This window comes from Periplaneta americana, chromosome 7 (assembly GCF_040183065.1).
Source record: "Periplaneta americana isolate PAMFEO1 chromosome 7, P.americana_PAMFEO1_priV1, whole genome shotgun sequence".
NCBI lineage: Eukaryota > Metazoa > Arthropoda > Insecta > Blattodea > Blattidae > Periplaneta > Periplaneta americana.
This window is the reverse complement of record NC_091123.1, coordinates 117,846,155-118,134,512: the sequence shown is the minus strand read 5'-3', so window position 1 is coordinate 118,134,512 and position 288,358 is coordinate 117,846,155. Positions and strand designations below refer to the sequence as shown.

Below are 288,358 nucleotides of genomic sequence, written 5' to 3'. Positions count from 1 at the left end.
TACATCAAACAGGTAAATAGAATCGTGGGTTACGATACCATGCCGATTCGTTACTATTCTTTTGAACGACGATCGTTACGATTCTTTTGAACGACGATTCGTTGATACCACGAATCGATTCTTTATTATTAATCGTTCGAATGAACGATTCGTTCACGAATCGAGCCAACTCTACTACATAGTGAGCCGTTTTGAACATCATCTTCACCATGTACATACAGGTAGAAGTGAAATAGCCTTGCAAATTTCCAGAGCGAATGTATGTAACAAAAACTATAATATCATATTGGTGGAAAGTTAATAGTTTTTTCAGAAAAAAATTATTTTTCCAAATGTTTAACAATCTCTTATTCGATAATTAATGGGAGTAAGATGGTGATTTTTGTCCATATCGATAGAAAATCTAATAAATAATAATTTACTCCTCTGGCATATTTCAATAGTGTGCACGGTTTTCGTGTAAATTTAATTTTAAAAACCTCTAAATTCAAGCCATTGCATGATGCAAGCAAGTGGCAACGTCTTGGCAGAGAGCAGCTCACCAACTGAGACACACCGAGTTTGTTTACCTTTAAAACTGTATCAAGATTAGAGTGCGGTAGCGGCGATGTTGCGGGACTGCTGAAACTTCAAAACTTAATTTTCTAATTAACAGTGCATTTAATTACAAAACGTAACACTGTATAGGTTTTATATTCATTTCAGTGTACCTTATTGTCCCTTTCATTCTGCAAGGTTATTTCACTTCCACTCTGTATATTTACTTACTTACTTACTGGCTTTTAAGGAACCCGGAGGTTCATTGCCGCCCTCACATAAGCCCGCCATCGGTCCCTATCCTGTGCAAGATTAATCCAGTCCCACCTCTCTCAAAACTGTTTTAATATTATCCTCCCATCTACGCCTTGGCCACCCCAAAGGTCTTTTCCCCTCAGGTCTTCCAACTAACACTCTATATGCATTTCTAGATTCACCCATACATGCTACATGTCCTGCCCATCTCAAACGTCTGGATTTAATGTTCCTAATTATGTCAGATGAAGAATACAATGCGTGCAGTTCTGCGTTGTATCACTTTCTCGATTCTCCTGTAACTTCATCCCTCTTAGCCCCATATATTTTTCTAAGAACCTTATTCTCGAACACCCTTAATCTCTGTTCCTCTCTCAAGGTGAGAGTCCAAGTTTCACAACCATACATAACAACTGGTAATATAACTGTTTTATAAATTCTAACTTTCAGATTTTTCGACAGCAGACTGGATGACAAAAGCTTCTCAACCGAATAATAACAAGCATTTCCCATATTTATTCTGCGTTTAATTTGCTCCAAGATATTTGAATTTTTCCATCTCTCCGAAGGATAAATCTCCAATTTTTATAGTTCCATATCGTACAATATTCTGGTCACGAGACATAATCATATACTTCGTCTTTTCGGGATTTACTTCACTGTAATAATAGTAATCATTATTATTATTATTATTATTATTATTATTATTATTATTATCAGCTGAATTGTCACAGGGAGATGTGAAACTAGTTCCGAGAAGAACGTTCGCGTCAACGTTGTCACGCTGCGGCTGCGAAGAAACATTTTCCAATGTGAAATTTTCACTAACCTCGTGAGAATCACTACACGACTTTTTGCTAAACAGAATTGTAAAATTAAGCTTTGCGGTCGCTTAGACATATCAAAGAACCCGGAACGATAATGTGAAGTTTATATTAAAAATATGAACTGTCAAATACATAAAATACGAGTGTTAAACGAACAATAAAGTCAGAACTCAAACGAATGGGTGAGTACCTCTCTTAAAACGAGTTTAAAATCGACAGTGTCCAATATTTAACATTATGCACTGCAGAACTGTCACAACAATCTTTTCAATATGATTCACGACAAGTTAAATTTCATACTGTGTCAGCATCATTTTATTACAAGGTCGGTACCAGGTGGTAGGTCTATCTATAATAAAGATGGCATTGTTAAAATTCGAACGTGCCGCAGCACCAACCACAGGGATTATATTGAAGGAGGGGTAGGAGGACTATGCCGTATATTGATGTAGATTTCATTATTAAAGTGAACAGCGAGATACAACGTCGAATAATGGCTGGCAATAGGGCTTATTATGCCAACATCAAGCTCATCAAATCACGCTTTCTGTCAAGAAACACTATGCTGAAAATACACAAAACGCTTATTAGACTTGTGGTAACTTATGGCGCCGAGACATGGAATATATCAACTAGTGACGCAAATAGATTTAGAATTTTTGAAAGGAAAATAGTAAAAAGGATCTATGGACCAGTCTACGAACAAGGTTTTTGGCGAATAAGAACAAACCATGAAATCAACGAAATCCTTGAGAATGAGGACATAGTACGTTTTGCTAAAGCACAGCGCCTTAGATGGACTGGACACGTGGAGAGAATGGCAGAAGATCGAATGCTTAAGCGCATTTATAAGTCGAGCATGACGGGAAGGCGACTAAAAGGTAGGCCAAGTAACCGTTGGAAGGACGAAGTCGAAACAGACTTGAGAATTCTGAACGTTAGAGGATGGAGGAACGCTGCATTAGATCGAGGGAAATGGAGGAGCGTCGTGAAGCAGGCTAAAGCTCACCCAAAGCTGTAATGCCAGAAGAAGAAGAAGAAGAAGAAGAAGAAGAAGAAGAAGAAGAAGAAGAAGAAGATTTCGTTACTCTGACAGTGAAAAATTAGAGAAGGGAAAACGATTATGAATTAAAAAATACTCAAATCTAAATAGCCTATATCTTTTTTTTTTTTTTTAATTTCAAGGGGGGTTGAAACCCGGTAACCTCCTTTGCGTACGACCCTGACTATTATCATCATCATAATCACAAATTAATAGAATATTAGAATTAAGTGAAGTAATAGAGTAGGTTCTCTAACAAAAGTCCAGTTTTATAATTAATTGCAATATCCCTTGCTCATTGTTATCTCTATGGTTTTAACACGTTCCTTGAATACGTATTATTATTATTTCATTGTCCTTCGAGGAACTACAGGTTCTGACGTCAGAGAGTTGTACCGTCTATGGAAGCATGCTCAATGCGAAATACTAGACGGTTAATTAATTGATTTCTGTATAGTGTCAATGTTAACGGCATAATGCATTACGTAATATGAATTTGAGTACCGTAGGGATGTGAAGTTTATGTAGGCTTACTATAAAGTAATATTGCTGCTTCATATACAGGGTGAACTGTATTATATTGTCACTAATGTCAGGAGGTTATTCTTTGAAATATTTCAAACAAAAGAGTTTAATACACTTTTTCTCGCTTTTACTTAGTCTACTTTTCCATAAAAATTGTTTTATATTAAAGATATCATAACGTGTTTTGGGAAAGTCATTGATTTAATTCCCAATATGCTCAGTCAATTTAAAAGAGTAGTTTATTATCATAAAATCAGCAGTAAAAAGGTCGAATTTATCAGTGACAGGTTACCATATTTAGTACTTAAGGGCAGAAGGTGCGATATCGTAGTTATAAATGTTCACGAACCTACAGAAGAGAACGACGACCATATAAAGGATAGCTTCTACGAGGAATTGAAACATAATTTTGATCAGTTATCTAGATCAGGGGCGGCTTTTGGGGCAGTGCCACTGTGCCATGGCACCACCAATGAACGAAAACAAAAAATAATATCCTAAAAAGGAGTTGTAGTTTATTTCTACACAATTTATTCGTATGTCATCTGAACGAGCGCGCGCACAGATCGGACACACTCTTGCAGCGTTTCTCCGAACGTTGGAGCCAGTTCGGCGTGGCACTGTCTGCGTCCATATAACACTGTACAAAAGGCTACTGATTCTAGTTTATATGTGTTTCTTATGGCAGACTTTGAGCCGAATTCAATTTGACTCAGTAGTTAACATTCCGCCCGCTAGAGCGCAGTAATGCAGAAATTTCGCTAGATGGCAGAGTTTTTGGAGACGTTAGGCAGGCTTTCTGGAAAACACAAGTTTAAAGTTCAGCGCCAAATCTTAATGTAATGTTACCAAATCAAAGCTAATGCACACAACTTGGATTTGAACGTGTACATTATTGTCCATTTAACTATATTGAATGCAGGGATAGTCAGCCATGGTTCTTTTTAGAAAGATATATATATATATTTTTTTTCATATTATATAACACTATTTGTTAATTACTCGTATGTGTAATATTTGTTTTATTTTGCGGCAACTAAATATCGCTATATTGTTGCTGGTATTGATGCTTTTGTTAAAAATACATGAGAGCTGTGCAGGACATGAACATGTGTTATTCAGGTTGCTGCCTTGGATTAATCAGCCTGTTTAAATAAAGTGCAAATGTGTTCATTTATTATCTATATCATTTTTATTCTCGTGTGTTTTTGCCAGTAATTTTACTATTTATAAAAGTCATTTGTATTTGACTTAACAATACTGAGAAAGTTTTACATTATCTGTATATTGTGTAAATTTCGTTATTAGTTTCGGAAATGTTATTGTAACTGTTACTAGGTGCATTATTAACTGCACACCCGGTAAAATAGCTAGTTTAATTAATGTGTTTTATTTAACATAATGTAAACGTGAGCTGTGATTATCACCTTTCACTAGAGTGATTTGCGTGCAACGTTATTTTTTTACTTTATATATATATATATATATATATATATATATTTTTTTTTTTTTTCATTTTTGGCACCATCGCCAGAATGCCTCACCGGCCGCCACTGATCTAGATATCGCATGAAAATTTTATTGAGGGATTTCAACGCTAAAACGTAGGACGGGAGAATATTTTTAAACCAACTATTGGAAAAGAGAGCCTACACATAACTAGTAGGGGAGAGTCGGGTAGTATCGGACATCGGGTAGTATCGGACAGTGCGTTTCTTTCATCTACCGCCATATGGTAGTACCTGAATGACATGGTTACGTTTCTCTATGCAACATCACAGAAACGTAACCATGTCAATCAGGTACTATCATCGTGTAGTCGGGTAGTATCGGACATCGGGTAGTATCGGACAGTGCGTTTCTTTCATCTACCGCCATATGGTAGTACCTGAATGACATGGTTACGTTTCTCTATGCGACATCACAGAAACGTAACCATGTCAATCAGGTACTATCATTATGTGGTAGATGAAAGAAACTCACTGTCCGATATTACCCGATGTCCGATACTACCCGACTCTCCCCTAATGACAATGGAATTAGGTTAGTCAACTTTGCTACATCAAAAATTTAATTGTCAAAAGTGCAACATTCCCCCATAAAGATATACACTACATAAATATACTTGGACTTCTCCAGATGGATTGACACACAACCAAATAGATCACATCTTGATAGATAAACGGAGACATACTAGTATAGTAGATATTCGAACTTTCAGGGGGGGGGGGGCAGACTGTAATTCTGACCATTACTTGGTAATTGGAGAATTAAGAGAAAGACTATGAGTAGCCGAGCGAGTAGAGCAACAAGTTAATATTAGTAAATTCAATATTCTGAAATTAAAGGACGAGGAAACTAAGCAACATTATCAGGTCGAAATTTCGAATAGGTTTGCCACTTCAGGAAGTTCCGACGAAGTTGGGAAAGAGATGTTAATAGCGTGTGGAAAAATATCAGAGACAGTATAAAAATTGCAGCTGAGCAGAGCAACAGTGGTTTGATGAAGATTGTTGCATGGTAGTAGAAAGAAGGAAACAGGCAAAATTGAATTTTTTTTTTATAGGATCCAGTTGAGGAGAATAGAGATAATTATTTCAATGAAAGACGGGAAGCAAGTCGTACACTTAGGAATAAAAAGAGAGGTTACTTGAAGAAAAGAATGAATGAGGTAGAAACAAATAGTAAGAATGAAAATATTAGAGAATTATATAGGGGTATAAAGGAATTTAAGAACGGAGATCAGGCAAGGGTAAACGTGATCAAGGATGAGAATGGTGACTTGCTTGCTGACTCTCATTCAGTCCTGAAATGATCGGGACGAAATTCAAATACAAACTGCTGAGCCATTTATACCCGAACCCACACTTTCAGAAGTCGAAATTGCGATAGAAAATCTGAAAAAGTACAAGTCTCCAGGTATCGATCAAATTCCAGCAGAATTAATACAAGAGGGTGAAAGCGCATTATCTAGCGAAATTTGTAAACTTGTACTTGCTATTTGGGAAAAGGAAATTGTACCATAACAATGGAAGGAGTCCATAATTTGACCTATCTTTAAAGAGGGGGTCAAGATAATTTTCGAGGAATATCACTTTTTTTGACGTCGTACAAAATTTTGTCGAGTATTCTTTTGAGAAGATTAACTCCGTGCGGAGATGAAATCATTTGGAGTCATCAGTGCGGTTTTAGGCGTAATAGATCGACTATTGATCAGATTTTTTGTATTCGACAGATATTGGAGAAAAAATGGAACTACATCAGTTATTCATAGATTTCAAAAAGGCATATGACTCGGATAAGAGAAAAGTTTTATATAATATTCTTATTGAATTTGGTATTCCCAAGAAACTAGTTCGATTAATTGAAATGTGTCTCAGTGAAACTTACAGCAGAGTCCGTATGGGCCAGTTTCTATCTGATGCTTTTCCAATTCACTGTGGGCTAAAGCATTTGAGCGCCTAAGGTTTATCAACAGTAATCTCACTAGAGGTTTTGATTTATCTAGAGAAAATCAAAACTCGAGTGGGATTTAATTGACTATTACACGATTAGAAGAATAGTATCCCATAAAAAGATTAGAAGAAACAAAGTACTCTGATATAATAAAATATTAATTTACTTACTAAAATTCTATTTCATTAATGTTAGCTTCACCAAAACGTTTGAACGGAGTCGCCATTTTCAGTTGACTATCTATGCGGCAAACAAATGACGATCGCAAATCATGTTTTATAGTTCCGTAAAGAATTTGCAGTTTGAAATGTTAACAAACAAAGAAAGAAATAGTAGCGATGTGATTAAAACAGAAGAAAATATATAAAGATTAAAATAAATAATACAATAAAATAGGTATTAATTGATTTACTAAAATTCTATTTCACTAATGTTAGCTTCACCAAAACGTTTGAATGGAGCCGCCATTTTCAGTTGACTATCTATGTGGGAAACAAGTGACAATCGCAAAGCATGTTTTATAGTATTATCGCCGCGCTCTCATGGTTGACATGTCGGCATCATACAATAACGTGAGGTATGCTTTTAAAACATAATTTTGCCGACCGATTGTTGCTCTGTAGGTTTCACTCTAAGCGTCACGTTGTCACGTCTACTTCCTCGATAAGAATAAGCACTAGTTTGTTATATTGTTAAATGACTATTATTATTATTATTATTATTATTATTATTATTATTATTATTATTATTATTATTATTTTTATTTCATATAAGAGTACGTTGACATTCTTAACTCTTAATAATAACTCTTTAATAATAATTTTTAATCACATACCTACCTTAATGTTCGTCCTCAGCACAAGACATTGCAACCTCGGTTTTAGTCCACGTGGATTAGACAAGTAGGTGTCATTAATTTTAATAATGGAAGCAGTTTAATGGTTGCAATATTGAAATTGAGGCGAGTGATTGGAGTGGCGACATAAGAAATTGAAAACAATAATGCAATTAAATTTCAAAGACCTGCCGAATGTTTTGCACGAGGCCGCTCAAAGACCTGCTGAATGTTAACCATGAGAGCGCGGCGATAATACCGTAAAGAATTTGCAGTTTGAAATGTTTTCAAACAAAGAAACAAATGTTAGAGAAGTGATAAAAATGATAGCGGTAAGCAGCCATGATTGATTGAATCACGTCCTATCGTACCGTTGTATTGGTCAAAAGTAGTATGACGAAGTAAAAGTGCAATAGTCATTATAATTTTTGTCGCTTGTAAAGAATCTCAGAAATGTAATACGGTCCTTATTTGTAATAATAATGTTAAAAGTTATTCCGATCATTTAAACAATGAGTAATGTGTTTTTTTTTCTGCTTGCTCTATTAGGCCCTCTTATATATGCACTTGGTTCCGCAACTGTTATAAATTTATATCCTAAAAGCTATCCCAGAAATATCCAAATTATAATTCTTATGAATACTGCATTTACGTCGTCTCAAGTACATTTAATGTATACGATTCTTTTATTTGAAAATCTTATACGCAACAATGAGTAGGCTAAACTGCAGTCAAGTGACTCGAGAGTAATATCCGATCTCCGCTATTGTTACATTCATTTCAATTTGTTTCGGATATAGGCTATATTGTGGTCTTCAAATATAACATTTCTGTCATTATTATGTTAACTTAATGCTTGCTATGTGGAAGAAACTCCTTAGATATTGTTTTAAAAAGTATATTTAACTACTAACATTATGATCCCTTTCTTTTTCCTCATACAGTTGTCTACTGGCTAGAGCGCTGGATTTACAATCCTGTGGACCCGGGTTCTATTTATAACTTGTGATCATCTTCTCTCATCTCTTTCTAGGAAGTAGCGTAGACTAGCCTCCTATGGAGCACCAGGGCATCGACTCTGTTGGTAAATTGGTCTGCACAACTGGCTTGATATGGATGAAAGACGAATAGTCACGTACCCGCCATTAGTAAAAAAAATCTTTTTCCTCATACTAGTGTAAAGACATTCATTTTTTTTTCAGATGAGACACATTCTAGGGTTGGGTAAGGTATCATAACATTATAATTATACTTTTAAAAGGAAAAAAAAAAATAAATTGGGTCGATAGCTGTAACTCATTGTCAGTTACATTTTGTGTACAGTAACTTTAATTATGACTCTTACTTTTTATGGTAAGTAACTGTAACTTAATTACTTTTAAAAAGTAACCTGTCAAATTGTGATCAATACTAAAGAATTTAACAATGACGAGTACACCAAAAACCATGTGCCTCGGTCCATTCGAATTTTGCGCGCGCACTCAATCTTCGCCATAGGAAGAGTTATGGGCGGGGGAGGGAGGGGGGGCATGGGGAGCACTGCCCCCACCACAAAACTTGTCTGAACTCCTTTTTTTTCTATTAACGTTAGAAAATATTGAATTAAAAAGATGTTTCTTGCTTTTTTATGACAAACTTTCTGTGCTTAAATTTGCGAATTAATGTCTTCAGATCTTGTGTCTGGAATATAATATTTATTTTTAAATTTCTGAATGTATAATAATTTCTAGACTTCATTTGATGAATGGGAGCACTGTAATATTTCTTTTGTAACAGACTGTACTAATGTGTTAGAAATGTGCAGGTGTTTAGGCCGCCACTTGGATAAAATATGAGTAACATACTGCAGAACAATGCAGAAAAAAGAAAAGTGATTCCGTACAATGTATAAATTTAAAGACGAGAGAGTAAGTAAAATAATTAGAATTTACATTTCATATGATATCTTCAGAAAGGTAAGTTTTAGAGAAAAAAGTTTCTGTTCGCACTGTTACGTAGTGTTATTGATGTATAATTTACATGTGTTTGTGTATGAGAGAAAAATAGGGAGATTGTTTTAAGTTATGTCCTATTATAATTTGTAGTAGATCTACAGTTCTAGCCCTATACAACTCGGTCCGAAACATCGCGGATATGGATATAACATTGTAAGAAATATGCCCCCCCCTCTCGAAAATACCTTTAGAATGATCATATTCCGATATACTTCACAACGGTCAAGCTATAACGGAGGGAGAAGGTAAATAATGTCCTCCATAACCTTATTATATCGGGATTCTATGGTTTTGCTTTGTCCCCCCCCCCCAAAAGAAACTGTTCTCTTTTCGCCTATGATCTAAACGAATGTAGTCCTTTCGGATGTACGTATGTCAACTGCGGCCAAGATTTCTAAACTCTTTTGAAGCCTTGAACTATGCCAAGGTTGTCTCTGCCAATTGAACGCTCTGTTGAAATAGAGATACGAAGACTGCGCCACGGAAATTCGCAAGCTGCGTCACGAGTAATAGGTAAACAAAATCGAGATTATACTGTTATTTTCCCACTGCTTTATTTTCAAGTTTTTAAGTTGACTGTTACACTTTCACTACGTCATGCTACTTTTGATCAATAAAACGGTACGAAAGGACGTGTTTCAACCAATCATGGCTGGTTATCGTTACAATTTTATCACTTCCCTAGCATTTGTTTGTTTTAGCACTTCCTTAGCATTTGTTTGTTTGCCAACATTTCAAACTCCAATTTTTTTACGGTACTATAAAACATGTTTTGCGATCGTCATTTGTTTCCCGCATAGATAGTCAACTGAACATTGCGGCTCCGTTCAAACGTTTTGGTGACGCTAACATTAGTGAAATAGAATTTTAATAAGTCAATTAATATTTTAGTGTATTGTTGTTTAGTCAAATGTCCGAAGAGAGGTCTGAATCTCACAAGTGATACCAAGAAGGCACCAATTATAAGACAACTAGGCCAGGACATAATGGGGTAGTGACCAGTTCCTTCCCCCCTCCATTGCATACATCGCCTACTAGCTACATATTACACTAGTCAGACTTCAGATGCACACAAACATTTGTTCTTCCTCTGATACATATCGTCAAGTGAGATGTACTGCCTAATAATAGATGTACATATCAGCCAGAACCTCAATCAGAGGCTTTTATTGTATTAGAGTACCGTACGTCATAGTGATATGAGGCTATAGAGTACTTTTGGGATTGCCAGTGGGCAATACCATAGCCTTCTCTAGTCATAGCCCGGCCCTGGTAAATGTGGCAACGCCGCAGCACGTCCTATCAGCCCAGCAATGTGCCATGTGTTTCAGTGTAAGACTCTCTCCTCGCTTGTGGATTTGCGCCTATATTTCCATTGTCATGTCTCAGGTAACAAACTTTTCATAACCATGATATGAATGAATACGTGTAGTGCCGAGCTGCTTAAGGAACTACGATAAGACAATAAAGACAGAAGATTAATATTATAAGTTGTTTTCGGTTTCCTAAAGATCCCGAAATATGTAGTAAATGGATTCGTTGGGTTCCACGGGCAGATTGATCACCAACCAACAGATCTGTGGTATGGAAGGAACATTCTCAGGAAAAGTGACTTGAGCTTTGTAGGGAAATACATCGACAAGGACGGAATGATGAGTTTTCGAAAACGCGATCATCCAGTTTTATGTGAAGGTGCAATTCCGAATATCTTTCCAAATTCTCCTTCCTATCTAAGCAGAGTGAGTGGAACCAAATGGAAAAATCCCCAACAGAGGAGAGAAGAAATTGATAACCGCCTTACAAACCGAAAGGAGGGAGACAGATGAAAAAACCATGTGTAGCATTTTTCTAATTTTTTTTTTTTTTTTTTTTTTTTTTGGAAAATGTGTCTCTAAAAAGAAGACGGGTCATTATTTAAAAACGATTCTTGTTGAATAGTGTATGAACTAGACGTAACGAATGCTCCTAAAATAACTGTTAGGATTAGAATAAACAGGGATTTTAGTGTGGAAACGCACATGAATGGTGGACATCTACCGAATGAAGTTTTAATATGGACAGCCTCTAACTGTAGAAATTCTTTGCTCAGCTTCCGTCTCTAATAGATTTTTGTGATTGTTACGTTTCATCAGATACCAATAACAAAAGCACTGTTGTATTCCAAATTACTGCCTCGCTACAAAGTTTGAAATTGTTGTTGAATACGATAGGAACTGTGTTGAAAGCAGCTTAAAAAAGTTTGATGTTTTATGTAATAAGTTTGATCTTATACTTACGGAAGAATCTAAGTACGATGTAAATTAAATTATGTTTTATTTAACGACGCTCGCAACTGCCGAGGTTATATCAGCGTCGCCGGATGTGCCGGAATTTTGTCCCACAGGAGATCTTTTACATGGCAGTAAATCTACTGACATGGGCCTGTCGCATTTAAGCACGCTTAAATGCCATCGACCTGGGCCGGGATCGAACCCGCAACCTCGGGGACAGAAGGCCAGTACTATACCGATTGCACCACCCAGGGCGACAGTACGATCTATCCTCAATAACTGTAAACTCTTTTTTAATTCATATCCAGAATGCCAAGTGTTACGATGTGACTAGACTCAAGAACATCTTGTCATTACCGCACCCTCGATAGCCTAAGAAAACTTTCCTCGTTGTATCAATGTGTGAGAATAGACAGCTCTTGAAACATGTTAGGCAGTAATCAGAGAGCGAAAAAAATGTGAAAATTCAAGTAGATGAAATTCAAGTAAAAGGAACTTAGACTACAAAAATGGACGACTGTTTCAGATTGCTGCAAATAAAACAGAATATGATCTCGCGTAAAGTGTTGTAGCGGTAACGTTTTTTAATCATAGCTGCATTTTGGTAATTTTAAAAAGGTGGTAAGACTTGTTGCGGTTAAACAACTTACAGGGCCAGGTGCAGAAGAAATATGTAAAGATAACTTACAACAAATACATGTGTGTGGATTGCAAAACATTGTGTATCATAACTGACAATAATAGGGTGAATCGCATAATGTTTAAATATTCAGGAAGTCATTACTTTTCCTTTGAAATAGAAGAACGATGTAGCTTATGCTTTTCTCGCATTTAACAGCTATGCAACAGGATAGGACGGCATCTAACGTGCCATCCGACGTTGCCACGTAGAGTGGGCCGGGCCATGACTAGAGAGGGCTATGGCAATACCCATAAACAAGTGTGAAGTTATTTTATTTTATTTTTGTTTTTCCTTTCTCTGTTCTTGTTATTCTCAACTATAATGTATTTATTTATGTACAATAAATGTACATGGATGATGTTGGATGACGTATATACGTCCGTTGATGTGACATATTAATGAATTTAAATACTATTATAGTCACAATCATGCCATGGTATGAAAGAAAAATTTCACTACCTCGAGCGGGATTCGAACCTGCGACTTCCTGTATAAAGTTTACTACATTATAAACAAGAGTACCGTACTTTATTACTTCTAATTTTTATATACTTTCTTCTAATCGTGTAATAGTCAATCAAATCCCATTCGAGTTTTGATTTTCTCTAGATAATCAAAAGCTCTAGTGAGGTTATTGTTGATATTTTCGTTCCTTCGTTAGGTAGGCCTATACTGATAAAAGTAACTTCGTTCGCAGTTGTAGTTACTTTATTTAAAGTAAACTTAGATATAAAATACCTCATTTTTCTTTCCCCTAAAACAGGCTATTATTTTCATCCCCTTATAGTTCTATGTTTTCGCCTCTCGAGATGAAAATAATCTAAAATGTAGGGAACATGTCCTATGTTGGCAATGCTGACACTGAAATTCTACAACAGTGAACCAGTGTGAACAGAGCAGAATGATATAAACTCAAGGACAACAAATACGAAATACTTCATGCGGTAAAATTGTGCTCTATTATTCTATTGCAATTGTTACATCTAAAACGGTAAATATTCGCCTGAGATTAGTTTTAACGAATATTGGTAGATGATTACAACAGTAAATTAGTTATATTAACTTATTTCTGTTTCTAATTTAATTAATTTGTTTATTGTTTAATATCATCACTCACACGTTATTCTGAAATTTTTATTTTGAGGTTATTTGAGTGAAATTTTAATTTTTATTGTAACTTTGTTTTAGAGTTATTAAATCTTTGATTTTAAACTAGGATTAGATACCGGTACCCTATTATTGTAATCATATCAATATGCTTTTACGCGAGTTCTAAACAATTACTGCAAATGTTAATTAATAGCCGTATTTATTACGTAATGCAGACAGAATTCTCTGTCTTCCTAATGTTTTCATTACGCAGAGTAACCATCCAATATCTGGTAAATTGATAGATGTGTCCATTTGCTTATGTCTGTTTTGCTTTAATTAATACAGAAAATTCTCTTAATATTTTGTTCTTTGGTCCAGAACAATGTATCTGAAAACAATAGAGATAAGTTTTGTCTCGAATTTGTGCTGGAAAACGTTGATTGATTCTCAAGAAAGAATGCATGGCCATTGGACTTTAAATCGAAAACCAAAGTGTTTCTAAAGTCTTTAGTTCAGGGTAATTTATTTGAATAGGTCTAAATGAAGATACGGTACCGGTAAGTTACTTCTTGAATTTGTGCCCTGGACCAAAGGACAAATATAAACAGAATTTTCTGTATTACTTAAAGAAAAATCGACATAAGTAGGTATATAGACGCATCTCCTATCAGCTTATTCATTATTTTAACGTATAATAGAGATTGTTAAATAATGTAGTCTAAAATTGAGTACCGGGTCTTTCCCGGGGGTAAAAGGCGGTCAGAGCGTGGTGCCGACCACACCACCTCATTCTAGTGCCGAGGTCATGGAAAGCATGGGGCTCTATCTCCATGCCCCCCAAGTGCCTTCATGGCATGTTACGGGGATACCTTTACCTTTTTACCCTACTACGTTTCAAAGAGCGGTACTGGTACAGACTTATTTAACAGAATAGGACAGGTGTATTATAGAGACCATCCTTCTGATTGGTTGAATGACATAACTATAGGCTATATTGATGTTAATAAAAACTATATCTAGTGTAAAAAATGCAAGTTACTAACTGTGGATGAGAACGCTACCTTACTGGAAAAAGTTGGTCTTACTGATTTCCTACGTAGTTACGGACTTTTTGCAGTAAGCCCATATAAACCCACAAAAAAAGCAGTCTCTCTCTCTCTCTCTCTCTCTCTCTCTCTCTGCGTTTTTCATCGCCCTTGACTGGATGGGACTTGGGAGCCTCCTGCGGATCACGAATGTAATAATTAGGAACCGGATTTTTAGGTTTTTAAGAAGCCCATTTTAGGTTATTGAAATAGATGGAATAGATTTATTTTTGGGTTTTTGTCCAAATTGTGAAAGGGGTCGTAAAATTGCCTGATTGTTAAAAATGTACGCTTACAGTCAATTTTAAATAACAAATATGTTCCTTCGGTGGTAAAGATGGAATCATTTCCCATCCACTGCCGTAATAAATGTGACTTCACTTGTTTTGGCATAGCTTAACAAAACACAAAATATAAAAATCACAGTCTTCTATCAGCGAACATGCCCAAAAACTTCACAAATTTCAACAATGCGACTTTTTCGCAGTTCATTCACCTCGAGAAAGTTCAGTCACTTCATACCCCCTCTACTGGCATGTCACATCTGCGGTCGATGGAAATTTCAAATACATATAGCCTAGTCCCATTCACTGCCCTTGAGAGGGTGAAGCCTCTGAAGGACGGTGGGATATACAAAGAAAGACGGAATTCCCTGTTAACCATTTTATCCGAAACAACAAAAGACTGAAGAGAGAAAGACCGCAAATTGGATCGCTTTCTCCAGTGCAAAAGAGAATAAAAATTATAAGATGTACTGAAATTTCTATATATATTTATATAGGCCTAAAACGCAGTTAATATAGAAGAATACCGGTAAGCATTAATTATGATGTAGGTTTTTCCAGTTCTTAAGGTCCAATTTAGTTTTTTTTTTTTTTAGGTTCAACAGAATTTACATATATGACCATGATTCGGAAAATTATCTAAGAAATTATGAATTTAGATGTAAGGAAAAAAAGGTAAAAACCTATAGGCCCCTAAATCCGGTCTGTAGTAATAAAGTAGGCCTAATCACTCGATTACCGAAGACGATTCCATACCCACCGGCGTAGCTTAGTCGGCAGACGCGTTTGCCTGCTGTTCAGAAGCTGTGCTCGGGCGTGGCTTTGATTCCCGCTTGAGGTGATTACCTGGTTGGACTTTTTCCGAGGTTTTTCTCAACTATCATGTGAATGTCAAGTAATCTATGGCGAATCCTCAGCCTCATCTCGCCAACGCTAATTCCATCGACACTAAAGAAACTAGAATTTGATATAGCGTCGTTAAATAACCAAGTTAAAAAACAACTTCACTGTCAAGAGGAGAATGATCCATGAGCTACATGGACCACAGGTTAGGAATCACTGTTTTTGTCAGATTATGATTTAATTATAATTACCTGCACTCTTTCAGAAAAAATGTCATTGGACCAGAGAGAACTTTACGAAATCGGCGATAATGTTAACCAAGCAACAACAGACCAGGTAGACAGAATCGGCGAGAATGTTAACCAAGCAACAATAGAACAGGTAGTCAGAGAAATACCGGTACTATTATTTTTTCATTTTGAATATTATCTTATTGTAATGAAATGTGTTGCTGATAATGAACACGAAAAAAGAATAATTTGAATTTTTTAATATTGGGTTGTTCGTTTCGACTTTTATGAATAATTCTTTATTTCCAGAATGAGCGTTTATTGAACTTGAAGAAAGAACATGAAGAATTAAAGCAAGATATACAAGAAAAAATTAGAGAATTGCATAACATTCAAGAAAAGAGAGCACTGCTTAGAGGTAAGAATGCTGTTTCATAACGGGGGGGGGGGGGAGAGGGGGGAAACATTAGTACGAAAAATTGATACATTTATTAAGTCTATGGTTTTATGTCGTACTTAATACAAGTCATCATCATCATTGGCGCTACAGCCCTTGGTGAGCCTGGGCCTCCCATAGTAATTGTCACCATCCGTCTATCTTGTGTAGCAGCCTCAGGGACGTCGCTAGGGGGTTGCGAAAGGGTGCGCAAGCACCCCATAAAAAATCGGAGCACCCCTTTCTGCACCCCAAAGGGCAATTTATTAACAAAAATACTAGGCATAAATTATTTTGAAGAACAAAAGCAAACAATTTCTTGGATGTGAAAAAACAACTACGTCCCATAATGTATCGTAATGGATGTGATGAGCAATAATAATAATAATAATAATAATAATAATAATAATAATAATAATAATAATAATAATAATAATAATAATAAAAACAGATGTATAGTATACGCGCAAGTGCATGAAAGAACATTTTGGATTTTTTATGTACCACATTTTTACAGCTCGCACCCCATTTTTAAATCTCGCACCCCATCCGCACCCCCCTTGCTCTGATCCTGGCGACGTCACTGAGCAGCCTTCCAATTCTTGGACCCCAACTTTCTGGCATCCTCTTCCACTCCATCAATCCAACGCAAGTGCGGTCGACCTCGTCTTCTCTGACCCCCTGGATTTGTTATTACAATTTTTTTTACATGGTTCACTTAGGTCCATGCGTATTACATGTCCTGCCCACCTCAATCTGCTAGTTTTAACTGTATTGATTATATTTGGCTCTCCTAGAAGTCTATATAATTCATAGTTGCATCTCCTCCTCCAGAGACCTTCCTCAAATGTTGGGCCGTAGATCCTTCGCAGAATCTTTCTTTCGAAAATCTCCAATCTTTTTTAATCGTTTTTGGAGATTGACCACGTTTCTGCCGCACATGTCAAAACTGGGCTCACTAATGTTTTGTAAAAATAATTTTTACTTTCCTGGATAGAGCAGGCAAACTAAAGTGATATTTCAAGCCAAAATATGCTCTGTTTGCTTTCATTAATCGATTAGAGATTTCTTTGGACATGTTATTATCGCTAGTGACCACTGATCCTAAATATGTAAAGTTGTCAACTTTCTCAAAAATTATAATCTGATATCTGCAGGCTGTCTATTATGTCAACTATCTTTCCATTATCTGCCAAATATATTTTGTTTTCCTCTCGTTGGTGATGACTTAATACAAGTAAGCTCTCATTATTTGGCCAACCCATGCTTAACAATAATTTTAAACCTGTATTAAACTGTAAACAAAGGTTGCGTCTGGTCAAAATTTACCAGGGTAACCACTAGAACATTTCAGTATCCGACAGAGGAGCTCCCATTATTACACCTTCGTCTTCGATGAAAATTCTTATACACTGGTCCAATGAAATATCTTCCAGCGTGTTTCTTAATATATTTTTCTAAATTATAGACATCACCTCAAAGAATTTGAGTGACACAAGGGTCCTGAATCCAATAAACATGTACAATATAATGTGATGTGATACATTAAAGAAAAAAGAAAGTTAATTGTTGAAGGCAAATATAAGTGGATTAATTGAAATAGAGATGATGCAATATTTGAAGAGAATCCTTGATAATATTTATAAGGACAGACATTACTGTTAATGAAACGTTCAATATTTTCACGCTAAGTACTTTTAGTTCATCGCAAACAATATGAAATTTAATTAGCCTAAATACTTCAATGAAGATTGGCTTTACACTTGAAGAAAAACTGAAATGGCGTAGGTTAAGCTTGCAAATTACCTCCATCTACGTCATCGAAGATCTCGCATAGACTTTTCATATGAGACTGTTTTATCTGCTGAATACGATCACAACTTTCAAAATATGAGCACCCTGAAACGAAATCCTGTGCATGTTTATTAAATCACTTACACTTCTCAGTAGTAAAGTGCCTGTGAACTTATCAACCTTTGCAGGAATCCTGTGTTCTCAATAGGTTCTAATTTCATCGAATTAATTTTTTATGCACTGTTCACCAATACCGATACGTTAGAAGTTCAGCACATCACTGCCACTTCGTAGCAACGCCATATTATATATTTTTTTTCAAGGAAAATGCTCGTATTTTACAAGACGGCCTCAAGACTGGCAGAATAAATAAAGCATTATTAATAATAATAAAAAACGAATGGACTCGGGTTCAAATACTGGTTGGGACACGTTATCTGACTGAGGTTTTTCCGAGTTTTTCTTCAACTCATTAAGAGCAAATGCTGGGCAACTTTCGGCGCTGGACCCTGGACTCATTTCGCTGCCATTATCACCTTTATTTCACTCAGATGCAAGATAACCATAGCAGATGATACGTGTCGTATTATTATCATCATCATCATTAAAAGACGAGTATTTTCACTGGATTAAATATACAATATAGCGTTACTTTGAAATGGTGGTGATGTGCTGAACATTTACACACTTTTTTTAGCTATAACAGTATCTGTGAACTTAACAACATTTGCAGATATCTTGTGTCCGCACTAAGTTCTGATTTTATTAAATGGATGTTTTTTTATGCACTGTTTAAAAAATTATTGATACCTGACATTAAAACCACTTGTTTCTTATTCTCTTGCTTTCTTCAAGTCATCAGAAACTGATAAGACACTGCTACATGACCTGCCCATCTCAGACGTCTGGATTTAATGTTTCTAATTATGTCAGGTGAAGAATAAAATGCATGCAGTTCTGCGTTGTGTAACTTTCTCCAAACTCCTGTACCTTCATCCCTCTTACCCACAAATATTTTCCTAAGTACCTTATTCTCAAACATCCTTAACCTCTGTTTCTTTCGCAAAATGAGAGTCGAAGTTTCACAACCAAACAGAACAACCAGTAATACAACTGTTTTATAAATTTTAACTTTCAGCTTTTTAGAGAGATTGGATGACAAAAATTTCTCAATCGAATATTAATAGGAATTTCCCACATTTATTCTGCATTTAATTTCCTCCAGAGTGTCATTTATATTTGTTACTGTTGCTTCAAGATATTTGAATTTTTCCACCTCTTCAAAGGATAAATTTCCAATTTTTATATCTCCATTTCGTACAATATTCTGGTCAGGAGACATAAACATACACTTTGGCTATTATACTTCTTACTTACTTACTGGCTTTTAAGGAACCCGGAGGTTCATTGCCGCTCTCACATAAGCCCGCCATTGGTTCCTATTCTGAGCAAGATTAATCCAGTCTCTATCATCATATCCCACCTCCCTCAAATCCATTTCAATATTATCTTCCCATCTACGTCTCGGCCTCCCCAAAAGTCTTTTTCCCTCTGGCCTCCCAACTAACACCCTATATGCATTTCTGGATTCGCCCATACGTGCTACATGCCCTGCCCATCTCAAACGTCTGGATTTAATGTTCCTAATTATGTCAGGTGAGAAATACAATGGGTGCAGTTCTGTGTTGTGTAACTTTCTACCATTCATAAATATGACAGTGTTATTTAGTTTCAAGATTTAGTTCTGAAAATGTATGCTAAACTGTTGTATATAGGTCATTGAGGATTAACTGGAGTCTCGCCCCTCACACAGTAATGGTGTTGCAATTCTGGGACATTCTTTGTCACACTCCCGCTCCTTCCTCCATCGTCAAAGGCACCAGTCCATGTTGAACCTTCAAGGATACACTCACATTTGCGAGGGTATGGTTATAGTGCTTGGGAAGCAAAGATGAGTTGCATGAAAAGCAAAATATGAGCAGAATTAAGTAAACATTATTGAAAAAATGTTTACAATAAAGAAAAGACGTTTTATTTTTTTTTTTTTCTGGGTGTGCACATGCAATTATCGCCACTGATCAGAAAGGGAGGGATTATTAATTATTAAGGGGGTAAGTAGTGTTTACTAGTTGAGGACGAGTTTGCAATTGAATGATAGTGTGGGCTACAATTAAGTATGAGACTAATAAATTCTACTCAACTCACAAATTGCATATAGTGTTTTTTCCACTTCTACGCTTATGTAATAAATATATATTTCTTCATTTTATATTATTTAATACTAGAACTGTAGGGAAGATAATTAACTTTTGAGTATTTATTTGTTGCTATACGACTGTTGAATGAAACATTCATTCACCTACTTCCCTAGGAAAGTAATGCGACTTGCATCGCGTCGTCAATAGCAATCAACATTATCACCATAAAATCCAGTTACTTTTCTAAAAACAAACTATCTAATAACAGCATACTTACGACAATGGGAGTGGAAAAACTAATTATCTAATTATTATTGTCTCTACTGTGACGTATATTTGCATAGTCTATATTGCTCCTATTGTTAACATTTAGGAGCTGTGCGTCCATTAGGGTGGCCAGCTCTATTATAGTCATGACATGATATAATATATTATAAATTGTATGTTATATATAAAATATGTTGATATTCTTTAATTTCATATAGCATTAAGGACATTGCACTTGATTAAAACAATAATTTGTTTTTTGTAATGTTTTTTTTTTTCTTAAAAAAAGAAGCAAAATCATTTCAATTGCAGTAAACTGAAATCCCGTCAGCTTCCATGCGTATCATTACACCGATTGCTTTACATGGGCCCTCCCCATCCTTTACCACAGGCTCAATTGACTGCAGTGACCAGGACGCGAACCTGCGATCTTAAGCATGATATGCTGGTCGAACATATCTTGTGCGCCTTAAACCGCTCGGCTAACGAACCCAACACAAATTTACCCGATTATGCAGGTACACGAACCCCTGGTTAAGAGTTAGTCATTTGCGTGCAATAGTGCCATAAGTCTTCCGGCTTCTAAGTCGTTAATTGTGTCTTTAGAAGAAGACAATTTTAACAAAACTTATTATACTAGGTACATCAGAATATAAAGATTATTTTTTATCTGTAGATGTAACCTTTCCATTCCCGGGCATAATACCCTTGAAAGAAACACTGCTTAATGTTATCTTTCTATTTCATTCTGGACCTTTCTAACGATGCGTTTTTTTCTAATATCCATTGTACACTGTAAGGATTTGTAATTTTTTCTCCAGTCAAGCCATAATAGCAAACAGTTGACTTAAAAACTATAACTGTACAAAGTGAGTAAAAAGTATGGAACACTGCTTGTAGCTTTCCTATTTTCAATTTTATGAACAAACTGTATATTGTCGTTGACTTTATATCACAGTAAAAGGTAAAGGTATCCCCGTAATATGCCATGAAGGCACTTGGGGGGCATGGAGGTAGAGCCCCACCTCGGCACTAGAATGAGGTGGTGTGGTCAGCACCACGCTCTGACCGTCTTTTACCCCCGGGAAAGACCCAGTACTCAATTTTATAGGAGGCTGAGTGAACCTCAGGGCCGTTCTGAAAGTTTGGCAACGAGAAAAAATCCTGTCACCACCTGGGATCGAACCCCGGACCTTCCAGTCCGTAGCCAGCTGCTCTACCAACTGAACTACCCGGCTGCCTCATATCACAGTACAGAGCATAATTTTTCATGAGGAAGAAAAAATATTAGATAATTCGGTGGGAAACATTGGTGAATATGATGAACATCAATGACATCAGCATAGTCCTATTGACAATTTTTTCTTCCTCCTGAAAAATTATCCTCATAGAAAGTTTCATAAAATCAACGACGATATACAGAATTAACAGAATACGAGATGAGAAAAGAAATATTTTGAACGTGTTTTTTTATTATTTATAAAGAATATGCCAAGAGTTTTGTTTTTTAATAGCAGCATGTATTTGTTTTTCTAATTTTTGGATTCTTCGGATCTCAAAGCATATAAGATCATATTTTCTTTTACCATTTAAACTATAATTTTGTAAACATTACCTCAAATTTATGATCCCAATGTGTGTATACAAAAGGAATTGGTTGGGTCACTGTCTGAGAAGAAACTGACTACTGAAGGATGCACTGGAAGGAAAGGTGAATGGGAGAAGAGTTTGGGGCAGGAGAAGGTATCAGACGACATTAAGATATATGGATCATATGTGGAGACTAACCGGAAGGCAGAAAAATAGGAAAAATGGGGAATGCTGGGTTTGCAGTGAAAGACATGTCATTTGGCAGAACATTTTGTATGTATGTGTATATGTATGTATAACAAAGCGAAAAGCTTCAATATGTCAATTTATCACTACGGAGAATAGGGGGTCCATGAATTAAATACTCACAGATAAAAGGTATATCGACATTAGGACTAGAGAAATGACTAGAAGCATTTGAAATGTGGGTATGAAGAAGAATAGCGCATGTGAAATTGACAGACAGAATAAGAAATGAAGTTGTGCTAGAACGAGTGGGTGAAGAAAGAATAATGCTGACACTGATCAGGAAGAGAATAAATTGGCTGGGCCACTGGTTAAGAAGAAAACTGTCTACTGAAGGATACACTGGAAGGAATGGTAAATGGAAGAAAAGTTCGGGGTGAAGAAGTTACCACATGACAGACAACATTAAGATACATGGATCGGAGACTAAGAGGAAGGCAGAAAATAGGAAAGATTGGAGAATGGTGAGTTTGCAGTGAAAGACCTGCCCTTGACACTGTGAATGAGACAAAAGATACCGCTAATAAGAAACAATTGAATAAGAATGGTTCTTGAATGGCATCTAAGATCCCCTGATCTCAACCCATTCGATATTTACTTGTGTGGCTGTTTGAAGCAAGGGTCTACCAGGACCGAACACAAGACCTGGAAGATTTAAAACTTAGAATTAGGGATTAGATACAACAGTGTTGTTGGAAACATAAAAAAATTTCCAAGACAGAGTTATGCATTATTTGGCAGTTAGTGGGGTTCATTTTGAACACCTTCTGTAAGATGATATCAACATGTGACACAATTAGAACACTGTGAAGTTATTTTTAATAGTTTTACTTGGTTTAAATTCTATGGCTCATATTAATATGGTAGTTCATTTGAATGGTACATAGCCATTTTCTAAGTTATTAATGTGTCTTTTTTATTAATTGAAAATGCTTTTATATTTTGTACATTTTGAGATCTGAAGAATCCAAAACTGGAAAAATTATACATGGTGCCATTTAGAAAATACTCCTTGGCACAATAATTTAAATGGACAACATAGCTTTATAAACACGTTGAAAATATTCCTTTTTCACCCTCTATAACTTTTCTACATTGATTTTCTTCATAAAATTAAAAATAGGAAAGCTACAGGCAGCATTCTTCGTACATCTTTCACCATTGTATTGCCATTTCACTCTCGTCCTTACCTAGACTTTTATAAAATACACGTAACACTTTTCTTATCTCAGATCGAGAAACCTTTATAAGCTGTTACTAGAAATTATATGCATATTTCAGATATGAAATATAGATTTTATTCAATTCTGCTAATTTATTATTAATATCTTTTCGAAAAGAAATTTGGTGTCTAAGCAGGCCTACCTCATATTTAACTTGATAACCTATTTATTTAACATTATTGCTTTCTGGCTTTATATTATATACCATATATCCCTTTGTGTGTGTGTGTGTGTGTGTGTGTGTGTGTGTGTACTTATCTGTAACTAAGATAATATTTATTTTAGTGCGAGATTATTGGGCTTTTTGCAGAAGCATCCAACGATTCGGAAGCTACATATTGGCGCCATCATCAACAAAGACAAGGAAAGCGTAAGCTATCTGCTGGTTCATCACTGGGTGGGACAAGTTACCTGCTTGGGGTTTTTTCCAGTGTTTTCCCTCAACCAATTGAAGCAGAATTGGTGGGTAACTTTCGGCGTTGGATCTCGGACTATTTCGTCATAATTAATTCACATATCATCATCATCATCATCATCATCATCATCATCATCATCATCATCATCATCATCATCATCATCATCATCCATACAATAGCCCGGGTTAAGTTCACGGTGCTGCGTGCTGTACTTGTACAAGAGTGTGGCAGTTCGGTTACGCAATCATTCACAAAATAGGAGCAGTAATCACAATAAGTCTCAGGCTGCAGTGCAAGTCTTCGGGTCTCTCCACTGTACAAGAGAGAAAAAAAAGCTATCTGCTGGAGAATAGCTCTTGATAGAGATTTCAATAGTAGGTTCCCTGCCTTCCTGATGATGGATCCGATGCATAATCCCGAAACGTTGGGTGTTCCTGCATCTATGACACTGCGCAAAAAGCAGCAGTGGCTCACTAGTGAAGTAAGCCAGAGAGTTTATGGACATAGAACTATGTTGGTCAGTGAGGATAATTGGCAAAACAAATAAGAATTTATTTCGTTTATTGAATAAATGGATGGTTTACAGAGTACATAATATGCTTACAGAATAAAGATGACTACATGGTTTACAGAGTATGTTTGAGCCCATATAGACAACCATACAGCCATGAAGTTTGAGTGTGCCACTGCCTTCTTGTGCTCTCTCTTTGCAGTCTCTTGCACTCCGCAACGGTGGTCTTGGGCTTGTTTGATTCGTCTTGTGATGCCATTTTCTTCTGTTGTGTTTATCTCCACGCTTACATTCTCCAAACATTTTAATTTCAAGGCATTTTGAAAGTCTACAATTTTCACCATCACTTTTTGAAATGGGGGGGGGAGTAATTTTATCTCTGATATATATATATATATATATATATATATATATATATATATATATATATATATATATATCAGTGGCGGCTCCTGCGTATTTCTTAAGAGGAGGAAAGAAGGTAACAGGACGAAATGACACCTTCTTGAATGAAACATGCTACAAATTAGCCATCATGCATACATGTAAGACCAGATAGTGTTGGGGTTGGTCTTCCCTTCTGTATAGCAATAATCTGTTTTTGTAAACTGAGTTTCCTATACATAATATATAATGTTTTCACTTGCATTCATTGTTGATTAATTGCACAAATTAACAATTACAAGGAAATTCACCTCGCAGCATTTTTCGAACACACTACAGCTTCACACGTGTTGGAAGAGACTATAGCTACTAACACGTAACCGGAACCGCGGAAATGGGAATGGGAAATAATCTGAGGAAAGGGAGAACACTGCACTCACCCACGTGGTCTGTGTTGCCACATGTACATTTTAAAAGTTCAGTATCACATGCTTTTGAAGAATATCAGTTCTTGTAAAGTCATACTACCATTAATGTTCAAAGTTGCCGGTGGCCAATTAATTTTTTATGTTAAAAATAATGTAGTTTGGAGTACTACTTTCAATTTCAAATACATTTGTACAAAACTGACAACTTGGCTGTTGCCCTGTCTAGTACACAATGAATGGAAGTGAATTTCAGGGGCCAAAAAGATCTGCGATACTAACGTAGAACTACTTTCTCTTTGTTTTATATAAACCCGACTTTAACTTTCAAATATCCTTGAAAGTTTCAAACCATGAATAGTGGCTTATATAAAGTGCATTGAATAATATTTTTGATTTATAATTAAAAAAAAAAAAAGTTTATATGGTGTCTTTCATAGCGTTGCATTAAAACTGTTTTTATTGTGCCTCCTCCTAGATGTGTTATAGTCTAGTTAAATGCAAGATCGTTAGATGGCAGCGGTAGCGAACTTGCTGCACGACCAGTGGGTTTCTATTTCCCGCCCATGCGCTGATTCAGAGGAGGATCTCCTCCCTCTCCGTTCATTTACTCGCTTTAAAACTCTGCTTCTTTCTCTGGCTGGTAGTGCGCTGTTGTCTATGTGTGCTTATTGCAGTAAAGGAGGAATGGATTGACTTTCCTCCACATAAAGAATCTCGCAACTTTCTCACAGTTTTCTAACAGCACATGAGCGCGCATCGTTTAAAACTCGACCAACCGAGGCTTTCTTATAGCTGTGAACTTAAAAATTATCGAATCTTCCTTGAATTTCAAGGCACATATTTTATTTGGTATTTACTTTCAAAAGAAGAAAAATGTGAGGAGGACGTTCCTCCCTTCCCTCCCCCGAGGAACCGCCACTGATATATATATTTTTTTTTTTGCATTTATTTAGTTTATCTCGTCACACTCAATCGATCGACGCCTCAAACGTTCGGATCGTTCAGATCTCACAGAGTTATGTACATAAAATGGCCATTGGAATGCAGTTTTAGAGGCAAGTTTTGCCACACCCATCTCGCCGGCCTTGAGAGTCTGATGAATGTTTAGGATTACGGGACTCATTTGTCTTCACAATGGCATACTATTTGTTTCACTATGTTTATTTGTTCAAAAGTTATAAGCAATTCTATTGTAACACTTTTTCCTCAACATTGTTACTGAGCAGTTGGCGACCTACTACAAAGATGTAGTTCTACGTCAAAAGCCAAAAACTATCTTGGCATTGAACACCGTCAAAATATCATGATATTAATTAACTTTTTATGTTCTGATAATAGATCAAACACTGGCCTGTAGTATCCGCATACAGAAAAAGGAAGAAAAATTTTCCGAAGAGAAAGCTAATGTATTAATGCTACATGAAGAAGTAATGGAAATACAAAAGAGAATTGAACACGAAAAGGAAACGCAACTTCAGAATTTGTAAGTAACTGATTTTTCATGTTATTAGATAAGTAAATCTAATCCATTTACCTAAAAATAGTAGAAGAATGTTAAAACTCATTATATAGCAGTTAAGACCATCAACTCTTCTGTATTTTTCTGCGTTCATTCCATTTCCTTTGTATATTTTATTTTATTGGGTTATTTTACGACGCTGTATCAAGATCTAGGTTATTTAGTGTCTGAATGAAATGAAGGTGATAATGCCGGTGAAATGAGTCCGGGGTCCAGCACCGAAAGTTACCCAGCATTTCTTAATTTACTTCTTTTGTGGTTTATGGATAGACAGTATAGAAGAATGTGTTCCAGATCTTCATCATGATTATTACACCACAGACAAGTAGGATTATCAGAAATGTGAAATCGGTGTAGGTACAATTGAGTGACAATGTGACCTGTTCTGGCTCTTGTTAAAAATTTTACAATGGAATTCTAGGTCTTTAAGAAACAAAATGGTTTTATTAAAGCAAGAAGTTCAGGACAAAAAGCCTTCTATAATATGCATACAAGAATCTTTTCAGATTGCTGATATTTGAAAATTTTACAAATTTGCTGACTACAAAATTTGTAATCTGTTTCGTGAAGATAGAGGGGGTGGAGGTTTTGTTACCATGATCCACAACTCCATTCATGTAATTGAATCTAAACAACAATTTAAAGGTTAAACACAATCACAGAAGCACTTTTGATAGAGGAACAAAATGGTTTCAGACGAAAAAGATCCTGCATTGATAGTATTTTCACATTAGCACAAATTATTGAGAAACAGAGAATTTAACATACCAACCCATGTAGCATTTGTTGATTATCAAAAAGCTTTTGATACTGTGGACAGAGTACGGCTTTGGGAAGTTTCAGTTAACACAGAAATTCCAGAACATCTAATTTATGCAATACGAAACATGTACTAAAGTACAAAAGTCAAAATCAAAATTAATAACACTACAAGTAATGAAAATAGAATAATAAACCAAGGGGTGAAACAAGGTTGTCCAATGTCACCTACCCTGTTTAATATCTATATAAATTACTATATTAAGACTTCACGATCAATCACTCCCCACTTAATACACTACTTTATGCAGATGATCAGATCATTTTAGCTAATTCTGAAGACAATTTACAAAAGACATTATACACTTTACAACAAATAGCAAACGATTATAATCTGAATATCTCTACAAAGAAAACTAAAATAATGGCTTTTGAAGGGAAAAATCATAAAATATCTAAAACTGTTATTAATAATCAGTGTATAGAACAAGTCAGTGAATTCAATTACCTCAGTTGTAATCTCTTCTACATAAACTCTAGGGATGTAGACATAAAATCAGCCAAATTTCAACAACTTTTAGATACCGATACAATAAAATGAACATTATTAAAGAAAGTCAGACCAGAGACAAATTTTAAATTGTATAAAACAATGGCAGTCTCAACTTTATTATGGGCCTTAACATCAAATCAACTTCGAAGAATAGAAGCGACTGAAATGAGACTGTTAAGACTCCTAGTGAACTATACTCTTTTTGATAATAAACAGAATGTTGACATCAGAGAGGAATTACACATCACAGCCATCACTGAAACCATAAAAGTTTACCAGATAACTGGTATGGACACATATCACAGATACCCAGTGACAGGCTACCTCAAAGACTGTTTGCTTACAGATCTAACAGGAAGAGAGACCTTAGAAGGCCAAAAAAGCGATGGAAAGACCAGCTCATCCGAAGTGGAACAGGCCAGAAGGCCTAATCCTCGACAGAATTTGATGATGACATGATTTAATATCAGAATTGTTGGGAGGGTCGTCGAGTTTTGAGTATTCTTCTATTTCGTACTATGCAACTGTTGAACGAAATATATAGGGAAGTAATGTGACTTACGTTTCGTAATCAATAGCAACCAACATTATCACGGTAAAATCTATTTACTGCCCTAAAAGCAAGGTAATTGCAGCATACTTACGGCAGTGGGAGTGCAAACTTTTTTTTTTCATCTGAAAATCAACATAAGTGAAACTTTGAACATACAAAATGATCCATGTTGAATCTTTCGTACACTACACACTTGAATATAAATATAATTGATTAAATGGCGATCTTACTCGTGTTAATTATGTAAGCATGTGTAGCTTACAGCTGTTTCGGTGTTATTTGACACCATCCTCAGAGCCTACTAGATCTCAGCGCTATCTCAACTTCGCTGCCTGTTGTGTGGGTGCTTTCGTGTGATGACTTGTGTCAAATAATGTGTGTGTTTTGAAATTGATCTGTGTGTTGAGAATTTGATTAGGGTGTGTTTTAGTGTGTCTGTATATTTCATATTGCTATTCTATCAATAGTCTCTAAACACACACTTTCATCTCAAACAGCAGAAATAACTAAAATGCTCTCTCAATTAATATCACTCAATAAAAGAATTGTATTCCAATGGATACCATCCCATTGTGGAATCCTGGGAAACGAGAATGCGGATGATTTAGCAAAGAAGGGCAGCACTGCTACTTACAGACCTGTTACTAAATCTACATATTATTCTGTGAAAAGATTTATTAAATCTACATAACTTAGATTTCAACAAACAAAATTTGATAACACAATCACAAGGGAAAAAAATGGAACTCACTGCATCATAATCCACAGTTAATTCCCGATTTACCACGAAAATCGTCTAGCTGGATTTAGATTGGCAACAGGCCATGATTGTTTAGCCAAACACCTGCATAGAATTGGAATATATCAGTCCTCTAACTGCCCATTGTGCAACTCAAACCAAGAAATGGATTCGGAACACCTCAAAATCTGTGCTTCAGTGGCTGACCATGATAATATTTTTGAAAAATATTGGAGTGCAAGAGTCAAATGACTTTATTGTCAAATGCCTGGCATTAGAAAACAACAACATATTTCATATTGTTCTAGTGTGTTGAGTTTTTGGTTTTTGGGTTGTATGTGTAGGAATTCCATGTCTGTATTTATGTTATTGTATGTGTGGTTAGCATTAGTTATGTGTTCGGCATATGTAGATGTATTGTGTCCTCTGGTTATTGCTTTAATGTGTTCTTTGTATCGAGTTTGGAATGATCTGCCTGTCTGTCCACACATACAATAACATAAATACAGACATGGAAATCTTACACATACAACCCAAAAACCAAAAACTCAACACTCTAGAACAATATGAAATATACAGACACACTAAAACACACCCTAATCATATTCTCAACACACAAATAAATTTCAGAACACACACACTATTTGACACAACTTTTCATCACACAAACGCACCCACACAACAGGCAGCGAAGTTGAGATAGTGCCGAGATCTAGTAGGCTCTGAGGATGGTGTCAAGGAACACCGAAATAGCTGTAAGCCACACATGCTTACATAATTAACACGAGTAAGATCGCCATTTAATCAATTATTTATACAAAATGATCCTTGCGAAAATATTGAAAGCCTCAAAATTTTTTTAGTCATCTGTTTTCACTCCATGCCACTTCATTAATAATTTAGTGTCAGAGTTGATATCAGCTAGAGTTCCAATTTTTTAAATCTAAAAATCAATATGAGTGAACTGTGAACAAACAAAATTATTCTTCTGAGTGTACTGAAGGTCTCAAAATTTTTTCAGTCATCTGTCAGCAAAAATATGAGTCTAGTAGTTTTTCTTACATGTAAAATTTTCTTACATGGAATTTTCATTAATATTTCTTTATACAATAGTGTTGGCATTAAAAGTTACTATACTGTAATTCTACGGATTTTTGTGTCATTTAATGATTTTTCCTGTTATTTTACAGATAATTATTATTTAGTATAAGTTTACAGAAAATAAAGAACAATGACAATTTTGGAGCTTAACATGGTCATTCTAATCTAAAAAAATCATAAGGTATAAAATCTCTACAAATCTTTCTGCGTCCTGCTTTTGTTCTCTTTTTTGAGTCAATAATTTGTCCTGTTTTGCACCCATGAGTATCTGTTAACCCTAAGCATACTTTTGTTCAATTATGAAATATAATATATTAATTTTTCTAATAACAAAATTAAATTTTACAAAAGAAAGCAATTACAATAATAGCACGTGTTTATAATACCTGGGTAGATCAATAATCACCTTGCAGGACTCTTTTCCAAGCACTTCATAATTATTTCATTAACATGTGGATGTTTATAATATTGTCAATAATGACTTCCATTTAAATAACAATAATTTTTTCTTACAAATTTTCTCAGCTTAAAAACTTCTTTAGTAGGCTACATGACAGAAGCAAGATTTTCACTTTCCAAATGCTAATATTAGTTGTTACCAATAAGGCATGCCTCATGTTGAGATGATGATATTTAACAATATAAAAACGTACAGTAGATATAAAAGTGATTAATAAGAAATAGTATTTCAAATTTTATTTCAGTAATTATTTATATGGACACAGTTTTTGCTTTCTTGAGGAATTCTTTTCAGCAGGGAAAATTTCACATTTAAAAATCCATTACTTTACGAATGCACGCACGCACATACACACACACAATAAAAAGATACAGTACAAACCTTTCAGAACAAAGTATGGAGATGTAATGCGAAAGCCCCTTTGGTACATACGAAATGATGATATCCATTACGAATTAAAGATTGCTTCGGTAACCACTGAAATCCAACAATATGCCAAGAAGCACGAAGAAGGCTGTACCAGCATAAAACATGGAGATGCTACATTTTCTCGACAACAGCAAAGATAGTGACAGGGTTAGGCAGAACTAAGCTGTTCGAGTTAGTATAAGTGAAAAGTGCCATTTTTGACTGATAGCACAAGAACAAAGTGATTAAATTTATATAGGATATCCCTGCTGGGAGTACATCCAACATACAATGAAATTTAAGACAAATTTTTAAATGGACATAGTCTAGTTATTAGATTATGCATAGCAGTGTTGAATAAAAAACTTATGAAAGGAATATTTTTTTGTATATGACTTGTACCACATCCTCAATATAACTATCTTAAAGCAACAGAATGTATAATGTTATTCTGTGAAGTAAGTTCCCTGTTTCAAATGGCCATAACTTTGGCAAATTGTTAGATTCTGCAAAATTAAAAACACCAATTTGTTCGAAAATAAATTGGAATTTATTATAACAAAAAGAAACCAGAAAAAAAAAATTAAATATGACCCACCGTGTTGTTTAATAAGAAATAGTAACTGCACCAATTTCTTCAAATTTTTTCACCCCCAGTTTACGAAGTGATTTTACAGACCAGGGTCCGTTTCTCATAAAAATTACTGTTGTCTGTATTTAATTCTTAACCCCAATTGTTTATACAAGCGTGACACAGTTACCATAGCAACGAAATGCATATATATATATATATATATATATATATATATATATATATATATATATATATATATATATATAAATCCAATCCTCGAAAGCTGTGGTTCCCAAATTTTCTGAAGATGTGGCCCACTTTTGGGCGAGACTTTCTTTAGCGACCCTTACCCTTCTGCTGTACCAGTACTAAACTCCATTCTAAAAATATAAATCCTTGTAAATAAAAAAATAATGATAATGTTACTCAAAATCAATGGATACCACCCAAAGAATGACCAAATTGAATTATATATGGTGCAACAATGACACGAAATATTAGGTAAACATAATTTTTAGTACTTCAAACCATTACTGCCGTGGTGCTGTAGTAATAATTCAACGCAAAGTGGTAAATTCCATCAAAGGAAGGACGTTGCAAACTCATATTTTTCAGCAAAATTTGTGAAGGTATGGGTTGTTACATGAGAATACTCTTTATAACACGGAAGATGCGTTGAAAAGAGTTTTACAGTTAAGAACAGAACTTTTAATATACCTGACTTTTAATATACAAGACGAGAAATTGGAATATATGAAAACCTATTTTCCAATTATTGAAGAATGTGGTCCCAAAACTCACTCAGCCCACTTGGCCATTTTTATTATTTGTACATATATCGATTGTCCAGTTCAAAAGTACGACAACTAAAAAATTGTCATTTTTTAGTTATTTATACTATTCAAAGCCCCTTTCGGAGCTCTTTCCGATTCAGTATTCAGATAAGTCATATTTACAACAAAAAAGAAAAGAAAACTAAATAAACTGCTTTAGAAATAATTATAACTATGGACTTTACTAATTCATTATTACTACATTTCGAGATGTATTAATATTGAACTGGAAGATTGTGATATACTCGTCCTGAATACTGACTCATTTCTAATTGTCGTGGTTATGAACCGGAACTCTGTTCTTTCCAAGTGTTTTATGTGAAACTTTCAACTGAAGATATCTCAAAACTTGTTTTTTTTTTTAGTTGTCGCACTTTCGAACTAGACGATCGATATTATATATGATTTTTTTTAGATTTCTATCAGTATATTAGCTTTTATTCCAAAACAATGCCAATCGTTGTCTAAAAGTTTGTGTTATTGTATATATCACTTGAAAACAAGTCAGTCCGCACACCGGTGGATAAAAAACTATTAGCCCAGTCCTTTCATAAAAATGGACTGAATGCATTTTGAATAATAGTTTGCAAGGCCAAGATGTTAAAATTATAACACCCAGAGATGAAATTAATGGGTTTGCAAAGAAACTAGATTTCTGGTCAATATCATTTGAAGAAAAATATAATTATTTGATTCATTCCAGTGTTTTAAAGAGCTCGTAGAAAATTTCATTACATAATGATAGGCAAATACTGTGCTTTTGCGGACATGCAATCAAGTTTCCACAATTTTAATGAACAACTTTTTGAGTGCATTCTGGAAGAAACTCAAAACAATTACGACTATCACAAAGATGATGAATCCGTTTTTAGGCAGTTGGATTCAACTGGTTGAAATTCCAGAAACTATGAAGGAAAATCTCATTTAAATATGCACCTAGAAATGGAATGTTTAAATTATGCTTTTTTCACAGAGCGTACACCAATTTTGGATTAAAAGAATGCAAGAATACCTCGAGCTTGCAAAAATACGTAATTCTTAAATTTTTTAATATTTGAAACTTTGTATTTATGCAAAATGAGTTTCTCGTCTAAGTTCACCGTCAAAACAAAAGTGAGAAATTTCCTTGAACTTTAAAATGATATCACTGTGTGTGTATGGAATGCTGAGTCCAGATTTGAGAAGCTACCGGTACTTTCTGAGAAACAGGCACATTAATAGCATTAATTATTTTTTACCTTATAACTATTGAAACATTTTTTATTCTTATGTTCAATATTGTTTAAGTTTCTAAATACAAAATAAACTAGTGGCTTGTGCAGCAAATGCTGCAAACCAGAGACCTGCAAGAGAGCGATGCTTAACGATATCTGAGATCGGTTTTACCGAATGCACTTCGTGTGTAATCGCTCGAGCTCGGGTTTGGCCTGCGCTCGCTCGAGCTCGCCCGGGGGATCGCTCCCCTGTCGGAACGAGCGCTCGCTTCAACCACTGTACGCGAAGCAGTATGCTACAGTACTACGTAGTTCAGCATTGGTAAAAATCGAATGAATTCATTTGATTATCAAAACCATTCGAAATAATAGAAATATTCACAATATCACTTGATTATTCATTGATTTTGCTTACCACCACAACAAGCCGTATGAAGTTACACAAAATATGTACTCGCATAACAGAATATGTTCCATTTTAAGATAATGATAAGAGCTTCGAGTTCAGAATCATATGACGCAAAAATAGAATGATAAGCTTCGAATGTTCTGTGTGGTTGTAGCGTACTGACTCTTCTAACAGCCCCAGTATCTGACCCTGATCTTTATTAAATTAAACACCTGACCTACATGGCGATAAGAAAAGAGAGCGCTGCTCTCAGGCTACAGGCCTAATCAACATACTGCAATGTTAATGAACAATTCATTCATGCATTCGAATGATTTAATCCTACAATAGAATAATCATAGAAATCATTCGATTGTTTTCAACAATTATATATTTTAGTGGAAATTTAATTAATTACACATTTTTCTTTGTTTAGATTGAAACAGCCTGAAATGATTTTCTGTATAAATATATTTCATTCCTACTCAGTTTAACATTTAACTTCAAAAACAAACTGAGACACAAATTTAATCGTGATAATATTGTAAATGCAAATGAAATGTTTGGTTATATTACTATAAAATGTATATAAAACCGAGAAATTACATTTAATACGTGATAATTAAAAATGTCTATCGAAGTATGAAATGCAAATAATAAATTAGTAGCGATATATTTTGTTTCATCTCGAACGTAATATGAACTTTACTCATTAACTTGGGAATATTTTTATTTTAGTAGGTTATTTTACGACGCTTTATCAACAGCTTAGGTTATTTAGCGTCTGAATGAAATGAAGGTGATAATGCCGGTGAAATGAGTCTGGGGTCCAGCACCGAAAGTTACCCAGCATTTGCTCGTATTGGGTTGAGGGAAAACCCCGGAAAAAACATTAACCAGGTAACTTGCCCCGACCGGGATTCGAACCCGGGCCACCTGGTTTCACGCTGACCGTTACTCCACAGGTGTGGACAATCCTATGTACTTTAAGGTATTCTTATCGCTTACTTCTCCGAATTTAGTCCAAGCAGAGCTAGTAGGTAACTGCTTTCCCTTTTCTTCCACTGCTCTGACTCTGCTGATTTAACTTTATTTTCGGCATATACTTTTGACATCGTGTCTTGTAATCTTCTACCATCAACAGAGACGGTGTCCGAGCCTCTGCTTGAGAACGACGTCGATACTATTGAATCATCTTCAACATTCGTTTTGATGAAACGTACTGATTAGACAAGCCTACGATTCACCTACTGCTTACTGCTACCGGAAGAGCGCTCATGAACACCGAGCGCTCGTCGTCAGACCCGATCGCTCGGTGTGTTGCCTTACTTCGTGATTTATCGGAACTATTCGTATATGATCGCTATTCATTCAGTCTGTGCCTTCCTGGACTGAAAGCGATATCCCGCGCTCGCTCTCTTGCAGGTCTCTGCTGCAAACTATGTTCATTAGACGTTCAAATAAACATTTTTCAGATTTATTTTGAATGAAAAATACCAGACATTTTGAAAGTTATTTGCTTCCATAATAATGAAACATACTCTCTCTGAATGTTTTTTTTTTATGCCAAATACTTTTTCTTGAACCTATCCACCTTCAGTTTTTGAGTGTCAACGCAAAAACGCAGGTAACAATGTCAGGACGATCAGTGAGTTTTTCATGTGGGAATAATGCAATAGCTATTTCAGGTCATTGTGGATTGTAGGTAAAAGTTAAAAAAAGTCAGGTTTGCTACGCTTTCGAACAATAGACATAACATCTTGGTATAGCTACTGCATGCAGAACTTGAAATGTAGAGGGTAAAATCATTTTATCCTGCTAAGAGATCTTGCTGAAATGATTGGGAGACTACAACATTTTGTAGGCCTCTTATTTTATCAGTAACTAATACCATCTTTCCTTAGGAACTGTAATTTTTGCGCTCTCTCGAGCCAATACTGAAGAGAATGACGCATATAATTACCTACACCACACCACCATTGAGTATATGAAAAAACCCAACCCCACTTGATTAATAACTATAAAAATAATTGATTTTTAATAACAGTATTATTATCTTACGCAAGTTTTGTAGTTTTATATATAAACATCATGGCGTTAACTATAATATTTCATTTCTAATGGTAATAATGTCACCAAACCACCTCAAGTTTTGTAGATTTTAATATCCAATATACAGCTGTACTCCTAAAATTACTCACCGCAGATTGTAAATTATTTTTAGTAAGTCATGAAGTTTTTGATAACCAATTGAATTTGAACTCTAAATATGTCAGCAGGTCATGGTCTTCGTGTAATAGCCTATTGTTTATTGTAGTGTGTGTCTTATTTTATTCTGAAATGCAATTAGTTCTCAAAACTGACGAAAGATGGATTTTGGAAAATAGGAAAATTATGTAGGAAAACTAACGCTTCACTAGAAGTTACTATTTTTCTGAAAATCCTTGGATGCCAAGCTTCAAAATGACAGGTCATTCATTAAAATTTGTTCAGCCGTTTCCTCGTAATTTCCATTACCAGTTCAAATTATATATATAGATGTTAATAAAACATTTTTACTTATTTTGTAAATCATCTCGAGGCTCCTTTCAATCTCTTACACCACCCCTCTGGAGGTTGCAACCCACACTTTGGAAACCGCTGCTCTAAAGCATAATGGTATCTTGTATAAGGAACTAAACTGTTAATATGTAGCTGAAACTCTGAAACTCGGAAATTGCTTTAGAATAACCTTATGTAACTCTGTGTGTATGTTTGTGTATCTTTAATTCAAATTAAAAGAAATCAATTAAATGTTGCAGAAAGTGTTATGAAGAAAAAATGGCAGTTCTTGTTAAAAACTTCAAAAGTGGACCAATGAAGTATGTAAGTAATCATATTGCTTCTCAATACAATTAATAATATTATACTCTGTAAAACTTGTCAATTTGTGGTTCAGAAAAGTCTCAAGTTCATTATTAATTTATTCACAGGACAAAAATACTATGAAATCTGAAATTACAAATTTGCGTAAGGAAACACGTGCTGTAACTGAGAAAGTGACATCGGTTGAAAAGCAACTAACTAAACTGCGTGAGATATATGGGTCCTTGTTGGAAGAATCAACCTTGAATGACGAGTCAGCCCTGAAAAGTGTCATGTAAATTTATCATTATAATACCAGTATATTTCCTTACTTATAGCTTTTAAGGAACCCGGGGGTTCATTGCCACCCTCACATAAGCCCACCATCGATTCCTATCCTGAGCAAGATTATTCCTTTGCTGTGGTCGAGCGGGAGAATCAGTCCCATTCCGAGGCTTATTGTTTGGTTTCGTAACAAACTGTTTTTTACGGTTATGGGTTGTTAGCCCTTCGCCCAACCCCCAAGCTGGAGGACCACCCCTTATCGGCTGTCCACGACTGCTTATTCAATATATTCGCAGCTACCCTCCATATCTGGAGGCCGTCTCCTCTATCCGCAACCTGAGGACGTGCCATGCCGTGGTGATAGGGACCCACAATACATGGAATACCGGTATATATATATATATATATATATATATATATATATATATATATATATAAAGACTGTTGCTTTCAATTTACAAATAGTCTGAGGTCCATAACTCCACCTAACAGATGGAAGATGACATCCATAAAACGAACAATACACGTATTTTCCTAGTGCATGCAAGTGCATTTCATGTTAAAGAACAAAAATTGCCATTGTTGTTGTTTAGTTAACTGTCCGAAAACAGGTCTGAACCTCACAAGCGATACCAAGAAGGCACCACTTATGAGACAACTAGTCCAGGAGATAATGGGGTATGGTGGCCATTTCCTTTCCCCCTCCATTGCATACATCGCTGACTAGCAATATATTACACTAATCAGTATTACTTACTGCATTTATTATTTCAATTTAATTTTTTATACATCGTAATTTTTTACTAAAATTCACACACACATTCTTTGATATCGTAATAAACAACACAAAGGCATCCCCATTACGTCCCACTACCATCCCATAAACTGAAGCATTAGTAACACTGCTGATAATAAGGCATACAATTTCAAAATGGCTGTATGGCATAAGTAAGGTGTATTACTTTCTTTTTTGATATATTCTAACACCATAAAGTTTTAAAATTTTCAAATATGGATCATATTTTACACAAATTTTGAAGTTAATAGAAGGAAGTAACCATTAATAATTTGAATACTGAATGATCGTAAGCTGTAAGCTACAATACACTAATTTTATTATTGTTTCCCTATTCAAAAGTTAAGTGCACAGTTCTTACTTGTGTTCAGTTTAGAATTCTAGAGCTTAAGCGTTTATAGAAGCTTAAAAATTGTTTAAATAATATTGATCGTCATGTTCCTTTATTTTAGATCTGAGATAACCGAGGAAAAAATTGCATCAGATAATGAAAACAATAAGCTTCAAGGAGAATTAACATCTCTAACAGAAGTGTCAAATAGAATGAAAGAAGAAATTGATCAACTGAAAGTATTACATGGTACTGTACAGTGAAGTAAAAATTCTACAAAAATATTGTTCTATTTCTTGTTTCAATATTGCCAGAAATCTCTTTGTGAACTGAAATGCTGTTCTTCATTATATGTTAACAATTCAAACTTATTTCATTATTACAATACTAATAATTTAATAGTTAATTATTTTCGCACATTCATTCCCATTTAATTTGGAATAATTTCGAAAATTTGTCTTTTGATGTAAATTATTCAATAAATATTATAAAGTATACATTTTGTGTCAATTTAATACACTGCATAGAACAATAATTGACAACTAGCAATGCTACCAGCGTTATAGGGCCTTTGGTCCACTATGTTTCTTCCACTCTTTTTCTTTTCCACTGACACATTTGTCCATTTCATGATTCGTCTATTAAGTTTTGTCCACTGACCATTTAATCCATTTTCATGCTTCACCCATTATGTTTTCGTCCACTGACTATTTGTTCACTATGATAAAAAAGAATAGATGACATGAAACATATTTCATTTGGTGAAAATGTAATTTATATAAATTTATTTATCTATGAGAACAAGTTCTTGTAAAGTTCGAGGAGTTTGTGGCCGAGTTTTATTTTATTTATGTCTCTCCATGATGTTTCTATATCTTCTTCTTCCATCTTTGCTGATAGAGTGGAAGTGGTAGCAGAACTCATTATAATGTAACATTGGTGCCTCCGACATGTAGGCCTATATAAAACTCTGCCATAATTTTTAATATCCAAAATGAAAAACATATACTGCATATATGTATGTATGTATGTATGTATGTATGTATGTATGTATGTATGTATGTATGTATGTATGTATGTATGTATGTATGTATGTATGTATGTATGTATGTATGTATATATATATATATATACATACATAAATACATACTTTTTAAATATATAAGGGAGAATGAAACATACAGTACCTAAGAAACAGACGACAATAATGACATCTTCTGTTGTAATTGTAAGTGGGAAACACAAATATGCATTCTGAGATGGAAGAAAGGTTATGGACATAAAAGGTGTGGACAAAATGTATGGATGGACGTAAATTGTATGGACCAATCGGTTGTGGACAAGAAAACGTAGACGAAAGTTAGTAGACGAAAGGTAATGGACGAAACAAATTGTGGACGAAAGGCCCGCTACCAGATATACCTGTATTTTTTACAGATACATCACACAACAAAACATCATTTGATTATCATCCATTTTTACAAAACAAACTTAAATGTCCGAACAGTGTCAAAAGCAAAGTAGGAGACCGTGCAATGTGGCTGTAACTTCAGGCGAGTTACTAAATTGCAGGAAATTTTACCAGTTGTAGTTATCAACATTCTAACAGGAACCAGGCCCTGTTTACCTCTTGATTTTCCACGCCTCTTTACAAGTTATAAGTTGGACAACTTACTACTGAACCCATCAGACAGAAGCAAGCTGTGGACTAGTGACTTAAACACGTCGTTATTTCAGACACTCACCAATCAACAACAGATAAAAATACAAAACAAAATGAGAACTATTTGAACACGATTATGTAAAACTAAAAGTTTAACCTATTCTTGCTTTTCTTCTTTCCAATTAAAGTAAATTATTGTTGCTGATTTAGTTGAGCACTCAGAAGTGCTGTTTTTGGTTTACAACCTCTATACTGGGATATCTGCTTAGATTTGAAGATAATTTTATTTTAACCAGGGAGCACCTCATGGAGGCGATCTTCTTAACTCTTTATTTTAATACACAGAGCCCAAAAATTCAATAAAACAGTCATACTGATCGATTCAAAATCAGCAATTGAAGTAATAGCATCAAACAGAAACCCCAAAAACAAAGCAATAGTAGAAAGGCGAATACTCCTTCGAACCCTAGAGAAACAACAGAAAATAATTACTCTACAATAGATCCCTGTACATGTATGAAAATGATATGGCAGATCAACATAAAAAAAAAACCGGAACAAAACTTTTCAAACAATCCAGCAAAACAGCACCATTGCATAGCCTAAACCAAATTATAAAGTCAGAACTAGATAGCCAACATACCACAAAAACAAAAGCAATGTATGATAAGAATAAGTGGATCAATATCGACAGAGACAGTATGAACCATCACTCCCTACCCAGAAAAGAAGCAACAGCAAAATTTGGACTCTATACAGGACATGACTGCCTGACATACCACTTGCATTGCATCAACATAGTAAATTCTGAAAGCTGTCAACTCTACAAAGATGAAAACTCCACAGTGGACACCACCAACCTCCTAATGTGCACAGAACTAAACAGAGAAAAACAGAAATCAAAGAATCAAATAAGCCTCTACTGGGAAGCAAGAAGGAAGATGACGTTAAGTCAAGATCCAGTCATTGGAAACTAACCCACTATTGTTACTAATTATTTATAATTTACTGTTTCATTTGAGAGCAGGAACACATTCTTTCTTCACTCAGTATTTTAAAGCTAAAATATGACACATTTATAGTAATTTTAATGATAAGTTACTTTTAAATGTAATTAAGTTACAGTTAGGCCTACTTACCAGAAAAAGTAACAGAGTTACAATTACAGCTATACTGTACACAAAAAGTTACAGCTATTATTGCACAGTTAGTTTTAAAAAAATTATAATTGTGTTACTTTCTCCAACTCTAGAATGTGTCCTAACTGAAGAAAATAATGGATGCCTATAAATTACATATGTGGAAAAAGAAAGGGCCCACAATGTTAGTACAGTAGAATCCCTCTTAACTGGCATTAAAGGAACCAGGCTAGTTCCAGATACTGTTAGTGACTGGTAAATCCGACCCTAGAACTTGGAGAAGTTAGGGGTGAAACTTGCTCCCCATCCACCACACTCTTCAGTAGCGAGAGTCTGTCAGTCAGTTTATGGTTGTCAGGTGGTCAGTTCCTCAGTCTTGCCTCCCTGCCTGCCTGTGTGTTGTACGTATTGAAAACATTTGGTCTGGTGATCTTTCGCTTTCGCGTTCTGTAATATATTACTAGCGCTTTAGTTTAGTTTTTGTTATAACAATTTAGTTTAGTTAGTGTGTTCTTCTTTATAATTGTTTCAAGTTTTTAGTTATAATAAATGTCGTCTTGGACTTACTCATTCGGTGTTAACATCCGACTCCCTCTGCCTAGTTTGAAAGTGGGAACCTGATTCCAATGCCAAGCCTGATTTGATAATTACTGATGATGACGCGTAATGAACTTCTTCATTACTTTAGCCCTTTGTCCATTTCTTAATGATTCGAGGGAGTCTCGCTATCCTTCGGCAGGTCTTCGTACACATCTTCTTTCTTTGTCTTGTTTTATCTCCGCCTTAACCGACTCAACAAGCCAACGAGATGAAGGGGATGACATATCGCAGGACCAACGGTAGTACCTCTCACAATACAGGACCATTGTGGAGACGTTACAGGACAAGTGCAAGACCTATCGAGTCCTGTGGCATAGAGATAAACTTCACCCCACGTCAGGAATGGAACCACGGACTGCCTAGCTGGGAAGCACACGCTGTCGTAACTACGGATCGTACACTTCTTTCTTGTGAACATTTATTGCTAGCTATTTTCACAACGCGACTTCTTAAAAGTATTATTTTATTCTAATTTTACAGCAAAGTGCTGGCTGGCACTTTCTCTTAACAATTTTGAAATTACTGATGAGTGTGACTAACTCGCAATTTGTTATAGAAGTATGTTAATTCATTTAGAGCTGTTGAAAGGATTGCGACTGGATTGGCATAACGTTTTCCCATTACTAATTAAACTACATCATAGCGAACTAATATTTACTATTTAGCTGTAGTTATAGTCATTTTCAGAATACCCTCAGATCGCTTTAATGTGTATTTGCTATTTGATATTATATTACATTTAGGACACTGCAGTCCAAGTTTCCAATAATGTTTTAATTACCATCCGTCACAAATGTTTGATGAAATAGTTAATTTCGGCGAACTAATGTACGTAGTAATTTACCAAGGGTCTTAGAAATCTTTCCAACTTATTTCCCTTCTGATCTTGTTGTCAGAAATATGCAATATGAATTCGTCCCTTTCTTGCAATATGTCATTTTGGTTAATGCTTGAATTTCGGCATTTCTCGTGTGATTTAACTAAGTGTATCCAACTGTTCGTATAGGGCTGTATTTTTAAACAGCGCCCTTTTTTTTGTAACAGAAAGCAACCAAGTAATATGTAATAGTAAGTAAAATATTTGAACAGGTTAATGTGTTCTGTTAATGGGATGGCTGTTATCAAATACAGCTAAAACGGTTCCTGAGGCTAATATAATTGAAGCAACACCATTATGATTCACCGGTGAGTAAAATGTTTTCTTTATCAATAGTAGCAGTAGCAGGGCAGTCCTTCTCTACCCCCTACCTCTATTTGTCACGTGTTTGTTGACAGCGTGCGGACTGTTAGGAGTGGAGTGGGTGAAATTCGTTACAGGGCCGGATTTACCAGTCACCAACAATACGAGGTTTTACCGGATAATTATAAACAAAAAAAGTTTGTATTTCATGGTGCCAAATGTTGAAACTGAGTCATGTGAAGCTTATTTCTCTATCACTTGCTCATAACTGAATAAACATAAAAACTGTGTGGATTTTCCTTATTAAAACACATCACACAACACAAATAATACATTAATTCTAGGTTCGAATATCGTATTCACTGAAAATGAAAGTTCGTGTCGAACTTCCTAATGTGGCAACACTGACGGCCTGAACATAACTAAATAAACATAAAAACTGTGTGAATGTTCTTTATTAAAACACATCACACAACACAAATAGTACACTAATTTTAGGTTAGAATATTCACTGAAATTGTAAGTTCGTGCAATCTTCCTAATGTAGCAACACTGAGAACGCGAACATAACTAAAACATAAAACTGTATTGATTTTCTTTATTAAAACACATCACACAACAAAAATAATACACTAGTTTTAGGTTCGAACATTCACTGAAAATGGAACTTCCTAATGTGGCAAAACTGACAGCCCAAACTGTGGCAGATTTAAACTTTTTTTTTTCGCCTAGCCGAAAGTGCCATTGTTTTGGTATTGCCAGTTAAAGTGTGCCGGTTACGAGGGATTTTACTATATTTAAATATAGACCTATTTTTTTTAAATATCTAAGGAGTTTCCTTGACATAGTGAGTTAAAGTTTATCATAATACATGACAGAAACACTATATTTGAAATACCATAATATAATTCCAACTAAGAACCTTCTACCTCAGAATTTCTCAAATTAACCAAAATATAGTAGTTACTGCAATAAACCAAGTGGATATGAGCAGACCTAGAGAAAGCGAGGCAATGCGTTTATAATAATGTATACTCGCTGTTGAAATTATCGAAATAACTTTTGACATTATTAACACAAATAAGGTCGGTTTTACACTGCCTAAAAATCTTACAACAAAATATATTACAAGTGACAAAAATAGTAATAATATTTCTGTTACATTGTTACCGGTACTGATAAAAGTTAAATTCCTTAAAGTTCTGTTATACGGTAGTTAACTTTATTTAAATAATAACGCCATTATCGAGCATTACTTTGAAAAAGTAACTGTTACTTGTAATGCGGTACTCCTCAACTGCGTGTAAAACATAATATTCATCATACCGGTAGTGTACAATTTGTTGGAAAAGTCTCTCCAAGCACGGCTGGCCTAAGGCTGCAACATTTTAAGATCTCCCAATGATGCAATAATTTATGTGATACTCTTAGCTGTACAAAAGTACAAAATTTAGGATTCCCAGACATATTGAAAAAAATATGGGACACTTATCAGTTATCACTGAGTAAGTTTAGTATGCACACCCATCAAATATGTCAATCTTTCAAAGTGAGTATAGTAAAGTTCACTACACAAACACTTTCTAACTAACTAAGGGTAAGTAAACAAATAGTAAACAAAATTGTTAGGGAGCATATTTGCATTAAGTTTATATTTCTTTATGTAAGTTGCTTTTAAATTGTTTTTACTAAGTTATAACAGAAATAGCTACAAAATACATTAAGTTACTCACATGACAATATTATTATAAATCAATCCGCCTTGGGCTTACAATATTTTTCTAAAGAATGAATTTCACTTAACAATAATTGTTTATTTTGAAGAATCATGTCATGAAAAGCAACACAGTCCTAACTGAAGAATGAATTTACAACAAGCATTGATTTTGCTATTTTTACAGGCAATTTATTTTTTCTCATCAGTTCACAGAGTGTTCATGCGAGAAAATAATCCTTCGACACACGCATTTGTTCCAGGGATACACATAATGAACTCCACTACCCTCTTCAAATTTGAAAATTCTCCTTCAGCACTTTTAAAAAGATTCACCCAGACTTCATGTTGCCACCACTTGCCTTAGAAATTAATAATTCACAATAATATTGTTTCATAATAGTCTATCTACAGTCACCTGCAATGATGATGTGCGATGTTTGTAATTTGTAATATAGAATAGACATTGTAACTTTTCCTTTTTTTTTCTCAGTTTAGAACTCTAAAATACGGGACAGAAAGCTTTCCTGAAGACCTTTCTCGGGACAATGGGTCACATTAGCAAAAAACGGGACAATCCTGTATTTTACAGGACGTCTGGGAACCCTAACAAAATTATGTAATAAAATCAAGACTGAAAAGTACAAAGTATTGAAGAATATCTTATGTATGTATTTATTTACACTGCAAGTGGGCAAGCACCCTTTATTTATATCAAAAAGATTTAAAAAATAAAGTTACATTAAATTGTAAAGTTATAAAACATTCAATACCGGTATCACAAAACTTACCACATGCGCTGGTTAACAGTCAGATTTTCATTCATTCTAATGCCATAAAAAGTTTTACACAGATTATTAATTTGCACATATAATCACAATAGTTGTGTAACTGGCAAATGTAATGGAACTGAAATACATCAAGATGTTAATTATACTGAGACATTATCAAAAAATATTAAAGAATTCCAATAGAGTTCACTTACATCCAAACAACTTATCACCCACTTTCTTCAACAACATGCTTCTCCAAGTCGAGGTCCTTGAGAAATGCTTGGAAGTCAACAGGTCCAATTCTGTTGTCTGGTGCACTGGCAAGGAACGAAAAGGCGTGCTGAAATAAAATAATAACATATTAAATACCGGTACTGGTAAATGAGATAATCACCATATAAAATACAAAAACTTTAAAATTATAAAGTTTACTGAACATCAGGATTGTCAGACGTCCTGAATTTCCCAGGATTGTTCTGGATTTTAATTGTGTCTCCTGTGTCCTGGACTGAGCTATATTTGCCCTGGAATGTAAAAAAATTTAGAACAAAAATAATTTCCTTAAGCCAAATAATTGAAAAACACAGAAAATATAATATCCCAACTTGCATAGCTTTCATCGATTATAAAAAGGCCTTTGATACAGTTAAACGAGAAAAATTATGGGAAATATTAATAGTGAGAGAAATCCAAAAACATTTAATAATAACAATACAATGTTTATATAAAAATACTACAATTAAAATAAAATTAAACAAAGCTATCACCAATGAAATTAGAGAAATAACAAGAGGGATAAGACAAGGGTGCCCATTGTCGCCTATTTTATTTAACTTTTTTTATAGACGAAGTCACAAAACAGTGGCAGATAAATTTAAAATCAAATTTTAATATAAATAAGGAATATTTGAACACCTTACTTTTTGCAGATGATCAGGTAATATTTGCAAATTCAGAAGATAACCTACAGAGGGCCCTATATAACCTGAACATAATAGCTAAAGAATTTAACTTAAATATTTCTTTAAAAAAGACAAAAGTTATGAGATTCAAAGGAAAAACACCAATAAGATTAAAAATAATTCTTAATGATGAACCAGTAGAACAAGTGAACCATTTTGAATATTTAGGCTGCACATTATCATATGACAAGATAAATGATTTTGACAAAAAGATATAAAAATTTCAAAAACTAATAGGAACAGTTAAAAGAACCTTCGTTAAGAAGGTAAGGACAGATACAGTTCTGAAGTTTTACAAAACAATGGTCATACCAACATTGGTATATGGCTCAGAGAGTCCACATCTGTGGAGTAACGGTCAGCGCATCTGGCCGCGAAACCAGGTGGCAAGGGGTTCGAATCCCGGTCAGGGCAAGTTACCTGGTTGAGGTTTTTTCCGGGGTTTTCCCTCAACCCAATATGAGCAAATGCTGGGTAACTTTCGGTGTTGGACCCCGGACTCATTTCACCGGCATTATCACCTTCATTTCATTCAGACGCTAAATAACCTAGATGTTGATACAGCGTCGTAAAATAACTAAAAAAAAATGGCTCAGAGATTTGGAACCTAACTAAACAGCAAGAAAGAAGAATGGAGGCAGAAGAACTGAAATTGTTGAGACCGTTGGTAGGATATACACTGCTAGAACATAAACAAAACAAATACATTAGACAGGAATTAGACATTTCAAATATAATTGATGTAACACATAACTATGTAAATAGATGGCACGAACATGTAGAGAGAATGTCATCAGACAGAGTTCCAAGACAACTGCACAACTACAGACCCATGGAACGACGGGATGTAGGAAGACTGAGACAACGATGGAGTGACTAGTTTTAGACTTCAGTTAACTATTGGGATGGAACAGGCCGGACGGCCTAACCCGAGATGTTTATGATGATAATTTTTTTTGCTCATTTCCATCAATTATTAAAAAAATTCCTTATTAATTTTTTCAAGACCCTGTCCAACCTATGTTCAAGTCATTGTCAATGTCGCTTGGTGCCTCCTATCAGGTTCTTTTGAAATAAAAACGATAATGCTATAGTATGTATTAGGTATTATATCTTTATTCTATGTGGATATATGGAAAAGAATGGAGCGTGTGAAATGGGCAGACAAAATAAGAAATGAAGCTGTGCTAGAAAGCGTGGATGAAGGAAGAATAATGCTGAAACTGACCAGGAAGAGAAAAATAAATTGGTTGTACCACTGGCTAAGATGATGCACTGGAAGGAATGGTGAACGGAAGGAAAGTTTGGGGTAAAAAAAGATATTAGATGATAGACAACATTAAGATACACGGATCACATGCGGAGACTAAGAGGAAAGCAGAAAACAGAAAATATTAGAGAATGCTGGGTTTTCAGTGAAAGAACTGCCCTTAGGGATAACACTATGAATTAATTAATCTTTATTCTTTACTACCTTTGGAAGTTGATTTATTATTGATAGGATTTACGCACTGTATCGTGCATTTTTTCAGTAGGCCTACACATTAGGTTGTAATATGACGTCAGTTTTTCCAGGCTTTATCAATAATTCAAAGGAAATTTCATAATATAGCAAACATTTAACAAAATTAAAAGTTTAGGCAGGCCCTGTATAATTAGTTGAAATGCATAAAACGAGTAAAATCAGTTGCATTGCAGATTGAATTGATTCAAATGTATAGTCACGTTAAGTTACACAGTATTATCTGTCTTGGATTCCTGATGAGAGAATCTGGCAACCCTGCTGAATATGCTTAGTAATTTAGAGTAATAATTTATTTATTTATTTAATCTCGCAGAGCTAAGGCCAGTAGGCCTTCTCTTCCGCCCAGCCAGACTCTAATTCTAATTGAATACAATTGGTTACATAGTTATTACATTAATATCTAGACCATAAAACAACATGAAAGTAAATAATGAAAGTTGGATAAGTAATGTTAGTATGACAATAATAAACATTGGTAAGAAATAGTGATAATAATAATAATAATAATAATAATAATAATAATAATAATAATAATAATAATAATAATAATAATGAGATAATTTAAATATTTATTCTGTGATATATATAACCATTAAACATTGGGAAATCTGAAACAGCTATTATTGTTAACAAGAATTGTTAGAAAAATATTTCGTTAGTCTATTCTTAAATTGGTTTGGTGTCTGACAGTCCCTAACATTACTCGGTAGGGAATTCCAAAGCCGAGGAACAGCCACAGTGAAAGAAGATGAATATGAGGATGTTCGGTGGGAGGGAATGGATAATATTGAGGAGTGTTGTGATCGTGTGTCTAGGTTATGATGGGTGGATAAATTTTGAAAACGAGACGCAAGATAGACAGGAGTGGAGAAATGCAATATGTGGAAGCAAAGGGAAAGACAGTGAATTTTCCTACGATCTTCTAGATGGAGCCAGGACAACATTTCGAGGGATGGTGTTACATGATCAGCCCGGCGAATATTGCAGACGAAACATACGCACATATTATGAACACGTTGTAGTCTCTGCGCCGAAGTAACGCTTAGGTCAGTAAGCAGAATATCACAGTAATCGAAGTGGGGCATCACGAGTGTTTGCACTAACATTTTTTTCATGGAAAAGGGTAGAAAATTCTTCAATTGCCTAAACGAGTGGATTAATGAGAATACTTTTTTGCAGATTTCTGCAACTTGAATGTTCCAATTTAAAATTTTATCCATATAAATACCTAGATTCTTTACTGATTCACTGAACGTAATTTCGGTGCCATATATTTTAATCGGGGACAAATTTGGTATGGTAATAGTGCTTAACAAACGTGAATGGCCCACAATGATTGACTGTGAGTACTATAGGTTATTCATATTTGTCAGGGACAGCTTGTGCTCACTCAAAGTTAAAGCCTGCCCACCCTTCTGTGTTCCCCTCCTAAGTGAATAATGTTTCAGAACACAGTTTTGTCGTTACTTTTCTTATTGTTATATTTAGTTCACAACTTAACAGCTTATCTTATCAGTTATCTCTGTTTACAAACCAAAAATGTACACATCTGAATATACAATATTAAAGCTTGTTTAAATTTTAGCTTAAGATTATTTATTTTTGTTTCGCAACTAGGTGTTGCATATATAGACGAGTTACACCAGCTAAACCAAGAAAATGTTGAAGGAAAAATGTTATAAGTGCTCCTTGCAAATATAATATTGCAAATTGTACTTTTAATCATTTCGAAGAACATCTGAAAACCTGCAGCACACTGTCTGGAGAGAAAGATCTAATTCAAAAGTACTGGAGAGCAAGAGCGCTAATGGCTTCATTGCCAGATGCCAGGCATTAAACAACAACAACAACTTTTAATCATTTTGGATTAATTTTAATAATTTCTTCTGTATTTAATTGCATCTGAATTTCTATTATATTAATGGTGATGTTACTGTAAATTTAACTGAATACTTCATACTGATTCACTCTCAATCATATTCACAGCCCTTATAAATAAGAACCAATTCCTTAAACATTTAAATATCACAATAACTAGGGCTGCCATAATTCTGGATACAAAAGTACGGACATTTTTGTTTTCCCAAAAATTGGTGATATTATTTCTATTAAAGGATATTATTTATACTACACTGTACCAATACACAAAAAATTAACAGCGAAACTGAATGTATCATAATTCTACTCTCGTAACATTAATAGGCCAGTCTGATTTAAACGTACATAATATCAGTTGTGCCATTCATGAATTATTTTCATCTTCATTCTTGGATGCACTCTTTCAACACTTAAATAAATCACTGATGAACGTTATTGAACAAGTAATAACTACGTACTACACTGTGTTAATACACTGTGATACAAAATGAAAGAGCAGATTTCAATTTTGTTTTACAAACTATCAAAGATAGAAACACATTGCACATGTCACTGGATAGAGGAAGTTCAAAGTCTGAACACATGCACTGTTTGTTTATAGCAACATGGCTACTTTATTACAGGAAATATCATTTTGTGTGTTGGAATTCGCGAGATATCAATCCATTGTGAAAGTGCAACATTCGTTCCACCGTCGATTCAACAAACAGCTGCCTCGGCACAAGCAGATTTGGGGGACAGAAAATCCTGACGTAGTCGTCGAACATGAAAGAGACTCACCGAAAATGAATGTGTGTTGTGCTAAACAAAGTTTATGAACCTTTCTTTTTTGCGGAGCAAACTGTGACAGGAATGTCATACCTGAACATGCTGCAAAACTGGTTGTTTCCTCAACTTCATGACGATTCCAATGACTTCATTTTCATGCAAGATGGCGCCCTGCCTCATTTTCACCTTGAGGTGTGGTGTTATCTGAACAACACCATTCCACAACGTTGGATTGGAAGAGGTGGACAACAAGATCTTGTCCATTGTTTTTGGCCTTCCAGATCACCAGACCTTACATCCTGTGATTTTTATCTGTGGGGGTACATAAAACACACAGTTTGTCCCACCTTTGGCAGCTACTCTTGAAGATCTGAGAAACCGAATTATTGAAACTATCAATTCAATAAACAGGGACCAGTTGATGTGTGGAATGAATTGGTCTACCACCTCGATGTTTCTCGCGCAACACATGGTGCTCATGTTGAGTGTACAGGATAAAACTTTGAACCTTCCTTTATCCAGTGACCTGCACAATGTGTTTCTATCTTTGATAGTTTGTCTGTAATACAAAATTGAAATCTGCTCTTTCATGTGAAGTCTGATTAGTGGAATATGTAGCTAATTTAATCGGCGATGTATGCATTGGAGGGGGAAAGGAACTGGCCACCCTACCCCATTATCTCCTGGCTTAGTTGCCTCATGAGGCCTTATTGGTGTTACTTATGAGGTTAAAACCTGTCTTCAGACAGTTGACTAACAACAACATTTTGAATTACGGTGTATTATGAATTTTGATGATAAATTACCTGATTGACTAGTTTCGACGTGGTTTTTCGGCATCCTCTGAATTATAGTCTGATTTACCATAAAGAATCATAACATTAACACAGTGAAGTAGTTATACCTTATTCACTAACGTTCATTAGTTATTATTGTTATACTTCTGGGAAGAATGTACTTGTTTAAAAATTACCGGTAAGTGTTTTCTTTGAAGAAGTCATAGAAATCCACGCATGAAAACTCTGAAGTGACTTAAATATGAAGCAGTGCTTTAAACTCATTTACTTGGAGTCTATTTCTTTCAGGTGTCTTTTCATAGGTGCAGGTTTCTGAAGGCAATACACAAATTCTAAAACTTTTTCAAAATTGTTACATTTTGTTTCAATGTTGAAAACTTCAAAACAGAGATTTACATCTTTCAATTCTGTGTTCGAGTGTCTTCCTTTTCTTTTCAATTTCCCACATCTAATTTTTTTAAGTACTACGAGAAAATCCACAAATGATTAAGGAAAACACGGGAATTTTACTTAAAGCAAGTAAAGAGATAGGTTTGGAAGTAAATCTCGAAAACACAAAGTACCAGTATATGATTATGTCTCGTGACCAGAACATAGTACGAAATTGAAATATAAAAAGTGAAAATTTATCCTTTGAAGAGGTGGAAAAATTCAAATATCTTGGAGTAACAGTAACAAATGTAATTGACATACAGGAGGAAATTGAACGCAGATAAATATGAGAAATGCCTGTTATTATTCGGTTGAGAAGCTTTTGTCATTCAGTCTACTCTAAAAAAAAGCTGAAAGTTATAATTTATAAAACAGTTATATTACCGGTTGTTCTGTATGGTTGTGGAACTTGGACTCTCACTTTGAGAGAGAAACAGAGGTTAAGGGTGTTTGAGAATAAGGTGTTTAGAAAAATATTTGGGAGGGATGAAGTTACAGGAGGATGAAGAAAGTTACACAATGTAGAACTGAATGCATTGTGTTCTTCACCTAACATAATTAGGAACATTAAATCCAGAAGTTTGAGATGGGTAGGGCATGTAGCATGTATGGGTGAATCCAGAAATGCATATAGAGTGTTAGTGAGGAGACCCTATGGAAAAAGACCTTTGGGAAGGCCAAGACATAGATGGAAGGACAATATTGAAATGGATTTGAAGGTGGTGGGATATGATGCTAGGAACTGGATTAATCTTGTTCAAGATAGGGACTGTTGGCAGGCTTATGTGAGGGCAGCAATGAACCTCTAAAAGCCATTTGTAAGTAAGTACAAGATTCAGGAAAAGACTTCATAAAAAAGTTTGTCAATATGATGACAGCATTAGGATTAGAAACAGGTGAATTGATTTTTCAACACAGTTCCAGTCTAATTCATATAATCTGAACCTACTTGAATCCAGGAAAAACGATCAGCACTCTCAAAATATCCCTCCCATAAATGAAGATATGAAATGAGGTGTTCATAACAGTCCAGAATATTTTCTTCGAAATTTCTTCTTTCATTTCACCTTCAGTGATGAATATTGCCACTTTCTGTTTTGTTGTCTGAAGGGGGAATTTATATTTTCTCCTGTAAATGAGTTTCGTAATCTGTAATAGAAGTGTTTTGATTACTGATATATCTTTAAAACAGAACAGTAGGACTAGCTATTATCGTTGGTAACAATGTAAAAAGTTGTTTTCTAATGCCAGGCGTTTGACAAAGTCATTTGACCTCGTGCACTCTAATATTTTTCAAAGATATTGTCATGGTCAGCCACTGAAGCACAGATTTTGAGGTGTTCCGAATCCATTTCTTGGTTTGAGTTGCACAATGGGCAGTTAGGGGACTGATATTTTCCAATTCTATGCAGGTGTTTGGCCAAACAGTTATGGCCTGTTGCCAATCTAAATGCAGCTACAGACGATTTTCGTGGTAAATCGGGAATTAACTGTGGATTATGACGCAGAGAGTTCAATTTTTTCCCGTGAGATTGTGTTATCAAATTTTGTTTGTTGAAGTCTAAGTATGTAGATTTAATAAATCTCTTCACAGAGTAATACGTAGATTTAGTAACAGGTCTGTAAGTAGCAGTGCTGTCCTTCTTTGCAAAAGCATCCACATTCTCGTTACCCAGGATTTCACAATGGGATGGTATCCATTGAAATACAATTCTTTTATTGAGTGTTATTAATTGAGAGAGCATTTTAATTATTTTTGCTAGTAGAAGATGCCATTTCTTGAAAAATGCAGCAACCAATAATTGGGGCGCTGAGAGCACAAGGGAATCAAGTTCACTTTTGGTCAATTGGGAGATATTTCTTCTGTACATGCCTTAGATGAGACTACTTTTAAAGCATAAAAGAATCATGTCCTCACAATCTTTGCAATGGTCCAGATGTTTAAAATCACACTCACCTACATAAAGAACTTTAAGTCTAATTTTCTGAAAACTTTCTTTTTGTGACTTGATTTCCTTGTGCTCTGAGCATCCCAATTATTACTCTCTTTCCCGACTCTAAGCCAGAAATTACGTACATTTCGCCACTTCTTTTACTTGTACGATATGGACACGGACATGGATAAAATACAAATTTTCCGTACAAAATACGAACGTATGGCAACTCTAACAATAACACTCAATTGACAGCCATAAACGTTTCACACAATTACAGGGATCCCTATAAATCCCATGTCATTTTTTTTTACTTGTGTGTGTGTGTGTGTATATGTGTGTGTGTGCGCGTGCGTGCGCGTGTGTCTTTTGTATTGTTAATATTGTGGTATCTCATACCTGAGTGTTTATAGGTTCTGTAGGAGGTGGTGGTGTTTGCTTCAAATCTAAAAATCCCAGCAAGTCTTTGTAATCGAGATCTCCAGCTTCATTCTTGCAAATCCTATAAAAAATATATATATTATTGTAAAAAATTAGGGCTATAACAAACAATCACCGTGTTTATTTTTGTATGCAGTGTAATTTTATATGACTTACTTATCTAAAACAGCATTCAATAAATCCTTGTCAATAGGGAGCTTGGCTCCTCTGCATATGGCGTAGGCAGTATTTCTAGATACGTATCCTCTGCGCTCAGGATCATGCAGAAGGAAGCTCTCATGTAATCGTTCCATTTGATTGAAAAGGAAACGCTTCAGTTCCATATGCACGACAGACCTAGAAAAAATGCACAAAATTCACGTGAAACTCCCACAATAAACAACTATATAGAGTTATTAATTATTAATTATTCATACATCTTGATTACACAACTTTTAACACTGTATCACTTCGGGATATGTATGGTAAGACTTTCCTGTATTAAATTTCAATGTACCTCGTTTACATGTTTCGACTTATTTATGGGTCAGCTCATTCTCAACACACAACTCAACTTCAAAACACACACACTCTTTGACTCTACACTATACCACAGGAACACACCCTCACAGGAAACAGAACAAGTGGCGCCAAGACCAACAACGACCAGTTCTGAAGATGACCCATAAATAGGTCGAAACATGTAAATGAGGTACGTTGAAATTTAACACAGGAAAGTCTTACCATACACATTCCGAAATATTATTTATTAGTCATTTAACTAGTCTTTTTTAATATAATTCCAAAATAACACTGTATTAACCAGAGGCATCTAGCATTAAGCGGTACAGAAGCATGTGTCTCTCTAAAAAGAATTTATTCTTTCTTTCACTCTGCACCCCTTAATGGTGGCAACCCCTGTTATAAATCCTTTCTGAATGAAGACTTGCAAGAACCTCTTATCATTTTTCCTCCATTTATTATATTCCATATATCTTACATCAACACTGAAGCTTTAAGATGCGGAACAAGTCAAGAGTTACACAATTTCTTGACGAAATAAGGTGAGTAATATTACTACTTCTTTTTAATCAGTTTTTCAACATCTGAACAGAATGAGACTCTTAATCTTTTTCTGAATCTGCTAAATATCATCTTCCTAAAACGTATTAATTTCTCTACTATTTCCATGTTTCTGATTCCATTCCATTCTGTATTTTACTTATTGGCTCAATAATGTCATGGGAACAAGAAGAATATGTAAGAATAAATAATAGGGAGGTGAGGATGGGCTTAGCTAGGAATATGAAAATTGAAAAACAGGAGGGATACCGGTACCATAGAAAAGGATATCTGCCTCCTTTATGGCAGGGGAGAAGACGCGTTCCATATAGTTTTAGAATGTCAAAAAACAGACAATACAATTAAAAAATAGTTAGAAAAAAATTTTTGAGTATTAATAGATTCATACAAAGAAAATTACAGAAGATAAACTTGCTAATTCTAAATGAGGCACTAGAGCAAGTGGCCAGCTTCAAATACTTGGGGTGTACTAAAAGCAGCAACATGAGCTGCTGCCAGGAAGTCAAAAGGAAGATAGCAATGGCCAAGGAAGCTTTTAATAGAAAAAGGAGCATCTTCTGTGGACCTCTGGAAAAAGAACTAAGGAAGAGACTAGTGAAGTGCTTTGTATGGAATGTGTCACTGTATAAGGTAGAAACATGGATATTAGACGAAGTGAAGAGAAGCGAATAGAAGCATTTGAAATGTGGATATGGAGAAGAATGGAGCATGTGAAGTAGATTGACAGAATAAGAAATGAAGCTGTGTTGGAAAGAGTGGGTGAAGAAAGAATGATGCTGAAACTGATCAGGAAGAGGAAAAGGAATTGGTTGGGTCACTGGCTGAGAAGAAACTGCCTACTGAAGGATGTACTGGAAGGAATGGTGAACAGGAGAAGAGTTCGGTGTAGAAGAAGATATCAGATGATAGACGACATTAAGATACATGGATCATATGAGGAAACAAAGAGGAAGGCAAAAAATATGAAAAACTGTACAGAGCTGAGTTTGCAGTGAGACTTGCCCTTGGGCAGAACACTAAATGAAAATGAATGAAATAGATATGTAGCCTATAAGAAAATATGTAGTACAACTAATATAAGAGAGTTAAAAAATTAGGCAAACTTTTTAATGATAGTGAAGTTGAAATTACATTATATTCTTCACCTAACATAATTAGGATCATTACATTCAGATGTTCGAGATGGGCGGGCAGGTAGCACGTATGGGCGAATCCAGAAATGCATATAGAGTGTTAGTTTGGAGGCTGGAGGGAAAAATATCTTTGGAGAGATCGAGACGTAGATGGGAGGATAATGTAAAAATGGATTTGAGGGAGGTGGAATATGATGGTAGAGACTGGATTAATCTTGCTCAAGATAGGGACCAAGGCAATGAACCTCTGGGTTCCTTAAAAGCCATTTGTAAGTAAGTGAGTGAAGTTGAAATGGGAAGAGAAAGTTAAAATCAATGAATGAATTAATCAATCAATTAATCAAAGGACATTATGGAGCATGTCGTCTCCATGCGATTTCACAAAACGCTTCCACTCTGTTGTGTCTTTTGCTAGTTCCTCCCAGTTGGTAATTTTTATTTCCATGCATTCCTTTTGAATTAAAATGTATGGTGTATTAAATTGATTATGTAGTGTGTGTGTGTGTGTGTGTGTGTGTATGTGTTTTTCCTGCTTAGAAAATAGGGATGTGGTATGTTGATATTGTTTTCTAATGCCAGGCGTTTGACAATAAAGTCATTTGACCTCTTGCACTCCAATATTTTTCAAAGATATTATCATGGTCAGCCACTGAAGCACAGATTTTGAGGTGTTCCGAATCCATTTCTTGGTTTGAGTTGCACAATGGGCAGTTAGGGGACTGATATATTCCAATTCTATGCAGGTGCTTGGCCAAACAATAATGGCCAGTTGGTCATCTAAATGTGGTATATAGGTATGTTTTAGGAGTGGGGTTGTATAATTAATTATGCATCTTGATTACAAAATTTTTAACACTGTATCACTTCGGAATATTTATGATAGGAACTTTCTTGTGTTAAATATTATTCACGTACCTTGTTAACATGTTTCGACCTATTTTCGGTCATCTTCGGAACTGGTCGTTGTTGGTCTTGGTGACTTGTTTCCTGTGTGGGTGCGTTCGTAGTGTAGAGTCAAAGAGTATATGTGTTTTGAAGTTGAGTTGTGTGTTGAGAATATTGTTGGTGTGTGTTTTCGTGTGTTCTAGTGTGTTGAGTTTCTGGCTTTTTGGTTGGATGTGGAGTATTTCCATGTCTGTGTTGATGTCTTTGTAGGTATGGTTGGCATTTGTGATGTGTTCTGCATATGTGGAGGTGATCTGTAATTTTGTTATGGCTGTGATGTGTTCTTTGTAAAGTGTTTGAAATGATCTGCCTGTCTGTCCTATGTAGAAGTTGTTGCAGGTGTTACATTTGAGTTTGTATACGCCTGTGTGGTTGTATTTGTTTGTTTGTGTTGTTTGTGTGTTGAGATGTTTTTGTAGAGCGTTATTTGTTCTGTATGCGATGTAGTTCAATTTCTTGAATGAGGTTGCAATTTTATGTGTTTTTGTTTTCGTATGTTAGTGTGATGTATTTTTTGTGTTCTTGTGTTTGTGTTCTATTCTTCTGTTTTTTGTGGTTTTGTTTTGTCATATGTATTATGTTGTCTATTATGTATAATTTTTTTACTTGTTTCATATTTCAAAGCTATAGTGCTGATGTAAAATCAATGAAATACAAGATATGAAATGAAAAAAAAATTGATATCCATCCATGGAAGTGCTTGATTGTTAAGTATATTTCGATATCCAAATGCAGGAGTAACTTTTATGCTTGATTATATGACAACGACTGAAAACAGAGTTATGAAACGAATTTTTATCATATAAAAAGAAAATTACCTGAGAGATTCTTTCGTATATTTTTCCTTGATGCAACGAGCATTGTAATGACGAGCAAGTGTTATCAGTTCATGGTGTGTAATGTTATCACCCATGATTTCTTTCAAAACTTTGCTGAAACAAATAGTCTACAGTCAATACTTAGTATAAAATTGTAGTAAAGCATATTTATCAAACCATAGCATGTAATCTCTCTGCAGAAGTTTCATACTGCAGAGAATATCTTTTAATTGTCCCAGAGAGTTGCCGCTCCCCATTCCCAGGCGACCTTATGACTAATATGCTGATGACGCTGTTCCTCGTTGGGAGTCTCAGTGCTAGACTGGCTGCCATACGGGGTGGCTGCATACTCCAATGCTCTTTAGTTTCTGAGCTTTGCTTAATTATTTCTGTGAAGTTAGTGATTAGTGTGTGAATTGTTTAGTTCCAATGCCATTTTCATTATGTCAGCGTGTGTATATTGATAATACTTACATAAAATACAGAAAATCTTGCGTGAAAACGAGATGCAAGTTCCGACAGAAATTTCCAAACAGACCCATACCTTGTGTAAAACAATAAAAAACCTAGCTAAAATATTCAAAGAAACAAATTCAATAAATGATCGTAAAAGACTATATGAGAGCTGAAATGGAGTCAATGAGTGCTGTTGAACTTGTGGAAGTTAATAATAATTTTATAAGAAGGTGTCGGCAATGTGTAGCAGTCAACAGCGGACATTTTGAGTATAAAATATGAGCTGGGTAAGTACAAATAACTGCACATTGCTTGGTTGCCAGGTGAAGAGTGGGTGCATGCATAGCGGGAAACAATCTCTCTGTGGCCATGACCGGGAAATTCAAACTCTCCAGGACAATTAAAAGATATTGCCGTACAATTCTTAAATATACATATGTACAGGAGTTCTTATGCAGACTGGTCCCAATCCAATCTCTACCTAACAAATTCTATTGGCAGGTGGTGATTAGTCGTACACTGCCGTACGGACAAGTTCATACAAACTTCTCTACACAGACTGGTCCCACTCCATCTTTTACCACTTAGCTTCCTGGGGATGGGCGTTCTGCACTACCATCCTTAAGCCAACAGATCATGACTACCTAATACTGGTCTGCATAGAAACTCTCTCTAGTTACTTATAAAAATTCCACCATGGCAGTCCAGTGACTAGAGCACTGTGGGCCTGGCTTCGATCTCCAATTTATGACTTGTATTAAGCAACCTGTGGTCCAGGTTTCCCTGTGGCATCCCAACAAACCACCATCACCATCATCATCATCATCATCATCATCATCATCATCATCATCATCATCATCATATATCAGTAATGCAGACCAGCATTCTATGGCGCACCCTGGAATTGATCTACACAAATGGCTTCATAGTGGGAATGGTGTACAGTCAAGTATCCACCATTATTAAGAAAAAAATAAATAAATGTAAAATACATTCTATCACATACAATGATTACAGGTTGTTCTGTATGGTTGTGAAACTTGGACTCTCACTTTGAGAATAAGGTGCTTAGGAAAATATTTGGAGCAAAGAGGAATGAAGTTACAGGAGAATAGAGAAAGTTACACAACACAGAACTGCACGCATTGTATTCTTCACCTAACATTAAATTCAGACGTTTGAGATGGACCGGGTATGTAGTATGTATGGGTGAATCCAGAAATGCATTTAGAATGTTAGTTGGGAGACCTGAGGGGAAAAGACCTTTGGAGACATCGAGACATAGATGGGAGGATAATATTAAAATGGATTTGAGGGAAGTGGGATATGATGGGAGGGACTGGATTAATATTGCTCAGGATAGGAACCAATGGCGAGGTTATGTGAGGGCGGCAATGAACCTCCGGGTTCCTTAAAAGCCATTTGTAAGGAAGTATCACATACAGTGAAACCTGTATTAAACTACTACTGATAGTTCCATGTAAAATTATTGGTCTTTTAGAGGGGTGATTACTTAACAGGGGGAGGCTTTTTTTTTACACGAAATAGTTCAACTACTATACGTTTATAAAATAACAGAACTTGGAATGTACTGTTAGTTATAAGTTGTGTATAGAATTTTATCCTGTAAGTCTTTACTTCCTCTTTAAAAAATCATAAACTGAATTCTGAGACATTTCTTATACTTTTTTTTTTACATATAATTTCATTATCTAAACTAACCTTCAAAATATTAAGTCCATTTATAAGTTTTCTGGTCACACAGTCTTTCAATGGAATTCCACTACGTTACAATTTTTTTCATCAATTTTAAAAATGTAGTGTAATAACATTCAAAATTTTCCGCTAATTTTCTTTCAAATAAATCACTTCCACTTTCAAAAATCACTTTGACTTGATCCTCAAACTATAATACATTTCTCAATTTACATGAACTTGTTTTTATTCGTAACAGCTTCACACTACAGGGCCAAAAAAAAAAATAAATAAAACTCTTAAGGGAATGCATAGGTGAAATGACTAAATCTTACAGTTTTCATTTTTTTTCTCAAAGACCAAGGACACCAGAATAAAATTATGTGACACGTTTCCTTATTAAGATGCAATAAAGGGCAGGAATTTTTTTCAACGTGATTTTCTTTAATTTTCGACGTGTGGAACCATTTATATATTTATATATTAATTAATTAATATATAAATGGTTCCACACGTCGAAAATTAAAGAAAATCCCTATCCTGTGCAAGATTAATCCAGTCTCTATCATCATATCCCACCTCCCTCAAATCCATTTTAATATTATCCTCCCATCTATGTCTCGGCCTCCCCAAAGGTCTTTTTTTCCCTCCGATCTCACAACTAACACTCTATGTGCATTTCTGGATTCGCCCATACGTGCTACATGCCCTGCCCATCTCAAACGTCTGGATTTAATGTTCCTAATTATGTCAGGTGAAGAATACAATGCGTGCAGTTCTGCGTTGTGTAACTTTCTCCATTCTCCTTATTCTATTCCGAGGCTTATTGTAGGGATTCGTAACAAGCTGTTTTTTACGGTGATGGGTTGTTAGCCCTTCGCCCAACCCCCAAGCTGGAGGACCACCCCTTATCGGCTGTCCACGACTGCTTATTCAATATATTCGCAGCTACCCTCCATATCTGGAGGCCGTCTCCTCTATCCGCAACCTGAGGACGCGCCATGCCGTGGTGATAGGGACCCACAATACACGGTGCGTTAAATTACTGCATTGTAAAATTACAAAACTGTACTTCGATTTTTAAATCTGGTTTCTTAATATAAATAAAATTAAGAAAACGGATATTCAATGATTGGTTGGTAGTCGGAGAGAGGGGTGGTCCTTAAACAGTGCTGTAGTAGGAAACAAATTTTAGAAGGTACTGTTGAAATCTCCTTGGTCAGACTAGACTCTGTATGGACTCGTACTGCACTTCTTTTCCTCAGTTACTTCGTCATGCAGTATCCTCTGCAGATCTCCTTCCAGATCGCAACCGCAATTGCACATAAGGCAAGAAATTAAATGCTGACATTGGTGGCCCAACACTTTTTAGGAACAAAAGCCTAGGAACTGTTTTACTGGAAGAGTATTCCTTTTCTTAGTGCAGATATCGTTTATTACAGTAATGCTCATTCACATTCTTTAGTTGAAATTAGAATAGAATCTATAACATGAACACACGAAAAGTAATATTTCCCTCCTCTAGCAAACTGCTACTTATGTCTGAGCGAGCTTTAAAATTAGTGAATCAGTGCAGCAGAATTCTTGAGGTGCCGCATCATAAAATTACCTCTAGTGTTATGAGAAGACATCTACACAAGTTTTGAAATTAGCAAACACTGTAGCAGATTTCTTGAGGCACCATGCCATGAAGTTAGTGTTAATTACTTATATAAATATGATGGCTGTATGCAAACTTGAAATTTACAAATCACAACGACTCTTGAAGTGCCAGACCATGGTTTTCGATAGAACAACAAATGAACAAGCGTTTAAGCAAAGGATATGAGATGCCAGCCTCTACTTTTATGCCATATATAAAAATCAAAATGTTTTTCAAATTGCCAACATCCTGCTTTTAAAAGTGTGTTAAAGATTATTTAAACATAATTAATATATTTTCGAGTCTATATTTTTCCGGTTCAGTACCAGCGACTTTTTAGTTCAGACAATATGGCGTACCGGCCTAACTACAGCACTGTCCTTAAATTGATGTGAAAGATACATTTGTCTTATGGGTTTTTACATCGGTTCTAAAAAACTTCGGTCTCTTAATAGCAGTGGTCTTTCAGAGAGGTCTCATTGTATATCAATAGAAAGGTTTCGGTTACTTTTATGATAATGTAACACGATGTCTGCACCTACCTCACTTTGGTGTAACAAATTATACCCACTTGTTCAGGATCTGTCTGAAGGTATTCGCAAACAAACTGCTTATATATGGGCTTCAGAGCTTCACGAATCTTGTTTATTATTAGGATGATGTTGCTCTTCGGAAACTGTAACAAATATATTCATAAAAAAAATAGCATCATTAAAAGAGAATAAAAGGGCCACTTTCCTATGAATTTTTATATTTCGAAACTTACTTACAAATGGCTTTTATGGAACCCGGAGGTTCATTGCCACCCTCACATAAGCCCGACATCAGTCCTTATCTTGAGCAAGATTAACCAAGTCTCTTCCATATATTTCACCTCCCTGAAATTTATTTTAATATTATCCTCCCATCTACACCTTGACCTCCCCAAAGGTCTTTTCCCCTCAGGTCCTCCAACTAACACTCTATAATTATGCATTCCTAGATTCACTCATACGTGCTACATGACCTACCCATCTCAAACGTCTGGATTTAATGTTCCTAATTATGTCAAATGAAGGATACTATGAGTGCAGTTCTGTATTGTGTAACTTCCTCCAGTCTCCTGTAACTTCATCCCTCTTAGCCCCAAATACTTTCCTAAGTACCTTATTCTCAAATATCCTTAACCTCTGTTCCTCTTTCAAAGTGTGAGTCCGAGTTTCACAACTATACAGAACAACTGGTAATATAACTTACTGTTTTATAAATTCTAACTTTTTTACCTCTAGATAATTTTACACTGAGGGACTCCATGTATCATAAGCAGTGAAAAATATAGTGGGACTGCGTTGGTGTTAATGTAGCTTCTGTGGGTACCTCTTTGTTACTTGTTAGCTTAGACAACAAGTTTAAGCTCCCTCACCACGACAAGATGAGTACTCACGAGAGGGTAGCTATTGATGCTGCTCTTCAGTGTGTTACTCAAATTTCTGAAAAATCTATTTGCATACTTACCGACTCCAATATAATTAAATATGTACCAAACCTATATGCACATAGAATTATTCCAATTCAGAAACAACTAAGTAAACTAAAGAACTCCAAAAGGAAACATTTCAATGGATACCTAGTCATTGTGGTATACCTGGAAACGAGAAAGTCGATAATATTGCAAAGCAGGCAACATATTTGCAACCAAGATCTCCTCAAGTGATATCTCCAGTGCTTTTGCTTCAGTAAAGTCTCATTTTATAAACCTATGGATCAACAATTGGCTCTCTTCTGACAAAGGAAACATTTTACAGTCTATACAAAAGAAACCAAATGACATGGAAATGTAAAAAAAACTTGCCCAGACATGTTAAAACATTTTTAACAAGAGCCAGAACAGGTCACATTGTCACACAATTGTACCTACACCGATTTCACCTTTCTGATAATCCTACTTGTCTGTGGTGTAATAATCATGATGGAGATCTGGAACACATTCTTCTATACTGTTCATCCATAAACCACAAAAGGAGTAAATTAAAATCATCAGTACCAGTTGCAGAAGACATAGTCTTGCAGTATATATTGACTACACCCTAACTGGCTACTAGCAACAGGCATCTATAATGAACACCGATCAAAATACCCCTCATTTCTCGTGAAAAACAACTAAATAGACTACAGTGGACTATAGTGGACTTTATGTTGTCAGCAAACAGCTGGATACATTATGAAGATTGATTGATAAATTCTAACTTTCAGCTTTTTCGAGAGCAGATGGGACGACAGAAGCTTATCAACCGAATAATAATTACAAGAATTCCCCATATTTATTCTGCGTTTAATTTCATCTCGAGTGTCATTTATATTTGTTATTGTCGCTCCAAGGTACTTGAATTATTCCAGCTTTTCAAAGGATAACTACCTAACACTGGAAAATTTAACATTGATAATATTTTTTAAGTTGTTAGCGATGTGAAAGTCTCAACGATTCCTTTATTCAACAGACTTAGGGTTACCAACCCTCCCGTATTTCCCGTGATCTTCCATATTTTCCCCAAATTTTTAACATTCTGCCAGCTCCCGTATTTTTCTTGTCTTCGAATATTTTTCTTCCTTATTTTTGCATAAGATAAAAATCATTATTCCAAACATTTGATTTTTCCGTCAATGATGATTGTTTAGGATGGTGAATTTTGTTGTTCAAGAGATACTTTTAAGTGTGCAGTCTTTGTAGAAGGTAATGCTTGCCAGAAATGGCTTTTAATGCTCACTTGTTGAAAATAAAAAAATATCAGTATTATAAATTTGGAAAAACTGGCTAGCATACCAAGTAGTAATGCTCATACAAAGCGGGTGTTTTATCTCATGAACCATTAGATGTTCGAAGCAGGAGCACGACACATCTACTGAAATCAGAGGTGGAAAATGCAATCGACTTCAACTATTATGCGAAACAAAATCTGTCTCAAAATACACTTAATTTAAGCCTAGCTGCTGAAGTGTATAATAAAGTCGTTTTTTAGTAACTGAACAATTTTCTATGTGAAATTTTGTCCATTCCTTAGTCTCCTATATTTCTACCAAAAAAGTTGGCAACCCTAAACACATCTGAAAACAAGAGTGCGACTTTAAACAGCACTAATAAAATAGCTCTCAATGTTTCGTTCTCTTTTCTATGTCACGAGAAAATGAATAAAGTGCTAGAATGAAAATTGTATTAATTTAACAGACACTTGAGTCGCTGTTACTGACACTTTCTGAAAGAACTTGCAGCTTCGCATTACAAACTCTAATCCAGATAAAATCAAATTTACTTCTCTTACAACATAAACATTACATGAATAAGTGCACTGCACATAGAATGGCATTATTGTTACAAGAACTTGAAGTGGAAAATATGCTGTCTTATGCCAAATAATATGAGCTGTAAGAAGCCTGATGACCTCAGTCTGTGACATTGATGACAGTTGTGGTGGTAGTATAGTCAACAGCAGTGCTGTCATGGTAATTTCTTACTTGGCCATATGTCCCACCCCTTATTTTCTCCCTTGAAATATATTTTACTCTCCTCTCTCTATCTCTCCGATTGTCATTCAGTGATTTTTTTTAGTATTAAAGAAGAAGTAAAGAAAATGTTTTGCTTTACATTTTAATTGTACAACAAGCTTGATTTAAAGAATACACCATGTAGTTCTACCGTAGATGCACACTTGTCTCAATGAATCTTGGAGTGTGTAATTGCAGCACTTCTTGTTTTTCAACCATTATTTTATATAATTTTGGATTCCAGTGCTGCAGAGGTGGACAATTTTTGTTTATGAAGATCAAAGAAAATACGTTAGGAACAGCAAGAGATAATCTAAGATTTGTACAGATCTCCGTGTACAAAACTTAGGCACCCATATGCCATATGGCTCCATACAGACAAAATATTATTTTCCCCATACGATTAATTGAAAAAAATTGTAGGTTCCCATACGATGTATGGCCCCTTATGGCATCCATGACAGCACTGGTCAACACTCCAAATCCATAGTATTCAGCTCAAGTGAGTGGTCATGATTTTCTACGATTTCTAATAAAGTAATGATGTATTGTAGGCTAAGGTTACCAGACATCCCCATTTCATGGGGACAGTCCTCGAATTTTGCTTTCTGTCCCTGGAAGATTTCGTTCCTGGAATGTCCCCAGATTTAATAATTTTTTCCCAGATATCCCCGGATTTTCATTGTTAATTATTAATATGGTTTAATGATCTTTGCACATTGCAGTGATAAATAACATTTTATTAATGCAACTTTGCCGCTTTATCATGATGCCATAATTAAAACGGAAGGTGAGGACATAATTGCAGAAAGTCTTCTGTTGTTATCGAAGTTAATAAAAAAAATTTAACTCCAGGAAAGAAGAAAAAATTATCCTATCTCCAATTATACAACTTTTAGATATCCTTAAAAGAAATAGCTATTATTTCACAATAGCATTCTCAGTCTCTCTCATGAATTTTACGAAAATGCCGTTGAATATTCCAGTGCCAGTGATATTCATTCACAAGATAAGACATGTATGAAATGTAGCCTACTTATATTGCTGAAACCTTCTTTAGAAAGAGAAAAGTTTGAAGTGACAGTCAATTATTTTTCTTCAAATGTAGATGGATTTTACCTGGATGGTGATAATTTATTTGATGATATTTCTGGGTTGAAGAAATATGTGACTTCACAAAAAATGGCACAGTGGAAAGAAGGAAATGCCACTCTTTGCTCAAAATGAAGTGGAATTTTTATTGATTCTAGTTCACTTTAACATTTTATTTAAAAACTTAAAATTGTATTAGTTGACATGTTAAAGTATTAAAATTTAAAATAGCTTATGTACCTTAGACAGATGGCCCATTTCGACGCTGGTGCTGCGTCATCTTCAGTGTCCTATGAACTACTATTGTTTCTGATAATCTTGAATTCTGCCATTTGCATTCGTCAGTTGTAGGGGTGGGGGTGTGTTGTTCTTATGGTGGCGGTGGTTATTTGTGTGTTAGGCTACGTATTATAATATCGAATAATGTATGGGTAATTGTATATTAAGTATATGTTGTGGGTGTGTTATTGTATGCTTGTATATTTCGTAATGTTCTAACATGTTCAACTGTGGACTTTTTGGTGTGATGTGTAGAATTTCCATATCTGTTTCTATATTATTGTAGTCGTGATTATTGTTGATAATATGTTCTGCAAAATTTTATGTGATGTAGGGTTTGGTTATAGCTTTAATGTGTTCATTATATCTTGTTTGAAAGGATCTTCCTGTCTGTCCTATGTAAAAATGTGGGCCACTATTGCATTTTAGTTTGTAAACGCCAGTTGAATTATATTTATTTGATTATTTAGATATTTCTGTGTTGTGTTACTTGTGTTATATGCTATCTTATATTTTAGTTTTCTGAATGAAGTTGCGATTTTGTATGTATTGGTATTGTGATATGTTAATGTTAAATTTTAACACTTTTAATGTGTGGACTAATGCAATTTTAAGTGGAATTTTTATTTTTTTCTGAGAAAATGATTTCTTGCGCACAACTCTAGAAGTTGATTGAGCTGTCTCTGTGCCTGGAAGTAATGCTTTGAATGAACATAATGTGGACATCCCCAAAACCCAGAATGAGTTTAGAAACTGTCAGTGCCGTGCTTATTATCTTAACCAACTTCAATATGATCAGTCAAGAATTTGCTGAAAAATTGAGTTCTAAAGAAGACCTGCTTAAAAAATTTACTCTTCTAAAAAAAAAAAAAAAAAAAGAATAGTTTATTACTGATCACTGGTGCCCCATGGTTGTCTGTAACAGTGTATTGCATGCTGACTTGTGTATTCCAGACGTAAATGAAGTCCTGCGATCAAGCTACAACAAGCTACACAATTCATTTGGTGAACACGTCAACCTTCTGCTCAGAGAAATTGCGCTAATCCCCTGACAAACCTAGTACAAAGAAGACTGAAAAGGAAAAGACATAGTGACTTGAAGACTGAACGTGTAATAGAAACATCACTATTTTATGTTCTTGTATTTTTGTCATATTCTATTGTTTGTAAGTTGGGACTGTCAATGGACATGAATCCAAGCATGTTTCAATTTCTATAACAATTTAGCAAAATTGTAATGTACAGAGCTATTATTATCATACGTCCCAGAAAAGAGCGGCCGGCCAGCCAGCCATGCCCTACATGGTTTCCACCGTGCACTAACAGTTTGTCCCGCGCAATCGAGCTCCAGTAGCCATGTGGGATTCAATGTGCTTAGAAGTCGTGTAATGAAACTTTTGATTCTTCAAGTGTACAACGTTAGTATATAAAGTTGAGTGATTATTAAGTATTTAGGTAATGCCTAGCACCAAATTCTCACTGTGTGAACGTGTGTATATATACAATACGTACATAAAAGGCAGAAGATCGTATGCGAAAACAAGAAGAAAATTTCGAATAAAGTTTTCAAACAGACCTGTGCCTTCTGCCAAAACAAGTAGATGACTCGCTAAAAGATTAAAAAAAAACAGGCTCAGTGAAGAATCAAAAATCAAGCAGAAAACATAGTGTTCTTACGCGGAACAATTGTCAGTTTATTTCCAACAAGATTCCACCACTCCTCATACAGCTGCCGTGTCAATGAGAGAATTGTGGCGTATTTTCGGTACGAGACTAATCAATAATAATTTGAGGCCTCCACGAATCCCAGACATAACACCCTGTGACGTTTATTTATGTAGAACACTAAAAGGTAGGGTTTATAGGAAAAATCCTCATTCTATAGATGAACTAAAAGACTATATACGAGAAGAAATTCAAGCTATCAATGATGTGGAACTTCAGAATGTTGTTCATTCGTTTATCAGAAGATGTCAGTGGCGGTAAACAGGGGCCATTTTCAGCAACGACTGTGAGCATGGCAAGTCCAAATTATTGAACATTTATTGTTAGTACTATTATATATTGGAGAAGCGCTAGAGAAATTGTTATGCGCTCGGTGGAAACCATGCAGAGCACGGCTGATTGGCGGGCCACTCTTTTCTGGGACATATGATGATAATAGCTCTGTATTATAATAAGTAGGCCTACAATAAAATTACCTTATATATTTAAAATAATAATTTAGTCTGTCAATAAAATCAGAACCAGTATTGCAATTCTTTAAATTGTGTAAAAATAATTAATATAAGTGACCAGCAACCTAACAGAAATGTTAAAAGTATTTTTTATATGTCTCCGGGAATTGTGAAAAAAATCTGTTAACCTTAGCTGCAGGTTAGAAATTGAAACGAAATTTACCTCAGTACAGTTAATTTCCATGTATCGTAATGCATATTCATCTGCTTCAACTAACAAGAACTCAAAACCATGAAGGTTTAGTATGTTGCCCACATAAAAATCATCTTGTGTGTAACATTTAGGTGGTTCAGAAGTGTATATATCTTGACCTGGTTTCTCAATTTTAGTCCGTTTAATGAATTCTCCACCAATAAAACCTGTAACAGCAAAGCAAAGATTAAGCTTCCAGTATAAAACTTGTCACGTTAACGAGTTGCTAATACCAATAACTACAAGAAGATGCAGGGTGGTGTAATGGTACGGTAGGCCTATTCATTTCACAGTGACTTATAAAGAAACTGATATACCAGCTTCCTATGGTGTACAGTTCATTATATCTCTGCCGGTAAGTGACTGGCAAATTTCAAATGGCTTATCTTAGTCTTGGGCATCAGAGCATTAAAAAGCATTGCGAACTTCTCTCTCTTTCTTTCCTCCTACTGTAAATGTGACGTTGCACAGAGGCACAGAAATATACTACAAAGATCTGGACCCTGGGAAAAGACTCTATAGGTAAATTGGTCTATACAACTGGCTTCATATGGGTGAATGACGATCAGTCAAGTACCTGCCATTAGCATAAAAAAACAATGTGTATTATGTTCAATGCATGCTAATTTAGACTACCAATAAAGAATCAGTATTTTATGAGTATCTAGTGATCGTACAAATAACATTTTACTCGTAGTTATTTAATATTCATTTTTGTTAAGAAATATTTATAGTGCAGAACACTTCTTGGACTTCTTGACAATAGTAGTCTATATTATGAAACAAGTTCATAATGTTATACGTTATGACATGAGTAAATTTTTAGGGAACGAATGAAGCAAGTTTCATAATTTTGACGAGTACAATAATTGTATAACATTATAAACGTGTTTCATACGTTATTTTTATACGACAGTATTATAAAACAATTAATAAAGAAATAACATCAGATTAATAAGTAATGTTGGATAGTTTAATATCATGGTCTATGAAGAAAGAAGTTGCTATGACAACCATGATGTATTACATAATATTATAGCAATGGCAAATCGTTTCATAATGTTAACTTTATGCAATCCTAGCATTAAAACAGGCTTGTTATGAAGCTATAAATCGTGCACAATTGGCTTAATTCCGACACTGATGTCAGAAAAGGTTATCTAGCAACTAGTGTTTCATGATATCATCGCCTTCACAACACAATTTTATGCAACGTACTTGTAAGAAAAAGCTTCAAAACAGCAGCAAATAACATTGTCTTAGAAACGGTTACTTACAGCGTATTCCGAATCTCACTGGACTGGTGGACAACAATGACGTCACGCTGCAGCAAATAGGAACAAAACTGCTGGAAGGATCAATGGCTATCATGGCGACTGTACAAGTTGTTGTCTGTGCTACGCTAGCAAAATTTTGCGAAATTTCCGTACTGCCATCTCGTTCAAAGAAAAGAGAGCATAAACAATTTATTTCTTGAACCGGTAGTAATAACTGGTCCATTGACATGTTCGCTCATAAGCCATTAACATATTGTTTTTACGTTGTGCTCATTACAAACAATACAGCAGAACACACCACCATGACACAACAGTGCACGATGTCATTCGTCTGCTAATTCCCGCCCTATACAAGAACCAATCAGATTCACTGATGGCGGCTGATGGAGACTGCCACCACCTCTGCAAGCTGATGGCACCGCTGCGACACCGGTGGAGCTTCAGTGAAGCCATTGGTGAAATTCGGAACACTGTGATGCCATCACATTGCTCAGCGCTGAGATTCGGAATATGCTCTTAGCAACCATACAATATATTACGTCATATTCAGTACTCATGTCTCTACTACGTTATAACATTACATTTTGTAAATTTTTAATAGTATTTTTACTTACTTGAATCCTAGAATAGCATAAAGCATATATAACACGTGTATAAACTTCATTATAAACACCCATGAAAATTAGCACACTTGCTTATGCTCACGCGCTAAACTTTCATTTGTGCCATAATTACCAAGATTATACAGTAGCATTGGCGGTTCGGTTCACTACTTTTATGACATTACGTAGTTTTCCAACAATTTAAACTATATCTCATTTCTGGAGGGGGGGGGGAACTACAGTTCTTTAAAGTAGATAATTACTTTAAAATGAGCCTGATGATGATAATGATGATTAATTATCTTTGAAAGAACATAGCGATATTTCCTTACATTATCATTCTGCCTTTCAATATTCTGCCTGAAAGCTAAGCTTAAGTTGTTGCCTAATTCCTGTTCTTCCAAGGACTAATAAGTCTAGGCAAGCATTCTTATGAGCAATAGATTCCCCGTGCTTCTTAATTTTCTGCGTCAAATGGCTTAAATCTGACACATCAGTGCATGTCCAGTTCGTATCTTTACTCTTAACAAATAACAGGCACGGGAAACAAAATAATTTATTTGTAGATTCACAACCTCAAATCCAGCTGTTTCTGTCATATATTTTTACATTAAAAGTCCTGCAAAATGTCTTGCTTCGGCTTCTTTGTGCTTGCTTTAAATCGAGTTGAGGTAATGGTCTTCCAAGCTTCTTTATTTTATACTTATCTTCCAAGATTAAAACTGAAAAATTTGTTATTTGTTTGTAAAAGATATTGAACACTATTAATTTTCTTTGAAAACGAACATTTGTCTGCCAACATAGATTGTTGGAGGCGACACAGATCACTGGAGGTTGTTTCTGAAGCAAATTTAGGATGCACATCGCTGCATACATGTTCAATAATTGATATTTAGAGAAGGCCATGTAGGAATATTGAATGAGTTATGGCAGCAAAACAAATGAGAATTGACAGGAATACACACTGATAAAGAAACTACTTCCTGATGATCATCGCCAGCATTTATAATTGCCGGCGATGTGCGTCTGGCGATGATCACCATAAACAAACCGTAGCTTTAGGGTTGCTGAGCTGGTGTGCGGACATAAAATTTGTTTCTGATGTACTGTCATTCAAGTTTTATTGAAAATTAAGATAGGAGTATTTTCTTTTATTTTCTCTATCTTTTATCCATTAAGCTTAATCTTTTATTTTATTTATGATGAAGTGTGTAACTTAAATTTCTTCTTATGGAACCCATTTCAGTGCTTCTCAATCGATTTTGATCCACTCAACACGTATAGTCACGATTCATTATAGTAAGTACGAATGGATTTAGTTAAGTGTCTTATAAATTTTTATTCTAGTGTATCCAAAAACTAAATTTTGTGTGAAAATTTGATTTATGATATGGTGCATATTACTTTGAAAAAAAAAATTCTTCAATTTAAGAAATATAGGCCTAATGTTACAAATTGTTCGAAAGTATTTACTTGTTAATTTATAATGTTATTACTACAAATTTTACGCCCTTTTTGGATTCCAACCTTTAAAAGCAATCACTTCAATTTCAAATTAATTTGTTGATTAGTCAACTGTCCGAAGACAGGTTGGAACCTCTTAAGTGACACCAGTAAGCAGTCACTCATAAGCCAGAAGATATCGGGGTAGGGTGGCCAGTTCCTTTCCTCCTCTAAATTAACTTAAACTGCTTTAAATTACTCAACGAAGCTTACCAAACAAATTGTCTTTGAAAAGGGAATAAACATAGTCTGAAATATATTTAAACTAAATGCAATGTTACAACAAAAGATAGTTTATATTCAACAAAATGCAACACAATTACCTGTATTATGGCGCGCATTTTCAAACACAGAAATGGTATCATCACAAAGGTAGTAACTGATGATGAACAGTCGATCCTTATTTGCTGGATTTTTGGATATCATTTCTGCTTTGAATCTTAGGATATAACCATCTAAACCTTGTCTGAAATGGAAACAAATTATTTTGTTACTGGTACCGGTACATCAAACGTTTGCTTATTAACAAGTCAAGATATTAAATGTCCTTGATAGACATGATTATTTGTCCCTATCGTAATATATAGTTTACAAGGCAATGCAGAGAATTCAAAGAAGCACAGAGGAAATTCCATAACACTTAACCAGTTTCATTTGTTTGGTTGCTCTCTAACTATCTTCTTTATGTAATATTCTTTATACCATAAGTGAGAAACATTTTTTTTATTGCAGAGCATTGATATATTCATCTTGATAACATCATCTAGGGCCTAACTAATTAAAAACCGCAACCACCTATAACACATTCAATCTTGTGATCCAACACAAGAGACATAGGTATAACTCTTCTTCCCTTATATTATTATCTGAAAGTTAGGGTCCAATGGGGTAAGATGATCAGTTACAAAGTCAAGTTGGTTTCACTTTAACCCTAAATCCTATATACCCAGATTGCTCGGCCTTATAGGGTTTGATGGTATCAACTTTTGTCAGGTTTACAATGCTGCCATCTAGTTTTTACATAAGGAGTCACGTCATAACTCCCATTTGAATTGCATTAACGACTGTACTGCCACCTCGTGTTCATTTACGGCAGACGGGTGGCGATCCTGGCGGTTGTTCTCTTCAAAGTGTTACCAATTTTAACATAGGGATGAACAATCTGTTATATATATGATCTAGGTTTGAACTATGTTTCCAAATTTAATTATCAACATGAAAGCTTACCATGCTTGATAGAAGAAGAAACAAAGAACTGCTGTTAAAATACGTCTTTAAGATAAAGAATTTTAATGGAAGAGCACATGACTATGTGATTTTGGGTAGAACCGCACCTTCATTATTCCCAGTTGAATTGGCTCGTACTTAATTATAAATGGCTTTCAGAGAACCTGAAGGTTCATTGCCACCCTCACATAAGCCCGCCATCGATCCCTATCCTGAGCACGATTAATTCAGTCCCTATCATCATATCCCACCTCTCTCAAATCCATTTTAATATTATTTTCCCATCTCCAGAGGTCTTTTTCGCTTCAGATCTTCAAACTAATACTCTATATGCATTTCTGGATTCACTCATACGTACTACATGTCCTATTCATCTCAAACGTCTGGATTTAATGTTCCTAATTATAATAGGTAAAGAATACAATGCTTGTAGTTCTGCATTGTGTAACTTTCTCCATTCCCCTGTAACTTTATCTCTCTTAGCCTCAAATACTTTCCTAAGCACCTTATCCTCGAACACTCTTAACCTCTGTTCCTCTCTCAGAGTGAGAGTTCAAGTTTCACAAGAATACAGAAGAACTGGTAATATAACTGAATCGGGGATTGCAGAAACAGCACATGTCACTATGTGTGGCGTATTGATTCTGCAATCAGCAATGAACTGATTAAACTGTTTTATAAGGTCTTTCAGTTTTTAAAGCATATTCGATGACAAAAGCTTCTCAACCGAATAATAGCAGGCATTTTCCATATTTATTCTGCGCTTAATTTCTTCTAGAGTGTCATTTATACTTGTTAGTATTGCTTCAAGGTAACTGAATATTTTCACCTTCCAAATCTCGTAACATTATTCCTTCGCTGTAGTCGCACCCAAGAATCAGTCCCATTCCAAGGCTTATGTTAGAGTTTCGTAACAAACTCTTTTTTATGGTGATGAGTTGTTAGCCCTTCACCCAATCCCAACCTGGAGAACCATTCCTTTATTGGCTGTCCGTGACTGCTTATTCATTCACTGCTACCCTCCATATCAGAAGGCTGTCTCCTCTAACCACAACCTGAGGAGACGCCATGTCATAGTGATAGGGACCCACAATACATGGTAAAATGGCTCATAGGTACTGGATATGAATCCATTGATTTAGGAGAAACTGCTATATACAAACATAGAGACAGATGCCATGATAAAAATGACTTCATCGGCATCAGAGATTCTGAAAATGCGCATTTCCGTAAGCAGTTTTTCTTTATACATTATTGTAATGACAGCCAATAATCTTGTCCACGCAAATACTATTCTAGTGTACCAGTATCATATTCAAATTAAGCTTTCAGGAATAACTCCCTGTAAAGTTAATTTGAATAATTTCGAGGAAAAATTGTTCTGGGGCCGGGTATCGAACCCGGGACCTTTGGTTAAACGTACCAACGCTCTCCCACTGAGCTACCCGGGAACTCTACCCGACACCGATCCAATTTTTCCCTCTATATCCACAGACCTCAAAGTGGGCTGACAACCGTCAAGCAACCAACATTTGAGTGCACACTAACTCTGTGTGACTTTAAATTGTGGTTTTCTGTTACGTACAGTGACGTGTATTATGCAAATTAAGCTTTCAGGAATAACTCCCTGTAAAGTTAATTTGAATAATTTCGAGGAAAAATTGTTCCGGGGCCGGGTATCGAACCCGGGACCTTTGGTTAAACGTACCAACGCTCTCCCACTGAGCTACCCGGGAACTCTACCCGACACCGATCCAATTTTTCCCTCTATATCCACAGACCTCAAAGTGGGCTGACAACCGTCAAGCAACCAACATTTGAGTGCACATTAACTCTGTGTGACTTTAAATTGTGGTTTTCTGTTACGTACAGTGACATGTATTATGCAAATTAAGCTTTCAGGAATAACTCCCTGTAAAGTTAATTTGAATAATTTGGATCGGTGTCGGGTAGAGTTCCCGGGCAGCTCAGTGGGAGAGCGTTGGTATGTTTAACCAAAGGTCCCGGGTTCGATACCCGGCCCCGAAACAATTTTTCCTCGAAATTATTCAGTATCATATTATTGTCAGAACATTTTTAAATTTTCAACAAGTAAGTTGTATATACGAAGTGACATTGTAGGTTGTACTAATATCCACACCATACCATTGTAATGATCTTATAAGTACAGTTATATTAATAACAGCAGTAGCAGTAGTAGTAAAACGAAGTACCTGTCTTTTGACAAAAATTTCTTGAAATCTCTATGAGGTGGAACTGGAATTACATTTCGGCAATTGGCAGCTGAGTCTTCATATGTACCATATCCATTATATGGTGGTAGTGGAGGTTTTTTTACCACAATTTCCTCTTCTATTTTGGGTCGTTCATGTGGTGCAAAATCATCTTTAAGAAAGGCAACGAAACCAATTAATGATTTCGCATCATATAATAATTTCTGTACTTATAGTCTTAAAATTCTGGAAGTACCGATATTACTCTTTAAGCTGGCAAGTGATATAAATTATATTATATCCTTATTATAATTTGAGGGGTTCCAAACCAGACATGACTAAGTCACATGAAATAGTTTCGGAGATATTCAAGGTTTAAGGTCAACTGTGAATGATTAAATCCATACGGTGCCAAAGTTATTCTCACAATTTCAGCCTCCAGCAGTTATAGAAACAATTATTCATGCTTGTCACAAGATACAGGCAGTGGTTTAGTTGGAGCGAAATGCTGTTCTGGAAAATAAAAATGTAGCCTATGCATGTCGGAAACATGAGGATGCCAAACTTGACACCCAATACGAGTCCATGTGGCAATTGTTAAATTGATAAGGTGAGTTCCTGTAAATATTTTTTTCAACTAAATCACTGGGTACAGGTAGATTAAGAGAGGAAGGTGTTTTTGAGATAAGAAGCGTAATTCTTGTGATATTGTGGAAGAGTCATGTCTGACTTGAAACCTTTCCTCACGAATACCATACGAGACAAAACTACAGTTTCTTTCTAAATACTCCCAAATGCCACACAACTGCTGGATTAAAACACAGCAGAAATTTTGGACCCAAAATATATAATGCATTAATAAGAGCTTACCCTAAGCTAAGTACACTTAACACACATAGATTTAAGAAACAAATCAGATTAATTATTTAATTGTTTAAGCTAATTGAATTAAAAATTGATACTCTAATATTTATGTACTTTTGTATTTTCTATTTGTATATAGACCCTATTATTACATGCTGTATGTATTTTACCATTTATTAATGTTATTGTGCTCAATGAACGCTCTTAATTTTGTGATATATTTTGTATAACTGATCTGAACTGCGCCCGAGCACGAGCTTCTGCTCTTTCAGGCTGCAATGCCTAATGTAGCACAAGTGTAAAGTATTAAATAAATAAATAAATAAAAATAGCAACTACTTCATAATGAAACACGTTACAAATTAGTTGAAGAATACCCTTAGATTTACGATATATTACAAGGTTATGTATGATATACTTTGTTAGATAGGCCTACATACTTCTGTATATCAAGAGAAATGAAGACAATTTACCTATCCATCCGAATGCCTAATGAACTAAGCATTTTCAAATTAGCACACAAATTAACAAAAAAGATAAACAAATGGAAAGAACAGATTAAAATACGAGAGAAAGAAGCTTGCATTCCATAAATATTGGAAGGTCAACAAGAAGATAGGCTATATAGCTTTACTGGTAACAAATACATACCGGGTATCGTAAAGTGTGTCATAATTATTAAAGTAACTTATCTAAGATATACCGGTACCAGTAATTGAATTAAACATTACAATAATAATACACTAAAACTACAAACTAAGGAAAAATCAATAAATTGACAAAAACAACAACAACAGTAATAATAATAATAATAATAATAATAATAATAATAATAATAATAATAATAATAATAATAATAATTCTGATTCATTACTAAAGGTGAGTGTTTATGATTTATTATAGAGGTAGCTATATTAGCCCTACATTTTATTTTCATATCGATTTCACTTTAATTAATTGTATTTCGCAATTAAAATATACTGTATACAGACTATGTAAAAAAATTTAAAAGGGTATTGAGAAGTAGCTAAAAAAATTAGGAAAAATTTTGTTTGGTGATGACTCAGAACAATGATGATTTTTTGACGATGATGATGATGATGATGATGATGTTGAAGATGAAGAAGATGAAGAAGGCGAAGAAGAAGAAGAAGAAGAAGAAGAAGAAGAAGAAGAAGGAGGAGAAGAAGAAGAAGAAGAAGAAGAAGAAGAATCAATACAGGATATAGCATACCAAGGCCATATTTCTTGGAATAATACTCTTTGGTAAAAGGATCACAGTCAGTGATGACAATCTTCCTGTTGAAGACATTAATTGCAGCTCCAATTGCCAGATCACAATCTTTGTAATATTTAACAGGCTGCTGGCCGCAATTTAGGGCATCTACTAAATAGCGACCTTTAAGAAAGCCTGTACTCAGAACATTCAGCACAGTATATTGGTCATCATATCCTGGAGTTGGAAGCTCCTTGAACATCTGTGCAACAAAAAATCTTTGTATTATTATTTCTTCGGAAAAAAGTGTAGTGTGTCAGTATATTAAAAAACAAAACATAGAGAAGTCAATGCCACTCTGGCCCTCCTGAACTCTACAAATTTCACCCCACATACTTCATAATCATAATCATTTATTGCATTCACTAATCGTATACATGGTATGGCAGGTAGGTGCTTTTCCCCCTGATTTCATCTCGTCAAAAATATGACAGAAGACAGCAATATCAGTTACCTTTCAAAGTTGCATAATTTCAACTCCTATATCAGTACACTTTAACATTTTAACTTTATATACTATATGGAGACTGCAATTCACTGTATTTGGGATTGTTACCTATATTATTTATCAGGAATAACTTCTTGTTATTTTTTTCCACAATGTTAATTATAACACCAGATATGTTATGTTCAGCTCTTTCAACTGTCAAATACTTCTAGCCAGGTATACTCTGTTGAATCAATTTCTAATATCGTGTATGGATTATGTTGATGATCGATCCAAGGTCTGTTAACAATAAAAATTTAAGAGCAACTTTTTGGTCAAAGTTTTTGGCTACAATACCAAACCTCAATCTATTAGCAATCTCAGCCTTCATATGGAATCCTGATATTATGGGCTGAACATTTTCAACTGAAGTTTAACATTTTGTGCATAAATCACTCTTTGTTCCATTCTTAATTATTCTGTATTTCCTACAAATTTGTAGTTTGTAACATCTGATCCTGAATATCATACAATGAAATTATCATCAACGCTAGAGACACAAGTAGCATCATCATTATTATTATTATTATTATTATTATTATTATTATTATTATTATTATTATTATTATTATTATTAAGTGTATGCAGGATATTAACATTATTATTATTTTATTATCAGGTTTTACAGTATCCCAAGACATCTTCCTGTATTAACACAAAATTGTGTGTGTCTATTGCCTACCCACTTCACTTTGCATGATTCGGGTTCCACATACTGCGGATAGATGACAGGATTGTGACCCATTTTCAAATTGCACACCACTTCAGCGGGCCACGTTATGCATGATGTGTATCTGCTATGAAGAGTTATGTCGTGGATTAGGGTGAGTGTTCGGTTTAGTGTAGTGTAGGGAATGGGTGAGGATGATAATGATGATGATGAAGGGAAAACCCGGTGCCAGCACGTAGCCTACTCCTGTCAAATAGCACCATGAGGGCCGCCAAGCTTAACGTCCCCATCTGACGGACGAATCACTATCCACAGTGACATATGCCTTCCCTTCATATGCACTGAGGAGAGATTTGGAATTTAACCCAGGCATATTGGTGCACAATTTAGTGATTAGAATTTGTGCACTGCCATCTCTACTAGTCTCCCAAGGTACTGACTCTAACGGGAATCGAACCCAAGCCAGCTAGTGTGGAGGCAGACACGCTATCACAGAGCTAACTAGGGGGGTTGCACAAAATTGTAAAATTTACCATATGAACAGAATATATTATAATATGAAATGTGCCATTATATAATATAAAATATACCAGTACACTTTTCTGGTACTTACTCAAAAGAGAAAGAATAAAAAAGAAAATACTTATCGGTGTAGTTACACAAAAAAGCAGATATTTATTTTACCTTGGGCAGTTTGCATCTCTGGAGGAACATGAAGCCAGAGTCTCTTCCAGAATTGGGCGGTATGTTCTCTTTAATTTCAATTGTGTCATCAGCCAGGAAATAATGAATCTCAAGATTATGTAACATACCATGGGCACTCTCTCGATCATCCCAGTAGCCATAAAATCTTAATACTTTACGATCAAAATCGAGAAATTGTCCCAACTTGTCTATAAATTTGTTAGGTTTTTTTGGGGCCATACCTTCAGACATCTGTAAGTAAATAAATTACAATAATTGTAAGCAAGGAGTAAAATGAAATTTATAATGATATGAAATACTAACGTTTTATAAACTAATTTAAGGGACGACTGTACTTCCATATCTTACAATGTTAAATTCCTCAATTTTGGGTGCACTTTTCTCAGAAGTTATAAAAGATACAAATGTAGAAAAAATGAGGCATATGTAACATACCCGTACCTTAATATATACAACCAGTCAAATAAATTTAAAATTCCAATGAGCAGTTGACAAAAAAAAAAATTCATTGGTAATATTTTTTGCATTAAGAATTACTACAAATTACTTTTTTACTTTTGCTGAAGATGGAAATAATCTTAATTTTTTTTAATCTACTGTGTAAAATGCCATCACATTGATATTATATATTAATTTCAGCTTTCTGGGTACAATACTTTCTGAGGAAAGTGCACCAATGTCACAAAAATAAGAAATTGCAGAAAAATGCCGTCAAAGTTTCCATATCATGCAATGTTAAATTCCTCAATTTTGCCAGCATTGTTCTAAAAAGTTATAAAAGATACAAATGTAGGGAAAATAGGCCATATGTAACATACTTTTATGTATAGAATTGGCTGAATAAATTAAAAATTTCACTGAGTAGTTGGCAAAAAAAAATCATTGATAACATTGTTTGCATTAAGAATTACTACAATATTTTTGCTGAAGATAGTACTAAAAGCTGACAATTAGAAGAAATAAAATCATATTATCATTTTACACATATTAAATTACCGAAAAACGATAAAAACCAAAATTTTATTTTTTTGTCAAACTTCGGTGTACAGACTTCCCTTAAATTATTCTATGATTACATAATACCTGATTCAGATTTAATTAGATTGATCTATTGCAGTTGGTGGAATAACTAGTTTCTTGTTGGAATAGTTTGGGTCCAATTCCATTCACCTTCTCATCAAATGAGCTTGACATTATATTCGGAAGAAAAAGCAACAGAACAAGATGACGATTTTTTTTATGGAGGAGGGGTCTGAAGGCTTGCACCGTAGCCTGAGGCTTATTGTGCTTACCACTCCTGTTCTGTGAATGATATTTTTCGCTAAACAGTCGTGCTCTTGTACAAATACAGCAAGCTGTACTGTGAACTTAACCCAGGCTATAGTAATGACGAGATATGCGAATAAATGATGACGAAATGAGTCCGAGGTCCAAAGTCGTAAGTTACCCCGCTACATGATGTGTGAAATTGAAGTAAATTACGGTATTGAAACAGTAACCTGAATAATACATTTAAATTGTCACGTTGTCTACATATTACAACCATTATTTTATATAATACTGATATCATATAAGAAAACACACTTTTATTAATTAATATTCAGGCGCTTAAAAGAATGCCTCGTCAGATTCTAAAGTACCAGCTAATGGGTAAGAGATCCTTTGATCGACCCTTCAAATGCTGGATAGAAACCGTAATGGACCCCTGGATCCAAAACATGCAAGGATGTACGGCAATAAAATAACCCCCTTCTCCCCAATACCATAAATATCAGACTGAAATTAATATATTGTAACTCTAATACAAAACAAGAATGTAACTTTTATTGTTACGACAATAATCACTTTCTATAATTGAATGTAAACACTTCCGTCAACAATGGGATTTCCACTCTACACAGTAACACAGTATTCGTTATTGCACTCCACAGACGACAATGACAATTTACTTGGATTATTGAGAACAACAATGTACTGCTAATCTTAACTAATGTTCACAAAGCACTATTTACAAATCAGAACTATCAGTTCTCAGTTCACAGTTCGTTTGCCTTGGCTAGTTCTTCTAGCTCAGTCACTCGAGTTCACAGTATCTCGAACCCCAGACCTTCAGAGACGGTCCACTGAACTTCGAACTCAGGTCCCCCAACTGCGGTCCACTGCACTCAAACTCAGGACTTCCGGCTCCCACAGTTACGGACACAACTCAAGTCGAACTCCGGTCTCGAAGCTGGCTTCACTGCTACACAAGACTGCCTTGCTGTCCAAAACTAGCAATGACTGCAACTAACTAACTGCTCAAGTTCACTCGCGTGTCGTATTTATAACTAAACCATAGTTTCCAGAGAGTACGATTTCGCGATCAATCTAAAGATGCCGAGAAGATGGCACCTCTAGATTTCTCTAGATTTCTTCCCTCAGTCGCAGGCGCATTACTTCCCCCTCTCTGCCGCGGAACAGCGTGTCGCCTCCTCTCCTCTCCTCTCCACGCCTCGCGCCGCCTCCCAGTGCTCCATGGAGCCCGTGTCGTCTCCCGCGCGACCTGCCCTCTTGCGGGAAGCGTGGTCGAGTCTCGATGTGGCTGTCACAATATGTATAATTTTTTCCTACTAGGGTGGTAAGATTAACCCTTCCTCACCATCAGTACACCACTGCATACATCACTTGAAATTACATGTCATAATCTCGACATTTAAAGGAAATCAGTACCTGTAACTATCAATCTTGTCCACCTCTGTGGAGTAATGGTTTTCATGTCTGACCATGAAATGAGCGAGCCAGGGGTCAAATTCTGGTTGGCATAAGTTACCTGGTTGGGGTTTTTTCCGAGGTTTTCCCTCAACCTTTTTCGAGGTTTTCCCTCAACCAATTGAAGCAGAATTGCGCGTTATTTGTTGTAATGTGTTCGAGAAAAATATGCATTAAAACAGTTTTCATGAAAAGAGAATATTAATTTTATTATTTTAAAACCAATAACAGAGTTTATAAGAGAATATAAACCCGTTACTGAAACACATAATAGTAAAACCTAGCAGAGTATGCTATAATAAGAAGTTTAAGATATTGGGTTGGGGTTGAAGTGCATCGAGAGGATGTAATTAATATATAATTTTGTGATAGGAACATACATTTTATTTAACCCCCACCCCCAAGAAAAAAATCCAGCGTAAGCTATTTATTGCTGCCAGTCCTATTAGCTATTGGTTCATACCCCTCAATTTTGCTCAGTGGATTTTCTCAACTTTGCATTGTAATTCACTTTTACAAAAATACATACATACATACATACATACATACATACATACATACATACATACATACATACATACATACATACATACATACATACATAAATACACACATACATACATACACACATACATACATACACACATACATACTTAAATGTTCTGCCCATGGGCAGGTCTTTCACTGCAAACCCAGCATTCTCCAATCTTTCAATACATAATGCTTCTAAAAATATTCTTTATATCAGAACACTCGAAGGAATGATGAACGGGAGAAGAGTTTGGGGCAGAAGATATCAGATGATAGACAACATTAAGATTATGTGGATCAGTTTTATTTATTTATTTAATCTGACATGATTAAGGCCATAAGGCTTTCTCTTCCATCGTAACAGATAGCATACATAAATACAAAAGATACAAACACTGATGAAAATAATACAAATTAATATGCGGAGACTAAGAGGAAGAAAAGAATAGAAAAGATTGCTGAGTTTGCAGTGAAAGACCCTACCCATTGGCAGAACACTTATGTATATATATTAGAACAATAATTATTATTAATCTTTTTTCGTTCAGTGGATTATTTTGTACCATCTATATATTAAGTTTTTCAGCTTATATTGTTTACAACATGCGTATTGTCCCTCTTACTATAACGGTTGATGATGATTTGAATTACAGATACCACATGCAAAAGAAAAAGTGCCATAATTTTTAATTACATCATCTATAAGCACCACTTTATGAATTATAATTCACTGTAATTACTGTCAACAGAGCCACAATAAATTAACTGTGATTGGTTATAGGTTGGTTACTTGGTACTAGTAGCTATTGCTGTCTTTAAATGGGGTCACTTGAATCTTCTTACACTCTGCTAGTCTGTTGATATCAAACTGTTCGGAATTGATTACTGTTGATTATATGAAGGGATCATAAGCATAGCTAAATTATGACATGAACGTTCCTTTTGCTGTAAGCAAAAGATTCCAGTAAGTTACTGTACCAGTAGTTTTAATTTACCGTACTTATAAAGGAAGCCATGCTAACTATTTTTATTGCTTAGGAGGTTATAATAATCAGTTCAATGTGTGCTAAAATGAAAACTAAGTTTCAAATTACCTAGTTGACTAGTTTCGGCTTTGTGTCAGCCATCTTCAGAACTAGTGAGGTCCTTGAAAGTGGTTATTATGACTATATTCCTAAGTGGTATAAAATGTTAAAAGTGTCTAAACAAGATATATAATCAAGACAAAACAAGTTCTATAATACACAAACACAGGTCCACACGAATCAAAGCTCAGAAGAAGGAAGAATCTCACTAGTTCTGAAGATGGCTAATACGAATCCGAAACTAGTCAAGTAGGTAATTTACAATTTAGTTTTCATTTTAACAAATGAAAGCAGTTATTGTAACTATATTCCTAAGTAATATAAAGTGTTGGTAATTGTAACTTACAAGGACTCCACTTCGCCATATTTCGTTAATTTGATAGTGGGTTTCAGTGTCGCCAACATAGTAATAATACTACACACCTAATCAAACCTAACCTAACCTTCTACCTGTAGCAACATTCCTCACGTTAGTATCATTTCGTTTGCATGTATTGGCAACCCTGCTACTCGTGCTGTGTGCAATATTCGTTCAGTGGCCGGTAATATACTCCATCTTGGTGTGCCTAAGCTTGATAATTACTTAAAGTGTTAAAAGTGTGTAATCAAGATGTATATTTTTATTACTTTTAAGGATTCATCAGTTTATGCTAGATATGACGCAGTGAATCTTGGACCTAATGACAAGCACAGAAACTATTCAACAAAAAATGAGAACGACATTAAAATTGTATAATTACTGTTTTAAATGCCTTTGATTGAGGTTTTCGCAGATATGTAATCTATTATCAGACAGTAGCCTATATCTCGCTTGACGATATGTGTCAGAGGAAGAACAATTGTTTGTATACATCTGAAGTCTGATTAATGTAATATGTAGCTAGTCGGCGATATATGCAATGGAGGGGGAAAGACACTAGCCACCCTACATAATTATCTCCTGGCCTAGTTGCCTCATAAGTGGTGCCTTCTCGGTATCACTTGTGAGGTTCAGACCTGTCTTTGGACAGTTGACTAAACAACAAAACAACTGTTTTAAATGAGAAATAATTTCCTTGTTCTAGCAGAAGAATTGAAGATATTATATAGGCCTAATATTAATAAGGATTTTCGAATCAAAGAAACGTACATTTTTATTGATACAATTCTGCAGTAAATCAATTAGAAAATAATTTATACTGGAAAGCAAGAAGGCAAATCGAAACTCTCTAAGAGATCATGCATTAAACAATATCATGACAAATTTACCTTTTCTCTCTGTACAGTATAAGGATCAGGTGGCATAGTGATTGGATCAGGCACGTGAATTCCAAGTCGATTAAGAAATAGTCTCGTGAATTTGTCACAGTTTGTGATCTTGTACACTCGACCGTACAATTCCACCTCTTTCCCAATATTGAAGTCAAGAATATCGTAGAAGTCTTCATTCCTTGGAGGTGGAAAGGGAATTCTTTGTCGACTAATTAAAGTTCCCTGAGGAATTCCACTGTTGCTGACTGTTGGTTCTAGAACTTGAACTGTTCCATCTTCCATAAATAAAAAGATCTTTACTTTTCTAACATGGTAAGCATAACCTTGTCTTTCTTCAGCAGTTTCTTGAAAGTACGCATCAAAACACAGGACCTGAAATCAATAATCAATCAATCTTCTTAATGTATCCAGCTGTTTGCTGACAACATAAAGTCCACTATAGTCCACTGTAGTCTATTGAAATCAAGAATAAAAATGTTATAATAAATTATGATTTGTGTTTTTTATACAACATTCTCTTAATATTTATATTTATCCTTTCAATTCCTACGCATTTTATCATGCCTTAGGACATTGGCCTTCACCTTTTGTAGACAGAGGACTATAATTTTATTACTCATAAATAGGGGGCGGATGCTGATGAAAAGTCATCTTCTTATTATTCACATTAGGACGATGCCTATTACTATAGAAATATTAATATCAACGTAAAAAATTAATTTCTTATATTGCATTTTTTTGCATTTTTCGACATTTTTGAACCAATAGATCATTTTTATAATTTTTTTTTGGCATTTTTTGGTCATTTTTAATACTTTGAAGAACTATTAGATCATTTGGAATGCATTTTACTCTCTTCTTTACCAATAGATCTGTTAAATCTTTTTCTAAGCAATTAAGTCAGTAGTAATTACCCAATGAATAAGTGAATAACAGTGAAGTTTGAGTTTTATGCTTTGAAACAAACTCTAAAGTCCATCCCTCATTACACTTGAAGGCTTCACCTCACACAACGGAAATAATATAAAATGCTTGACAACAGCTTAGTTTAAGTGAGGGCTTTGACCACTACTGTTCTTTTGTCAGTTGAAGGGTGTCTTTAGAATTTATGTTTGGAAGGGGAGAAACTTACACTGTGTCTGGACAGGACGTTGTGTTCCCATGGAAGGAAAGGGACAGTATTTTTAACACAAAGATTGCAAGAATGCAAGCTGCATCCACAATTTGTTTTGTCATTCACACTCCCCCACCTGGAAGATCTGGTAACAAAAGTGAAGAACGGAAGTAGGAGGAGATGGAGAATGAAGGCATGACATGGACCACCACCGATTGAAACACATTGAAATCTATGGTTTTCCCTTAAAGCCTTCATTTTTTTGCATGCCCTTTTCCTTTATCTTAGCCAAATTCCAGAAAGTTGCCTCCTCTCTCCGACATTTGCAGGTCAGTCATTGAAACAAGGTGACTAATTTTTAAGAAGTTGTGGTGCGAATACTTTGAATAATATTTAAATGTAATTTTCTCTTAATTTTGTCATTTTTTCATTAGTTTAAGGGCATTTTAATGGTCATTTTAAGTAGATTTTTAGGTCATCAACATCTGCCCCCTACTCATAAATTACTAAACGCATTAAGCTACCAGTATGTATTTTCTACTTATATACTAGGTCAATGAAAAGACAGTAAAATTATAAATAAGCTATGATTATTACATAATGTGCATTACAGTATGTTACTTTTACGAAGGCACAGTAATACAAGAAATTAAAACAAAACCGGAGGTTCATTGCCATTCTCACATAGCCTGCCATCGGTCAAGACGTAGGTGAGAGGGTAATATTAAAACGAATTTGAGGGAGGTGAATATGATAGTAGAGACTGGATTAATCTTGCTCAGGATAGGGACCAATGGCACACAAGTATAAATTTAATAAGCTTTGGATTGAAGTCTATTATTGATAGTATACCTAATTACAGTATCCATTTTCCACACTGAAATACGGGACTTTATTTAAAAATCTTGGTCTCCCCAAAGGTATTTTCCCCTCAGGTCTCCAACTAACACCCCATAATCATTTCTGGATTCACCTATACGTGTTACATGGCCTGCCTATCTCAAACGTCTGGATTTAATGTTACTAATTATGTTAGGTGAAAAATACAATGCGTGGAGTTCTACGTTGTGCAAATTCTAGCACATTGGAAGAACTAAAAGAAAACATAAGAAATTAAATCAGAAACATTACAGTGGCCAAACTTAATCGTATCAATCAGAATTCGTTTTCCTGATACAATACTTGTTTAGCTACAGGCTGTTTTTATTATGTTTATCTTTTTCTGCAATTATGCAACAGTCAAACAGTGAAGAATATTACAACGTGAAGAACTGTACAATTTAATTGCTGTTTTTATTCTTGTAATTACTTCTTTCCATTTCATAAAAAATGCGACACAATATAAAGATTTTACTGACATGTATAGTTAACAAAGAAAGCTGATTTTCATTCATACTACCAAAATTGTATTGGCTAGTAAAATAAAAACTGGAGAAAAAGGAACAAATTTGTTAATTTTCTGAGGCATAATTTTTAAATTAAAAGGAATTGTGTGATAAGATTATTAAATATATTTTAATCGAGATGATAACCTACATTGGCACTCAACAAAAATTCTGATACACTTTACGAGATAATACTTTTTGTACTAACCTGTTTGTCAAATGCAATCCATGCTGGAAGTTCGGCAACTTCTCCTCTTGGAAACAAAGAAGGATACTTTTTTGGTTTTGTGTAAGGTAATGGTATCCCACCAATACCAGGTTTAATTTTCTCCGCTAGGATTGGTAAATTATTATACACTTCAAAATGTTGTGACTTGTGAAATTTGGTTTGTCCAATCTGAAATTAAAAAACATTGAGATTTAGTAGGTACATTACGATTTAGGCCTAAATTCTGATATAGATATAATGGAATACACAGCTTTCTGTGCCAGGAAAAAGGTTTCACTTATTAATGCGTCATTCGAAGTGACAGGGCAAATAACAGTCCACTTGGTGGTGATTCAGCACGCCAGCTTTCAGCAATAAAGTGTCGCTACTTACACATTACAATATTGTAATATACTGACTTATCTGATAAGTACTAGATCTGTTGATTAAATTAAGATCTGCTGTTCTAATATGTGCTGCATTGGCACAAACTAAACTAAACTCTATTAAATAGAAGTTAGCTGTATACTAATGCTCTGACCTGACGTGTTTTCAGCCTGTATTATCTGACCATATTATGTAATACAAAATATTCCCACGTTTAATTCAGGGAAAATCGAGAAATATACTCATTGTTTCATCGGCAGTTTCATTTGATTCACAACATTAAAAAGCCGACCTGTTTTCTGGTGTACTATTACATTAATATTTAGTAGTGCATAAAGAAGCTCGGTTCGTTAGTTATCATCTTATTAACAAGTGCATTGAAATTGGTTAATAGATATTTTTCCATTTTACTGCTAGATTGCTGGATTCTGTCATCAGAAATCCAGGACAGATGATGATATTGCATATCTTAACGTAACTATTATATTTGCAATAGAACTGATTTTATGTATTTCAACTAATTATACAGGGCCTAAACTTTTAATTTTGTTACATTTTTGCTAGATTACCGTATGAAATTTCGTTTGAATTATTGATAAAGTATAGAAAAATAATTCCATATACCACCTGATCTATACAGAAAATTTCACGATAACACAGTGTTTAAATTCTATCAATAATAAATATGTAAATAAATATTTTAAATATAATTTCTAAATGAGTCTCAAAATGGAATGTTACGGTACCATTTCTTCAAAGAAAACAGAATACACAGTTTTTTCACCAAAATGCTCTTTAAAAAAACTAACACAAAGGTAGACTACCGGTACTATTAAAAAAAAAAACTAAAAAAACTATCAGCCAACTTTAACTATAAATAATGAGCAACTAGCAATCAACAAAAATCCCAAACTTTTTGGCGTCACACTTGATAGAAAATTATTATGGAAAAACAATATATAACACTGTATAACACTGTATGAAAGACTTAACCTGTTGAAAATCATAGCAAGCAGGCAGTGGGGATCAGACACCTGAGTCATGAGGCAATTTTATCTTGGATATATCAGAACAAAATTAACATATGGCTGTGAAAATTGGGGACATACAGCACATTCAAATACTGGTATAGTGAAATTGATAATAATACAAAACTCAGCACTGAGACTTTGTTTAGGAAGTTGAACCTTTTACCTACCACATACAAAAAGGAATGCTCATAAAATTTTAAAAAAGCTACAGTTAACATCACCACAACATCCACTACATGCATTGAATCCAGACCTCAAAGCTCCAAAACAGTCCTTCAGATATGCAATCAGTCAAGCACCCACCATAATGAACACATACAACACAGCAAAGATCTCAGTGACTCATGACATACTTACCTGGGAATGGAAGAAGCCAAGAGTCTTTCCATCTCTAACAAGCAACAATATAAAACAAACCAACAGTGAAATATTAAAGGCAGAAGTACTTGAGATGATCAACAAAATATATGATAATCATTTTCATACAGATGGATCACTATCTGAAGAAGGCAAGTCTGGAGCTGGATAATATATCTCTTCAACATATGAAAAGTACTTCACCTCATGCTCTCCTGTTTCAAGCCATGACAGAGTTATTTGCTATTGATGCAGCTCTCTAGTACTGCAAAGTTTCTCATTATAGACAGATCTGGATATTTACAGACTCCTTTTAATGGATACCAGGCCACTGTGGAGTGCAAGGTAACGAGACAGCAGAAGAAATAACAAAAACTGCATCAAACCTTTTACCAATACCACTATCTACAGATTCCCTTGGCAGGATAATAAATGTTCATAACATGATAAATAAGCAATGGACAGGAGATTGGTTAAGTGGACAAAGAGGAAGAGCACTATGGAAAATTTTGAAACAACCCAACAATATTAAACTCTACTGCGATATTCTCAGATAGGTACAATCTTTTGCTGCACGGACTAGATTTGGACACCTTGTTCTGAAAGCTTTAAATTATCAGAATCATCACTACCGTTTGTAAAAATATGTTTAACAGAAAAAGAAACAATAGAACACATCCTACTTTAATGTAATAACACCAACCATAAAATGCAGGAAAGAATGAAAAATCACTCCTTACATGAAGTTCTCACCAATCCACAGCTCTGGAAAACTGCATATTTGATTTACAATGGACATCGTGTAATCAGCTTATAGCTGGACACATGTATTAAGAAGTAAGAAGTTACATATTAAAAACCAAGAATCATTTAGTAGAGGTAGGGACCATAGGCTTATCTGCTAATTAAAATATTAATAATTTTATACTTACAACTTACAAATGACCTTTAAGGAACCCGGAGGTTCAGTGCTGCCCTCACACAAGCCTGCAATTGGTCATAATTTTAATACCGGTACAAGACAAAAATCTGATCTACCCTCTGTTAGTCTTAGCTATTATAAAAGAGTTCACTATTCATGTATTACAGTTTTCAATGCACTGCCTAATTACCTTAAAGCTTTGAAGGGCCATGGGAAGATTCAGATCAGAACTAACCAAATTTCTACATACATATACTTTCTACACAGTTTATGAATTCTTTATGCTTGTAAATTGAATTAATCTACTTGTTATATGTTGTAAAATTTTGTGTAGCTCAACTGATAAATTGTATTATGATGTAAATTGAATTAATCTGCTTGCTACATATTGCATATTTTACGTCTTGTTCAACTGATAAATTGTTTATGCTTATAAATTGAATGCCCTATTGTTTATTCTTATAGAGCCATCAGCGTAGCTCAGTTGGCAGATTCACTTGACTTCTTATCCGAGCTGTTGGGTTAGATTTCCACTTCGGTTGATTAACTTACATGGTTGAGTTTTTACCGAGGTTCTTCCCAACCATGAGAAAAACTTTATGTAGGTCTACTGGTAATCTATACCATGGCATGATTGTGACTATAATAGTATTTAAATTCATTAATATGTCACATCAACCGACGTGTATACGTCACTAAAACATCGTAAGATGAAGATTACATTTGTAAAGTTTCTTTCAACCCATAAGCAGTGCTGTCTAGATCAGACGCTATGGACAGTACTCTATAACAGAGTCGCCAGTATGAAAGGGACCGGAGAACAGGAAGTTGCAGGTTCGATTCCCGCTCGAGGTTGTGAAATTTTTCTTTCATACCATAGCATGATTGTGACTATAATAGTATTTAAATTCACTATAGCAAATCCTCAGCCTCACCTCATCTCAACAAGAAATTGTATGACAAAGGTTCAATGCTAATGTAAGATCTATGGAATGCAATAAATGAAATGAAAATGCCTTCCTCTTCTGCAGTAATGAGAAGAGTTCTGAACCAAGTCACTATTGCTAGTGTACCGGTAGCTTACTTACACATCTAATAATTCAGTAAGTTAGACATAATTTTTCTTATTTTACAAAAACTTGCCAAACATAACCTCTTAACCCAACAATATTAGGCTACAAAGTAACATTGTCTCTTAATAACTGATATAAATGTCACAAAATTATGTCATGTGAACCCAATCACACTGCAATAAGAATAAATTACGGTATTGTCATGGATGTAGCCTATATTTTGATCTCTACATAATTTAATTTATTCGAGAAATATACCAATATTTCTTTTATTTATGTACATGTCTCAACATAAACCACGTTATTTAATATCTTTAATTAAATACATAACCTGACTTCTAGTTTAACCAGTAATTTCAAATAGTAGGCTGCCAACCTTAACCTCAAACTTTTTGCAAGTCATAAATTTCTATTGAACACAAAATTATTTACAGAAATGTATAGCTTTTTATACATATTTGCATGTTAATTATTAAACTAATATACCGGTATATATATTTAAGAAAAGTCATGATCATTAAGCGTTTTGACATGTCACTTCCTTACATTTGTTTTATAGGAATTTCCTGGCAGGAGTGGTAACCGAATATTTCGAAGCATTTTATCTAAGAAAAATAATGTCTTCCAAGGTTGTAAAGAATAATATTTGTCAAACTATAAAAATAGACACAAGCATAATCAATCTGTTCCTAACACATTAATGAAAACATTAAAACTTAATCTACCAGCACCTCACATACAAGAAATTATTATGTTGCTATAGCAACTACGTTTTGCAAAGGGAAAAATCTATAATATTTTATCTAGTAAGATAATTTCTTCATCAAGTAAGAATAGGCCTATACTCACAGTCACATTACTTATTAAGCTACTAGTTATTTAAAACTTACCAGGTATTTCAGTCTTATTTAATTTTTTAAGCATTTAATAGGTACTAAACATAGGGCCTACTTAGATGTAACTAATGTATGTTAAGTCAATAGTCCAAAGACTAGTTTGAACCTCATAAGCGACACCAATGAGACATGACTCATTAGGCAACTAAGCCAGGAGATAATGGAGTAAAGTGGCTAGTTCCTTTCCTCCCTCCATTGCATACTGGTATATCACTAACTAGTAATACACTTCATGTACCTACCTAACTATAGGCATCCAACAAGGAAAACTCAGTGCGCAGAAACCAGCAGGCGTGACTGTCTCACACAGATGACATATGCTCCAGTTTCCAGCATCTCAAGCCTACTGCAGGGGAGTAAGAGGGGTATAGCATGTGCGCCACGAGGAGTCCGAGCTGAGTTTAGTTTGTAGGATACCTATAATACATCACACAAATATAGGTCAATCATTGTATCATAGTTGAATACTAAAGGATAGGTACACTCATGTGAAATTTGAATTTTTTTAACTGTTTGAGCTAGATCTTTGAAAATTTTACATATATCATAATGCACATAAAGAGTCTATTTATGAAATTTCATCTCATTTTATCCGAAATTATACGAACATGCTGTTAATTCACTTTGCGAGTAATTCGCAATCCTTTTTTTGTGGTGAGGGGGAAGGCGAGGTAACACTGTCATCATTTCCGTTTTATGCTCTCTCCCTCCCACTTAAAGAATTTGTGATCTAAAATCAGAAAAAATTAACAATCTTCTCAGAAAAAAAAAAAGGAGACAATTATTACTTTTGTTAAACTAAACTAAAGTATCTTATGATATTTTGTGAAACTTGTGTTTCTTGTTTTAAGATTCTATCCCTCTGCAGTATTGTATAATAATGATTTTTCAAAGTGTTTTACACTGTTTCACATTTTTAACTTGATTTTGAAGTGTATTTTTTGTAATTATTAAACCTCTGAGAACAACTTTGACAGGATTTTAAATAATAACAACAAATTTTGCGGAAGTTCGTGCATTAATTATTGTACTGTACCGCGAATTATTGGGAGTCGATTGTATTTTGAAAAATCACATATAATTGACTAATGCAGTGCACACTATTACTATATTGCATAGGCATCGACACCATCCACCTATTTAACATTTTGGTGTGCCCTGTTGGTAATATTATCTTAGTATTGGTATTCATTTGTCACCAGCTATTTAATATCAACAGGAACAGAACATTAGACGTTGATTTATAATAATTATTGTAATGAATGTTGCATATTGAAATATGTCTTCACATGCCAGGCAAATACTACAGTTATTTCAGCAGAAAATGTTAAATGTTATGTTTTATTTAACGACGCTCGCAACTGCCGAGGTTATATCAGCATCGCCGGTGTGCTGGAATTTTGTCCTGCAGGAGTTCTTTTACATGCCAGTAAATCTACTGACATGAGGCTGTCACATTTAAGCACACTTAAATGCCATGACATGGCCTGCGATCAAACCCAAACCTTGGGCATAGAAGGCTAGCGCTATACCAACTGCACCAACCAGGCCGACATTTCAGCAGAATATTCTCCCTAAACCATCAAATTTTAATGGTAATTGTAAGTATATGAAAATTTCTTGATAAATCTGGCTTATATTTTTAGATTGAGAGAATATTGAAACCGTATTTCAGTTCTAAATAGACATTATTTTATTGTAATAACATAAAAAAAAATAATTTTAATGTTTCAGTAATAAATATAAAAATTATTTTGATGATAAAAGCTGTGAAATTTTTCACTGTTTGTAAACTTGTACCTACATTAATAGGTTACAGGTCTTATAACCAACTACTAGTAATAGGTTAGTTTTTTGTCAAACAGGTGAACCAATGTTAAGTAATATAGACAAAAATGACCAATAAGAGAACAAGCAGATGATATGTCTCATCATGTAGTTAAGCCAAATCAAACTACATTAGATAAATTCAGCAGTTCAATAATGGGACACATTTCAGAAATAATTATTCTTGATTTACCAATTATTGATGTAGAAATTGATTGTCAAGTAGATTATTCAAATGTCACAGTTCTTTACACAGAAAATGAGCAATCTAGAGAAAGTGTAGAATACAGCAGTTTAGATGTTAATGGAAATAAAAGGAAAAGAAAGTTTCCTGACAAAGTAGGCACAGGAAGAAAAAGAGCTAGAAACTCTCAGGAGTGCAAACTTGAAAAGTGCAAATCAGCAAGAAACAAGGGACTTGAATAACTTACAGAGAAAAGTATCCCTAACTATCACGGGTGCAGACTATAGAACCACCAATTTGCAACTACAAGACATGCTTGAAATAGAATCATTCTACCACCTTATACAGAAATTTACAGAAAACTTTCATAAGAACTTGCTGTACCACTCCAATCCTCTGATAAGAGCCCTGGCAACAAGTGTATAAAATAGCAACTACCATCATGATCGGTCACCTCACTTAAATATATAAATGTTCCTGCTTGTTAACAATCTCTGTTAAAGTACAGGCTGACACTTAAATACCATACATGTTAAAAAAAAAGATCAGGTTTTTTGTTTTCGTTTATTATAATTTGTAACAGTTTTTCCCACTTTCATTTTATTTCATTTCATTTCTTATATTCCACAGATCTTACATTAACAATGCAGCTTTAAGATGTGGAACAAGTAAAAAATGTTACAATATTACAATTACAATTTTGACAAATTTTTACAATGCTTTACAATATTTACAGTTTTGCAATTTTCTACAATTTTTACAATATTTTGGCGAGATGCAGTGAGATGAAGTGAGGCCCGAGGATTCGCCAAAAGATTACCTGGCATTTGCCTTATGGTTGGGGAAAACTTCGGAAAAGCCCAATCAGGTAATCAGATCAAAGGGGGTGAAATGAAGTGAGGCCGAGGACTTGCCATAGACCATCCGGCATCAGTCCCAAGACTGGGGAAAATCTCGGAAGAAAGCATTCAATGAGACACATTGGGGGATCCAACACAACCCTGAGCACAGCAAGTGTTCGGAGTCCATGTAGGTATATTGACTTGCGTCTAGAGCCTAACCTATCAAAGGCTTCCACTTGAGTAAGTAGTTAGAATTTCACTCGCCAGGTGGCAGTGGTGTTACAGTTTTCGTATTAATAGAACCTTTTGACGCTAATATGGCGGCAACACTAAAGCCGAAAAATAGATATGTGTATTATTTTATTAAGTCTTGCTGCTTTATACTCTATTCCCTAAGGAACATTCAGTGAACATATTAAGAGTTAAATAATTGGCAAGAAAAATAATTTACAAGCTGTCCGACAGGGAGTATGATTATTGTACTAATTAAACTCAAGTAACTGAGAATAGAAAGAAAAACCATAATTCTGATGACAAAATGTAGCCTATCCTGATCTCCTGAAATATTATGATTTAACATAATATACCATTTTATGAGGTCAAACGTTGGTCTGAAAATGTCGATTCCTCAACATATTCTGAAATACTTCAAAACAAAATCACATCTACATCAGATAAACATAAAAAATCAGAAGAATTTCCTGGTAACACAAGGCAGTAATACCAAGCCGAAAAGTTATGTTTCCAATAATTGTACAATGCAATACAGTCTCATAGCAACACTTCATTGGAGAGGAACAATATTTCAAGATATAAATCTAATAAATTAGATTCTACTTGTGTCTAAAAATAGGATCCCATTATATAAAATTTATCCTTTAACAATTTGATGAATTCTGGAAAGAAACAGCTAATGAACAATTTTCTAAAACAAAAAAATAGAACAATTAAATGATATAATTAGTCACTCTTCCCATTATCTCCTGGCTTATCCATGGGTTAGGCTCTAGAACGTGAACGATAGCACATTTAGAGTCTGATTTCTAGCATTCCTGATTTAGTTCACTAGTTTTATGTTCCGTAGCGTGTACAGATAATGGAGAAAAAATGGAGTATAAGGGTAGAGTGCATCAGTTATTCATAGATTTCAAAAGGGCATATGACTCGGTTAAGAGAGAAGTTTTATATGATATTATTATTGAATTTGGTATTCCCAAGAAACTAGTTCGATTAATTAAAATGTATCTCAGTGAAATGTACAGCAGAGTCCGTATAGGTCAGTTTGTGTCAGATGCGTTTCCAATTCACTGTGGGCTAAAGCAAGGAGGTGCACTATGGCCTTTACTTTTTAACTTTGCTCTAGAGTATGCCATTAGGAAAGTCCAGGATAACAGAGAGGGTTTGGAATTGAACGGGTTACATCAGCTGCTTGTCTATGTAGATGACGTAAATATGTTAGGAGAAAATCCACAAACGATTAGGGAAAATACGGGAATTTTACTTGAAGCAAGTAAAGAGATAGGTTTGGAAGTAAATCTCGAAAAGACAAAGTATATGATTATGTCTCGTGACAAGAATATTGTACGAAATGTAAATATAAAAATTGGAAATTTATCCTTTGAAGAGGTGGAAAAATTCAAATACCTGGGAGCACCAGTAACAAATATAAATGATACTCGGGAGGAAATTAAACACAGAATAAATATGGGAAATGCCTGTTATTATTCCGTTGAGAAGCTTTTATCATCCAGTCTGCTGTCAAAAAATCTGAAAGTTAGAATTTACAAAACAGTTATATTACCGGTTGTTCTTTATGGTTCTGAAACTTGGACTCTCACTTTGAGAGAGGAACATAGGTTAAGAGTGTTTGAGAATAAGGTATTTAGGAAACTATTTGGGGCTAAGAGGGATGAAGTTACAGGAGAATGGAGAAAGTTACACAACATAGAACTGCACGCATTGTATTCTTCACCTGACATAATTAGGAGCGTTAAATTCAGACGTTTGAGATGGGCAGGGCATGTAGTGCGTATGGGCGAATCCAGAAATGCATATAGAGTATCAGTTGCGAGACCGGAAGGAAAAAGACCTTTGGGGAGGCCGCGAAGTAGATGGGAAGATAATATTAAAATAGATTTGAGGGAGGTGGGCTATGATGATAGAGACTAGATTAATCTTGCTCAGGACAGGGACCAATGGCAGGCTTATGTGAGGGCGGCAATGAATCTCCGGGTTCCTTAAAAGCCAGTAAGTAAGTAAGTAAATAAGTAAGTAAGTAATAAGTAAGTAATTAAGTAAGTAAGTAAGTAAGTAAGCATGTACGTTGTCCCCATTCAAGTGGAAGTTATTCTTTGTTTACGTACATTTTTTTCCCCTATATCCTACCTCAGAAATTGTGGAACTATGACTTAATGGGAGATGACAACTGATTCCACGTGTATTCACTTGTGCAATTCTGTAACTTAACAAACTGAATTTGAATCTAATTATATTTGCATTGACCAGAAAGTTCGAATTGACTCTCTAAGCAGGAAAAGCACAAGCATTCCTGATGGGACATCAACGTCTATTAAACAAAATTACTCTTGCTCTTCCATTCAAATCAAATGACACAATATTCCGTTTTGCTTCCTGTGTTAAAAATTTTAGCCTTTACTTCGATACGCATTTAAATTTGAATACCCAAGTAACTCAGCAAGAAATTAGTGTTTTCCATACTTCATTCCTCAAACGGACTTCGAAAATTTCTCCCGCTACTGCTTAAAAAAATACTAGTGGAAACACTTGTAATGTGAGTAATGTGAATGAGTCCATTATATTTTTACACAAACATTTCTGAAATGGAAGGTGCTATTGATGTGCTGTTTTCACAGAAATGAAGAGTAACAAGGGTTCGTAATTGTAGCCCATGCACAGATTTTCATAATTATTAGAATTTTTTCTTAGAAAGTTACTGTTCTTCGAATGGAAAAATGTCTATTGACATGAACAAAATAAAACTAGAGTAAATTAGAATGTCAACGAGGTTTTTTGCAGATTTCTAGTGCAAGTAGTTTACAGGATATCGTATTTTGAAAATTGTAAATAGGCCCACCAATAGTTGCCTACTCCATGGGTTATCACTAACTTAAGGAAAACAAAAGTGAACAAACTAATTCTTTGGATTCTGACAAAGAAAGAGAAACTTGCTCTTCAAAAGTTGTGTTCAAAATGACGACCACAGCTTCAATACAAGCTTTCAGTCTGCCATAAAAAGATTGCTGCACATGTTCTAGCATTTCAGCAGAAATTTCAGTGCAGGCAGCAGTAATACGTCCTTTCATATCATCTGGTATAGTCGGTATGTACTTTTAAGTGGTGTCATTTACATTTCCCCACAGAAAAAAATCTAAAGGGGTCAAATCTGGTGAACGGGCCTGGCCAAGGTACAGGTCCCCTTCGTCCAATCCAACGATTTGGAAATAAACGGTGAAGATAAGCTGTAATACGTTGTGCACTATGGACTGGACAGCCATAATGCTGATACTACAGGTCCCTCCTAGTCTGCAGTGGAAGGTCTTCTAACATCTGTGGAAGTTGATGTGTTAGGAAGCTGAGATATTTTTGAGAATACAGTATTCCTTGATGGTTCACTATTTCACACCACACATTTAAAGTCCATGGGCGCTGACGTTTCACCTGAAGAAGCCAACGGGGATTGTTTACAGACCAATAGTGCATGTTTCTGAGGTTTACTTGGCTATGATTTATTTCGTAAATGTTGCTTCATCAGTAAACAAGATACATGATAAGTCTGGTGTATCTTATCTTAATGCCCATGTACAAAAGTTAACACGATTCTCAAAATCGTTTCCATGTAGCTCTTGATGGCAGAGTTTTTTTAAAGTAATATTTATTACTGCACAAATCGGTACCAAAATTATGTGTACGCCATGTTTTGGGAGCACGAATGATTCTTTCTATAAAACATTCGGAGTTTAGAAAATACCATTGAGTATATAGGCGTTTTCTTAGTGGATTTCCTAATTCACTGTAATATAACTAAACTTATTGACGTATTTTCTAATGTATAATATAAAATAACAGAAGTAAATCTAAATATTGTAACTAAGCATTGTTTTAAATATAAACGCCTTATATTGCTCATAAATAGACTTATTAGTTTATTTCTGTTTCCTATGACCGAATACATGGAATATTTTTACTTATATTTTTTTATATACGTTAGAAAATACGTAAATGATTTATTTAAATTATATTAAAAGAGAGGGATGTCCGCTAAAAATGTCTATATACGCAATAGTATTTTCCAAACACCTAACACACTGTAATAATAATCCTCAGTGTTTTGAGAATCAGAGGCGATATGACACTTCTACTGCAGACATTGATTGCAATTCCGTCATTCTTACATCATTCTCAGTGACACAATATTGTCAAAATGTGATTGTATTCATTGCTGGCTTAGTTGTTAAATCATTAATAAAAATATGGTGTAATAAATCCAAAGACTCAATTTATGGTACGTAGTATACCAGCAGTAAACAGAAACTCTTTTATTTTTTTAACGAAAGAATAATGGAAGTCTTGTCATACCATCATATGAGATTATAGAAATATGCCGCTTAAGTGAAAGAGCGATTATACAGATGTTGACAGTTCAATGGCATATTACCACCCACTCTTACATCGTGTGAAGACAATGTGCTCTAGAAGTAGAACACTTGTACAATCTTTCTACACTTATAGGAACATATTTTAGAAAATGGATTCCAGATTCCTCCCGAGAATCATATTTTAAACTTGTTAAACTGACTATAAAAGTACCAGTGGCGTAGCGTCAATGTAATCTGAAAAGCTTAGCTTCCCCAGTTAATAATAATTTCATAATAAACCTGCAGTTTATGGAGAAAATTATTTATTAATTTTAATAGAATTTATATTTACGCGTTAAATATTGTGATGCGGCAGCTCAGGATTATTTGTGATGCAGCAGCAAACAAGAAGCCTGGTGTCTATGCACACCAGCTTCCAAGCAGACCGGTTTCTTCTGTGTAATCCACCCCGCAGATTTTACATCCCTTTTAAACTACCCTAGTCGCAAGGCTCGAAAAGAAGCTAGCTTTAACATTTAAAATAAGTAGTTTCCGAGTTATCCCTATTCGTCAGTTGTGTTCAGTTGAAGTGTTAGTGTGCATTGTGGCTGATATAATAAATAATGAGCGAAATAACAGTTCCTGACACTAATTTACTTGAATTTTTTAGGACAATTGTATTATCAAGACTGACTTACGAACAAAAGTGTGATTTAAAAAACAAATGACCGACTCCCTTGCTGTCAATGAAGGACTTGAAATTCACTACTATTTATTTTAAGACTGTATTTTTGTAATACATTTTCTCATATTGCATGAAAGACAACTTGAGTTAGCTTCCCCTGCTCAAAATTTCATGCTACGCCACTGAAAAGTACATAAAGGTCTACTGACGTAGCTCAGTGGGTTAAGGACTGTCGGTCCGGAGTCGCGCTTGGTCGCGGGTTCGATTCCCGCTGATTTCCTGGTTGGGTTTTTTCTTATATCCCCAACCGTAAGGTGAATGTCAGGTAATCTATGGCGGATCCTTGGCCTCGTCTCGCCAAATATCATCTCGCTATCATCAATACCATCGATGCTAAATTGTCTAGTAGTTGATACAGCGTCATTAAATAACCAAATAAAAGAAAGTACTACATAAAGAGAAGATTTTTAGCACATAGCTTAAGGTTACCAGTACAACACGACTTTACATAAAAATATTGTAAGACAATATTTAACGGAGTCAATAATAATAATAATAATAATAATAATAATAATAATAATAATAATAATAATAATAATAATAATAATAAATCAATAGGCAAGATGTTCTGTACACTAGGCCGGAATTCTATTATATGACTAATTGACTAATTCATGCATGTGACGTTTATTTCATTCTACGGCTGTGATAATAAGCTATTGCACGGTAGGCCTACTTATATTTCTAAAACATTAGGTACGTGTTTCTATTTTACAGGTGTAGGCCTATATTATGTGACACGGAAGCGAATAAATATTGTTCATTTCTCGTCCACATCAAAGCAAACGTGTTTACAATGTAGGCCTAATGTAACGTCTTACACAGGCAGTGTTTTGTTAATAATAGTTAATACTAATAATTTTCTTTTCATCTGAACTATTACTACAATATGCATTTGTATTTCTGTTTGCTCTATATGTTGTCAAATAACTATACAACATCTTTAGTTAAGGTATCAAATTGTTACAGTTTTCTTTCGTTTCATGTCAAACTAACGGTAACTAGGCTTGATTATGTCTTTAACGTGGTCGCTTTAAATGTTAATAAGTTTTTTTTTTCCATTTATCCATTAAGATTGATTTATAAGAGACACCAAACATATGTATTAAACATTCAGCATTGTATAGTGCAGCCGTCTGCTAGCCGGTGCTTCTCCCAAAGCATGGCGGCGGACGCAAGCTTCAATTTGTCCCTACTCTCTAAACTTCTGCGCAGCCTCGGCTGTAGGGGCTCGAATATATTATACATTGATACATTCAGTATACACATTATATAATACAGACACGCTTAATTCTTAAAAAAAAAAAAAATCTCTGCATGTAATGTACAGTGCAATTTTGTTAGTGAATTTCATAGGATAACTCTACAATCTGTGAAAAATTCAGTAAAGCGGCTTAATTTTTCGCCATTGAATACATTTGTTTTTGCAATTAAGGCGAACTGTCTTAATCGAAAGTGAATAATAATTACTATCGGTAAATACTCTTAACACACACTTTCAACATTGTATAAAGAACTTATTAGCGATATCAGACAATTGGACATATCGATTTCCATTTCATTAAAATGTACTGTCTTCTAAAGAATACTTCATAATAACCATTTCCATTAAAAGTCAATCAAATATACTGGTTGTCTAAAAATCAGTTTTTTTAAATAAAAATCTTGCATTGTACTGTCAATTTTCAAGGTATTGGAATCTGGGAGTAGGAAGGAAATACAGTAGCCTAAGTACGATGTTTTAAAATTTAATGCATTTTTGACGACATGTCACGTGCTATAGACGGTGGTGATGGTAATTTGGTACTACAATATAATATAATAATATAAAGGAAATATCATATAAGAATGTTCTGTAAAATTAAGTTGGTTGGTAGGAGCAACGAGTGGATGGAAGTTTAAAAACTTCACTTGTTGCTTTTAATAACATTAACTTCAATAACAAAAAAAAAAAGAAGAAAACTTTATAATAAATTATGTTAAGTAACAATGGACAATTTTATTAAGAGGTGTTGAATAAAAAAAATTATTATACAGCTATCATTACTGGTGCTTTAACATTTTCCCTTTGTAGAGGTTTTATACTTTGAAATTTCACAAAAATATTCTACAAACCTTGCAGCTTGTGCTAAATGTAAAACAAATGCATGCATGCAAAATGCCACGTACGAGAAAAAAATACGCTTTAGTCCATGTAGTCTCACACTAGTTTTCAGTTTTTGCCAGTATATTAACTTTTACGCTTTTGATACTGCCAAGGAACGCTACCCTGAGGGAAAATGAAGTATTCTGCAAAGTGTTTTCTCACATCTTATATCAAGGAAGCTCCTCGCATGTTGCATGGATTGATGGGTTGAAAAGGAACCTCGTATAAAATGTCATTAAAATGTATTCCACCTTTTCAGCGTACGTAGGCCTAATTATACAACAAGGAGTAGGCCTTACAATCGACTCAAAGAGCTAAGCTGGTGTTTAGTGGCCTGTAGAAAATACACTACTTCGATGCTAAACTTTCAAAGGTGGCTTCTACTACACGACGAACTCTGACATATTTCTTTTCCAATTGGTGTCCTGTCGAGTAATAATTGAACGTTCAACTAGAGCCAAAAGTTCATAAAAACTGGAAATTCTCATTCTATAACTTAGTAGTATAAAACTTATCAGGATAATTACTATAACGTTGAAAACTTGTATAAAACTTTCCAAGTGACCGTATTTCTCTGTAATAGGATGCACCCAAAATTGACATTCACGTCAACATTTTAAATTCCAGTCTATAAGACCCAAAAGAAATAGAAGCTATTTCTACAACATCCATGATGACGCTGGCAACAAAACTGTGTCCAGTGAACACACACACCAACGACGCGACAGTTTGTCTTTCACTGTTGCCGTGCAGTTGCTAACGAGAGGGATTGACGACAAAAATGTCGTTCAACAATCTGTCGCCTGTGTACACATAGCCTAACTGCTACCACCAAGCACTACCACAACAATCATCACTACCTACCATTTACTACTACTGCTGCTGCAGTGAGGAACTAGGAATAAGAGAGTAAAGGTTAGTTCGCAATAAACCGGAAACGGAAACGACAAAGAGAGCGAGAACGAGAACGGAAATATTGTTAAAATGTATTTAAATGTGAGCGTTCACAATTAACGAGAAGTTTGCCGGAGCCAGGGAACAGGAACGTGAAAATTAATTGTGAATGCTCACATTTAAATACATTTATTTTAACAATATATTCGTTCTCGTTATCGTTTCCGTTCCTGGTTTATTGTGGACTAGTCAATCGTTTTTGGCGCCAGCACTCCTATCAAGTTTGGCAATTTACAAGATAGCTAACATATTATTATATTCACAAGCGGCGAATTAACTTACGCCTATGACTCAAATTAGTTCGTGCATTTGTCTCGAAATCTGGAAACTATACTTTTTTGCAGAATCATTATACTTTCTCTTCAATATTACAATCTTAGTCTCACACTTGCAATCGCTGTGGCAATGTAAAAGGTCATCTTTCACGCAAATGCCTTTTTTATCAGCTATCTTTTCCGCGTGTTATTAAATGAATATCAGACACAAGTAGGTCTATATTTTATGAGTCCGAAACTCTGAAAGTTACAGCAAAACATTACCTTGAACACTGGTTTCATTTCCGTCTTAAAATGCAGTTCAATGTCCATCCTATTTTCTCTTGTACGTTCGTCGGTAAGTGAGAACCAGTGACCATGCTAACATGGTCATCACCTGCTGACATGGACTTCAAGCCTACCGCAGCGAGCAGGAAAAACGTAGAAAGTGGATGGGTGGAGAGTACTTTGTAATTTCCTCCTCAAATTACAGTATTTTATGATACGATTTCAAGAACAATAAAGAAAACGTAATTCAACCAGTAACAATGATTCAATTGTCGGTAACATAAACGCGTGTTGTCAGAATGATAGCTGTATCGACTTATTTTTTTAATACGTACAATAAAATACAAAGGGAAAGAGAGAGAGTGGACATGACAAAATTGCAAAATAGGCAATTATAATTATTTAGTATTAAACTCAATATACATTTTTCACCAAAATTGTTGAAAAATGTCACAATATGCAAAATAAAATTGATCTTAATGGTTTAATTTTCGTTGAAACGCAAAGATACACAGTATAAATACTTTTGGAATATGACGTATCAATAGATCATGTTCATTTTTTCATTCAAATCGTCGGTACGGTAATGTGTAATTGTGCATATCAGTAATAAAATCGCATTTTATGTGATATACTTACCGGGTGAAAGGGGTATAACTGCATTAATTTTAAGAACAGAATCTTTAGGTTGTAAGTAACCAAAAAATCAAATGTTATTTTGGTATTTGAATAACGGTTTAACCGAGAAAAAAAAATTTCTGTCTGAAATTTGAGTCCCATTTATTGTAAAACTTTCGGGTAGTGAGACGTATGAGTGGTAAGATATCAATGCGAAGAATAGGCCGAAAAAAATATTCCTTTGTCATTTCTCCGAAAAACTCTTCATTTGTGTAATAACATACAAAATTAACTGATTAAATTTCGGTCACACTCTAAATGAGTTTTTAATCAGTTAATTTTGTACGTTATTACACAAATTAAGCGTTTTTCGAAGAAATGAAAAAGGAATATTCTTTTTCGATTTGTTTTTCGCGTTGATATCTTGCCACTCATAGACTACGTTTCAATACCAACTATTTTTACTATAAATGGGAGTCAAACTTCAGACACAATTTTTTTTTGGCTAAACCGTTATTCAAATACCAAAAAGACATTTGACTTTTTGGTTATTTATAACCTAAAGTTTCTGTTCTTAAAATTAATGCAGTTATACTGTTTGCACCCTGTGTGTGTATATATTAGGCCTATTTGAAATCGGGTTCTTCAAAATTATATTAAGAAAATTCACAACTATTTCATAATTATGTAATAATAATAATAATAATAATAATAATAATAATAATAATAATAATAATAATAATAAACAAGCACTATAATTTATAAAAAAGAAGCGAAAAACGAAGTCAATTTATTTCTCGAGAGATTAATATATGGACTGTATAAAGTTGCTAGTACATATTGGTAATACTAGATAACTACAGTTGTGCTTCCTTCAAAATTATTTGGTGTACATGAATAAAATATTTAGAGATTAATTTTATTAAAAAAAAGAACAAATTAAATAAAATTATTGTCTATACGAATCTGGCTTCCGCAACTCACTTCTCGTTCTATTAAACAATTCTTACAAAAGAGATGAAAAGATATCAGACATCGCCGATGTCACCATAGGACCTCTGTAAACGCGTGAAAGTCTTTGTGCAACAAGAACTTTATTTTAGGGACCGGTTCGGCCTACTTTTCGAAAGCCACAATATAACGTTAAAGACAGTAGGAATGAGAAAGCTAATGTTCTGTTATTATACTAATGTAATTCCTCATTTAGACATCCAGACTACAAAGAGTCGTTGAAATTATTATATGATCATAACACAGTAATAACGTAATGATTATGGTAGAGATAAACGAAGTATTCCAGAATGCATAATATAGTCCTCGTTTTCAGAGAATTTATCGAAAATTGCACCTTTTCTTACGAGACTCAGTAGCATGGTTGATTGAACTAGAGACTGATCGAAATTTTTCATGATGAGCCAAAACGAAATGGGTTAGGAGTCAATTTCTAAAAGAGGAGAACGAAAAGGAAGAAAAAGGATACGGATAAGGAAGAAAGATAACGTGAAAAACATATGTGGAACGAATTATGACTCAGAAGAAGACATAAATAAATAAAAGGCAATAAAGGAAGCATTGGAGCAAAGAAGGAAAGAGAGGAGGTGAAGAAAGAAATGAAGGACGCGAAGAAAGAAATGGAGGAGACAAAGAAGAAAATTGAGAGACGAAGAAGAAAATGGAAGAGGCGACGAAGAAATGGAAGAAGCGAAGAAGGAAATGAAGGAGACGAAGAAGGAAATGGAGGAGACGAAGAAGGAAATGGAGGATACGAAGAAGGAAATGGAGGAGACGAAGAAGGAAATGGAGGATACGAAGAAGGAAATGGAGACGAAGAAGGAAATGGAGGAGACGAAGAAGGAAATGGAGGAGACGAAGAAGGAACTGGAGGAAGCGAAGAAGAAAATGGAAGAGACGAAGGAAATAGAGACGAATAAGAAAATGGAGAAGGCGAAGAAGGAAATGGATACGAAAGAAATGGAGGAGACGAAGAAGGAAATGGAGACGAAAGAAATGGAGGAGGCGAAGAAGGAAATGGAGGAGACGAAGAAGGAAATGTAGACGAAAGAAATGGAGGAGGAGAAGAATGAAATGGAGGCGAAGAAGGAAATGGAGGAGACAAAGAAGGAAATGGAGACGAAAGAAATAGAGGAGGCGAAGAAGGAAATGGATACGAAAGAAATGGAGGAGACGAAGAAGGAAATGGAGACGAAGAAGAAAATGGAGGAGACGAAGAAGGAAATGGAGACGAAAGAAATAGAGGAGGCGAAGAAGGAAATGGATACGAAAGAAATGGATGAGACGAAGAAGGAAATGGAGGAGACGAAGAAGGAAATGGAGACGAAAGAAATAGAGGAGGCGAAGAAGGAAATGGAGGAGACGAAGAAGGAAATGGAGACGAAAGAAATAGAGGAGGCGAAGAAGGAAATGGATACGAAAGAAATGGATGAGACGAAGAAGGAAATGGAGACGAAAGAAATAGAGGAGGCGAAGAAGGAAATGGATACGAAAGAAATGGAGGAGACGAAGAAGGAAATGGAGACGAAGAAGGAAATGGAGAAGGCGAAGAAGGAAATGGAGGAGACGAAGAAGGAAATGGAGATGAAAGAAATGAACGAAGCGAAAAACGAAATGGAGGAGATCAAGAAGCAAGTGGAGGTAAAGAACTAAATGGAAGAGACGAAGAAGGAAATGAAGGAGGCGAAGATGAAAATGGAAGAAGCGAAGAAGAAGAAAGAGGTGAAGAAAAAGATGGAGACGAAGAAAAAACAGACAGACGAAAAAGAAAATGGAAGCGAATAAATAAATAGAAGAAGAGAGTCGAGGAAGCGAAGAAAGAAATGGAGACGAAGAATGAAATAGAGGAGGCAAAGAAGAAAATGAAGGAGGCAAAGAATGAAATAGAGGAGACACAGATGGAAATGGAGGCGGCGAAGAAAGGAGTGGAGGCGACGAAGAAGAAAATGAAGGAAGCGAAGAAAAATGTAGCAGGTGAAGAACAAAATGGAGGAGACCAAGAAGAACTGAAGGAGACGAAGGATTTGGAGGAGGCGAAGAATGATACAGAGGAGACGAAGAAGGAAATGGGTAGGAGAAGAAGGAAATGGAGGAAGTGAAGTAGGAAATGGGGAGGCGAAGAAGGAATTGGATGATGTGGAGGGGAAATGAGGGAGGCAAAGAAAGAATTGGAGGAGATAGATAAGAAAATAGAGGTGGCGAAAAGGAAATGCAGGTAACGAAGGAAATGGCGTTATGGAGGTGACGAAGAAGGAGATGGAGGTGACGAAGAAGGAAATGGAGGGGACAGAGAAGGAAATGGAGGTGACGAAAATGTTATGAAGACATTAACGAAGGAAATGGAGGTGATCCGATTGTACTTACAGCCAGCACATTTGTAGGAAAGGTACAGGTACTATCCCTTACCCGCCCCTTCTTACCACAGAGTGAAGTGGGGTACCTGTGGCGAGCTCTAACTATTATGATAAATAGTATAGAAGAAAGTCTGTCTGATAATTCGACTATTTAAAACTGTCGGTGTATTCGTTACTCGAATAAATGTATTCGATTTACAAACAATAATATAAGGCATATAAAATATCGAATGAACTATTCGAAGGTTTCACTATACTATCGATTAAATCAATTCGACAATGTTCAAGGACAAACAAAACACTCCGCTATTAGGAGATTTGTTAGTAGACAAAATATATTGGTATAAATGTTTTGTTTTGATACAAGAAATAGCAATGATAGGTTTTCTTACTACTAACTGTAACGTGATTAATCGTGTATTCTTTTGGTTCGTACATGACACGACAGTATAAAATCACGGCTATTTCGCGTTCATAAACATGTTTCTTGCTAACTTCAGGGAACAATATTTATGTAATCACTCATCACGTCTGACGAGACTTCCCCGTTGAACGAGCAGGTAGTAGTGCACATAATAACTTCCTTCTTATTGTCAAACCATGACACTTCAGCAACTACCTTCTTTAATATATAATAATAATAATAATAATAATAATAATAATAATAATAATAATAATAATAATAATAATATAGTTTTATTACTGGTTGTTCTTTATGGTTGTGAAACTTGGACTCTCACTTTGAGAGAGGAACATAGGTTAAGGTGTTTGAGAATAAGGTGCTTAGGAAAATATTTGGGGTTAAAAGGGATGAAGTTACAGAAGAATGGAGAAAGTTACACAACACAAAGCTGCACGCATTGTATTCTTCACCTGACATAATTAGGAACATTAAATCCAGACGTTTGAGATGGGCAGGACATGTAGCACGTATGGGTGAATCCAGAAATACATATAGAGTGTTAGTTGGGAGGGCCGGAGGGAAAAAGACCTTTGGGGAAGCCGAGACGTAGATGGGAAGATAATATTAAAATGGATTTGATGGAGGTGTGATATGATGATAGAGACTGGATTGATCTTGCTCAGGCTAGGGACCTATGGCGGGCTTATGTGAGGGCGGCAATGAACCTCCGGGTTCCTTAAGAGCCAGTAAGTTAGCAAGTAAGTAATAATAATAATAATAATAATAATAATAATAATAATAATAATAATAAGTTAATAATAATAATAGTAATAATAATACAATAATAATAATAGTAGTAGTAGTAGTAGTAGTAGTAGTAGTAGTAGTAGTAGTAGTAGTAATAATAATAATAATAATAATAATAATAATAATAATAATAATAATAATAGCTGTAATAGAGCTGTAAATTGGTTTTCTTAATGCGTTTTGAATAGCAATAGGCCTACTGTAATAAGATGTAGAAAAAATATGAATTCAGCACTACAGTAGAGTACATTTTTTCCGAGCACATACTTTTTATTCTGCTTCATAAACTACTAGAGATACGAAGTACGTACTAGTCAATATAGTTCTCTTTAAGATTTTTTTTTTTTTTTTTTTTGCCTGAAGAAGATTTCGATTGGAGTCATAAACCTGTACATACTGTTTATTACAAACATTTTGAATTCATATATGCAATATGAGATTCATTTGGAATTTTGTCTTATCTAACAAAAATTAAAGAAGAGTGGTGCCTATTTCGATTAAATCGCAATTTGCTATTATCTTCTGTTTTAATTGAGCTATGATATTTCCCAGCAACAAATTATATTTCATGTTCATAATTTCCAAACGAATTAACATATAAACATTAAGCAGTATGAACAAGATTCTTGTAAAAGCTGGAAGTAAAATAATGTCTGTGCAAGGATAATGAATAAATCAATTCAATTAATGAAAATCAATCAATCAATCAATCAATCAATCAATCAATCAATCAATCAATCAATCAATCAATCAATCAATCAAATAAACAAAGAAGTAAATAAAAATAAATATATACATATTAGAGATTAGTGAAGTGCTTTGTATGGAATGTGGCATTGTATGGGACAGAAACTTGGACATTACGACGAAGTGAAGAGAAGCGAATAGAAGTATTTGAAATGTGGATATGGAGAAGAATGGAACGTGTGAAGTGGACAGACAGAATAAGAAATGAAGCTGTGTTGGAAAGAGTGGGTGAAGAAAGAATGATGCCGAAACTGATCAGGAAGAGGAAAAGGAAATGGTTGAGTCACTGGTTGAGAAGAAACTGGCTACTGAAAGATGCACTGCAAAGAATGGTGAACGAGAGAAGAGTTCGGAGTAGAAGAAGATATCAGATGGTAGACGACATTAAGATATATGGACCATGCGAGGAAACGAAAAGGAAGGCAGGAAATAGGAAAGATTGGAGAAAGCTGGGTTTGCAGTGAAAGACATGCCCTTGGGCGGAACACTGAATGAATAATACATATATATACATATGTACATATATATACATATGTACATATATACGTATGTACATATATATATATATATATATACACATACTATATACTAGATAGATAAGACAGGCAGGCAGATATACAGAAATCTTATTTTATCCAGCAGGACGCTAGTAAGAAAGTCCACCGTAGCCTTCGGTTAGCGTTTTTTCTAATGAGAAATAAGGGTACAAAGACAGAAGGCACGCCAGAATTCTCTTTTCGGTGTGATGCATGTGATAAAATATGTACTTGGTAGAGATGAACAAAACTATCTGCCGCTCTCGCTCGCTGTGTTCGTTGCACTTGACTTTCGAATCTCGCCTCGTAACTCCCGTGTGCTTCGAGTCTTCTAATCATTCTCGAAATAGCATTTGGTGGGCGTGGAAAGATTTCGTTACTTTGAATAACATACATCATTGAAATAAATAACATTAGAGATGTTCAATTGATACAAAAAGACAAAACAAAACAGTAGGCCTATCATAGTTATCAAAATGTTCTGTTTGCATTATTAGATATTACTTATGGTAAACATAAAATAACGTTAAATAAAGCGTTAATATATTTTTCTACTTGAGATTGTACACTTGATCTCAAACAGAAGGAAAAAAATCCTAGCCTTTTAATAAGGGCCTAGTAATTAAATAAAGATTGGGGATTGGATTATTGGTAGAGATGTTTCAAATAGACTAATTGATTGTTTATACATATATAACAGTTGCCAAAACAGATAAAAGTTCAGTCTGGTATAAAGAACTGTGACGATTCAAGGTTGCTTGACGTTCGAGAGTTGATCACTCCCAATATCTTAAAAGTTCGCTTATAAGCGGTCAACGACGTAGGCAATATTGTCGTGCGGGTTTTCGACTTCGTAGGCACTTTTGTCTTACTTTCTCGAGCGTTGTTCAACTCCAGTACTCGGATAGTCTGAAACATTCCTGGGCAAACCGCTGTGTTAGTATAGGGATCTGAAAAGATCCAATAATGCTCCTTTAAAATACGTAACCTATGTCTGCCGCTATGGCTGTGTGCGTAGCATGTCCGGTTTCCTTACCTCAGAAAATTATTGTCAAGATATCGCAGCTTTTTCCTATTCATTTATTTGTACCTTGGAGAGAAATTACCTAAGTTACTCGAATTCCATAATATATATTTGTTAAACTCACATGCATTTCCGCCCCATGACGACGTTGATGATGATGCTGATAATAATAAGGGTGATAATGGAGATGCTTACAGTATGATTGTAATGTTGATGAGTATCTTATTGAGGATGGCGAAAGAGATGGTGCTGATGACAAAGATGGTGATTATAATAGATGGATATAATGACTATGGAGATGAGTGTAACGATACTGCTGATGGTGATAATATGGAGATATGGTATTGATAGTGATGATTATGGAAATAGTGATGATTTTGGTGACAATGATAACACATTTTATTGGCGGTGACTTGTAGTGGTGACGATGGTAGAGATACGATGGCCATGATGATGATGATGATGATGATGATGATGATGATGATGATGATGATGTTGATGTTGATATTGATTCCAACGGTTGTGATGACGCTAATGATACTACAGATGGTGATGGTGATGATAATGGTGAATGATTGTGATGATGCTAATAATACTTCTGATTGTGATGATGATGGAGGAAATAATGGTGAAGACGGAGCTAGTGGCGGTGGTGATTTAGATGACGAAGAAAGTGATAGTGTTGATAATGATAATGGTGAATGATTGTGATGATGCTAATAATACTTCTGATTGTGATGATAATGATGGAGGAAATAATGGTGAAGTCGGAGCTAGTGGCGGTGGTGATTTAGATGACGAAGAAAGTGATAGTGTTGATAATGAAAATGGTAGTATGACAAAACTGGTGATGCGGAGAATGAACATTATTGTAACATTACTGTGAAAATGGTGTTGACAATAAAAATAAATATGACAATGAAAATGATAATATGGCAATGAAAATGATAATATGACAATGCAAATGGTAATAGGACTATGAAGATGGCAGTATGATTATGAAAATAGTAGTGAACATGAACATAACAATGAATAGTCTATGGTAGTATGACTATGAAAGTGGTAGTTTGGTTATGAAAATGGTAGTATGACTATGAAAATTTTATATGACCATGAACATGTAGTATGACTATAAAAATGGCAGTATGACAATGGACATGATAGCATAAGAAAAATGGTAGTGTGACTATAAGAATGGTAGTCTGACAATAACATTTGTAGTATGACAATGAAAACGGTGGTGTTGACAATTAAAATGGTAGTATGACAATGATAGAAGTGGTATTGACAATGAAAATGGTACTATGACAATTAAAATAGTAGGCACTATGACAATGCAATGGTGATGCAGACAATGAAAATAGTAGTATCTCAAGAAATATGGTAGCATGACAATTAAAATGATAGTATGTCAATGAAAATAATGGTGTGATCAATGCATGTGAAGATGATATTGGCGATGAAGATGATGACAATATACATGGCAATGGTGATAAAAGTGATAGGATGTGGTTGGTGGAGACGGTGGTGATTGTGGTGACGACGAAGGTGAGAAGGATGGTAATGATTATGACTGGTGTTCATGGAGATGAAAACGGAGATGGCGATTACGATGATAATGCTCTTGATCGTAATAGAAATGGAAGGGATAATGAATGGGGTGATGATAGTGATACTGGAAATATGGCCATCAGAGGTTAGATAGATAGATAGATAGATAGATAGATAGATAGATAGATAGATAGATAGATAGATAGATAGATAGATAGATAGATAGATAGATATAGATAGATAGATAGATGAATTTAATGTCATCCAGCGACTTACAGCCATAGACAACGTCAGAGTATATATATATATATATATATATATATATATATATATATATATATATATATATATAATACATGGCTACTACAATATGAATAAATGTAAGAATAAAAAAAATAAATATACAATCACCAGATAATCACAAAAACAGGTTAAAAATTTTAAAAGAAATAGAATAAAATCAGGTAAAAATGTACAGATTTGTCAATTACATGAGGTTAAAACAAATAGTATCTGAAACGTAATATTGCTAAAGACATAATAATAATAATAATAATAATAATAATAATAATAATAATAATAATAATAATAATAATAATAATACAGTGAAACCTCTCAGTTAAACATCGAAGGAACGTAACACTCTATCCGCATCTGGGAGGTGTCCTTTATTGGGAGGGAGGCTCCCCAATCTAACAGTAAATTTATAATATGCATTGTGTATCCCTTCACGATTTAAATGAAATGTATTACTGTAGTTTAATTCTAAATACAGTATACTACAGTAAATTCTTTGCAACTTTGAACTACAGTAGATAAGACCGAAAAAGGAAAATACAGTTCTGTGCCATGCAATTTTATTCCAGGTCTACAGTTATGCAGTACTGTAATTTACCTTTACGTTCAGGTGCCATGTCTCTCGAAACAGAACAACTAATTGAAGTGAAGAGAAGAGAATAATCCTACTAACCCTATCATGTGTCGAATACAATTTCACGATCGCGGAAACCTTAGACCCATCAGACAAGTTAAATTTAATGACTTTGTTTTATCCTCCCGCTTCCAGCTAACAAGGGGTAGCCGGCTGGGCTAGTGGTAGCCTACGAGATCCTTATTGTCTTCTTTCATGTGAAGGAATTTCTATACTAAATTTTCCATTTTTGTAACACATTAGGTCTTGAAGTCGAAGTTCTGTCCGCAGTCAGGAGGTAAAGCAAGCTTTAGGACTGTGAAACAGCTATCCGTGTTCGTGTCTGAGTGTATCCGTAAACGAGAGTTAAATTTACCATTATTTCTATATTATCTCAGTTAGGACATAAAAATCTGTCCGTATATGACTGTCCGTATCTTGGAGGTGTCCGTCAAGAGAGGTTTCACTATAATAATAATAATAATAATAATAATAATAATAATAATAATAATAATAATAATAATAATAATTTGAGCCTAATTTTAAGAATATTATTATTATTATTATTTTTATTATTATTATTGAAAGAGTAATCTAAGATGCTTTTTTATGCAACCATGGATCAAAAAAATATTGTGACCTTCCTAGCCAGACTTTTAGACATACTGGTACAAAAACATAAGATCAATAATAATTAGCAAAACTGAGAAGGAAAAAAAAATGATGCTATGTCAAGGTCAACAGGCATTTTAGAAACTCATGCATGTTCCATTCACACGTCACGCATTATCCCGTTACGCGATTGGTTAAGCAGGCAGGCATCTAGTAGTGGGTCACCGGCGTGGTGCAGTAGTGGTGGCAGTAGGTTACTGTGGGCAGCGGACAGGTGGGAAAACCCTCAGTTGAGACGAGAGACTATCCGGTGCGTGGAGTGTTAAGTGCAGTGCCCGCCCGCCAGCCCGCGTGTGCTACAATGAAGTGGCAGTCACTCGTACTATCGCTCCTTTTACTCGGTGAGTTGTGTTCTTTCTGCAAACAGGTGCTTCATACTTCTGTCGCGTGCTTGTGGCTATAAAATAACATTTCTGAACTAACTCTTAAGTTTCCAGCATATTGATAACCTTTATTACTTACTGGAAATTCAAGATGTGACTTTTCAGCAGCAAATCTTGATGGACCGGGTTCGATTCCTAACTGGTACATAATTCATCTTTAAAGAGGGGTGTTGTATCGCTTGGATTTCCCTTACGTTATCCTTAGAGGCAATCTTGCGTGTTGCTAAATACAAATAAAGAATTTCGTTTACTTGTCTACACAAGGGCGTATTTAGGTCTAGGCAGCTGCCTAGGGCGGCAGACTTGAGGGGGCGGTTTTTGAGCTATTACTACTGTCATTTTTTGTTTATTTGTTTAAATTTTATTCATAACTCTTTAAAAGAGTATAAGCCACAATCAAAAGGATATGAATAACACTGGCAACAATCAGTTCAAATTTAATCAACGGTCTGCAACGAAAAAAGTACAGTTTTTCAATAATAGTGTCACAATGCGATCATAGCACTTTTTTCAATGTTATGCCCTCTCACTGTGAGAGTCTCATGTGATAACATTAAAGAACTTACTGGTATTGTATTACGATACGTTAGGAAGTTATCTCGTTGCTTGCAATTATAAGCTTTGTGATGAGAGACGCCGCTAACTCTGCCATAAGAGTAGTCAGTATTATAGTCGCGACGCTGTTATTTCCGGCGTGACTCCTCCTCTTTGCTTACGTCTTAGAAAGTGTAGGCTCTATAAAGTCTAGGTAGGTAGTATCGTTCGCCATATTTGTTCTTTCGTTGCCGAGCTACCATACGATGAATCTATTTGCCACACCGTTAAACATTATCATGTCATAGCTCCTATGATAATAAATCAAACGCACTGTAATTCAGCAAATAATTGGGAGGCAAATAACGTCTTCGTGTGCTTTCTGCGAACGCCAACGAAGGAGCCAAAATGGCGGGCGATTATATTAAGTATTTATCGAGCCTTAAGAAATGAATAACGTCTTCCTCAGCGAATCACAAGACGCATACGTTTAAATGGAGCCGACCTGGAAACGCGATTGGCTGCCGGAAATTAGAGCGACGGGACTATAACACTCAATATAATATCCATTCAGACTTAAATTCAAAGAAAATACCGCTAGCCATTGTAGCAGTCGAACGCTTGGCAGTTCATTTTAATTTGAAACAGTAAAGAGTGCAGTTCTTTGTATCTAGGTGATTTATATTTTAATATTCATCATAATGAGTGACAGTCGGAAAAAGCTAAGTGGTTCTGAATACCGGAAACACCTCTGATTGAGGTTCTGGCTGATATGTAAATCTATTATCAGACAGTACATCTCACTTGATAATATACGTGTCAGAGGAAGAACTGCATCTGAAATCTGATTATTGTAATATGTAGCAGTGATGTATGCATGGAGGGGGGGAAAGGAACTAGTCACGCTACCCTATTATCTCCTGGCATAGTTGCCTTACGAGTGATGCCTTGATGGTGTTACTTGTGGGTCCAGACATGTCATCGGACAGTTGACTAAAGAACAATACCGGAAACTCGCGAAAGACAAGGCAATAACAAAGAGGAAATTGTGAGAAAAAGTGGAAAAGTAGATGTGCTATTTAAAAAACGAATATAGCCAGCTTGTTCCATTTCGAGTCCAGATACATCAGGTGTAATAATGTGGCAAACAGTAGGTACCGAAAATAGTGGAGTGTATGGTTTATCTGACTCAGGCGTGTCCGATATTAGAAACAGTAATAATGACGCGGAATAGATTATTTCACTTGATCCAAATAACGCATATATAGGGGGAAATAAGGGGCGGAAATATTTTTCTCTGCCTAGAGGTACCAAGTAGGTAGATTCGCCCCTGTGTGTACCTATATCTAACGTTGATTCATAATATTCTGGTGAGCTCTAGGAGAGAGAGTGTTTATTATGATGACAATTATGATAATTTATTGTAAACCAAGATTACGTTCAAGGGAATTCACAAATGGATATATAGCGAATTTAAGAGTGACTCCTACCAATAAAGTAATTGCAAGGACAGTTATTATACAGGATGAGAAAATTATCTCCCGTCCGAAAATTAACATCTTCAGCTATCGGCGAGAGCGCTCCCAGACGCTGGTTTAGGAGACAGCGTAATATCGGTGAGTCGACAAACCACAAACTTTTGTGTGTGTAATGACAGGACTCTTAACTTTTTATTCGCTCGGTTCAGAGTGCACCACAGGCGGTGGGTCTATATTATATTGGTAATAAATTATGGTGGTGCTGGAGAATTGTTGGAATATCACAGTAGAAACGGAGTACCAGAAGAAAAACTCTGTTGTCTGATCCATCGACTTGCCCACACAAGTTATAAATTCAACGGTTGATCGACAGGGATTTGAATGTTAAATGTTATGTTTTATTTAACGACGCTCGCAACTGCAGAGATTATATCAGCGTCGCCGGATGTGCCGGAATTTTGTCCCGCAGGAGCTCTTTTACATGCCAGTAAATCTACTGACATGAGCCTGTCGCATTTAAGCACACTTAAATGCCATCGACCTGGCCCGAGATCGAACCCGCAACTTTGGGCATAGAAGGCAAGCGCTATACCAACTCGCCAACCAGGTCGACGACAGGGATTATAAGCCCAGCGAGCTAGCACTGAAACACGGTTGCGGTTAACTACAAACAATATTGATGTAAATATTATTATAATTATGTAAGGAGTAAAAAAGAACATAATTTACTTACCCAAATTAACAGAGGAAAGTCTGAAACTGGTTGACTTTTGTTTGACTTTTATTCAGGGAAACTTTAAAATAATACATTGTATAAATTAATACACATGTTCAGGTAGAACTGAATATTACCCGGGAAAAACACAATCTCCATTTCTCAATGACTTCACCAATTATGCCTCTTTACTTACACAGATGTCAAAAATGTTTGAAACAAGGAGGCAAAAAGTTTCGCAATCTTCTTCCTCAATTTTGTGAGTAAATGACGTTTTAACTTCTGTTTTTAGGCTTTCACGGTAAATGTGATCAGAAAGTAGACTTTTGGTTTTCAAGTCTCAACAAGCCAACAAGAAATCGTACAATGATGCCGTATTGTTTTAAGATTGCTTGAATTATAACCCAAAGTAATGGCGAAATAAAGGAAGACGAATCTAACAATAAGACGGAAGACAAAAGCAGATGAAAAAGTGCTTCAAAGGGAGCGGAACGAATACAGAGTCCATTGAAGTTTAATGAGACAAAGAAAGGAATAGTGGAATAGCGGTGGGATGACAATGACACGAGACGTTTTGTGACACTGTCACATCGTCGCTTGTGCATCTTAAATGGTAGAATATAGCCTACGTCGGAAATCAATCCTTCATGCTTTTCACAGAAGATTCCAACGTTGTGGTCAGCATCTTTGAGTACTTCAACAAGACAAGGAAGTGGTAAAGAAGTTTAAGCTGGAGTTGTAAGTAATTGTAATTACTATATGAAAAATATAATAGCCCTACATAAGACAGTCATGAAGAATGTATTTTCGGATATTCCATAAATAAAATTTGAAGGTAGATACTTTTGAAGACACATGAATTACCCTAGAGACATTTTCCAAAATGAGGAAGATATTGATATAATGATGTTTATGCTCTAGTACATTATAAGGAAAATCAGTAAGTAACACTTAAAATATTCTTTTGAATTCCATTTTTTAATTGAACATATTTTACAAGTAGGCCTAAGCTGCAGAATACATCATCATTACTATATTTATCTCAAAGGCTTAGGTCAAATTGTCCTTTCTGTTCTTGTGCCATCTTGTTTTAGGCGGCACTAATTATGATTCATTGATTAGATCTATCCGGAAGATTTGCTTGTGGCTTTTGAGTAATTTGACTTTCTTTCTTTTTTTTAATTAACTATTTAACAACGCTGTATAAACTGCTCAGTTATTTAGCGTCGATGGGATTGGTGAAAGCGAGGTGGTATTTGGCGAGATGAGGCCGAGGATTCGCCGTAGATTAGGCCTACCTGACATTCGTCACAATATTTCTCTACACACTTACAGCATGCGCATAGAGTCTACTAATTTCGAGAATAAAGCTATTGTGAACTCAAACCTGAACATTATTCACATAATTTGAAATCTCTGGTTCATTTTTAGTTGTATAGCTCCAGTGTAGGTAACTGAAGAAGTGAGAATGATATAGTTGTAAGCCACTCAAACAGAATTTTATAGGAAAGCTTGTTGAAAGTTTACAGTCCAATGCTATTAGGTGCGGTATCAAAATTGAAACCATGGGTGCAAAAATCGGTAGAGTACAATTTTTTCAAAATCGCCATTTTGTAAGCACTGCATAAATAAATATATGCTGCACACTTTTGTCAGTCAGTCAGTTAGTCAGTCAGTCAGCCATTCTTAATTAATTATTTCAGTCAACTTGGACAGCCAGTCAGTCAGCTTGGACAGCCAGTCAGTCAGATTGGATAGCCAATCAGTCAGCTTGGACAGCCAGTTAGCTTGGACAGCCAGTCAGCTTGGACAGACAGTCAGTCAGTCAGTCAGCTTGGACAGCTAGCTAGTCAGTCAGCTTGGGCAGTCAGTCAGTCAGTCAGCTTGGACAGCCAAGCAGTCAGTCAGTCAGCTTGGACAGCGAGCCAGTCAGTCAACTTGGACAGTCCATTCATTCATTCATTCATTCATTCATTCATTCATTCATTCATTCATTCATTCATTCATTCATTCATTCATTCATTCATTCATTCAGTCAGCTTGGACAGTCTTTCTTAATTAATTAATTAATTAATTCAGTCAGTGAGTGATTCATCAGTTAGGTTGGATAGTCAGTCAGTCAACTTGGACAGTCCATTCATTCATTCATTCATTCATTCATTCATTCATTCATTCATTCATTCATTCATTCATTCATTCATTCATTCAGCTTGGACAGTCTTTCATTAATTAATTAATCAGTCAGTGAGTCATTCATTCAGTTAAGTTGGATAGTCAGTCAGTCAGCTTGGACAGTCAGTAATTAATTAATTCATTCATTCGTTCAGTCAGTCAGTCAGTTTGGAGAGTCAGTCTGTCAGACTGAACAGCCAGTCAGTCAGTCAGCTTGGACACTCATTCATTCATTCATTCATTCATTCATTCATTCATTCATTCATTCATTCATTCATTCATTCATTCATTCAGCTTGGACATTGAGTCATTCGGTCAGTTTGAACAATTAGTCGATTTGGACAATCAGTCATTCAGTCTGTAAGGTTAGACAGTCCTTCAGTCAATCAATCAGCGTTCAACTAAAGGATCGTTTAATGAAGCCTCCGCTTATAGGAATAAACCCGTATACATGCGAAAATTAAACTTAGAATATAATTTTCAAGATGAGTAATAATAATAATAATAATAATAATAATAATAATAATAATAATAATAATAATAATAATAATAATAATAATAAACAATATTCCTTGAATAATTGAGGACCGTTTTCACAAAACTCAACAAACACCACTTTAAAATTTTTACAGGAAACGTTTTTTTGAGTTTATTCTCAGATCTTTAATACTGGAATTCTGAAAAAAAAATAGACATTGTTCCTCTGTCAGAGATGCATTATTTGATATAAAGTGCAACTATTATTGTTATCTTATTTATTTGGAAACAAATATAACAAAAGTTAAGAATTTGACAAAACTCAACATAAGTATCCACTTTTTTAAATGCACATACCTTAAAATGTTTAATTATTTTTCATTCCCAGCTAGTAAAATCCTCATCAAAATCATTAATACGTATTTTTAAGTAATGCTTAAGTACTGCTGAATTAGAAAACAGTTAATTGAACTCACTGAAACCAAATTTAAAGCTTTTTTTTTTTTTTTTTTTTTTTTCAAAATTTGTTATTGACTTACAGGAACTCTTTATTTGCATGAATTAAATATTTTTATCTGTGCAATGCCTAATCCTACAGGAGCAAGGAAAATTGGAAGACCAAGGTTGAGATGGGAAAATGATGTGAGAGGGGACATACAAATACTGGGAATAAGGAACTGGAGAAGAACGGCTCCGTTGAGAGAGAAATGGAGAAAGCTTCTACAGAAGACCAGGGCTCACACAGGGCTGTCGTGCCATTGTTGTTTGATTGATTGATTGATTGATTTGTGTAATACATTACACAAATCACTGAAAATCAAAATCGTGCACAATAATCTCAGTGCAATGGTTCATCATAATCCATTCTATTGTCAGAGAATTTGGCATATCCCTGTAAAATTTTGTCATAAAATACCTTGTCCTCTTTCGAATTATCATTATGGAAGTAACTCATTAACTTCCCCACATCATTATCTTTGTTTTTGCTGACTTGGTTCACCAGTGGAAGTTCAGGTGCTTTAGATATTACAGAAGCACTTGTCTTCCTTGGTTTAAACCAACCATGGGGAAAAATGGCTCCGAAGGGCCACTGCACTCAAAGCCTCCTTACCTCACTCCACCGACCATCCCCTCCACCTACCATCTCCTCCGCCTGGTGCTTCGTAAAGACACGCTTATTCAGTGGCGGGTATGGCTTCGATGTCGGGACGTCAGTTTCAGAAAGAGTGGCAGAAAGAATTTCTTGTTACTTACAAAAAGAAGAAAGTCTGCTGTTTAATATCCGGATTTAAACTTGCGCATATAAAACGCTTCAGTATTAAACGCCACTTTGATCGGAAGCATAAAGCGGACTTTGGTGATCTTACAAGTATTTATTTACAATCTGAAGATCTATTTGCGTAATATTTGTGAAAAGATACAAAACAAAGTATGTTTATGGTATTTTCGGCCTTTCGGGGTTTAGTTACTTATTATTTTGTTAAGTATCTGGAACTGAACTTACTTATTTAAAACTTTGAGTGCATATTAGGCCTATTTGATGCGTTCTCTTTCCAAGAAAGATTTTCAGAAGTAATGCAATGGACAATGAGATGTGCCTGTTCAATAATCCATTTGTATTTGATGTTACCCAAGCAGCAGAGCCACTACAGAGTTGCAAACGAGCATGCCAGTAAAGTATTTAAGAAAAAATGGATTAGATCTCTTTAAATACCTGCCAGAGAAGCAATTACCTAATCTGCGTACATTTGCAATGCTTATTGTATCTATGTTTGGCTCAACTTACTGTTGTGAGCAGTTTTTTCCAAAATAAATATGACCAAAAGTATCTCCAGGTATAGGATCATAGACATGCATTTAGTTTCAGTATTTCGGTTGAGTTAGTCCCGCGTCGTGGTCTAAGGCATCCTGCCTAGGTATCGCGTTACGGAATGCGCGCTGGTTCGAGTCCTCATGGGGGAAGAAATTTTCTGATGAAATTTCGGCCAGTGTATGGGACCGATGCCCACCCAGCATCGTGATGCACTTGGGGAGCTACGATAGGTAGCGAAGTCCGGTTGCGAAAGTCAGCTATAACGGTTGGGGGGATCATCGTGCTAACCACACGATACCTCGATTCTGGTTAGATGATCGTTCACCTCTACTTCGGCATATGGACGTGAGGCTAGCAGCTGGCTGATCGGTCTTGGGCCTTCATGGGCTGTAGCGCCACGGATTCTTCTTCTTCTTATTATTAATTTTTTTATTTTTATTATGGTTGAGTTGTTCTACTTTAGAGCCAAATATAGCCTATCCTTTTTAGTTAATAACAAGAAACTCCGAGGGCCATCAAGAACAAAAAATGAAAACTAGCAGTATAGGCCTACAGTAGTATTTCGTTTCATTCATATCTCATATATTTTATTTAATATGTTTTAAAGTTAAATGACAATGGAGCTTAGTTACTTTCTTTAGTGTTTTTACAAAGAAACAATTGATTATATTGATCATTATATTGTGTTTAATATGTTTTCAAGTTAAATGACAATGGAGCTTAGTTACTTTCTTTATTGGTTAAAAAAACAATTTATTACATTGATCATTATATTTTTTTAATATATTGTACAGTTAAATGGCAATGGAGATTTGTTTTTTTCTTTCTTGTTTTTAAAAAGAAACAATTTATTATGTCCATCACAAGGCAGTTAAAGAATTTTTCGTGCACATGATAAAGGAATGATTATGCAATTGAAGAATATATAAGAAGAATATATAACTTTCACAGTAGGCGGCTGTAATGATTATTGTGTGACACATGTGCTTCATACAAACAAAAGACTGTAAAGATTTTGAAAAAAGAACTAACAGCGGAGAAATTACTGATGCGCAAGGTGTGTCGAATCCACCACTGCACTTGACTTAGCAAAACAACTGCCTTACACCTCGCCTGCCAATCAAACGAATGTGGGGTGAGTAGGAAACGTGCCCTCCCTACTTTGCTGGTAGTCCCCATAGCTGGTTTAAACACTTGAACTTCTATTGGTGCAGAGAAATATGTTTTGTACATAACACTTTACATGATTCTTACAAGTTTTGTGGTACGTAAGTACCCTCATCTCTGATTTTTAAATGGTAATTTAGCTTTTACAAAATTTTTGCCACCGATTTTAAATCATATGTATGCCAGTCTTTGCCCAAAACTTTTACGTTCCCAAACATTGCCATAGTTTCATAATACTCTGATGACAATGTGATGTATTCATGTGTTCTCAGCTCTTTCTCTGTCAATCGAAACACATGGTCCGGAGGCATATACCTTTACAAGGATAGGAGAGAAATGTTTAATTTCTTTAAAAACTTCAGAGCTTTCCAGACAACCAACAAGCATAGCAATCATGGTCCAATTTTTATTCTGAGACCCACAAGAATCTGGAAACAATCTAAGAGTTAAATTTCAGCACTTTTTCTGTAAGTAAATTTTTTTTTTCTAAATTACCTATGTAATCCTTCAATGTCATAATAACATATCTGCCACTTTTCTAAACGTAGCAACACATAGCCCTTCTGGGAAATCTTCTCCACTTTCATCTCTTACGAAATATGAAATAGACACAAATTTTTCTAGCTGTTTGAAGTTCTTCTACGCCGTTTAGATAGACCAACTTTCATATGTCTTAGCAAAAAATTATTCTGTTCAACTTTTGTGCTATTTCTGTATAAATTGTCTTGAAAATAATTATGTCATTTAAGCATTTGAACTTGCAGCACGTTTTCTTTTTTCCCCTGTTCTCAATAATTACAGTCTAGTTTACTCTTAGATTAACTTAATCTGCTTCTACTCTTCCTGCCCCTTTCAGTAGCTTCAACGGATTTTGAATACTCAGGGTTCTTATCCAATTTTCATCACTACCCACAATACATGCACTTACAACAGCGGCCAGATTTATATTGAATTAACGCAGGAAACAACAAAATATTATATAATATTTGAGGTCCGAAATGTTGTCAAAATGCAAATATACTACATTGTTGTAAAATATTGTAGCTTGTGAAACAGGATAAATGTGTGAAATGTTGAGTTTGAGGATATGTTGAATTTTGTGAAAATTTAAGAACTGAAGATGTCGAGTTTTGTGAAAACTCTCTACATTGAGGGACTTTTTTCAACGGAAAAAATTGAGTTCCGTGATATTATGAGCACTGCATTATTTTCCTCTCATTACAATTGACCAGAATCCGTCAAAACCCGCATTTCGAAAAAAAAATGGCGTTTGTTGAGTTTTGTTAAAACGGTCCTCAATTCGGTCTTTCCATTCATTTTAATGTCACTCTTGCAGTAGATGTTAACAAATAGGCTAATCGGATTCTATCCGGGCAATACAGTTAACTTGACGTAAGCCAGAGAATTAAGTTTCCCTGCCAAGAATCGAACTCGAGTGTACTCAAATTTTAGCTAGAAACACTATTATTTCATTGTAAATCTGAAAGTTAATGTTGCTGATTTTTTATAATTTTGATAATGTTGTCTGATTTAATAACACCTCCCAGAGGATCCGTTTAAATAATCCTATATTTGGACGGCTGCGCCGAAGTCAAAAGAGAGAGGAATCGATTTTAGTCCGTTAGCAGCATGATTAACAAACCATAGTCCACGTAATGACGTTCCTGGGGAGTGTGATACGACAGTGAGATCCCTCCCTCTGTAATATCCCGCAAGATGCGTTAGTAAACTAACAATGTGCAATTGCTGAAATTATTACAAATTAATGGAAATACTCAGGCAAAACTTGCTCTACTTTGTAGGTGACTGGATTTGAATCGGTGTCTCCTACGTGGAATCCGATGCACTAGCCATCGAATAACGGTGCATCGAGACAAAAATACCATCAGATTATTCAATCGTGATCGCCTGTCCCGGATCTCGATCCAAAGAACTTCCGTGTAATCCCTCATGCGCAAACCCCTGCATTTTCGTTTGTGTCATCACCATTCTCTTCTTATTCTCAAAGGAGGTCAAGACCATTTCATTAGTATCGTGATAACCATCTGGAATTCATGGGGAAAACAAGAGAACAACGAACTGCAACTGCACACCTAGTAACTGTCGTGCCGTGACATTGGGTTCGTGACATGGCGTAGGAGGCATGAAGGGCGAGGTTGTTTCCGGCTTCACCAGCTGGATCCCAATGAGGACGAAGACTTGCGGCTCTTTTGTAAACGAACTGTCTCATAGTAGGGAGAGTGTAATATCTACACGAAGAGACCGTGAAATTTTGAGGCTTTGAGGTTCCGTATCGGGGCCTTCACATCGCCTGAAGTCATGTATTAATACACAAAGAGTATAGGAATGCTTTGACGTAATATTAGGTAGTAAGTTTGCTATTTCTTTTACGGTAAGTACTGTGGAGCTTCGATTAAAGCCGTCAATTCGTACCACAAAACTGCAACGGTTTTCTGAACGGCAACTGATTCATTCGAACCCATGTTAGAGAGACATTTCATTCTGAAAATAAATCTAGCTACATATGGAACATCGTCCTTTTAGATCAGTGATGTCAAAGCAACCCCATTTTTCTGACCTTGAAGTCGTGCGAGGGAATCAAGCGATAGGTATGGAAGGAGGAAGGATTAAGTAGCTATATAAATAAGCAACCTGCTGGATTAAGAAAACAGTGGTGTACAAACTTCAAACGGAATCTGAAATTTTATATCGTTATTTTTATACGGCTTCTTTCGTTTGAGATTATATATTGTCTGTAAAACAAAAGTATTAACACCAATTTCTTAATATTGCAGTTGTGTTTTAAACGTTATTAACATAATAAAGGTTTAAGAAGGAAAATTCACATAAATTCCATAGTGGTACAACTATACTTTACTTAGTGAATGAAACACATCAATCATAAAGGAAGTGATATCCCAAAGGAAGAGAGTATGACATAATAACTTGGAATTAATCTTGATGATATCTTTAGCTTTATAAAAGTAATCAAAACAATATTATAGTACAAAGCAAAGTTACCTAAGTATATGTTTTAACTGTAACTAATATTACTCTTATCTCATGCTTTTAAGGAAGAGAGTATGACATAATAACTCGGAATTAATCTTGATGATATCTTTAGCCTTATAAAAGTAATCAAAACAATATTATAGTACACAGCAAAGTTACCTAAGTATATGTTTTAACTGTAATTAATATTACTCTTATCTCATGCTTTTAAGGTGATATTGGTGCGCAACTTCCTATCATCAGAATATTAAATTATTTTCTCGAAATCTGCTGAAGCTATAGAGCTGACATTTTTACAACACAGGGAAACATATCTTCTGTTTATGATGTAACAGTAGTTGCTTTGTTAATTCATTTCCTTATAAACATTTTCCACGCGAATATTTTCAAAATTTTCAATACACTATCTTCAGTAATACGTATTTATGATATATTAGATTTACGAAAACATTGTTTCAATACCTGTAAGGCTACTAAATAGGTCTAAACATATCTGAAAATTTCACTTTTCTGTAAAAAAGGTTGAGAAAATATTTATTTTGAATAAAAAGCAAACTTGTGAAAAATGAGCATTAAAACCGAAACTTACATTCTTATAATGCACTTATACTTTTCAGACAAATATGAAAATTAATGCGGATACAATTTAATAAGTTCTCTTCCCTCTATCCATTGAATCAGTGCTGGCCATCCCTGAATATAGCTCGACCAAGCGGCATATACTACCTCTTTCGTCTGTCTCTTTCCTTTCCGCTGTAAAGAGCTCAGGCTCTCCTCAGTTCTAAAGCGCGCGCTTGCGCCTGTGAGCATCAGTTGACATGACTGTTTTAGGTTACAGGCCTAACTTTCAATAAAATTATGCATTACAAAAAATAGAACACTATTACATTAATTTAGATAAAAGTAAAGATATCATTATATTTACACATGAAAGCGCTTGGGGTGCATGGAGAGAATATATACACCTGAAAGCGCTTGGGGTGCATGGAGAGAATATGTACACCTAACAGCGTTGGGGTGCATGAAGGGAAATTGATTAAATACATTACAGGTACAATACATTTCTTATATCATTTTAAAAGAAAAGTTTATAACTGTAAAATTCAATACACCCCAAATCACACTGTTTGATGGTAGACTAACCATGTTTCTTTACCGATTTTTGAAATTGAAATTAACGTTTAACAAGCCCTAGATCCCTACGTCACTGAACAGTGGGCCTAGGAAATACTGATGATGATGGTGATGATGATGATGATGATGATGATCATAATAATAATAATAATAATAATAATAATAATAATAATAATAATAATAATAATAACTATAGCAGTAAATGCTGTAGCATTCAATAAGGATCGAATCGAATTTTTCGATGGAGCTGATGCCATGTTTTTTTTTACATACTTTGACATTGAAATTAACAACTGACACACTCTTAGAATGCCTACGTAACAAGAACAGTGGAACCTACGAAACCAAACACTCGGGCTAGTGTCTGGATACTCAAGATAGCGTAAATGTTAGTCATCCGGGAGAAGTGTTGTAGTAGGCAACCAGTTCCGGCAAAAATGATTAGTAAAATTCCGACGATAATCTATTAGCAGTACAGTATCAGCATCATAACCATTTTCCTGGAATTGTTTCAAACACGTAAATATTGTTGATAAATCGGAAATTGATTTGTATTTTGTTTCTTTAATAGCTGCAAGTTTTATCATGGCATCATTTACCATAGAATCTAATAATTCTTCATTTTCATTTGTAAATAGATTTTATGCAATCCCGAAAAGACAAAGTATATGATTATGTCTCGTGACGAGAATATTGTACGAAATGGCAATATAAAAATTGGAAATTTATCCTTTGAAGAGATGGAAAAATTCAGATACCTGGGAGCAACAGTAACAAATATAAATGATACTCGGGAGGAAATTAAACACAGAATAAATATGGGAAATGCCTGTTATTATTCGGTTGAGAAGCTTTTATCATCCAGTCTGTTGTCAAAAAAATCTGAAAGTTAGAATTTATAAAACAGTTATATTACCTGTTGTTCTTTATGGTTGTGAAACTTGGTCTCTCACTTTGAGAGAGGAACATAGGTTAAGGGTGTTTGAGAATAAGGTACTTAGGAAAATATTTGGAGCTAAGAGAGATGAAGTTGCAGGAAAATGGAGAAAGTTACACAATACAGAACTGCACGCATTGTATTCTTCATCTGACATAATTAGGAACATTAAATCCAGACGTTTGAGATGGGCAGGGCATGTAGCACGTATGGGGGGAATCCAGAAATGCATATAGAGTGTTAGTTGGGAGACCGGAGGGAAAAAAGATCTTTGGAGAGGCCGAGACGTAGATGGGAAGATATAATTAAAATGGATTTGAGGGAGGTGGGATATGATGATAGAGACTGGATTAATCTAGTTCAGGATAGGGATCAATGGCGGCTTATGTAAGGGCGCCAATGAATCTCCGGATTCCTTAAAAGCCAGTAAGTAAGTAAATAGATTTTATTCGCTCGTGGAAATTATCCAATTACCCACTCGCGACCAAAACTTAATCTTACTATTTAATATTATAAATTGCTATTTCATTTCAAAATTGATTAAATGACGTTGTTACACAATTAAGGTACACATATCTGTTGTTGAACTTAATTATTTATTTTAATCTTGTGAGAGATGTCTACAGTCGCGGTCAAACCTCCTGACGTATTCAGGTGTGTCCGCTTATCGGCAATAGCCAATGGCCGTAGTTCTGCGTTGTAACATATGGGCACGCAGACTCGCCGCTTAGAAAGTCTCAAAATCAAATAACAAGTGCGCTCGGAAAATTGGTATGTTGTAGGGACTCTGCACGTATATATGACGAATGTTTAATGTTTTCTGAACATACAGAAACAAAAATCACATTTCTATCCTCAGTAGTTCCAATTGTATGAGTTAATACAGTAAAACCCCGAAAAGACGCGTTCAAGGGACTGCGTGTAAACCGCTTATTAAGTGGGACCGCGTATTAGGCGGGTATACTAATTTTGACTTAAGTTATATACAGTATCTATTAGCATTTTTCTTTATTGAAATATATGATTCTCACTTCGCTTCTGCCAGAAGAAAACTCTCCCGTGTACTGCATTTGAGTAAAAAGCTGCTGGGGAAAGAGGAAAGAAAAACCTTAAGGGGGGAGAGAGAAACGGCGGAGTGGAGAGCATTCTCCACCTCTTTCAATATAATATGATGGGGCTATTTCAAATTAAGTCTATCATTCAATTTATTTTATCACACTGCGCCTTTGTGTTATTCAATAACTTTATTAACGCTAATAAAAATAAAACTATTACAAAAACTGATATAAACTCAGCGAGTATAATTATTTACGTCTAACTCAACTAATTTTTCTGTATTTTGTGACTTTTAATTTGATTCGATGCAATCAGATGATATTTATTATTATTATTATTATTATTATTATTATTATTATTATTATTATTATTATGTCTTCTGCATCTCCCTATCAAACCAATCTCAGGTAAAGGATCGCGCTCCACAGTTTTAAAAATTCTGCCGCTGAGAGACAGAGACGGAGAGTGTACTCGTGACAACGTCGCTCTCGCATGTTACTGGCGCTCGCGAAACGTCAGGAGGTTTGAGCGCGACTGTAGTTAATGTTACACATTTTCTGTTTTCTTCAAAACTTGTAAATTTCTCCGAAATACAGACAACAGCAGCAGCAGTAGTAGTAGTGAGTGGCTAGGGACGGGTTAGGTACAATACTTCAGTACGTCGGCTCGAGACAGTGGCCTATTGTGCACCCCGAAATATGGGATGAACGAGAATGGGGTGTACAACACACCGGCCGCATGGGATCCCCACGCGCTCACCCAATGGGCCCTCTACACTCCCACTCCTTAAGTTCATATCGCCAAGGTGACCAAGCAGCACTGAATCCATTCCGAGCCCTTCTAAGGAGTCGAAGAGCCCTTGGAAGTGCTCTTCAGGCATTAATCCTGGTAGAAATATTGCGGAAGGTTTGGGACCCAGAGACGGTTTCGGAGAGGATGCCCCTCCTGCAAGCGGACGAAGACATGTGTCATGACTTCTATATGCATATGGAATGAGGTGCTGAAGATGAATGATAGGTATGATATGAAAACTAAATTCTTTTTCTACAGGGAAGAGGAAGGGAAATCGACCGTGGCAATGAAAATTTCAACCCGGCATTTGCCTAAATAACTATGAAAAACCACAGTCAGTTTGTTTTTTTTATTTTATTTTATTAGGTTATTTTACGACGCTTTATCAACAGCTTAGGTTATTTAGCGTCTGAATGAGATGAAGGTGATAATGCCGGTGAAATGAGTCCGGGGTCCAACACCGAAAGTTACCCAGCATTTGCTCACATTGGGTTGAGGGAAAACCCCGGAAAATACCTCAACCAGGTAACTTGCCCCGACCGGAATCGAGCCCAGGCCACCTGGTTTCGCGGCTAGACGTGCTAACCGTTACTCCACAGGTGTGGACCAGTCAGTTTGGTCGGTCCGTGGATTCGAAAAGAGAATTTTCCTTGCCCTTTCTTTTAAAGTCAAAAACTAAATTTCATCGAAAAAGGGAAATTTCCCTCGACTTACCATCACTGGCACTCATTTAGCTCTCTGTGTAGGCCAGTGAACTTAAATCTAGGTTATAGTTGATTGTATCCCTCCTATTTTAGAACCCTCTGGGATTAGTCGCACGGATGGTAAGCGCCCTGATGGATTAACCTTGGTCCCATGGAGCAGAGAAAAATCACTAATGTGGGATACGACTTGTGTGGATACCTTAGCTCCATCCCACTTGCCGTCAACTTCTCGCAAGTTCTGCAGCAGAATCTATCGTACGCAGTAAACGTCGTAAATACGTACATCTTGTAGACAATTACATCTTCATCGTCTTTGCTGTGGAAACAATAGGCTCCTGGTGTAAAGAAGCAAAAGACCTGGTTTCCGAAATTGGTAGAAGTTTGGTGACTTACTGGAGACCCTCACTGCACCAATTACCTACGGCAACGAATAGGAATAGCCATCCAACGTGGGAACGCAGCCAGCATTTTGGGAATCTTTCCAGACGCCAATTCTCTCGATGAGATTTTCTTCATTTGAATATCTGAAAACAAGACAAGGGTGAAGTTCGAAGCCCCGTAGAATTGAAGGTAAAACTCCACTTTACTGGTTCCAGCAGAATCTGAGCAGAAGCCAGCATCCATCAGTACTTAAAAATGGTTTTGTGTAGTGTTTTGAAAACTTGTCCGGTTTACGAGTAAACTTTTTATTATTTAAAATATAATTATTTTTATTATTTGTTGTAGGCCTAATATTTAATTTTTACAAGTGCAGAATGTCATATGATTTATTTTACTTTTATATTAATTTGAAACACAACAGCAATGTTTATGTACTAATAATTGCATAATTACATAATCATATAACAATTAAAAAAATTAAATTATGTTTTATTGAACGATGCGCAACTGCCGAGGTTATATCAGCGTCGCAGGTGTGCCGGAATTTTGTCCCGCAGGATTTATTTTACATGCCAGTAAATTTCTCGTATTTAAGCACACTTAAATACCATCGACTTGGCCCGGGATCGAACCCGCAACCTCGGGCATAGAACGCCAGCGCTATACCAACTGCGCCAACCAGGCCGACGTGTCAGAGGAAGAGCAATAAAATTGTATACATCTGAAGTCTGATTAGTGTAATATGTAGCTAGTCGGCGATGTATGTAATGGAGGGAGAAAGGAACTGGTCACCATACTCCATTATCTCCTGGCCTAGTTGCCTCATAAGTGGTACCATGTTGTTAGCACTTGTGAGGTTCAGACCTGTCTTCGGACAGTTGACTAAACAACAACATATTTATGTAAGACAGATTCCTCCGTAAAAAAGAGCGAATGTTCATTATCGGTAGAAGTCCACAGCATCAAGGCCACAACGTAAGCATTGGCATGGGCTCTACTTCAATCATTAGTTATGTTTGTCATAATATGAAACTATTATAAAAACTTGCTTTCCTTTAATTTTTTAGTCGAGAATATTATGGGGCCGAGTCATTCGCTTAAATGGCACTTGCGTTGTGAAATGCAAACGTGCCCTGAGATGTGTAATCGTACATTGTACAATATACAAGATATGTCGTCATCGGAGAACATGTGGATACCACGATGGCAGTTGAATCCGTAACTCGCGGCTTCAAACCAGGCAGAGGGCGATGAATTTTAAAGGGAGATAAAATCCTAAGGAGTCTTGGCTATTGAAAGGAGACTCTGCCGTCACTCTGCCTGTGAATATTAGCAAAAATATAGGCTATTCTATTTGCACTTGTTCAACAACTCTAATTTTATAATTACAGTATACGAATTAGAATGGAATAAAATAGACTAGAATAGAATAGAATAGAATAGAATGTTTTATTTTCGCTGGCAGAGTTAAGGCCATAAGGACTTCTCTTTCACTGAACCAGCCTTAATCAATACAATAGTTACATACATATTTAAATTAGGAATATTTACAATACACTTAGATTAGATTTTATTAAAGTCATGAGTATCATACAAATACTATGGACATAGTCGTAATAAAAACAAAACAGAGTGAATAAAATTATATTAGAAACATAAGTTATTAACAGAGGAGTCAAAGTATTCATTAATACTATAAAAGGGATGATTAATCATCCAACGTTTTGAAACATTCTTAAATTTAATGTGTTATAGTTAACAGTGTGTGCAGACTTATGTAATCTATTAAACTTAGATACTGCAATGGACATAAATTATTTTTTAGTTGTTTCCAGTCTAACATTAGATTCAGTCAAGTGAAAATTGTATCTCGTATTATAATTATGATAATCAGATCTACGATAATAATTTGCTAAATTTTTCTTTACCTTCAGCAAAGAAGTAAAGATGTAAAGATTATTAACAGTCTGAATAGCCTCATTTATGAATAATGGCTTCAGTGCGCATCATAAGCAGAACCAGTTAAAATACGTAAGTTTTTTTTTTTTTTTTTGTAGAATGAGAACATTAGATACACTAGAACTATTTCCCCACACAGAAATAACAGTTGTTATTATACTATTGAAGAAGGCAAAATAAGCTCTTCTTACATATGTTTTAGGCACCAGTGATTTCAATTTGCTTGATAAATAAATAACCCTTGAAAGGTTAGTAGAAACATATCAATATATGGGGCCCAAGATAATTTGGAATCCAGTACAATTCCTAAAAGTTTAGCAGATGGCTGAGAGTTGTAAATTGTGGAATCACGTAATGTAAACTACATATGTTGTGTCTTAGTCTGATTTAAACAAAATCCATTAGCCTCAAACCAGGCAGCTGCTTCTTTAAAGGAATTGTCCATAACAAACTTTATATCAATTATGTCATCATTAGTATGATACAAAGTAGTATCATCAGCAAATATAATCGGGTTACTATAAATATTTTTAGGCAAATCATTTATCATGATTAAAAATAATAGGGGTCCCAAAACAGACCCTTGAGGGACCCCAACAGAATCAGGCTCAGAAATAGAATAAGAACAATTCAAGAAGACACATTGACTACGATCAGACAAATAATTTATTATTAGGCCCAAATTAATGCCATTAATACCATAATATTTAAGTTTAGAAATTAAGATTTCATGAGAAACAGTATCAAATGTTTTTGATAAGTCATACAAGGATGCAAAGGTATTACAGTGCTTATCAAAACCTGATGTGATTGAACATATTAACTTATCAACAGCATCAATAGTAGTTACACCCTTCCTAAAACCATACTGAGAACAAATAAACAAAATATTCAGACAATTGTAAATACATAGCTGCTTCAATAATTTTGTAAAAAATAGGAACTAATGAAATGGGTCTGTAGTTTTCAGCCTTAGCCCTGTCACCCTTTTTAAATACAGGAATTACTTTGGCAAACTTTAACGTACGAGGAAAAACTTGAAAGATTCTCCCGCAATATTCTTGAGTTCAGTTTTAACGACTAGTACATGTTTATTTAAATTGAGATAAAACCCATAAGAAAAAGTAATAACTTAATTTATGAGCTTATAACTAATATAATTCAATTCAGTCTATATGCAATATGTAAAGAATTATAATTAAATTGAGATAGATAGATGGTTGAAATGATGAGAATTAATTTAAAAGAAGTTTACTAGAACTATGTTATAGGGAGCAAAATATAAATCTAAAATATATTGATATAATGAGAATATTAATGTCATGAAATTTTGCCATTTAAAGGTTTTGTATTCTATTTAGAGAAATTAATTGTAATAATAAAAATGGACAGATGTTAGTTTCATTATAAGCAACAGATATTAATCAGTAACTAATCTGATAAGTAAGAATTTATGTAATTTTGACCTAAATGAAGTTATTGTCCAACAAGCCCTTACATCACTCGGAAGCGAATTCCAATTTCTAGCAACTGAAACTGTATAGGATGAAGATATAAATATGTCTTATGATAAGGTATAATGAGTAAATTGTTATGATGAGACCTGGTACTTAGCTGATGATATGCGGATAAATTTTGAAAACGAGGAGCCAAATATATTGGGATAGCGGTGCGCAGAATTTGAAATAAGAGAGTAAGATAATGCTGGGCTCGTCGATCGCTTAGCCTTAACCAAGTTACGTTTCTACATTTTTCACAATCCAGAGTGATACTTGTGACGAACAAGTTCGCAGTTGGGGTGTCTGTCCCTTTTTTCCCATATTAGGCATCTACATCATTCCGTCACCATTTCGTCATCATTTCATTGCATTTCCCGATCGCCGGCTGGCGAAGCATGGAGGGGGCTGTCCTAGGGACGAGGGGGGTTGCCTGCTCGAAATCTGGGTACACAGCGAACCTTAGTGTAGTCAGCCTGTATGGGTTTGGGAATGCGCCTAGCTTGAGGGTTAGCGCAATAGATCGTAACAGGTCGCAGTGCTGGGCCATAATGCCTCCCTCCCGTAAATTTCAAATTCCATTCCATAAGTTTCTACGGGTGCTATTCATAGACATTTCGCTAGCCCGCGCTACGAGCGTGCTAAACTATCCCCGGCTATCGACTGGTTACTTGTACAGGATTCATATCATATCATATCATATCATATCATATCATATCATATCATATCATATCATATCATATCATATCATATCATATCACATCATATCATATCATATCATATCATATCATGTCGCTAACACTGGTTTATGAATACGAAAAACGTGAGTTCGCTGACCATCCAGCGAAAGCCGCACTAACAATGTCTATGAATACGGCCCTACAAGTTCAATGTAGTAATGCAGACACACTTTTCGACCTGTGACGTCGCGTTGCCATGGCAACGAGTGCAACGCTACCCCCCACCCCACCCGCGTCCATGTTCGCGAACAGGCTCAACTCGAGTGAGTCCGTCATGACGAATATTTTGGAATGATAGTATAAAATTACGGCTTCTTTCTTTAAGGGAGTTATTTGAGTATATTTTTCCAAATTCCTTTCGTTCAGAGCGTAAAATATTTATTTATTTATTTATTTATTTTATTGCTAGTAATTTTGAAATGAATACAAGTTAATAAATACAATGAAAGATAAACTAGCCCATTCCTGAATGAGTAAGACTCGTGCTCAGAAGGGGATTCCAATACAGACAAAAATAGAATTAAAATTGAGAGTGAATACAGATTAAAGAGTGTTTAATATGTTTAACCCAAACTATAAATCCAATAAAATGTTTTATATTTTTTTATTAATTTGAAGAGGATTCGTGGTTAAAATAATATTGGAATAAAATTTGTTTAATAATCTGGGACCTTGACTCATGTTATGATACAAAACTGCATTGGTTTTACATTTTGGTTCAGACAAACGCAGAGAATTCATATTTTTAGTTCTATATTTATGTATATACCTTTCAAATTTATTAAAATTTCTATGAAAATATTTTAATAAAATAAAATAATACACTTGTTTAATATTGAAAACTTTGAAATGTTTAAACAACAATTCAGTTGGGCAATCTTTCTGCTTTTTTAAACAAATTTTTAATACTTTTTTCTGTAGTAAAAGTAACGGATAAAGGGTGTATTTATTAGTATAAGTTCCACCCCAACCTATAATACCATACATAAATATAGATTGAAATAGTGCTAAATAAATTATACGTAAACAGTTAGTTGACAAAATATTTCTTAGAACAACAAAGTAACATATTGTTTTACGTAATTTATTATAAATATAATGAATATGATTATTCCATTTTAAACGATTATCAATAATTATACCTAAGTATTTAACCTCATTAACTTCATTAATAACTGAACAATTACAGTTTACATCGGAACAATCAGAATTATGCATTGTAATTTGTAGTGTAGATGAAATTGGTTTATTACCTTTATTATTTAAAGAAAATGGGATAATTACTGTTTTATCTTTATTAATTACAAGTGAATTTAAATCGAACCATTTTTTATTAATTTTAAGCCGCAATTTGCATTATAATAAGCATCAGTCCAAGTCCAATATTGAACGTTTTGTACATCTTAAGGCGATGCGCTAATGAAAATAGTAGAATTTTGACAAATTTTAACATTTTATTTATTTTCGCACTAAAAATATACGGTTTCGTGAGGAATGTTTTCGTGAAAATTTTATCTCAATATCTTAATTATAAGTAGCTATACTTTTATATAATTTGGTAGAAGTTGTGGTAATGCACGAGTTATGTGTAACCAGAACTTTAAATTTAATTATCTAAAAAAAAAAAAAAAAAATCCTACGTTTTCAACGACAAGTATTAATTTTTCCCTTGAAATTATTCAAATCTGCTTTACAGGAAGCTTTACCTGAAAGACTAGATTTGCAAGTATTCATTTTATTTTTCAGAGGTTAAAAGCTAGAGTGATGAAACTTGGCACACTTATTCATTAATATCTCTGTTGTGAAATGGAGCATTTGATTGGCTGTATTCAGCATAGTTTTATTGCTAGAGAATTAGGCCTATACATAAAGCTATATTATTTTTGAAATTATTGTTTGAACATTGAAGAACTTGTATATTTGTTAAAATTGAACAAATTAGAGTAGAGCATTACTAATGTCGCAATGCACAATATGGAGTGTTACCTTTAAGAAAAAAAAGTAGATTTAAAAACGTAATAATTTTTTAGACATAGAATTTTCACTACGAAAATTAAGAAAAAAAAAAAAAAGGAAATAAAAGAAGTTTATTTTTTTAGTGCTTATGAGGAAAGATTGAAATTTACAATGCGTGATTATGAAATTTATATGCATATTCAGTAAAAAGATCAACTCTCTAGCTCAAAAATTGAGGATTTTAGAAATTTCAATAGCGCATCGCCCTAAAGAAGGAAAAATTATCCCAAGTCGAATATGCCAGTAATAACTAAGATCTTAATACATAAGGAGGATACCAAAGCCATAAAATCATGAATATTACCACTCCGTATCTTCCGTGTAATTTCAATCGCTTCAACTCGGCAGTGTAGCCAACACTGCTGGTAAAAAACACTTAAAATATTACATTGCCAATGACCAGTTCAGAAACTGAGAGGTGTTTCTCGATCTTAAAAGTGACAAGTATATTACTTAAGGAACCGCTGGGAAAAAATAGATTAAATGAGTTGGGAGGTTGTCAACAGAAAACAGAATGCTAGCTGAAATTACTGGCTTCAATAAATTAGTCATTGACAAATTCTGTTACAAAAACGCCGTGTTGAATCTCACTTCGAATAAGTAAGGTAAGGGCACATTCTAATTGTTTTTCGGGCACATTCTAATTGTTTTTCATTCGAAATTGTAATATTTAAATTAATAATTGAATTAATAAATGAGCACCTTCATGATTAATATCCAAGAGCCGTCACGGTTAACACATAGAACAGGAAATTAAAATTAACAAAACACAATCAACGATCCAAAATAACACTAAAATTAAATTAGTTAATTAAATGACTATTGGAGAACCCGGGATGAATATACAGTAGTTAACAACTTTAATTATTTGGGTTCATGTACAACTGATGAAATGTTGAATTTCTTGAAATTCAAAGACGAATAAGCAAACGCCTAAACCTAATCCTTCAATGAAAGTGCAGAAGAGATTACAATTGACCAGAAGATATTTAGCATTCCTCGCCGTGGCGTCGTGGCCTTAGACATCATGCCAAGGACTCACGTTACGGAATGCGCCCGGCTCGAATTCTCATGGGGAAGGAATTTTCTCGTGAAATTTCGGCCAGTGTATTGAACCGATGAATGTAGGAAGGTATGATACGTAGCGAAATTCAGTTCCGCGAAATTGCTATAATGACTGTGGGAGGGGATCATCGTGCTGATCACACGATACCTTCGTTCCGGTTGGATGATCGTTCACCTCTGATTATGCATCTGAACGTGAGGCCAGCAGCAGGCTTGTCGGCCTTGGCCGCTCATGGGCTGTTCACGCCACAGACTGAATCGGATTGGATTATATCTTCATTTGAAAGAGAAGTAATAAGAAAGAGTTCCATTATATATAGAGTGTTTCAGAATTCAGTACACAAATTGGGAGAGTTAGTTGGAGAGTTTTTATAAGGCAATATGGGTTTGGGAAATCGTCATTATCCCGCTACGCGACGACCAGATCTGTAACGTAGAATGAATGGGAAATATGACAGTCATCAGTCAGTTTGCAGGCTTGTGTCTGTATCAACCGTTAGTCTCATCTTCCTACCACTGCGTCTGAACAGTGACATTTACCTCCACTTTCTCCAGGAAACACTCCCTCCCTTGCTTGAGGATGTGCTTTTGGCGGTGAAAAAACGAATGTAGTGCCAGCAATGATGGTTGTCCAGCGCATGGCACATTAATTTTTGTCATTTTCTGAACGCCACATTCTCCCAACCGATGGATTGGTCATGTTGGACAGGGTTGCTTGGCCTCCAAGATCACCATATCTTTTCGATTTCTTTTTAGGGTTTACATGGGCAAATTAGTTTTCGTCACGGCAGCCGACGTGGAGAAGGAACTCCGTCACGTGATTCACTGTAGCAGAACAAAGAATCCGTCATAATCCCAGGGGCGTTGGAAAGAGTAATATAATCCATGGTGCGTCGCTGTGAGCTTTACTTCCACGTAAACAGAAACGTTTGAGCAAATTTCATAATATTTAAGTCTTTTAATATTTTTCTTGTCTGATTCTATCAATACGGTTTGATCATCAGTTAGTGGAATAACTACAAATCACCAACCCCATGTTGTCTAATGTATAATATTTCCCTTGGATTCCTTAACTATCCATTCCAGTTTATGTTTTGGATTCTGAAATATCCTGTATAATTATGATATGCGCAATAACCATGTCATTGGTTTGGACTTTTGGATTAATGATTTCGCGATGTTTGCGTGATGTACATCATAAGTCTATCACGCACGAGGTCCGGGTTCGACTTCTGGTCAAGCATGGGATTTTTCATGTAAAATATAATTGAATTTTTCTGGTGATTCTTCCGTTTCCATTCGATCTCCACTCCATTCTCTTCTTCATACCATTTCTCCGTCCACACCTCTGGAGTAACGGTTAGCGCGTCTGGCCGCGAAACTAGGTGGCCCGGATTCGAATGCCAGTCGAGATAAATTACCTGGTTGAGGTTTTTCCGGGGATTTCCCTCGACCCAATATGAGCAAATGCTAGGTAACTATCGATGCTGGACCCCGGACTCATTTCACCCGGCATTATACCTTCATATCATTCAGACGCTAAATAATCTGAGATGTTGACAGAGCTTCGTAAAATAACCTACTATAAAAAAAAAACATTTCTCCGATCACTGGTCGACAACTTGAGGAAGGGGATGGTTCAAGAATATGTGGGAGTTCGCACATGTAACTTGAATACGCAGAGAACTTTAGGAAAGTCGATTGATACAGCGAGAGTGCCCTTAGCTGGGGGTTTGTTCAAAAGGACCAGCAATATGAATGAAGTGCTGGGTGATAATACAGGGTTGTTTCCGATCTCTGATAACGAATTTGAATGACATCATGTGCGTCAGGAGTCACACGACAGCTGAACTGTGGCGCGAGGTGACAGACCAGTAGTGAGTGATCTCTTATTCAGAGTGCACGGCGACTCACAGCAGAAATTCCCAAGAAAATCGAGCCTTTTTGGGAGGGATACATAACAACCCTTTCCGATGCCAAGTACAGTTAAGTGAAAATAAAAGAAGCCTGCAATAAACGAGGTTTCGTTATTTCCAAGAAAGACATCTTCTGTGTACTTAATAAGATTGGTAAAGCTCGAATGGAATTAATTTGTATCATCTCGTGGGGTGCGGCGACTTGTGACGGGGGGGGGTGCTTTTTCCACTCAGGAATTAATCCCATCCGAGCTTTGCCAGTCTTATTAGGTACACACAAGATGCCTTTCTTGAAAATAACGAAACCACGTTCTTTTGCAGACTCCTATGCTATTCACGTCACTGTACTTGTCATCAGAAAGAGTTATGTACCCCTCCCAAAAATGCTAGATTTTCTTGAGCATTGCTACTGTGATACACCGTGCAATCTGATTATGAAATCACTCACTACTGGTCTGTCACCTCTCGCCGCAATTCAGCTGTCGGTGTGATTCCTGACGCCCATGACGTCATTCAAATTCGTTATCAGAGATCGGAAACAACCCTGTAATCTCCCATATAAATCAAGTCAAATCAAATTAAGCAAAACTATAGGTTAAAATACAAAACAAGATTAGAAATACCCATCTATGGAGATAAATCTTCATTTCACCGCTGAGAATCGAACCATCCACCTCTGAGTTTGTAGTTAGACACGCTACCATTATAGCCACAGCTTTTCTAGAAGATAGATCCTTAGTAGGCCTATTGGAAACTGTTGGAATATTTATGATAATTCTACTACATATAGGCCTATGCATGCTGACGTAGGAAATCATGTGAAGTTAAAATGCTTGAAGGAAAGTTTCATTGATACAAGGAGATGGAAACGAGTAAACCTCCTTTTAGACTTACTTAACTACTGAAGAGATACAATATATCAACGAGATGATGAAGCAACCAGATGGAAACAAGTTCTGGAAGCCCTTCCTCTCGGAGACGTTTAGCTACATTACAAAACAGGTTGTCACACTTCTGACAGATCAGAAACAAGATACTGCCATGATCTTGGGATAAATACATTTCTATTTTTAACCCGTCTGGTGGGTTTTAAGTCTTTATCTATCTTGTTCCACTGACATGTAATTAAGCAATTACGTTAACAATTTATGGAAGCATAATGGGCCGTCCAAAGCCGCTATAAGGAGCTATTATTATTATTATTATTATTATGAGATTTGAAGAAGATAACTGGACGGAGTTATGCAATAATATACCAACCGACAATTTGAAAAAAAAAAAAGAGATATTTTCAAAAATCTGTTGATGGCAGGCTAATTTAACTCGGAAAAAATCAATAATGCGATATCTGAATTTTGCTGCTATTTATAAGCAAAAATTCGTTTATTGCATAAAATTCATTTATTTATTTTGCTTTGAAATATTAATTCAACTGCTGGTCTCTTATCAATAATCGGTTAGCCTTTTTCGGTATTATTTGTGCTATTTTTTTTATAATAGTATGAATGTTATAATACTTCTTGCATAAAATCTTTTATAAAAAAAAACAGATTTATTTCAATGGCCGATATCTCGAAACAGGTTTTTGGCGCTTGGTCTCTTATTGCGTAACTCCGTCCAATTATAACGCTTGCACCAACCATGTGAATGAAAAAGATTTGCAGCCAATAAAAATAAATCTTTGAGGAAAACAACACAATATACTAGAATAGAAAGAAACAAACAGAATATTCTCCAAGAATTAAAAGCTGTATCATTTTTATGTACAATACGTCTTTCCCGGACCGAATATGAACAGTCGTTCTAGGATCCGCTACGAAACAAAAAAATTGTAGAATTTCAAATTTTTACCGTAACAACACTATGAACCACAGCTGATTGCTAATGTTGTTAGTAGGTGGGCCATGAACCAATGTGACTTGAGTCATTAAGCCTAAAGGCGCCACTTTCCTTCGCTATGGGGATGAGGGTGTCAAAGTTACGTATAAAATTAGCCATGCAGTGAGGCCTCTCTCAGTAATATCTCGGCATTGAGAGCTGCAACATTCGTTCGATTTATAATCCCGACTTTTGAAATACAGTACGGCTCCAATTCTGTGAATGGTTGTAAGCGTACAGCGGCTTGGTGAACAATGATGACACTGGCACCGATGTCCGTCAAGCGGACGTCTTTAAACACGCATTAAAAACTGCAAGTTATTCGTCGAATTGAAAATGGGGAAAACTTCAAACCTATCGAAAGTAATTAGTACAAAATTAATGCTCCCACGCGATTTATAATGCCGCTGCCTGCGGGACTAAAATTTCCACTGAAACTCTAAAGACAAGCTGGAATAAGTTACTTATTACATGAAGTTGAAAGGGCGACTTCTGAATAAAGAAACCTTATGTAAAACGCACCAGTCATGCTGAGACACGACTCTTATCGAGCCATTTGTAAAATACAGACCGATTATTTAATCCTGACAGCTTAGCGACGCGAAAGAGGGGAAGTAGTAGGAGTAGTGGGGAGAGCTCCGGAGTAGAGATAAGGGCGAGCTGTCGGTAAAGAAATGCAGTACAGCTTAATTGTACTAGAAACATACCGCAATACAGCACGCATGACATCCGATCGCTTCGAAGGCAAGCGAGTGACTAAGCCAAACACCCCTTGGCGTACTAACTAAATGAACTCGCCTGGCCCAGGCGCACATCTCCGGCGACTGTCAGGACTAAATAATCGTACTGGTACTATTAATTTTTCTAAAAGAGCAGTGTAAACCTGTACGAGTACAGTAAGTTTGTTAAGTACTCTTTCAGTCCTAAAAATATTACAACTCATAAAAGAGAAAGAAAAGCTGTATATTTGATATACGTATGAAGATCTAATTTGTATTTAGTATTAAAGAAAATCTATGTTGTTGAACAGCAACCTCGTATATATATATATATATATATATATATATATATATATATATATATATATACAGGATGATTCACGACGAAAGGTAAAAAATTTAGGATGTGAATTCTGAAGTCATTCTGAGTCAAAAAGTTCATATGAATATAGGTCCGTTTTAGAACGGTTACGAAGATATGGCTCTTTGATTTCACAAAAACTTCTGAGATTCCATTGTACTAACTCGCATTCAGAGACAGATAACGGACAAATTTAAAGTTTATATTCACGTATGCATACATAGGCTACCTAATATTCTAGAAGTCGGGGTCGATGTTTTCGCGTATTTTCAAAGGTACCTCCTTCTGCTTCAATGCATGTTGCGCTCGGGCGTGAATCGCGCTCATCGCTCGAGAGAGTTGCACGTGGCTGTCTTTATGCCGCATCCAAAATACGGTCGATTAGCGCCTCTCTCGTTTCCCCGTTCCTTTGCTATACCAAGTCTTCTACCCAACCCCATAGACAGTAAATATTCTTCGATATGTACCCTCCTGTTCGGAAAGCGTCGTTTATATTCAGCGACGGCACGCAAGGAACTTCCATCACACAAACCATAAACATACACAATATCGGCGTATTCTGCAGTCGAAAATTTATAAGGCATCTTGAAAAACATAACTTAACACTTCCGATAACTGTACCTGTATATCTACTGCACTGTAGGTAGCTGACTGAACTGTTGTGAACCGATAAGTGATAGCGTATTTGTTGTGATATTATTTTGTAAGGCCCAACAACCGGTTTGTTTCTCTTCTCGTATCTACATCGCTCACAATGCAGAGTCCAATGTTACGTCATTTATCGGTGACCTTGTCTCACGTCAGCAGCATATACGGTAACGTCTGATTCACATTGGGGCGAGACGTTTTACAAAAAAAAAAATGCATCTAGCTACGCCATCGTTCGAAAACGGACCTATGTTCATAGGAACTTTTTCACTCAAAATGGCCTAAGATACCGTATCCAAAATTTTTGACCTTTCCTCGTGAATCACCCTGTATATATATTACCGGTCAAAAGTTTTCGATCATCTATCGGAACTATGGATTTGTGGTTAAAACAGGGATTTAGTTTTGAATATTCTATCACATCATAATGCTAGAGAGAGAAAATATTTATTTTGTTGGTCTATTTAGTTTTTCCGATGTGTTTGTACATTGAAATACGAGTAAAGTACCTATATAGTTGTTTTCATAGCTGATCGAAAACTTTTGACCGGTAGTGTGTGTGTGTGTGTGTGTGTGTGTGTGTGTGTGTAATTTTACAGGAGAGCGAAGAATCATTTTAATATCTTGATAACGAACAAATGTCTGACATAAAAGGGTTTAAGCCACTTCTTGTGAAGTTTGTATCTATGCCTTGACTTAAGATGTGTTTGCAGAAGTTTCTGAATTTTCTTTTTATTGTGAATCAAGTTAAATCTTATTGTGTTCATTTTTTGACATTCGAGGTTGCTGCCCAACACCATCGAAATGTTATACTCCGTAAACATTTTTTGCTCAGAATGTCTTCGGAAATAAGCTCCGTAAAGGACGATAAATCCTCGTCAATCATACTGTATAACACTGCGTACTTATTTGTGGTACTATTGTGATTATGGGTCTTTTCCTATTGCGCCTGCATCGCTGCAACCTTGGTGAACCAAAAGAGGTGGGCTCTTTGTGTGAATAATTTTATACAAAATTGGATTATAATAAAGTGATAATAGAGATGTAAAATACACTCTGAGTTATATTCAGAAGTTTTTGTGACCTTGGAGGTCTAGCAATTAATGCGTTACGCCAGCTGAGTGAGCACTATCTACTCGAGTATTAATTTCATAACCTTACAGTTACCAGTACAATGAATAACTGTTTTTGCAGCTCTTACAATGTACCAGTATGCAGTTTGAGGTAAGTTCATAAACAGTTCTCTTGAAAACTAGTTTGGGTTTGGTTAAGAGAGAAGAGAATAGGTTATTTTGAACAAGAAAAATGAACATAATTTCCTTCAAAAGTTTAAATCCCTGCCAACGAGAATGAAACGCCTCAACTCTATTTTGTTCGTCACAAATTCCACTTGCATTCACCGAAATTTCAATTAGAGATTCCTACTTGGCACTGCTAATTATCGGACAACACAAGGGATATCCCTAAGTATTTCAACCCTAGTAACTTTTTGTGCGCCCGTTAAGGAATGAGTTATGTGCTGATTGTGCTGTCCCGTTAAGCCAGCTCTATTATCCGTCGCACCATGCATTCTCTGGTACCTATGGTGGTGTCCTACCGTACCTCATAGTTCTACCCGAGTCGTCGTGTCCTCGTCAGAATCGTCGTCCTGGGGAACTCCAGTTAATCTCTGCAGATCTAGGGCTCGTCTAGAATCCGCCACCACTACCATCTATCAATGTCTTGACAAATAGAAAGTAATACCCACCACGGTATACGGCCGATATGATGCCTCACAAACACCAGTGGTGCTCTGTCTTTTGAAACGGAGATGATAATGAAAGGGGAATTGCGGAGAATCTTGTGGAATGAAGAGGCAAAAACGAAGAAAACTTTGGCGAAGTCCACCACAAATACATACATCGCCTGGATTTAAAGTTGGGTCCGTGGTGGTTGTAAGTCAGCGCTCTTCCACCTGAGCTACAAAAGCCTCTAGGCTTCTTGCTCGACAGCCAGTGTTCTAGCAGTGCATCATGACATTTATAATAACGTGGAAGATGACACTATCAATGACACGACGAAACTGAGACAGATATGAATCCTAGGAAGACAACAGAATGACTTGCATTTCACAATTTTAAAGAAATATGACACCTTTCACGATAACCGCAGCTAGCTGACCATAAAATTGTACCTACTAACAGTGAAAGTTTATGCCTTAATGGAGTGTAACGCTCTTCTAATGTAGAGCTCCCGTTATTATATACAAGCACTAAACCTCTTCTCATGTGCGTTGGTGCATATAACATATGCGAAATGATCCGTTCATCTGCCCACACGAAACAATTCCGTTGCCAATTGAGGAACTTATATGAAACACGGTTTTTTGTGCTTTCACTAAAGTTGAACTATGCAAGTTTTACAGAATGTGCGGAGCAATAGGACGTCCCTACACTAAGGGACAAGACACAGTAAGAGACTCAAATTAAATTGTATAAATTGATGGCAGTAGTGGTAGTAACATATGGGTCTGAAAACTGAGCAAATAATAGGGTAGATAAGAAAGTTATCAGAAGAAAAATAAAGAAGATAAACTTGCGGAAGAGGCAGCAGAATAAGTTGATAGCTTCAAATGCTTGGGATGTAATATAAGCAGTAACATGAGCTGCTGCCAGGAAGTCAAAAGGAGGATAGCAATGGCAAAAGAAGCTTTTAGTAGAAAAAAGTGCATCTTATGCGGACTTCTGGAAAAAGAACTAAGGAAACGACTGGTGAAGTGCTTTGTGTGGAATGTGGCATTTTATGGGTTAGAAGCATGGACATTATGAAGAGAAGCGACTAGAAGCATTTGAAATGTGGATATGGAGAAGAATGGAGCGTGTGAAATGGACAGACAGAATAAGAAACGAAGTTGTGTTGGAAAGAAAAAATGATGCTGAAACTGATCAGGAAGAGAAAAAGGAACTGGTTGGCTCACTGGCTGAGAAGAAACTGCCTATTGAAGGATGCACTGGAAGAAATGGTGAACGGGAAAAGAGTTTGAGACAGAAGAGGATATCAGATGATAGACGACATTGATACTGTAGCCTGTATCATATACGGAGACTAAGAAGAAGGCAGAAAGTTGGAAAGATTGGAGAATGTTGGGTTTGCAGTGAAATACTATGAACGAATGAATGAATGAAATGAAAACAAAGACAGTGGAAGAATATGAAATTCTTACGTTCGGTACTAGGTGTAATCCTCCAAGATGAACGTAGAATTCTTTTTTAGTTTGTTAATAAATTTAACGACGCTATACCAACTACTAAATTATTTAGTGTCGAATTGGTGATAATGAGATGGTATTTGGCGAGATTAGGCAGATAATTCGCGTTAGATTACCTGAAATTCCCCTTACAGCTGGGTAAAACCTCGAAAACCAGGAAATCGGCACAAGCGGAAATCGAACCTAACGCGATCGCAACCTCGGGTCAAAAGGCAAGCGCCTTTTGTCCTGGTACCTCGTTAGATGAAACTTTAAGAAACTTGTGAATTAAAATATTTTGCTCCATTTTTTCAGTAATTCAGTAAGTATACCTTTCATGTCAATATTTTAGATTTGCAGTAACTGTATGAAAAGCAATATTGTCCCACAGGAACTTAAAACATTTTATTTTTCCTGTCCTAGAATACAGTATAAATTGTACACTTGCAATGCGTATCTAGTATCTTAATCGTGATTTTCATTGGCCATACTTATAAAAAAATATGGGCTATTATGATGGTACTTTTCATTATTTCAAACATGAAACATCTAAATAAGAATGTAGGCCCTACATCATTTCTTGATGGCCATTGAATAATGTTGTGAAATTCCTGATACCGACATTAATATATTTTAAGAATTTTTATTTGTGATATGGAATATATTTAAATACAGTCCTAATAAGTTATAATCAAAATATTTTAACATTGAAACTAAATGTTCATAATTATATCTTGATATACTCGTATGTTATCAAATATTTGAAATACAAAAATGTATTTTGAGTATATTTGAAATACAAATGTATTTTGCGGATTTTTAAAAACTATGTTGCACTTGTATTCGAAATATTGCTCTTTGAATTATTTTATATTTATATTTAAAATACTGGATTGTACTTTTCCCACCCTTGCCTATGGGTCGTATTGAAGTGTCATCTTCGGAATTCAGTTCTGTCCTAATATTTTCACTATGCGAGTCACCGGCTTAGCTCAGAGGGCAACAGATTCTGCTAATTATTATTAGACAACTAAGCCACGTAACGAGTTCTGGAAATGTTTCTTCGCGCGTAATTGAACGTCTCATGTAACAAATGCGTGCTTTCACTGAAACCAAAATTATCACATGTAATTGCTGCAATTATTGCTTCTTTCTTCTGTATCATATTATAGTAGTTATGTTCAATAAACAAATTGTTCAGAAAATTTACATAAAATAACTATGCGTAATATTACGTCTGTATTTACCAAACTCGGCATTACAAATGATACCAATATTAAAATATACATTTTGCTTTGCCAGTCCGGCTAATTTATTCTTTGTTTTTGATACAGTGTTCATGATGATCTGAATAGAAAACTGAATTCAGTCACAGTTTTCTGCCCAAAGACAAGTCCTTTGCTGCAAAGCCAGCATTCTCCAATCTTCCCTTTTTTCCGCCTTCGCTTTAATATCCGCATACGACCCATATAATTTTGTCTACCACCTGATGATTTCTTCTGCTCCGAACTAGTTAACCCCATGACAGGCCTAAAGGATGACGACAATCAGCATTAATGGCAGTATGGATGTCAGTCCTGCCGGACGTGCCTACCGTCTTTACACCCAAGGAAATGTCTCTGGTACTCATTAAAAAGAAAATAAAGGGAAAAGAAAATAAGACAAAAGAATGTAGGAAATGGAAATGAGAAAAGAGGGCATAAAAGAGGAATCAAGAAAATAGAAAAGTAAAAAATTTCTGTCTTTTAACAGGAACACACCGGCACGCAGAATACGTTAGCCAGTTTCGGGAAGAAACTACATTTGTGTTTGTTTGAATGTTTTATGTTTTTCGAGTTACATATGCAGAGTATAGGTCTATGTTAAGAGAAGTAATTAAGAAAAGCCATGCAATTTATTTGTATTCATATGTAGCGAAATTTATATATTAGTCTCAACACTCTACACATTTTTCACTGTGGTTCACTCTATGTGTATCATACGTGTCTATCACCTTAATATTGAACATCTCGCTATTATAAATGAAAGGAGTGGTCGCATAGGTGTATATCTGCTCCCGATGCCGAGATATTACTAAGAGAGGCTGCACGGCATTGCTAATTTTATACGCAAATTCGGGGCTTTCATGCTCGTCACGAGGAAAGGTGGCATCTTTGGAGGTGGTCATGCAAGTTACGTTCAGCGTATTCCGAATCTCACCGGACCGGTGGACAACAATGACGTCACGCTGCACCGAAATAGGAACAAAACTGCTGGAAGGTTCGATGGCTATCATGGCGGCTGTACAAGTTATTATCTGTGCTACGCTAGCAAGATTTTGCGAAATTTCCGTACTGTCATCTCGTTCAAAGAAAAGAGAGCATAAACAATGTATTTCTTGAACCAGTAGTAATAACTGGTCCGTTGACATGCCATTTACATATTGTTTTTACGTTGTGCTCATTACAAACAATACAGCAGAACACACCGCCATGACACAACAGTGCACGATGTCATTCGTCTACTAATTCCCGCCCTATACTAGAACCAATAAGATTCACTGATGGCGACTGAAGGAGATTGCCACCACCTGTTCAAGCTGATGAAACCGGTGCGACACCGGTGGAGCATCAGTGACGTCATCGTTAAAATACGGAACACCATGATACCATCAGATGCTCAGCGCTGAGATTCGGAATACGCTCGTTGATTCACAGTGTACTGACCGCTACTAATAACATTAGCATTCGACTGTGGCTTATAGTGTTGTTACAGTAAGCATTTGAAGTCATTTTCTGTTTCAACACGGAGCACAGTGAGCTAAATGAGCATTTTATAACGACAAAAATACTATTTTTCTTCATCAATAACAAATAACTTGGTTATCATAATATGTTATAAAACCAAGCTACCATAAAAGTCCATGGAAACCATCCTATCTCTCTTTTTTGTGTTTATTCTGTCCAAACAAAGTGAGAGAATGTTTTACTATGAATCACGTGCGGCCCAGTTGCTTCTAAACAGCAATGTTTCTTCGCTGTGTTACGCAGTTTTGTGTCGGTATTTTTCGGTAACTTATAATGAAAAATTAAGACGAAGGTATGTATTCTATTTCTACAATCAGATATATGATAACTAAGTTATATTATTTATATATGTCTCTTTTAGTAGCCTTTAAAAATTTATTTTCGAGCTTTTAAATTGCATGAAATGTCTGCAATTGTACGCATACTAAGCTATTTTGATTACAAGAATAATCCTAGAAGTAATGTACAAACTTACTTCATTGGCACGCATTTTATTTTTTCAATCCACTTACATCAAGATCGTTCAAAATATCCCCCTTGGAGTGTTATGACTGCTTCCCAACACTGTGGAGCTTAATTCTCCTTTGAAGTTTAGGTCTCGAATGCGTTGCGTCATAGCTGTATTCAGGTTCTTTAACATTGCAAAAAGTTGACCCCGAAGTGGATTTTTCATTTTCGGGAAAATATCATAGTCAGATGGATTTATGTCCGGACTGTAGGCTGGCTGAGGGAGTGTTTCCCACTTGTGATCGGTCAAACGGCATTCACTGGCTAGGCGATTTGCGGTCTTGCATTATCTAGAGACGCTGCACACCAGACTCCAATAGCTGTAGTCGGTTCTGGCGAATTTTTGGGCGCAGATTCCTAGGACTATGTCTGCACATGTTATCTGTCTGTCTTCTTCCAAAACAATAGCAACAATTACCTCTGTAGTGAAGTCCGGTGATAATTTCGGTCTTCCAGTGCGTTAGTTGTCTTTTGTAGCAATATGACCTTCACAGATAAGTCGAGACCACCAGGAATTAATACTACGGTCTACTGTAGAGTCACCATACACTTCTCTCAAAGCAGTTCTTAAATTTAGGACGACATACGTCCACATGAAGCTTCTATCTTAATTCAATTAGCTTGTTTTTTTATTTAATCTTAGGAGGTGTTTTTCTTAAATATCTGAAGTAAAACTTTGTACAATACAAAGTATATACAGTAATCAGTGGAAAAGATGCAGCTCTTAACACAGACATCGAAATTCGAACCCAGAATCTCTATTATATGGCTACAAGTACACTGGAGTGTTGAGATGTTGACTAAGATGCTTTATCCTTTAAATAAATAACATTCTAACTAACTGATATTCCAGAAAACGTTTTTTAATTTTTGGCGCCACAGAATCTCTGCTGCTTATCTCTGGAACTCCCTATCACAACATGTCAGAGACTGTCGATAAACTAAAATTGCACTTTTTCAATTCAGATTCTTTTTAATTATAAGCCCTTTTCTCTGCGATAGTTTTCTCAAAAATATATTTCTTTTTCTTCCTTCTCCTTTTCCTTTTTTTTTTTTTTTTTTTTTGGTTCTCCTGATCACCAGATGAATTTATTATCATACCCTTTTTATTGTGGATTTTATTTAAATTTAGTATTTTTTTTTTATTATTCTATTACGCTCCATTTGTTGTATTCTTCCTTACGTTTTCCCTGTTAACTATTATTGTACTGAGTTGCTTTTATTATATTCCAATCTTAAGATCTCTATTTTACTTTTTTTCCTATTATGGTATTATTTTCATATTGTTTAGTGTCAATTTTGTTATGCTATTTGAATCGGTTATTGTTGAAAGGAACTAAGTTCACTTTTTAAAGTTTTGAGATAACCGAAAAAAACTTATTTGTGAATAATCTATCGAAGATTAAACCAAAATATATTGTATACATATATTTCATGTGTACAATATATTTTGGTTTAATCTTCGATAGATTATTCACAAATAAGTTTTTTTCGATTATCTCAAAACTTTAAAAAGTGAACTTAGTTCCTTTCAACAATAACCGATTCATTTTTTTTTAATATGTTAGTATTCTGTTCTTTAATTTTTTGTTAAATTTCACTGCTTGTATACTTTGTGACCTGGTAGAGTGTGAGAGAAGGCTTTATGGCCTTAACTATGCCTGTATAAATAAATAAATTATTATTATTATTATTATTATTATTATTATTATTATTATTAATGCTCTTTTAGCTCACTGTGGGAGCTCGGAACGGGTGTTCAAATTCAGTGCTTGGAAAGACGAATTGTGTGGAAAAATTCTTGAGAGAAATAAAATGAAAAGATTTAGGGGAGGTCGGGGCAAGTTCGGCACGTTAAGCTAAACACTCACATAAATAGAATGAAAAGACAATTTATGTTTCAAAATCTTAATGAAAATACACTTGATATATTTATATTATGTATATGGATCAGAATTTACAAAAAAGTGAAGCACTGAATTAAAAACAAAAATAAATTAAAGACGCTATCTTTGCCGAAGTTGCCCCGCACTCTGGAGCAACTTCGTCAGTATTTGTATCCTCAACAAAATAGCTTATTTCTGAGTTCAGATTTCATTTACAACATAACAAACTCTCATAGGACTAAATTTAATATCTGAACATATCACAAATGAAGTGCTCAAATAAATTTTTCATGTCTGTATATGTTCATATGCCCATCATATGTGTAGCTAATCTTTGTTTAGACAGTTTTTTGACTTCATGAAAGCCTCAAGTCAGGCAGATCTAGCCATCTTCTGGTTTGTGTTGAAAGGATGCTCTATATGATTGTATTCTGCGAATCCGAAGGCCAATCTTCGAAATTCCACCCTAGACTTTCCGAAAAACATTTTTTGCTGCTTCAAATTCTCAGCCATATCTGAAGCAAACACTCTTTTAAACCTGACTTTATTTTATACACCTGGTGCTGAAAGATCTACTTTCAGCGAATACTGAAGTGTAGTTCATGGTACTCCATAATTTTTTCGGCAGATGTCAGGCTTATCTTCTCTTATTATGCTCACATAGAGCTTTCTTGAGTGAGTCCTGATCATATTTGTTTTCAGTTTTCCACTTGTAATTTAGAACCATTTAACTGGTAATAAATAGGCAACTAAAGTGTAAGAGGGTCACTCCAAAAAGTAATGCAGAACATTTTTTAAATTTATTTTTTATTCTATACCTTTGCAATTTATGGAGGCCATATATACGACCTTCCCGTTTGTATTCATTTTTAATTTAAGTCGTTCTCGTTAGTGGCTCCATGATAGCACTCCTTCAAGATGGTTGCTGTACTTGACATTCGTCAGAAGCAATGTGCTGTTATCGAGTTCCTGTGCTGTGAAAACGAGACTGTGGGAAAAATTCACAAGAGGTTGAAAAAGGTGTATGGAGATGCAGCTGTCGATTGCAGTACGGTTAGTCGGTGGGCAAGCAGATTATCTGGTGAAAGAGGACAAGCCAATATTCGGGATACTCCTCGCAGCGGCAGACCCTGCACTGCACGAAGTCCTGACAATGTGCAGCGTTTTGACAACATGGCTGTGGCTGACAAACGAGTAACAGTGAAAGAATTGTCACTCCAAGGTTTGTGCAAGGTGGGTTCCGAGGATGTTGACAGAAGCCCACAAAGAAACTCGAAAAATAGTTTTCGGGGAACTTTTGGACAAGTATGAGAATAGTGATGACTTTCCTGCAAGAATTGTGAAAGGAGATGAAACATGGCTCCACCATTTTCAACCGGAGACAAAGAGGCAGACAATGGAGTGGCATCATGCTAATTCACCAAAGAAAAATAAATTCAAAACTGCGCTTTCGCCTGCAGCAGAAAAAGTTATGGCTACTATGTTTTACAATTCAGAAGGGCTCTTGCTTGTGGACATCATGCCACACGGAACCACCATTAATTCTGACGTGTATGTGGTAACTGTCAAGAAACTTCAAGCTCGACTGAGCCGTGTTCGACCACATCGGGAGAAGCAGGATCTTCTGCTATTTCACGAAAACGCACGGTCACATGTCAGTCACAAGATCACAGACCAGATCAGAAAACTTGGATGGTCAACACTGAAACATCCGCCTTACAGTCCTGATCTGGCACCATGCGATTATCATCTCTTTTGTAAACTGAAGGAATCTCTTCGCGAAACGAGTTTTGAAGCTGACGACTCCATCGTACACGCTGCTAAAGAGTGGGTCAAACGTGGTGGTTCAGGCTTTTATCGTGTAGATATACAGGCCCTTGTTCCAATGTGGAGTAAGGCAGTTGAAAGGAACAGGGATTATGTGACATTTTGTTCCTAAAGGATGTATCTACGTTCTATGAAAATAATTTAGCTATAGGATAAAATGTAATTTTCAAATATTGTGCATTACTTTTGGAGTGACCTTCGAATAATTGCTTTAAATTACTTTAAATGTTATAATTACTTATTTTATATAGTTAACAAACAATACAGAAACACTATCCTCTTCCTCTTTTCCATAGGGCAAGATCGGCAGCTTCCTGCCGAAGTTGCCCCAATTGGCAAGAAAAAAATTATTAATCAGTACCCTTAGTAGGGGCTTGCAATCAGCTTGCCAAGCTCATAGTCTGATACAGATTTAGTCGTTCTAAATAATGATGCCACTCACTAATATCGTCAATGTTATCGTTACGGGTTCTTTAAGACATAAAATATAGTATTTACAATAAGCCATGAGTTAAAAAAATATATTTACCTGTCAGATCTGCAACTATCTCTCCATATCACACAAGCGTTATTCACAGCAGGAGGCCATGTTTTCTCAATACACTACCCTCTGAACAAGCCCTTATTTGCTCAGGTCTTCGAAACAAATGCTATGACGAAGTTTCCCCTAATGCCGAACTTACCCCGATCTCCCCTAAGGAGGTCAGGAACATGGCATAAAACAAATCATAAGTGGATATAAAAAGAAAAGACCAGGAAGAGAAGGAGATGCGGGAAAAGAAAGAGAAAAAAAACAATAAGATGTGAGAGGAACAGTAAGAATAAGGAACTCATATCGTCAGAAAACGCTTTTCGCTGCTAGTTACTGTGCAGCAGATATTTCGTAACGCTATGAATATTTCATAATACTATCTTCAAGAACAGATACAAATTCTAAATGCATATTGTACAGAAATTAATGAAAAAAACTGTCAGAATATAACGTACATGTTGTTACTCCTCCATTGTGTTGTGACAGCATTTCACATATAGAATTTGTGCTCCTGCTTTACGAAATCCCGTTGCCGAAACTTTTCTGTCCTTGATTTTCGTAAGGTGCTTTCTCTTGTGCTTCTTCTCTGCAGGGAGAGCCTCTCTTAAACTTCCATGTTCAAAATCAGCGAAAGTTACTGCAGGGACCTGACTCTGTATCTAGCAGCCTAATGGAAGAATCGAGTTCAACACATGTGAGTGACGATAAACTTAATTCTTTGGCAATTTAGATTTTTAGCGAGAGTAAAGTTTTACGAGAAGCTCAATGTGTTTCTTTTAAAAATTTCCCGTTACTTTTACACTTGGTAAATTTATCGCATTTCCTTCACTTCTGCAGAAGTTTTCTAGCAGAAACGGTTGATTTTAGTCGTGACCTCCACTATGAAGAAGAAGGTGTACTATACTGTATGTAAAACTATCGATAATTGAAAATTATAGAATTTTTATACAGCTTGATAATAATCAAAAGAAAAATTTCGAATGAGATATTGGAGGGTTATATTCTATTACCACATAACTCGATTTTAATGAAATAATCGTCAGTCTACATGAAATTTATCATATGTCTTATCCATATGTAAGAATGGGTTTAATTTTAACAGTGACATACGAACTCACGAAGTTTCTGTACTGCAATAAAATTTATCTACGTTTAATGGACAAGGTTACCAAAGTATGTCTCATGAAGAAGGATGGGTGGAACGGAGAAAACGGAGAAACGGGATTTGAACTTGGGTTTTCAGCTCTACGTGCTGACGCTCTATCCACTAAGCCACACCGGATTCCCATTCTGATGCCGGATTGAATCCTCTCAGTTTAAGTTCCACCTCTTGGGTTCCCTCTAGAACTGAAAACTCAGGTTCAAATCCCGGTGCCGTATAGAATTTTTCTCCGTTCCACCCATCCTCCATCATATGATGACGCAGAATTTCTGCATGGAAATATCATATGTACTTCGTACATCGTAATATATGATATGCGAAAATAATCACTTAGTGATTTAAGACAGCGCTTATTCCGTCGGATCCCGACCGCTTAGTCATTCGTAATGAGTGCACCTCTGCACATTAATGTGTTGGACATTGTGCCACTGTCACACATCTGTGTCGCAGCGCATGAGGGTTGGCCACTAGAGGGAACCTAAGAGGTGGGACTTAAACTGAGAGGATTCAATCCGGCATCGGAATGGGAATCCGGTGTGGCTTACTGGATAGAACGTTAGGACGTAGAGCTGAAAACCCGGGTTCAAATCCCGGTGCCGGAGAGAATTTTTCTCCGTTCCACCCATCCTTCACCATATGATGAAGCTGAATTTCTGCATGGAAATATCATATGTACTTCGGTACATCGTAATATAAATTAGCCTATGTCTCAACCTTGTCTATAATCCATACTCAATGGAGTAATGCAAGACAATTTTGCAGTAAGCATATCAACTGTGAAAAATTCACGAGAGGACTCTTACCCGACCGCGCACACTTATCCTCCGTTACCTTATATCTTCTGCACGATGGCATATCGATGGCCCAGAACCAGACTCTTCCAAGTCCATTTTACTACCGTATTTTCTTTTTCAGGAGAGCTATTTTAAGCTCCTGACATTCAAAGCTTCATGAAACAATTTGGAATAGCTTTATAGCAACCTTATGGAGAGGAATATTTACAATTTTGTTCGATTCATATATGCAGACAAGAACAGGAACACAATGAAATACAGATTTCTTTGTTATGAAAAGTTGGACTTAGAACAGTCTAGTTCTCAGCCATCGATATGTCATTTAGCTCTAGGTTGTATAGTTTCTGATATACAGGTAAGAGTTGACCAAAGAGTGCCGAAGCGTCGCGTGTACTTCGAACCGAAAGAATAGACGTATTCACGTCAGAAAAGAATAGGAATATCTTATGCGAAGTTTTACCATTAGATGGCAGGAGCGTTCCATGCGGCACAACTTATTGTAGAGCTATATTATGTCATATATATGCTATATTATGTCGTATGCTACAGTTGATTGCGTTCTCCCGCTTATTGGTTTTCTGTGCGTGTCAAAACTACCTATATTTATAATTATTTTGTATTCAGTATTTTCTAATCTCATAATTTAATTTAATTTACCGTAAATAATAGCGTAAATTTTTATAATACTGAGCAATTCGCCTTAAGAGATGGATGGGGAAATCTGCAGTATACAGAATATAGATACCAGTAAATTGAATGTTCATGAACATAGACGAGAACTTTGAGAACGAGGTGTCTGAATAAAATAAATAAATAAAAATAGGAACTTTGTCGAAGGTGAATATTACCTCTTTAATCATTAGTATTGTAAGTACCATACGCTAAATCAGGATATGCAGCCACCAATGTGTTTTTTTTTATAGGGAAGGGACTATCGAGATTGAATTCCTGGTATTTTTTCTCTATATTGCAGAAATATCAAATGCAATATTTGATAAGAAGATATAATATGATCGCAGTAGTATCACGATTATTCGTCCGTTTTGTAGGTTAAGGACATACAGTTTTGAATAATATGTAGGATAGTTTTGAAAATTTGAAGTAAAAACACGGTTTTAATAATTAGTCTACAGCACATTAAAAATATTATTCAAGAAATGGATTTCACTATGGCTCGTCCTGGATAATAAACATCCCAGTTAATCGAGAGTTTACTGCTGGCATAAACTTCGGAGACTCTTAGAAGTACTGAATATAATATAGCTTGCTAACATAGATTGCTTTGTCGAGGTTGCACATGATTGTATTAATTTTTCTTTTCCCTCTTCCAAAATTAAACTGTAGTTGAAATAGTTATTTCCGCCTTTCGAGGAGCAATTTAATTAGTTAAATTTTTTAAGGTTTAAAGCATGTATTCAGAATATTTCGGGGCCTGAATGAAAATAAAAGCCTTTCTCTGGTTTTCACAAATAGGAATACAACAAAAATGTGGCATTTTGAGTTTTTTAAGAGTATTTAATGCACTAATACAGTACGTAAATCCTCAATATTTATATACCGGAAAATAAATGCACACGCAAAGCGCATCCCTCAAAGTACACGTGCGCTATCTGTTGGTGCTAGTTCAGGATATCCCTATTGAAGATGATGTTCATTGAGAAAATGTGGGACGTTTATTAATGATAGAATTTCTTTTCCATTAGGCACTGCAGATCAGTTCGAGATGAATATGGCTGGCCATGGGAACTGGGTGGGTTATTTTGTGACTGGACAACAGTGGAGATAATAATCAAGTAATCACATTAGATTTGCATCTCTTCCGGCCAGATTATCATGAAGCGAAAGCGTGACGTATACCAACAATCCGAGCTATCCCGGACGAATCTAATCAACTACGTATTGCGATATGTTGACGTGCACGTATCGTGTTCCGTAAATGACCATGAAATTTCCAGCAGTATAAATGAATATCCACATGTACCATTACCTAATTTCTCTTCTTGTTTCACGGTAATAACAATAAACTCATTCGTTCCGAAGTAATCACTAACAGTTTGTCTTACCCATTTATTGTTTCTTCTTTTTAATGTCTCATGGACATATTATGGCTGTCCACTATTCCGAGGACTTCAACAAAACTATTTTTATAAGCATTCACAAGTAGCAAAGGTTATTATGTGGTCACCCCTAGACCTGTAACTTATACCTTGCTCTCCGTTTCAATTACATGTTATCATATCATAATATCTACACACGCAAGCAAAAATAGCCGCATACGGCCATACCAACACAAACATCAACGTATTCATCATCATTCACTATATCGTTATCGCGTTTGTGGAATATCCTACCAATGACACGAGGGATTCTCAGGAATTAAAAAATTTAACTTTATTGTAGGTCTATATTTAAGTTGGAAAACATATCGCAATACGTAGTTGATTAGATTCGTCCGGTATAGCTCGGAAATCTAGATATGTCCACTCAAAACAGTTTTGATACGGTTGCAATAAGACTTTATAATAGATATACCTTCTTATATAAAGGAATCTCATTTTCAAATATTTAAAAGGTCGCTCAAGACTAAACTGAAGACAAATCATCTTTATGGCATTGAGGAATATTTTAATATTAATATTAATATTAATATTAATTTGACGTTGCTATAAATTTTTTAATGTCTCCAGCACTACCTACCTACCTACCTACCCATTATGTCTTGTGTTGCAGTTTATAACATTCGCACAATATGTGCGTTTTCAGTGTCCAATGCAAAATGTGGCTAATTGTATCCATTTTATCGCAAAAGGGAATAGCTCAATTATTTTTTTTATATTTTACTCCCTACCTCTCAAATTGCGATTGTAAGAAATGAGTGTAATAAAATTAAACTCCTAGGTACCTAGGATTTACTATAAAAGGAAGGAGCTCTGTTAAAATTTGAAATTTTTAGGATGTTTTTGTTGCTTTCCACAACTTTGTAAAAGTGGAGCTACCTCCTTTTCAAATTGTTAATGTAAATGTTCACCCATGAATTTCATATTGCAATATGCCGGCTAATGAAATATATTAAATTAGAAAATAAGAGTAATATAATTGTTATCTTATCTTTATCAATTAATTATGTACAGGGGTGTTTATGGAAATCGCGAAAATCACGACATACTTGATATATATTTTCACTAATCTTTACGAATTAAATGATTCTGATTAATAATATGCGGATAAAACAATCGCGAAATAGAGTCATAAAATCGAAATATGAACACATTCGGGAATTATTACTATTGCGTCGTTTTATAGCGAATTTCATATTCTGAGTTTTTACGGATTTTATCATCACTTGGATTTGTTATATATCTAAGTAGGCTACACTACATGGCATTCCAGGTGTTCTGATTACATTAGTGAACTCAAAAGACGGAGAATTCAACATTTCACTAATAATTTGAAAGTGTTAATTTGAGGGCTGCAAGTTTTTTTCTTAATTAATATGTGTGAAATACAGTCTCAATCCAACAAATATTGTCTATTGGCCATACCGCACCTTTACAAGACTCCAACGAACCTTCAGTGTTAATTATTTGAAAAGTAATATTCATTCTGAATTAATACTCCAATTCCAAAATAATTGTATTTTCCAAAATTTCCATTAATCTCCGCCAAGAGTACAAACCAATCTCCAACAATCTCCGCCGACACAAATATTAAAAACACTTTCTTCCTTTACCTTAGTTTAACTTCTCCCTTTTAGGTTCATTTATACAACCCACGTCACACGGGCCTTACAGGGCCGCGACCTGTCGGGAGAGGAATTAGTTTACTGGATCACATACATACCTCCCCGGATGAGGGATTAACTCAATGCCAGGGCCACCTCCGATACAACACAAACATTTAAGACTTTACATAGCATTCACTCACACATATGAAAGGATTAAGGGAAAGATCGCCGTCCATGGCCGGACTTTCAAGAGGTAAAATCCCGGCATTTGCCTGGAAATAACTGAGGAAACCTCAGTTAGGATTGCCGGCCCCTGGGATCGAACCCCGGACCTCCCGAATGCAAGGCCAGCCCTCTACTACGCCGCTAGTTCGCTCGGTATTAGAAAACACCAATGATAAAATTAATCTCCATAAATACCTGTCCCTGATTACGTGTTATTAAAACGCGAAATAGTCTAATTCAAATATCACTCAATTTATTACATTTAATCTCTTTGAATAATCCACTTGCGCTACATGCTAGAAAATTAAGTACACGACATAGGCGGAATTATGGGGGGGGGCATGGGGGCACTGCCCCCCCCAAACTTATCTGAACTCTGTTCCTTTTATTAACGTTAGAAAATATTGAATTCAAAAGATCTTTTTTGCTTTTATTTATGACTAAGTTTCTGTGCTTAAATTGACGAATTAATGTCTTCAGATCATGTGTCTGAACTATAATAATTGTTTTAAATTTTTGAATATCACTGAAATGTTTCTATTGTAACAGCCTGTACTCATGTGTTAGAAGTATGCAGGTTTTCAGACCGCCACTTAGAGAAATATGAATAACATACTGCACAACAATGCAGAAAAAAGAAAAATGATCCCGGTATAATATGTAAACTTAAAGACGAGACTAAATAAAATAATTAGAGTTTACATTTCGTATGATATCTTCAGGAAAGCTTGATATGAAAAAGTTTCTGTTAGCACTGTTACGTAGTTTTATTGATATATATGTGTTTCTGTACGAGAGAAAAAAAAGAGAGATTGTTTTAAATTATGCCTTATTATAATTTGTAGTACATCTACAGTTCAAGTCCTAGACAATTCGGTCCGAAACATCGCGGATATGGATGTAACATTGTAAGAAACATGACCCCCGAAAATGCTTTTATATACTGTACCATGATCAAGCTATAACGGGGGAGGAGGTAAATGATGTCCCCCATAGCTCCGTTCTATGGGAATTCTATGGTTTTGCTTTGCCCATCCAAGGAAATCGTTGTCTCTCCGCCTATGGTACAAGATGAAAACTCTTGTGATAAGACACGTACTGTAGATACACTCTGAGTAAAACATAGTGAAAATGAGTGGTAGGTGGGGTCAACTTCGGAATGCCCCATCATATGTAGAGAAACTATATTGCATGTCCTTCATTAATTACTTCTCTTATCATAGACCAGGTATGCTCAAAATTGTAAAAGGTCCGATTACACGGATGATGCTGCACTGCATAACACACACTGTGTACGAACTGGGCTCCGCAACTACATTGCAGCACCGCCCGTAGCATAGTTCCTACACTCTTACAAAAACGGATAATAAACTGAATTTGAAAAAGAAAAGAGTAGGCCTATACACTATAATATTCAGATATTACATTAGTTATTATATTTAATATAGTTATGATATTATTATATCATAGGTAATGTTATTTTCATTTTCCACCATAAATTGAGGTATATTCAACATGTGCATTCTTTTCTGCAAGTAATCGGAAATCTCTTTCCAACAAATTTACTGCAATGAGCTCCTGGCGCAAAAGATGCTCATCTGGTAATCGGGACCTATGTTTGGATTTATTAACCATCATTCTCGAAAATGATTGTTCGCACGTATGTCGAGGCGAAGGTAGCTAACATAGTAGCAGCGAATAAGCTGATCTTGGGATATTTCGTTTTGTTCATTTTTTTAATAATTCTATCCTTGTCAAGTCATATTCTTTGTATTTAGTTCTGAATTCTACGTTACTTTATAAATCAAATAACTTGTCCTGGAACTGTACTCTCACGGATTGTACTAAATTTACTATGAAAGGATTAACAAAAAGATTAATATCAGTCTCCATACGTCTAAAATCACTAAATCTAGGTTCCGTGAATTCACATTTGAGCTGTTCCAGTAGGCTACAGAGATATAATTAACTATATTTTGTTCAGGCACCATACGCCTACATCTCTTTACAAGTTCACTATCCATAAAGGGTTTTAGTCCTTTGCTAATTCCCAACATACTACATAACTTGCTCCTAAACGTAGACTTTGAATTGTTCGGCTCTCTTCAGTTTTTGGCCTTTCATGAAGTGCTTTCAATTCTTGAAGCTGTAGTGCACTTTGCACCCCTGAAAAATTATTTGATCAAAACATGTATTTCTGCTGGAATAAAATCCCCACAATAATAATAATAATAATAATAATAATAATAATAATAATAATAATAATAATAATAATAATAATAATAATGTTGGTATATCAATACATATTACAGAAAACAGCTTCCCTGTCACTTCGGCATGTTCTGGATGGCAGAGCCTATAATGTCGTTTTATGATTAGTATTCCTGACAGTACCTAACATAGTAAACAATTGAAGATTTCACCGAACGCACAACAAAAATATTTTTCCTCCCATATTGTACGGAATGATCGTTTGCTTACGGAAGGTTTTGACTGTGTCATTGTCCCGCACTGTTCCTACGTGTACTAAGTACTTGAATTGCCTTCTGCAGCCATCCGTCGAACTTCGAACGAGGAACAGCACGCTCTACATTCGAAGGTTGTGATTACAGAACGTAATCGGGAGTCAGAGAATGAGCATACCTGTCATAGACCCATATTCTCCATTTGTAAACAGAAACAAAAACAAAACATTCAAAACCAACATAACTACAGCTTATGAGTGTTTTTTATGTAGTTATGAGATGATGAAGCGATAGGCAGACGATTTCACTTATTTTGAATGTCAGTGGCAAGCCCTGGGAGCCACGGTCGGGTGATCGGGGCGGCTTATATATCCGGAACGAGCTCGCATGCGCGCGAGGGAGAATCGCTGCCTCGCTTCATTTTGCGTGGTGCAACAATATGTCCTCCTGTGCCTGGGAGGTGGTCAAGCGAATGTGGGTTACTGGGTCTGTTCTTGTTCAGAAAGTCGAGCGAGGCGTCAGAGTTGCCGACACTGTGGCATTGTACCTCGTGGCAATTGGACTCGCGCGACCTCGAGTATTAACGTCCTTGTCCAAGGAAGCCTCTGGGAGAAACTGCTTTCAAGGCTAGCGATCGCCTCCGCAACACTTACTAGTTCATTAATAACTTCAAATTCAACTATTGAGTAAACGTGCGTTGGCGATATAGAAGAAATAACGTTCTTTAAGTTTTGTTAAGAATTTTGCTTTCGATTTATTGTCGATGGACGCGGTTACAAAAACGTCCGAAAAATGAACGCAAGTTAGTTGTTTGTACACTGGGTTGCAAAAGAAATGCCGATACGAAGTTATATCGTTTTCCGAGGACTTTAGCAAACATGGAGAGGTAGAAAGCTATTTTCCATAGATTAGTTTTTTTAAAAACATGTAAATACGACTTTGATAACATGTTCACGTTATTATTTGATATGAATTTATTTTAAATTAATCATATAGTTTTATTTTACAACATTAATAAGAATACTAGACGAAAACAGTGAAACTGCAGTTTAAAATGGAACCAACATATTAATTACTTTTGTAATAAATTACGTAAAATAATATATTTTGTTTTATTGAGGAATTACTTGTCAATAAGTTTATTACGAACAATATATTTAACTTTATTTCAATCGGTAATTATGTATGGAATTATAGGATGGGGTAACTTATTTAAAACCAATTTTAATCCACTTTATTTATTACAGATGAAAATAATTAATATATGTCTTCATAAACCTATTGATTTTCCACCTCAAAAATTGTTTTTAGACTTCAGTGTTCTTAAATTAAGTCAAATTTATTATATTGTATTACCGGTAATAAAATTCATACATTAATTCTGAATTGTATTCTCATAGTTATGAAACAAAAGGTATGAATCCTTTAAGATTGTTTGAACCAAAATCCGAAACTGCTAGTATTTAATCATAGTAGTAATTTAGGCCCAAGAATATATAACAAATTTATATTTAAATGTCGTAATCTTGTCAATTCTCATAGTTCTAGTATTAAATTAAAAAAGTGATGTATGGATCTTATATAAATTGAAAAATTGTAAATTTAAATTTATATATTCTTATTGCGTAGTAGACGTAAGACAAACTGTATTATATACATTACTTCTTAATTTCAATTCAGGATCCTCCCCTGAGCACGAGTTCTACTCTTTCAGGGGCGAGCTAAAGTTTTTCTGTTTATATTATATTTTATGTTACAATAATTATTAGCAAAATAAATAAATATGGTATTCCACAGCCTTCCTTATTATCTATGGTTACTATCACTGTTACAATCGATATATGCGGACAGTTACGATTCATAATGTATTAGGCCCGTCACACACTTAAAGAAATCTTGCTAGCGAGAAAGAGGCGAAGAGCCTTCCTCAACACACTTGGCGAGTTCTTGCTATGATCGTCTATGCACTGCCTTCATGCAGAGTATTTTTCTGATTGTAGTAAGCACTCGATGGGGGAAATAGTACAGGTTATGTATATTGTTGTACTTTACAAATGATATACGAACGCTACTATGTTGAATCTGAATCTTCATATGATGAAAAAATGAAGTTATATGAGCATATTTTGTTAATGAAAAGAAAATGTAGACCTAACATTAAAGCCAGAAAAATCTGAATAAGAAATCACATTGTATCTCACGAAGATAAAGGCGAGTTTCGGTCACTGATTTCGGTCTTTCGGATTTGAATGATGATACGTTTAGGCTTCATTTCAGGTTGAATAGATCTCAGTTTTTTGCAATTCATGGTATGATAGAGGATTCTTTGCTATATTCTGATTAAAATTATGTAAACTGTTAAGACATATATAGATAAAATTTCAAATGTTACGAGTATAATTAATACTATTAAAGCTCATCAAAATAAAAAATAGCTATAGTTACTTTCAGATCATCTGATAATTATTGTCTCCAGATTTCTCCTATAAGTTTTTTTTTATATTTTTCATTCCGTGTATCATATAGGCTAAATAGGCCGACAGGTGATATCGTAGAAGTTCGATAAGTTTCTCACTGCAATTATTATGAGCCATCTTTCCTCATTGTCAATGTCAATAAAAACAGTATAATACATTCAACGCCAGTTATGATATTACCTCAGTCTAGTATATATAATCACGAAGCTTGAGTTTTGAGGGTGCTAGGAACAATTGACTGTGCCGGTACTATTTCGCATTGTCTGTAATGAGGCGATATTAGCGATCCTAGTGGTTAGCAACTATCTATGGATGCATATTTACTACGTATTGAGCTTCGTGCCTGTATATACTAGACTGTAATTTTACTTCATATTTTTCTACATTCAATCGTCATTGAGTAAATGTCAAACAACTTTGATAAATATATCAAGAAAATTCGCTGACCTACCGATTCCAGCGAGAAACTCGCTCGAGGTTTTCGCCTCGGACGAAAATTTATTCCAGTGTTTGGACGTCCATTTGTATCCATGTTATTAATTTTTTACGTTTCTCGCTACATATTTCTCGCTAGCGAGATCTCTTCAAGTATGTGATGGGTCTTAACAAAAATGTATCAATTTTATTATAAATACACATACAGAACTGAAAATTCAATGTAATTGAAACATTTAATACCCATTTCTCCTACACTAGGAAATGCCGCGCCAGTACCTGTGTAGTGGTATAACTCACAATGTCTGCTATAGTAGCTTCCCCGCCATTGTTGTGCTATCACTGTTGTTGTTACGATAAAGTTCTGTTTGTTTAAATGTACAGAATCGTTAATAATTATTGAAGAGTCAAGGAGAAAAAAGTTCTTGCTTCATACAACAATCCTAGTCCGCATCTATGGGGTAACGGTTAGCACGTCTGACCACGAAACCAGGTGGCTCGGGTTCGAATCCAGGTCGGGGCAAGTTAACTAGTTGAGGTTTTTTCCGGGGTTTTCCCGTAACCCAATACGAGCAAATTCTGGATAATTTTCGGTGCTGGACCCCGGACTCATTTTACCGACATTATCACCTTCATTTCATTGAGAAGCTAAATAACCTGAGATGCTGATACAGCGTCGTAAAATAACCCAATAAAAACGATCTAAGACTTTGTTTTCTAACTCGAATCCTCGAGGAGTGTATCATCAAGAGAAAAACAAAGTAAATCGTTCAGCTGGCTGAAGTTCAATGGACCAGGCTTAATAAAGGTCAAGGTATGAAAATGTTGTATCAAGAATCACTTAACGATTGTTAGTTTCTCGTAACTGAACATTGGGGAAAGAACCAGAGGAAGATCTCGTGGATTAATAAATTGAGCTCGTTTGGTGAAACTGTATGATTCGTTTAGCAGCCATTGCGGGCAAACTGGGAATTCGAATGAAAAAGTATTTTTCAGAAATATTTATTTATTATTAGTGTAAGACATAGATAAGACTCCACATTTAAGTATTATAGGGTACTATGCATAGACATTTCGCTATACCCGCGCTATGAGCGTGCTAAACTAGCCCCGGCTATAGACTTATTACTTGTACAGGATTCATACCATATATCATATCGTACCATATATCATATCATATCATATCATATCATATCATATCATATCATATCATATCATATCATATCATATCATATCATATCATATATCATAACATATATCATATCATATCATATCATATCATATCATATCATATCATATCATATCATATCATATCATATCATATCATATCATATCATATATCAATTCAATTTATTAAGCCATTAAAACATACAGTGATAGGCTTCGTCACAATACAGAAGAGAGGAAAAAATACATCATATCATATCATATCATATCATATCATATCATATCATATCATATCATATCATATCATATCATATCATATCATATCATATCATATCATATCATATCATATCATATCATATCATGTCATATCATATATAACATTGGCTTATGAATACGAAAAACGTTAGTTCGCTGATTACCCACCGGAAGCCCGCGCTAAGAATGTCTATGAATATGGCCCATAATGTTTTATTTTCAAAAGGAAAATATTTTACAAGTTTTATGGGTACTAAATCTAAGTGATCTTGGCTGGGTAATAGCACAGTCTAGTACATACAGTCACAAAGCTTGAGGTGATATTTTGCATTTCTCAATGCTCCAAGCGGTTAGCAACTGAGAATACCAGGAACAATAGACTGTGCGATAGTAGCGACCCTAGTGGCTAGCAACTAAAGTTCAATTGTCATTGGATGCATATTCCCTATGTATTGAGCTTCGTGACTGTACTTACTAGAATGTGGTAAAAGGTACTGTTTTGTTTCCCTAAGTTTGCAGCACTTACTCATAGAAAGATCAGCTGTTAATGTATGTTTTTCAAGGAGCTATTGTTAAAGAAATATTTTGAGAGTGTGCATTGTTAATTCCAGAGCTCCGAAACAGCTATAAAATATTTTTGTGAACTAATTGAATGCCATGAGATTTGTATAGCTTTCACATGAGACAGAGATCTGAGTTTTACACTTTTTCAATAATGAGATGTGAAGTGAGTTCACAAATCTTGTAACATCCGTGACGGAACCTTTCTTTATTTTCTGCAATAATAATGAATTTTATTCAACAACTTTTTTTCTGTAAAATGATACTGATCTTCTAAATTGATTCTAATAATAAAAGTTGACAAAAATCATTTCACTTGCAATTGGCTATACAGTGATTGAAAATAGTAAACATGTAACATCCGTGACAACTGAAATGGCTAGTGACGATTGCAAAGAAGATGGACGTGCTTCGACTTCTTCAATAGATAACCTCGAACTAGTACCACTGTTTTCTTGGATTAAAAATACTAAAGAAATTGTAGACTCTGGGCCACTTTCAGATTTTGGAAATAGTTACGAATAAGATTAGTATAGATCTCCGCGTCCTTTGTTTTCATTAAAATTATCTTATTAAGTTTACTTATTATTTACGTTTGCAAAAAGTTACAAATTCTGAGCATTCCTTCAAATTCTGTCATTAACATACATTTGCATTTTGTTAATTCAATAATTCTTAATGGTAGTTGATGATAAAAATGTATTTTATTTCTTATCAACAAAATAAACAGGTATTTCTTTATTGTAAAAAAATTATCGAAGTTTAAATGTCTAATCCCACCTCCTCCCCCTAGGTTAGGAGGTGCAGATGGATAAAAAATCTAAAAAATAAAAACCTAAGACTTAGTATGAGAGGAATAGTGGTATATGTAATTGAGTTATACCACATTATCGTAGTTTCCATCTAGTCATTTACTGGAGAAGCGGTAATTCGTGTTCCAGACCAAATATTTTTTCAAGGAAGAAAAGCATAATTTCGATACCAGATAATATGCTGCAAATATTTTTTTCTGAAAATGAAGATTTACGAAACAAATTAACGACGATTTTTAAATGTAAGCGAACACAAAATCTTAAATTCCCGAACATCACATAAATTTGTATTGTACCACTTTACCTCTCAACGACTCAAATATAACTGCACAACAAGATCATTTACAATATAAAATCATTTTAATAGAAATTTAATCATAGCCGTTAAGTAAAAATTCATATTATGCATTATGTGTAAACAAAAGGATTTACATTTTTTGTTGAGTGCCGTAACTACTGGTCCAACAAGCAAACATTCTCATAGGGGCAGATAAAAAAAGTTATTTTTTTTCTTCCACCATGTTAATAATGCCAAAATAAGTGTTTATACAAATTTTGGCCACTCCACCGCAATTACGAAGCCTTCCAGAAAGTAATTTTTCCTGTGGCCGTTTACAAAAAAAAAGCACAATTTTATGGAAAGATTTATTGAAATAGATACAGCATGTTGAAAAATAATGAAACAATTGCTATAACGGTTCCATGAAATTGTGCTTTTTTTCTGTAAATGGCCCCAGGGAAAATCACTTTCTGGACGACCTCGTAATTGCGGTGGAGTGTCCAAAATTTGTACCAGCACTTGTTTTCACATTATTAACATGATGGAAGAAAAACATGTATCTTATTATCTGCCCCATCAGATCGTTTGCTTGTAAGACGTTATTGCTTTGTACTGGCGGTAGGGAATATGGGCTTGTTCGGATCTTCATGTGAGAAGAAATGTTCTCATGAAAATTCGATTAGTTTATGGGACCAATGCCCACCCAGCAAGAGGAAAGCTAGGAGCTACAATGAGGAGCGTTAACCAGTCTAGAAATCGAGGGATCAATGTGCTGATCAAGGTTACCTCGTAATGATGGAATGATCGTCCACCTCACGGAGTAATTGGTCATGAGGCCAGTAGTCTGCTTGTAGACCTTGGCTTTATTACGATCGTTGCGCCACGGATTAATAATAATTAGGTTTACATTTTTTGTGTATTTAATTAGATAAACAGTCGATGATTCCACTTGTCAGCTAATTTATGACTTTTTTGTGATCTGACTGATAGAATAACAATCACATGAATCATATTTGCTCTAAATATATAGTAGGTACTGTATATTGTAAAACTAGTGTTGAAAGGCATTCATTATATCGAGTGCGATTATTGTAACCCGATGTTTACCGAGGTTTGCACTGATGAGCCTTTCAACACGTGTATTACATATTATTTTTACACTATTATAATTTAAAAATAAAAACAAATTAATGCAATAAAATCGTTTAGAATACCGAGGCTCACTCTCTCTTAGCAGAATCGAATCGAACCGAAACACAATGTTTAATCGGACAATTCTGAACAAGATTTATTATTTTTTCTTCGTTTTCTTAATTTTCTGTATGCATACTATTTCAGGAATAAACAAAATTACGCTACCAAAAATGGATATGACATATTTGTTTTTTCACGAAGGCTTCACGAGAACATACGATCGTACCCGAAATAAGAAGTTGTGTTCCGGCAGTGAAATAAATATTCTAGCTAGCACATGAATTAGATTCGGTTCGGTTTGATTCTGCTATCTTTCATTTAAATATACTGTGAACAAAAATTCTATTATTATTATTATTATTATTATCATTATTATCATTATCAATAAATAAATAAATAAATAAATAAATAAATAATAATAATAATAATAATAATAATAATAATAATAATTATTATTATTATTATTATTATTATTATTATTATACGACTGCAAAGAATGAAGCAGAAAGCAAGAAAAATACGAGAATGAACATCATAATTAAATGAGACCATATACTGTGGAGATCGAAATTATTATGGTGATGGTAAAGATATTGACGACGACAGTGATGGGAATTCTATACTCTATTCTTTGAAACAAAACGTTACAGAGAATTTATCAACGCATCTAGGTAAACATAACCAGAAGTTTAGAAAATAATATATAACCAGCAATACTGAACGGTAGAAACTTTCTTTAACATTTCTTAAAGCGTGGACAGAGGCGTCTGCAGCACGAGTCGTCATAGCGTGCAGACAAATGAACACGTATTATTGTTTAGCCGTGCAACGCCTACTGCTACTTTTTTTTTAGGGGCGGACTACAAAGTAATAACCAATAAACTGAAATGTGCAATCATTGCGAAACTTGAGGCTAACACACTAATTTAAAGAAAATCTCATTTAGTCAATAATCAAGACTATTTAAGCTGTAAACGTAATTTCATGGTTTGTTGTGATATAATTGGAGAATAAAATTGTCCCGTGTCGTATATGCGTTGTCTAAGAAGATACGGAATGCGCGCTGGTTGCAGTCTTCGTGTGAGTGTGTGAAGTGTCTTTGTATACCTGTAAAAAGAAGTGACACATTTTCTCAGGACTGAAATAACGTAATCACTGCTGATTCTAAAAGTAAACAAAAATGCAATTTAGTCCAAATTTCACGAGAGGATCCCTGCGAGGGGAATATGGTCCTTGCGGGGTAAGCTTTTTTTCTAACATTCACCGTTTTAGAGGAAATCGTTATGTTTCTATGAATAATTTGAGAACATCACGGCTATTGCAATACTCGACCAAGCGCAACCTACACTCCTTACCTTCCCCTCTCCTTCTGCTGTACTCAGTCGGTGACGCGAGACAGTGCCCTACGTTGCAGAATTTATTTTAACAATTTTTTGGAATAAATGATTCAATTTAAATTCATGGCTAAATGGTTTGATATGCAAAAAAAAAAAAAAAAAACAGAAAAGAAAAAAGATTCACGACATTAACTGTTCAGATTATTTTTATCTATCTGCTTGTCTAGCAATCAGCCATTTCTCTCGGGCCATTACCACAATAGAGCGCTGCAAACATTGGAAAAGACTATTTTTTTCCTGCTCAACGGTGCTTCATCGAAGGAAAAATGTTGTAACATGTAGAATCACCTCTTAAATTTTGGTGCAACGGTCCCCTTCCACTCTGTGTATATCCGGCTAGGTACATAATTAAACGGAGACTTTAAATATATGACTTATCGTGAGTAGATTTATGGATTGTTTACTTCGAAAATTCAGTAGTTAGTATTCCTTATCTCTTAATTTGGTTGGCTAATTCCACTAACATTCCTTCCTACTCTTTACTGCAAACTTCTTTTTGTATATATCTTACTTGTTAACAGTTTCTTATGTATTAAGTAGTATGTACATAAAATATATCTTATTTCAGGATGTATATGGAGATGTACAGAAGCAGTATGTGTACTGGAATCGGATTTTGGTTTCAAACTGAACTGCGCCTTCAAGAAATCCGGATTGTTCCGGGTGAGAAACCTGGGTGGCGTCAAGGGATACGTCGGTGTGGGTATGTCCTTCTTCTGATCTGTCTTGCACGGCCTGGGGCTCTATTAACCTGAACTAAACTGACTTTCACCACGCACCTGGACTTGTAGTTCTGACTGACTTCACTGGACGTGCTTTCTTGATGAGTCCTGCATGCGGTCTGATACTTGCAATTAATGTAGCACAGCCTATATCGTCTGACATCAACTTGATTATCACATTATGATCGCCTTGTATTTTGACAGGAAGCATTTTTAATTCCTCATTAAACGAGTTGTAAAAAGAAACTATTGCATTGCTGCAAAATAATGCCTTCTTAAAATTTAACGAAGATGCACACAACTTCACCATAACAAGAGTGGTGTTCACACCTGTGGAGTAACGGTCAGCGTGTCAGCCCGGGTTCGAATCCCGGTCCGGGCAAGTTACCTGGTTGAGGTTTTTTCCAGGGTTTTCCCTCAACCCAACTCGAGCAAATGCTGGGTAACTTTCGGTACTGGACCCCGGACTCATTTCACCGGCATTATCACCTTCATATCATTCAGACGCTAAATAACCTAGATGTTGATACAGCGTCGTAAAATAACCCAATAAAAAAAAACAAGAGTGGTTTTCGGAATGCCATCTGTCTGTTTATACACAGCGATTTCTCCCAAACAGTTGGGCGAATTCCGTTCGTATTCAATATCTGTCTTGCGTCAGAGGACAAAAGGAAGTAAGCGCCAAAGCATGGATTTTTAGGTTATGGTCGATTGACGTATAGGATTTTATTCTTGTTTTGATGTTGGTAGGCCTACTCCCGAATTGTAGGAAGGATAGCTGCTAGAGATGAACAAAACTAACTGCCGCTCTCGCTCGTTGTGTTCGTAGCATTAATCTTTCGAGTCTCGTCTCGCCATTCTCGAAATAGTATTTGATCGGCGTGGAAAGATTTAGGGCCGTATTCATAGACATTTCGCAGCACGCGCTACGAGCGTACTAAGCTAGCCCCGGCTATCCACTGGTTACTAGTATAGAATTCAAATCATATCCTATCGCTAACACTGGTTTATGAATACGAAAAACGCTGATAATCCACCGAAAGCCCGCGCTAAAAATGTCTATGAATACGGCCCTTAGTAACTTTGAATAACATACATCATTGAAATAAATAACATTATAAATGTTTAAATGGGACAAAAAGACAAAACAAAACAGTATCTTAGTTATCAAAATGTTCTGGTTCTATTATATAATATTACCTATGGTTATATAAATAGAGAAAAAAACCTAAAATAAATTTTCATTTCTAAGAAACATAAAACATAACGTTAATATCTGTTTATTTGAGATTGCACACTTGATCTCAAACATATGAAAAGAAAATTCCTAGCCTTTTAATAATGGCCTAGTAATTAAATAAAGACTGGGGAACGGATTATTATGCACTGAAAGGTAGAGATGATATTTCAAATGGGCTACTTGATTGTTTATACATATATAATAGTTGCCAAAGTAGATAAAAGTTCAGTCAGGTATAAACAACTGTGGCGATTCAAGGTTGTTTGACGTTAGGGACTTCGGGAGTGATCAATAGGGAGCGGATTTTTATGTGCTAAAATTTAAATATATTTATTTTTTATGTGCTAAAAAGTATGAAAATATTTGCTAAAAATAAAAAAAAAATGTTTCTTTTTAATATGACAAAAATACCTTACTTAGCTTGAAAAAAAAATGTTACTAGGTACTCACCAATCACACTTGAGTATCAGTTGCTAGTAGTTGTCGGAGAACTGCAGTGAACACCAAAGGTCATTTCCAAATTCTCTATCACAAATGCATGCCCATTATCTCTGAACAACGACTTATACTGTGAAAACGATCTTTCCACATCACAGGACGTCAGACGTGCATATTTAAAGAGAGGAATGTCACAAACACCTACACCATCAATTTTTATATCCACTGTTTTGCCGTGAATGCACACGTGAAGCAGCGGCAATGTGCTTGTTTTCAGACAAATGTTGGGTTACCTGAGAGCGCTGATCTGCACTTACTGATTTACCACACGGTTGGCAAAATAACACTTTTCCGTCGTTAGTAAAAATGTTTTTAAATTAATCTACATATTGCTGTAGACGCGATCTTAAACTCGGTTTGATTTTAGGCATCTTGAGAGGCTAATATACACACGTCTTAAAGTAAAAAAAGTTTCTAGCTACTGACTATGTCGGAGAAAATCCTCCTATAGCGACGCCACCAGATCTACACTACGCAGCTTATGCTTATGGTCACAACAAGATGTATTTCCTCACTTCATAGGCATGAACGAGAGGCGAGAGATTTGTTTAAATTAAATAATGTTTATACCCGAGCTCTTATCCCTTGTGTTTCACAAACAAAGCGGGAATGAAATCATCTTCAGCAACAATACACATTCCTAATTATGTGTTGCAAAATCTCTTCTTCTTGTCCATGTTAATTTATTCTCATATTATAATAACACTGATATGCTACCTAGCAGTTCTCAGAACTTGAGGCGATACTATTACAAAAATGGATCATGGATACACCACACAGCCCATAGAAACACGAAGCAACCAAGAATTCTTAAAAAGATAACGTATTTCTGAGTGATATAATTGATTTAGTTTTAAAATATTTAAAATATTTAAAAGTTCTTGTAAAAAAATTATTTAAGTGAAATAACTCCAAGATTTATGTGTTTATAATAGATTTCCTGAAAATATGTATTTACATAAATTTTTTGTGAAAATATGTGTTTTTATGTGAAATAAAATTCGGGTTTTAAACTTGAAACTTAACATTCGGAATTTTTAACATTGTTAATTGTGTTTTATCACACGCAAGAAAAATATTTAATTACATAGGAATCCGCTCCTTAGTGATCAATCTCAACGTCTCGAAACACTCACAAGCACTCTTTACAACATTGTCGTGCGGGAGCTGTTAGTGTTGCTTTCTCGATCGTTGTTCATCTCTAATAGCTGCGTATATTCGATATTCGAAGAAAGTAAGTGGTGAACTTACAAAGAGAATGTGAAAATTTGTCAGTTGATTACTGGCAAAAGGAAGCACGGCACATTTAAATTAAATAATAAATACCGCGTTTCATATCACTTTCGTATGTTATTTATAAAGGGAAACATTTAAAAATACTGGAACATTTCACTCACCATATCTCAAAATGGAGATTACGGGCTTACTTTCTTCTAGTTTCTGAGCTAAACTGTGAGATGAATTGACGAAAATGAAATGTAATAATATTTTTCTAAAATTTAATAAATCTTTAACGGGGCAAATAAAACAAGATCATATTTAATGAAATATATATTTTTATTTTGTATGTAAATATGATAAAGTGAGAAATTAAACGGTATAAGTATAATATTTTCGAAATTCTTTGTATCGGTCAAGCTAATTATGCCTATATAATTACACCTCCAATCTAAATAATTTTCAGATTAAAAAACAAAGTCTGAAGACATCTATATAAATAGTAAGACATCAGCAACCATTTTAACAACAGAGAGAAAAGAAATAAGATTTTGACTCACGTTGATAGCTTTTGAGACAAATAATTTTAGGTCTTAAAGATTTCTATATTTATAAGAATACTAAGTCAGCCCTAACAGTTACCAAAACAGAGTAAAAATATATTGTTTTCCGGTAAAATTAAATTATATTCACAGAATGATGAAATTCACTTTAATAATACCTCTGACTGAGGTTCTGATTGATATTGTACAGTACATCTATTACCATTTATCAGGCAGTAGGCTGATAATATGTGTCAGAGGAAGAATAAGAAAATATTGTTAGTACACATAAATCTGATTACTGAAACATGTTCATTGCGAACTGGCGGTTCAAGGTCAAGCAATGGACTGCAGTTGCCATGTGTGCTTACCCCAATCTTGGACTACTCTCCTCATTTAAAGTCAGCTGGGACAGCCGGAATTAGCGTACCAATGCTTCAGTTCAAAGTTTTAGTTCAGTGACTCGTGAGTGGTTTATACGTGATCTTGATCCGCCAGTTCGAAACACACAGATAATAGTAGCGATGTATGCAATGGAGGGGGGAAAAGAACTGACCACTCTAACCCATTATCTCCTGGCTTAGTTTCTTCTTGGGTGATGTCTTATTAGTGTCCTTATGAGTAGAGTCCTGCGTTTGGTTACTTTTAATACAAGTTAGATGTAAATCGATCATACTAGCTTCGTACGAAAAGCAAGTTGCAAATCAACGGTTTACGCTTCATTGAACCAAGCAGTCTTGCCACATGCACCGGTGCTGTGTGTCTACAACTGTTTATTCGTGTACCTATGTGTGTAAGTCGGTGAACAACAGGAATACCACTTGGATTTAATAACAACAATAATTAAATATGTGTTTAAAGGCATTTATATGCAATAAAAGATAATTTTTACTAGGAATAGACGAAAAAAATCAGGAGCCAATCACTTTATTTTCAGGAGCCACCGCATTTCGTCCAGACATGCAATGGGAAAACTATTCTAAATAAGATAAAGCTACATTTACTGAAATATATTAAACAATATTAAATATCGACGAAATGCGAACACACACGCTCAGGCACACTCTGAAGCAATGTAGGATAATATCTTGAGATTCATAACAATGTAACAATATTAATTTAAAAAGGATATTCGAATTTCTTCCTACAACTGCTTTTGTTAACATTATGTATTAGTCGCAGTGATATAAAAGAAATCGAAGTCTTAACAAATTTTCAACTCAATAAACAATTGAGACAACACACACCTTTTAATCGGCATGGCTACCTGGTGCCCGGAATTTGTCTACCCCTGATTTCTTACAATAAGTGAAACGTATCTGGATACTTTAGATCTAATTAAAGTTTAGAATTAACAAATGAGAATATATAAAATTTAATGTCAGCACAAACTTAAAATAAAACACATTATGAGTGCGTGCTTTACGAATCTCTATAAGTTACAATCAATGACTCTAAACATTTAAGTGTTTCAAATGAAAAATTATTCCTTCTTTCTGATAAAAAGGCTACATTTTATTCTTTCGTAATGACTTGCTTGTTACAAAATTCTTCTATTGGAGCACTCATTTCCAATCGCCTAACTTTGTTTTGTTTTTGTATGTTCACTGAACAGCACACCTAACTAAGTAGCGTTGGATTCCATCAAGTTATACTCCATACATACCTAACTCTTGCAGGTTGCTTGGAGGCTTTAGGTAACCAAACGCAGGACTCTACTTACGAGGTTCCAACCTGTCATCGGACAACTGACTAAACAACAACAAACGTCGAGTAATTGGAGAATTGGTGTGGGGCCGCTGAACCGTGCATTTAAGATTATTTCTCCGCACAAAAATATAACACCAAAGTGGCCATAATTATTTACAGTTTTGGCGAAGATTTCCTCCAAATTTGCCTTCGTCGATTTCAACAAGGTTTGCTGGACCATATCATATTTCTCCTTCATTTCTCTCTGATAACATATTATAATATCTAGACAGCGGAAAAAAAAGTCATTCGTATGTGAAGGTAACTACAACGCGACTAATTTGTCTCGTCAGAGGGTTGTTGTTTACGTAAGCACAGTAGGCATACTAGAGGTGCGTGCAGGTATAGGCAGGGGGAAATGTAAATAAAATTGACACGGAATAATCACTGAATATTGGTTTACGTTGATATAACTATTGCAATGGCATATTTTGTGTACTTTTCTATAAACTCTTTAAAGTGAGGATTGTTCAACGTTTTGAATGGAATATTGCAACTTATCATCATTCGAAACAAATCCTGGAAAGAGTCATATTTTATATTTGACGCGGAATTTCAACTTGAACCCTTATTTTCTTCTAACATGTGAGCAACATTTTTCATGTGTTTCTGTGTATGACAGTGATGTTCTGTCGATTGTTTTGTTATCTTTTTTAATGCACACATACATAACCGACACTTAATTGTTTCACCAGTATCACTACTAAAAATGTGGACACCACATTCTTGTATTAAAGAATACACCCTGTGTGTTTTAACATCTGTCTTCGGCATTGTGATCACTTCACTGAACACACATGAATAATATGTTTACGTATCTCAATGTTCTCTGTTCACGTACGGACGAGGACTGACTGAGAACGCAGAGTGGCAGTTGTTTTCGGTGTTCGCGTGGTGCTCTCTGCGGACGGTACCGTGTTGTAGGCTACCTACTTGAGATGCGTGCACACCTCATGCCATAGTCTATGCGTACAAAACTTGTTAACCGAAAACATGACTTTTATTTGACTTTTTTTTTCCCCGCTGTCTAATAATATCTTTCAAAATACAGAACAAATACAAGACTAAGGGACAAGTCTAATTCCTGCTAGAATAAGAAAAAGTTCTATTTTCGTCCCAGAAATAGAAACTACGTCCATTATATAGTTAAGTCTATCAGCCTCTGAAATAATATTTTTCGCAGAAATATGATTGCAACTTAAGGCTGCCGCTATTTTGACGGCTCACGGTGCATAACGGTTCAGCGTTGCACTTGACGTTCCGTGGTCGCATTCCATAGTGTTAATGACGATGTTGTAGCGTTCTTTTTCAGATTCAAGTGTGTGAAAAGACCGACCTGTTTATGCCGCGTCACGCAAGCAACAGAAGACTCCGAACAAACTCTTTGATTATGAAGTAACGGCAAGCGACAATGCTCGTGAATGTAATAGATGCCTTAACATCGAATAGAACCTCTACATTCTACCACATTAAGAGTGCATTATTAAAAACTGGGGCATATTGTTCTCTCACCAATATTATACCACACCATAGCCTAGTCATGAAGAAATTTGAAACCAGAGACTATTTTTATTATTTGTTGGAATTTGAATATGGAAGTGGATTTCATTGTTTTAATTATTATTATTATTATTATTATTATTATTATTATTATTATTATTATTATTATTATTATTATTATTATTATCATCAGTTATCACTATCATAATTGCTACCTCTGTTTTTTTTTTTTTTTTTTTCTTGTATTAGCTCGATGAGAGCTCTGTAGTGTTCTTTTGATCCTGATGACCCTCTACATCAGGCCTACATAAGGTTTTCGCTCTCCGAGCCGGCTCACAGCTCATGAGCGGAATGCAGATATTAGCTGCGCTCTGCATAAGGGTGGACTGGAAGGAGGGGTATCTCGTACAAAATATACACAAAAGGAAGTACTATTACGAGTGTTTATGAAATGAATCCCCATTCAGTGTTTGCAAAACTATCTTGGACTATTATTAATTAATAAAGAAATATTTATTTTACAGAAATAATAGAAATTCTATAGCTACTTAAATGTACACTATCACTTTGTTATATTTTTATTTATCAGTACATGAAAACGAGGTTTTATGCTGTTGGCAGCTGAAAGGAACAGTAGCCTACTGATCGCAATGAAACATCAGTTACAGATGTTCGATGTCTGCCTTTATTAAAGTTGATTATAGAAAACAGTTGCTCACAAATATAAATGTTGAGCCAAACATAGCAATCATTTTCACAGCCAGCCTCTGTAGTCGTGGATATTATTGCTAATGTTTAGTCTTGTAAAACTCAACCAGGCTAGTAGTATTATTCGAATGATCTTTAGCCCTAGGTCACATTGAAGATCAATAAGTTCGAGCTGTAAATCGTTAAATGTTAAATGTTATGTTTCGTCTTTTAGATTCCTCCATACTGTACTGTAGCAGTAGGTATGCAACGTGAAACAGTTACTGAGAATAGGCCTACACACTGCACTCCACTAGATAGCTGAGTGGTCGTTTCCCTCTCCTCTACCTACAGCAAGTCTATGTCATTCTGACGTATCTTCCTCGCCGTTTCTACGACTGGTAAACATGGCTCTCCCGCTCCGAAGGAGCGCGCGCGCGCTCGTTGAGCGCTGTTTGTGCAGGTATGCTCTTTAGGGCTTTCATTTAATTTGTATTATTTTTATCAGTGTTTGTATTTCTTTTTTGTATTTATATGTGCTGTCTGGTAGGATGGAAGAGAAGGTCTTATGGCCTTAATCCTGTCAGATTAAATAAATAAATAAATAAATAAATAAATAAATAAATAAATAAATAAATAAATAAATAAATAAATAAAACTGATTGTAGGGTCAATTTTGCGGTCATGAACTCCATTTAAAGTACTCTCACACAATCCACGTCTGACTCCAGGATCACTGGGTTGTAGTTCTTGCACCACTGTAAATATTTAATTTTTACTTAGGCTAATAGTATTGTAGCATTTCGCACAGAATTGTAAGACATATTCGTTTCCTGCAAAAGATAAAGCGAATTTTTAGGGAACTTTTCAAAGCGATGGTCCAATATTTTCCTAACTTTCCTCGATGAGAATAATACAGTGTTCTTTGCATTTTGTTATACTCAGGACCGGGTATTTATAGAGATCGCGAAAATCACGACATAATAGATATACAATAGATTTTTACTAATCTTCACGAATTAAATGATTCTGATTAATAATATGCGGATAAAACAATCGCGACAAACCGCGAAATAGAGTTCTAATAGCAAAATATGAACACATTCGCGAATTATTACTATTGCGTCTTTTCAAAACGAATTTCATATTCTGAGTTTTTTTTTTTCGGATTTTTTATTACACTTGAATTTGTTATATATCCAAGTAGGCTACATTACATGGTAGTCCAGGTGTTCTGATTACATTAGTGAACTCAAAAGATGGAGAATTCAACACTTCACTAATAACACAGTCTAATATATACAGCCACGAAAATCAATACGTTGTAAATATGCATCCATAGATAGTTGCTAACCACTAGGATCGCTGATATCGCCTCATTACAGACAATGCGAAATAGTACCGGCACAGTCTATTGTTCTTAGCACCGTCACAACTCAAGCTTCGTGACTGTATAAACTAGACTGTGCTAATAATTTGAAAGTGTTAATCTGAGGGCTGCAAGTTTTTTTCGTTTTTAATGAATGTGTTTCAAATACAGTTTCAATACAACAAATATTATCTATTGGCCATACTGCTCCTTTACCAGAATGCAACTAACTTTTAATGTTAATTATTTTAAAAGTAATATTCATACTGAATTAATACTTCAATTTCAAAATAATTGTATGTCTATTTTCCAAAATTTCAATTAATCTCCACCAAGAGTACAAATCAATCTCCGACAATCTCCGCCGACACCAATGTTAAAAAATACAAATGATAAAATTAATCTCCATATATACCTGCCCCTGATTATAATGTATGTAACAATTCTGTCTCCCAGAATTTATTCGCATGGTCATGAATTATTAAGTTATTTGTAACGTTCACCCCCCGGAAATTTCTGATATCTATCGTCATCACTAAGCGTATCTGTTAACATATAACCAACGTACATAACACTCGCCGTGTAATACTACATTTGTACCATTTTAAGCTAAAACTATAATCACCAACGCACGAGTGTACAACTGGATTCTAGTTTCTTGTCGTTTCGGGTTCCACTCAGATGAGCAATGACCTTCGACGCAACCGCTCGCCGATAATAATTGATGCTGCATTGAGGTCGGGAAGTAATTGACTCACCCAATTTAATGTGAAGTCCCATACTCACTAGTTATTATTCTCAAACACAGAAGCTGACCTTTTCGATTTTTAAAGGAATTCTGATGTATTAGCATAAATATCAGTTTTTATTAGAATCAATGACTTGCCTCAAATCAAAGAACATAATTTATATTATTCTTATCTTATAGAAGTGATCTTCTGAAGTACCTATTGCAGTTTTCTCGCCAGATGACGCTCTGCTTCATTATATGGATACAGAATCGACTCTGTTGAGTCATTCAAAGTTGATTTAGAAAATTTTAGCTTGCATAACTTAACAAAGACTCCAGGTTTGGGCTGAAAGGCATATTTCCAAACTATAATGGATTGCAGATATTTCTTTTGTATTTATCTCTGTGTGACGTATTAAGTTACTCAAGTATTGCTGCAAGGGAATATTTTATACTACATTTCAATACTATTTTTGTGTTACAGCTCATATTGACAGCTACGATTTTGTAGGTCTATTTATATTTGCTGTTTTTATCCGTGTACATACAGTGAAATGGAGTTTCGACTTTATGTGGTGAAAGATTTTTTTCTAATGTATATTTATCAATACGCACAAAAGTATTTGGATTTACAGATATTAATTTAATAGGCATGGTGGAATACTACCGCTCAGAATAACATTGGACAAAAGTACAACGAAAATACATCAGAGCGTTCAGCTCAGGTATGGGCCGATAAAGATCATGCATGTGTGGCGAGCGGCGCGCGGAGTAGACAGTGGGAATTTTGATCTGTAACGTCCCGCGTTTATTGATAATAATATACATGAATAATAACTTATTTTACAGGAGTTGTTCACAATGGCATCCGGCTGCATTCACATTTCCGATAGGCATATCTTCTGATGAAATTAGAATTGAATCGCTAAATTTTTTCGGAATGACTTTGATTTTTGTTTAGTTTATATGTTATCTTTAAGTTCGTATATAGCACGGAGATTATTCATGTACACTCTATTTTTTTAGAATTCTCCACAAATAGCCGCGCACGAACGTAGAGCCATAATCCTCTAGTAAATTATTCTGTCACCAAACATCTCCCTTATTAATTCCAGTATAGGCTGTGACAGAGTCTTGTTGAGAATATGCATTTTGTTTCTCATTATCTAACAATTAAAAACTCGGCGTGAGTATTTGTGTACGGTACCTCTCTGAATTTACTATATCCTAAAAAGAATATGGACTTCTTGTAGTGGCGTGACATCAGTCGACTCAGATTCGGCCTGTACTCTCGGCCCAAACCCGAAAGAAACGCTCTGTATATAATTGGTGTGGAAGAAAGATAACAAGAGTTAGTTTAAGGGTTACGTTACAGACGAAGAGAAAAATAAGGAAAGAAAACAAGAGTGTTACGAAGGTGACAAATATTTTCCAATTATATTTTACGTTTTTCGCAAAAATTCAGACATTCAAAAAAAGCATTGAAATGCAAACCAGGAGAAAGAAGAACTGGAGACAGACCAAATGTAACATGGTTGGGTGGAGATGAGTGTTATTTAATAAAAATCCATGTCATAAGATGGAGGAAAGAAGCAGAGGCTAGGAAGCCCTGTAATGACATCTGCAAATCTGCGAGGCAGCCAAGGTACTACAAGAACTGTAGTGCTGCGGATTGAGAATTGAGGAATGAGAAAATAGAAGTGAAATAAGTGAGTTTCAACTTTATTACTGTTAATATATTCTTGAATTTTAACAGTTTTCAAAATGTTACGTGAACGCAGTTTAAATTCATTGTTCCTCTATTAATCCAACTTCAATAAAATATTTTATGGTTACGGTAGATTAAAAAAAAAACATAACGTTGTAGTCAATCAGTGAGTTATATCTGTTGGATATCTTATATTGTACAGCATAGCATTCAGCCCCAATTTAGGATTCATTGACTCATAGTTTTCTGCCCAAGAGCAGATCTTTCACGGCAAATCGAGCATTCTTCAATTTTTCCTATTTGCAGCCATCCCCTTAGTCTCCGCATATGATCCATTTATCTTAATGTCGTCTATCATCTGATATATTCTTCTGCCCCGAACTTTTCTCCCGTTCACTATTCCTTTCAATGCATCCTTCTGTAGGCAGTTTCTCTCAGCCAGTGACCCAACCAATTCCTTTCTCTCTTCCTGATCAATTTAAGCATCATTCTTTCTTCACCCACTCACTACAACGCAGCTTCATTTTTTATTCTCTTTGTCCATTTCACTTGCTCCATTCTTCTCCAATCTATATTTCAAATATCCTTCATACATAAGAGGTGATACTTACATCTCGACACATCCAGAACGAAAGAAAATCATGCCCAGAGCAAACGTTATTACGTAACAATTTATAGTTGTTAGCAGTGGTAATGCATTCCTCAGGGCATCAGCCTCAACGTATGCTAACGAGGAAGGTCATCAAGTTATTTATAAGAGAGTTCATTCCTCGAAGAATTATGATTTTATGTTAATGGAGCTACATAAGAATCTTTATACATATGCTCTTGAGGTCGACTTAAGTCTTTGTTTGATTAAACACGTAACTCAGTGTACAAGAGACATCAAACTCTAATTAGTACATTATTCAGATTATAAATCCTTGTTAGCAAAATATCATTTGATTATACGCACTGAGTGAAACAAGGGCACATACTCTAACAAGTGGATAGCAATTCCATCCGGGTTTTAATCACCAGGCTTCGGTCCTGGGCACAGAAACGCTTGAAGTTCAGAACGCACGGATGATAGTGCACTGTTGGTCGAGTGGACTGGGAGATGGAGCGCGCCGTTACTTCGTGTCTCAACATGTAAACAGTCCGTCATAGTACGGCACAAAATGTATTTCACACTGTACAGATGCAGTATATACAGTACATTCCTGGAGTAGATAATAAATGTCTACCACTAAAGTATTAACGTGAGTTGTAACCTTCAATCAGATGTCCCTACCCCGAAGCCTGTTACACGTACCGCAGCCAAGCGGCAATACACACAACGGTAATGCACATTACGGACACATCTGTGCTGTTGCAGTCACCCCACACGGGTCATGACGTCATTTATACTCTGTGTACTTTAAACCTCATACTGGTTACTCTGTGTCCCTAGGCCGAAGCCTGTTAATCACATATCCAGAGTAGTTGGAACAGGTGTAAGGACATACTGTACTTTAAATAGTTAACTACAGCCACCTCAGTGTAACAATAAACACTTAATTGGGTGAACAAGAGAATGAGTTGGAATTAGACTGTTGGGTATTCCGCCGTGTCCTGAAACTTAACATTTCCAACGTTTGAAACTACATACAGGTTCTAGCATCAGGGTAAATAGATATTGTACAATTAGATGGTGAGTGAACACGTGGGCGAGTGAATGATAAATTCAGTAAACCAAGTGATTATATGAGCAACGCGATTATTCAAACAAGAAAAGTGACGCTGATGAAGTTAATGTAAACGACGTAGTTCAACGATTTATGGATTTTTTAATTTTTAATAGTCAACATTGCCCTTTTAATGTGGAATACTGAGTGAATAATCAAAGGGATTCCATGAGCAAAGTGATGAGTGGACAAATGTGTGAATGAACACATAAGTCGACCTGGTTGGCAAGTTGGTATAGCGCTGGCCTTCTATGCCCAAGGTTGCGGGTTCGATCCCGGGCCAGGTCGATGGCATTTAAGTGTGCTTAAATGCGACAGGCTCATGTCAGTAGATTTACTGGCATGTAAAAGAACTCCTGCGGGACAAAATTCCGCCACATCCGGCGACGCTGATATAACCTCTGCAGTTGCGAGCGTCGTTAAATAAACCATAACATTTTTAAACACATAATTGGGTGAAAAAAGTTCGTAGGTAAGCACTTGGGTAAATGAGTAAGCAAGTAAAGTGAACGCATGATAGCCTCAACAAGTGATTGAGTGAACAAGGGAGTAAGTAAACAAAGTAATTATATGAGCAAAGTAATAGCCTCAAAAGTGATCTTGTGAAGAAGGGGATGAGTAAACTAGTGATTTTACGAGCGAAGTAATTGTCTCAACAATTGATCGATCGTATGAACAAGGGAGTAAGTAAACGATGTGATTATATGAGCAAAGTAATTGCCTCAACAACTGATCGTATGAGCAAGAGAGTAAGTAAACGATGTGATTATATGAACAAAGTAATTTCCTCAACAATTGATCATATGAGCAAGAGAGTAAGTAAACGATGTGATTATATGAGCGAAGTAATTTCCTCAACAATTGATGGTATGAACAAGGGAGTAAGTAAACGATGTGATTATATCAGCAAAATAATATTGTCTCAACAATTTATCTATGAACAAGGGAGTTTGTAAACGACGTGATTATATGAGCAAAGTGATTGCCTCAACAATTGATGTATGAACAAGGGAGTGAGTAAACAATGTGATAATATGAACGAAGTAGCTGCCTCAACAATTGATCGTATAAACAAGGAAGTAAGTAAATAAAGTGATATGAGCAAAGTAATTGTCTCAAAAGCGATCATGTGAAGAAGGGCGATTTTTACGAGCGAAGTAATTGCCTCAACAATTGATCGTATGAACAAGGGAGTGAGTAAACGATCTGATTATATGAGCAAAGTAATTGTGTCAGCAAGTGATTCTGTGAATAAGGGATTGAATAAACAAAGAGCAAAGTAACTGCCTAACAAGTAATCATGTACACAATGGAGTGAATAAAACAAAGTCATTATATGAGCACAGTAAGTGCCCAAACAAGTGATCGTGTGAACGAGTGAGTAAACAAAGTGATTATATGAGCGAAGCAATTGTCTCAACAAGTGATCGTATAAACGAGTGAGTAAAGAAAGTAATTATGTTAGCAAAGTGATTGCGTCAACAAGTGATAGTGTGAACAACAGTGATTATATGAGCAAAGCAATTGTCTCAGCAAGTGATCGTTTAAACGAGTGAGTAAATAAAGTAATTTTTTTAGCAAAGTAATTGCGTCAACAAGTGACTGTGTGAACAACAGAGTGAGTAAACAAAGTGATTATATGAGCAAAGCAATTGTCTCAGCAAGTGATCGTATAAACGAGTGAGTAAATAAAGTAATTATGTAATCAAAGTAATTGTGTCAACAAATGATGTGAACAAGTGAGTGAGTAAACAATGCGTTTATATGAACAAAGTAATTTCGTCGACAAGTGATAATGTGAACAAGTGAGTGAAGAAAGTGATTATATGAACAAAGTAATTGTGTCAACTTGTGATTGTGTGAATAAGGGAGTGAATAAACAAATGAGCAAAGTAATTGTGTCAACAAATTATCGTGTGAATAAATGAGTAAACAAAGTAATTATGTGATCCAAGAAATAGCGTTAAGAAATGATCGGATGAGCAAATGATTGTGCAGAAGAGAGACTGTGTGAAATTTTGACTGATAAAATAAGATTTTGCTTTTCATGTAGTGCCCGAGTGTTTAGTGACTCACAGGCTGCGCTTAGTTCGGTAAACGATAAGTTTAATTTAAATCCAATCTCAGCATTAGAACAATAATAAGGAATCACAAACACATATGCTTTAATGGGTACGAGGATATACTGAAATCACAGGAGCTTATTCTAGTTTAGACTATGCCTATTCCAAGTGTTCTTTTTCGTTCATGAAAGAACAACTAAGAAATAACATGATGGAAAGGTGGGATAACCACTGAAGAAGTAGTATATCAGGATCGTTAACATAAGTGCTGTTTTTTTCCCATGGTTTCAGATAGGACTAATTACTGGTACCCAACTACATTGTTACTCTATTTCTATCAGGTCATGGTAAATTTGGTTCCTATTTGCAAATATTTCATATTATTACCGAAAACGATTATCTCTGCAAATGTAACGACGAAGCATTACAGACTATTTAACATCTTCTATTTGATTTCCCAATTTTCTGATGAGAAATATATAAATTAACTTCAAATTTATATGAATGTAACATTACATACTGTCCTCTTTACAAAATATTTGTTAAGCCTAACTGTAATAAATATTTTTTCAGTTTCATTTGCTATATTTTTAAAAGATTGTGAATGTATTTGTGTTGTTATTATAGGATGGTGCGCGGAAACGAGATATTTTGAATCGATTAGTGTAAACTCATACTTGAAGTTGGTAAGACTGTAATACTGCCATACTAACCCCGGGCCACAAGCTTGAAACGGCGGAACCAAAAAGGTGTACTAGTATGGCCGTCAAATCACACATAGTTCATCTCTTTTTCCGGTGTGTTTATCAGCTGTTTTGTTCATATTATTACGATTACAAATTGTTTCGTGTTGTTGTGAATATTTAAAAAGTATAGTCAGATTCAGCAGGTGTTATTTTTTTTTATAAATAAGCTAACTTTCTTTTCGGCTCAACTGTAGAATATGTCCTTTGATATATGTCCCCCTATCCTTTAACATATGAAGGAGTGCCAACATCCTTCTTGATAAAGGAAAGAATGTGGAAATGAAGTGTTCAGTCCATGTCACAACCATAACACTTTTAATAAATATACAGTGAAATATACATTGATATAATAATCTGCTGGTAGTCTTGTTACCTCCACATCCATTCTAAACAGTTTACATATGACCGAAACCGATAGTAGCAATTGAATATTTGGCAATTGGCGGTATTTCGCGGTGGATTATGGGGCGTAAAAGGTGTAGTTTGACGTTATATCCGTCGCACCGATTTCAAGCGTATTTGCCTGAAGTACTCCCTCCTTTTCTTTTATCCTCTCAACGCCATACTGTTCCTTAGGCAATGCCATTTCAGTAGCCATGAGACAGAGGACTTGAATACATCTTGCATTTGCAGTAAAGCAATGATTGTTGTCAAGCTGCACGACGAAAATTTCGGGTGATCGGTGCAATGTTTGGTTCATTTAGGGTTTGAGGACGGCTAACATACACACGAACCTTTAAAGATTCCACAAAAAACCGCACACTAAAAGATCAGGTGATCGCGCAGGCTAGTCACACTGCCGTTCTTCGAAATGAGCCGCTCTCCAAAAAGCTGTCGTAATTCAGCGATGAATATTCATCTTCCTCACATTTTGCTAAAAGAGTTCAGCAAAAGTTACTCATCTGTTGAAATCACTGGCTTGCAAGTGTTGGACGACTTGTACGGATGCAATTTTAGATCCCAAGGCAATATTCTAGCCACAGTGTGGTGAGACAAGCCTAATGACATAGCAGGCCCAGTACGGAAAGTTGTGGACTCTGTTGGATGGCGGCATTGATTGTTTGGACTGTACCTGGCGCTCGAACACTTCTTCTTGGTCCTGGGCGCCTCTTGCTTAGACTAGCGCCTGTTCATTCAAATCTTTCAATCCATATCTTCACATCATGGGCTGATGGAACCGGATCATGACGCCGAAATTGAAAAATCACATGCAGTTTCACAACAATAATTTAATTTCCGCGAATGCACGATGCTCTCCTCAGCCTCATGGCAACATTTTGGCATTGTCTAAGAAACAGTACGATGGTATCACAGCCTGACCAACTTCATGTATGACTTTGCGCTAGTCGATTCAAGATCTCCCGTTCTCGCGCTGCACTCTGTATTACGCTTAGTTTATTATTTATTTTAACTACAGCCCTAACATACCTTGGGTGTAGGGTGTAATATGGTTATTTTTAAAGTTTGGAGTTATAATAATAATAATAATAATAATAATAATAATAATAATAATAATAATAATTAAAACCCGGATGTTTAGGCATTTATAAGAGTTAAAATAGGCAGGCAAAAAAAGACACAATCAATTTTGAAAAAGGCATTATAAATTTTAAAAAGACATACTATATTTTACCAATTTATATCAACATAACTCAATTTTCTGCTTCGTAGTGACACACGTTGACTTATAATTTTTTTTTTTTTTTGTGATTAACTGTCTTTTCACAAACCTTACATAACAAAACTATTCCATCGGTTGAAAACATATGGGCACCAAATTCACTAACGTATTCATTCCATCATTTAGTGTTCTGTCCAAGGGCAGGTGTTTCACTCCAAAACCCATCTTTCTCCAATCTTTCCTATTTTCTGCCTTCCTCTTTATCTCCTCATATAATCCATATATCTTAACGTCGTCTATCATCTGGTATCTTCTTCTACCCCGAACTTTTCTCCCGTTCACCATTCCTTCCAATGCATCATTCAGTAGGCAGTTTCTTCTCAGCCAGTGACCCAACCAATTCCCTTTCTTCTCACTAACGTAAGCATGAAGTTTACTTTTCAATAGTTTACTGAATTTAGACATTTTAGCTAACCGATCTTATACCTTCTGTCACCCGACAATAACAGTTCCTCACTCAAATTTCTTTCTCCTACAATAATATACACGTGTAGGACAAAATTTTGTAAAACAAAGAATTGGAAATGCTACGTGACAACTTCTGTGAGAACGGGTTTCATATTTAAAATTATAAAGCTGATTGTTGGTATCGTGAAAACATAACATTATATTTGTAACTGTGGATTGTCGATCATTATTCATATTACACCAATAGTATTACAGCACGATTATTAGCAGATTAAGTAGGCCTACCGAAATAAATTACCTTTACTGTTGCTAGTAAAGTGAGCCATTTTTTCATATATTAAAATTTAATACACATTACAATTAATAATAAAATTGCAAATAAACAAGAAATATTACTTTAAAATGACAAAAAAGACATTTATTATTAAATTAGTAAGAAACATCTTAAAAGGACAAAATAGGCAAAATAAAAATTGGCCCTATCACTTTAATTTACCCCAAATCATATTTATATCTATGAAAATAATGATTTACTTCCACCCTTTTAAAAAAGGCATTTTGTCAAACGTCCGGCTCTAATAATAATAATAATAATAATAATAATAATAATAATAATAATAATAATAATAGTAATAATAATAATATAATAATAATAAAATAATAATAATACTACTATTAATAATAATAATAATAATAAACACTCGTTTATATATCACGAACAGAAGAAAGCACTAGAGGTATTTGAAAATAATATTATGTGATTGAGAGTATAGACTACATTTTATTATAAAGTTACTTTCATGTGAAGATTCACGATTCACATATTATGAATACCTGACCTAAATGTCATCGCATCTTTTAAATTGGTGTAACTTACGTTTAGTTAACGCTTTCTATTGCACTTTTCATCTTCGACCTACGAAATAATTGTTTCGCAATAAGAAGCTCTAATTTGTAACAACCATCATTGTAATCATTCATTGCCGACAAAGAAGCAGTAAATTGTACAGTTAATTACATGAATCAGCAATTAAGAACTTTTTATGCACTTATTTAATGAAAAGAAAAAAATTAGAACAGTGACGATTTATGCAAGAAGCAACTCATCTATGTAACACTAAATTATGTTAGAATGATCATTTGTTAAAGTAAATAAGCACGGAAAGGTAATTGCAGTTTTAATTACAATAGTTGAAAATCGCAGAATTACTTCTTTCACCTTCAGCTCTATAACCTGGCGTAATTATTGGTCTTAGTGTAAATGGAGACGTTTCTTTTACAGAAACACACCCTTGGATTACAACACACTGTGAAACCCTACAATTATAGCAAAACACAGTGGGATGTTAACAGTATTACATGAAAACAAGTGGGATCATAATAAAGTATCATTGAAAAACGCGACGGGATCATAATTATAGCGAGGATCACGTAAGAGTAGATCTAAGGCTAATTTGGCCGTATCTTCAGTGTTGCCAAATAATACCAGATATCACCAAAGAGGGTGAGGTCACTATTCCATGTAATGAAATAATAATAATAATAATAATAATAATAATAATAATAATAATAATAATAATAATAATAATACTATAGTACGGTAAAGGTTGCTAATATTGTGATAGTTCTTTTTGAGAATTCATTACAATTTTACTGAGAGAGAGGAAAATCAGTTTTTTTGCGTCAACGTATTAAATGAATGCTCGTGGACAAGTTGCTGCACAAAACCGGTTTTCTCTCGTTCAATAAAATTATAATAAATTCTCAAAAAGAACTATCACAATATTACTCGTATCACAATATTACCAACCTTTACCCTATTAACAATAACATAACAATAATTATTAATTACATTCAAATTTCACAAGCTTAGTTACTTCCATTTTATCAAATTCCTTCTACTGATTGCTGAAAGATGAGTGAAACGGAGAAAAGCTCTCTCCGGCACCGGGATTTGAACCCGGGTTTTCACCTCTACGTGCTGACGCTCTATCCACTAAGCCACACCGGATTCCGATCCCGATGTCGGATCGAATCCTCTCAGTTTAAGTTCCACCTCTTGGGTCACGGAAATATCATATGTACTTCGGTACATCATAATAATATAATATAAATATTGCTGCCAACATAACAGTTAGAAAAAGCGACCAAATACGAGAGTATCTACTCCGTAAAAACATAATCACGTCCGCCACAAATTCCAGTTGGATTCGAACCCAGATTACCAGCCTGCAAGTCCGACTCTCTGACCATTCGGTTAACAGTGTGTTTGGGGCACCAACATTAGAATAACAAACAGTAATATTATTTTTTTACGTAGAATACATATTTCCCCGCATCGAATATGGATACCATTCTGGAATCCGTGGTGAAAGAAAAAATTACAGAATTTCAAATGCTTACTGTAACCATACTATGAGCCACAGCGGAATGCTAATATTAGTAGATAGGCCATGAATCAATGTAACTTGTATAACCACTCTCAAAGACGCCATTTCCCCTTGCTAAGGGCATGAGGGAGCCGAAGTTGCTGAGACTCAGTAATATCACAGTCTAGTATATAGGCCTACAGTCACGAAGCTTGAGTTGTGAGGGTACTTGGAACAATAGACTGTGCAGGTACTATTTTGCATTGTCTGTAATGAGGCGATAGTAGCGATCCTAGTGGTTAGCAACTATCTGTGGATGCATATTTACTACGTATTGAGCTTCGTAACTGTATATGCTAGACTGTGATAATATCTCGGCATCGAGAGTACATATAGACCTGTGCGACCACTCGTTTGATTTTTAATCCCTAGTTATGCAATATTAAAGTGATAATAGACACGTACGATACACTTTGAGTGATCTATAGTGAAAAATTTGGTTTTGAGCTGGGATTAATAATTACGGAATGCCGTTTCATATGAAGAGAAAATATACTGCATGCCCTTCATTAATTACTTCCCTTATTATGGACCCATACTCTCCGTTTGTAAACTGAAAAAAAAAGATATCCAAAGCAGAATAACTGTATTTTCATTCCCGAAACAGAGTGACGTAGTTTGAGTGCTTCTGTATCCCTGATAAGACGCAGATTTTTAAATACATTTGAAGTAGAAAAAAGAGTAAGTGAGGAAATAAATATATTCAGAATGCCAACTTCGGACCTATGCAGTAGAATCATTTAGAAAAAAACAAAAAAGCTTGTGTGTAGCTCATTATTGCAACTTACATTACTATTCGTAAATGGAGCGAAAACTTGGACATAGACAAGAAAAAATACTTTTAGTAACTGAGATGGATATTTTGGAGGATGGAATCCCGAAAATTCTCCTCCTCCTCCTCCTCCTCCTCCTCCTCCTCCTCCTCCTCCTTCTTCTTCTTCTTCTTCTTTTTATATAGGAATTCAGTACTGTTTTTTCAACCAATGCTACTTTCGCTGGACACTAGGTGTTTAACTTTCATCGGATATCGTTTTGGAGGTCGTCTCAGAGGTCTGGAAGTATTTGGTCTTTTACTCATGGCGATATTTGGTAGACGATCATCAGTGATCCTTAAAATATGTTCTCGCTCAGGGTGCGAATTAAGATTTCTGATGAGGGGCTGTTAGAATCCTAGGTAGAGAATACCATGCATAACATTATTATTATCCTCATTCGATATGGCTCAACGCTTGGTCGCATTGAGTTGCTTGTCTTGCAGCTTGATCATAATAATAATAAAATTATATCCATGAGCAAGCTTAAGATATGAAATGTAATTCCTAAGTTATTGATTGTTGTCAGCTTGCCGGTGATGATAATACATCAATATTATTTTATTTGCTTACTTTATACTATACTTCATTAAGTATACTCGTATAAAACAATTATCTTTTGTGAGGGGGATAGAAGTTATCTCTAGCAGGGATATTAATATGAATTTATGAGAGGGGGATAGCTTTCCAACAAGGGGAAATCCCCCTATCCCCCCCCTCGTTAATTCGCACCCTGTTCTCGCAATCCTTTTCTTCTTTCCTTTGGCCACTTTACTGCATTATGTATTCCACACCTAATCCTAATCTCTTCATTTATCTTTCTGTCGTACAAACTATAATCTGTCATGTCATGCTACGTAGTGTTTGAATTTCTATTGTTGACATTAATTGTTCAATTTTTTTTTCTGCCCTTGTTTCTGTGCCTCTCGAAAATTAAGGAGCGTAAGTTGCAAATGTAAAAAAAATAGAGAAATTATTGATGTTAAAAAATGTCTTAGAAGCGATAGAAAAAAAAACGATTAAAATTATTCGGACATGTGAGGAGAATAACAAATAGTGAAGAATTATACTCATCGGCTGTCTCTGATTGAGAGTCCAGCCGATATGTTGTACATCTATTATCAGGCAGTACATCTCATTTGACGATATGTCAGAGGAAGTATAATGCTTGTGTGCATCTGAAGCCTTATTAGTGTATTATGTTACTAGTCGGCGATGTACTCGTATACAATGGAGAGGGAAAGGAACTGGCCACCCTATCCTATTATCTCCTGGCTTAATTGTCTCATGAATGATGCCTTATTGGTGTCACTTATGAGATTCAGATCTGTCTTCAGTTGACTAAAAAACGACTCACCAGCTGAAATAGATAACAGAGGACAACAGAAGACGGGGAAAACCTACGCAACAATACAAAGAGAGGCAGCGAAAAGTTACCGCACTATGCAGGGGACTTCGGGGAACAGATTGCCCGCAATCCATTGCTTGACTCACCGGTAAGATGTAGCAGTGCGGGCGGGCGTTCAGTTTCATTACGATAGGCTTAAAATTCCCGAGTTGTGGGGATGCAGTGCGCGAACACGGGAAGCGTACGGAGTGTTTATTATTTTTAAGTAGGTTATTTTACGACGTTTTATCAACATCTTAGGTTATTTAGCGTCTGAATGAGATGAAGGTGATAATGCCGGTGAAATGAGTCCGGGATCCAGCACCGAACGTTATCCATCATTTGATCATATTGGGTTGAGGGAAAACCCCGGGAAAACCTCAATCAGGTAACTTGCCCGGACCGAAAATCGAACCCGGACCACCTGGTTTCGCGGCCAGACGCGCTAACCGTTACTCCACAGGTGTGGACCGGAGTGTTTATACCCAGCGCATTTTGAACTGCGGATCAAGGTGAAGCAATGGATTGCATTTCCCACGTGTGCTTACCCCATTCCTGTACCATTTTCCTCAACTAATATCAGCTGGGAGAGCCGGAATCACCAGTGCTTCAGTTCACAGTTCAGTTCAGTGACTCATGCGTGGTTTGTACGTGACCTTGATGCGCTGAGTATAGGCCTAGTTGACGATTGGAGTCACAAATAACACAAATAATGCTCAATAACAAGTGTAGTAATGTAACACTGCATAATAACGTGCGCTCAACAAACACGTCCCCTGCTTAGTGTGATAACTTTTCACTGCCTCTCTCTGTAGATAGATAGGATCCGAAGAAGTATAGATTATAGAGGGTTGATCGAAGAAGACATGGAGGATAGGAACTTGTGGAGAAACAGAATTGCTAATGGACTCTAGGAAAACTCTGTACTGTTCAAAACTCAGATATAAATTATTATTATTATTATTATTATTATTATTATTATTATTATTATTATTATTATTTCTATTTGGAGAATTGAAGATATTATTTACTATTTCTATTCTTGTCTTTAAGTCAGAGAAATATAAAATCTCTGTAGTGAATTGACATAAAGACTAAAATTGCAATGGGTTCATATTATAGATCAAAGCCCGAGAGTGAAAGTAAAAAGTACTTGAGATCGTAGATTCATGTCGAATGTAATTCTTCCTTCCTAACACAATTTATGGCTTAATGACTGTGCATACAACAGAGATATACGAGATGACTAGGGCATCAGACTTCGCATGAGCGACCATCCATTGCAACGAAACCGAAGGCGACAGTATGATTGTCAAGTTTTATTAGGAGAACATACAATCTCTGTGATTTATTTTAGTTTCCTGTACTTAGAGAAATTAGGCACTCGAAAAGAAAGAAACAAATTATTATACTGCATTATTCATATCATGTTTCCGCTTTTATATCCTTCAAGAGTTCGGATAATAGTCGAACAATAAAATTGTATTCTTCGGAGATACATTTCTACTTTTTTAGTGCCCAACCACAGGCATTAACTGCTTAAATTTAGCATTATAAAACATATCTAGTTAATATAATGCTATTTTTAACTACGCAACAGTTTGTGAGTAGACCGGGTAGCAGCAAAAATCATCGCTACGAGCGCGAGGAGTAAGAGGTAACTCTCGCTAATACCAGATGGAGTTAGATTTTATTAATACGTTAAGGGGGAGTGGCGGGTGAAATTTTGGTCATTTTCAGTAAAGAATAGCATTTTAATTTCCTTGTAAGAAATTAATCAGCAATCTCTAATTTATATGTTGAGCAAGTTTCAATCCTCTGTGGCACTCGAAAGCATACAAATTACGCAATATATAAATGAAGGGTTCAGAGCCATGGTGGGCCAAGCGCCATTTATTAAAAACGGAGAAAGCAAGGGTTAAAGTTAAGTGAATACCACAGTTTAATGAAGATTGACATATCATTTATTTTTAATGTGTATACTTTATATTACTTGCTATATGTTTCCATTGAATTATGGTAATAACTTCATTTTAACCCTTGTTTTCTACGGTTTTAGTAAATGGCACTTAGCCCACTATGGTTCCGAACCCTTCAAATAGCTGCACCCTTGAACTTCAATTCCATGCAAATTTTACAAGCTATTTTCTCACACTTTTTTCAGTAGGTTCGAAGTGTAAAGGTTCTTTCAATTTTGATGCTAGGAACATGATATTTTTATTGAATATTCTCTACACTGTGATTAACAAAATAGCGCATGGGCTTTACAATTAAATGAATACTTTTGGAAATAAAAGATGAAATATTTATAGTGGCAATGGCAAATTTCTATTTTTAAGTATGCAGTGATTATAGTAGTAAAGATATAGAAAAAGCTTTTACTTGTTCTACACATTTCCTTAACTGGAATATATAATTGAATTTTATTATTAACAGTAATATACCTCTTTTTGGTTTCAGGGTCTTATATTCATATTTTGTATGATAATAGAATGCAATTCTATAGGCGTAAATTATTAATTACTAAGGCTTAAAGAAGTTTAATGCGTGAGGATTTCCTAAATTTGCCACTGGTCTTACAAAAGAAAAGTTTAAGCATTTTACTAAATAATTGAGCGACATATTTCATTTTGAAATAAGCAAATTTTTCAGAATATTTTTGTTAATAACTACTGAGAAACTAATTGACTCATAGAAATTAAACTTCACCACATCATTATCTATCACATCGTGATTAAGTGTACAAAAATCAAGGACGTAAGTTGAAAAATGTAGAAAATAGGAATTTCACTCATCACCCCCCTTAAAGAAAATAATAATCAATTTTGATAGCAGTAATTCCAATATTCTCTAACTACCCCTAGGTATAAATAGCATAGGCCTATTTATAGGCGCCGACTTTGGGGGGGGGCAAGACAATTTCTGTCCCCTCAATTTATAAAACCAAGGGCGTTCCTCTACTCCCTCAATCAAATTAGTAGTGGAGCCTCGCCCCTCCAAATAATTTGAAGAAAGATTCATCAACATCATCATTATGACAAGTATTAGGCCGAGTGGCCTGTTACGGTCATGTTTTCTGTCCATATCTTTTGAGATCTGCCAATTGGATCTTTTTCTCCTCGATCGATAATTTTAAAATTGCCTTCGGAAATCTGTGATTCCTCATTTTAAAGAATAATTGGCAGCGTACAACATTGCCACAGCATACTTCACGCGCACGTGCAATACAATAGTGCAGGAGAGAATTTAAATTATCAAAAGACAATAATGACCTTAGCCGTTGATTACTGTAAGCATGACACCAAACAAACCCTCTTTCCTTCACTAACAATATTCTTTGCACGGTTCTCGATCCCACACCACATGCTTCTGCAGTCGTTTCTTGTGCGTTGGCAACGTTGCATCCAGCATCAAGATGGCCGACAGCGTTCTGCTCGTCAACGTTTTTAAAATAATTATACACCTTAAACACCATTTTCCGCGCTTATCTGTGCAATACTTGTCTTTTTGCAGTCTCTTCTTCCATTTCTTTATCTTACACAGACACAGACACACAGTAAATGTTAGTTTTACTTATTCAATGTGTTGAAACAAACGAACACGGAAAGTAATTGTTATAGACTGATTCCGACTGGTTCTACTGTACAAGCTTGTGACGTCACATACCGGAAATTCTACGACGCATATAACAGCTGACCGCCTTCCAAAATGCCGTCTAGTTTTTTTCTAGGTCATAGCCTAAGTAAAAATGATTATTTTTACATACAGAGGATCAGCTGTCACAATGAATATGTTAGTGACGCAACTCACAATGTCCCCTCACTTTTTTCCTCCTGCATTTGATATGAGTAATACTCACAAATGATGCAGCGGTGACTCCACTTCTTTGTCTATGATCAACATTTTTTCAGTTCAGTTCAAATCTATCAACTATTGCGATTGAACAGTAACGGTAATCTCTGCTAAGCGGAAATATTGATACGGAATTAATAGTGTATTCGACTGTATTTTTGCCTAATATCAGTTAACAAATTATTATTAATGTTAAAAATTGTTTCACAAACAATTAAATTTGTTACGAAATGTTGGCACTGCTACAATTAGAAGAAATATGCAAGAAAAATGTGGATCGATCCTTCAAAAATACATTCAAAGCCGATAGTCTACATATCGAGAAGAAACAAAAAACGTAATCATTAATTTGGACTCTATTTTATTTATATCCTAATGTTGAACGCTAAGCTAAATAATTAAGTTTTGGATTAGAACCAGCAGACGAGACAAAAATGCGAGGAGTAACTTGTGCCCTCATCATAAATCTCGTAACATCTTTTGTGGATCGAAATCCGATCGCTTTGATGAGAAGCCACCAGCTGACAAAGCCCATATCAGACCACTTTATGGTTTACTAATAAATATATTATACTTATATGGAACTTTTCTTGTTTCAGGTTTCAGCGTCGGGGATTCCCTGGGCTTCGAACCGAATTTAGATGACGACACTGCGAAGCGCCGCTCAGTGCAAGGAGGTAGAAGCACCAACATCGGCGTTCAGACATTCGCGGCTCAGCAGCTTGCGGTGAGGACATGGAAATAATTTACTGACACTTATTTTTATGCTAGTTTCAGAAACAGAAACTCTCTCATTGAACGATTATCCCTTTGTATCTGAGAGCATTCTTGGTTTATATATTATATGAGAACCATTCAATTACTTCTACTTCATCTTTCATCATGACTTAAAGAGGGAATACGCTTTTTGATCACCAAATTAATGGCACTCTTTCGGTTGAAATGAATTATTCTGTAAAACTAAGTACACAAAATCAAATTATGTAAGACTGAAAGGTCACAGAGTTATTAGCAGCTAAAACTACTGTTTGCCACAATTTTACTTTCTTGTAGGCCTAATTACTTTCCTCTTTCTCTGTAATTCAGTGAGTAGATATGAGAGTGTTATTACCACATTATTGTATATTGTATTCCTATCAATATTTACCAATTTGAATAATTTTACATGTATAGGCGACACTATTTTGAGGAAAAACAGTACCATTTAGTTTTCGAGAGCAAAGTTCAAAATCACTGCTGATTAAATTTTCTGTTCCAACCCTTCAACAAAATTTATTGTGAAGCCAAAATACGCACATAATTCGTTCTATACCCGAGAAAACTGCCTTTTTGAACACTGTAGCGGCGCCCGAAGCGGTCGTCGATATCACTAAATGACGTAATTGATAATTAGATTTGATCGCGTGTCTTTCAACTTCATATATCGTGTAGCAAAAATAATCATTCGATTTTAAAAGGCTATATCTTTTATACTCATGAATATAGAACCCTGAGGTAAATTTTAAAATACATGTCGGAATAAAAAGTTTCCCTTGGTAAAAACCATTCGACAAGATTATAAACAACGACATGTGGAGTTTTGTGAATTCATTTCGGGCATGGAAACGTAAGATGACACTTTTCTTTGACGCTTACAGTGTTTTTCACCATTTCCCGAAAGATTTACGGTCCGTTTTTTTATGCGGAAAACAGTGTTGCGGGAATCTCATACCTGGGTATGTTACAGAACTAGTTTTCCGTAATTACAAGCAGATTCGAATAATTTCATTTTTAACAGGACGCAGCAACATGGCATTGGCACCTGTAGGCTATATCTGAGCATTTCTTATAGTGAGCTTCCTCAACGATGAATCGACCGTAAGGGACCCACAGATTTGACATTTCACCACTGGCCACCAAGGTTGCTCGATCTCACTGTCTATGATTTTCTTCTTGTGGAGGATTGTGAAAAACTCCGTTTATGTGGCACCTTTTCAAAAATTGTGGAGAACTGCGACACCGTATAACAACAGTAATAGATTCTCGTTCAAGTATGGAACGAGTTTGACTATCTTGTAGATGTCTGTTTTGCATATTGAACATTTGTGAAAACCGTAAGTGAAACTGTCAATTCAAATGTGCATTTAAAATCGAATGAATATTTCCTTCCTCAAACGCATCGTATGAATCAATATACAATATTAATCAGTCCACTTGTCTACGTTTATTTATTATTTTCGCTATTTTCAATCGTTATTAAAACTGAAATAGAAGCGCTGCGAATTAGAGAATTACAACGACGAAAATTTTCTACCTCTAGTCGTGATGTGCGTGATGCCTAAAACAATTTATGAATGGCTTAAGTCAGACACTGTACAATGTAACAGGAGATATACTATTTCATGAATATTAAAATTTTAAGACAAAATGACTATAGAACAAGTTTAATACAGTTTTTTTCTATCTTGCAATTAATGTACAGTAAATCTTTGAATTGAGAAGAGTTCTTCAAATGACCATTACTCTTAGATTCCTGCGAATGAGTATCCTGTTGTGCTAGGAGAAATCATATCATGCCTGGAGTTGCGCAGCCTTGGGTGTGTTACGCCACTAGCCTCTATCACGTACGACACACAGTTGTTGGGCCAACTCACGCTTTTGTGTTCAGATCACAAGTTGTGTAACATGGTCATTTTCCTCATCACTTTTGTTGAAGATCCTAGTTTCGGATTTACATTATCTTCTTCATGTTATTTCGCTTTAATCATTCAGATATTGAATTCTGGCGTCCAGAGACAGACGACCTGTGTAAAATGATTGATTGATGAAATAAGACAACAAAAATAAAGCGGGCTACACTCGCTGCTACTTGATTGAATGATTTCACAACGTTTTTGCACGATCGTATTTTTTTTTGTCGACATTACAGATATTGTTGATAACGCCATGTAAGTAGATTAATTATACAAAGCATTGCCTGCCAAGAAACAACATTACATTTCAGCTTATAATGTAAAATAAATTAAAGCCAACTTATATGTATTAAGCGATAAAATAGCAATGTACTCAATCCTATAGCAACAAGTGACAAAGCTGTCTTTAAACATCCATTGCTTAACACTTCGGCGGGCGCGTCTTTTCTGATAACACGACCAGGCGCGCGGAGCACACTGTGCGCCACACAATTTTTCATTAAAAACGGCCTTTTCTATAATGTTAACTGGATACAAAGCGAACACTCGAATGGAGGAATAGGCGCGCGCAGAAGAAATAGGAACTTATCCCCTCCACACACAACCGTACAATCACGGCATGGTGCACACCGTGCGCCGCCACGTCAGCCGGAGAGTTAAGAAAAAAATTAACCATTTATATTTTGCATTTCAAAATACGATTGTGCAATTGAAATATATATATATATATATATATATATATATATATATATGTGTGTGTGTGTGTGTGTGTGTGTGTGTGTCAATAAATTCGACATAGCTTAACTACATTAAGTAATACTGCACCTGTCGACTGATGCAAAGCTTTATTATGCTACAAATTTTTGCGTAGAAGACTCTGTATCAAATAGGTAGGTTATTTAGCTTCGATGGAATTGGCGATAGCGAGACGGTATTTGGCGAGATGAGACCGAGGATTCGCCTTAGATTACTTAACATTTGCATTACATTAGGGGAAAACCTCGGAAAAAACTCAACCAGGTAATTAGTACAAGCAGCAATCGAACCCACGCCCAAGAGCAACTCCGCATCAGCACGCAAGCGTCTCACCCGACTGTGCTGCGCCGGTGGCCTTATGTAGAATAAAGGCTGGTTCACAATAAACCGGGAGCTGAAACGACAACAAGAACGAGAACGGAAATATTGTTAAAATAAATGTATTTGAATGCTCACATTCACAATTATCTATTGTGAACGCTCACATTTAAATACACTTATTTTAACATTATTTCCGTTCTCGTTCTCGTTGTCGTTTCAGCTCCCGGTTTATTGTGAATCAGCTTTAATTAGGTGTGAGTGGTGCGAGAAATGAAACAAGGAGAATATATGGAAAGCAATGGGAGTACAAAGAGAACAAGGGAAGTACAAGGAGAACAAGGGGAATATAAGGAGTATAAATGGACTGTAAGGAGGATAAGGAAAATGCGATGAGAACAAGGAAGATACAAGGAGAACAACGGGTTTAGGAGAAAAACAAGGGAAATATAAGGAGAACAAAGTGAAGAAGGAAGAGGGTTGCATTTCAATGTGACGGTCAATTCTGAAGTTCCCTCCCCTTACCTGGTGAGGAGAAAGATGCTTAGTTCTACGTCAAAATATTATCATACTTCGGGATACGATAGCTAGTACAAAGAACTTCACAGAACTTAATCAAGAAGTGTCAATTTATTGTGTTTGGACTATGATGAAAGGCATTTTCAGACTCGTGTAAAATTACTGCGATGTACCCAAATACATGTGCCATTTCCGTGCAGGTTTTCTGCGTTATCATATGATGAAGGATCGGTGGAGTGGAGAATTCCTGCACGAAAATATCACATGTACTTCGGTACATCGCAGTAATATGATATGCGTATATCATCACTTAGTGATTTAAGACGGCGCTCATTCCGTCGGATCCCGGCCACTTAGTTACTCGTAATGAGTGCACCTCTAAACATTAGTATGTTGGACATTGTGCCACTGTCACACATCTGTGACACAGTGCATGAGGGTTGGCCCCTAAAGGGAAACTAAGAGGTGGAACTTAAAACGAGAGGATTCAATCCGGCATCGGAATTGAAATCCGGTGTGGGTTAGTGGATAGAGCGTCAGCACGTAGAGCTGAAAACTCGTGTTCGAATCCCGGTGCCGGAGAGAATTTTTCTCCGCTCCACCGATCTTATGTAGAAGGTAGACTGAATTCGTTGAATGAATTTGCTGTTATTCACGTACCGTTATCCAATGATCCCCACTCGCGGAACCTGCTTGCTTGCTTTCTGCCGGCGATTTATAAATTGGACACGCCGTAGTGGACTCGCGGTGCAAGTATGGGGAATTAAAATCTAAAACACAGATATTCCTTAAATTGAAGATGATGTATTTTCGGTAGTTTTCTTGCTTTCGTGCATAATGAAACTGTACGATAAAATTTTATGAAACACTTGTCTTTTTCTTTTTAATGTGTATCTTATTTCTTAACAGATTTTATCCTCGACCATGCCGAAATGTAGTAATTATACACCTAGTAGCAGTCCTTTAATGCATGCCATTAAAGTAGGGGAGAGTCGGGTAGTATCGGACATCGGGTAGTATCGGACAGTGCGTTTCTTTCATCTACCACCATATGGTAGTACCTGAATGACATGGTTACGTTTCTCTATGCGACATCACAGAAACGTAACCATGTCAATCAGGTACTATCATCGTGTGGTATATGAAAGAAACTCACTGTCCGATATTACCCGATGTCCGATACTACCCGACTCTCCCCTACACCTACTCATTAAAGTTCAGGTGTTTTCAGCCAATGACAACTCAGCTTACAGGTGTTCAGCCAATAACGAGACAGTTTTGTACCGTTATAAAACCACAAGTATCGATTATTCTCGGATATGCAATCGAAAGAGAATTAGCGAAAAGTAACGGAGGCTGGAAATCCAATACTGTCGCAGAAGGTTATGTTCTGTTACTATAATAATTAGCGTTAATTGTAAATAATATTCAAATAAATTCAATTTGTCATCTCGTTTTTCAATGTCGAATTCAATAATCAAGGTTATACCAAGTTTAACGGGATTACACAAGGTCAATGACATTATTGTTCCTCGGAAAAAATCAATACTTTCGCGTCTGCGCACATCTCACAATTCACGACCTAAAACAAGGTCATTTCCGATCTTGTCAGATACAAATAAAATGTATACATCTGAATAATTTCAAGTTAGAAATATGGTCGAGCATAAAAAGTCGTATGAAACTCGCCTATAATGGTAATTAAGAAGCTCGTATGGAAATTATGAAACTCGCTTGCGCTCGTTTCATAAACATCCATACTCGCTTCTTAATTACTATCATTATAGGCTCGTTGCATAATGTACTATTATTTTTGTATGTTATTTGGCAACGTCAAAGTTTTTTTTTTATTCGTTATTTTACGACTTTCGTAATTATCTAGCGTCTGGGATGAAGATGATAATGCTAGCGAAATAAGTTCAGGGTTCAGAGTCGAATGTTATCCAGTATCAGCTTTAACGAGTTGAGGGAAAACTTTGAAAAGTACCTCAACTAGGTAACTTGTCGTGATCAGTTTAAATACCCGGCTCGATCGTTTCAAAGTCAGACGCGCTAACCGTTATTCCATAGCGGCGGACTTTTTATAGTCCTACTGATGTCAAATTTTCACCCAATTTGACAGAATATTTTTCGAAAAGCATCCATACAGCTCAGATTTCATTAAATACTTATTAATAATTTACCAGGCATATTCATATATAAAATGAATTGTAAATTAGCTCAGATTTCGCATACTGAAATTTTTGGGCATTTATAGGCACGAAAAGTAAGAGTCGCGAGGCAAGAAGTTCAGACGTGGCCACGAGGTGAAAACTGTCAGCTCCACTATCCTGTTCAATCAGGAAAATAAGTGGTCTTCAGCATGAGATGCAGAAGTGAATACCAATTCCCGAAGAATTAAATGAAAATCAGTTTTTTTTTTCAATTTGTCTTAAATGGAGGTTCGATGTCATACTATTCCACGTTACTAAATTCATGTCATATTTCAGTTATCACGTTGGTAAACCTGAGAAGACGGCGTAAGTACGGAAATTCTTGACTAATATTTAACTTGTAATTTATTAACCGTGAAATACGAGGTTGTACGGAAATCCCCAGATCAGCTACAGCTCCTGGAATAGGAAATACATTAACTGACGTGTTGCATTCAAAAGTCGTGTCTGTGTTTGTACAACTGTCCCCCTAGCCTAGGAGCTTCAGTGGGCGACGGAATTACTTTCACCGTGACGCATCTCTTGAGAATTGTAATTCAAGAAGACAGTAAACATTTTATGGTACAATATACATCACTCATCTGAAATACAGCTGTGTAAAATAATCCAGGCCACTCGCACGCTCTGAATGTGTCATACATAGTTCATCTCGGATTCTTCTTCAAAATAGTTTCAAAATTTAAAGCTCAAGGTCGACTTTCTACTTCTTAATTCTATTTGTATTGCCATTGTACTGAAGTTGTAACAGTTCCTAGTGTTTTTGCTACTTCTCCTCGATTTATATGGTTCAAGCTGAATTAGCCCCTAGAGCCCGAAAAAATGGCATATCTAAATTTCGAGATACGGCTTAGCTAAGTTATAGGATTTACATGCTATATATCTTCAATCTCCACCATAAAAAGTTAACTTATATAGAAACATAAAGTATTCATACATACAGAGTGGAAGTAATACCTAAATCGGAGGGGGGCTGCAGACATGGGCTCCCTCTTCGCGCGGGTAGTCACTACAACATGGGGCGGCGGGATCGTGGACCCATCAGCGGGCAGCGGGACCGAAGGACCATCAGCTGACAGCGGGGGCGAGGGATTACCGGCGGTCAGCGGGTGTGAGAGTCTACCAGTGGTCGGAGGGGTCGAGGGACTACCAGCGGGCGGTGCGGTCGAAGACCCATCAGCGGGCGGCGGAGACCAGCAGTGACGGCGAGGTGCCACGGAGATTCAGAATTTTCAAGTAAGGACAGGCCTACTAAGACTACTGCAGGTTAATTGCCGAAGTATTAGAAATAAACTTATTCCGTTTTGGAACTTGGTCGATGTTTATAATCCAGATGTAATAATTGGGACGGAATCATGGCTTAGGGAAGACATAAATGATTCGGAAATTTTTAGGTCGGATTATAGAGTCTTCAGAAAGGATAGAAGTGAAAAGGGAGGGGGAGTTTTCGTTTGTACTAAGATAGAAATAAGTAGCAATCTTCTGTGGATACATGAGGAAGTTGAAATATTGAAGGTTCAGATAAGAAATGGGCGGGAGACCTTAGATGTAATAGCATGTTACAGACCACCCAGTGAATTAAACAATTTAACTTTGCACAAACTAAATGAATATCTTAATATAGTATCAGAAGACCGAAACGTAGTAATTGCTAGGGATCTAAACCTCCCGAAAATTAACTGGTAGTAAATGGTCCGACGCGTGACAATGCCCTCTTAGATGTTTACCTACTAAGACCTGTCTCTCTCTTTGTCAACTCTGAAAGTCTTCATAAAATAAGTGATCACAATAGCGTCTTATTAGAAATCTTCTGGGAAAACACAGTAAATCCGAGGTCAAGTCCACTGTCTGTCTGGAACTTCAACAAAACCGATGTCCATGAATTACAAACGTTTATACGAGAAAAGCATGATGACTTTCTAAGGACTGAAGGAAATATGAAAAATGTATGGCATAAATTTAAGAGTATAATTTTCGAGGCATTAGTAAAATATGTACCTTCTAAAATAATTAAGAAAAATCCGGACCCTGAATATTACACTAATTACATTCGCTACTTAAAGAAAAAGACAAGGCGCGCATTTAGTAAACGTAAACGAAGCCATGAGCATTGGGAAAAATATGTCGAATTAAGTAAGAAACTTGAGTGTGAAAAAAGGATAGCTCAGGAAAATTTTCTAAAAACCATTTTAAAAGAAGATGAAAGTAACAATTGGAGACAGTTTTATAATTATGTACGCAGGAGAAAAGGAAAAAATGAAGGAGTAGTGCTTTTACGAAATCAAAACGGAGAAAGTATAGCTGATGACAAAGAAAAGGCCGACTTATTAAATTCCTATTTCATTTCGGTTTTCAATAATAATAATAATAATAATAATAATAATAATAATAATAATAATAATAATAATAATAATAATCCCGCTGATAGGAGTGGTTGTGTCACAGACCGTGAATGTGAACCAAATTCGACATTCAAAATAACTTCCAAAGGGGTTAGAGAGAGACTAACGAAATTAAAAAGTCGGAAGTCTAGAGGACCAGATAGTATTGCTACAGAGATTCTTAAATTAGGTTCCGAGGCCATAATTCCATACTTAATGCGTATATTTCATGTTTCCATAAACAATGCAGCTATTCCATGTGACTGGAAATCAGCTATAGTGGTACCCATACATAAAGGTGGAAATAAATTAGATGTCGGGAACTACCGATTAGCCTTACATCTGTCGTATGTAAAGTCATGGAGCATTTGATATCGGATTATATTCATGTTCTAAGTGCGAAAGACTGGTTTTACAACCGCCAGCATGGTTTTAGGGAAGGCTTCTCATGTGATAGTCAAATTACGTCGCTGGTTCAGGATCTAGCTGAAGAGGTAGATAGAGGCGGAAGAATCGATGCAGTTGTGATTGATTTTTCGAAAGCATTTGATTTGGTGCCACATGACATATTGATAGATAAGTTAAGTAGGCTAGGAATAGATAAAAGAGTGGTGCTATGGATCCAAGAATTCTTAAAAGGTAGAACCCAGAGAGTTAGAGTAGGTCATGAAATATCGGAAATTGGAAATATAAGTTCAGGGGTGCCACAGGGCAGCGTTCTGGGTCCATTATTCTTTATAATATACGTAAATGACCTATGCCAGAATATTACATCAAATGTGAGGCTATTTGCAGATGACTGCATTATCTATAGAAAGATTAGAAATAATTCAGATGTAGATGCTATTCAAACAGACTTGAATAAAATTTATAACTGGGTGTTAATGCATAGGATGAAAATAAATGGTTCTAAAAGTAAATCTATAACATTTTGTAAAACCCGAGAGGAAACTAGTCTTAATTACGAATTCAGTGGTGTTGTAATTCCGCAAGAACAATGTTGTAAATACCTAGGAGTGTATTTAAACTCCAAACTTTCTTGGGGAGAGCATGTTGATAATGTTACGGGTAAAGCATGGAGGGCACTCCACTTTATTATGAGAATCTTGAGAAAGGCTAGCCCCAAATCGAGGGAAATAGCATATCTAACGTTAGTGCGACCGTTAATGGAATACGGAACTACATGTTGGGATCCCTATAGAATATATCAGATAAATTCCTTAGAAAGAATCCAGTACAGGGCAGCTAAATTTGTTAAAGGTAAAAGAGAAGATGGAAACGATACGATAAAAGAACTTAAATGGGAAACTTTGGAAAACAGACGTAGGAAAATTAGAATAACATCATTGTATAGAGCACATCTAGGTCAGAAAGCATGGGTAGACATAACGGCTCGGTTAGAAAAGCCACCGTACTATGGTAGGAACGATCATGATTTTAAAACCAAATGTAGGAAACAGAAAACGGATGTAGGTAAATTCTCATTTTTAAATAGAACTATAAATGATTGGAATGACCTACCTGCAGCGGTCTTTGAGGGCTGTCCTTCCTTAAGGAGATTCAAGAATAATTTAAAAAGTTGTGTATAAAGTGCAAATTAAAATTAAGGCGACATTTAACATTTAATTTTTTAAGGTGACATGTATTTATTTAGCCTGACGAGTTACTTCCTTGGTTTGAATTGTAAATTATTTAAAAATGGCGTGTAAGGGGGTCTTAGGCTAGAAATGTTTAGTTTAAATGTAGTTCTGCTTATAAGTACAGTATGCATAAGGGTGTAATTATTTGACTTATTTGAATTGTTGTATCAGTGAAGCGAGGTGAGTCACTGAAGTTATGGTTTTACAGTGCAGCGAATAGTTCCGATCAGTGATAATTTATAGCGTCGATGAAATGTGTTCTATAGTGTCAGTGAAATGTGTTACAGAGTGTCAGTGAAATGTGTGCTAAAGTGTCAGTGAAATGCGTCATAGTGCCACTACAGTGAGTGAGATGAGAATAAAGTGAAAGACTATTGAAACTTATGTAGGGCCTATACATAATAATGTAGGTTGTAATGTAAAATTAGGTATATTATTTATGTTTTATTATTATTGTGTGAAATTATATTGTGTATTCTTATTGTATTGTGTATAAAATTGTAGGCCTATTATGTATTGTATAATTGTATTGTGTATTGCTTATCATTTCTTTATTGTGTATTGTTTATATTGTGTATACCACTGCCACCGGGTGCATGCCCACTTGCAGTGTAAATAAATACATACATACATATAACTCTGCAGATTTTAATAGCTTATTCCTTGGATAGACTACAACAAGAAAATAATAATAATACCATATGAGCACGGTCTAGTATATACAGTCACGAAGCTCAATACATAGGGAATATGCATCCATAGATGTTGCTAACCACTACGATCGCTACTATCGCCTCATCACAGACAATGCGAAATAGTACCGGCACAGTCTATTGTTCCTAGCACCTTCACAACTCTAGCTTCGTGACTTGTGATATTAGTCCCAAATGAATATTTTTCTCACAAAAAATAAATTTCCCCTAAATGTTAACACTGTTTTACTCTATAAATTTCATCCGCACGATTCTGACTTTTACTCTTATCTGATAAGGAATGATTTATCCCTTTACAGTTTTTCAGTAAAATGGACGGTTTGCTTGCGATGCGCTGTTGTCAACCTACGTAGAGGCTCAGCCTAATTTTCTAATTAACCATGTACGGAGTTATAAAACATATAATAGCTTTTGTTTCATTCATTTTAATTTACTCTATTGCCTCCTTCAATCTGCAAAGTTATAATACTTTTAACCCGTATATTCTGTATAATGTAAATATTTTAATAGCAAAAATCGACAATAATAATAGTAATAGTAATAATAGTAACAGTAATAGTAATAATAATAATAATAATAATAATAATAATAATAATAAATAATCCGTGGCGCTACAGTCCGTGAAGGACCTAGACCGACCCGCCGGCTACTGGCCTCACGCCCACATGCCGAAGCAGAGGTGGACAATCATCCAACCAGAATGGAGGTATCGTGTGATCCCTCCAGCCGTTATAGCTGGCATTCGCAACCGGATTTCACTACCTATCATAGCTCCCCAAGAGCATCACGATGCTGGGTGGGCACCGGGCCCATACACTGGCCGAAATTTCATGAGAAAATTTCTTCCCCCATGAGGACTCGAACCAGCGCGCATTCTGTAACGCGAGTCCTAGGCAGGATGCCTTAGACCACGACGCCACGGCGCGGGAAATATAATAATAATAATAATAATAATAATAATAATAATAATAATAATAATAATAATAATAATCCGTGGCGCTACAGCCCATGAAGGACCTAGACCGACCAGCCGGCTGCTGGCCTCACGTCCACATGCCGAAGCAGAGGTGGACGATCATCCAACCAGAATGGAGGTATCGTGTGGTTAGCACGATGATCCCTCCAGCCGTTATAGCTGGCATTCGCAACCGGACTTCGCTACCTACCATAGCTCCCCAAGAGCATCACGATGCTGGGTGGGCACCGGTCCCATACACTAGCCGAAATTTCATGAGAAAATTTCTTCCACCATGAGGACTCGAACCAGCGCGCATTCCGTAACGCGAGTCCTAGACAGGATGCCTTAGACCACGATGCCACGGCGCGGGATAATAATAATAATAATAATAATAATAATAATAATAATAATAATAATAATAATAATAATAAGTTGGTACTTCAGTATTGTTATAGGGAAAAAATTTGTAGCTTTGTACTCGCAAAAGAAATTATGACCTCTCAGGATTAAATATTGCAATATCATTGATTAACATCATAACATACAATTTTCTTTTCAGCTTATGGAGTAGTCTGAGACAGCTTTGAAGAAGTCAATACGAGATCAGAAGGTAGTTCTGTCACAAGATGATGAATGTATGACAGAAAATATAGCCTACATTGTGAAATACCCGAGTTATAGTATTATCAAAGCGCGATAATGTAATACAATCAAATTTCCATATAACGAAGACCGATATAAAGGTAAACCCGAATAATGTAACTATTTTTCATTGTATCAGCGTATTTCCTATCTTTTCATGTCAAACGATGAAGCGACTTTGGAAACAGCCACTTACAACTATGTGTAGGCCTATTTTCCAGTCACTAATTTTATGGAATCGTTTGTCCTATGCTGGAGGCCAAACAAATTCGAAATTCCCTGCAAACAATTCACACCAAATGCACTGTGGTTCTCTACTAGTCCTGCGAAACCTCTTCCATCAACATAACATACTGCAGAAAAAATTGAAGAATTTTATATGTTACATCAATTTTTGCAGCAGTCGACTACAGAAATAGATCTTTTTTCGATAGTCACAAAGTTAGTAAAAATGAGTGTATACAATAGCTTATTCATAGAGAAAATACAGAAATATTGGCGTTGCCAAATGATTGACAAATAAACTGAAATAAAATTCACAAACATATGGTTTAACGATATTGAACAAAATTTTGATGCATATTTCGTAGTTTTTGCGATAGAGTGTATATATTTCGTAGTTATTATCATATTTCGCATAATCATGCGAATTTCGCTAGTTAGTTTTCATTAAATTTGATATTTTAGGTGGGCTATATAGAGGGGTAAATGTAACGAAAAAAAATATTTGTGGAAAATTGTTATGCGTATCGCTATTACCAAAAAATACGTTTCCTAGTAATTATTCATAAACCAAATAGAATTTTTATTACAGTTATCACCTATTTCAATCAACTGTTTAAGCATATTCAATTTATAATTTGGTTCATCTCTTTGAATTGTCCTGTTTTATGTATGAAAACTTCTTAAGGTGCATCTACATGGTTCAACTTTTCTTTCAACTTTAAGTGTACAAGCAATGCATGCAAGATTGATATTTAATGTTAATTAAAATATATATGTAGTGAGGATGACGTTCAAAACGGAGCACCATGTAGACACAAAATCTTCATGCATCTTACTTGAACGCGCCAATATTTTTCCAGATTGCATGCGTACGCGCATGGAAAATTGATGCAACTTTAGGGTATCGCAATTCCTCAATAGAACAATAACATTCTTGTAGTAATACCAATTTTCAAGTCCCCAAATAATCATTATATTAAAGTTTGAACCGGAAATTTGTGACGAATAAAAATCGTCAACCACGGTATATGAAAGGGAAATTTGAGATGGTATATTGGAAAATATCTTGCCATACTATGTACATCTACAAGAAAATATAAGAATCACAATATATGAATCTATGGTTATCAGTTCAAAGAGGCAAGTTTTTATTAATCTATGTTACGTCTTTACGTAACCGTCTGATTGCGTCTTCATCCTGTTCATTGCTCACTTCTCACCTAACGAGACTTCGTCAATTCACGCAGGACGCCTTTCACTTATCTTTTTTAAGCTGTATTTTGCAGTACATTTTATAGTACGCTATAGAAGAAATCAGAAGTCGCATGACGTACGGATCCTTGGTTGTAATTGAGAGCAACAAGGAGAAACCGAGCAACAACCGTTTACAAAATTGTCAAAGTACAGGTTATCCTTTGTACACAATACAGGAAATGCGAGTCGTATCTCTAGGAACTGACATATTACAACAAATATGTAAATTAAGTTAGTTTACACTTAAAGGTGAGAGATTAACAAACAAATTGCAAATGTGCTAACTGCATTTCCATAATTACATGTCAGCTTTGAGATACGTGGCTGGTTTTGTTGCACATAAATGTTAAGTTGCAAAATTGAACGCTGTTGGTAAATAACAGTATAGGGTTTGATTTTTTTCTTGCTTTTAATATAGAGTCGCTTGGTGCATTAGATGGAGGCTTAATGTAGAGGTAGGATGTGACAGCGTTGTACAGTCACAGCTACGAACTGTGGCAGGTCCAGAAAAATCACTATCACACATAACAGCGATTTTGTCACACTGTCATTTTTGTGTTCGGATGATTCCAGGCGATTTGGGGCTCCCATTTCTGTCTCTAAATTTCCAGGTCTCTAGAACTCAATATCACTGCCATCTACTTATCTCTAAACAAACCGTAGGAACACTAAGGTTTCTCATCACGAGGCGACAGATGTTTATGTTTATCTCACTTCTGTGATTTGAATTAATATGCCGGTGCCATGTCTTATATCAACAATAATGATTCGCGTCCACCGCTGTAGAGTAAGCATGCCTGACCGTGAAAACGATCGAGCCTGACTTCAAATCCTGGTTGGGACAAGTTACCTGGTTGAGGTTTTTGTTGAGGTTTTTCCTCAACTCGTTAAGAGCAAATGCTGGGTAACTTTCGGCGCTGGATCCTGGACTCATTTCACCGGCATTATAACCTTCAAATCATTCAGACGCTAGATAAACCAGAGTCGTTGATAAAGCGTCGTGAAATAACTCATTAAAATATTGATTAGACTTGTATACTGAAAACAAAAGACGCTTTGAGATTCATGGCGATGTGTGGACGCTTAGGCTATATTTGTCCAAGAATGTTTATGACGCTTTATCAACACCTTAGGTTATTTAGCGTCTGAATGAGATGAAGGTGATAATGTCGGTGAAATGAGTCCGGGGTCCACCACCGAAAGTTACCCAGCATTTGCTCGTATAGGGTTGAGGGAAACGGCATGGCATAGTTGCGCCCCAAAGAAATCAGGTAGCAGATGGGACATGGCATAGTTGCGCCCCGAATTAATCAGGTAGCAGAATGGGCATGGCATAGTTGCGCCCCGAATTAATCAGTTAGCAGAATGGACATGGCATAGTTGCGCCCCGATGGGCATAGTACACACCAAAGTGATTGTCAAAAAATAAATAAATTACTTAAAAATATTACAGTGATAGCTGCATTGAAATCAGGTAGGCCTAGCGTATGATCAATTTTGATTTTTAAAATAACACTTTTTTATTGATCATACACAATAAACGAACTGCATTTTTTGTTTCTACATCGATATCTTAATCCTACGGTACAGGGTTTCGAAAATTGAAACTTAGAACCATTGTGAATTATTAACTCTTCACCCTTTTCACTAAACTTAACATTCATTTTAAATTAACCTCACTATACGCCACAGACGGTGTGAAAATCACTAATAAAATGTCAAGACTGCTAAGGCCCCATATTCCAACGGCTCACTCATTTGAATATGTCAGTTAATAAAGTACTGCTAACTTCATGGTGTTCATTTTAACGGTAGGCTATTGATAATCACTGCATAAACAGCAGAAAAACAGTTAATAAAGTACTGCCAACTTCATGGTGTTCATTGTAACGGTAGGCTATTGATAATCACTGCATAAACAGTAGAAAAACAGTTAATAAAGTACTGCCAACTTCATGGTGCTCATTTTAACGGTAGGCTATCGATAATCACTGCATAAACAGTAGAAAAACAGTTAATAAAATACTGCCAACTTCATGGTATTCATTTTAACGGTATCGATAATGAATATAAATCGAATAAGAAATCAATAAGGTTGGTTGATTACGAGGCTCGAGTTTCCGTAGTGTCTTTTTCTCTATCTATTTCATCGGGGCGCAACTATGCCATGACCTTTTCTCTACCTGAAGGGAACGGGGCGTAACTGTGCCATGTCCCATCTGCTACCTTATTTCTTCGGGGCGCAACTATGCCATGACCCATCTGCTACCTGATTTCTTCGGGGCGCAATTATGCCATGCCTAGGCCTCCCAATTGACCGCGGGGCGCAACTATGCCATACCGTCGCGGCCAGACGCGTTAACCGTTACTCTACAGGTATGGACGAATGTTTATGTATGATTAGGTGAATCATTAGTGGAAGAATATAGAGAGTGTATAGCTTCACTATCAAAGAGAATCAACAATTGAGTGAGACGAAAATTAATTAGATCCCAGTGTTATGTTGTCTTTCAAGTTAATCTTCTGAGTTGCAGTTGTCTTGACTCTGGAGCTGTCACATATAAGTACATCAGTTACCATTGCTCTGAGTCACATATCGCGCAGAGATGGCGATTTCTCCTAGCTCTGATTTTGGAACTTTAGTCGCAATCGGAACAGTGACAAACCTGTCACAGCGACAAAATCACAGGTCCTCAAATCACACTCCGCCACTAGCTCAATGTAGTATTGACAAAGAAACTGTTAGTTAGTTGATGTTGAAACCTCATCTCAAAAAATGAGTGCACACAAACAGGGTAAAGGTTGGTGATATTGTGATAATGTGATTTTTTTGGAGAATTTATTACAATTTTACTGAGCAAGAAGATCGGTTTTCTGCGTCAAAGTATTAAGGGAATGTTAGTGGGCAAGTTTCTGCACAAAACCAGTCCTTCTCTAGCTCAGTAAAATTGTAATACATTCTCAAAAAGAACTATCACAATATTACTCGTATTACAATATTACAAACCTTTACCCTATCCATAGCAAATAGACAAATAAAAAATCCGGATCGTAACTGTGCTATGCTGCAAGTTTTTAAACGTAAAACTACGCCTGGCGGTGCATAGTAAATGAAAGCCATGAGTATTGTAGATTATGCAATATTTATTTTGTTTTTTATTCTTAGTCATAATTTCTACAGCTATAGATGCAGTGAATTCTTGGTCTCGAGTAATGGAAGATGATAGATGAAGTATAAGTTATGAGATGTGAAAAATGCATTTTAGTCCTTCCAAATATTTCATAAAGATCATATCTATACAGGATCCGCCGACAAAGATTCTCCATTTAATTTATCTGTTGCTAATAATAAAAACAAAATAATGACTACAAATATAAATCACAGAAACATCTGAACATTATTTGATGTCAAAGCCACCTATACTTACTTACAATAGCTCTGTTTCCACTACACACTGAAGCGAATTTCCACTCTCGCAGCCAGCCTTCATCAGGTACGTTCGGCTTCCGACGTACAGAGTGAACCTAAGTAATATAATTAATTTTGTGGGGCTATTCTTTAAGATATTTCAAACAAAAAATAGTACATTATGCAACGAGCCTACTAATTGCACTTCAGTTAACCCCACAGAAAGTAGTCGCAGACGGTAAGGTCAGGGGAGCGGGGAGACCAAAGTTTGTCCCAAGCCGAGAAAAGATGTGCCCTGGAAACATGCGACGCAGAACTATCATTGAATTTTCTACCGTATGAGCCGTGGCACCATCTTGCTGAAACCATACAATTTGCCTATCAATCCCACGTAAACGTCTACGCATTTCTGGTTGAAAAAATGTCCTCGGCATTTCGACGTAGCGTTCACTAATCACTGTCACAATGTTCCCGCTCTCCTAAAAAAAAAAAAAAAAAAAAAAAAATACGGACCTATGACGCAGTATCTCGACACAGCACACCAAAGCGGACGCTTGTGTTGTTCGTTAGGATTTTCGGGGGCCCATTATCTAAAGGTCTCCTTATTAACATAACCACTTAAATGAAAATGTGCCTCGTCACTCATGAACGTAACAACTTCGTCAGCCAAAATTTCCACCATTCTCCAGGCGAATGTCCTGCGTTGGACTTGATCTCCCTTATTCAATTGCTGAACAATCATAAGTTTATATGGATGAAACTTAAGATCTGAATGCAATATTCGGCGCACAAAACGTTCTGAAAGTCGCAGTGCTATAGCCTGCCGTCTAGTGATCGATGTGGACTCCTCGTAACAGCCACTCTTACTCGCTTAATATTATCTGGTGTTTGTACACTTCGAACGTGTCCTGGTGGTTTCTTCTTGCAAGCTGATGCTGATGCTGATGCTGATGCTGATAATCGAAAGTTTTGTACCAATCTCAATATGGTATTGCGAACGGCTCCGTGACGGCCAACATTAAATTCGAGACAAAAGGCACGTTGGGTTTTCACAACTGAATCACCATTTTTGAAAAATGTCTCCATAACGAAAGCACAATGCTCCGAGCTCCATATTTTCATGATTACACAAAATGGCATCAAAAAATGCTAACAAACGACGGTCGATCGATATCCATAACCCCTCATGTTGCTTAGTAAACGGCCTTCCAAAATCGTCCGATTCCTTTGCCGCACCTTGTACTATATTACACTGAGTTCATCAACGTTGTGACCTAGCGCCTCTGCAGTTGTCTGCGAACATAAACTGCATTTCTTACATTTCATGGTTTGAGTTTAATGCACTCGCTAATTTTGGTGTAGGCCTAGTACAATCTCTAGTGGCTCTCCTTGTAACGTTATACCTTTATGTTACCTCTGAGGACGTGGGCAAACATTTACCATCACTGCCTGCAGCGGTCGCATCTGAACTAGAAATGAAAAATGCTTTGTCGGGCTCTTTAGATAGCAGCATAACATATAGAGCTCAAGAGGATTATGTAATTAATTCCTCTTCTCTCATTTTTTGTCCCACTTCTTGCCTTCTAAAAGTTTTTTTGTACACCTGCAACGTAGACACATAGGCTTCGTTCTTGTATCTTCTTCTAATGCAATCATTTGAATAGAATTTGCGTGAGATATATCAAAGAAGTTATCCAGATTACTTTATGGTGCTTAAAATATTTCGAGGTTTTTTACAGTCTATTTTGCAAGTTTCCCCACACATAACACAAGCCTATGGGTTTTGTTGTACAATTTGGCAATGCTCTATTTGGTATTCTGGTTTCTTTCCAAAATATACATTCACAAAAAAAAAAAATAAATAAATTTGTACTTTCACTAACGGTAAGTTTAACTTCTCTTATGTTAAGTAAATACAATAGTCGCCAGAACTATCTATAGTATTGAAAACAATTTACTTTTCGCTAGTTTCGATAGTTGAAGTCATAACTATTGATAGTACTATCGACTATCGTCCATCAGTAGTGTATTCCACATTAAAATCACCTCTTTATTACTACTACGAAATTTTTGCGGCATAATATGCATCCATTTAACACCGCAGGATACAAGAATGATTAATTGTGCCGGCTAGATTTGATATGAAAATTACGTACTTGTTCACAAAGTTATCAAGGTCTAATTGGCGAAAGAAATAAGCTACGATTACCGAAAAATTTTAATAAGAGGTTGTGTCTTCATACATACAAGATTAACTTGGTGTAGAAGTTGAAACCAAATGACATTCCTGCACGATACAAGTTCACTATCGACATGCTGTCGAAGCTCGATAATGACAACGAATATTTGCAAAAGGTAGTTTTCAGCTATCAGTGCATTCTTCATGTCTCTGGGATCTTTAAAGAACTACTTCCCTAGTCGTTGGATTGGACGAGGAGGACCATAGCATGGCCTTCCATATCTCCAGATCTAACCCCTTTATATTTAATTTAATTGGGGACATTTAAAAGACATGATATACAGAAACCCAGTGGCGGATTTGAAGAATTTGAGTCTGAGGAAACTGTCACTCAGGAGATGCTGGAAAATAACTGGCAAAAAAAAATTGAATACCGTCTGGACGCCCATCATGCCACAAGAGGTGCACACATAAAGAGTTATTGATATCCTCTGTCATTTGCTGCAAACGATATTTCAATATATGTCTTATTCACTCAGCTACAAAACTTTCTTATTGGTATTTTTGTCCTTGTCTAGTATAAAAGTTTCATTCAATCATTTAGGTTTCCTTACAGGGCGTTGGTTGTTAACAGGATAAAAAATTACTGATACGTATTTTTTAAATTTTATTATACTAAACAGCGTTTTCTTCTCAATAGTTTCATATACAGTATAATTTATGTATACTCAGAGAATATATTTTGTATTCAATAAATTTTCTTATTCAAATCATTGCGCTATAATGACCAATAATATAATCCTACATTTAACATCAAATGCTGTTTACCAAAGCCTACATTTCCAAGTTATCAAACCACTTTGTAGAAAAACTATTTCAGTTAGCCTATACCTATGAAATTTTCTGGCTATCTTACGCTGTTAGTTTCATTAACATATAGGCCGACTAAGATTTTCTGACCTACATTTCATTAGATGGGAGATTTTTTGATTAAATTATTAAAAATTCAAATATGCCCAAAGACCATACTATTTAAAGAACCTTATTCCTTTTGGCAAGAGTGTTTCCCATTATTTGTAATTATATGTGCTTATAATTTACTTGAAATCTGGAATGTAGGAAAAGAGAAGTTGAATGTGTAGGCCTATACTGTAATATACTTACTTATTTACTTATGGCTTTTAAGAAATCCGGATGTTCATTGCCGCCCCCACATAAGCCCGCCATCGGTCTCTATCCTGAGCAAGATCAATCCAGTCCCTACCATCATATCCCACCTCCATCAAATCCATTATAATATTATCCTCCCATCTACGTCTTGCCCTCCCCAAGGGTCTTATTCCCTCTGGCCTCCCAACTAACACTCTATATGTATTTCTGCTTTCGCCAATATGTGCTACATGCCCTGCCCATCTCAAATGTCTGCATTTAATGTCCCCAATTATGTCAGGTGAAGAATAAAATGCATGCAGCTCTGCGTTGTGTAACTTTCTCCATTCTCTTGTAACTTCGTTCCTCTTAGCCTCAAATATTTTCCTAAGCATCTTATTCTCAAACATCCTTAACTTCTGTTCCTCTCTCAAAGTGAGAGTCCAAGTTTCACAACCATACAGAACAACCGGTAATATAATTGTTTTATAAATTCTAACTTTCAGATTTTTTGACAGCAGACTGGATGATAAAAGTTTCTCAAACGAATAATAACACGTATTTCCGTTATTTATTCTGCGTTTAATTTCCTCCCGAGTATAAATTATATTTGTTACTGTTACTCAAAGATATTTGAATTTTTCCACCTTTTCAAAGGATAAACTTCCAATTTTTATATTTCCATTTCGTACAATATTCTAGTCACGAGACATAATCATATACTTGTCTTTTCGGGATTTACTTCCAAACCTATCTCTTTACTTGCTTCAAGTAAAATTTCCGTGTTTTCCCTCATCGTTTGTGGATTTTCTCGTAACATATTCACGTCATCCGCATAAACAAGGAGCTGATGTAACCCGTTCAATTCTAAACCATCTCTGTTATCCTGGACTTTCCTAATGGCATATTCTAGAGCAAAGTTAAAAAGTAAAAGTGATAGTGCATCTCCTTGCTTTAGCCCGCAGTGAATTGGAAACGCATCTGACAGAAACTAGCCTATACGGACTCTGCTGTACGTTTCACTGAGACACATTTTAATTAATCGAACTAATTTCTTGGGAATACCAAATTCAATAAGAATATTATATGAAACTTCTGTCTTAACCGAGTTATATGCCTTTTTTAAATATATGAATAACTGATGTACTTTACCCTTATACTCCCATTTTTTCTCCGATATCAGTGGAATACAAGAAATCTGATCAATGGTCGATCTAGTACGCCTGATAATCCCCAATAATGTCATCTACATATGGAGTTAATACTGTAATATTATTAATGAATATTTAATTATGTTATTTTTCATAGAAGTAAAGCAATCTATCAGAGCTTCTAGTACTGTACATATTTAAAGAGTTGAAGAAGATGTAATAAGCAATAAAGAAATTATATAGTTGTATTAGAATCTTCTATGAGAAAATAAAATGTACCTAGTTTTATTTTCACAACTCCAGCATGGCCAAACCAGCAACTCCCCTTAAATCCAATTTTTTTTATTTATCACACAAATGATGAATGAAGTAATGTGGGTAGTAGGCCTATGTCACTAGAAATTGTTTTGTCAGAAAATTCTCATTATCGTTTACAGAATTATGGTTTAAAAATTGAGAAAAATGTTACGAAATAATTAAAAAATAAACTAAAATTGCACTTCTTCAATTCAGATGCCTTTCAATATTATAAGCCCTTTTCTCTGCGATAGTTTTGTATATATACATATTTCTTTTTCTTTCTTTCCTCATGTTTTGTTCTTTTGATCACCAGATGAATTTTTTATCATACTTTTTTTTATTGTGGATTAAATTTAATTTTCGTATTTTTCTTCTTTTTTATTATTATTTTATTATATTCCATTTGTAATATTCTTGCTTACGTTTTCTCTATTAATTATGTGTATTAACTGAGTTACTTTTATTATATTTCAATCTTTAGATCTGTATTTTACTTTCTTTTTTCTATTATGGTATTATTTTCATGTTCTTTAGTGTCGATTTTGTAATGCTATTATTTTTTTTTGTAATATGTTAGTATTCTGTTCTTTAACATTTTGTTAAATTTTTACTGCTTGTATACTTTGTGACCTGGTAGAGTGAAAGAGAAGCCCTATGGCCTTAACTCTGCCAGTGTAAATAAATAAACAAACAAACAAACAAACAAAAGTAAGTAAATATGTAAATAAATATTATTATTATTATTATTATTATTATTATTATTATTATTATTATTATTATTATGTTAGAACTGCAACAAGGTATGAAACACGTAATGGATACTTTCAATGAGTAATTGTATCAACTTCTTAATCGATATTTTTACTCGTATCCCTAAACATAGAATCATTTCACCATACAACTAAAACCACATCATAATCATCACATGTTTTATTTCATTTGTAAATCTGAATATTTAAATATATATGTAATTATTTAATGACTGATCATGATAGAATATAATTTTGGATAATGTAGCAACAATCCAAGCTGAATAGAGAGTCAGGAAAACCAATAATTACAAATCATGTGTTCAAATCAGGTTTAAGAAAGTTAAATTCACTATCTTGCAATTTGTTCCACAGCCTTAACCTCACTATGACCCAAAGGATTTCCATCATCAACATGTTGCAAGTCTATTAATTCGATATTACCAAAGACTCTAGAAAAACTTGTCGGACCTCACTGAACTCGAAGCATGATTAAATGTTTCGTGCTAGCACCAATGAAAAAATGACAAAAAATAAAATGTCAACAAAATACCCATAATTTATAACTGAAGCCCACATAGGACAATAAATGCCAGAAGAAAGTGAAATAGGAAAAGGAATAAGTCAGGGATGCCATTTATCACCAACCCTGTTCAATATGTACTTGGAAGATATGGTGAAGAACTGTTTTCAGAACATGGAAGGAGTGGTAATAGGAGAAAGAAGAATAAAGTGCATAAGATTTGCTGCTGATATGAAGTTAGTAGAAGAGGAGATGAGAGTAAGGGATATGCTACTGGAGCTAAATGACAGCTGTGAGCAGTATGAGATGAAGACAAATGCAAATAAGACGAAGACCTTGATCATAGGAAGAAAAATAAAGAAGATAAACTTGCGAATTCTAAATGAGACAGTAGAGCAAGTGGACAGCTTCAAATACTTGGGGGTGTACTGTAAGCAGTAACATGAGCTGCTGCCAGGAAGTCAAAAGGAGGATAGCAATGGCAAAGGAAGCTTTTAACAGAAAAAGGAGCATCTTCTGCGGATCTCTGGAAAAAGAATTAAGGAAGAGACTAGTGAAGTGCTTTGTGTGGAGTGTGGCATTGTGTGGGGCAGAAACCTGGACAATATGACGAAATGAAGAGAAACGAATAGAAGCATTTGAAATATGGATATGGAGAAGAATGGAGCATGTGAAGTGGACAGACAGAATAAGAAATGAAGCTGTGTTGGAAAGAGTGGGTTAAAAAAGAATGATGATGAATCTGATCAGGAAGAGGGAAAGGAATTGGTTGGGTCACTGGCTGAGAAGAAACTGCCTACTGAAGGATGCACTGGAAGGAATGGTGAACGGGAGAAGATTTCGGAGCAGAAGAAGATATCAGATGATAGACGACATTAAGATATATGGATCATATGAGGAGACAAAGAGGAAGGCAGAAAATAGAAAATAGTAACGATTGGAGAAAGCTGGGTTTGCAGTGAAAGATCTGCTCTTGGGCGGAACACTATGAATGCATGAATGAATTGTATATAACATTAAGTCTTCGACACGGCGTAATTATAAACCGATATTACATGAATATAGGGGAGAGTCGGGTAGTATCGGACATCGGGTAATATCGGACAGTGAGTTTCTTTCATCTACCACACGATGATAGTATCTGACTGACATGGTTACGTTTCTGTGATGTCGCATAGAGAAATGTAACCATGTCATTCAGGTAGTACCATATGGTGGTAGATGAAAGAAACGCACTGTCCGATACTACCCGATGTCCGATACTACCCGACTCTCCCCTAAATCTTGAGTATGAATACTCGGTTTTTCACCCTAGGTGGCCCGGATTCGATCCTTGGCTTAGTTGTATTGGAATTTTTGGACAAAACAGACATCGCAGAGTGTTTTCTCAAGGTATTTCAGTTCCCCTCTTTCATTTCAACAACACTTTATACCAGCCCCTCATTTCATCTGTCATCTGCAGTAGTTAATAACAGGCTGTGGTGAAACATCTGGGGGCAGTACGGCTTTCTGATACCAATACAAGATTTAAGGGCTTGAATCACCAGTCCCTGGGGTTCATCAGGCGCTTATCTGGACAGGGGACCTGACTGTTAGTGGTGAAATAGGATGACCCGCCTATTAGCATCAGATTCACGAATGCCACCCAGGCCACCTGCCAGACTTGGAATTATTATCGCATATAGATGCACAGAATTTACGATGAGGGACATAGTAGTTGAGTGATTCGAGTGTTTTCTAAATCAAGGAATGCCACACTGCGCATGCTCCGAGCCGAACGTATTTGGTGATGTGTTGACGAGATATTAGCTTCGTTTTTCTGTTTGAATTATTACATACCTATGCTGAGGTGAAATTAAAACTATATCGTCTTAAGAACTGTGCTACAGATCTTGAAGCATTTTCGCCAGCTCAACAATTATGTCTCTCACTGTAAAATGGGACAATGAGTGTCTGGATACTTGAATCCATCCTGAGATCGGCCTTATAAAAGCTAAGGGAAGCCAAATGATAAGTCGGTATTCGAATTATAGCTCTTTTGAAGAAACAGTTATATACTGTATCTAGGAAATTATTTATTCTACACACTTCCGGTTTACGCCATCGCATAGAGAATCTCTCAAAACGTTAGCCATGTCCCGTTCGAACGCATGCGCCAGCTGAAGACCTTGGCCGAGCTCGGTAAACAGTTTCGAAACCAAATCACACACGAGGATTGCATGCGTGTTATACCCGAGGTAAAGTGTGTTATGGCCGTCTGTGGCGTTTAAAAGCGCTTCCAAACCAACTAGAACTTTGCAAAATTGTTGACGAACACTGTTTTACAAACATTTTCGCAGATGGCTTCAGCGTACAAACGAAGATGAACATTTCGTTCAGTGAATGAGGTTATGTGTGATTGAAAGCATGCCAAACAGCGAAAGCGAATTACTAGGCCTAATGTATCCTTCAGCATTTAGTGATAATTAACCGTGAAACGAACAAGAAAAGGCACAAATGGGGGCGGTGGATGAAAAAAAAAACTGTTAATAAGATGTGGCACAGAAAACTGTCAGCACTAATTACGGAAGATAACTGATTTAAACTATCACTGACTACATTGTTACTTTTTTCTTTAGACATCATCCTGATTGTGCTGTATTTTAATTGTCTCACAATAATCTCTTTCTATTATTTAATATTATTTGAAATATATTAACATTCTATGTATTTTAGTTTAATTCTGCTACACAGTTTATTTCAGTGTTTAATTAATAGTTCATAGTATTTTGTTGTTTAATTTGTAAATAACTCTTGTATACATGTAACTCTCATCTAAATCAAATTGTTGAATTCTTTGTAAGTTCATGCATATGTATATATACTTTTTGCTGGTTGAGTGGAAGAGAAGGCCTTACGGCCTTAACTCTGCCAGCTAAAATAAAGTATTATTATTATTATTATTATTATTATTATTATTATTATTATTATTATTATTATTATAGTAATGGATTACTGTATTTGATGTTTCTTTTTAGAATCCAAAGAAAACAACTCTACCATTATACTGGAAATCACTCCTGTATTGAGATAGAATTGATTGTTTTTCCTTTCTACCTAAAATTGGCGAAACTTTCAGTTAAGACCAGGAGTATATTTCAGGCCTGGCGGTGCCAAGGCACTATTTGTCGAATTCGAGCGGTGCCAGGGCACTTTTCTGATTTTCATATTATCATCAAATTTGTCAATAATAATAAGAAGTAATATTTTATTTATTTTGAACAATTTCATAGTGAGGTCTACTATCTCTCTGTCTAGATTCGACCCATGTATTTTCGTCACACATTCCATAAGTATTTCTGTGGAAATTATGGTGGTGGTGCTGATGGTCGTGGTGGTGAAGAGAACAGCAACGACGAAGACAACTACTGTCGGTACTACCGAAATTCCAGAGACAGGGCATATTTTTGTTTAGAAATACGCCACTGGTTGAGACGATATATTTTTACTTTATATTTTGTAGTCCTTTGACTTCGTGTTCCACAAATACTCATACAATTATATTAAACTGACACTTTCAACTCTGGAGGACTACATCATTTCTCCTCTTCAACTTCTTGTAAACAGTTTAAATTCAATCTAAAACCGTACAGTTTTTAGTTCTTAGCGTAAAATAAATGTGTGCCTTTCAAATGACTAAACTTTTTACGAACATATATACTTTCTGTTTCGACCGATTCTCGATGGAACACTATATTCCGGGGATAAAAATGATTTTTTTTAAAGAAAACATGTTGCAGGAATGCTTTATCAATATCTTAGGTTATTTAACATCTGAATGAGATGAAGGTGATAATGCCGGCGAAATGAGTCCGGGGTCCAGCACCGAAAGTTACCCAGAATTTGCTCATATTAGGTTGAGAAAAACCCCCGGAAAAAACCTCAACCAGGTAACTTGTCCCGACCGGGAATCGAACCCGGGCGACCTGGTTTCGCGGCCAGACGCGCTAACCGTTACTCTACAGGTGTGGACGAATCGTCGTGGGATAACCACATCAAAGCATAGCATAAAATCTGTCCACTCGTTTAATAGGAAAGTTTAATTCGTAAGAGAAACCAGGGATAAGGGAGTGACACAAGTGAATGAGCAGAAATCAAATTTATTCGCATTTTTATTTGCCAGAAAATACAGTAGCACCACAGTCTAGTATATGCAGTCACGAAGCTCAATACTTACTAAATATGCAAATTTAGATAGTTGCTCACCACCAGGATCGCTACTATCGCCTCATCACAGACTCTTTTCCTAGCATACGATAAAATGTATTGTACTTTCGATATCGTGTTCTTTTGAAAAAATTAACGCCTTCCTTCCACTATTGAAATATGAAATACATAAGGTTTATATTATTTTCATAAAGTATAGGCTATATTATATTCTATAAACTCACCTTCCTGGATCTTTCGGAAGAAGGGTAAGTCTAACCCATTTTTCTTACAATGTATAGTACTACAAACGTCTCCTTGTCCCATATTATTATTCAAATTATTGTATTTTAGCCATTTACAGTTATTACAACCGATAACGAACATTTCACAGTTTACATAGATTTTCACAAAAATGCGAAATACGGCACAGCCAATGCCTTTTCGATCTAGACCAGGCCGCAATGTATGTTCGGGTTTTCTATTTCAGTGTATGGAGCTCAGTTAAATATTATAACTTTATTGCTTATCATTGCTAAGCTTCATTTAGTGTAATGTGTCCATAAGTTCCGTTTACTTCTTGTTGCATAATATGTTGCAGAAATAATTACAAAACTGTGTTATTTTAATGTGAAGAGAATGTTACATGTTAACATTATCTGTTCGCGTCAACATTTCAAGTTTAGAATGGAAGCTATTTTGAGGTTTAATAAAAAAGAATTTATATTGTGATTTCAATTTAGCACATCTACCTTCCTTAATTTTAGACAACACATTTACCATACCACTCCTATGAAATTAGTGTACGTACGATTGTGTTACTTCGTCTCTTAAGTAGTAGACAAATACAATAATTCAATACTCAATTGTAGTATTAAAATATAGACAAATTGAATGTTCGGGGTATCATACATGACATTATGTTTAATTATAACGTATAATTACGAATTTAGGAATATAAGTTAAATATAGTAAATATAACCTATAATTTTCATTCGAATGGCAAGGCATTCGAGGTCACTAAATTTAGACACAAAGGGGCAACTGGTATAGTAAACATAACCTATAATTTCAACAGATTTAAATATCCGTGTGGTGCAACTGAAAATTATTGAATCGTGCATAAAATGAATGTACAAGAATTTCACAATATTTAATCGAAATAAAGGCAGGTATTACACATACTAACAACGTAATTTTCACACCATAAATAATAATATTACACCTTAACACGCAAGTAAATTATATCTGAAGTGTCTCATAATCATTGTTTTAAGTTTTATTAATGGAATTATACTACATTTTAGAGAAACATATGTTACTGTTTATACATTCCAACTAATTTATATGGTTGAAACGCCGCCCTTCGTATCGGGTTAAGCGAGTTACATGGTCTGCCTTACGGCCTGTATTAGATCACGATGGCAGTGGCACAGTCTATTGTTCCTAGTATTCACAGCGCTCCAAGCGGCTAGCAACTATCGCGAGAATTGCAAAAAAATCATCCCAAGAATCGTGACTATATACTGTAGTAGACTGTGGTAGCACCACGACTCCCAAGAAATTCAAACTGCAGAGTAGTACATTTTCTCTCTGTTAAAGAAATCGGTGAAATATTCGTAACAAATAAATAAAATAAATAAATAAATAAATAAATAAATAAATAAATAAATATAGTGTATAAAAACATAAATAACGAAGATGTATGCTGAGCACAAATAGGAACAGCCGATTCAAAGTGATTAACAAAAACTCTGAATGGTCTACACCAGTGATCATCAATTAAGCCTATTGCGGGCGCGGGAGCTGAACACTGCTAGATGTTAGAACTATGTGTGGGTGCTATCATCTATCAACAGGCGTATAGCTTTACTATGCCGCATATCTTTACATGAAAGGGTTGACGGACAGCACGTGAAACAAGGAAAACAAGGGGAATACTGAGAGAACAAGAGAAATTTGAAGTAGTTCAAAGGGTATAGAAGGGGGGGGGGAAGGAGAATACAAAGATAAAATGGGGAATATGAAAACAAGGGAAGTAGAAGGAGGACAAGGAATTTATAAGAAGAACAAGAAGAATTCAAGGAATAGTACAGAGGGAATACAATGAAAACAAGGGGAATGCAATGAGAACAAGGCGAATGCAAGGAGAAGAAGAGAACTTGCAATTCCCAAATTACCCCCCATACTTAGTCAGGACAAAGACGCGGTTCTAGGTAAAAATCCTTAGTGGCATTTATTTTATAGCGGATAATGTAGTAGTTCGAGTTTTCCTCCGGGGCTCTCCCATTTTCTGATGTTAGGCATCAGAATCATTCCGTCGGTTTCAATTTCATGATGACGACCACAACGGCACCACATAAGTAGGCCTACCAGTAACTTCCAACTATATTTCGAAATACACCCATAATAACGTCAGTGGTTTGACTTCTGTGCGCAGGCCAGCAAGAAGTTGGACCAGGCGCGTCTGCACGCCATGACGGCACGGCCGCCCGCCGTCGCCCTGGTGACGGTGCCGCCCTTCAAGCCCATTCCTCCAGCCAGCGCCAGCGCCACGCCGACGCAGCAGACATACCAACAGGTGATGACCGCCTCCGCCATCAAAGTGGCGCCCCAGAACGTGTCCCGGCCGTCGCGCCTCGCCCAGGGCAACAGCGTCGGCGTGGGCTCCGTGGTCGCCGTGCCCGTGCCTCCATTCCAGGCTCTGCCGTCCTCCATCTCGCGGGTGTCAAACGCACAGACGGCGTCGCAACAGCCTGTGGTTGGGGTCCAGGTCGTGAGGGCGCCTGTGGCTTTCAGGAACTCATTGCAAGTCGCGACTAATCACTTCCAGGTAGGTCTATATGTGTGTGTGTGTGTGTATGTATGTATGTATGCATGCATGCATGCATGCATGTATGTATGTATGTATGTATGTATGTATCCAATGCCTACCCACTTCACGTGATTCGGGTTCCGCACATTGCGGATACATGGCAGGATTGTGACCCATTTTTCTAGTTGCACACCACTTCGGCGGGCCACGCTGTACATAATGTGTATCTGTGGAGAGTTATGTAGTGTATTAGGATGAGTGTATGTATAAGTGTTCGCGTAAGTGTAGTGTCTGGAATGAGTGATGATGATGATGATGAGGAAGGGAGAAGGGGAAACCCGATGCTGGCACGTAGTCACTATATTATTTTAGTTTTCTGAAGACCTTAATTTTCAACAACATAAACAAGCGAAAACTTGTTGCTTTTTTATTTAGTAGTTTTTTACAGTACAGTAATTATCTTACTACCCATTAGCATTTCTGTTTCCCCGTAAGTTTCTATCCACCATGCCTCTTACGGTCAACCCTCTTTACTCCATACTTCTTTGGACCCTAACCATACATTGTTCCTTAAGTCTTCCCTGTATTCTGGCGCCCTCTGCTTTCCACTGTAGCATCATCTTTGGTTTTATATCACTTGTCATCCTCTTCAGATGTCAAAACCATTTTAATCTCTCTTTCATCATCTTTAAGATCCATATTTTGTCCAAATTTTGTACTTCTGACTTTATCCATTTTTTTATTTTCGAGATGTTCTCTTCCAAAAAATCTATAATGGTTACTAATAGTTTTATTTTCTTGTTGCCTGCGTAATATCCACTTATACTTCGTAATAATGGACTATGAATTAGGTTTTTTTTTGAAATGCTTCTACTCTAGGACATCGAATTTAGCATTTCCTTCCTTCGTTTCTATTTCAGATATACCTGTTCCATCCGTCTCTAATACTGATCCAAAGTACTTGAATTTGCTGTCAATTTTGTGTTATTCAGCCACAAATTTTGTATTCCTCAATTAATTTTCTCATCAATGACATCTTCAACGTCACTGGTCGTTTACGAAAAGTAATTATTATTAGTGTAGACAGTAGCCTATTTTTGGTTCATAGGAATTCCCATAGTGTTATATATATTTTTTGTACTGCAGCATCATAAACAGTCTTTATCGTTAGTGAAAAGCATGCATAATACGCCAAATTATTGTACCAGTACCGTAAAATATTATCATGCCAACTAAAACGTCATGACTACTATTGCCACTCTTATGACGGTGTAACTCGTGCCATCTATACTAATAATAAATCTGTAGCCGAAATTTTTCTGGTAATTTTCGATTTTCCAAAAATAATTGGTCCTAACATATATAATTAAACACCCTGAAACCGAAAATCGCATTTTTGAATTTTTGTTTGTATGTCTGTCTGTATGTTTGTTACCTTTTCACGCGATAATGGCTGAACCGATTTATATGAAAATTGCAATATAAATTAAGTTCGTTGTAACTTAGATTTTAGGCTATATGGCATTCAAAATACTTTATTTAAAAGGGGGGTTATAAGGAGGCCTGAATTAAATAAATCGAAATATCTCGCTTATTATTGATTTTTGTGAAAAAGTTGCATAACAAACGTTTCTTTAAAAATGATTTCCGATAAGTTTTATTCTTTACAGAATTTTGATAGGACTGATATTTAATGAGATAAATGAGTTTTAAAATTAAAATAAAGCCATCTAAGACGGTGCAATGAATTAAGAACAAATGACTTCGTCTATAAGGGGCCTTGGACAACAACAATCGAAACAGGGACCTTGGACATCAACAATCGAAAGCTATTAAACATAGCCTACAGAGAATGTTTCTGTGTTTGTATGAAGTAATATCAGAAGCTAAATTAACCGATTTGTATAATTATTATTTCACCATTGGAAAGTGTAGTTTCTCTAGATGGACATAATGCTATAATGTTATTACAGTAACGTCTGAGTAAATCGAGGACAGGTAAGATTAAAATAGCTTCTTATGCACAGAAAATTTGATAGGCTATTTTGTACATTCGTTTTCTGTATTTCTTAAAATAATATTTATGTACACTCATTTTAATCTCAGAGAATTAACGAACAACGAGAGTGTATTGATTTAGTATGCAGTAATAGTACGTTAGCTTAGCAATCCATTATTTTATAATTCAAATTTTAACTATGCTCAATTGAATCGTGTTAAAATACATAAAATATATATGCAATAAATGCAATGCAAACAAAATGGGTAATGAGCGAAGCAGATTATCTTGCGCTGTTGTAAAAGTTGTTCCCTGGATCAAACGTCCTATTTTAATTATGTAATTACTTTATATTTATTTCTAACAAGTGCAGCGGAGCGCACGGGTACGGCTAGTAAAGTTAATACGAAGCAATTTTCAGTGCTATAATATTTAACACACCACTGTAGTCATAGTAACCCCTTTATTCATAGACCAGGATATTAAATTACTCATCATTACAAATTTGATGTTATTTCTTTATTAATTGTTTTATAATGCTGTCGTATAAACAATAACGTATGAAACATAATGTTATACAATTATTGCACTAGTCAAAATAAGGAAACCAGCTTCGTTCGTTCCCTAAACATTGACTCGAGCCATAAAATATAACATTATAAACTTGTTTCATAATATACTACTTACTTATTACCATTTTCGTAAGCAAACATCTAAATATATTCTGATGAACAATGTTGACATACAGCAACCTTGTAGTAATTCCTTAGGTATAAAATTCTCTAGATAAATAATTTCCCCACTTTTACTCGGCACCTATTCTTTTAGTATAAGTATCGATTTTAATATATCTATTAAATCTCCATTTAAAAACGCTTATCTTAGAACTGGTCACAATAAACAGGCGTATATCTACCTTTTTGCTCCTTCATGAACCCATCTAATATTACAGTTCCGTAGATAATACAGCCATTTATTTTATTGTTTGATTGTAAGCTATTGTAAAGAGTATTCTTGTAGTTAATATAATAATTATAATATTTTTAATATCAGAAAGTAGTTTATTTAAAATATTAGTTTTGGGAATTAATGAAAAAATATAATCTTTTTTCTGAAGTTTTAAAAGGCGTTCCTTACTTTTGGTGTACAAGACCAATATTTTTGTTAAATTATTAAAACTAATGAAAATTATCTTTTTTTCTATTATATTTTTTGTGGTATTTGAGTCTTTTCTTCTAATCGTAAATATTTTCTCAAACAAGTCATTGCAGTATCCGTAACAAGTTGACATAGGTACTTTGTTGGGCGAGGGATAAAGTCACTGATATAGAAAATAAATCAGGGAACGCGAGCCAACATAATAGCGACATTGTAATATAACTTGCAGCTACTTCAATGTGCTTTCCGAAAAATCTGTAGTATAGATCAATTAAATATACCCATGCTATGTAGATGATCTTTGTAGGAGCAGGTTCCATTAGAAATTCTTTCGCTATTCTATTAAGATGCCTATTAAATAGTTTTCAGTTAACTTTGCCACATGGTTCTTTCATGAATAACTTCTCGCGCCTGTTAGCAGAGATGTATTTTTTCATTGGAATGTATGTTTTTCAATTAGTCCTTGACTAATTCTTTGTAGAACACTTCGATCTCCCAAAACTAGAAATTATGAATTTTGTTTTTCCACTTCCTATGATTCCACAATACCTTGGCACGCAGATCCGGATCACTGAATTACCATAAAGTCTCAATGCAAAATGTTCTGATAAGAGAACAGTTTAGATGTTTTCTATATATTTTTAACGCCACATGTCATTATAAATTATATGATTATTCTTGATACTGCACTTACCATATATCTCTAGAAGACAGAAGAAAGTGGAACATTTATTCAGCTGTGCCATCTTTCCAGAAGACCACCTACATAGGAAGCAACAGTGAACGTCCCATGCAGTAAGGAACCGCAGGAGGCTTTGAGTTGACTCCGACTCCTGAATAAACATATGATACAAATATTATTTTAGACAGGGTTGTTTCCGATCTCTGATAACGAATTTGAATGACACCATGTGCGTCAGGAATCACACCGACAGATGAATTGCGGCGACAGGTGACAGACCAGTAGTGAGTGATTTCATATTCAGAGTGTACGGTGTATCACAGTAGCAATGCCCAAGAAAATCGAGCCTTTTTGGGAGGGGTACATAACAACCCTTTCCGATGCCAAGTACAGTTACGTGAAAATCATAGGAGCCTGCAAAAAACGTGGTTTCGTTAATTCCAAGAAAAGCATCTTGTGTGTACTGGCACCGGTCGGATGGGATTAATTCCAGAGTAGAAAAAGCAAGCAAATCCATCCCACACTCCACGAGGTGATACAAATTAATTCCATTCGAGATTTACCAATCTTATTAAGTTATACAGAAGATGCCTTTCTTGGAAATAACGAAACCTCGTTTATTGCAGGCTTCTTTTATTTTCATTTAACTATACTTGGCATTGGAAAGCGTTTTATGTACCCCTCCCAAAAAGGCTCGATTTTCGTGGGAATTTCTGCTGTGAGTCGCCGTGCACTCTGACTATGAGATCACTCACTACTGGTCTGTCACCTCGCGCCACAGTTCAGCTGTGTGACTCCTGACGCACATGATGTCATTCAAATTCGTTATCAGAGATGGAAAACAACTCTGTATTACCACTACTTACTAAATAACTTGGCTTATGAAAATTTTAACCTGTTTGTTTGTGGTTCCAGTAGCAGTCGACCAGCGACAAGACTCTGACGCTATCGCTGTTTGCCTCCGTGAACGCTCGGCGCAATTCCATCATGAATACGTTAGCAGTATGAGCTGTGGCGTTACTGTAGAAAATACACAATGAAACGTACTGTATGTTATTGCATCACACATTAGAATCACGTTTGTAATTGGACGTAACGTTAATAACAGGGATTGATTTCATATTTATTTTCTTTTTCGACGAAACATGGTTTTATTTACGTGGCCTAGTTGCATAAGTAATAACAGATCCTGGTTAGTAGAAAAGGCAAGAATCGTGAATAAAGTTCCAGTGTATGATAAAAAAAAATAGGGATATGGTGTGCCGTCAGCGCCACAGAACCATTGATATTTTTTTTACAGAAACGATCAGCAGTGCGAGATAAATAAGTCATATTTTGGAACCATTGAGTGATGAATTTACATATGCTATATGCAAAAGGTTTCACGGTGTATTTTGAGCAGGATAACGCCACAGCTCATACTAATGCTTCATGTATCCACGGCAGAGCTGTGCCGAGCTTCTGCGGAAGCAAATAGTGGCAGTATCGTGGTAGTCTTATAGCTTGTCTGCCGACGTACATTATATCAACGTTCGCTGAAACTCTCTGTATTTATGAAATGTAATTAGATAGTATATCTGCATTTAAATTATCAAGGTCTTTGTGATTTTAAAACTTATAACTGTAATATTAAAACCACGTGTGAAATAAAGTTGAATTATAAATGTAAAATGGTGATGAAACAACACAAAAGATAACAAAAATTAATAGTAAATCATGGCAGAATAAAGGAAAATATATTCAAATATGAAAACATTAGGATTAATGCAAGCTCTTCAGACATGTGCGAAATGTAATCAATGCTGTGGTAAGCGGAAAAAAAATATAAATTAATGCTTTAAAACCTTAATTGAGACACCAAGATTACATTTCAGAACAAAGATTATTGTTTTCTAAAATGATATAAACAACAATAAGAAACTAAAACATGTACAGTATTTACTTGCAATATCATCTACGTTGTCAGTTAGTGATTATTAGGAATCGGAAGTTGAGGAAAAATACTTTTTTTTTTCTTTCGAGTGTCCGGAGACGAGACCCAACATAATATAGGCTATGTTCATTTTGGGTCTTTGGTGGGGTTTATTTGCCCTTTTTTGTCTTTTTCTGTATTTTTCGGCTTATTGGTCCTTTTTAGCCTCTTTTTTTTAGGTTTTAATGGTCTTTTTTTTTTTTTGCAACTTCAGCTTCTTTCGACTACATTTTTACAGCCATTTTTACAATTCACCATAAGATCTCTCTTGCTTCAAGTAGGCTATGAACCAATAACATCCGTTGATATGGAGAGAAGTTTCTCGATATTTCGTAACGTGCTGTCGACTATCCTTTACACCTAAGAACCTAGAGATGACTATTGTGATATGCTGCAATGCTGAGGTAAAGTTTCCGAAGTCCAATTTCTGTAACCCTAGTGTGGTTAAGCCTGATATTCTAGTTATACTAACTTCGATTTCTTTCTCCAGGATGTCCATTGCGTATTCGCTGAATTCATTCTAGGTGGCAAAAATCGTTCATTCTAGATTTTCCAAGTACTTTTTTTTTAACAAACACGGAATTCGTTTTTCAAATTATGTTAATCTAAAAAATATATGTCAGAAAGAAGAGGCATTTCATTCATATAGTGTTTCTCGCACTGTATGTTGCATACCACTAGAATTTTGTATTTTTTAAACATTACATTAATTAAATATGCAATCGAAACAAATTATTAATTAATTTGGATTAACTTTTTTACGTTCCTTTTGCAGTCTTTAGGTCCTTTTTAGGATATTCTTAGGTATTTTTAGGCAATTCATAGGTCTTCAACTTCCAAGCCCTACTGATTATGTAGGGTTTATTCCAACAGATCAATTTGTACTATATCATTGAATCATTTCTACTGTTTTGTATTAAGAGTGATATAATAACGCACTTTATATTCAAATAGGTACGAAAAGATCCACCAACTGCTGGAGATGAAGGAATATCCAGCAACACCCTAACCCTGAGAACAGGAGCAACACAGGTGAAAGCGCCGTCTCCAGCTGTAGATTCCTCTTTGGCCACGATGGGATACTCCATCAAAACTTTGGCGAAAGCAACAAACTTGTCTGAGGAGGCAATAGCTGCAGCCATAGCACTCAGACAGCAACAGTTGCTGCAGCAGCAACAAGCGGCGTCGACTTCGACGTCCACCACGACCACAACGACGACGAAGAGGCCGTCCGCAAGTCCTATCAAGAAGTATCCTCTCGCAGCGCCCAGCAAGGTGATGAACGCTCCGAAGGAGTACTACCCTGTGGGGTACGACAAGAACTTCGACGACAATTTCGTATCTAGAGTTGAGCTCCCAGACACCACGTTCTACTGCGGGAATCAGAAACACTTCCCAGGACTCTACGCCGACGAGGATCTGGGATGCATGGTGAGTAGATGGAGATATTAGTGTAAAATATTTGTATACTTCTACAGCTGTGTGCGAGTTGTTAACTTCTAAGAGGGGGGTGACTAGCTTTATTAAAAGTGAACGGTGGTAACGTGTGGTCAGCACGATGATTTCCAGCAGTTACAGCTGGTTTTCGAAACCGGATTTCGCTACCTAGCTTAGCTCCACAAATTCATCACGATGCTGGATGGGCACCGGTCCCAAACACTGGCCGAAATTTCATAATAGAATTTCTTTCCCCACGAGGAATTAAACCAATACTCTTTCCGTAACGCGAGACCAACATTATGTCAGACACGACGCTACGGCTCGGGATTCATATTCATACAACACTGAATTTTATAGTATGCCCTGGAAATTTCAGTACCTGTTTCTAGGAGATTTCAGCTTAGGGTTCGATGTGAAACTTCTATAACTCTTGGTTGAATCATCTGCGCCTTCCTCATTGAAAAGAGATAACTCTGCATTCAACTGGATGAGTAAGAACGTCAGCACTTTCTTAGTTTTAAAAATGCTAATTAAAGAAGCACCTATGATAGGTTAGGTTGCATTGATAAATTTTAATGATATATTATGATTATTATGGTATTAGTATTGAAAGTACAAGCATTTAATGAAACAGAGTGGTTAGTAGAGATGAACAACAATCGAGAAAACGAGACTAACAGCGCCCGCAAAGCCGAAAACCCGCACGACAATGTTGTATTACGTCGCGTCCTTGACGTAAAGACTGGTTGTGAGTCTTCCGAGACTCGATATTGTGATCAAGTCCCGAAGTCAGCAGTTGCTTATACCTGACTGAACTTTTATCTACTTTAGCAACTGTTATATATGTATAAACAATCAAGTAGCTTATTTGAAACATCATCTCTACCTTTCAGTGTATAATAATCCGTTCCCCAATCTTTATTGAATTACTAGGCCCTTATTAAAAGGCTAGGAATTTTCTTTTCATATGTTTAAGATCAAGTTGCAATCTCAAGTAAAAATATATTAACGTCATATTTTATGTTTCTTAGAAATGCAAATTTATTTGAGAATTGTTTTGTTTTTATTTATATAACCATAGGTAATATCATATAATAAAACCAGAACATTTTGATAACCAAGATACTGTTCTGTTTTGTCTTTTTGTCTCATTTAAACATTTATGTTATTTATTTCAGTGATGTATGTTATTCAAAGTTACGAAATATTTCCACACCGACCAAATGCTATTTCGAGAATGACGAGCGAGATTCGAAGTGCACTAGAATGACGAGCCGAGACTCGAAAGGCAAATGCAGCGAACACAGCGAGCGAGAGCGGCAGTTAGTTTTGTTCATCTCTAATGGTTAGCCTATGTACTATGTTAAGACATTATTGAGCCATAACCTCCCGATTATTTCTAGTTATGAAACTTTAATAATGGCAAAAACACAATTATATTTATATTTCATACACAATAGGCCTACTAACCTGTAATATATGATGTGTTAAAATTGATGTCCGTCTGCATTCACACATTCCCGACATCTTTTGATAAAGTTTTAATTCAGACGCAATAGTCCTCCCTTCCGTAATTCTTCTCATTTCTGTTCTTATTTAGTTTTTAAATTTGGATATAATGTGAGGGTTATTCCTGTAGTTTCTTTGGAATTAATAAGGAACATTTTTATGACAGTACAATTTCTGGAAGATTATGGCCCGCACGTTCCCCAGATCGTACCAAATGCGACTATTATTTGTGGGAACCCAAAGCTTTAGAGTCTACTCTTAATTCCAACATAATTTAGACATTTCTCTTGTGGATTAATGACATGTATCCAGTTTCCCTCTGAAGACAAGCGGAAGGAATGTGACCTTCTTGACTGTGGATGTTATTATAAACATCATTCAGATAAGCATCCCAGTAGCCAAATTTTACTCATGCCGAAAACACTAATTACAATATGCGTATGGAAATTAAAAGATAGAACTACTAATTGTTTTACGAGTACTAAAGTAACTACTGTTTTAATAAAGTAAACTATTAATAATTGCTTAATCTGATACGAAATGAAATTAATAGCTAAACTTCTCACTGTCTAAGCACAAGAGCAATGTCCGGAGACTTATGAAGGCTGCATATTTTTTAATGAATTTTATCGCTACTGCATCACATAATGTAATCATTCATATCACTAACAATCTTCCCTCTGCCGCCTCATCTCCCGCTCTTCATCGCGTTAGCAACAAACAATATGTGTGTTGAAGTTCTTGTCCTGGGAGTTATCTTTTAAGAATTTGATATTTTGAAAACTTCGAACCTCAAAAAGTAGCGGAATTCCCTAACCACATTATCAGGAGCCTAATATTTTAGACCACAAGTTTGGAGAAGATAAGTGCGAGACAAAAAGACCCAGAGGCCTATGTTTCCTGTATAATTAGCTGACCTTGGATTTCTAAGCTTGAATAGGATAATTATATTAGAGGAGAAAAATTCGCTCCGGCGCCGGGAATCCAATGGCAGTTGACTTAATATAAAATGTCAACATACATGCCCAACTTGGAGTCAGGCCACAAAAGGAAAAACACTGGAGGAGAGGGGTTCGATCCAGTGCTGTGGGTTGGACTTCGGCGTAGCTCAGCGCTTGGTACGTAGAACCAAGGACCCGGGTTCGATCCCCGGCGCCGGAGCGAATTTTTCTCCTCTAATAATAATTGTTACCATAACAGATATATTCTGTAGGACCAAAAATAATAATCTTTGCATAGATTCGAATAGGATAGTTTGCAACAATTTTATGAAAAAAGTCCCTAAATGTATGTAACACGAGAGTCTCTCGAGCTATGATATTGCCTGAAACTGGGTGCATTAAAGAACGTATGTTTCAGCCTACGCTAAACGAGCCTAAAAATCCGATGTCTTAAGATAATACAATTCCTTGTTAGAAATTAAATTATTTTTCTCTGAACTTGAAGGTACAAATTGTATCATTGCCCTTCTATTGGTATAATATGGTGTGGATTATGGGTAGAGGGCAGTACAAGCGCAAGTCCACGACTATTTAAGCAAATGATGTGGGCCCATTGTGCTAGCTCCAAATTTTGGCATGGACTAGAAGCTGTTGGTAAATTTTACCTGAAGCCCTTTGAGAGTGTCTTTATGTACCGTAGATCCATGACAAGGAATCTGAGCTATAGGCCTGCGTCCTACCGAAGAGAGCATGCTAAGAGTTTGTATCGTCTTTTAAAATCCATCGCCGTGAACCTTGGGTCTATTGGCAAACATAATGCGTACCAGACCTCCGAGGAAGGGCACTCACCGTTTAAATGTTACAGTGTAAATCTGAGAAGTGAGTTCGTAATGTAGGGTCTACAATTAATTTTAATTTTGAAGGCAATTGTATAATCTTACGAGAACATAGGTTTACGAGGTAATTGGGTTATGAAGATGGAATCTGGTACTGAGTTTTATACCTTCGGCGTATCGGAAATACTTCCAGGTTCATCATCACGGTTCCATCAAGATTTGGAAGGGTCACCTACTTTCCTGGATACGTTATGCTCGACCAGTCTAAACAACTTGACTAGAGTTAGCGATATATGTAGGAGCTAAACCTTAATCTAATGACTGTAAAGAATTTGCCTTCGCTAAGATACAAGTTCGTGGTGCAGCGGTTGCGGAACGTTGAGTTGCGACACAGTCAGGTGTGTGGATTGGGTTAAGTTAGTGGCTAATACTTGGCGAAAGGTGACTAAAAACAGAGTACGGAAACAAACAAGCTTTAACTTTTACTGACCTCCATCTTACAATGTACAGCATTGTTAAGAATTGCCTATTTATCCAAAGAATGTGTGTGCTCATAAGCTGTAAGTGAGCATGTTTCCGAAAAAGGAAACTAAGGTTAACAGACGATCCTCAGCTGCCTATGCCTGTGACTGTGAGTGTTCCTAATAACGTTTCTCAATCCAATTCATGAGCTGAGTACAATAAAAGCGTTAATGTAAAAGAAAATCATTTTTGAGAAAAAAAATAGATAAATATTTTAAAATTGTTAGGAACGAACTTTACAATTGAAGAGTCCACTGCAAGAATTATGGATGTCACTTTCTTGTCGAAAATGAACCAAGACTGTCAATGCATAGCTTAAGACATATAGAATGTACATAGAGAGTTATATGGCATTAACACTGATAGTCAGTGTCCAGTAATAATCGGAAAATCACAGTTAAGCTTTGAGCGCTAAGCATTTCAAACTTTCAATTGCTTCTCCTGCAAAATGTATTCCAAATGACATCCATCATTCTTGTAGTTGACTCTTCAATTGGTAACAAATTAGAGTCAGGAAGTTCATGTAGGCCATTTGCATAGCCTGTAATAATTGCTCACTAAATTATATTAATGAATCATCGACATTTAAGCTTATTAAACCAAATCTTATATTATACATATTTGTATATTTTGGCTTTTTTAACAAATGCATAACATTTTATGATATTTATGTTATTGTGGCATATTTTTGAGTTAAAGCTCATTAAACCTGATTTTGTTGTATAAAATGCAGTTTGGATTTTTAAAATAAAAGCATCATATTCTATTTTTGAAAACTGGTATTGAGTGAAATTATAATTATTTTACTCGAAAAGTATTAAACTTGGCTCTAATTGACTGGACGGTGTGACTGTTGGTGTTCCAAATAAGTACTTTAGTACGATTCTTGGCATCTCTCAGTGCAGTCCCTACCCGGAGACCCGATTGAGGGACTATTTTACCTCCGGAGAATTTTACACTGAGGGACTCCATGAATATAAACAGTGAAAAATATAGTGGGACCGCGTTGGTGATAATGCAGCTTATGTGGGTACCTCTTTGTTACTTGTTAGCTTAAACAACAAGTTTAAGTCCCCTCACCACGACAAGGTGAGTACCCACGAGGGAATATAGGCTTTCACGGCCGGCGTTATCCGGGCTAAAGGGCCGTGGTCTGTTGGCGCTGTTGCTACCACACGTTTCGTTTGCTGCTCTGGCAGACATCGTCAATGGTGTGGCACACGAGAGCGCAAAGATCTCTTTAACGTGCTGGGAACTGGGACTGTGGCTGAATTGAATTGAAAGAGGAGAAGTGGGAGGAGAAATTTAAAAGGTACGCAAAACGCGTCCTTGCAAGGGGTTCGGGTCTGAAAGAAACTGAATATGTGAGCTCCAAGCCTGTTGGCCACTTGTCTCACTCCAGGTTACGCTGCTCCACTGAAGGAGCTCTAGAAAGGGGAAAAGCCGAAAATGGACGTAACATCTTAGGTACCACATACGCAACGTGACATGAAAGGTGTAACTAATTATGTATGACGTGTTTCCTTTCTTTTTGTTTTTTATTTTAGTTGGTTATTTAACGACGCTGTATCAACTACTAGGTTATTTAGCGTCGATGAGATTGGTGATAGCGAGATGATATTTGGCGAGATGAGGCCGAGGATTCGCCATAGATTACCTTGCATTCACATTACGGTTGGGGAAAACCTCGGAAAAAACTCAACCAGGTAATCAGCCCAAGCGGGGATCGAACCCGGGCCCGAACGCAACTTCAGACCGGCAGGCAAGCGCCTTAACGGTGACTGCGTTTCCTTTCTTTTTGCTAAATTAGGATAATATGTGTGTTACCAAAGATCTAGAGATCATGTAGATACCAAACTGACAGATTGCTTCCTCTGTATTCGAAAGAACCCTGGTTAGATTTCTGGCAAATCCTTCCTATATACACATCTATAATATTTTTATTTATGATTTGAAGGAATTAAGAAACAAAGCTGACTATTAGTGGGAAGAGATTTAGTTTGTACTTTTGCTCCATTCTATGATAGATTTTGACGTCTTATTTTTTTCAGGCGCTTTCAAATTTACATACCTACTAATCTCTTCAGCTTGGAAATGAAACCGCATATAAACAATAATGTATGTGGCACAGAGTCACGTTTGGCTCTCTGCCAGAACACATTCACGAGACTATTCTGTAGTGAAACGATATTTTTTAATCCGTGACGTAACAGTCCTATTAAGCTAAGCCTACTAGCCCATTTATTTCAGGAGGCAGATGATCATTAGAGCAGTATGGAATAACGAGTGGTCAATACGTTGAGCCACGAGCCTGTTAATGTTGGTTTGCTAGACCGGACAACGCTGTTCATTGTAGCTCCCGGCTTTTTAGGATGCTGAGTGGACACCGATCCCATAGAGCAGTGATGTCAAAGCAAGCGCATTTTTCTGACCTTGACGTCGCGCGCGGGCAGCAAGCGCTAAGTTTGGAAAGAGGAAGGGTTGTGTATATGAATAAGCAGCCTGTTGGATTAAGAAAACAGTGGTGCACAAACTTCAAACGGAACGTGAAATTTTATGTCGTTATTTTTATATGGCTTCTTTCTGTTTGATATTATCTATATTGTGTGTAAAACAAAAGTACTAATACCAATTTTTTATATTGCAGTTGTGTTTTAAACGTTAATAACACAATAAAGAGTTAAGAAGAAATATTCACATAAATTCTATAGTAGTACAACTATACTGTACTAAATCAATGAAATACATCAATCATAAAGAAAGTGCCCCCCCCCCCCAAAAAAAAGAGAGATTAAGCATGACATGATAAGTTGGAATTGATATTGATGGCACTTTAGCCTTATAAAAGTAATCAATAAACTAATCAAAACAATATTACAGTACAAAGCAAAGTTATCTAGGTTCTGTATATGTTTCAAGTGTAACTAATATACCATAACAAAATTCTTATCGCATTATGCTTTTAAGGTGATATTAGTGAGCAAACTCCTATCATCAGAATATTAAATGATTTTCTCGAAATCTGCTGAAGCTATAGAGTTGAAATTTTTACAACACATGGACACGTATCTTTTGCTTATGATGTAACAGTAGTTGCTTTGTTAATTCATTTCCTTACAACAATTTCCATGCGAATATTTTCAAAATTTTCAACACATTATCTTCAGCAATACGTATTTACGTATATTAGATTTACGAAAACATTCTGTAAGTCTACTAAATAAATAGGCCTATATCTGAAAATTTCACTTTTCTATCAAAGAAGTTGAGAAAATATTTCTTTTGAATAAAAGATTAAACTTGTGAAAAATGAGCATTACATTCTTACAATGCACTTATACTTCTCAGACAACTCTAAAAATTGACATGGATACAGTTTTAATAAGTTCTCTTCCCTTTATCTATTGACTCAGTGCTGGCCATCCCTGTGTATAGCTGGACCAAGCGGCATATACTACCACTTTCGTCTGTCTCTTTCCTTTCCGCTGTAAAGCGCTCAGGCTCTCCTGAGCTCTAAAGCACGCGCTTGCTCCTATGGGCATCAATTGACATCACTGCCATAGAGGAACTACCAGTTGAATTTTCATTAGAAAACACGACCACGCGGCCACAGGGCGGGACGAGTGAAACAACGAAGTGCTAGGCCTATAGGTAATTTACGTTATTACTATTACAATAACACAAGTTGATTTTTACCTATGTAGAGTTCAGTTTCGATTAATTGTATTACAATTTATAATTCTTGTGTGTATAAACGTGAATTTAACATTTGAAAACGATTAGAGATATCTCAAAACGGATCGCATCATTGTTTTTATCAGAAAATTTCACATGATTCTGAGTACCTACATAACTCCCTTTCCATTTAAAATTTCAAAGTTACATTCAAAATGGCGGCTTTTGAGATAGCTGAGGGCTAGATTCAAATGTGTCACTGGTAGAGCATTTGGTCTTACAAATACTGGTAAAACCTATACTAATCGAAAATCAAGCATATGGAAGATATTATATGATTCCAGGCTTTTGATTCACTCTGTAGCCTATATTACACAAAAGACAAAAACATTATTCTAAAAAATCCAAAATTCAGACACAAAATAATTAATTTACCAAACACAACAGTTTGGGCTATAGTTTTGTTCATTCTGTGTCAGCTTTATCACTGACATATGGGCCTTCTCCACGAAACCTAATTCAAACGCACATGTCACAAAAGAAATACAGGAATTGGCATTAAACTCAATTTTGTTAAAATTTGATTTACGAGGTTTCTAAAAAAAAAAAAAACGATTCAAAAGCGATCACTCGAGAAATACAATTCCTCCATGCTTCTGCGTTCATTTGTTCGCGATTCCTTAGCGCTATTTTCAAATAGTATATCTATAGTTTAGCTTCATAAGACTTGTTATCACGTGTTATTTAAGGGTATAAGTACGTGAACGACCACAAATATTATCAAAAAATGCAGGCTCTAAATTTCTAAAATTTTATAAGGAAATGAACTCACAATTGGACAAAAATTACAAGACTTATTAGAACTTAAATATCTGAGAAAAGTATAAAAAAATTACTAGTATTATTTTTCAAACCAGTTTTATCAGAGTATGAAAAAAAAATAATTATGCAGTTACATCATTTGGTAACCATAACATTATTATGGTCTCTCTGACATCTTTAATATTTTTCCTGCATGTACTAAACAATTATTTCTGAAAAGTAAACTACTCTCAGACATGTAGAATTCTTTATTTTAATACAATTAATTCTTTATTTGTTCTATATAAAATATATTAAAATTTACATAATGTTTTATGACTTAATTTTTCTATTTTCAAACAAATGAGCATTATTTTAGTTCACCTTTTCCATAAATGGATGTTAAATCAGTGTACAAAATTTCAGAATTCTAACTCTAATGGTTGTGGAATTATGAAAATTTAATTTAAAGTAAAAAGTGAATTCTTAAAAATATTATTAGTAACCTTTTTTATACCTTTATCAGATATTTATGTTTTAATACTCTTACGTCTTGTTGTGGTACTTTGTAATTTTTGTCCAATTGTGAGTTCATTTCCTTATAAAATTTTAGAAATTTAGAGCCTGCATTTTCTGAAAATATTTGTGGTCGTTCACGTACATATACCCTTAACCCCATAAGCATGGGAAAGATTTAAACATTTCTATATATTATTCTGATAAAAATGCAGGATAATAGTTCCTTGAAAATTAGCTTTCACAGCTTGCTGCCATTTCGCTAGAGAGGACTGCAAAACGTAACAATGAAATCTCGAACAATTGCTTGCAGTACCGTTTGTTTCTATGTCTGCTGCTTAATTTGGAGAGTGCTACAGTCGGAAAATTTCAAGCAGTCGTGAAAGTCTGGAGATTTATCTCAAGACCAAAAGCATTGATACTTTTCGCCCATACACAAGAAGACTTGCCTATGCATTTAGGTTGCACAGATATACTTCCAGGTAAGTCTTAGAGTGTATGGGACCCTTAAGCTACGGTTTGTTTACGGCGATCATTGCCGGACGCACATCGCCGGCGATTATAAACGCTGGCGATGATCGTCAGGAAGTGGTTTCTTTATCAGCGTACATCGCTGTCAATTCTCATTTGTTTTGCTACCATAACTCGATTCAATATTTCTACTTTTGGGATTTCCAGTGCGCAATACCCATACAAAGTGTCAAGTTATTTTATTTATTTATTTTTTGTTTTCCTTTCTCTGTCCCTGTTATTCCCAACTATAATGTATTTATTTATGTACAATAAAGTTTACTTAATTAAAAACATATATATTTCTACATGGCCTTTCAAGACCTTCTCGAAATATCGATTATTGAACATGTATGCGGCGATGTGCGTTCTGAATTTACTTCAGAAGCAACCTCCAGCGATCTGCGTCGCGTCCAACGATCTACGTTGGCGATCATCGCTGTACTGAAACCGTGCGTATTCATTTTAACTGCTAGAGTCGACGGCAATTCGGAAGGCGGTAGTCTGCTAGCGTTTGCGTCGAGAGAGACAGATAGAGAGAGCAAGGCAGCGTACAACATTGCCACATAGTACTTCACGAGCACGTGCAATACAAATAGTGCAGCAGAGAATTTAAATTATCAAAAGACAATAATGACCTTAACCGTTGATTACTGTAAATATGACACCAAACAAAAACTCTTTCCTTCACTAACAATATTCTTTGCACGGTTCTCAATCCCACACCACATGCTTCTGCAGTCGTTTCTTGCGCGTTGGCAACGTTGCAGCCAGCATTAAAATGGCCGACAGCGTTCTGCTCGTCAACGTTTTTAAAAATAATTATACACCTTAAACACTATTTTTCGCGCCTGCCTGTGCAATACTTGTCTTTTTACAGTCTCTTCTTTCATTTATCTTACACACACACACAGTAAATGTTTTACTTATTCAATGTATTGAAACACTCACACGTGAACAAACGAACTCGGGAAGTACTTGTTACAGACTGATTCCGATTGATTCTATTGTACAATCTTGTGACGTCACATACCAGAAATGCTACGGCGCATATAGCCAGCCGACCGCCTTCCGAACTGCTGGTTCACAATAAACCGGAAACGAGAATCGGAACGAAAACGAAAACGGTAAAATTGTTAAAATGTGTACATTTAAATGTGAGCATTCACAATTAACGAAAAGCTTGTCGGAGCCCAGGATCGGGAACGGAGAGTTGGCCAAGTTTCAACTTTGGCGTTCATGTTTCCGATCACAGCCCATTATTGCCATCTAAAAGTATTTTGTCGTCATATATTTTGTAGCAAGAAGACCGTGACATAACCTATGCGTTATTTTGTTCTGTGCTATGCGTCATGGAGCAAGTTTTATTTGATGACATTCTAATATTGAGTGTTGAGGAAAATCCTCACGTTTACGATAAGCGGCGCGCCTCGTATAAAGATGAGAAAATGAAGGAGAGTACGTGGCTTTCAAGAGCTGCGTCTTTGAACACCGATCGTAAGTAAATCGTATATTATTACTGTATTCGTTATATTACATACTACACAATCATGCTTCAATTCAATAACTGCTGTTGTGTTCATTTTTGTTCTATTACAAATGTTTCTTCTCTAATTATTTTACGTTATGGTAGACTTAAAATAGGTTGTGATAATAAAGATGCATGGGCATATTTATAGTACCGTACTTAATGAAATGTTTCAGTTGAAATTTCGAAGTTGGTTAACCTGTGTTTATGTTGGCTGCCTTGTACTCATGAGAGAACGCCATTGGTCAGTTATACACAAATACCATCAGACTGCGTAATATCGACTTTACATATCGTTATTGACATGCATATCGATATGCATAGTTGTCTACGTTCTCGGTTTATTGTGAATCAAAAACTTTTATATTCACGTCCTCTGCTTCTCGTTTTCATTCTGGTTCTCGTTCCCGGTTTATTGTGAACCAGCCTTTAGTCTAGCATCTTCAGACGACAATCGCCAGCGATGTGCGCCCGGAGATGATCGCCGTAAACAAACCGCAGTTTTAGACGCATTCGAAGAAGGATCGGAGGATTATAAAAGAGAAAGAAGAGGACGAAACTGAGAACGAGAAAGATGAAAAAGAAGAATGAAAAGGATATGAGGAAAAGGAAAATAAGGAAGAACAGGGCGACAAGAAAAGAGGTGAAGAAAAAGGAAGAGGAAAGACAAGAAGAAAATGTAAAAGAAAGTAGAATAAAAGAGCACGAGAGGAAGAGAGGAAATTATGGTACTTGTTGGAACCATTACAATCAATTGGGTTGTCAGTGGTGACGGATAGAACGAATAAAATTCTCTTTCGCTCTTCCGAGGCTAGCAAAACATACGAAATACAACGGTTTCGTAATACCTCAGTAACGGAATATTTCTGAACCAAATCTCTTATCATTAGCGTCGGTTCCCCCGCCGTGGTGCACATTGCGTTGTCAGCCTGATTAGAGTTACGGAGAAATCATCTCACGAAATATAGGCTATGTCATTGCACTCGAGGCTGTTTCCATACGACCGCATAAAAACGTCGACACGAATTGTGAAACTGAGTGTGTATGGTAAACAATTTGTCCTCGATGGCTGTTGCGTTAACGCTGGCTTGACAAAGAAAGACAACTAGAATTATTTATTAACAAACAACTTCCATCCGTAACTCAGTCAACTTCTCACCTAAAAAAAGCGCAGTCCTGTTACATCTACGGTTAATGAAGCGGATGTCATTTCCATTGCTTCATAATTGCATATCATTAATAAAATTTATAATATACGTCAAAAGAAACATAACTGAAAGTATCGCTCTTCTATTCCTCATGTTTGCTTAGCAACAATATATTTATTTTCCAGAATATTTAAGGCCAGTTATATAAGCAATTAACCTCAGATTAAGACATCATATTAATCTTCAGTTATACTTAACTCCGAATTTTTGGTTGTAAAAATACAGCTTTAGGTTATTTTGTCTTAAAGGGTTAGATACAGCTTACAACAGTAAAATTTTGGAAATGTTCAACATTTGTTTTCCTCCATTACTGTATCTTGTACAATAATGAAAATTAGTATGTGTAAAACACATGCTATATGAAAAAAAAAATGTTTTACGATAAAAAAATACTTTTTTTTTTATTTTTTTCAAAATTCATTTCACTGTGCAGTGATGAAGCTTTTCCCACATAACTCAAAACCTATCCAACATTCTGTGATGAAATGTTTGTGTGTATTTATGCATGTCATATCTACAATATGATGCAAGATCCTTCTCTACCTTTAATAGATTGTATGATAAAAAACGCTATACTGGAGAATTACCACAGTATCTTTGAACCGTGCCGTTACGTTTAGCACCAAATTTAACTAAATACACAATCTCGCCAACATAAGAACACGACGTTGGTGTGTGGCGTCCTTGGAGGGAGAAATTTGTTTCTTTTCTTTCTCTGCCTCCTTCGTTCTGAACATTACTGAGAGATAGCACCACTGTTAGCTACAAGGTGTATTTGCGCAAATATATTGCAAGTAGATTACGTGACTTATTACGTGACTTAGATGAGAGTCTTACTACATCTGCATTTCTTTTAATGCGTTCAAAACATCGCCGTTGTACTACATAAAACCTTGCACTTCATAATGCAGTAAATTATTTAAGAATATAGTCGCGAATTCTACTACCACCATTTCGATTGTGTTTTGTTTGGCACGGCTCGGTACGGCCCGATGACTAGTGGCCAGCGAATAACGTCGACTATCGACATTGCTCTGCCGTGGGTATTATCCAGTTGTTCCAAATGTACTTTGACTTTTCGGGATTTACTTCCAAACCTATTTCCTTACTTACTTCAAGTAAAATTTCCGTGTTTTCCCTAACCGTTTGTGGATTTTCTCCTAACATATACACGTCATCCGCATAAACAAACAGTTGATGATTTAGATACAGAGTAAATTATTTTATTTCAATATATTTTGTAAATAATTATAAACAGGAATAGCATAAAGAACTGAATTGTTGCAAAACTCTTTTAAAACGTACAATCAGAAAGTACGAGTCATCTTCATGACATGGGTCCTTTCCAAACATTCAAGCGAAGTATTTGGAATTTCCCACAGAACGTCCATCAGTATTCTGATGCAATAACTTTCTCTTAGTGCCACGTATTTTACACTTCACACAGCTGCTACAAACTGTGATGATGACGACGGTAATGAGAATGATGTTATGATAACCATAACAGCGACGGTGAAGATGATGACAATGATAGCGATAATAATGATCATCATTACGATGATGGTGATATGATAAAAACGATGGAATAACGACGAAGATTAAGATGACAGCGAAAATAAAATTGACTGTAACTAAATAAACGGTGATATCAACTGTGGACTGGACAAGGAAAACGGTAGGCTATATGTGCCAAAATGACAATGTATGGGAAAACACAAAAAAACTGTATTCATTCATTCATTCATTCATTCATTCATTCATTTATTTATTATCTTCCATAGATCTTACATGAGCAATGAAGCTTTAAGATGTGGAACAAGTCAAAATTTTACAATATTACAATTACAATTTTTACAAATCTTTACAATATTTTACAATTTTGACAGTTTTACAATGTAGTAATTTTCTACAATGATGAAGTGAGGTCCGAGGATGCGCCAAAAGATTACCCAGCATTTGCCTTTTAGTTGGGGAAACCTCGGAAAAACCCAACCAGGTAATCAAATCAAAGGGGGAAATGAAGTGATGCCGAGGACTCGCCATAGACTTCCAATTACTATTTAATTTTTTCAACATAAAGTGTCTCAATATCCAATTAAGTTCCCTGGAAACATATTGAGCTGTGAAACAACCCATTACTGACAATACATAATATTGTCAGTAATGGGTCACTACATAATAGTGTAACTGGCTCTCACATTATCAAAGTCTGACAACGATATAAGTGCCATGTATAATTTCCTTGAAAAGGTACAAACAGTCGAGTGATTTGTGAATATTAAAAGGTAAAACACTAACAATTTGATTTGTAAGCATGAGAAACAGTTTGTTTTTTTTTATTGGCACAGGTCCTTATAAAAACCATGATACTTAGTGTCCTTGAAATATAGCATTGTCAGAAGGTCTTTCTTCTCTGACTTCAAAGAGTTCTTAGGAGTTAGCATAGCAAACTTCTCCAGATTTGTAATAGACTGCAGTGTTCGTTCTCTTCTTAGAACCTGACATGTCTTCCACTGTTCAGAATCACTCAAGTTATTCCTAGTAAGGACCAATGTTGGATGATCACAAGCAACTCGAATCCATGATACTTGAGTAATGCGCAATGTTAACGTATTTAGAACCCTATCAGCTTCTGAAGCCACATCCAAGAAGTCTTCAGATGTCATTGAAATCACTTTGATTTTTTTTTTTTTTTTTTTTTAAATTTTGGCCGACCTTACAATGTCCTTCATTCCATCAGGAACCATGGCTTTACAAACCCTCTCCCTTAGCAGTTGTGTATGGCTTCCCTTGCTGCCGTAGTTTACTATTTTGTACACACTTCTTTGCCGTAGATACTTTTATAGTTAGTGGTCTGTTATTATCCATGATAGATGCTACATTCATAGCAGAACAACACAGCGAGTAACCCTCCACAGAACATACACTAGATAGCACTTATATCGTTCATCAGGACTATACTACGGGTCTTATATCGAGTGTCATCTAGAATGCACTCGTTTAACTATATGGAAGGATGTTTGGCACATATATCCATTACTATTACATTGGCGCTGCTACATATATCACATTCCATGACAAAAACAAAATTTTACCTCGGAGGCACTTATATCGTTTTCCATGTCTGCTCCTCAACTATGACGATAATGGCAATGGCAGCGACGATTCATCTTTTGAAGTTTATAAGTAAGATACATCAATTACCATTCCATTTTGTTACAGTGGCCAGTTATTGTATCCTTTACTGAGAATTTCTGAAAAAATTGATCTGGACAAATTAATTAAAATTTCGAAAAATGCACTTCGAAGATATCACCCCAAAAATCTACAGTTACAGCGTTCGAAGGCAAATAACTTATCAATGTAAAAACTGTTACTAAGGATAACTTCATGGTACGAGTTTAGGTTGCTAGATAGCCTGCTAAATACAAAGATATTGAGCACAGCGTTAACAAATTTCAAATGGAACCATGAAACACATACTGATAAACAGAACCCGTACAAAAACTATGATAAAGTTCTCTATAGGGTGGAAGGGAGCTTATGACATTAATGAACAGTGGTAATAGATGGATTCAATGCAAACAACTTTTGTCAAATAAGTTTTTTGATACGTCCAATAGCTTTCAGAATACGAAATTTAACGTGTTGTAACGCTGCAAAGCTCCTTGAAGTCATTGCTCAACAGTGGAAGTGAGTTAACTGCAATAATCCACTTCGCAAGATTTGAGAGAGGAGAATGTAAACAAAAAACGTGGCATCAAATAGGTTTCGATCAAATTACTGTAGATGAAACATGAAATAATGAATCAATTAATTACGCAAATTGTTTGGTTTTGAACGTTCTTTATTACGCTATAATCACTTTAATTCTAAATTTAATACAATGGAACTTATTTAACTTCCACAGTACATGTTGATTTCTTTGAACAATACGATAGCAAGATCAAATTTAGATTAAAGTAGGTCTAAGTTGAAGCGAGGCCCTCGGTTGAAGCTGGAGCGGACCATGAGGTCCAATCGTTGTTGATGATGACTTGATAGTGATGATGTTGGAGATGATGATGATGATTATAATAATAATAATAATAATAATAATAATAATAATAATAATAATGTTAATGATATCAATGGTAACAGCGAAAAGTACGAAGACAACATCAACGATGACGTCGATAATAACTATTACAACAATAATGATAATCATGACAAAAAAATCACCGCTCGTGACAGGAGCTGTATGTTGAGTGCTGCAGTTTATGGCATGGGCTACATTAACAGAGGCATCATAATATTATGTGTAGAAACTTTCACGAGATGCATGTGACAGAAAGACGACTGTATAAACGTGTAATACCTAATATGATGGCACACACTTGCTAAAATGTGTCGCTGTAGTTCAAAGACTCCATTATATAGCCTCATTAGCGTCTTCGTATTTGTACACCGATTTGTTTATGCGACATATTTCTTAAACAAGAACTGTACTTGTTATTAAGTTCTTACTCGTGAAGTACTAATTTACAATTTACATAAACATACAAAGTGTCTTTAAACGTGTTGTTGACATACAAACAGACGTGGTAAAACAAAATGGCATAATGATGACATAACCACAACACTGACTACATTTTATCCAAATGTGAATTCTTTATTAGATGAGATAATAATATATTACATTTTTATCTCAATTATTTCAGCTACGTCTATATGAATTAATATTAAACCAGATTAACATTTTGTCACTTTTAAAGGCCCTTTTACGCAGTGGATTGTGTTTTTGCATAGATTATCGTATCATGATTCTCGTATCTCAGCATTACTTATAATAAAATTAATTCTGTTTTCTAGTTACTCTTCTTTTATTCCATGCAGATCAGCTTACGTTACATTACAAACTACACACTACCTATATAATTTCTTGCATGAGTGAAGAAAAAATTATACCTTATGACTGTGTAAAATATACAGGGTGTTAAAAAAGTGTCCAATATTTTAGGAGTGATGGTACGCATCGAAACAAGAAAATAATGTCTAATAAACATGGGTCCTACGACACATACTTTCTGAGATCTGAACACTTGTTCATAGAAGGTGCTCAATGTGACGTTCATTTATGGCAATGCATTTCTCCGCCCTACAATACAGCAGATTACCAGACAATCATATCGTAATTGACATCCCTGGCATGGAATAATGATACGTCGCAAGGAATACTGAAAACGAAAGTCTGGTTGCAGAGATGATGATGTGAATGTTCGTAATCATCATGTGTTGGCTGATGAAAATTCCCATGCATTTGAAGAAACAAGGATCAGCACCGATTCTCAATCAAAGTATGGGCAGGCATTCTTGATGATAGATTGATAGGCCATACGTGCTACCATAGAGATTAACTGGGGCTGGTTATCAGGACTTTCTTATTAGCGTATTAAAATAAATTTCAAAGAGTGCGTGATTTGTTACACCGAATGGCAGAGGAATGCAATGCCATGAATGCACGTGATATTGAGCACCTCTTATGAAGAAATGTTCTGATCTCAGAAAGTATGTGTTGTAGGACCCACGTTTATTAGACATTATTTACTTGTTTTGATGTATACTAGCAACTTTTAAAATATTGGATATTTTTTTAACACCCCGTATAGCGAAAAATTAAGCACTATAGAATAATGAATGAGTATCCGTGAAAATCTAGGATAACTGTTCCGAAATCAATTGACTAGGGAAAAGTTGATATAGGCTAAACACTTTTTTTTTTTTCAATATTTGGGATACTGAAACATAGTAATAAGCAGTAGAAGTATTGTGTCAATCAGAAGTTTAGGAACCCCATTTCATCACGTTAACATTGTGTAGGCAATATTAAATTTTGTACGCACACTTCTGAAGAAATTTTTTAAAACTGTTGAGAGAATATTGGTTTCTTTCAAAGTAAAAATATAAGAAAGAAAAACTGAGTGGTAGTAAAATTATTAAAGTTATTATTTTTTTAATTTTTAAAAGTTACAGTATTTTCAAACAATCTTGCTTTCTCGTTAACCCGGAACTATTATCTCACTAATGCCTTATTTTTTGTAGATTGTGGATTAGTACACTTTTAGAAACAAATTTCGTCATTCCGAAACATTTTGGAATTAATTTCTCGACTGCTTAACAAATAAAATTTAAAATAAAATTATTTATATATGCTTTCGTCATTTGCTTATCTTTAATACATAAATAAGTTAAAACATAACCTATTTTGAGTCTGTATAATTAGGTCATGTTTTGACTTATTTATATATTAAAGATAAGCAACTGAGGGAACCACATATAAATTATTTTATTTTATTGTAGCCTACCCGCTTATCGGACCCGCTTATCATGTTGTTTTATGATCTAGATATTAATGTAATAACTATGTAAGCAAATGTATTTAATTAGAATTAGAGTCTGGCTGGGCGGAAGAGAAGGCCTACTGGCCTTAGCTCTGCCAGATTAAATAAATAAATAAATTATTATTATTATTATTATTATTATTATTATTATTATTATTATTATTATTATTATTATTATTATTATTATGCCAATGAAACAAATAAAATTGATATAAAAAGCCTTTGATGCTCTAAAACAGGTACTAAAACAGTTTTATTAATCTTGTAAGATTAGTAAAGGTGATAAACTAAGAGCTGCAACTTGTGCGATATGGGTTTCCAGATTTTTGGTTTAATTATACAGGGTGATTCAAGAGTAGTTACAGCCACTCATAGAGCATATATTTTCAGAAAAAAATGTCATAAACATGGATTCCATTCTCAATGTTTTTTTTTGAGTTACACTAATTTGAAGTCATTTGTAAAATACCTTCCTTCTTTAGTTTCAAGGATAAAAGAATATTACAGATAAAAAATGAACTATTCAGAAGTAACATTTCTTTAATCGGTTAGTATTATGAAGCTAAAAATGTGTTGTGAATTCCATAGTTACTTCATACAGAAATTTTTTCGGTTTTTAATTATGAAATTAAATTTTTCTTACGTACTTATCACAATAATTGTTACAAATCACGCCACTCTTCTAAATTTTTTAAGACCGTACATTAGGATGCAAAATTGAACTGTAAAGAATCAAGTTCCTAGATGTCGTATGATTTGTAACAGTTATTGTCATAAGTGCGTAAGAATAATGTAATTTTCAGTTTAAAAAAATCTGTGCAAAGCAACTAAGGAATTAACGACACAGTTTTAGCTTCAGAATACTAGCCAATTAAAGAAGTGATACTTTTGGATAGTTCATTCTCTATTTTTCAATATTCTTTTACCCTTAGAACTAAAGATAAAAGGTACTTTACAAACAGCTTCAAATTAGTGTAACTCCTCGTGAATCATCCTGTATAAAGGGTTTTAAGTTCCCTCTGTTTTGTAAATTTTGTCTATTAATGTGGGCGATAACTTAGTCCTAAAATATGTCTGCATAATGATATTAGTAAATACATCTCGACTCAAACTATAATACAAAATTACTGATGGCGATAACGGTGGTGGTAGTAGTAGTGGTGGACTTGGCTGTGGTTTGCTTTACTTGGCTTGAGTTTACGAGGGCTAGACCTGGGACGCATCTGTATACTTAGGCACACTTTGGCCCATTGTGCGCTCTGTATATATGCGACAATTTTCCACAAGTCCGACAGATGGTCTGGATGACATTCGTGAATCCGATGCTGGCAGGTTGGCCATCCTGCCTCAGCCCTTGTTAGACCCAGGTCTCATTTCGCGAACGAATAGTCCGATAAACCCTAGGGACGCGGAGCTCTAGAACCTTCCTGATCAGCCGACGCTGACAGGTGAACCATCCTCCCTCAGCCCCGGTCAGAGCCTGATTCCATCCGCATACGAGTAGCCTGATAAGCCAGAGGCTCGGAGCCCCAAGCCCTTCCTATATCAGTATTGGAAACCCCCTCGACTTTACCCCAGCGTATTTTTATCATTGCAGATGATAGATGAAATGAGGGAGGGGTGGAGTGTGCTGGTGGAATGATAGAGGGAAACGGCAGTACCACGAGAAAAACTCTCTGCAACGTCTACTTTGTCCACCACAAATTCCATCACGACTTCGCCGGGAATCGAACTCGAGCCATCTGCGCACTAGCTCTTAAGGTTGGCGGTGGTTATGACGACTACTAATATTTGCTTACAGAAGTCGTTCACTCGGAACACTGTTATAACAACACAAGTGAGTTGTTGGCCGAAGTTCCTCCTTTCTTTACGTAATGCAGACATAAACTCTTTTTTGCAGCAAAAAAAATGAGGTCACGTCGCCAAACTTGAAGTAAAGACAGCTAATCCGTCAATAACCAAAGCTTAGAATAAATCTTAAGTGTGAAAGGAGTCCCACGTACCGTAAATTCTACGAACTGGGACAGAATTGTTTGCTGAAGGCACCGATGTCTTGAAGCTGATCGTGCATTCAGTGTGATGGTGCGAAGTAACGGTTCCCTTACTGTAATGGTGTGACTGAGAATATTGACCGGAACTTCATGTCGAATGTATTGAGAATGTGTTACAAGTTGTCTGCAAACACGTGGCGCGTCACGGAGGTCAAGGTCAACATCATTCGACATAATAATTACTTACTATGGAGATCAGGCGTATTACTGATTCCAATTGAAATCCAATGCCACTGATTCGCATCCTTCTTACAAGAATGAATTTTCGTTGTCAAAGTAATGTTTCCCCACATAAAAGTTCTTTATCATAGCAATTTCAAGTCGTTGGAATCCCACTGTGTTCAGTTTCTGTCCCTATTCGTTTCATAGTGTCGAATTTTGGTGATCTGATTTGAAATTACAATTCTAACTCTATTTTCAACCACAGAAGCCAATTGGGGACAGTAACATCATAATATAGTGGCGATGGAGTAACGGTTAAATGAAACAGCAGAGGAAATCTAAGCAGTCAGAGAAAACTTAGGCAAAAATAGCTTTCTCCTCCAAAAATCTTACAGGATCTAGCAGGAATCTCAATTTATTAATAAAATTGCCACTACAGTTGCCAACTTCTTTTGACGTTAAGAGATTATGTATACCTCATGCTAGCATAAATTTAATAAAGTTCATAATTTAATTTCTACATGTCCTGAATTAATTTTCTGCTGGAATTTGGTATAGTCATTAGACAGTACTTCTAGATTAATAAAGAATTTTCCTAGAATTCAAAAAAACTTATACTATTATGGGTAATAATTAGGCTACTAGGCCTGAGAAATATATGCCGTTATACTACCAGTGCGCTTCGTGCGCCTCTGACTTTGAGTACGTCTCAGAGTTGGGGTGAGTTAACACAGTGTCTTTCGTTCGTTTGAACTCATGCTTATCATCACGGTAAGCTAGTCCTCAGCATTTGGGTGGTTGATAGCCACTCCTTTGACTTCGAAACACAATTATCTGCTAAAAAAAATTGAAAGACATCATTTTTTGTTAAAGAAAAATTGCACTATTTTAAAGACATTTTATTTTCTATCTGCAGAAGATACACCTAATATAACATTGACAAGTATCAGCCTTATTATTTCACTATGTTAAAACGATGGTGTATTACGTTTTCGGTTAACATAATTTTTCATTTCATATATTGTTGCAGTGAATAACAAATCACATTTTCAAATTTTAAAAGGAAAATTATTACCTGTTGCTACAAAACACAGCCTTACATCTAGAAAAATTTTGTTCCACTTCTGCAGAAACAATAGGGGCATATTTGAAATATTTTACATAAGCATTAGTTATCTAAAAATCTATATCATTAATACAAATTTCCTCATTTGAAATTAAGTCACAAATTTTTACATGAAGCTAAATATCCATAATGTTTTCATCCCCGCGGTTATACAATGAATATAAATAAATCTTTTTTAGTTAAAGTAGTTAAGAGTTTTTTGGAGGTTATTTTATTATTTCTGGGTGAAATCTTAATATTTATAATGACTTTATTTTATTTGAGGCTATGAAATCTTTTGTTTTAAACTAGGATTAGATACCCTATTATTTTGGATATAAATTATTTTTAACTTGAGTAGTATTAGTTAGGGTCTTGAAACTTAAAGAATTTTTCATCTTGTTCGCTACATTTTTCCTAATTCGTGTTCCAACTATTCAGTTTCGTCACAATATCATTGACTACATGTTATTTTCTGTCTGTAGAAAATACACCTAATATAACAATGACAAATATCAGCCTTATTATTTCAGTATGTTAATATGATAGTGTATTACTTTTTTGTTTTACATAATTTTTCATTTCATATATTGTTACAGTGAATAACAAATCACATTTTCAAATTTTCAAAGGAGAATGATTGTCTGTTGCTAGAAAATACAGCCTTATATCTAGAGAAAATTCGTTTCACTTCTGCAGAAACAATGGGGGCATATTTGAAATATTTTACATAAACATTATTTATCTCAAAATCTGTATTATTATTACAAATTTCCTCATTTGAAATTAAGTCATAAATTTCGTCCTCGCCATCTTGCTATTATTCTTCTTTACAAGACGTTGAATGTTGCCTGTTACGAATAGCGGTATTCGGTCGTAATGTAACCGATCAACTGAAGTTCATTGCTGAACGAAACACACTGAAATCCCCCACCCCAACGCAATTACGTACTGGTACCTAAAGTCAGAGGCGCATGAAGCGCAATGTAACGGCATACATTTTTAAATTTTGGGGTGTAATTTGTATAGGGAAAGCTGGTTTCTCTGATATCTTATACAATTTTGAATATTTTTTAATGATTCCTTGTTTGATTTATTCATAAACAGTGTGTTAACAAATCCTGCTCTTTTCAATGGAATATTGAGGGATTCCGGTGCTTCAGGGCTAAAACTATGCGAGCTTGCCTTACAGTGGCACACATATGCATGTATAACTTGGAAGATTAAACTTCCAGTTGAGAACTCGTTCTCGTGAAATAAAATAGCACGTGAGTGGAACTCTTCTAGTGAGGCGGAACCGGTTAAGACTTGCAATCCTCTCCCTGAAATATTTTAGGTTCATGCATAAGTTCATAGCGTTTTTGTTCGTCATACCACTGCGTTGTTAGGAGGTTGTTTATCGTTTGTAATTTGTCATTTATAGTGTTGTGCGTGTAAATACGCCTTAAATGTTGTGAATATGAAGAAAATTTGTGCTATTTGTAGGCTAAAGAAGATGGAGTGTCTAGTGGAAAAAAAGAACACTTCCGAGATATTCTTCTGTTTGAGTTTAGTAGAGGAGCAAAGGCAGCGGAGGCGACTCGAAACATTTGTGCTATCGTGTACGGAGAGAATACCATCGGAGAAAGCACTGCAAGAAAATGGTTCTATCGTTTCAACACACAACACCCCATCCACAGAAGATGATGTTATAAGTCTGGTGGACAAAGAAGGCGTCATATGCTAGGCATTGGTTCCCAGAAATGTAGCCATAACTGCTGACATTTATTGCCAACAACTCAGACGCTTTGCGGTCGCAATTGAAGAAAAACTACCGGGAAGGCTGCATCAAAATAAACTGATGACGTTGTGTCACTATTCTAATGCGTACAGGAATTTTATGACAAAAGACACGTATAACATGTACTTTTTTCAGCAATATGGGAGCGCCCTGCTTCTTTGTTTTACTTTTTAAAATAATAATGATAATGATAAAATAATAATAATAATAATAATAATAATAATAATAATAATAATAATAGTCTTGCGTCTTAAGCAACATTGTATTTTATAAGTATGGATTAGTAGTATCATGGCCGACTTGATGTCCCTTCGCTTTTTTGTATACGGCCTTGACAATAGTAATGTTTTCTTGAAATTGGATAATTTCTCAATTCCACCACGAGGCGCTGTCTGCCAAGCTCTGGTGTCCACAGAAGAAATACTCAATATGAATTAAAATAAATTATTAAAGAGTAATAATAACAGTTATAAATAATAAATAAGAAACTAATGAGTGTTATTATGTTTAGTTCTGTTATTTATGGTAGAAGCTAGAGTTTAAAAGGAGGGAAGATAACACATAGTAACCTTTTCAGTTTAAGTAACATGATGACAGAGGTGTAATTTTGTAGTTCATTCGCTGAGTAGCACCCCTAGCCTAAACTGCGATGTTTCTAAATAATCACTTAGGGTAAATATTTACCATAGCTTGTACTAAGTTTTATAATTTCACTCACTGCACTGGTACATTCCACTTGATATTGCAGATTCAAGAATCATAGTTTCAAGATTTTGCGACTCAGTGGATTATAAGCCACATTCTTCGAAGGAACAAGCTTTTCAGTTAAAGCTGCTGCAATGTTATCTAGAAGTGGCCTAAAAAATTTCACAGTAATGATATTAGCAAGTCGTTTTGGGCCGTCTTCATCACAAATTGGGCATTGAAAGAGAGGGCATCTACACAGTAACGGCTCAATTTCCGAACACAAATTTTCTAATATATTCTTGTTTGGTATGAATGGTACTGCCCGTTCAACAAAACGATGAATGACTGATAACACTGAAACAAAGGTAGGTTACGGATATCGCAGAGCTCCTAAGTCTTGATTTGCAATAAGACTCATCAATGGAGAGCTATTAGTGTTTTCAGCTATACAATCTAAGCATCCCATGCAGGAGAACCTTCCTTCCACTATTCATACTACGAGTATATAGCCACCAATGTATGTCAAACTTGCTGTTTTCATTGTTGGTAATGGTATGTCTGTAAAAAAAATCCATTCCTGGTTTACAAAAAAATTGCAATAATAAATAATAAGAACCACAGAAAATTTTAATGAAACACTGTAATAATTACTAGTAAATCAAATGACTAATTGTCATTGAAGATGCCTATAGTTTACCCGATTGGTTTAGTAGCTGTTGCAGGATGTTTAAAACTGACTCAGGAATACTATATGGTGCAGCAGCGGCATCTGGCATATCTACTTCTTGAATAGGTCGTCCATCTGTGATGTCAGATGCATGGTTCTCTACGCTGCTAAAGTTTGACATGCACAAAATACCCGTTTTCAATATCTTTTGTAAACTGAAGTTCACAGCCCTTGCATCCAACATGTCATTTGATCCGGACATATGGCGCAATGTACTAAAGAGCGACTCAACAGGATCACTTGAAAATGCTCTAGTAAGAACATAATGGTACCCATTTTCTAAAAGATTTAATGCAGAGAACAGTTGATTTTGTTGTCAATGTGATAGCTTCATATGTCTCGTTAGTTAGGAAATCTTTTTGACGTGTGCTACTTGCACACTTCGTTGTATGGAGATAAGAAAGGAAATAATTTTCTAGCCAGTCTAGACGATAATCATCCAAAGAGAAGAACTGGTGCTTATCATGATTTCTACTTTCCACATGATAATGTGTATTGCTAATATCATGCATTGCGAACCACTTGTTGATATTTTCCATAAAAGTCAATGTTGCATCAGAATCTTTGAATTTGTGGACTTCAGGGTGTGAGCTTGGCCAGCTATTGTTTCTAGCACCCTCAAAACTAAAGCTTCGTGACTGTATATAGTAGACTGTGCTGATATTCTGTACGGTAGCCTATATAATTCAAAATAAGAATACTAGCCTATTACATAGTCTCCGTAAATCTGCAGTTTACACGCGGTTCCTTGAAGAGAGGGTTTAATAATAATAATAATAATAATAATAATAATAATAATAATAATAATAATAATAATAATAATAATTAGTAGTTCTAGTGAATTAAGGTACTGTATTATCTTCCATTTCCCTGAATTCATAATGTAATCATTTGTAAGTGGGCCTAACTTTTCCCTTTCTTAAAAAAAATATATATATATATATATATATAAATTGACGTTGAAGTGTTATGATTTTTACTAATGGAAACTGCAGTCACAACGTAGGCCTATAAGTACAATTGTGCAATTTTTTTTGCACATCTTGTAGTGGTGAAATAAATATCAAATAGGCCTGCTGATTAATCTGTAGTGGATAGTAATAGCAAATGCTGTAATATTTTAGTGTGTGAAAATAGTTTTTAAATTGTAAGTCAGAATTAAATTAAATTATGAAGTTTGTCTGCAATCCTATGTGATTAGAAATGGTTTCCGCATTTAACGATTTCCCAAAACATAAATATCTCAGGATTCTCAGGAACGTTTCTTTGTAGAATTTTGCAGCCCATAGGCACATGCGCATATATGCTCTCCCCGAACCCCATTTCTCTTCTAGTAATGTCTGCATCTCGCTCCCCTGAGGTGTTATCTGTCGTCACTCATGACATGTCAATTTAATGAAAGCATGAAGATCTTCGTACACCATGATAGTTGTACCACAGTCTAGTATATACAGTCACGAAGCATGAGTTGTGAGGGTGCTAGGAACAAAAGACTGTGCCGGTACTATTTCGCATTGTCTGTAATGAGGCGATATTAGCGATCCTAGTGGTTAGCAACTATCTATGGATGCATATTTACTATATATTGAGCTTCGTGACTGTATATACTAGACTGTGGTTGTACCTTATCACAACGAATAATAATGTAGTAGTTATTATTTATTTATTACTCGTAATGTCGCAATAATATTTGATTTGACTTCGAGGATGAGGAGAGTACGTGACACCAAACTCGGCACGCACAACATTAGAATCGCATTCCTGCGTATGTTGTATCCTAAATAATGCAAATCGTATGTATGTCAATATTTAGTAATAATTAACCATTGCCGTAGAATATTTCGTCATTGCAAATGATTTTTAATCATACTCTTTTCCTCGAAAGTTTTGAATAACGCTACTGATTGTCTCAAGGCAAGACAAACTATGAACTATATAGTTTAATAATAATAATAATAATAATAATAATAATAATAATAATAATAATAATAATAATAATAATGTCTGAAAGTGAAAGACACCAGTAGTTCACTTTCAGCAATTAAAACGAATTAGAGGGAACGTAAATCTGAAAGAAAAACACGGAACTGAAAACAATCAACCAGATGAAGAATGTAGTTTGAAATCAAAATTTTTAACTGAACAAATCCAGACTTCCAGGAAACAAAATTGTAGATTCCATTAAATCACACTGAAAAATCTGCATACTATTATTTAACAAGTCATCAATAAATCTCATATTAGTCTGTAATATGCTTGGCATGTTTATAATCTTCGTACTCAATCAGCAATGCAAAATTAATCAAAGAATCTTCACGATACACAATGCTTAGTAATGGAACTATTCATCATTTCAATAATACTGCGAGGCGAACCTAGCGGCAGAAATTGTAATGACGCTCCGAGATTCACTCTTGATCATGCTATGCGCCAGCTTGTATAATCTCGTAAGCAACGATCAGAGCATAGTAAATAATGCCAGGCAACACGACTACGTGGACTATTAGCCAATAAGAATCTCATCTCATTCCATAACCATTTAACTCGACTCTGCTTGTGCGTGTTGTCAGAACAACATACCGGCTATGTCTAACCGTCCAATCTAAGAACAATGTTTAGGGTCGGAAACCAACAGCTCTAGTAATAATTTAACTTCAAATGCTGGTACTCTGGCTAAGAATTTAACGATTTTACGTCTTTGACGTATAAACTAGAGTAACAAATAAGAAAACAATATAGGCCTAACAATATCGAAACTCAAGAGCAACAAAATAACTTACATTTCATTCCTTGAATCTGCTGCCGTCTTCACAAGAAGGAACACTGCGAATACTGACATAGTAGTCTTAAAAATTCATCACAACGAAATGTTCACAAGGTCGAATACACATTAAATGCATATAAAATAAGACAGCCATTTGCTTTCTGCGTAATTATTAAACATAAGGGCCGGTTTAAATATCACAAACCTCAGCTTTACTGCGTCAAAGACACGACTTGACTAACGGATCACGTGTGTTTCTGATACTCTATTACAGCGCAGCGCCAGAACACGGTCGCTCTGCAGACAACGCGTCTGTGCATAAAAACAACAGAATGCCCGTGCTAAGTGAAACAAGCAGTCATATATTGATACTTTTTAAATAAAGGTAGTCTGTACGGAAAAATACGAGTTAAAAGTTAGAAATTTCATGAAAATAATTAACATAATAGACGACAACGAGAAAAATATATAAATCGAAAAGTTCTTAAAAAACACGTTATTATGATGGACCATTAACGAAAATAACGTAACCGTATTAGTAAACTCAAAACTTCTTGTTTAATATTTGTTACTTGTTTGCAGTCGACGTCGCCCTAGTCACCAGAGTAGCAAAGTGACAATGATCTGGGCTCGCGATGATGATGATGATGATGATCATAATAATAATAATAATAATAATAATAATAATAATAATAATAATAAGAGTAATATTCATGCACGAACATATAGGCTATGCAGTGTATTTTTAAAGTAGTTCGTGCAAAGAAATGTGTGTAAAAAATAGTAATTTCACAAAAGAATAGTTATGTCTTGAAGCAGATTAATCAAGCAGATTCTGCTGTTTTTAACAACCCCGACGAATAGGGTATTTTCGTTAGGCCTATTATTATTATTATTATTATTATTATTATTATTATTATTATTATTATTATGAACAGTGATTCATTTATAAACAAAAAAGTGCCCTGGCTCTGTGATTTCGGTAGTAGGCCTACCAGTAGTAGCTGTCTTTGTTTTCGTTGCCGTCGTTTTCATCATCATCATCATCATCATCATCACTATTATTTCCGGAGGAGTAATTACGCAATGTCAGACGAAAACACATGGGTTAGAATCTAGATATAGAGGTTGTTGGGTCCGCGGAGTAATCTCATTATGAAATTGTTTAAACATGAATAGAATATGACTTTTTATAAATGTAAAATTAACGATAATAATTCAATTTGAGTACCAATTAATAGTTTTAATAATGTATAATTGAAATGTGATACTATAATATCTAATAATGTTAATAATAAATGTCCAGCAATTAATTATATAATATATTAATTGTATTATATTAAAATGGATTTGAGGGAGGTGGGATATGATGGTAGAGACTGATTCATCTTGCTCAGGACAGGGACCAATGGCGGGCTTATGTGAGGGCGGCAATGAACCTCCGGGTTCCTTAAAAGCCAGTAAGTAAGTAAGTAAGTAAGTAATTGTATATGAAAATCATAAAATTGCCCTGGCGCCGCCCGACCTCGAAAAAAAGTACCCTGGCGCTGCTGGGACCGCCATGCCTGAAATACACTCCTGATGATAATGGTGATGTTGATATGATTATTATTATTATTATTATTATTATTATTATTATTAGGTCACTTGAAAGATTCTCATCCCTGGAAGGCTAATGTCTCTAAATTCCTCGGATCTTTCTCGCCAACTCGTAGTTGATCCAGCGCTTTTAATAACCGGTTAAAAACATCGTCCTATCCCTTTTTACTGTCCCCATACGGCATACACTGACATACTGTATATTTAAAGCTTGTTCTTTCGACTGTTGTTTGTGATAGTTGGATTATAGTGAAGCGTATTTAAAAGAGGGACGCAAAATGACGTTGAACAGGAATTGGTTAGTAGGCTACGCTGCAAAATCCCTGCATATCATTGCACGATATGTTTATAATTATTGATAGATCACGTTCGACCATTGAATAAGTAACAGATCATCTTGGAGTAACGTAACCAGTGAACTGAACTGGAGTCACCATTGTATTGCGTATTTCACCTATCTCAATCAACTTTGAAACAAATTAATTATTATAATGAATCTCTCTTCGAATTATTTTGGGAGGGGCGAGGTCAAACTATTAATTTTATTGGGAGAGGTGACGCGTCGCGACGTCCCTGGCTCTATAAGCTATAGAGCAGAAAGTGCCTTGCCCCCCCCCCAAGTCGGCGCCTATGTGAACGAGTCCATTTCTAAACACAAGGGGAATACGCTTAGGCTATACATAACCTACTTCGAGTGTTTATTAAATTAATCCAATATATTTAAAAAATAATGTTATTCAGCTGTGCTTTGACATGGATGATAAACAGACGTGTGCACAATAAATATGTAACTATAAAAAGTTAATATAATGTAGCATTACTCACATACAGATGGATAAACAATAATAACATTTACAGAATATTCTCATGTAGCCATGTGCTTATGTACAGTAGACCTACAATATACCTACCAGTTAATAATGTTCAGTTAGAACGCGATTTATGCGACTTTTTAAAAATAAAAAAATCGGCATATTTCTTTCATTTTTCTCACTAAATTCTGAATTGTTAAATCAGATACAGTAATTTTGAACGCTAGGATATCTTACGTAGAAATACAGCAATATACTTTGCATACGATTAATGGGCCTATACATAAATCACAAATGAAACTACACTAATGTGCACTGCATTGCCATGAACTAAACAGAACTGCATTGAATGGAAGTGAGCCATATATTAACGCTCTAACCACAGTCTACTATATACAGTCGCGAAGCTCAATACGTAGTAAATATGCAAACATTAGATAGTTGCTCACCACTAGGATCTCTAATATCGCCTCATTACAGGCAATGCAAAATAGTGCCGTCACAGTCCATTGTTTCTAGCACCCTCAAAACTCAAGCTTCGTGATTGTATATCGTAGACTGTGCTCTAACCTTGACATCCCTCCAGCCTGTGTTATCTGTCCATGTTACGCAACACAAAACCTTCCCACGCTCGATCCAGGAGAAATGTACACATATTTCTTAGGCAATCGCGTTCAAACGATAGCAGTAAAAGATGGACAACATTTACCTGAGCGAAACCTGTTTTCTGACAAACGCTCTGTACTTTATGGCCTACATAAAATTCCTTTAAGTCATCATCAAGTAAGATAAGTTTGAATACTTAACATTCAATTCCTTTGATTAATTATAATTTGATATAATTTTAGGTACTCAACATTATATGTCAGTCATAAAATGGATTTATTTATAGGTACTTCACAAATAAATAAATAAATAGATAAATAATTTTTTTTTTTTTCAAGAATTGGTCTCTTAGTTCATTCGTGATCTGAGAACTGTGCCTTAACACTAGAGATCCAAATATTCATTGGATTTGTTCGATTCTAAACAAAGATACATACAAATGAAACGCAAGTTACTGAAGCAGAACGCTGTTTCTTTATAGGCTTCATTAGCTGTGAGGAATGTGATTCTAATCATTCTCTCACAAATATTAAACCACGCTGATCTACTTTATCTGCCACAGACTTTCATCTCTTCTAATTTTTTTATATTGTCTAAGATGCGATCTGGGACACCGTTGGCCGAATCGCTGGTACACCGGCTTTCTGTGCCGGAGAACCTGCTTCAAATCCGGGAAGAGTCATAATGAATATGTAGTGAATAAAGAAGATATTGTGAGTGATTTATACGGCTATGGATGTTAAATGTCCATAGTTATTGATATCCACAAAGGAAAATTAACTGACGACGTCGTATCACTATTCTAATACGTACAGGGATTTTATGACAAAATATACATATAACATTTTTTCATACTGTAGTTTAAAATACTCAGGGGTATAGTCTTGAGCGAGTACGGGTTTCCATTGTTGATATAGGACGGACTTGAGGCTCCCGGTCCTGGGGCTTGCCAAGTAGGCCTATTCGTCTGTGGATAGACCTGGCTTTGTTAGGGCTGAGCAGGAGGGTTTGTTTTTCAGCATCGGATTGATGAATGCCATCCAGGCCAACCGTCGGGCTTAGAACAATCATTGCATACATCATTAGGATGCATAATTGAACTGTAAGGAATCAAGTTTCTAAAGTCGTATGATTTGTAACAATTTTTGTGATAAGTGCGTAAAATTGTGTAATTTTCAGTTAAAAATTGAAAAACAAAATCTGTACAAAGCAATTAACAACACATTTTCAGCTTCAGAACACTAGCCATTTAAATAAATGATACTTCTGAATAGTTCATCCTCTATTTGTAATATTCTTTTACTCTTAAAACTAAAAGAAAAAAGGTATTTTATTAACAACTTCAAATTAGTGTAACTCTGAAAATATTGAGATTAGGACACATGTTTTGCTCAGAATGTCTTCGGAAATAAGCTCCGTAAGTGACGGTAAATCCTCTTGAATCATCCTGTATATATATATATATATATATATATATATATATATATATATATATATATACTCTTGCAAAGTACCAAATGGATACGGAAATAATTATTATATCAAATGTCATTACATGATGACACTATTATCATAACTTTCACGAACTTTCGGCTATTGCTGGCCTCCTGAAATCCACCACTGCCACCGAGTGCCTTACTGTGCATTTGTTTGTAAGGCGTTGTAAGGAAAGGAGGACATGAGTAGGATTTTTTTTTTTCGTTTTCCAGCACTACCCCTTTGTACCCAGGGCTGACATACATAGCGTGCACAATGGGCCACTGTAATCCGTTCCGAATCCGGCCCTGTAAAAGCTAAGCAATCAGGGTTATATGCGTTTATTAAATTGAAATCAATTTTGTTTACAGGTGTTCCATGTTTGTGCCTTCACGGATGACGGACTTATTATGAAGAGTTTTCTATGCCCAGAATCGACATTGTTCGACCAGACGATCCTCAAGTGCAACTGGTGGTTCTACGTCGACTGCAAGGCCTCCAAAAAGCTCTACGACAGCAACATCCCAATATCCAAGAGTTACCAATTAATGAAGGCATTAGCATTTTTTTCGTCGTATAATAAAAGCTAACCCCAATGTTAAATGTTACCTTTTGTTGCTCAATAACTTCGAAATAATTTCAAATTTTCGTTACGCTTACTCATCGAAAAGTTGGAAGGATACCTTCTTTTAGGTTAGTGAGGCACATTGCTAATGTACAGGGAAAGGATTTATATGTAAATACATATTTACTTATAAAGCTAATATAATTTATATTTTGCATTATCTTTATGTTTCACAATGTGTAGGGTTGAAAAATCCTACTTTTATTTTCCATATTTTTCCATATTTTAGAGTTTAGTACATATTTTCGTTAATTTCCATATATTTTCCATATTTCATATAAAACAGTCCATATTATATTAGGTTTAACAATAAAACAAAACAAAATTCCATTAACTTTTAAAAATACATTTCAACAATAGAGATTTAAACACATGTTCAGTAATCCCTTTAACATCAGAGTTAATTGAAAATTAGCAGTCCTATCAACAATGGGAAAGTAAGTTACAAAACTGTATTAATTTAATTTAAAATTTTTAACAGACTTCAGTTGTGCAGCTCAACAGTTAAATGCCAGTCAGAGTACACATAGGTTCAGTTTTGTAAATCATACTATAAAGACGGTAAATATGCCAAAAGTACGTCATTCAGTCAATTTAAAATCAAAACTAACAAGTTACATTTCAGAATTTAAAGAAGATGGTTTATCAACTGACAATAAAATATTATTTTGTAATTTGTGTCAGTGTGCAGTATCATCTACACAAAAGTTCCTGGTGCAACAACACATTACAACTAGTAAACATCAGGCCAACAAACAACTAAATTCCAAGCAGAGACAATTGTTTTTAACACAACCAACAACATCGAATGTAAGATCTGAGTTTAACATCGACCTGTGCCGTTCTCTCATCTCTGCTGATATTCCTCTCTACAAACTAAAGAATAAGGTCTTCAGGGAATTCCTTGAAAAATATACTCAACATACAATCCCGGATGAGTCAACACTTAGGAAGACGTATGCTCCATCCATCTACGATGAGACAATACAGAAGATAAGAGATGAAATTAAAGATAGTTCAATTTGGGTTTCCATTGATGAGACTCCCGACAAAGAAGGTAGACTTGTTGGTAATGTAGTTATCGGTTTGTTAAGTGAACAATATTCTGAACGAATTCTTTTACATTGTGATGTTCTAGAAAAGTGCAATAACAAAACTATAGTTAAACTGTTCAACGAAGCTATGGGTATCCTGTGGCCAAAGGGTATTATGTACGATAATGTGTTATTCTTTATTAGCGATGCTGCCCCTTATATGGTCAAAGCTGGACAAGCATTATCTGTTGTATATCCTAAATTGACTCATTTTACTTGTGTGGCGCATGCATTTCATCGTGTGGCAGAAGTGGTCAGAGACAATTTCCCTAAAGTAGATTTGTTGATTTCATCAGTGAAAAAAGTATTTCTCAAAGCTCCCAGTAGAGTTAACGTGTTGAAAGAAATGTACCCTGAAATTCCATTGCCACCAAAGCCAATTTTAACTAGATGGGGTACATGGCTAGAAGCAGTTGAATATTATGCCGAACATATAGACTCTATTAACAATGTTCTCCTTGCATTGGACTCTGAAGATGCAGTCTCAATTGATACTGCGAAAACAGTTACCTGTGACATAAGTGTGAAGAATGACTTAGCTCACATTCAGCATACATTTTCATGCATCATAAAAACGCTCAAAAGTCTCCAAAATAGGCACCTTTCACTATCTGAAAGTTTTGAAATTATAAATAGTACTGTGGAACAACTGAATCGTGGTAGAGGTAAAGTTGCAGATGCAGTAAGAGCTAAGGTGGACACTGTACTTTCAAAAAACCCTGGATATGAAGAACTACAAAAGGTTGTTGCTGTGATGAGTGGTGAATCAACAGTGAAGATTAACTTGGACTTATCCCCAGCAGACATTGTGAAATTGAATTATGTACCAGTTACTTCTTGTGACGTCGAACGCTCTTTTAGTCAGTATAAATCTATCCTCAGAGACAATAGAAGAAGATTCACTTTTCAGCACTTGAAAGAAATGTTTGTAACCTATTGTTATGGTAACAGACAATAAAAATTGTGTTTTGTTGAAACTACATTGGAAGATAAGGTACGTCCATTATATTTTTTGTTTAGTTTGATTAAAATGTAATAATATTTAACGTACATAGTCATTTTTTTATAATTTTAAGTCCATATTTAATTCCATATTTTGGTAAAAATCCATATTTAATTCCATATTTTGGTAAAAATAACTACATATATATTTACATATTTCATATATTTTTAGTCCATATAAATCCGTTCCCTGCTAATGTATATTGAAACGTAACGAAGTTAACTATTACATTTGAACAGCCATGAGAATTACAATAAACTCTCTTATTATTCATTTTATTGGAATCAATTAATGTTAAAGCCAAAAAAATGAGTTACATTATGATATTAATTACAAATATGTAGATACCACAATTGAAGATCTCGGAGCAAAAACCGATCAAGTCCAATATATATATATATATATATATATATATATATATATATATATATATATATATATATATATATATATATATTTCAAAATCGACATTTAGTATGCACTACATAGATAAGTATATGCTGCACACTTTTGTGCACGAATCCGTCAAGTCTGACATTTAGTAATGTCTCTACAGTTGAAAAAGGACTTCACTGTTTCACTTAATTGTATCAAAAACAGACATCTTTCCGCTTGATGGAATGTAGGTCAATATTCTTTCCCTACAGTCCTGTATTTCAGTACCAATTTTAAATACAGCTTTGGTCCCCCAAGATCAAATACTAGTAGCGCGTTTGCCTGGTAATCCGGAGTTACCTCGGGCGCGGGTTCGATTTCCGCTTGGGCTGATTACCATAAGGCGAATGTCAGATAATCTGTGGCTAATCCTCGGCCTCATCCGAACATCGTAAGATGAAGATTATATTATAAGCTTATTCTTATTGGTTGCACTAAACACTTTAAGTTTTAAACTATAGTATAATAATAATTGTTTGAAAATATATACCGTAATGTACGTAATATATAATATGCATCGATTAAACACTCAATGGGAACTCACGTGAGACTGAAGTAAGTTTCGTTGATTTATTTTCAAACAAGAGATAGATGAAGTTCAAACATGACAAAGAAATCCGTTGTATTTTCGGGGCAAAAAGCATTCAAGTCCACCATTACAAAAAATTCTATGGACGAAAGAGAACTAACAAGAATATTGGTACCGGTATCCACATAAAAACCCATTAATTTTCTAAATAACCGTTTAAAAAATCATTATCTCCTGTAAAATTTTCATTTCTGGACTTGACCAGTTTTTGCACTGAGGTCTTCAATTCCTCTATATTCGATACTCGATATCTGAATACAGCTTTAATACTGTATCACTTCACTAATGTATTCCGCACCTCATTGGTCACGTGTTATTTAAGAGACAAGAAATAAGAAATTAATAGGTTTAAATGAATTATTTTCTGGTGAATACAGGACCTTGCAGAAAGAAGGGAGAGCGAAAGTAATAGAATCCCCCCTAAACTTTCCCCAAAAGTACCTGTCGATCGCTCTCGGTACTCCCAAGTATCAAGGGTATCGATATCGAAACCCAAATCTAATATTAAACAGTTAATCACATTATCAATCCAGAATTGTAATGCCACAGTGAGGTTTACATTAAACCGAATTTTGAACTCATTTGGACTGTTGCAAATCCATGGTACAGTATTATAATTACTATATTTAATACAGGTGTGTTCAACAAGATACTACAGCAGCTTGCCAACCTTAGACGTTGGAGCACGTTTCCCCTCTCGGGGCAGAGCTAGTAGTGCACGTGAGGGAAGATAATGTTGTTTTCCCACTATTTAAACATCTCCATCCCTTCCATTGTTACTTCTCCTACTTTGCTGTTATAGCTATGCTTCCCCTCTCAAGGAGCTCGAGAGAAGAAACGTGTGACGTCACAGAGCCAGCAGTTAGAAATGCCTGTACTATAGATTTAAAGGTTATTTTTAAATTTTCCCAATTTAATTATAGCAATACATATATATGCCAATTCGTTATGTGACGAATAATAAAGAGTTTATTGTAAATAATATTTATTCTCATAGCTCAACAAGAATACTTTTCAGTTTCGAAAACCAGTGAAGTGTTTATTATGACATATTATTTATTTAATAATTAATAAATCGCTGCAAGTTCATATTTCAAGATTGGTCTTATGTGCAATTGGGAACCTGTATGCAATTCCGAAACATTGCAGATGTTAAGTTCAAGTACACGTTGGAATACCCAATTTTTTACACATTATTTTCTATATCTGTAATAGCCCACGGATTCGGCTTCAGAAGTAAGATTTGCCTTATTTCCCATTTGTACGATTTGTCTTATTTCCCATTTATATGATGGAAAGTCAGAAAATAAGGCTCCTAATGAAATTGATTGCATTTATGTTGTTCATTATTTACTAAATATCTTCAGATATGATCAATGAGTAACTTTATGAGTTCTACCAATCTGGCATTCGAATAATTTTATTTATAAGGCGAGATTCAATACCGTTGATCAGTCAAGAAGAAATAAATTATGGCTAGTGAAGTTTAATTTTGAGGTTAGCCAGTAAATTTGGTCTGGTCTCTTCTCATTCAGGGAAAGCTGGAAAATCTTAACTTTCATTTCCTTCTGTACGAAGCCCTGCTAATAATTTTATTGGTACTAGAAATTCAATGTCTTGATCTGAGCTTAAACCCAAGAGCCTCAGTTCGAATGAACAGCACAACTAATCGACTACCTACTGACATCTACATTTATCGCATTATAAAATAATTTTTTTACAATAACTAAATTCTAATTTCTAAGGAATGGTCGTTAAATAAATAAAATCACTAGCAGTTAGTATACCTTTTCTAAAATTACTGTTTTGTAACACAAAATTAAATTTTTGTATATTTCATTTAATACTTTAGGCCTATACAATATAATATACCAGTAATTTCTTGGCCCACTTTAACAAAACGAAAACGCAAGAAATAGAAAAAGTAGTAAATTTATAAAAATTTATACACAGCCAAATCATAATCATTGCAAACAGGAAACGATTTTATGGGTTAGGTAATGCAAAAGAAGAAATCGATGGTGTTTGGGTAAAGAGAGATGCGATAAAAATGAGTTTTGAAATAAATTAAAATTAAACCTCGGACTCTTATTCCAAATAATTTTCTAGACAAATTAAACACATCAAATGCTATATTATTTTGTTTTTTGCACACCCACTTGTAGAATTCAACTTGTGTATGCACCTGGGGAACAAAACTCCCTTGCCACTAGAAATGACTTCGCCCCCTTTATCCGAACACTATCGAAATATCATGTCCTTGGTAATAAGCATGGCAAGAAGAACTTGATGGACATAGACCACTAGGTTGTTCCAGTTACAGTGGAAGAATAAATTAAAATGGATCTCCGAAAAGTATTACAGAACACAGACCGCAATTAAGAAAAACTGTGCTGAAGGCCAAAAATCTTCTGAGGTTTGGAGCGCCACAGAATTTATAAAAGATATAATTTCAGAAATCATAATTTTCTGACTTCCCATCACATTTCTATCTCTCAGCTACATCTAGTAAATTCTAGGGAAAATTAAGTAATAATAGCAGTTAAAATTAGGCCATTTTACTGTACATTGCAAATTACATTATCTAAGAAATATTTAAAAATATGATACAATAATTTTAATACTTAAACATCGACAAATACTTCACTCGTACAATAGGCCTATGAGTATATGGAGTCTTATATCTAGTGGTAATAGTTGTTGAAACTTGTTATATTTTATGTTAAATTCGATGAGCCTTAGATAGCCCTGTGTAAAAATAAATGGATGCATCAAAATCACAAGCGATCAGTACCCAGCATATTTATAAGGGTGTTTACTCACTGCTCAGGCTACTGACGCATAGTTCCTGGCATGAATGAGGCTCGTCGAATATGATAACGGTTTTAGTCGCTTCTTATTGTGTTTATTTATTTATTGTTGTACTTTATGTGGTACAGAAAATTTTTAAGAAGTTCTACAACAATTCCCGCAGAAATTTAGATTTATATAATTAATAGGAAAATGTAACTTTCTTTCACTTCTATGTATTTATTGTATGTTCATCATTATTTTAAAGTTTCAAATTCTAGCATAACCATACGTTCCTTAACTTAAGAAACATGGCCAGTTTTGCAAAATTCCATGAAGTATTTATTAATGACATGATGCAGTGTTGTAGTACGGAAATTTTCAGAATGTTTATATTAGACTGATTGAAATTGAAAGCACATTCTAACACATTCACTCTAATAAATCATTCCCTTCCATTCCTGTTTTCCCATGAATTCCAATTTCTCTCATTAGTCTTTATCCTATTTTTCTAGACTCAGGATCCTATTTTCATACAATTTTGAGCCACTTCTGTTTCATTCTTCTTACATCTATATGTTCACATCATTTTAATATTCCATCTTTTCTATTTCTTTTATAACTGTTTTATTTACACTTTTTTATTTTCTGATTTTGTAAATCTTAATCTTTGTGAAAGAAGTCAATTTTAATTGATAAATGGATACTTAGCAGCAGAAAGGTGCAAAGTGCCAAATTTATGAACAGTATTTTATTAACCATTTTTGGCCTGAATTTGTTTTTGTGGGTGAAAAAAGTTTTTCTTTGCATCTATCTTGTATTTTGACATAAGAAAAGAGGAATATTGGATATTTTCTGGAAAAATTATTTCAGATTAGATTTTCTGAAATGATTCCAATTGGCATCATTGGGATGTCGATACGGGTATGGACCAAGCAATATATTACTGGTATATATTATATTGCTAGAGATTTCAAATGGACTCATTCGAGTGGAAAGGGTTAATAAATAACTTTCGCTATTACCACTATAATAACATATTTTTAGAATTGAATTGATAGTACATACGACAACTTTTCACCAATCAATAGTTTGATGATACTACTAAAATTAACACACTAAGAGAGAAACAAACTTCACAATTTATGAAAGGTGTTAAGTCCCATAAACATTTCGTAGGTACTATGATTCATTTATTATCCACAGATCTGTTAATTTCTGCAAATACTTCCATTAAAGTGGAAACAAATCACCCTCATCACTTGGAACTGAATATCGCCGACTTTCATAATGATTATCGTATGTTCTATGTTAGGTTTCTTTACGTATTATGTTGTTTGTAAGATTTACCTACCTGATCTTCACGTTTGTAGAAAACACCACGGTATATAATCAATAATGCCTTTTTGCCATAACTTCACTATTAACACGACAAATAAACAATGAAGGGAAATCAAAACGAATGGCACATTGCATCTTTTTTATGAGAGAACCCTGGTAACTTTGCACCACTATCATCTTTTGGTGGTCTTAATAACACTCTACAATCTTCTGTGAACCTAGCCGCTTGGCAAATTGCAACATTCTAGTGAAATATCACTTTTTTTTTTGGCACTTTTCACTTTTCTACTGTTAAGTATTCAATTGTTGTTACATCTTTCTAATAAACTCAATTTTCATTGACAATAAATCCAGTCAAGTTGAACAATAATGGAAAAGTTTGTATTTACTTAGACTTTGTCAAGGCAATACAGTAAAAGCCTGTTATAATGCTGTACGCTTTAGTATGGTTTCGATTATAATATAGTCCATAGTATGTTCCCCGAAAAAAATTGCCATTATCAGTAACTATAATATATTCGGCTAAATTCTTTCATATCTGCGGTGAAAATAAATTTTTTCACCTATCGCTTAAGCCTGTAGATACATATAGCTATTAAAAAATAAGTACTAACACAGAGGAAATATATATAATTTCTAAATAAATTGAGTAATCAAGATAGACTAAGCCGATATGGAATGCGCGAAAAACGTGAGTTAGTTATTTCGTGCTGAAAGAAATGCTTCAATTGGTATGTTGCAAATATTATGCTTTGAATAATAAACATAAGTTTGTTTGCCATTTGCCTTGTTTACTGCATACATTTTCCAAGTTTGAGAAAATGTTTTTAGATATTGAAACAAGAATTGGTTTGGTACATGATATTGTGAATGTGATAGAAATTTCACTGCAGGATTAAGAAGATTTCGGACAAAATGCATCTGACAGATTGCCCTTGTACCATGCTTTCTTATCAAGCATTGATTAAGAAGTTTGAAGAAATTGGTTCAGTTAATGATAAAATGAAATCGAGAAGACTAAGAATTAGTGATATTCAGGTTGCAGAGATTCTTGAAGAAAGCTACAGAAAACCTGTTATTAATAATGTGATACAGCACTATTTGGAAAAATTTTACGCAAACTTCTGTAAATGACCCTTAGAAACTGTAAATTATGTTTGAATTGGAGGAATCAACTTTTCATTATGTCTGTTACCACAGATAGAAATTAAACCGGGATGGTTATCTCGAATACTGTGGACAGATGAGAGCCAGTTTACTCTTACTGGTGGAGTTAATATCTCACAATTGTCAAATACAGACAACAAAAATCCACGTGTACAGACTAAGTACTATTCTTAGCACATTCAACAGTTGCCTAGTTCATCTTAAATAGTCAATTTGTTTGGTAGTTACATAAATTTCATCTATGTTAGTTATTTTATAATAATCTCATCCCATGTAGAATAATTGAGGATCTAACATTCTAAATGTGTTAACTGTCAAAAACAACTTTCTGAGATACTGATTGATGTATAAAACTAACTGTTGAGATACCTACAACACCATCTTTTGGCACAATAATGAGTCACTTACAGTTCAGCTACGACAAAGACAACTTAGTATGATATTCTCATATACATATTCCTCCCTTAGAGTGAATAAAATGAAATTTGAAAAAATTGGCACTTAGCACATTTAGAATGTTAGGTCTTCAATTGTACTCAAACTCATTGAAATGATCATGTGGACCTACATAAAGTAAGTGGGTTTTTAAATTTTATCAATATGCACTCCTTAGGTACTGTATTTTATATTTCATAGCAGTAAAGTTTTACTGCTGCTGAATAATATTCTTTATGTCTGTGTTTCATGACATAACATTACTTGTAGTAATACATTATAAATTATAATAATCTGAACTTTTCCCGTTCTCCTGTGTCGTGAATTGTCAACCTGCACGTCACCTTCCTCTTTACTATGGATAAGCTATTACTCTGGGGTATATCACCCTAAAGTAAGATAATTATGTCGGGCTTTACTGTACTTCAGTAGTGCAATACTGCATGTATTCATAGTAAATACTATTAATACATTTAAAATGTGGGAGTTGTTATGAACTCGAATGTGATAATACAATTCGTAATGTCTACGTTTTTATATGTGTGAATGTGTGTGTATGTAATCGAATGTATGGAAGTGTTTTATACAGCTTTGCTACATTTGTGTGTTAAAACTGAACTTTACTTTACATGTAACTTTCAATATTTGTTAGGAATGTTTACTTGTGAAATAAAATACATCCCTTGAATAATTGTGACAATTTTTTTCCAGTTGTTGGGAGTAGCCAGGAATAATGGGTCCAACTATTATTTATAACAACAGCATTTGAGGAGGTCCATTCCAAATCATATTAAGTTCACTCATGGACGAAATTGAGTTTTATATGATTTCGTATAGTTCTGAACATACTCTATCGTGCTGTGAAGTCTGTCTGGGTCTAACTGTATTAAATCCCCTTCAAAAGACTGCATGAAACTGTATGTTCATGGCAAACCGTATTATGTCCACATCGTTGTCCGTGTCAAACCATATTCTATTCAAAACCAATTAATATTTTTCATTGTAAGGTTGCATGTCAAGTTTCCTGCACTGAGAAAAACTAGTGCCAATTTACAGTATTGACTTATTGTCGACCTTTGTATCAGTTCTGTGCCACTACAGTCCAGTTGTGCATGTAATATCTGTGAAAATGGAGGGATAAGTGCCTATAGATGAGAATAGCAGAGGAAGTAGAAAAAGATTGAAGAAGAAAACGGCACGACAGCAACAAAGTGAACTTCGGTATAATATTTTTAATACTGTATATTTTTTAATTAATAGGTGTTAGGATAGTTATTTTCATTAAAAAAACTGTCTTCTACAATAATCATGTAATGTATAAGACAGTATTCTTGTTTCAATCTGCAGAAACTTGATAAGGATCCTGATTTATCACTGTTTGAACCACCATGCCAGGATAGAAAAGGTCGGTTCCACTGTTGTGCAGTTCCCGCACATAATATAATATATGCAGGGTCAAGGAAAGGGTTATCCCAACAAAAAAGAAAGCTGATCAAGGTCATTAGCATTGATGAACATTACCTTTGTGATTCAATATTACATAGGAGTAAATCAAGGAGTGTTACCTATTACAAGTACCGTACTTTGGTTGAATTTTTACAAATACTGAGGAAGAAATGTTTTTTTTTTATGTTCGTGTCAAACCGTATTATGACCATGATATTTTCTGACTATCAGGACAGTTTGATGTAAAAGTAATTTCAAATTATAATTGATTCTGATAAATTATGTTCTTCCAGTGATTAATAATTTTAGTATATTAATTTACCTCCCATAATTGACACATAAACAGTTTTTCTTCTCTCCTGAAAAAATTACATCAGTGGACTTAATAGGTTTAGAATGGGCCTCCTCATTTATTTTCTACTCATAATATCTGTGTGTCCTTTATATTGTGTTTGTCTTATTGTATGACAAGTACTGGCTCCTGCTATTCTACAAGGTGTCAAAACAAAAGGGGTCTAATATTTTGACAGGAGTTATGGATCATTCGTTACCTCATGAAAACAAAATGCATTTGTGTGCTGTAGTTCATAGTAAAAACCTTATGATGTGGGTAAGCAAGCTAACTAGCTAGCTTGCAAGTTGAAGTGTAGTGAGAGAGGGAATGGACTATAGTATTCTTAAAAACAAGAAAAAAGTCTAACAATCATAGATCCTAAAATGAATATCTTTGAAGAAACAAGGTCTGTATAATTGGTACTGTAGCAAGAACTAAGAAAAAAAGGGTCTACTATTATTTTTGAGAGGAGATAATTTTCATAAAAACAAGAATAAAAAGTCTAACAACATGAGTCCTAAAATTAATATCTTTGAAGAATTTTTTTTTTTCTGTGAATACTACCCCAGATCACATATATAACAGATTGCTCATCCCTATGTTAAAATCAGTAGCAATTTAAAGAGAACAACCGCCAGGATTGCCACACATACACCGTAAACAAAAAGAGATGGCAGTACAGTTGCTAATCGCTAATGTAATTCAAATGGAAGTTATGATGTGACTCCTTATGTAGTAACTAGATGGCAGCATAGTAAACCTGACAAAAGTTGTTACTGTCAAAGCCTAGAAGGGCGAGCAATCTACGTATATATGATCTAGGATACTACCTACTTTCAAAATACGAGATCCTTTTTTTCTTAACACTCTGTATACCCCTTTTCACGCGACTTAGTTCAAGAAGGTCGCGGTTTTTTAGCAGCCCAGAACAACACGAGCCATTCGTACTTAAGCAATGTTACCTAGTTGTAATGTTAAAATTCAGTTGCTTATAGTTATATAAGTTGAATATTACATGCGCACATACAAAGTATTGTAGCCACGGCATATGAACTAAGTCGCGTGAAAAGCATTGTTTAGTAACTGTCAGAAGACAGATCTGAACCTCACAAGTGATAACAACAAAGCACCACTTATGAGGCAACTAAGCTAGGAGATAATGGGATAGGTTGGCTAGCTACTTTCCCCCTACATTGCATACATTGCTGACTAGCTACATATTACACTAATCAGACTTAAGATGTATTACAAACAATAAATTGTTCTTCCTCTGACACATATCGTCAAGTGAGATGTACTGCCTGATAATAATAGAACCTCAATCGGAGGTAAAGCATTATAGTGTTGATTCAAAATTCACACTAAGTAGTGAGGATTCAACTGACCAAAAGAACTATTCTTCAATTTGTTATTGTAATTAATGATGATGATGATGATGATGATGATGATGATGATGATGATGATGATGATGATAATTATGATGATGACGAATATCTGGCATTGAAGCTGAAATGTCAATATCAAAGGAACTATCCGATATATTGAGATCACAAGTCTGACAAAAACAACACATTGGCACCGACAGAGAATTCCAGAATCAATTTATAATCTCCAGATTAAGAAAATTTATGCGATTACCTATCTTGCCAATACGAATATTTTTTTCTAAGAACAAAAGTCTAAAAGGCAAATGATTCAAGATAATGTAGGCCTAGGTTTAAGGAGGTGTATTCGAAAGGTGGCAATGTATATTTTCTGAGAAACTGAAGCCAAGGTTAGTATAATTCGTTTTAATTATCTTTATAATTAAATGAATCAAGTAGGTACATACAGTGCTGTAGTTGGGCTGGAATGCATCGGAATGTAGTTCCAGTAAAAATAATATTAGTATTCCACAGTTCCAATATAAATAATGCAGAAAACGATTGACGAAGCAAAATTTAGGGGCTTCTGAAATAGTTCCAGTAATTTTTTTCAACTAACTTACAGTATTGTGTACATAACGTGTAAAACAAATAATTTATGATAAATTACAGGCACAGTCAGGAGACAGTACAACTTGTTTTAATTGTCTTTATTATTACTAATAATAAATTCGTATAGACCTATGCATAAGTACACAAACAAAAATATTCAATAATCTGATTGTTAGTCCATATTATATATCTAATTTCTGCTTAGGACGAGAACAAACTCGGTGCCATTATCTTTAGTTTGGAAGGGGACATTCGAATTGTAAACATTTCATAAAAGTTGGGCTACCATTCTTAAAATCATATTATTTTCCGTCTTTGTTTTAGTGCTAGCAAACTGATCTTCTGTTCTGGAGAGCCTGTGTTCTTATCTCCGGTCTGGCCATGATGGAATTTGTTGTAGATAGATCAGATGTTGTAAAGAATTATTCCAAGGTCTCAAGGTAGGCCTACTTCCTTCTTCTTTCTATCAACACACTCTACTTCTCCCTATTTCATCCATCATCTTGAAGTCTTGGGAGTTGTACAGGTTTGGTTTCCAATGCTGACATAAATTCTGCAGTGCCTGGGAAAAGTGACGTAAGTCAGTTTCCACAAACCTTTTTTGATAATTTATTGACAACTTACACAGGTTTATGTCGATTTGATTTTTTTCTGCATGAATTATTGTAATGGGAGAAATACTTATGTCTCTTTTTCCAAGCGACCAGATGTTCCGTAAGTTGCCAATAAATTATCAAAGAAGGTTTATGGAAACTGACTTATGTCACTTTTCCCAGGCACTGCAGAATTATTAAAATGATTCTGGGCATCTAAAGTCTTGTTTGACGATGGGAATTCGTCCTACAAGTTTCAGACAGGATGGCCACCTGTCAGCATCAGATTCACGAATGTCATCTAATGGCCACCCATCAAACTTGGAAAAATCATCACGTATACTGTGTGTGCGGGAAGTAACTAGGCATTCAGAAATGGCTATAATTTTTATATTTACTTATTTATTTAAATTAATTTCATGTGTAAGTTACATTGTCAAATGGGAAAACGAATGTAATTAATTTTAATATTATTTCTCTGTTTATAAAGAAAATGACATTTAAAAGTGAGACAGTCACCAGTGTAGCTCAGTCGACAAAGGCCTTTGTCTACTGATCTGGAGCTGCGCTCGAACGTGCGTTTGATTCCTGCTTGGGCTGATTACCTGGTTGGGTTTTTTCCGAGGTTTTCCCCAACCGTGAGGCAAATGTCCGATGATCTATAGCGAATACTCGACCTCATCTCACTATCAGCAATTCCATCGACGCTAAATAACCTAATAGTTGATACAGCGTCGTTAAATGATCAACTAAAAAAATAAGATAAATGTCAAAATGTAGTAGAACTTGCTTCAATGGTTAATTCACTCTTTAAAAAATGTCACAATAGGGACAGCAATTCTGTAACCACAAGACATTCCTACATACATACATACATACATACATACATACATACATACATACATACATACATAAGCGTTCTGCTCAAAGGCATGTCTTTCACTGCAAACCCAGCATTCTCCAATCTTTCGTATTTTCTGCCTTCCTCTTAGTCTCTGCATATGATCCATATATCTTAATGTCGTCTATCATCTTGATATCGGCGGCCGGGTAGCTCAGTTGGTAGAGCAGCTCGCTACGGACTGGAAGGTCCGGGGTTCGATCCCAGGTGGTGACAGGATTTTTTCTCGTTCCCAAACTTTCAGAACGGCCCCAAGGTTTACTCAGCCTTCTATAAAATTGAGTACCGGGTCTTTCCCGGGGGTAAAAGGCGGTCAGAGCGTGGTGCCTACCACACCACCTCATTCTAGTGACGAGGTCATAGAAAGCATGGGGCTCTACCTCCATGCCCCCCAAGTGCCTTCATGGCATGTTACGGGGATACCTTTACCTTTTATCATCTTGATATCTTCTTCTGTCCCGAACTCTTCTCCCATATAGAATAAATTACTGTATGTAGGCCTATGTAACAACTTAGCACAATAGATCTCAGATAGTGGAGCTTGATCGTTGTACCACCCTTCTTAACAAATGCAAAATACAAATATGTAACAACTAATTTCTGTTAGAAATAGTTTTCGATAGTAATTTCTTTCTGTCCATGCAAATAACCTGTTACTTTACGTCTACAAAAAGCCTAGGAAGAAATATAATTTTATTATGCAGTTGATCCATTTCCCTTCGTGCTATCCATTCCTAACAAATGGAAATGCAGAATACGAATATGTAAAAACTAACTCCTGTTAGAAATAGTTTTCGATAGATAGTAAATTCACAGTAATACAAAAAGTCAAGAATAAAATCGTCTGCTGAATTTTTAAGTGGAGTGCGGAAGTCTGAATGGAACATATGCTCATGCTTCTATGATGCCAGGCAAAGAGCATATTACGTAATATTATACAGGGTGGACCGTAAGTAATGCCATTAATTTCAGGGGTTATTCTTTGAGATATTTCAAACAAAAAAGTTTAATACAATTTTGCTAGTTTTTGCTTCCTTTTCGAGATAAAAATAGTTTTATATGAAACATTTCATAGCGTACATTTGGAAAGCCATTGATTTAATTCCCAATATGCTCAGTCAGTTTACGAAAGCAGTATATTATGATAATAAATGATTAATAGAATTTTAGTTCTGTCCTTTAAACGTGCAGAAATTTTATATGAACATAATGTAAGTTTTCGTTCTGCAAAAGCATTTTACAATGTTACAATAACTACCTGAAATTAATGATATTAATCACGGTTCACTCTGTATAGGTTTCAGAATTGAGACAGATGTAGGTTTCAAAATTAACATGGGCATAAATAAAAATAAATTGTTTTTTGTAAAAAGAATACCGGTATCTTTAGAATTACTAAAAGTCCTAGTTAGAGCAAAAATCTTGAAATATTAAATATTTAATGAAGGAAAACATTTATAAATAAAGAAAAGTAATATGAGACAAGTCGTGTTACTTCAACACAAACAATCTAAACAGATCATGGCAGATATTAATAGCAAGTCGTGTAACAGAAATTCACAAGTACGCTTCTCCATATCAGTAGTGTTGCTTGTCCAAGCAAAGAAATTCCAGTAGATTATTTACTTAACTAGAAATAAGAATAAAAAGAACTGCAAATTTCAAAACATTTGTGACACTGCTTTGGTTACCAGTACATGAAAAATAGAGAGAGAGAGAGAGAGAGAGAGAGAGAGAGAGAGAGAGAGAGAGAGAGAGAGAAAAAAAAGAAATTCAACTACTAACCTAGCAGTATATGCAGCAATTAGAGAAAGAAAAATACTATCCTCATTTTTCGTCTCATTTCATTTATTGCATTCTATAGATCTTACATTAGCATTGAAGCTTTGGAACAAGTTTAGAGTTATACAATTTCTTGGTGAGATGAAGTGAGTTATTTTACAAGTACATATCTAAATACCTAACAAGAGAGGAGTTGTTTTCGTCACTGCAGTAAATTATACACGATTCTGTAGGTTATAAGCAGCATTGCGCTCAAGAAATGGTAAAACTCTGTAACCCTCATAATTTGTCAAATTGAAATTCTGACATTGATCTATTCATGGATTAAGAATATGCCTTCTTGCACAATGTTGTATCCATGAAGTAATTTTTTTCCCTTTCATTTTTATCAAAAACAAAATGTTACATCCTTATCTTAAGATTTAATATTCGTTGAGTCCATAGCCATAATAGCAAAATATAGTACCTCACACATTTGAACAGTTATGATATATTACAATTAGCCATTTTGTTTATATTTATGGCAATAATGCCAGTAACTAGCCACTGGCAATGGAAAATATTTACTAATCTCTCACATTGTTAATTATTTCTTAAACAGAAGTGGAATATTTAGGTATATTTCCATGTTTATAGTAGGCTACCTAATGTGAAATGTATTGTGTGGTTCAAGTTATATAGTCTACAGAGAGTTCCTACACAGACCAGTCCCAGGTAGTAATGTTCTGTAAGCTTAATGACGGTAATATGGAGCACCTATCCCGAGAAAGCTAAGCGGTAAAGGGTAGAGTGGGACTGGTCTGCGTAGGGGAGCATGTATGGACTTGTCCATATACTGGCATGCAACAACTCGCTGCCAACCAACAGATTTTGTTAGGTAGAGATTGGAGTGGGACAGGTCTGCATAGGAACTCTCTGTAAAAAGTGTTTTAATTTGAAGTGGAGAAATGTCTACTAGGAACAAACTTATGGCTGAAATGGCACTGGTCAGCTCTCAGCTTAAATCGAAAACATTATCACAAGAGAAATCTAATATGTAGCTAAGGTCTACAAACTGGTGGAAGGGAAGGTTTAGTTAAGGAAACAGGGACGGCCCGTCCTTATGTGCTACAGCACAATGATAATTTTTGCTCAAATAGTGTATTTGTAATACCATAGTATTTGATCTATCATTTGACAATTTCCCGTGGTTATGTTCATGACTCGTTCTAGAGTGTTTAGTCTTCGCTCTTTGGTGCCTCAGGGGGTTCGTTGTGCTGCTCAGAACTTCACATGAGAATGTAGACAATTATGCTCATGTGCGAAGCTGAAATCACTGCTCTGATTGGCTATTTTTACGCGGGAAAGTGCTGTAGTCAGCTTCAGCACGACACAGCT

The 288,358-nt window shown here is 35.4% G+C and overlaps 3 protein-coding genes across 4 annotated transcripts; 2 read left to right on the top strand and 1 right to left on the bottom strand.

Annotated features, from left to right (window-relative positions):
* The first annotated feature begins 10,787 nt into the window (after positions 1-10,787).
* Positions 10,788-39,302, top strand: LOC138703390 (uncharacterized protein PF3D7_1120000-like). The gene is made up of 7 exons (XM_069831217.1): positions 10,788-10,860; positions 15,993-16,108; positions 16,267-16,375; positions 26,789-26,933; positions 37,353-37,416; positions 37,524-37,690; positions 38,929-39,302. The coding sequence occupies exons 2-7, from the start codon at positions 15,998-16,000 to the stop codon at positions 39,068-39,070; spliced, it is 738 nt and encodes a 245-aa protein (XP_069687318.1). The 5' UTR covers positions 10,788-10,860; positions 15,993-15,997; the 3' UTR covers positions 39,071-39,302.
* A 6,507-nt stretch (positions 39,303-45,809) lies between these two features.
* Positions 45,810-95,653, bottom strand: LOC138703389 (EF-hand domain-containing family member C2-like). Its single transcript, XM_069831216.1, has 14 exons — positions 95,517-95,653; positions 93,739-93,913; positions 88,831-89,019; positions 86,121-86,495; positions 80,488-80,739; positions 78,605-78,848; positions 76,507-76,678; positions 73,390-73,532; positions 69,655-69,851; positions 62,907-63,040; positions 58,572-58,685; positions 54,770-54,949; positions 54,572-54,674; positions 45,810-46,216 (listed from the first exon to the last, which is right to left on the bottom strand). Exons 4-14 carry the CDS (start codon positions 86,403-86,405, stop codon positions 46,103-46,105), a joined length of 1,938 nt encoding a protein of 645 aa, XP_069687317.1. The 5' UTR covers positions 86,406-86,495; positions 88,831-89,019; positions 93,739-93,913; positions 95,517-95,653; the 3' UTR covers positions 45,810-46,102.
* A 20,510-nt stretch (positions 95,654-116,163) lies between these two features.
* Positions 116,164-271,190, top strand: LOC138703388 (probable serine/threonine-protein kinase dyrk2). 2 transcript variants are annotated; one of them, XM_069831214.1, is made up of 6 exons: positions 116,164-116,305; positions 173,798-173,932; positions 200,876-201,003; positions 230,650-231,042; positions 237,790-238,266; positions 270,842-271,190. In XM_069831214.1, the coding sequence occupies exons 1-6, from the start codon at positions 116,266-116,268 to the stop codon at positions 271,058-271,060; spliced, it is 1,392 nt and encodes a 463-aa protein (XP_069687315.1). In that variant the 5' UTR covers positions 116,164-116,265; the 3' UTR covers positions 271,061-271,190. The 2 variants fall into 2 exon arrangements, with proteins under 2 accessions (XP_069687315.1, XP_069687316.1); XM_069831215.1 differs by lacking the exon at positions 173,798-173,932.
* The last annotated feature ends 17,168 nt before the right edge of the window (positions 271,191-288,358 follow it).

What these genes read in the sequence shown, in the direction of transcription:
- LOC138703388 (XM_069831214.1), top strand. Translation starts at nt 116,266, where the DNA reads ATGAAGTGGCAGTCACTCGTACTATCGCTCCTTTTACTCG. An exon ending in CAAGGGATACGTCGGTGTGG is followed by an intron (nt 173,933 to 200,875) that starts GTATGTCCTTCT and finishes TTCTTGTTTCAG; the next exon opens with GTTTCAGCGTCGGGGATTCC. An exon ending in ACGAGGATCTGGGATGCATG is followed by an intron (nt 238,267 to 270,841) that starts GTGAGTAGATGG and finishes TTTTGTTTACAG; the next exon opens with GTGTTCCATGTTTGTGCCTT.
- LOC138703389 (XM_069831216.1), bottom strand. Translation starts at nt 86,405, where the DNA reads ATGGAAGATGGAACAGTTCAAGTTCTAGAACCAACAGTCAGCAACAGT. An exon ending in AAATTTTTGTCAAAAGACAG is followed by an intron (nt 73,533 to 76,506) that starts GTACTTCGTTTT and finishes TTTCCATTTCAG; the next exon opens with ACAAGGTTTAGATGGTTATA. An exon ending in TGGAAATTAACTGTACTGAG is followed by an intron (nt 63,041 to 69,654) that starts GTAAATTTCGTT and finishes TATTTGTTACAG; the next exon opens with TTTCCGAAGAGCAACATCAT.
- LOC138703390 (XM_069831217.1), top strand. Translation starts at nt 15,998, where the DNA reads ATGTCATTGGACCAGAGAGAACTTTACGAAATCGGCGATAATGTTAAC. An exon ending in GAAACGCAACTTCAGAATTT is followed by an intron (nt 26,934 to 37,352) that starts GTAAGTAACTGA and finishes TAAATGTTGCAG; the next exon opens with AAAGTGTTATGAAGAAAAAA. An exon ending in TCAGCCCTGAAAAGTGTCAT is followed by an intron (nt 37,691 to 38,928) that starts GTAAATTTATCA and finishes CCTTTATTTTAG; the next exon opens with ATCTGAGATAACCGAGGAAA.